We start from the raw sequence: 214,569 nt of genomic DNA on the forward strand, positions 1-214,569 counted from the left end.
CCCTGACATGCTATTGAAAGGAGAATGGGTACAGGTAGTTTCACATTAATACCATGAGCACCCCTCTCCAGGCCACAGAATGTTTCCCTGAACATCACTTTTAGATTTCTTTTTGGCCTCTTGAACTGTTAATAAATTTTTAAAGTGAGGCTTTTGATTTTGCTGCAAAGATAGACCCATAAAGAAAACCAAGCACCCTGGTCTGGTTGAAAACCCCGACCTTTTTAATACCTTGTCTCATGTTAATGGGAAACTGAGCAAGATGAAGAATACAAGGTGAAGGCTGGACATGGTCTGCTAATCCTGGGAACTGCATTGTTTAGGCTTCTGCACTTTATACTTTTTTTCCGTCAAAAAGTTTGTGTGCCACTGAATGTCACCAGGCCTGTCATCAGAAAAGATTAGAAAAGACGTCCACATAGCACCTTGCTCCAGGCATCACAGAAATGGCTAGCCTATTTTGAGAGGTCATTAAGAGCCAGACCTTGAAGAAGACAAGCCCCGACTGGGTATGATATCTTGTTACTGCCTGGATTCTCACAGTGGGATGGCCTGGTTTTCTACTATGCATCTGCATTTTACTCAAGTGTTAGCGTTTTGGGCAAGTCACATCTCTCTCTGCAGGCAGCTCCTGGCCCAAGCACACTGTAACCACATGACTATTAACGTGATTTGAAAGTCATTTATTTTCCTGTTTGGAGTTCATGCCCATATGTGTAAAATGATTCTCTACTGTAGCCACATGCACACAAGCATGCTTTTATTTTTTCCTTTAATTGTTACGCAAAGATGTGGATGGTGTGTCTCGTAGTATGTGAGGTGGAACCTAAGCACCACTTCCTCTGGCCTCTGCATTTTCCCGACACTCTCTTTTCAATCTAAGAAAGAAACTCTTGCTTCATTAATTCTAACTGGCTTTGTTAGTTAGTTGGGTTATGAACTCCTAACCATCTGTCAATCCACTCCAGTATTCTTGCCTGGAGAATTCCACGGACAGAGAAGCCTGGTGGGCTACAGTCCGTGGGGTCACAGACTCGGACATGACTGAACGACTAACACACACACACACAACTGTCCTTCAAAGTCTTCTCTAGGAAGCCTTTCCAAGCAACATTCCCACATCACCTCCTCCACGTCTCTTATACATAGTACTTGCTGTGACCATTTTCCTCTTGTGCAAAATTCACCTGTGTGCCCCAGAAGACAGAGCCTCTATTGAGCCAGCTCTGCAGCCCCAACAACTGGAGACCCTCACTCTACCTTTGCCCAAGGAAGAAAGAGGAGGAAATTGCTACACCTAGATAAAACTTAATCATACTACAAAGGAATAGAGATCATATACCTTGAAGCTTTTCCATAGCTCTGCCCAGTATTTTTAGTAAATGGTAGCCTGAATAGACCTGCCCAAGTCTGAAAGGTTTCCTCTATTATTTACATCTATATTAGTATGGTACATTTGTTACAAATAATTAAGAAACTTAATTACCTCAGCTGTAAAAAAAAAAAAAATGTCAAAACAAATTCTTCAGACTAACAGACAGTAATCTCTGATGAAAATACAGAACTTCAGGGAAAGAACGAAAGCGTGGAAGCAACCTGAATGTCCACTTACGGAGGAATGGATAAAGAAGATGTGGTACACATAAGTAATAGAATATTACTTAGCTATAAGAAAGAATGAAATAATGCCACTCGCAGGAGCATGGATCAACCTAGAGGTTATCATACTGAGTGAAGTAAGTCAGACAGACAAAGACAAATATCGCATGCTTTCAATTATATGTGGAATCCAAAAATGGTTCAAATGAACTTATTTACAAAACAGAAATAGAGTCACAGATGTGAAAAACAAACTCATGGTTATAAAGGGGGAGGGATAAATTGGGAGACTGGGATCGACATATACATACATACTACTCTATATAAAATAGGGAATAAGGGGCTACCGTAGAGCACAGGGAGCTCTACTCAACACTCTATAATGACCCATATGGGAAAGCGAAAGAAGTGAAAGTGAAGTCGCTCAGTCCTGTCCGACTCTTAGCGACCCCGTGGACTGTAGCCCACCAGGCTCCTCCGTCCATGGGATTCTCCAGGCAAGAATACTGGAGTGGGTTGCCATTCCCTTCTCCAGGGGATCTTCCCGACCCAGGGATCGAACCCAGGTCTCCTGCATTGCAGGCAGACACTTTAACCTCTGAACCACTAGGGAAGCCCCCTATATGGGAAAAGAATCTAAAAAAGAGTGGATATATGTATATGTATAGCTGATTCACTTTGCTGTACGGCAGAAACTAACACAGCATTGGAAATCAACTATACTCCAGTTAATTTTTTTAATTAAAAAATTATTTTGTCAATAAAAAAAAAGAATGAAAGCACTGGGAAAAGCTAGAAATGCATGGGTAAATTTTTAAAATATTGTTTAAGATAATAACAATAATTGTGCCGATGGAGTTCATAGAATATGTAAAGTAAAACATATGCTAACAATACCATAAAAGGTTGGAAGGGGATTGATGGAGTTAAATAGTTAGGAAGTGTTTGCATTGTTCAGGAAGACTCATTGCTTGTGGGGAATGAATACTGATGATACATAATATACAATGACATCAAGATTACTTCAGTTATTACATGTGGTTGCCTAGGATAAACTGCTGTTTGAAGAAAGTCTTTAAGAGATCAAATAGATGCCTCATCCGATCATTACAGTATTAATAAATAAAGAAAAACTCATGAAATGGGCTGGATATTTCTAATAGTGCTGGGAAACTAACGGAAATAAAATGATAAGCTCAGTGATTTAACTTTCAACTCAAGGCATTCCTGAGAATCAGATATGCTATAGCAGCCTCAAAATAATTAATTTCTTATAGCCTCAGGGCACATATAGTTAATGATCAGATTTGAACTGAATTGTGCTGGGTTACTGAAAGTTGAATATGTAGTATTAGTGAATCTCTTACATGAAGTTTAAGATCATATTTTCCCTGTTTGAAGTTGCCTCCCAGAGAATATTTTTTCTTTGCAAAACCATTCCCCATTTCTCTCATTACCTCCAGACCTACAGAAAAGATCAGATCCCAGCACACCTCAAGAGGAGAATTGTAAAGTCTGTCTGGGAAGACACATAGCTTATATACTGAACATTTTCAACTTATTGATAACTTATATTAGTTAGAACCTGGGCACCAGTGTGGGTATCAATAATTATTAGACCAACATAGCATAGGTTAATTTATGAATATGGGTACACTTATCCAAACTTCTGAATTTAATATGCTAGTTTACTTGGCTGCAAATGACTCTAACATTTTGCTTGTTTGGATAACTGAACCTATAGACTGATGATTTATATTCAATGAGATCAAGATGCTGGAACTTTTTGTATCATGTGGAAGAAGGAATCTGAAAGCTTACTTAGATGAATATATCACAGTGAATTTATTATGGACAACCTACCCCTGAATTCCTAGGAGGTGTTAGGATATAGTCTATTATGAAATTTAAAAAATGACTGCGGAGGCAGGAATCCAGTGGTAGTGGGAGATATTATCACTGAAATAGGCATGCTGATTTCAGTGGGAATGATGGGATTTCAGACAAGTAGTGGCCAAGTGGCAGCAAGGTGGGTGCCATCATGATAGCATGGCTGAATGGCAACTGGAGTGGGAGTGTTTAAACACATAAGAATTAATGATGTTGGTTAACTGATCATGTGCTTCTAGGAAAGAAATAGACTGCCTGGCAAAATATTACTTGATTTACATCATCAGAAAACTTGTAGGTTTAGTGAGCATAACTCAGACTTGTATTTGCCATAACATGAAGTAAAGAAAGACCTTTCATCTAGTTTCCAAACTTAAGCCACTGGGCAGACCCAGAGTCCTTAATTTTAGCTAAGAGAAGGTCCCATTGCCATAACTGTACATTGTAAATCTTTCTCTATATCTTCCCCAAAGTGGTCTATGACCATATTTTTTTAGCCAGTGCTTTCTTCATTCAGATTTATTTTCTTTCTAATCATCACAATTTTCAACTAAGTAGGTTGCCAAAATATATTATTTCTGATTTATTTATAGTTAGGATATAAAAAAGCATATTAACGTCTATAGGCACCAGAACATTTATGAACTTACAATTTTATGGTACAAGAAAAGGGGTACAGATAAAGAAGACAAATAATCTGAAGAGTTACATACAACATTTCCTTTGATTATTTACTAAAATCCACCAGAAAGTGAAAGGAATTCCATAAAGGCTTTATAACATGAACATGGTCTGACAATATTTTCTTTAATTACCTGCTCACATCTCCACAATGCACCAGGAAAAGAAAAATAAGCCATTAATACCAATACTTCAGAAGTTATTAGATACTGGCTTTGAGCCTACATTTCACTGTGATGCATTAGATACACTGGGAGGTTTATGGAGGTCTAAGGTGATAAATGGAGCCTGGGTCCTGGTCAGTCCTAGAATGGGCCTACTTCCCTATCCATGTAGCTATTTTCTCAGAGAGAGCATAGTTGGAAAAGACATACTATAAGAGAATGGAAAAAAATATCTTCATTGGCTCCCTGACTTGATGTAAGGGCTACTTTGGCAGGAACCACCAAGTTGAAGACCCTGGAATTATCCCTTACAATCAAAATAATAAACCAAAAAATACACAATGCATCTGGAAGAATTGCAGAGGTTCATGGTAGCATCTAAAGACTTGAAAGATTCAGGGGTGATGACACCTATTCTTATTGAATTTAACCCATCTGTTTTTGACCTGGGCAAAAGTCAGGTAGAGAATGACTCCATTTGGAGGATAGAAATTAGTGTTAAATTAATAAACTTGTGTATCAATTGTAATTGGTGTTTCAGATGTATGTATATTTATTGAAAAAATTTAACAAAGCACCAGGTATTTATTAGGCAACTCATGATATGGCAAATGCTTTTCTTTCTGCGTCAGTTAACAGATGAGCTTTCCTGGTGGCTCAACTGGTAAAGAACCCACTTGCCATTGAAAGAAACACAGGAGATGCAGGTTCAGTCCCTGGGTAGAGAAGATCCCCTTAAGAAGGAAATGGCACCCTACTCCAGTAATCTTGCCCAGAAAATTCTATGGACAGAGGAGCCTGGCGGGCTACAGTCCAAGGGGCCACAAAAAGTCAGACACGGCAGCATACCCACAATCAAAACAGTAGCTTGTAAGAGCAGTGGTATATCTTCACTGTCTCACTTCAGGGTTCTGTCAGCTTTCCCACTTTTTGTCATATCATCCATTGGGTCCCTGATCATTTAACCTTCCAAGACCATCATGCTGGGCCCACCACATTAATAACATCATGGTGACTGGACCTGGTAAGCAGTAAGTTCAAGTATCTTAGATGCCTTCAGTCAGATCAGTCAGTTCAGTTGCTCGGTCATGTCCAACTCTTTGCCACCCCATGGACTGCAGCATACCAGGCCTCCCTGTCCATCACCAACTCCCAGAGTTTACTCAAACTCATGTCCACTGAGTTGGTAACGCCATCCAACCATCTCATCCTCTGTCATCCCCTTCTCCTCCTGCATTCAATCTTTCCCAGAATCAGGGTCTTTTCAAATGAGTCAACTCTTTGCATGAGGTGGCCAAAGTATTGGAGTATCAGCTTCAACATCAGTCCTTCCAATGAATACTCAGGACTGATTTCCTTTAGAGTGGACTGGTTGGATCTCCTTGCATTCCAAGGGACTCTCAAGAGTCTTCTCCAACACCACAGTTCAAAAGCATCAATTCTTCGGAGCTCAGGTTTCTTTATAGTCCAACTCTTCATATTCATACATGACCACTGGAAAAACCATAACCCTGACTAGACGGGCCTTTGTTGGCAAAGTAATGTCTCTGCTTTTTAATATGCTATCTAGGTTAGTCATAACTTTCCTTCCGAGGAGTAAGTGTCTTTTCATTTCACAGCTGCAGTCACCATCTGCAGTGATTTTGGAGCTCAAAACATAAAATCAGCCACAGTGTCCACTGATTCCCCATCTATTTGCCATGAAGTGATGGGACCAGACATCATGATCTTAGTTTTCTGAATGTTGAGCTTTAAGCCAACTTTTTCACTCTCCTCTTTCACTTTTATCAAGAGGCTCTTTAGTTCTTCTTCCCTTTCTGCCATAAGGGTGGTGTCATCTGCATATCTGAGGTTATTGATATTTCTCCCAGCAATCTTAATTCCAGCTTGTGCTTCCTCCACCCCAGCATTTCTCATGATATACTCTGCATATAAGTTAAATAAGCAGGGTGACAATATACAGCCTTGACGTACTCCTTTTCCTATTTGGAACCAGTCTGTTGTTCCATGTCCAGTTCTAACTATTGCTTCCTGACCTGCATACAGATTTCTCAAGAGGCAGGTTAGGTGGTCTGGTATTCCCATCTCTTTCAGAATTTTCCACAGTTTGTTGTGATCCACACAGTCAAAGGCTTTGCCATAGTCAATAAAGGAGAAGTAGATGTTTATCTGGAACTCTCTTGCTTTTTCCATGATCTAGCGGATGTTGGCAATTTGATCTCTGGTTTCTCTGCCTTTTCTAAAACCAGCTTGAACATCTGATAGTTCATGGTTCACATATTGTTGAAGCCTGGCTTGGAGAATTTTGAGCATTACTTTCCTAGCGTGTGAGATGCGTGCAATTGTGTGGTAGTTTGAGCATTCTTTGGCATTGCCTTTCTTTGGGATTGGAATGAAAACTGACCTTTTCCAGTCCTGTGGCCACTGCTGAGTTTTCCAAATTTGCTGGCATACTGAGTGCAGCACTTTCACAGCATCATCTTTCAGGATTTGAAATAGCTCAATTGGAATTCCATTACCTCCACTAGCTTTGTTTGTAATGATGCTTCCTAAGGCCCCTTTGACTTTGCATTCCAGGATGTCTGGCTCCAGGTGAGTGATCACACCATTGTGATTATCTGGGTGGTGAAGATCTTTTTCGTATGCCTTAGTAAGATACATATAGTCTAGCAAGCAGAAGGTAATCCCATAAAATATCATGGACCTGTCACTCAAAAACATTTTTAGATGTTCAGGAACACATTGGTGAAAGACAAGTGGAACATTTTGATCAAAATGAAAAATGACTTGATTCTCACTTTGGTGGTACAATGCTTGGTGGGCCTCTTACATTTTGAAGACAATAGACTCCTCATCGAAATTTCCTGCTTCAAGTCTTTTACTGAGTTACCTGTGAGATTGTTATCAATAGTTTTCAGAGGCTCTTTATATTCTCCAAGGTATGATACAAGTTTCTCTGTGACTCAGATCTTCTGACCTCACAGACATGTTAGTGCCAGAAGTACCTGTTACAAAGAATGATGCTGTGTGGGCTCTGTGGTAAGCCACAAGAAGAAGATCCTGCACAGACCCCTAAACTCTGGAACCTAGCCCATGTTCCACACTGCTGAAGTTTTCCTTTTGAGAATAGCCTCTTACTTACTACTGGCCCTGAAAGAGATTGAACACTTAATACTATAGAGCCACTCATTGAACTGCAGTGTTATCTGAGCCAGCAAGCCACAAGTTAGGGTGGACAAGAAAATAACCCATTATCAAGGGGGAATTGAGCAGGCCTGGAAGGCTCAAGTAAAATGCTTGAACAGGTAGTTGACTCTTAGACTACCTGGGTGTTTCCTTCAAGGTACCACCACTTCCCTCGGTCCAATTCTATGGAACTCATGAGGAGTCCCAACTTCTTGTTGAAGGAAGAAAACACTTGGGCCTGGTTTACAAATAAATATGCATGACAAGCTGATTCTAACAGGGAATGCCAGCTGCCACACTGAAAGTTACAGTCTAGGGTGGCCTTATAGGCAGGGGAAAAGGGAACTTTCAGTGAAAAAAATCTTCAAGTAGTACATCTGGTTGTCTAGTCTGCCTGGAAGGAGAGATGTCCTAAGGTATGGATCTACTCTTATTCATAGACAAGATTCATGGTTTAACTTGCCCAGGTGATCAAAGGCTTGGAAAGAATGAGGTTGACTACAAGAAAGTATCATATACTTTCAGGATAATTCAGGCCGCTGAATTACCTAGAATGGCTATAGAGTATGAAGATAATTGAGTCCCATGTGAATACTCTTCAAAGGGCTTCTACCACAGAGAAGATGCTTGATATTCAGGTGGAAAAGATGACCTATTCAGTGGATGAAATTTATCTTCTTTCCTCAGTTACTTTACTCCCCTGCTGGCTTGCTCAGTGGACCCATATGCAAAACTGCCAGGGGTCCATGTACCAAACAGCCATGGTGGTACAAGGAGAGAGTAACCATGGGCTTAACCTTATCCAGTTGATTTGGATACTCCCTGGGTTTATATTCTCTGCTAGTGTCCCTGCCAACACCACCACCTGTGGGATTAATTCACCATTGCATTTCTAACGAAGGAACTCATTTTATGGTGAGAAAAATCCAGCAATGAAATCACTCTCATAGAACTTACTGATCTCATGCTGATGCCCATCATTCCTAAGCATCTGGCCTGATAGTAGAATGGCTTACTGCAGATTTATATAGCACTGAGAGATAAACACCCTGAGAGACTGAGGTACTATATTGGTTTTTCGTTTCTTCAGTTAAAAAACCACCACAAATTTAGTGGCTTAAGCAATGCAGTTTTATCATCTTGTCTTCCTGTAGTGCAGGTCCCACTCATGTTACATCTTTGGTAGGGCTGCATTCTTTTCCGTAAGGTCTAGGTAGAGTCCGGGAGTGCAGGATTTTCCGAGCTTTTCTCAGCTTTTAGAGTTTATCTGCATTCCTCGGCTCATGGTTCCCTCCCTCCATCTTCAAAGCAATTAAAGGAGAGTTGACTCTGTGTCATATCTCACTACTCTGACCTTGCTTTTATCATCACATCCGCTCCTCTGTTTCTCTTCTACTTTTAAGCACACTTTTTTATTACACTGGGCCTATCTGGATAATTCAAGCTACTCTTCCTATCTTAAGATGAACTCTAATTCTATCTGTAATGTTAGTTCTGTTTTGCTTTGTAGGCTGACATAGCCACACTTTTCAGAGATTAAGGTACATATGTACATATTCTTGGGAGGTGGGCAGGGTGGGGGGAGTGTGGCATTATTCTACCTACCTGAGATGCTGTTCTTCAGGATAATATACACTCTGAACTACAACTAATGTGCTGCTTTCTCTTCAATAGCCTGGAAGGCGATATCAAGCAGTGAGCCCTCTACACTTAATGACTCCTTAAAGAGTGTTAGTTTTCTAGCCCCAACACCTTGGGCTATGATTCTTTAGAGGTTCCTAGGAGATAAATGCTTTCACTAGGAGACAGTGCAATGATTCGACTAAATTTGGCTCTGAATCTGTCTTCTTCATGGCACAGACCCAACAGGAAGATAAAGGGGTACAATGCCGGTTGAGACATTGGATCTTAATTACAAAGGAGGAATTAGGTTGCTGCTACTTAATGGGAGTGTGGAGAACTCTCTAGAACCAAAACTCACTGGGATACCTCTTATTGCCTCTGTATAAGTTTAATGGAAGACTACAGCAATAGCACTATGACCACAGAAAATTCAAGAGTGAAATTTTGGTTCTGCTCACCAAATAAAAATCTCTAACTGAGATGCAAGCTGGGGACAAAGGGAACATGAAATGTGTGGTTAAAAAAGAAAGTGAAAAATATCAACATTCACTTGGCCTGATAATCAGTGATAGAAATGAGGACTATAGTAATGATGCATATTTTGTAATTCTGTATATATATAAAACATTATAATTTAATATAATGTGATATGATATAATGAGGAGGGCATGGCAACCTGCTCCAGTATTCTTGCCTAGAAAATTCCATGGGCAGAAGAGCCTGGCAGGCTACAGTCTATGGGGTCACAAAGAGTTGGACACAACTAAAGCAACTTAGCACACATGCATGATATGATATAATATAAACAGAAACAATGGGATTCCCAGGTGGTTCAGACAACAAAGAATCTGCCTGCAATATGGGAGACCCAGGTTCAATCCCTGGGTCAGGAAGATGCCCTGGAGAAGGGCATGGCAACCCACTCTAGCATTCTTGCCTGCAGAATCCCATGGACAGAGGAGCTTGGTGGAGTACAGTCCATGGGATAGCAAAGAGTCAGACACTACTGAAGCAACTTAGCAAGCACACATACACAAACAATAACTTTTTTCCTTCTCCTCCTCTATTGTCTTTGTAGAAAATTACTTATAAATTACCAGACCACAAGAGTCACATCTGATCCTAAAAGAGAGAATTGTATCACCTGGTGACTGTATACCTTGAATGGGTAGAAGTGGACTCTGAAATGACTTGATAAGACTTTGTGTCTCCTCGTCTAAGGAGAGTGAGAGTCTTTTATTTGTGTGAATTATAGAGGCATGTGGTTGATAGTGTCTGGGAAATAAAAATGGGTGGGAATATGGAACAGCTGTTGATTAGCAGAAATGGTGGATTGTGCCAGCCACATGCCTGTTTGCTATCAGATCCATTCTTCACACCTTCCCTGCTCTGTTTCACAAGGGGGACAACTCTGGCAAACTGTATTTCCAAGGTTCTCTTTCTAAATGGATTCTAGTTAGGCTACCAGTTGCGGGGCTGGTGGGTGATGAAGCCCTGCCAAGGGAGTAGGGCCACAGTGCTTCTCTCTATCTCTCTGTACTTAGCACAGCATTTCTATCTGTGTAGCTTCTTCGCTGTGGTTTCAACTTTGGCCGAGTAGCCCACACTTGTTATTCCAGTCCCTGGCACATGACAGCTCCTAATTTCTCCAGTCACAGGGGTGGTAGCAATTTCTTGTTATTGCTAATCCAAGTTTCCTCTCCATTTTATGCTAGCCTTCTCAATCTCTGCACCTGGATCCCCATCTCAAATTCTCTCTGCTGAGCTCCCTGGCATGGACTGTTTTCCTGACCAGCGTCTGACTAAGCCACCTTGGTCTCAGTAAATTCCCCTTCTCCCCGTGCTGCACAATTGTCTCAAGTGTCTGCTATGATTTGTCAAGGGCAGCATCAACGTCAAAACACACTTTATTTGATTAAATTACTATATCTTGACATTTTACCTCTCAAATCCTTATCAGAGCTAAACTGATGAGTAAGGAAATGTGTACCCAACAGTCTTTCTTGGTTAAATTCTCTAGTTAAAAGAATTCATCAGATGCATCTCTGACATTTTCTCTTCCTGTTAAAACCTGTATCAGTTATTTATTGCTGCCTAACAAATTACCCCCAAACTTAACATCTTAAAATAACAAATGTTTATTATTTCAGACTCTGTCCAAGGGCAGGGGATATGGGAGCAGATTGTCTGGGTGATTCTAAGTCGAGATGTCTCATGGGGCTGCAGTCAAGCTGCTGGGCAAGACTGAATCATCAAGAAACTTGATGTGGGTTGGAGGATCTGCTTCAAACCTTGGTTGTTGGCAGGAGACTCCAGTTCCTAGGCACATGGGACTCTGTATCGGGCTGCTCATAACATGGCAGCTTGTTCCGCACAGAGAGACAGCTCAGAGGGACAGAAAGAGAAGCAGGGACAGGAAACCTTCAGCATTCTATGACCTCATCTTGGAAGTGATGCACCATCACTCACACAGACTAATCTTGGAACAATATAGGAGTGGGCCACTAGAGGATGTGATGCCAAAAGGTGGATTCTTGGGGGGCCATAATGGAGGCTGCCGTGTGATCAGCATAAAGAAAAGCCAAGGGAATTCCCTGGTGGTCCAGTGGTTAGGACTCCACACTTTCACTGCCAAGAGAGCGCGTCAGGGAAGTAAAATCCTGCAAGCCATGCAACGTAGCCAAAAAAGAAAAAAAAAAGTTTTTTAAAGACCAGTTTTTTAAAAGTTTTTAAAAAACTTTTTTAAGTTTTTTTTTCCTTCCCTTCCCAATATTTTATATATAATTTTTACTTTAAGAAAGCTGAGGTTAGGAGAGGAAAGAGGAAAATGGAATATAATTTTATCTTAGTCAGGTAAATGCTTTTACATCTCAATAAATCTATTCCAACCTTCCAAAATATCGTTTGCTAAAATTCATAATTTTCAAAGGGAAATTTCATATTCTTCTAATTTCAAATGTGCCTCACAAAAGTACCACAATCAACTAATAGAAAAAATATATATACCATGAAGAATGCAGGGCAGATGTTTTTCTCTACCTTTCATAGATGAAAAACTGAGGTTCACAGCATGCTGGGGTTACTCAGAAAGAGTGGAGAGAACACAGGTTTCTGACTCCTGGTCTGGCAGGCTCTTTACTATACTTTGCTGTTTTATCTTTGAAATGTAAATAGATTCCAAATTCATTTGGTTTTTGTTTTAAAACAACACCTTGTGAAGGACCCAAGGTGGTTATTTTTACTGGTGTAAGATCACTAATGTAAAATAATACTCGTAATTGGTCTTATGGATTCTCTTTCCAAAGCAATAGTTAAAGTGGTTATCTCCCTTTTAAGAGGGCCAGTCTGTGTACTTAGCAAATCCACATAATTTATTCTAAGAGGTCTAAGGGGATTTTCATTTTCAGGTTTCTTTTACTCTGCAGCTTTTTAAGCTAGAAGGTTAATCATTCTGCATTATGGTAGAATCAAGTCAGGAATAGAAAGCTCTCTCTACCCAATTCTGATAAGTTCATTTGTTTTTATTTTTAGTAGGAGAAGGTTGCTTTTCTCTATCAACATGACTTAGTTAAAGAAGTCTAACCATTTAACGACTTTCAAGATAGCCTTTCTAAAAATCATCATTATTAACTTTCACCTACTCAGTTTTTTCTTTTCCTAAGAAATTCCACTCATTTAAATAAAAATAAAATACCCATCAGGATCCAATATGAAGCAAATAAAACTTAATAATGGATTAATAGTTCTGCAACCTGCCCAACACTTCCCCGCAGGCTTTAAATGGAACATTTACTTCCACCCTCCTCTCCATCCCCCCATCTCCTATCAAGCTCCCACAAGAAGCAGACAGTACTGACAGGCCTGGCTTATATGACCAAGTGCACAGATTGAATTAGGAAGCTGACTTTGGGTCATTAGCAAGTATAAAAGGAAGAAAACGAACAGTGCTTTTCCACTCATGTGACCACAGTGTCATGAATGCTGTTTGAACAGCGTCTGACACATCACACATCACAACACAGATTCCCCACTCAATTAGGGGTGAGACTGGTCTACTTCCAGAGCTGCTCAGTCTCCATCCTTCAGGGCTCTCAGGGTGGCTGCTCCTAAGTTGTCCTCACATTCTGAAAGCCCCAAATCCCATGTCTGGCAAAGATTCTCCATTTCCCCCTTTTTTCTTAGCTCTAATATAAAAGCTGCATGTTTTTCGATTGTTAATGCTTGAGAAGTTTACTAAAGCTGGAAATTAAAAAATGAAGATGATGGCCATCAAGAAGAATGGAGGGAAGAAAGAAGGAGAAAGTTAACAAAGAAAGGATTCAATGGGGTTTTACTGAAAATTTACCTTGCTACTACATAAAGAACAGATAAAAACCTAAGCCTTACTCTTTAAACCTATCTGTACATTAACTGGGGATTCCCAGGTGGTACAGTGGTAAAGAATCTGCCTGCCAATTCAGGAGATGCAGGAGAAGTGCATTCAATCCCTGGGTCAGTAAGACCCCCTGGAAAAGGAAATGGCAACCTGCTCCAGTATTCTTGCCTGGAGAATCCCATGGACAGAGGACCCTGGCAGGCTATAGTCCACGGGGTCGCAAAGAGCTGGACACGACTGAGCATGCATGTGCGCGTACATTAGCAGGTATGGCAGATCATAAACGTGTAACTAAAATGGGGAAAATGTGGGGCATGTGCCAGTCAACCAGCAATCATATACCTAAATCACTGTCTCTACAGGAAATCAAGATAGTATAAGCAGCGTTCATTCCTTGGAGACTAACCAACAAATAAATAATCTGTGTGCTATAATAAATAAAAATTTAAAATATAGTATTAATCCTTGGCTGAACAAATGTCACCAAAATCTCACCAGCTCTGAAGTCAATTGTTAGGCTAATCCTATCCTTGGTGGATTTGTTACTGAATTTTCATTAAAGCATCTACATTAATCCTTCTCAAAAAGAACCACAGAGTTAGAATCTGTTTATGTAATATGCAGATCCCTAGCCTTCTGAAAAAATAATTTTAATTCAACAAGTGGGTGTGGAGTGAGAGAGGAGTTCTTTTCAGCTTTCTGTTATAGGAGGCTTCAGGAAGGATTGAAAAAATCCTCCAAATGTGGGCCATCTCAGAACTTGCTGAAATGTAGACTGACCCAAACTTGCAGAATCAGAATCTGTATTTTAACAAGATCCCCAAGTGTTCTGTATGCAAATTGAAGCATGAAAACTATTACTCTAGAGTAAGCAGCAGCAAAGTTTTTTAATACAACTGGTAAATATTTTAAGCTTCCTAGGCCATGTGGTCTCTGTCACAGCTACTGAGCTCTGCCATTGGCCTAAGGCAGCCAGTAAAATGGGCCTGCAAAGTATGGCCCATGGGCCAAATCTGATCAACCACCTGTTTGGTGGTTGAATAGCCAAGAATACCACTTTCCCAGGTGGCACTAGTGGTAAAGAACCTGCCTGCTAATGCTGGAGATGTTAAGAGACGGGGATTCAATCCCTGGGGAGGGAAGATCCCCTAGAAGAGGGCATGGCAGCCCACTCCTGTATTCTTGCCTGGAGAATCCCATGGACAGAGGAGCCTGGCAGGCTACTACAGTCCATAGGGTCACAAGAAGTTGGACACAACTGAAACAATAGCGCAGCACAGCCAAGAAAGATCTTTACATTTTAACATGGTTGAAAAATATCAATATAAGAAAAATATTTTGTGACAAGTGACAATTTTATGACTTCAAATTTCAGTGTCCATAAATATAATTTTTATCAGAACACAGGCACATTTGTTTGTTTACATATTGCCTATGGCTGCTATTATTTTACAATGGCAGAGTTGAAATATTGTAACAGACACCATATGGCCTGCAAGCCTAAATATTTATTATATGGCCCTTTACAGAAAATGTTTGCTAATCCCTGCAAAGGGGTTGTTTGTGGACATTGAAATCTGAGTTTTGTATAATTTTCATATGTCACAAAATACTATTATTCTTTCAATTTTTTTAAACCATTTGAAAATGATAAATTTTATTTTTGTTGTTGGAAAGATGTACAAAACTAGGTAACATCTGAAGCAACCTGGGTTCTCATAAGCTTCCTTTGGGAAACCATACCCAAGTTTCCTGAAAAGCAAAAAAAAAAAAAAAAACAAACAAAACAAAACAAAACACAAAAAACCTTTCTTTAGCAAGGTTTCCCAAGTTCATGTTGGCCAATAGTAACCTCATTTCTCATTAATGAAGTCACCTCTTTTTTGGTCTCAGTCACATGGTTTGGGAGGACTGCCACTACCCGGAAACTTCAGGGGTTACAAACTCCCAAACAAGCCAATCAGTGAACCCCAATCCTTTGGATCATGGCTTGAGGGGTTCAAGGCACATTATCTTAAACCAGGGCCAATGAGATATAAATGACATTTTCTGGACTCCTTTGATGACTATTTCCTAATAGGTAGGTACCGAGAAGGAAGAACATAGCCACGAGACCAGCAGACAGCTATCTTGTGATCTCAAAACCCAAAAAAAAAGCCTAAGAAAAATTACCACCAACACCAAGAAGCAGAAATGAGAATAAGATTTCCTTTGTGCCTTGAATCACACTTTACCTATTTAGATAGATAGGCTGACAAATTCCTTTTATTGTTAAACTAAGTTAAAAAAATCTGCCACTAGCAGTCCATGGGGTCACAAGGAGTTGGACAAGACTGAGAGACTGAACTGAACAACATAGAATCCTAACCAGTGTACACATTATCCCAACCCCTCCCCCTTCCTTAAAATTGTGTTTCTTATACTTGCATTTTATCTGGTCATATGTAAATCCCTCTCTTCTACTCCTACCCTCCCACCACCCCCAGCAAAATGAGCAAATCAATCCTGTAGGCCTGGCAACCTTAAATCCAAAGATGACTGCTGTACAATCCAATCCAGATGACAAGGAACTGCTCTAGAAGTGAAACCCTGATGCCAAGGTCAGGACTCTGAGTTTTCTTCTGTGCTCATGCCCAGATGAAGCCTTGCTGCAGAATTCAGATTGGGTCCTTTGGACTTCATGAGCATCACCAAAACCTAATATGTGTGAGCCTTGACTGAAAGAGTGTAGCTACATAAATTAGGAAATAATGACAGATAATGAGAAGGCTTTCTTGACCCTAAGCAGAGTCCCTGCCAGAGAATCAACATTAATTTGAAGTCAAGCAACCTGGTTCAAGGATATGACCAGCAGCATAAGTGACTCTGAGTGTGTCACTTTATGATCTAGGCTTCAATTTTCCATTTCCTCATCCACAAGATGGGAGAGGCTGAATTTTATTGACCCTGTTGGCCTTTTCAAACATTCCACAATGTCCTGGTCCCTGCTATATAGTAATCCAAGCTAAGGACCTCACAACCCTCTAAGTAACGTGTTTGTATGTGGTGGTGTGGGCTGGGATTGGGGGTAATTGCTGGTGGTTCTTTTTTTTTCAACTTGTGCAGAGTCAGTCATGCTTTTTCTAGTATTTACCCTTGACGGAAACAACAGACGTGTCAGAATAAGAAGCCACCCTTTCCTGTTAAAGGTGTGGTGGGAAATTATGAAAGTTGTAAGTTTCAGTGTGGGACATCTTGATTAATCACAGATGGCTTCTCAAAAGTGCTGGGAATTTCTTGTTTCTCACTGGCTCTGGTCAAATACAAAGCTGAATGTGGTCAATAGGAGGACGGTAATGCCATGAAAAAGATTGGAATTCAAGAGTCTCTTGGGGTGCTCTGTTAGGCACCAGGGGACCTGAGTCTAGTCACTCTGAGTAAGAAATACACAAAATTCTTAGGTGCTTTGGATTCAGGTAGACTTTGAGCCACACAGTGAAAGATCACTGTCCCAAAAAAGTATTTTTTTCAGAATTTTTCAAGAATAGCCATTTATAATAACGTCGTATTTTTTAAAATACTTCCTAATTATGTGATCCATTGGGTCATCACAAAAGCCCTGTGATGTAAAAAATATTTCCTATCAAATAAAATCTATGAAATGTATTTTACAATGAAATGATGTATATAAAAGCACTTACCACAGACTTTGATACATTAAGTCTAGGTAAATGTTAGTTAGGGCTTTCCTGGTGGCTCAGACAGTAAAGAATCCACCTTGGAATTCGGGAGACCTGGGTTCAGTCCCTGGGAAGATCCCCTGGAGAAGGGAACAGTTACCCACTCCAGTATTCTGGCCTGGAGAATTCCATGGACAAAGGAGCCTGGCAAGCTACAGTCCATGTGGTCACAAAGAGTGGGACACAACTAAGCAACTTTCACACACACACAAATGTTACTTATACACTATAACTAGCAGTTATATAAGAAGCATTCAATCATCTTCCGGAAGAATGTACTGTGGCACAAAGGACAAGTGACTGATAAGAAGTCATCCTGACTAATAAAGGCCTTCAGAATCCTGCCACGAATGGAATCTTCTATCCCTAGGTGCCTTCTTAGAAGCACAGAACTTTCTGAGGTATTTTGTTTGCTTGATTTCTTCCAGATACATTGGTTTTAAAGTGTTTTTGGAGTTGCAAAAGAGAAGGAGCTATAAGTGCTGGGAGATGGGGGCACAAGAGAAAGGAATATAAGAATTTAAACCTATACTCCACCAACATTAGCTGTGTGATTTATAGTAAGTTAAATAACTTCTCTGTGCCTTTGTCCATGAAATTCTACCATCTCCTCATCTGTAAAGTGGGGAAAATGAGATAATATAGGTAAAGTGCTTAGGATATTGCCAAGTACATATAAGCACTTGAAATAACTATTATATGGGCTGTTTACTTCATGTCAGATGAAGAAAGTCAATTCAAAAGCACCTCTAGGATTTTGCGGAGACCAATGAGGTGAGACCAGTGCTGACTGAAGCTGAACACAGTCCTTAAGTATTGGGCTCTGTGCCCAGCACATCCCACTTAAGACTATTCACAAACATTCACTACTTAGAAGGTCACTTTAATAATTAGTCTTGCTGTGTTAATTGTATTTTACTGATTAGAAACACCTGCTGAGAATACAGGGGTTGCTGAGAGTACTAATTTTTTAGCAGCCATCTGAAAATAACAGTGACTGATTGCGCTGTTGGGACTTTTACCTTTAAATGGACCACGTCAATAGTGTATTGTGATGGGAATGCAAAGAGGCTAGAAGACACAGTTGTATGATACTCTTTCCTGGCATTTCCAGACCTGACATTCAGCCCTAAACCTGACACCCCCAACCCCAACATGAATATTCCTTAACATCAGGAGACAGTTGCTTCCTTGTAGGAAGATTAAAAACAAACCTAAAGAACATGGTTTGTAAAAACACTTTATAATAACTAATAACCTGTGCTTAAGGAGACCCTACTCTGTGCTCAGCATTCTGCACGTGCATGTGTTAGTCAGCCCTGTCCAACCTTTTGCGACCCCAGGGACTGTAGCCAGCCAGGCTCCTCTGCCCATAGGATTCCCCAGGTGAGAATACCAGAGTGAGCAGCCATTCCCATCTCCAGAGGATCTTTCCCACCCAGGGATCAAATCCGGGTCTCCTGCATTGCAGGTGGATTCTTTACCATCCATGCCATCAGAGAAGCCCCGTGCATCATCTTATTTAATGTGCCCAACAGTCTAATAACGAAGGTGGTAGTATTCCATCCCTTTTACAGCTAAGGTAAAGAGGCACTAAGAGACATGAAATCCCCAAAGTCACACGGAGAGCAAGTGGCAGAGGAGAAATTAGATCCCAGCAAGTCATGAATAAATCCAGCAAGTCCTTAAGTAATCTTTGGACTTCTTTGGTCCCTCTACACTTTTTTTTTTTAATTAAACGGGCGGGGGTGGGGTGGGGAATGCTTTTTTTAAAAAGACACATATAATTCTAGTGTAATAATAGTATTAACACCATTTGTGGTCTGAACCTTCTTAGTTTATCTTAGATGCATCATCTGAGTTTATCTTCAAGAGGACCTTGAGTTAAGTATCTAAGCAGATCCATTTTACAGATGAAAAACTGAGTCTTAAAAAAGTTCAGTGGTTTGCTCCAACGCCAAAGAGCTAGTAAAGGTCGAGTTGGGAGGTAGGAAATAAAAGTCTGATAAACTGTCAGCTTGAGAAGAACTGGTTTGAGACAGCGCTAGCCGCCACCAGACCCCGCGGCTCGGCCTTTCTCAAAGCGCCCCAGAAGCGCTGCAGCTGCGTTGGGACAGACGGCGGTCTGGGGACCCAGCCCCCACCCTGCCCTACGCTAATGGGGGTAAAGCTCGGCCGGCGCCATCCTGCAAGCCCAGTCTGATAATAGCCCTGATTAAATAGCGGGGCAGCCAAGGGAAGGCCCCCGCCGCCGCCAGCGCCACCGTCACCGCGCCGACTAGGCAGGGACTGGCAGCGGCGGGGGCTCTAACTTTAATGTCTGCGTCCCGGCCGCAGGGAATGTGGCGGTTGGAGCTGAGGGTACTCTCTTGGGCCTCGGGTCCTGGGTGGGAGCCGCGTGTGCGGGAGGGTGGCCCGAAGACCGCGAGCAGAGAAGCCGGTTAGCGTCTGCTTCTCCACCGTTCGGTCGTTCGCAGGGACCCCCTATGGCGTCGTTTTAGGAAGCATCTTTTGGAATGTGAATCCACCTCTAGCGTCACCAAGTGATGAAACTTGGTGGAGTCGGGCGTACAGTGCGGTTGTCCCCTTCACTCTGGTCTGTCGTGGTCTCTTCAACGTGGAGGTCTGACCCTATGACAGCCGCAAAGGAGAGGGTGGGTTGGAGGGAGAGAACCAGCGGATCCGCGAGGCGACGGTGAGCCTTGCAAGCCCGAGGGCTCGGTGAGTCTGCGCCTCTCTGTTGCGGAGTGTCGGCTTACTGCCATCGCATCTGCATTACTGGGGCCGCGGCTCAGCCGGCGCCCGGCACTGCGCGAGCCTCTCGCTTCGCGCTAGGGAAACTAAGGCTTAGAGCAGTCCAGATAGCCCAGGGTCATTTGACTAGCCAAGGACAAAGCTGCTTCGAATCTCCAACGCTTGCAAGTCTTCCTCCCATACTTGCGGGGTACCCAGGGGCCAGTCAAGTTGTGCGCGATCTCCAAAGCCGCCCCGCCTCCATTTCCCTCGCCGCCTCCTCGAAACCTGTAGATTAATCGGTAATTAACCCCAGAAAAGAAGAAAATTGTGACAACGCGCCTGGACTCGCGGTCTACGTGCGACAACGAAAGACCTTTACTTGGCCCTCCTTCTTCTTTGCGCGTGGGGAGAGTGGACCATGGGCAAGCGAGTTATATCTGCCCACATTTGGAGGATCAACGTTCTCGAGCAGGTGGACCAACAACAAAGACAGGCAGATGTTTACGCGTTTCTGGAGCTGCTATTTACAAACAGATTGAGAAAATTCAGCCCTTTCCTCCGAACTGCCTCTGTTTCCAGAACTGGAAACTAGCCAGGTTAGCGATAGCATTCGATGTGGGTTAGAGGTTAAGACTGTGGAGCCGAAAAACTCGGCTCACACAGTCCAAGATCAACTGCTTTTCCCCGTGAAACCACCTATTCGTGCGCCCAGATCAAGTGAGTTACTTCGCTTTCAGCGTTCGGAGCCTCATTTTCTGCAGCTTTAAAATGCACATGATAATGCTACGCGACTGATATTATTATCAACATTACCTATTTCTTGGAAAGCCTACTGCAGAGACTAACACATATTAGTAGGCAATAGCTCTTTGTAATGCATTGAAAAACTAGCATCCAGGCTTGAAATGTACATAGAACGTCTTCCAATCAGTGAGTTAATGGAAGGAAATGCAGTCCAGAGGCCAACTGTGGACCTTCAAGCCTTTCCAAGGAGGGCATTCACGACAGTGAGGCCAAATGTCTGAGCATCCCTAGGGACCTGGCCCCTTCCTAGTGGCAACCTATGTGTTTCTCTTACACCACAGAAACTGAATGAGACCCAGACACTTTCACAGACCCCAGAGAAAAAGCTGTTTCTTACATTCCTTGCAATTCCAATGTGGAAACGGGGCTCTTGAACACAGTTCTCCATCAGATCTAATCTGTATCCACTACAAATGTGTAAATATGTAACTGAAAAGGGGCCTCGCCCAAGTTCAGGAGTTGGCTAATACTAATATCTGTGAAGTCCTTTACCTTCACGAAGACATTAATCTTCACAACACACTTAATGTAGTTTGTTTTTACAGATATGGAAATGGAGGCATTTTCTCCCAACTGGTGTTTCTAATGCCAGGCCCTATACCTTCTTCTGCAAGCTTTTTTAATTAAAGTTGTTTAGTCTGCCTTTATGCCCCTACATCTTTCAGTTCAATGTTGAGAAGACTGTAATGTATACTTTTCACAGTGATGCTCTTTTATAATCTCCAGCTAGATTTTGAATCCTTGATAGTCAAGAATCATATGCAAATTATCCAACACCATCCCCGCCCCCCCATAGGCCAGTGCCTTGTCCAGAAGGAAGGAATGTCCATAACCAAAAATAGGTTTAATCGGCAATGATCACTGCTTTTGTTTCCTCAAGTCTTTATCACAAGCTCTATTGTGTGTGTGTGTTATGTGTGGTTTTATGTGCTTATTATTGTTGTCTCCCACCACACTGTGAGTTGCATGAGGCAGAAATATTAGGGTTCTGATCAGTGGTTTATTCATCCAACTAAGCACAGTACCCAGCCCAGGGTAAGTACCAGGTAATATCAGATAAATGAACAAATACTCTGCACTCTTTATCTTTTGTGAGATACATACATCTTTGTTCCCTTACATTAATACATGCTTCAAGTCATCTAGAACATGCTGACATTTGAGAACAGGCACCCAAGTCGTTACTGAGTATATTTTGCCCTCCACAGGGAAGAGACTAAGATGAGCTTCAATCAAATTGCTTCTGGGTAGACTTGCAATGGGAGCAGGCTGCAGAGACCCTGCAGGACTACTTCCTGTCCAGGTCTTCCCTGCCTTGAGCTCCCAAACCTCTTGATAAGGACCTGGACCAGTATGTCACCAAACGGCAGGTTCCAGCTCCTGAAAAGCAAAGGCAGAATCTCCTCCAGCAATCACTTAGTTGCTGGAAGGCTGGCTCACCTTCCAAAATGCAGTAGCGCTGTAAGTTTCATTAGGTGACATCTGATATCTGCAAAACTGATGCTGCTTTGCGGGAGGAGAGGTGCTCGCAAGAGAGCTGTGGTTGCTCTTCTATGGAAGTTGCCTCATTTACTTTCGAGTTTGTTTTTAAAATCTAAGAAACCACAGCTCAGGAAGCACGCTCAGTCGTCCTGTCTGGCTACTGCCTTCCCTATCCAAGCAAGCCTCGTGCCTCCACACTGCCGGACCAGGTCACCTGGCCAAGACTTTCATCCTGAAGCAGGGGACCATCCTCTACCCGCTTTTCTCCTCCTAGCGGGAGTTTCCATTGAGTCAGTCCCATGTGCGTGATAATAGCGACGGGGGAGGGGATGCTTTGGAAACTAGAGATTTGCGTGGGAACCTCCGCTCTACTGCTTATTATCAGTATAATTTCGATCAAATTCTTAACTTCCCTAAGCCGGCTGAGATTATGATGAAGCCTAAAATTTAAGGCTAACAAAAAATAATATTTTAATGCAGTAATTTAAAGAATCAAAATTCATGCAAAAATTCATGATGTACGAAATATCTAAGTGTTAAACACACGATTGGTCAGCAGCCAGGCCTTGAGAGACAGAAGGTGAGGATGTCCCAAAAGGAGGATTGGAAAGGCGGGCGGGAGCACGTGTGGAGGAAGAGGAGGGAGGGTGGAGAAGGAGTGAAAGAGAACAGATCTGGATTCCTAGCTCACAGGATCAGAAGAGATCTTTCTTTGCTGTTCTTGGGATCACGCTGCGAGTTGTGTACCCAGTTCTAGCGCACAAGTTCTTCTCTGGTCAGAAGGAGGCCTGCGGCGCTTAGGTCCTGCAGCCTCGAGCTCCTGGGGGATGTACAAGCATGCGAGTGGTCAAGGGAAGGAGCTGGAGGGTCGCAGCCCTGAGGGAACAGTCTGTGAGGAGGCTCTGGGACTCCGCACCTGATCTCCGCGTTTAGGCTCGGTGGCTCAACGCGATGGGAACCTGAGAAGGCCCCGGGAGTGCAAGTTCCAGTAGCCTGGTGGTGGCGCGCACCCACAGTCGAAGGTCTCCTTGAGCCTTAGGATTGCGCGGGGCTCCGGCCTTCGAAGAATTTTTCCCTTCCCTGTCTGAGGGTGTAGGCCCTGGAGATGCGTGCGGCCTGCCTTAGGCCCATACGACACCTCTTTCCTCGGTTCCACAGCCGGGCGCCAGAGTGAAGTCCCGGCCGCATGTGAGCGCGCGTGCGAACACCCACCCACCCATATACACCCATCCCCAAACAGGGACCGTCAGATGACACACTCTGGCCTCGCCTCTTGAAGAACTGATCTTTGCCTCTCCCTTAGAAACGGAATTGGGTGGGGTGCCTTGCTTCGCCCGGTCCTGGGGCCTCCGGGGTGGACCGGAGCTCCGGCGGACCGGCCCGTTCTTGCAGCCAAAGCTGGACGGGGGAGCTTCTCGCAGACACTTGGATTAAAGAAAACTGAACTCCATCAGGATGTGCTCATGTAACTCCAGAGGAACTCCGCGGTTCCTCTAAGGAAATGTTTGGACCACTCCATTCCTCGCACAATGAAATCCGAGGCCGCATTGCGCGCTCCCTACGCTGTACGACGACGACGCGCGCTACTCTAGGCGCGCCCCCGGGACGTGTAGCAGCTGCTTTCAAGGGAAGTTGCGGCCGCGCTCCCCACACTACTTCGGGTGGGTTTCCTGTTCGGTAAACCCAATTTAGGAATCCAAAGGCACCGAAGCCCATTTCTTTTGCTTTTAAGGCGTTTACCAAAAAGAGCGGAGGACAGGATGGGGACGGGATCTCGAGAGTAGAGGTGCCCGGGTGTTGAGAAACCGGTCTTCTTTCTCGCCCTCGGGTACCCGGCGGAGCTCTCGGTCGGTCACCGGGTCCTGCAGCTCCGGCTGTCAGCGGAGGGCTCTGCATTAGCTTCAACATTCATTTAAGCGAGAAGCCATTGGCCGAAATCGTGAAACCGTTTCTTCCTGCACAGTTCTGAAGTCGACCAACTTTTGAGTTTCGGAGGTTACAGAGGAAAATTTGAAGCGGCGCTGTGTATAAGGAGACATCTTCCGGTCCTCCATATAATCAAACTCTGTATAACCAATTTCAGGCATATAACCTCAAATTTTAATTCCTGAGTTCCAAAGTTTAGCAAGTTGTAAATAATCGTCCATTATCACCACGAGACCCCAATCCATACACTCCGAAAACTGCACAGATACCTGCATGTGAGCACGCGAAAGAAACATTTCTGAGATCGCAAAATTGCAGTTCAAAAATTAAAGACAATAAAATTCTGTATTTATATTTCATTTATACTGGAGTAACTGTTCAGGCGCTTTATGCACTTTATCTCGTTTAATCCACAGCGATATTCTAGGTAGAAATAAATAAATTAATTAAAGATGATGAAATTAAGGCTTTAAGAAATTGAGGTAACTTATATCGAGTCTCAGGGAGGGCTAAAGCGGGTTAAAGTCAAGATTCAAAGTCTTCTCCAAGTGCAATGGACTTTCTGGACCCCTCTCTCCCCAGACTCACCCCTACCCCCATCCCCCCTGATGTCTGCCTAAGAAGGACCTTCTGGGAAGTGTTAATGTGATTACTTAGTTCCAACTCCCTCGGTGGCTTTACCTATTAACCCGCGCTAACACGAAGGGACCTCAGAACCGGGCGATCTTCTCTTCGGGTGGGCTTTTAATCACTCTGTGATGGCACCTCCCTGCCAAGTACCGGTTCCCGGCTTTTACAGCACAGTATTGATTTGCAAAGGCAATAAATCTAAGAGCAGGGACAGTGCGCCCCAGATAATTATGTTGCAGTATACATTTTATTGCTGTGGTTTCAACACCAACAAGATGCATTGCTTTTTAGGGATCCCCAAAAGGCTCACCTCTCGAGCCCCGAGTTTGTTTAAAGTGGACTTTTCAGTTCCTCTTATTTGTAGTCTCCCTCCGCGCACTAGCTTAGCTAGCTTAGCTTCCTATTTTGTCTTTAGGATGAACAGTCCAAGTTCGCTGCCCGCCAAAGATCCAGAACCGGACTAAGAGTGCGTGGGCAATTGGAAAAGTGGAAACTGACCCTGGGCAAAGCATTTTTCCCCTGGTCTGCCAAGTTTTCCAAAACTGTCCCTGTCATGAAATTATTCAAATTCCAGCCTCAACCACTAAGATAATTAAGAAAAGATATGATGCTTTCTTTGTGTAGAAATGCATTTTTTTAAAACAGAGGTATAATTTCACAATAAGTTTTTGAAAACTAAAACCAGCAAATAAGATTTTCGATGCCCAATTGCAGCGGAAAATTATAAACTAACTATGCCATCGCCATCCCAACAAAGAATGCCACACACCCCCTCCACGCCCCCCACCCCATTCCACCCCCCGCCCCTCGCAAAAAAAAAGACAACCGCTCTTGACAGAAATCTTCCTTCCGGGCCAAACCCTAAGCATTTGAGACACGACAGGAACAAGCTTGTGTGCCTTACGTTTAAATAAGGGAAATGTCACAGTTGCATTGATTGAGGTGGAGTGTGTTTGCCTGCTACGGGGAAGATTTATTAATCCAAGGGTCTGGGTTGTCCAAAAACAGCAAAGGACCAGATACTCAAGAATAGAAACGAATCTTCAGGCACATGAAGTGGTGCTGCCTCTATTCTTACAAAGGTTTAAGCTGAAAGCATTCTCAACCAGCGTTACTTTACTATGGATCTCCCGTGTGAAGAAACCAGGCACAGCTGCAGGGCTGGGGTATGATCAAGATCTCTGCCTGGAGTGCAGGTCCTGTGCCTCTAGCTGGCTGGGTCGATTTTAGGGGAGATGCATCACCCTGCTAGCCAGACTCGATTTCTCACTGTCAAAAGCAAATGGACATGGGCTAGACAGTATAAATCGTTTCCAGCCCAAAAATCTATAGTTTTACGAATTTCCCCCAAATTTACACATACACTTTCTGTACACAGAGATATTTCAAAATTGTTCCTTAGTCACTGTTATGCAGTTTGTTGTTAGAAACTATTCACATATGGTGACAAGACAGGCTTAACTCACAAGTCCCCCACCTGTCATCATGTTACTTACATGGCTGATTTCAACTTTTGAGTTTCAGCTTTTTTCCCTCATAAGTTTATTTCAAGGGGTGGAGAATGTCTGTGCCATGGAGAGAGGAAAATGTGGCGGTGAGAACTGGGGGGCGGGGGGGGCTGTTTTCCTTCTTCTCTTTCTTTTTATAAAGACCTACCAAGAGGCTCCTAATCGCCAGACCAACTGGAAAGGGGCGCAAATATTTACATGTACAGCTTGAGTGTGTGTGTCAGCCTGAGTTTACACGGCTCCAAGTGAAGCGGATTACCCCGCGAATTTGGAGAATTTGAGTTATTCAAGCTTAGCAAGGCCAACAAGACGACCCCCACAAGGCCGTGGGAAGTCCGAGCTCGTGAAGACTGACGGCTCGGCGTGCGCCGCGCCCGGGAGCTGTAGGGCTTCCACTCTCCCACTGCGCGTCGCATGGTCCCCGCAGGGTGCCGCGCCACCAGCACGTCGACCGCCCCTCACCTTCCCTTCCGTCAAGGCCCGATTTTCGAGTCCCTTTCGGGAATAGGAACCCCGAATGAGAGGCGCACCAGTGTGCAGGAGCAGCCGTGGTTCTGAGAGCATCCTTTGCCAAATGCTTACAGCCCACTCTTCGCGCATCGTTCTCAAGGCTGCTTCTCTCCAGACCCATTGTCTAGCAGTCAGATTCTGAAGCCCATCGGGTTCTGGGATCCAGCCCTTCACGCTGCCCGGCAAGTGGGATCTATCCCATTGGCGCCGACTCTGCGGCGCCAGTTTCTGTCCTACTTCTAGCACTCTCCAACTTTCTTTTGGAACTTTGATTACCAGTAAGAAAAAGAATGGGAGAATCAAGAACTCCCCGAGGCTTCCTCTGGTCTAGATTCCTGCAGTGGGCCACTCCTAGGCTCCAGGTCTTGAGACAAAAATGCCCCCTCGCGACAGCGAGCACCTCCCTCCCACACTGGAACTGCGAGGCCTGACGGGCTGCATCCGCGGTCGCTGCACTAGCCTGGTGGTGGCACCCCATTCCCCTAACGGACGCCAGGTTCCACCGGTCTGTGCGTGAGGCCACACCGGCACCGCGCCCCGGGCGCACCCTCCCCACCCAGCCCGCGGCCCCGCCCCCGGCGGCGGAATCAGGAAGCGGTGACGTGTGGCAGCGCTGACTGGCTGCCTGCCGCCGGGATCGCCGCTGCCATCAAATTAAGGCGCAGGGCTTCGAGCTCCAGGGCGCAGTGTCCTCCGCGCCCCGCCGCGCTCGCACGGCTACGCTCGGGCTCCCAGGCATCCGCCCCCTTTCAGCGACTCTGAGCCGCTCCGACTGTCCCCAGAGTGGGGAGGGAGGAAAGACGTGGAGCGGGTGCTGCAGGACCTCTGGGCTTTGCGCAGCTCATGCTAGTCTCCAGCTTCCGGCGCAGCCTGTGCCCCCGCGGAGCGTCCCTGTACTTGCACACCCAGTTGAGCCCGCTGTTGGTACTCTCTGGCTAGTTCGAAGTCTCAGCGGCTGAAGACTTGCGGTGGGGGAAAGGAGACACCGGTGTGGAGCTCTTGGGAGACTGGGGCTGACTCATCTAGAGTCCCTGGCTCCCCTCTGGCTGCACTTGGAAACTTTGCTCTGTGTTTCGGTCTTTGTCTCTTTTGGGGAAGCTGGACAGCAGTTCGGCAGGCCCGGTCCCTGGCCAGGACCGCACACTGGGGGCCATGGAGTTCACGGCATCGCCCAAGCCCCAGCTTTCTTCCAGGGCCAACGCCTTCTCCATCGCGGCGCTGATGTCGAGCGGCGGCTCCAAAGAGAAGGAAGCTACGGAGAACACCATCAAACCACTGGGTAAGTCGGGCTGCTAGACTGTCCAGGATGGGCAGGCATGGGGCGGGGGGGGGGGGGTGGGGGGGGGCAGCCTGCACATTTGTTTGTCCTTCTGTCCCCTAGCTGCACGACGCTCTTGAGGGTGTCCACCTTTTCCGGCTCGCGCGGCAGCTCTGACCCGCGGGTCATAGACCATACGTTGCGGGTGGGAAATTTTTTCTTTTTTTCCTCTTAGACCCAGATTCTTTGGGGACTTCACAGTGTTGTTATATGCAACCAGTTTCACACCTCATATGTCGCTTTCCTTACCTATTTGTCTAGAATCCTTTTGTCAAGTCGAACATCCGGTGTGTGTGTGTGTGTGTGTGTGTGTGTAACATTTTGGGGATAAAGATTTAAGGATTAATAATGATAAAAGCCCCCTTTTAAGACTCGACAGAATTTATGATGCATCTAACACCTGCTTGTGCACTTGCAACCAAGGAGACTGTCACTTCACAAGAAACTAGTTTAATTTTGTTTTTCCCTGACTTGAATAGATTACACGAACTCAGCTCCTTAAGACCCCTGCAGGTGCTGTAGAATAAGCCAGTTCTACCGGAATGAACCATTTTCTTCAGAGAAGCTCCAGATATATCAGTAAGACATTTCATAGCTGCTGTCACTTTCAGTGGCGGTTGGCAAAAACATTAACCAGTAATCATTTCCCAGATTCCTCAACTTTTAGCTATACTGTTTATTTAACAACCTTTACCATTTATAGAAGACACTGCTCAGAGAAAAGGGAGAAAAGTGACTCTACTCCCCTTAACACGAGTGAACTGTGTGAGAAAGAAACTGCTGGAGATGTGTTTCAAGTCCCTTCACAACTGGGAGAAAGAAGTGTTCTCATCATCACCTTCTGGGTCCCTGGGTAATAATTAGTTCACATCCTGATCATCTGGTAGCTCTAAAACAGTGAAAAGCATCAAGTAAACTTAGGGTAATTTTTTTTAACTTTTTAACTTCAATTTTTTTTCCTTCTCCCTGCCTTTCTCAACATTTTAACGTCTCACACTTTGAAACACAATAATAATATGGAAGATGAAATGTTATAGAAGGAAAATAAGGGGCCTCAGCAGAGAGAAGAGAGAGCTAGAATCCCTGCAGAAACTTAGAACCAAGGCAAAGGAAACAGGAAGATCTGCAGAAAACATGTCAAAAAGTCTCTCCTCCAGGGTTTTTACTCCCTTTCCCTGGTTCTTCCCATCTAACCTCCCGTGTAAATCTAAACCTGCTAAAGAAATGGAAATAACCAATCAGATAAACTCCAACTGTTTAGAAAAAAATTTACCACCAATTTCAAAGTTAACTTTGTGGCCCTTCCCAACATTATCCACTCCTATTTAGGAGGCCTCCAAATTCTTTATAAATAAATGCCCCAAATAAATACATTTATTTATTTATAAATAAATTACCAAACAGTAATGTGTTTGGTAGCTAGCAGGAAAAGAGAATTTCAGGTTAAAATTCCTGACAGATGTACAGTAGACTGGGAAACATGTTAGCTTCAGCTCTACTGTCATTTCAACATTGCTTCCTTCTCTACTTTCCTGAGGGGGGAAAAAATACCTTCCTCTGAATTCTAAACTATAAAACCATTGGCAGCTCAAAGCACCCCCACTTCATTCCAGTCTGTAAAATGAGCATCCTTCCTCCCCTGGGGCTTTTGAGACAGGCTCTGAAAGAACCTGAAGGCATTTTAGTCCCTTTCTAGGGCCAGTTCAACAGAGCACTATTACTGACTGTAAGCCAAGGACTCCAGCACGTGAAATACCTGTTCAGAGAGAATGCAACACTAAGGAGATGCTAAAGAAGCTGTAGGGTGGGAGTCAGAGGTGTCTCATGATTGCTCATTTAAACACATTAGGTCTATTCAAAAGAACCACCTCAGACAACTAAGTCATAAATTTTTTTTAAATTGAGATATAACTGACATAAAATATTGTGTTAGAACATTTCTGTATCATTTCCTTCTTCCATTTCCCAACCTTGACACACTGGTTAGTTTGGAGCTTAGGGAATTTGCTTTTTTCAATTGTCAGAAAAATTTTAAGGCTACTTAATTCTCTATAAAGATGTTATGTGAATATGTTTCTGAAAATTTAGTAGAAAATATAATTTTGTGACTGCATGATTCTCTTTGAATTTGAAAACAAGGATATGATAATTAATTTGATTATTCTTATTTAAAAATTTTTCCATGAGTTGGATTATTATTGTAAGAGGTTAAAATTCTCTACCTCTTGCTTGCTGCCCCAAGTCAAAGAGAAATAAAACATTATATATATATGTGTGTGTGTGTGTGTGTGTGTGTGTGTGTGTGTGTGTGTCCTTAGAACTTGTTTCAATTCCTTGAGGGCACTTAGAACAGAGTTGTTTTGGAGTCCAGTTTCACATTGTCGATTCAAGTAGTTTCTTTTTTAAGGGACGCAAGATAATTGGGCCAATTACAAAACTCCTCCTGTATTCCATCAAAGTGACTGGTGTATTCCCAGGCCCTTATCAGCTGTGGAGGAGAATGTTTGGTTCATAGGCAGTGGTATTCCAGCCTGATGGTTGATGGAAAACTGTTCTTCCTACTTTAACACTCTGCTGGTCTGGGTTTGGGTTTCTTTTCCTCACAGAACATTTTTTTTTGAGAGAGAAAATACACACATTGTCCCTCAAGTAATTGTTTCAAGCCACGTCCAAAAAATTGGAGAGCGTACTCCCATGATTTAACAAGCAATATGTTAGTCTTTCATAAGGTCTCAGACAGGGAGGGAAATTATAAAAATGTTCCAATCTAACATCTGAAAGTCTGGGAAACTGAGAACTGGGCAAAGAAGTGAAGTGACTTAATTTGAAAAAAAAAAAAAAACCACATCCCCAACACCACAGCAAACCACACCCCCTTTTCATTTTCTCTTATGGGGAGAGGGCTTCAGGAGGGAAGGGAGGTTTCTCTCAAAGTGAGGAAGGAGCTGGTATTTTCGCTGCTTTGATCTCCGTGGAAAAAGTGTCTCCTCTTTGTCAGAGAGGACGAACTGGTACCAGGGCCCACAAACTGAGAAGAATGTGGAGGGATAACAACAGGAATATTTGTTTTTAATTCTCTATGATCATTGTCGTCCCCACTATCCACTCCTCACATTTTTTCTTCTCCAAAGTGGGTTTCAAGTAATGGTAACAAGAACTGGTTCTGGAACTCACTGATTTGGTTCAGTAAGCAAGCAAGCAGGAGCCACGCCACTCCACAGGACTCTCAGGCTTGGTTTATATAGTGAATGGTTTGCACTGCCCTCCTGGAGATCCTGAGCATAACTTTTCCAAAGTCAAGTCTAGGTACGTATTTTAGTTGTGCTGCTGTCCTATCCCTGATTGACAGAATTAGCTGTCATTCTCAATTCTTTTTGCCTGCAGAACAATTTGTTGAGAAGTCTTCCTGTGCTCAGCCCCTGGGAGAGCTGACCAGCCTAGATGCTCATGGGGAGTTTGGCGGCAGTGGTGCAGGCGGCAGCAGCCCCTCCTCCTCCTCTCTGTGCACTGAGCCACTGATCCCCACCACCCCCATCATCCCCAGCGAGGAAATGGCCAAAATTGCCTGCAGCCTGGAGACCAAGGAGCTCTGGGACAAATTCCATGAGCTAGGCACGGAGATGATCATCACCAAGTCTGGCAGGTAGCAGGAGGGCCTTGTCGGCTGAGGAGCGGGGAGGAGGGAACGGTGCCCTGTGTGGCATAGGGAGTCTCCAGGAACTGGGTGAAACTGCTAGTACTGAGCTTGAAGAGGAAGCTTTGCTCACGGAGGGTTTCCTTCCACTGACTTGCTTGTGGTAAGATCTACTGAGACAGATGTCCAGGCATTTGCTTTCATGGGATCTGGCTATAGGAAGCCCTACCCCCACCCTAAGGGCAAGAGGGCTCTCCTCCTCCCTGCAGCCCAGTTATGTCTTTAAAGTTCTGAGTTTGCATCTGGAGGGAAGCGGGAACTTGTGCCTGCTGCAGTACAGGGCGGGCTGCTCCGTGTTGTGAGGGAGGCAGGTGGCTTCCTTTTTATCACCTTTTTATCTTCCTTTTATTTGCAGAAGCTCCCATTAAAAACAAAAATTAAAATCAGGGAGATAGAATGAAATTTGAAATGACCACACTCCTGGTAGGAAGGAGCTCCGGTGCCGGGCCCCTAGATGCTGAAGTCCGGGGCTGATTCAGGGAAGGCAGGAAGGCAGCTCCTGGGACTTGGGCTAAGGCTCTAGGGATCGGTGGCCCCTTGGCGCTCGACTGCTCCAGCTCTCAGGTCTCTGGGATGCACCCTCTCAGAGTCCCCCGAAAAGAAAACCAACCTGAGAACTCCTCTCTGGCTTTCTACTAAGGCAGGGGTGAGTTTTCTCCCTGCAACATAAGGAGGTTACAGGACTCTCTCTGCTCTGGAGACTTCGGTTCAGAGCCTGATGGGCTTGATGATCTAGCACAGGATTTTCCCTAATTGCAGAACTTTGGGTATTAATGAGGACTCCTGTAGAGATGACACTTATGATTATCTAGGCTTGGGAGAAGGTCAGTCTCTGTATTCACATCTCTGTGGCTTTACAGGAAACAAAGAGTTTGGGGGCTGGGTAGAGAGGGAAGGGACCTCTCTTCCTCTCTAATTCTGGCGATTCTCTTTGTCTCACTGTGTCAGGAGGATGTTTCCTACCATCCGTGTGTCCTTTTCCGGTGTGGATTCTGAGGCCAAGTACATAGTCCTGATGGACATCGTCCCTGTGGACAACAAGAGGTACCGCTATGCCTACCACCGGTCCTCCTGGCTGGTGGCTGGCAAAGCGGACCCTCCACTGCCAGCCAGGTTTGTGTCTCCAGATTTTCAGCCAAGCAAAATGTCTCCTGCCCTGGCTGTTTGAATTTTCAGCAGGTCTGTTTTTAAAGCCGTGAGTTCTGGAGTTCTGGTAAGAAAGCGTTCCAAGCCCAGGCACTCCAGGATTAACTATACAAAATATGGATTAGTCTCTGAGAAAGGCAGAGTTTCTACTCAGAACACTGCCTTTAATTTTATCTTTCTTCATAATTCATTTCAAAGTTTTTCTTAAATTTCAATTGGAATGTTTGTTAGAAATCTGGACCCATTTCATATGACACCCCTCATTTCTATTTGGCTAACACCCAGCAGAATAAACCTACTGATGAAGCGACTGCCCTAAAATTCATTTTAAAACTGTGCATTTTAGTACATTCATAGCTTTTAGTAGATATTTGTTATAGTGTGGTTATAACTTCACATGGTAAACATCATTTTGGTAAATGTGGGTTTTTTTTTTTTTGACTAATAAAAGGCTCAGAGATGTTTAAGTATGAAAAACAAACTCTTTTTCCCCCCTCTCCATAATTAGTGGATAAATGTAATTCAACATCAGGTTAATATACTTTTACTGAAAAATTATTCAATTACTATGTTAGGTAATGACCCAAAGAAAACATGTCCATTTTTGTGCTAGTCATTGGTAATGTTTTTCCCGGAGAACCCTGTTTAACAAATCACATGCAAACCTTTATTGCTGCTGCTTTGCCCAAATGAGCATTCTGGAGGGAAGAAAACGGTATTTTTACTTTATGTGACTATGACTAGCTGAAGAACAGAAATCTAACAGGCACTCTTTAATACAAACAATGAATCTTTACATTTTACAATTTACATTTACATAGCTGATTATACATTTAGGGCTCTAAAACCAAAACTTACAGCTTTAAAGTTGTTTTATGACTATGTCATTTTTATAATCGATAGGCAGTTCATATCAAGGCTAAGAATTTATTTAAATGTACAGGTTTAGGAACTTTGATGTTATGGTTCAAAGTGCGGTTCTTTGTAAGGATATAGTTTGGAGTCTTAAATCAAGGCACAGAATCAAAACAGATAATTTACACATACAGTTCAATGGAATATTAAGATCACATTATTAAGCTTACAGTCTGTTAAATACACTAGAGACAAGATTAAAAGGAGCCTCTCTGAGTTTTCCATCCCCACAAAAGACTAGAAAGGATCCCAGCCTTTCCAAATCGATATATTAAATAACAATCAGGACTAAAAAAAAATTTTAATGACACTCATTTTGAGTGACTATAAATGACAAATTTACAATAGATATTTAAAGAAATATAATTAGTGTTCTCTACTATTTACTATTAACTAGCCAGTTCACACTAATCTAGAGCTTCTTTCCAATATTTACAATTTTTTTTTAAAGGGGAAAGAGAGAAAGGAAGAAAGGAGACAGAGAGTGGAGTAATTTAGCAGATTCCTAACTATTTTTACAAGCAGCCTCTCCCACCCCTTTTCTTTTTTTTTTTTTTCTTTAAGTCTTTCCTCTAAGAAGTTAATCACTCTTATTTAGCATACATTTTCCTCCTATCTAAAGGTATGGGGAACTGGTTTAGGCCAGTTGGGAATATGACATGCCTTGTTTATGTTACTAATCTGTTCTGGCTGGAAAAAGAAAGCATGTACCAATACACTATCTTAACTGAAGCATGTTTAAGCTATTGCTGGAATTTTAAGTCCCATGAGACTTGAGAGAAGCGGGGCTTCCTGTATGCTTTTTCGTTCATCCTAGCTCAGTTTATTTATATTGATATTAGATTAAAATGTTTGTGCCTTATAGGATAGAAATATTCCAGATTATACAAGCAACTATTTTTTATTGCTATTAAAACACACTGCTATAATTTGTAGCTACATATGGGAGAGGTAAAGAATTTGGGAGGTGATCATTTTTGTACTTATGGTAGAAATTCCTTGCAATTCTAGCTCTTTGAAAGACTTTATTTTAGACTAAAATTCATCAGTCAGTTATTTCTAATCAGAAGAAATGATGCTTGACAATATCATTTGGTCATAGTAATGGGCAAGACGTTGTATTAACCTAAATAATGTTTTATTTTAAATAAATTTATGAAATAAATTTCATAGGACATTTCCTTTTTAAAAAAAGTTGATATTTAAATAAATTAATATTTATTAATCTTATTATATGTGGTAAATTGATACATAAAGAGGGACCATCTCACTAACTTTTAGGACTAAATATTTTTAGTCCTTTTTGGAGGAGTGGGTAGGATGTGGTTGTTGTTGCTCAGGCCCTCAGTCCTGTCTGGCTCTTTGTGACCCTATGGACTGCAGCACATCAGGCTTCCCTGTCCTTCATCATCTTCCAGAGCTTGCTCAAACTCATGTCCATTGAGTCGGTGATGCCATCCAACCATCTCGTCCTCTGTCATCTCCTTCTCCTCCTGCCTTCAATTTTTCCCAGCATCAGTGTCTTTTCTAATCAGGATGTGGTGCTTATTAGTAAAACAACTGTGTATATAGAGTAATAGCCTTGGAAGGGTGCTATTTGAAAAGCTATTTAATATTATGGTTGTGTCATTGAAGAATACTTCAATTGAAAGGCAATTCTGAGCACTCCTTTAAAAAATTATTCAGGCAGACAAATACCTAAAACCTTTAAAGTTCTTGTATGGGTCTGGTAAGAATCTTTAGTACTGTTAGCCTGTTTTTTGCTTAGATCCTGGTGGGCTTTGTGAGTTGCAGCCTGTGATTCCAATTCTTCTATTGTTAGTCCTCTGTGTGACAAACTATAGCATAGACTTCTTATTCTTTACATGAATATTGTTAGGAAAGGTGTTTTTTTTTTTAACTTTTTCCCTTTCCTTTGTTCCCTCCATAATATGTATGTTTAATGGTAGTTACAAAGATTCGATACAAAATATAAATATGAATAACCTGTGGCATGGATAAAGGAATTTATCCCATTAAATCAAGGATATTTCCTTCCCCTGTTATTAGTTCTATAATCTCCCATGACTTCAGAAAAGCTTATGTTAAGTGGATATTAGGATTGTGATTTACAAAGAGCTGTACTTAGTTTAAAGCTTTGCAGGTAAAGCAAATGACTTTCATTTAACTGTCAGTAGGTAAAAGCTAGCCAAAAACATAGCAGCTGATCAATAAATGACAAATACCTGACAAGTACATTTTTTGCCCGATCAAAGCTGTTTTGGGGGGAGAGGGGAGTGCTTAGGCTATTTACAGATAAATATACTAAATAATTTGAAGCTTACCCAGCTTGTTTTCACTCTCATTAGCGAGCACTTAACTAGATAATGATGAAAGAAATAATATTAAGGTACCTGGAGAAGCAAATAGACTATGTGATCTATTAAAAGTTCCCAGGGTCACTGTATTAAGCACTGTCATGCTTATAAAGAAAACAAACTTTAAACTGAGCCACCTTCGAGTTTAAATGGATAGCTTCTCTAGAATTGTTTCCTCTTTTAACTTATTTGCCTTCACTGCTTTTTAGCAATGTTTATGCTAGGAGCTCATTATGCAATTAGTATAACCTAGACTTTCCTTTGAAAATATCTACAATTGAATTTTATATTCGACAGAAGCAGACCAGTAGTTGATTAATTAGATGGGAAAAAAAAACACCTTTAAAAAAACAACTTGCTCAGCAAATAATATAAAATGTATTAAGTATTATCCCTTGAAAATCAATAATAGAAAATGTATTAAGTATTACCCCTTTAAAATCTTTGGTACACAAAGAAACACATTCGTATGTTTTAGCATTATTTTGGCATTGCTGTATTATTAAATTTGAGATTAAATGAGGCAAATAAAAATTCACCATTTATGTGAGATTTTTGTGTTCCTTTAGAATCAGGATATTTTAAAACCCACAGTGAGATTTTTTAAAAATGTCTCAATAAAATTCTGTCATAATTTTCTTAGGTTGTATGTACATCCAGACTCTCCTTTTACTGGCGAGCAGCTACTCAAACAGATGGTGTCTTTTGAAAAGGTGAAACTCACAAACAATGAACTGGATCAACATGGCCATGTAAGTAGTACTTGGACTACGCGGATTCCCTAGGGTAGAATGGAGAAGCTACGTGAAACCTTCTCTGCTGAAGTCTCTTCCTTTTCTCCCTTTTCCCCTCCAAACTTCCAGCTCTGAGTCATTCTGTGAGAACATTCTTGTGTTCTTTGGGGAACTCTGATACATACAGAGATGCTGTATGCCATTTCTATGTAAGAGGGTCAGGGACCTTTGGCACCGTGGAATCCCACTTCTGCAAATGCTTTACCACCTGTGCCAACTAAAAAAAGGGAATGTGCATTTTGGAGGTTACTACAGCCCATTCTTGGATTAAATATCTAATTTCTATCAGTGATAGATAACACAGCATAAAGGGAATGGGGCTGAGACCTCCAATGGCGGTTTCCCAAAATGTGTTTTGCAGAATACATTCTTGTGAGATACAATGGGACCAAAGGGTTTTACGTACAAATAAATGTGGAAAAGTGCTGTTCGCTTTTTACATATCTCTTCTGTAGTGAATCTTATGAATATTAGAACACAGAGAAGTCTTGCAGTTAAAAACAAAACGATTTGATTTTATATATCAATAAGGAATTTGTCAAAATGTGGAGAAAAAAGAAACTGGAATTCTGAGCTCCTATCAACATTTAATAGAACAGCCACTGACACAGGCTTTTACACAATTGCTAGGAATGCTTTTTAAGGAACTACCTGTGATGTTATTTCATGTGCTTAAGTAAAGATTTACATTTTAATAAGTGTTTTAGATTTTATGCTAAGGAAACTTCAGACAGACATGCATGCTTCTTTTTGATGAGGAGAATACTGTTTCCTTTTTTTTTCCTTTGCCCTGTTTGCCAGAAAGCAAGTTGGTATTTTCATAATTTCTCTCCTTGGCTTAGATATTCTGATATAATTATTCTCTCTCTTATCCCTTTTATTAAGGCTCTTGTTACTTAAGGTTTTAATTTTTATTGGATCTATGCAATTTAGAAGAAGAGTCTCAAAACTTTTCCAAAAACATGGTTACATATACATAGATAATAAGTTAGAGAGCTCTAGACATGGTTTCAAAAAATTGGATTGAACCTAAAACCAAGTAAATCACTTCAGGCACTGCCACCATCCATATGCCCACAGGAGACCTTGTTTATCCTGACCAAGTCAGAGTAACTAGGTTAACCTACAACTCAGTTGTCCAGAATTGGTGTGTTTTCCTTTCAGCATCAGTTTCATGGGGAGGAATAGCACTAAGCCATACTTCAGGAGCTCTGGGTTCTAGTCTGATTACGCCAAGATCAGACCGTGACAAATTGTTTGCCTAAATCTTAGATGATTGCTAATATCCATTTTGGCTTTAAATTTTTATTATTTAATATAACTCTTTTTCAACAGAAACAGTATGTTCTGAAAACTACCGGGAAATTTTTTAGATCTTGTGTTGTTTAGATAAGTTCTCTGAATCAGCCCTGAAGCTCCCCTTTACAGATGCATTTTTGGTTTTATAATAGGAAAATTTCTTATTTCCAGGAATTTATTTCTCCAATGAAATAAAGTCGACATTTCTATCAGTGTTTCTTAGATCCACGAAAGCCGGAGCAGAGGTTCAAGAAGCCCTGGGGTCTGAGATTCAGTCTGGGGTCTGAGTCTGTCCAATACCCTTTCCTAAAGGAAATTAACCTAGGGCTGGTATAAATAAGGAAGAGGGGACCTTACTTAAAGCTTAGGGCTTTTTCCAGTGTGTATGTATGTGTATGCGCATGTGATTTGAAAACTCTTATCTTCTTAGTAGAACATACAGTGAATGCTCAGGTTTTTCTTATACCAGTTTCAGGAGGCAAATGTTTGGCTTTATCACTTCAAGTTTATTCCAGTTTTAGGACTGAGCACAGATATCTTGAATTCCTTGGAATAAATGCATTATACAAAGAGATAACTTTTTAAAGTTTATTTTGATTCATTTTAAGCTCTCATTTGCTTCAGTAATTCCTATTCAGATTTGGGATCATAAAAAGATGGCATATTCAAAATTCAATGCCAGTTAATGCCCTGTAACTTTGTTGGTGTATATCTCAGTACAGAAACAGATTGATTCTCTATCAGTTATCTCACAGTGACTAGTATTTAACTCTCCTAAAGTCAACCAGCATTAACATTCACCCACACACCCAAGTTAGCCAAGGAGACAAGAGAGCGACAATACTGCATGCTGTTGACCCTGGTCCTGCCACAGCATGTATCAAACACCTCCTCTGAGAGCCACGCTCTCTGCTCGGCTCCTGGGGTGAAGGGCATACAGTATGAGCCCTATTATCCCAAGAAAAACATACTCAATTTTGTATACTTAGGTAGCTGTCTGGGTGTGGCGTTGAGGGAGATGTGGAAAATCTTTAATATCTGAAAGTAGATTTGTTGCTCAAATTTCATAATGGCAATTGTATTTTATTTAAATGATACATGAAAAATAGTGCCTTTGTAAACAAGGGTATGTTTCTGATTTCTAAGTATTGGGCAACTTTTATTAGCTATAGAATGGAAGACAGCTGTCATTATCATTCCTATTTAGTTTGTACCTGGAAGTTGGAATCAATGAAGCTATCAGACATGATGATGATAATGCAGTTATATTTACTGAGTACTTCCTATTTGCTATGTGATTTACAAGAGTTACATCATCTGATTCTCACCACAACTCCTGTGAGTTTAAAACTTAAATGTTTTTGCATTTAAGAAAATGGGGTGAGAAAGGTAAGATCACTTGGCCCAAGATTAAAAGAGCGAGAAAGTATTGATTCAGTATTCCAACCAAAGTCTATCTCACACCTCACTACCTTTTAAGTTTTATTTCCCTACCATCCGATCTGCCACCCACCCCAACCCCCAAATCCCCACTGTCCCAAGTAACAATCTGGCTTCCTCGAATATGTAATTTCTTACTTTAGAAAATTTAGAGACATACTGCCTTTGGTCTAACCAGACTGAAAAACAAAACTATTTTTTTCAAAATAAACCTATCCTGCAGATGATATTTTCTTCTATAATTTTAGAAAGAACACTTGAAACAACCTGTGTTATTTGCAGTTGTTTTGGTAAAATGTGATTCACAGTGATGACTCTGCTGTATTATGTACAAATTAGTTGCCTGGAGAATGGAAAGGGTAGATTTTAATCTTAAAACTACATTTGAAACTGTAGATTTTATGATCCTTTCTTTGCCTTATTGTAATTGGGCCTGTTTAGCAATATAAGAAGGAGAAGGAAATGGCAACCCACTCCAGTGTTCTTACCTGGAGAATCCCAGGGACGGGAGAGCCTGGTGGGCTGCCGTCTATGGGGTCACACAGAGTCGGACATGACTGAAGTGACTTAGCAGCAGCAGCAGCAGCAATATAAAAACCTGAAATTCAGTACTGTACTTTCCATTCTTCATTGTAGATAATTTTGAACTCAATGCATAAGTACCAGCCACGGGTGCACATCATTAAGAAGAAAGACCACACAGCCTCATTACTCAATCTGAAGTCTGAAGAATTCAGAACATTCATCTTTCCAGAAACAGTTTTTACAGCAGTCACTGCCTACCAGAATCAACTGGTGAGTGTACCCTTCACAATTTTTTTTTGCCAAAAAAGATGAGGTCTTAGCAGATGCTTTTATCTTCTTGGAGAGAAGGGCCATCCCAGTACTCAAAACAGAAGTTTACTTTGAAGAAAGCTATGGAGAATCAACCTCGGGACCTCCAAGTATGTTGAGTGACTGCAGCTCAGTGTTTTAAAGGTCTGTGTTTCCTAGAACCTTTACCTTCCCAGTCAAGCTCTTTACTGCCCACTCTCCTGCCAAACTGACTTCTTACCAGTTTTCTTTACCTCCTCTTGGTAGGGCCTCATCATGTACATAACCATATACTCACGACTTCATAAAACTTTAAAGTTCAGTTTTTCTGCTAAATTAGCACACACAGTCTAGCCAACTACCCAAACTATGGATTTGATAGATATTTTGTGAGACTTATTCAGCTGAAATTCAGGCTAAGATAATTATAGTAGAATGATTTTAAATACCTCTTTAGATAATAAACTGTATTATGTAAACATCAAGATATCTAATTTATAATATTGAGTTTTGTATTTTCTACTCTGTTGTAAATCATATTTAAAATTTATGCATCACTCCGGTACTCTTGCCTGGAAAATCCCATGGACAGAGGAGCCTGGTAGGCTGCAGTCCATGGGGTCCCTAGAGTTAGACACGACTGAACGACTTCACTTTCACTTTTCACTTTCATGCATTGGAGAAGGAAATGGCAACCCACTCCAGTGTTCTTGCCTGGAGAATCCCAGGGATGGGGGAGCCTGGTGGACTGCCATCTACGGGGTCGCACAGAGTCGGACACGACTGAAGCGACTTAGCAGCAGCAGCAAGGCTTAGACTAAGTTGGTAAATAATTATCAAAATGTTGCTAAGGACTGGGTGCTATTAAGATTCTTCACAATTTATTCTTCTTTAATGGTCAGCATAAACTTGCAGGCTTTCTATATGACTTTGAGTAGACTTCAGTTCATCACTGTGGCTGCCATTTTCTTTGCCTGTAAACTGGGACTAAGAACTGGACCATCTTAGGGAATTTCTGTAAAGCTCAAAGGAGATGCTCTGCATAAACATGCCTTTAGAAACTCTAAGGCACTCTATCAAAAAGGCATGTTGTGACTATTAGACTGTCTCTGTAATGTCCAAAGAGGATTTGTCACCATATGGATTTTTAAAAGTTAATGGCATTTTAAAAAATGAAATAATGTATAAATAATAAAATCAATGTATGAATGTTATCGTATTATTTATCTTTAAGTGAAAGCAAAGTACTATAACTTTTTTATTATCCCTAAAATAACACAAGAGTGGCAACTTTCAGAGAATGCCCAAGCTAAGAATTTGGGTATAGACTGAAGCCCACAGAGGCCTAAAACACTAATGCTACTTTTCTTAGAATCTAGAACACTGACATCAACAATCCCATTTTCAGTTTATTTGAGGACACATGTAAGGTAGATATCACAGGTTCAGAAAAGATTCCTGAAACATTCATTCAACTTACACTAACTGAATTAGTAGCTTTTATACTATAAACATTGAAAAAAGAAAGTATTAGTCACTCAGTTGTGTCCAACTCTTTGCGACCCCATGTACTGCAACCCGCCAGGCTCCTCTGTCCATAGGATTTTCCAGGCAAGGATACTGGAGTGGTTTGCCATTTCCTTCTCCAGGGGATCTTCCCAACCCAGGGATTGAACCCACATCTCCTGCACTGCAGGCACATTCTCTACCTACTGAGCCACCAGGGAAACACTCATAACAGTGTGTGTGTGTGTGTGTGTGTGTGTGTGTGTGTGTGTTTTAGTTGCTCAGTTGTGTCCAACTCTTTGCAACTGCATGGACTGTAGCCCACTAGGCTCCTCTGTCCATGGAATTCTCCAGGCAAGAATACTGGAGTGGGTTGCCATTTCCTTCTCCAAGGGATCTTCCCAACCGAAGGACTGAACCCAGGATTCTTGCATTGCTGGTGGATGCTTTACCATCTGAGCTATTAGGGAAATACAAGAGACCCTGTTGATGTTTGAAAATGAAACAAAAATTTGTCATGTGAAACTTCATTGCTTTTATGAAAATTATCTGTGAAAATTATGGACAGAACAAAATTAAGGGAATTTTAAGTATAACATCTGAGAGTTGGTCTAATTGGCAAAAGTGCAATCCTTAATATTGGCAGGACCTCTCATATCACAGAAAATGGAACAGGGGGCTATTATCTACATGATTATAATAATAGCTAATATTTGGGTACTTACCATGTGCAAAGGACCATTTAAAGCACATTGTCTTATTTAATCCTCACAATGATATCTTGAGATAGGAACAACAGTATTTTTATGTTGCATTTCATAGCCAAAAGAATTGAGGCATGGAGTTAAATAACTTATCTAATGAGACCTTGCTGCTTCCATCATAGATTTAAATCCAGGTGGTTAGATGTTAAATGTCAGTGTTCTTAACCTCTGAGCTTTAGGTACTTGGTGTCCCCAGCAAAGCAGAACCTCACCTCCTCTCAGCTTGTGACCCTGATGGGTTCAAGACATCCTTTTTAAAGGGTTTTAGTTCTTTATGTTAATTTCTTTTCTTTTCAGCATGTGCTCACTGCTTACCTGCTATGTGCAGGGAGCTCCTCACACTGACAGCAGCCAGTGTAACAAGATGGTAATCATTCTGAATTGACAGGATATCTGCTGGCATTAGCTGTTTCTAATAGGAGCTCTATGCTTTAGTGACATTATCTCATTGAATTCTTTTGTTCCCACTCAACATTTATTTGGAAGATTTTCAAAATCCAAAAGTGAAACAGATAGTAAAGTGAAGCACATGTACTCTCTAGCCAGATTCAACAATTAACATTTTTCCAGTTTGCTTTACCTTCCCTGCTCCATTTCTCAACCTCTGTTTAGATATCTACTTTTCTCCTTCTCACAATCATTTGAAACTAAGTTGTATGCATCATGATACTTATAAGTACTTCTACAAGCCCAGACTGACAATAAGATCATTTTGTAACCACAATATCTTTAACATATTTAAAACTGAGTTTGTATTAAAAATTTCCGTATGGACCAACAAATGTCTTTATAACCCCTAGCCCCTTCCCCTAAACTGGTATCCACCAAAGGTTCATGGTTTGGATGTTACTTTTAACTTAGAAAAAAAAATCTCTGTATATTTTTAATAATATATCACTTAATTCTGATACTAATCCCCTGAATAAGGCCCTATGAGCTCCATTTTGTGGATGAAGAAACTGAGGTTCAGAATGGTTAATACACTAGCCCAAGGTCACAAATCTGGTAAGTGGGATAATTCCTTTTGGGTGTTAATTCCTACTTTTTGAAAGCATCATGCTAGATTGCAGGATTAAGAAAGTGACCACTGACAGTGTAAGGGCTGGGAAACTGAATTTGAAAATACTTAGTTAAAATAGGTTAAGATTCTAATAACCACATATCCCAATACTAGTTACTCCTCTTGAGAAATGTTTATTTCTAATTAAGATTATAAGTGGGTTCAAAAATCCACCTACCAGTGCCTATCTAGCTTTCACTGCATCATTAAGTGTAGTGATTGATATGATTAGTATATCATTTCATTGCTAAATAACCCACAATAAAAATGACTAAAATCAGAACTGATTTTCTCAATAGATCCTGCCAGGTCTGAGTTTATTTCTATGCTTCTACCTTTAAAGCCATAATCCCTAGCACAATGCTGCGTGTGTGCACACACGTGTGTGTGTGTGTGTGTATGTATATGTACATCCCCCCTCCCCACACACACACTGGCATTGTGCTAGGGGTTATGGCTTTAAAGGTAGAAGCATAGAAATAAACACTGCTATATCATGCTTGTCTACTGATTTACCTATAATGAACATAAAATAAATATATAGGAATTAAATATGTACTAAGTACAATATAAAATAATTTTTCATGGCTAAATAACAGAAAATAAAGAGAAGATTAAAAATTTCACACTTAAGATCATATTTATATCTCTTAAACTTTGGATAGACATTACTTTCATATATATTAAAAGCCAAATCAAAGTTTCCAATAGAATTTGTGAAAAAGCTTCTCATTTATGGTGTCTGGTAGTTTTATTTGTAAGAAATGAAAAAGGTACTTTTTCCCCTATTTTTTGCTATTTTTTTCCTCTGGCTTTTGTGAGGAAATGATTGCATTTCTTTACATTATTAGTTTAAAGCTAAATACATTACACTCTCAACAAACTATTTTATAATTTAAGATTTAAAGGTCATACATTGTTTTTGAGCAGGCAAGCCATTGCTGTAGAGTTGAAGTGTAGGTCAGGTTTCATTTTTAAATGCCTTTGGACAGATCTTTTCCTGATAATTGGAGAAATGGTCTCTGAGGGCCAATTTCACCTTGTGGTTGGGAACCCCAGCTCTACTCAGAGTCCAGTGATATCACATGGAATAATAACTATTGGAAAAAGTCCCTTTCTCTTTGGTGCAGCTGGCAGTGTAAAAATCTGCCCTCTATTTATGCATACACTTATCTATAGATAAAGGAGATGTTGAAAAAGTGAATTTTGTGGTTAGGAAATGCATTATGATCCATATTTTCAAGATAATACATGGGAAAAAAAAACGGGTATATGTTTGCTGGAATGGGCTTCCCTGGTGCCTCCAATGGTAAAGTATCTGCCTGCAATGTAGGTGGCCCAGGTTCGATCCCTGGGTCCGGAAGATACCCTGGAAAAGGCAACCCACTCCAGTATTCTTGGCTGGAGAACTCTATGGATGGAGGAACCTGGCGGATTACAGTCCATGGGGTCACAAAGAGTCAGATACACTGAGTGACTGACACTTTCACTTTTCACTTTCAGTCCATGATTTAGGCTGCTGTCTTATGGGGTCGCACAGAGTTGGACACGACTGAAGCGACTTAGCAGCAGCAGCAGCAGTTACACTTGAAACTGCAGGATTTCTTAAGCACATACTACTGTCCTTACTTGCTAATTGTTTTTCCTCACAAAATGAAAAACACTGTGTTTTTAAAATTTGTTGTTGAATCATAAAGACATTTCGGTTGTTTCACATGGGTTCTATACATATTATGTTCAGTAATTGACTATTTTGGGATCTTTCTTTTCGTTTTACCTTTGACATGGGTGACGTTGTTCAATGGCATTACAAGCTGCAGGCATTTTATATTACGAAAATGATGTCCAACTGAAATCACTGTATATAACTCAGATCCTTTCTTTCATTGGCTCTCAAATGTATAACTTTTTCAGTTCTCCCAAATTTCATAAAGGGATGTAAAACTATATCTGCAAAAATGAATTTCTGTTAGCTACTGGTTTTTATTTAAATATCTATGGGATAAAATCTGTGCCTAAACTTTTAAAAATGTATGATTAACTAGAATGCTAAAACTTTGCTATTTAAAAATTTCTTTTTCTGAAAATAGAAAACAAAATGAAACGCTTTTTATATAAACTTAAAAAGAATTTCACTTAGTCAATAACTGGTAAACATGAAATCATATTTCTGACTGCTTGTTTTTGAAGCAAAGTTCAACAGCCATTTCTGGGGAACTTATTGTTGGCACCCCGATAGATTGAGTCTAGTGATACTGCAGAGAGCTCATTAAGAAGTTTAACCCACAGTTCCTGTGTTGCTAATCAGGACTTCATAAAGCCTGTTCAAGACTGTAGTGGTTAGTTCAGGGCCCCCAAACAATTGTAGTAAGAGATCTATTCAGCTTTTATCCTCTAACTTTCAAAAGTAATTATTAGATAACAGGAATTAGGTAATACGGCCCATAGAGAAAGTAAATACTGGGTTAATGTCCTGAGATGCTTCTCTAACTAGCACACTAAAGTTAAATCACTGCTGAACCAATTGGTAAATCTAGCTGTATATACTATTCTTGAAGCTACAGTTTGAAATTATATCCAAATATAAAGTAGAAAAGTTACCATTGATACTCTTGGGGATGATGAAAGAAAGACTATAAAGATACTGGAAAGAGAAAAATTCTAATAAATGAAAGAAAATTCCAAAGAAATCTGAAAACCTGTGTTGAATTGGATTTACTTCTCATTCAAAGTTATAGTGGTAATACTAGATATGGTGACACATTAGCTGACAACACACGCTAAGAGTATTTACTCTCTATAGTAACTCCACAATCATCTAAGCTAATAGTCTTTACCTTTTGGAAATATAAATAACAACAAATGCAATTCTCAAAATCCTTTTCAGGCACAAAGTGGATAGAAGGTCTTTAGTTATTATATGGATAATATTTTATATTCTTTTAGTTTATGAAGACTCAAAGAAAGCTTGATGTGGTTCACATTTTTTAAAATTGTATTTCATTTATTTATTGCTGCCCTGCACGGCTTGCATGATCTTAGTTCCCTGACCACAGACTGAACCCAGGACCTGGCTGTGAAAGCACTGTATCCTACCCACTGGACTGCCAGGGAATTCCTGAGCTGGTTCACATTTTAGAGGGATGGTTGCATAAGGACTTTGTTGAAAATTGTTTCTCCATCAGATATTATTTGCCTCTGTCTTCAGAAAATTTTATCCACTGGCAAATCCATGCACTTTTTAATCTTATAAATGAGTTTGTAGGAACTAAACTTGAAAGGAGCCTTAACTTTATTCATGTACCTCACAGTTTCAGTTGGAAAATTTTAGGTTTGGTTCACCCCTAACGTCACTAACACTGCAGTGGATGTGGTGCCACCCTCTTTGCTGCTGCTGCTGCTGCTAAGTCGCTTCAGTCGTGTCTGACTCTGTGCGACCCCAGAGACAGCAGCCAGGCTCCCCCGTCCCTGGGATTCTCCAGGCAAGAATACTGCAGTGGGTTGCCATTTCCTTCTCCAATGCATGAAAGTGAAAAATGAAAGTGAAGTCGCTCAGCCATGTCCGACTCCTAGCGACCCCATGGACTGTAGCCCACCAGGCTCCTCTGTCCATGGGATTTTCCAGGCAAGAGTACTGGAGTGGGTTGCCATTGCCTTCTCTGTTACCCTCTTTAGTAACACTTAAATGACTTCCAGTTCTGGTCAGCTGTGTATCACTTTGCCTGTTCATGGGATTTTAGGGACTGCATGTTCTCAGTCTTGTTGATGAATTATTTTGAAAGTGTTTTCATGATCTATAAAGCAATTTAGAAATCTGAAATATTTTCATTTATAATTATTCAGTAGAAAGAGACAAAAAAATCCTGTCTTTGAGGATTCAAAATTCTTGTTGATAATTTATAATCCTAGAATATATTGATTGCTTGGGCTTTATAATATGTTTATAATTTATTTCAAACAAAATTTTTTGCCTTTGCCCTGAAAATTGCCCTTCAGTACTAAATCCTAGTCTGAAAAGAATGGTTAAAATAGACTTCACCCTTTAGAAATCCATGCCCTTAATTAAAGAGGTGGCTGAGTGTGAGAGAGGTTCTCTACAGACTACTGATGGCCATACATTAGGGACAACCTCAGCAGTTCCTGTATATTTCTTTCAACTTAAAGTCCTGTTGCTGTCCATTAAGAACAGGTTTCTTACTTATCTAGGTTACTTTCTTCACTGTTTACCATTTTCCATTAACTAAGCTAAAAAGGAAATTAGCAATTTTATTTTTGGCTGCTCTAAAGTAAATGTCATAGGCTAAAAATAAGAACTTCTGAGGTACTGCCAAGTGTCCTTAAAAATAAAATTTAAATAAATAAATAAATAAATAAAATATGCTAGAAAATCAAAATAAATAAATAACTTGTATAAGAAAAAAAAACTAATATCAAAGAATCAATCTTACAACTTGCCAGTATTAATGATAGAGAAGTAGCGCCTCTCTGGCCAGGACAGTGTGGGAAGTTCTATTCTGAGTGACGCATATAGCTTTTTGTAGTTTGCACACTGATTAGCGCATACTGAGAAAACTTGAGAAAGGAAAACAATGATTTTCTTTTGCAATGAATAAAGCAATTCTTCAGGTGTTAATGGTTTAAAGTGAATAGTAGATACATTCTGATCAAAGGAAAAGTATTGGCAAAACAATATTTCAAACTGTTGTTGATTGTTGTTCTGTTTTTAATTGTGTTTACTATTTACTTTGAAAGAGGAAGGCATGCCTCCCTCAATCTCTTAACTTTTTTTTAGGTTAAGACTATCGTGTGTGTATTTCTCTCTCTTTCCAAAGATGAATGTGGGCTCTCATTTGGACACAAATGAGCTATGATTCTCTTTAAAGGTGTCTGTGGTTCTAACTCAGATACTAACTAGTTGTGTCCTACATTCTCCTCCATGCCTTTTAGCCCTAATACTCAGGAATTTTGCAAGTCAAGTATCTTTTAATTAGTATTTCCTTTATTTACTTATTTTCTTTGTACCTAATATATTTTTCCTGAAACATGAAGTGCATATGTTTTAATGGATCTCTCTACATTAATATTGTGTACTGTGGGAATTATGGCTAGCACAGCATAGATACTTAATACTTCAGACTTTCCTAATAAGAATCAGACTATGATTCTTATTAGGAAATAAGAATATTTTTTGAAATGCTTTTTTCCATATAAGCGTAGAGTCTGTAAGTAACATTCTATGGGAGGGTAACAGGAGACCCATTAATTTGATTCTAATTTAGTCAGATGGAAAGAGAAATGGGGCAAATTTATATGCTGAAAACTTTATATCATGTATTTATGTCATATTTTTCAGTACAGTATTGAACATGAAGCTATTATTGGCGTATCTATTGTGGTATAGGTGCCCATGGTATTAACAAATGAGGCTGTCACGTCGGCATGAGGCAACATTCTTGCTTTTATTCCCCATTACCCACCAATGCTGGCGAGTATTGTCCAATTCTGGACAGTTTCCTCATTCCCTAGTCCAGCTCTAGCCTTTCACTACTCTTAAATACTTCTCACATCAGGCACACTGTTCATAAAAGGCCCCCATTTCTAACTGTCTCTATTTATTGACTTCCAGCCTGTTTTAGGAACAGATATTCTGTCCTCAAATACTTCCTTTTCCTTGATGCCTTCTCTGACCAATTCACCCAAATTTGTGAATTTCTTTAGCAATTTCAACCTTTATCACAATACTGACATTAAGATATTCTTAGACATTCTTGGGGTGCTATGATGGAAAATGAACAATTTTTTAATTTCTGATTTTGTTTCCTTGACCACAGACATGACACTGTTTTGTTACTCATCTTCCCTTTCCAGATAACCAAGCTGAAAATAGATAGTAACCCTTTCGCCAAAGGATTCCGGGACTCCTCCAGGCTCACGGACATTGAGAGGTAATGAGAATTTTCTGTTTACTTTTTCACCCAGATAAGATAAAGAAAAGCACTAGTTTGTAAGAGCACACTCCTTGCAACACCAAAGAGACATAACTTTACTGTATATAGTCTCCAATACTCTGTAGAGTCTCCCGTTCTCTGCCCCACCTTCACTTCCAGTTATAAACCCTACAGATATGCAACTGCTGAAGTTCTGACAGCTGCTGCAGCTGAATCTATTCTATGCTCCATTTCTGAGTGAAGTGGTTTCTTTGAACAGGATATTAATTCAACTGCAAAAAATCATTATCAAAGACTCAGTCCTCTTGATATTAAGCTTCATGTCTTAAGTGGCAATCCACAGAGAAAATAGAATCTTAATAGCCTTTGCCTTCTGAAGTGGATATATTTGCTAACATAAAGACTATAAAGGTAGCTTGGAATTCTGAAGCAAAAAAAGGCAGTTTAAATCAAGGTGCATATTTTATCTAGAGTGTAGAATGCTTATATTTAATAGGAAAGCTACTGGATATCAGGACCTTTAAGGCAAGTGACAATCATATGCCTGTAATTTACCCTAATTTTTAATTAAAATGGTTCACACAGTGTGAGACTGTTTATGTGATCAGTAATGACTATATTGAGATGCATAGTTGCCCAATATGAATGTAAAAAAAGGTTTTTTCCAAAGAAAAGATTTTTTTCAACCTAACTGATTATTTGTACCCCTAAGTGTACTATGCAACCTTCTGTACTTACTCTGTTTTGTTTTGTTTTGTTTTTGGTGTACACATTTAAATTCTACTGTCTTTGCAAATTTAAATTATAAAATAGTCACCATTTTATAATTAAATCATCAGATTTTATAATCAGTCTGAGGCCAAACTATGATGGAGGTAATGAAGATATCAATCCACATTTACAAAGACTTTTTGTGACCCCATGGACTGTAGCCTACCAGGCTCCTCTGTCCATGGGATATTCCAGACAAAGAGTGGGTTGCCATTTCCTTCTCCAGGGGAATCTTCCCAACCCAGGGATCAAATCTGGGTCTCCCACATTGTAGGCAGATACTTTACCATCTGAGCCACCAGGAGGTGTTTTAAAAAGGCTACTTCCATTTAGGTGTGATCTCTCTCATCTCCTGTTTCTAGAGTGCCAAAGGCACTGATTCACACTGGATTTATGCAAGTGGGATTATACTAGGTGAATTTTTTCTCCTTTCTAATCAGGTATCAGGCAAAAATGAAGACAGTAGTTCAGTGGGGCAGTAGTGATGTGTTTTTATAGGGTGCCTCATATCTTCTGTTTCAGGTCAGGGGTTGAGCATGGTATATGAAGACAAAGCCATGGGTTAGAGTCCCTGCTCTGCCTTTCCCTGGCTGAGTGATCCTAGAGAAGTTACCTAAGTTAAGTAGATCACTTAAGTAAGATCTTAAGTAAGTAAGTAAGTTAAGTTAGATCGCTTCTAAGTGATCCTCAGAAGTTACCCTGAGTCTGTTTCCTCATGTAGAAAATGGAGAACATAACACTGCTCACTTTATTATGAGGACCATGTAAGATGACACTTATGAAAGCACTTTCAAAATCTGAAAATGTAAAATAATTATATTTTACTAGATGAGCATCTGGCAGAGGTGTTGGGGGCACTGCCTGTAGCAGTGCCTGCATGGGAACTTTTAAAGGAGGTCACCATTATCTTCATTACCTCCATCATAGTTTGGCCTCAGGTCAAACAACAGGGAGGGAACACAGCCCCGCCCATCAACAGAAAATTGGATTAAAGGTTTACTGAGCATGGCCCTGCCCATCAGAACAAGACCCAGTTTCCCCCTCAGTCAGTCTCGCCCATCAGGAAGCTTCCATAAGCCTCTTATCCTTCTCCATCAGAGGGCAGACAGACTGAAAACTACAGTCACAGAAAACTAATCAATCTGATCACATGGACCACAGCCTTGTCTAACTCAATGAAACTATGAGCCATGCCATTTAGGGCCACCCAAGATGGATGGGTCATGGTGGAGAGTTCTGACAAAACATGGTCCATGGGAGAAGGGAATGGCAAACCATTTCAGTATTCTTGCCTTGAGAACCCCATGAACAATATGAAAAGGCAAAAATATAGGACACTGAAAGATGAACTCCCCAGGTCAGTAGGTGCCCAATACGCTACTGGAGATCAGTGGAGAAATAACTCCAGAATGAATGAAGAGATGGAGCCAAAGCAAAAACAACACCCATTTGTGGATGTGACTGCTGATGGAAGTAAAGTCCAATGCTATAAAGAGCAATATTGCATAGGAACCTGGAATGTTAGGTCTGTGAATCAAGGCAAATTGGAAGTGGTCAAACAGGAGATGGCAAGAGTGAACATTGATTGACATTTTAGGAATCAGCAAACTAAAATGGACTGGAATGGGTGAATTTAACTCAGATGACCATAATATCTACTACTGTGGGCAAGAATCTCTTAGAAGAAATGGAGTAGCCATCATAGTCAACAAGAGTCCAAAATGCAGTACTTGGCTACAATCTCAAAAACGACAGGATGGTCTCTGTTCATTTCCAAGGCAAATCATTCATTATCACAGGAATCCAAGTCTATACCCCAACTAGTAATGATGAAAAAGTTGAATGGTTCTATGAAGACCTACAAGACCTTTGAGAACTAACACTCCAAAAAAGGTGTCCTTTTCATTATCAGGGACTGGAATGCAAAAGTAGGGAGTCAAGAAATACCTGGAATAACAGGCAAATTTGGCCTTGAAGTACAGAATGAAGCAGGGCAAAGGCTAATAGAATTTTGTCAAGAGAATGCACTGGTCATAGCAAAACCCTCTCCAACAACACAAGGGAAGACTCTATACATGGAAATGACCAGATCGTCAATACCAAAATCAGACTGATTATATTCTTTGCAGGCAAAGATGGAGAAGCACTATACAGTCAGCAAAAACAAGACTGGGAGCTGACTTTGACTCAGATCATGAACACCTTATTGCCAAATTCAGACTGAAATTGAAGAAAGTAGGGAAAACCACTAGGCCATTCAGGTACGACCTAAATCAAATCCCTTATGATTATACAGTGGAAGTGAGAAATATATCCAAGGGATTGGCTCTGATAGAGTGCCTGAAGAATTATGGATGGGGGTTTGTGACACTGCACAGGAGGCAGTGATCAAGACCATCCCCAAGAAAAAGAAATGCAAAAAGACAAAATGGTTGTCTGAGGAGGCCTTACAAGTAGCTGTGAAAAGAAGAGAAACAAAAGGCAAAGAAGAAAAGGAAAGATATACCCATTTGAATGCAGAGTTCCAAAGAAGAGCAACGAGAGGTAAGAAAGCCTTCCTCAGTCATCAGTGCAAAGAAATAGAGGAAAACAATAGAATGGGAAAGACTAGAAATCTCTTCAAGAAAATTTGAGACACCAACTGAATATTTCATGCAAAAATGGGCACAATAAAGGACAGAAATGGTATGAACCTAACAGAAGCAAAAGATATAAGAGGTGGCAAGAATACACAGAAGACTATACAAAAAAGATCATCATGACCCAGATAATCACAATGATGTGATTACTCACCTAGAGGCCAACATCCTGGAAAGCAAAGTCAAGTGGGCCTTAGGAAACATCACCATGAACAAAGTTAGTGGAGGTGATGGGATTCCAGTTGAGCTACTTGAAATCCTAAAAGATGATGCTGTGAAAGTGCTGCACTCAATGTGCCTGCAAATTTGGAAAACTCAGCAGTGGCCACAGGACTGAAAAAGGTCAGTTTTCATTCCAATCCCAAAGAAAGGCAATGCCAAAGAATGCTCAAACTACCACATAATTTCACTTATCTTACATGCTAGGAAAGTAATGCTTAAAATTCTCCAAGCCAGGCTTCAACAGTACGTGAACCATGAAATTCCAGATGTTCAAGCTGGAGTTAGAGAAGCAGAGGATTAAAGCAGAGATTAAATGGCCAACATCTGTTGGCTCATCAAAAAAGCAAGAGAGTTCCAGAAAAACATCTACTTCTGCTTTATTAACTATGCCAAAGCATTTGACTGTGTGGATCACAACAAACTGTGGAAAATTGAGAAAGAGATTGGAATACCAGACCACCTGACCTGCCTCCTGAGAAACCTGTATGCAGGTCAAGAAGCAACAGTTAGAACTGGACATGCAACAACAGACTGGTTCCAAATTGGGAAAGGAGTACGTCAAGGCTGTATATTGTCACCCTGCTTATTTAACTTGTATGCAGAGTACATCATGAGAAACTCTGGACTGGATGAAGCATAAACTGAAATCAAGATTGCCAGGAGAAATATCAATAACCTCGGATGTGCAGATGACACCACCCTTATGGCAGAAAGTGAAGAGGAACTGAAAAGCCTCTTGATGAAAGTGAAAGAGGAGAGTGAAAAGCTGGCTTAAAACTCAACATTCAGAAAACAAAGATCATGGCATCTGGTCCCATCCCTTCATGGCAAATAGATGGGGAAACAATGGAAACAGTGACAAGACTATATTTTTGGGGGGCTCCAAAATCACTGCAGATGGTGACTGCAGCCAGGAAATTAAAAGATGCTTGCTCCTTGGAAGAAAAGTTATGACCAACCTAGACAGCATATTAAAAACCAGAAACATTACTTTGCCAAACAAGGTCTGTCTAGTCAAAGGTTTGGTTTTTCCAGTAGTCATGTCTGGATGTGACAGTTGGACTATAAAGAAAGCTGAGCCCTGAAGAATTGATGCTTTTGAACTGTGGTGTTGGAGAAGACTCTTGAGAGTCCCTTGGACTGAAGGAGATCCAACCAGTCCATCCTAAAGGAAATCAGTCCTGAATATTCATCGGAAGGACTGATGTTGAAGCTGAAACTCCAATACTTTGGCCACCTGATGCAAAGAGTTGACTTATTTGAAAGGACTGTGATTCTGGGAAAGATTGAAGGCAGGAGGAGAAGGGGATGACAGAGGATAAGATGGTTGGATGGCATCACCAACTCAATGGACATGAGTTTGAATAAATTCTGGGAGTTGGTGATGGACAGGTAACCCTGGTATACTGCAGTCCATGGTGTTCCAACGAATCGGACACGACTGATGACTGAACTGAACTGAACTGAGATGAGCACAGTTTTACTCCATCCAAGTTACTTTCAATAATCTTAATAAAATACTTCTAGAATAAAAAGAGCCCCTTAAGTTTTACTTATGTTTTTGAGAGACAAGTACCCAGACTGACTGCCATTTAGAGTGACGGACTTGATAATGCATGCAGCCACATTTTCCACTTAACTGAGTAAACATCCTGATGTTGGGAACACTCACATGTACATGAAACTTAGACGCTTTCAGTGGTCTGAGGGCTAAAAGAGCATCTTATGAGACCAGCTGCAAGTTTGCAAGATGACCTAAGTAGTGTGAAATTGGCCAAGGTTTTGGATTTCATTTCCAGGTATTTAAGTCTGAATTTTTCCTAAACAGCCTTTGGGGATGGAACAAATCAGATCAATTGATCTTTGGAGACCTAAAGAAATTAAATTAGTCTGGAGTCAGTTACTGCACTAAACCATCTAGTAATTGAATTGCCCCTTGTAACTGATTGAAAACAGCCCTATTTGTAACAATATAGAGAGCTTTTGTAAAATAAGAGATCTGAGAGAAAAACACATCTTTTTATGACATGATGACAGAAATTGCACTTTTCTAACCTAATTGAATATGGTGTTATAAATATGTGACCTTAATGATTTCAAGTTTCCTGTCCCAGATTTACATCTACTGTATGGGATACCCAAACAAAAAATGCCTTTAGGACTGGATCTATATGCCTTATACCTGCAAACTCACAGTATTATTCCTTCCACATCTGCACAAGCTTTGTAGATACTCTAAAAGTCATTCTGATTTTCTCACTCTCATTTTATGAAGTTCTAGTGAGATCCTGAATGTGCCACATTCTTCACATGTAGCCTTACTCCCAGGGACAACATCACCCTCATTTGTAAAAGAAAACTAGTGTCATTAACAAAAGCAGAAGGTATTTTCATTAGATGTTTTGTACATATACCTACAGTGGACAGCTAAGAAGCAAATCAAAAGTCCAAAAGGGTTTCTCAGTATGATCTGATTTATAGCTATTTAGTTCAAGGTGGAGAAGGCAATGGCACCCCACTCCAGTACTCTTGCCTGGAAAATCCCATGGATGGAGCCTGGTAGGCTGCAGTTCATGGGGTCGCGAAGAGTTGGACACGACCGAGCGACTTCCCTTTCACTTTTCACTTTCATGCACTGGGGAAGGAAATGTGTTCCACTCCAGTGTTCTTGCCTGGAGAGTCCCAGGGACGGGGGAGCCTGGTGGGCTGCCGTCTCTGGGGTCACATAGAGTCGGACACGACTGAAGCGACTTAGCAGCAGTTCACAGAGAGAATTTCCTGCTAGTGCCATATAGTAAATATAACTTACAGATAAGTCTGTCAGTTGGTGTTTTCTTTTTATTTTGGGGGAGTGAAGGGACACTTTCTAAGTGAAAGAAAGATAGTAAGGGAAAGCATGGTACTACTTCTGAGAAAGGACAGATGAAGATATTTAAAGATATGAAGATATTTAAATGTTCAAAATTAAGTTTCTTCTGTTAGGCTTTTTGTTTTTGTTTTGTACAAATAGAGTAGGTGGGAAAGGAATACGTCAGAAAATATATAGTACTGGACACTGACAGAGAAAGTGGAATAGACATTACCAGGCAACAGGAAAAAAGAGGAGTCAGGTATCTGATATGACAAACTCCAGGTCTTTTTACTTGTCATTTTCAAATTTTCTTGATACTGTTTGACATTTATACTTCCAGTGTTTGGAATCATCTTGTCCAGTCTTCTAAAAAAAAAGTCATTGGAATTTTGACTGGGCTTGTGTTGAACTTGTATAATGATTTGGGGGAGAAAAATTATGTCTTTACAGTACTGAGACTTCTAGGAATACATCATATGTTTGTCTTTTTACTGAAACTTCTTATGTTCTTTAGAAGTTAGGGTATTTTCAAGTCTGTAAGTCCTACACATTTTTTTCAGGCACATAGCTAGGTTTATTAGAATTAAATTGTCCAGTTTAATAGCCAATGGCCACAGATGGTTAGTGAAGAAATGTGGCTATTCCATATTGAGAAGTACTATAAGTTCCAAAAAAAAACCAAAAACAAAAACCTGACACTGATTTTCAGGATTTATTGTGAAAAAAGATGGAAAATATCTCAACAATAGTTTTAGGATATTGATAATATGCTGAAATAATATTTTGCAGATATACTGGGTTAAATAAATTACTAAAATTAATCTCATCTGCTTTTCAAAACTTTGACAACTAGACTATTTAAAATTACATATATGGCTCATGATAGCTTTCTTTTGTCTTGCATGTACTAGAAGGTTATTTTAGGGGTGGCTTACTTTTGAAAATAGAATTTTCTAGTCTATAAAAAGTTATTGATTCCTATATGTCATTGGCATCCTGCCATTTTACTGAACTGAAAAAACATTAGTTTTAATAATTTTTCTTTTTAGTCTCTTGCGTTTTCCACTTAGATCTCCATATCAACTGCAAAAATGACAATTTTATCTTTTTCTTTCTAATATTCATGCTTTTTACAATGTCTTTCTCTTGTTATATTACATTGACTAAAATTTCCATAACGCTATTAAATGTAATTGTGATAGTTAGCATTTTTCGCTTGTTCTTGACTTATTTAGTAATGCGTCTAGTTTTTTATCATTATATATGGTTTTCATTGGCTTTTGGTTTTGGATTGATATGCTTTATCATATTGAAGTAATACCTTTCCATGCCTAAATTAAGAACTTTTTGCTATTCTGAATGTTACTGAATTTAAATGCTCTTTTAACATGCATGGAGACAATTTTAATTATTTTTCTACTGTAAATAAAATAGGATTAACTCTAGTCATATTGTCTGTGGTGAACCATCTTTCCATCCTTGTATTTCTGGAATACATCCTATCTGGATTCTGTTTTTCTTGTAATGCATTGCTGAATTTAATTTACCCATATTTTATTAACACTTAAGACTTTTTGTATCAGTCTTCATAATAGAGATACATTTTGTTTCTTCTTCCTTCTTTGTCAGCTTTTAGTATCAGGTTTCTGCTAGTCTGAATGAACTGAAATACCTTCCTGCTTTTTATTGCTTGATCAGTTTAAATCCAAAGAAGTGGTCGTTTACAATCTTGTGCATAAATTCATCTGGGGAATTCTTGGGGTGAATTAACTACCTTTAACTACTTTTTTGGTTTGTTCCATAGTTTATCAGTCAGATATGCGTTTACTTCCATCCCATTTAATGCCTGTCTTGAGTTCTGCTTTGTCTAACCTTATATTGCTATACCTTAACATTTGTTGGTTTTATTTGTCTTTTAATTTTTAAAAATCTTTGTGCTAACAGCAAGAGACCCCTCTTCTCTTGCATCATTAAACAAATATCTTGACATTTCTTTCGTCAAGTAAAAAACAGCCTCCTCTTGATGCCATGTGTCTCTTGAGTTACTGATTCTCCCAGTTTTCTACTCCTTATAGTGAAGCTCCTTAAAAAGAGTTCTGTGCATTTTCTTCTCAGCTCTTCTCTTCCCTTTGTCTCCTCTACCCTGTCTTTTAGAGTTCCATCTACTCCTCCACCAGTCCACCCATGTCCAGGTCACCAGTAAACTCCCCACTGCTACGCTCAGTGGTCACATCTCAGTCCTGTTTCACCTGTTACAGGGGTTTGACATTGTCATTTATTCTCTCCCTTTTCCTCTTTGCTTCCAAGACCTCTCACAATCTCTGGTTTTTATTCTACTCCACTGGCCATTCTTTCTCCATCCACGTCTTGGTTCTTCTCCTTGTCCTCTATCTGTAAGATAGTAATATGGTCCAGGCCTTAGTCCATGGACTTCTTCTCTTCTCAGTCCACATCCCCTTCCTGAGTGATATGAGCAGTTAGTTTCCTGCCTTTAAATGCCGTTATATGCTGACTTCTATCAAATTTACATCTCTGGTTCTGGTTTCTCTAGAGTCAAAGCTCTGGCTGTCTCTTTTCTTCTTCCCTCTCCCTTAAGGGTGCCTTAAGTTTCACACATCTATGACAGGATGCCCAATCACACTCTTCTACATCTGTGCTTCTCTTCCAGTTCCCTTCTCAGCTGCATCCTTCCCATTGCTCAGCCAAAAGACTGGGAGTCACCCTTCCTGGCTTGTCTTTATCTCTCTTTCCCTTGTGGCTCAGCTGGTAAAGAATCTGCCTGCAATGTGGGAGACCTGGGTTTGATCCCTGGGTTGGAAAGATCCCCTGGAGAAAGGAAAGGTTACCCACTCCAGTATTCTGGTCTGGAGAATTCCATGGACTGTATAATCCATGGGGTCGCAAACAGTCAGACACAACTGAGTGACTTTCACTTCTACGTAGATACAGTTGACTACTTTTTCAAACTATATCCAGAGAAGTCCAACTACTTCTTACCATTCCTGCTGCTACCACTCTTATCTAGGACACGATCATCTGTTTCCTAGATTGTTAATTTTCTGTTGATTTTTCTATGTCCATTCTTACTGCTCTTAAGTCAGCTTTCAGTTCACCAATCAGAATGATCGTTTGAGAAAAAAAGTCAATCAGATCATATCAGTCTTGCTCAGAACTCTCCAGTGACTCATCTTCCCGTTCACTGTAAACCCAAAGTCCAGACAAGGCCTGGAAGGTTCCATAGAGTCTGATCCCGACCCTCCCAGTTATCTTTCTGAACTCATCTACCTTTGTCTTGCTTGTTTTTTTTCACGTAGCCAGGTCCATCTCAGCCCCATTTAGGGCCTTTACACTCAGATATGCAGCCCCTATATCTGATTGGTCCTGTGCTTTGCCTTTTGATTCTTACTATATCCCCAGAACCTAGAATAGTGCCTGGTACATAGTAAACACTCAAATATTTGTTGAGTAAATAATGATATGTATTTTTATAAAATGTCATATAGAATATCTGTATTTTAAAAAATTTGTCTGAAGGTCTTTGAGTTTTAACAGAAAAATTTTGTCTATCTCCAAGTATTACAACTGCTGATATGTTTGGTTTTGTTTCTTTGTAACTGTTTCTGCTCTTTGTTAAGTTCAGCTATTCATTTTACCTTTTATTTTCTCTTCCTGTCTTTTGTTGAATTTATCAAGTCTTCCCCCTCTTTATTATGGTTAACATTCCATAGTCACCACGTGTTACAGGCAGTGGGCTATACAGTTGATACATTTTATTTCAGTTATACTTATAATAAAGAATGATTATCATTCCTATTCAGCTGAAGCTTAAAGAGATTAATACTTTATGCAAATTCACATAGTGTAATTTGTGACAGCTGAGCCTCACACCCAGGTTGGTTTGTCTGAAACCAAAGTCCTTTCTCTTATTCATTATATTTCTTTTAAATATGCTTTTAAATTCTGAAAGACTTAATTGTAAAATTGATATTTCTATGTTATTGTTAGGAATGAAACTATATATTTTCTTTTTTTGTAAAATAGGAGATATTTGAAAGTGAAGTGAAAGTGAAAGTCATGTCCGACTCTTTGTGACCCCATGGACTGTAGAATCCATGGAATTCTCCAGGCCAGAATACTGGAGATATTTATTTATGTGATTATTTCCTTGTAGTGCCCCTCCCTCAATCTATAGTTTTGTTTTAAATTATCTGGGACTTAAAATCCAGCTTCTTATTCATGTATCTTCTTCATCTTCTCTTTAAATTGTTTTTCTTAATGTTAATGTAAGGATCAGAAATCCATCAACTGAAATCATTTAAATTTAATTCTAGTCCTATTCATTTCATCGTTTAATGTTCACTTCTGTTGCACTCATTACTGAAATTGTGTTCAGACTATTCTCAGCTGTTGATAAATGTTGAGTAATTGGTTGAGGAAGGATATATGGGTTATTCTCTTTATTTGTTTCTATATATCTGAGAGGATCTGTTGCCATTATTATAAACCTAACTAGGGTCACAGTTTTTCTCCTCAGAACTCTTTCAACCTTTCTTTGTTGTCTAGTTTTTAAATACTGTAGATAGGGTAAAAGCTGATGCTAAACCCACTGTCTTTCCATTGTGAGAAAATTGCCTTTTTGTTGTCTGTCTGATAAAATATGCTTTTAGAAAGTTTTCTTTGAAATTCGGAAATTGTACCAGTATTTGTTTAGCTGTAATTTTTTTTTCATTCGTATTTACAATATGATTGAGCCCTTCAATTTGAAAAATCAAGTTGCTCATCTCAAGAAAATGAGATGAGCATTTGTCTCCTCTTCTGGCTTCTAATCTGTCTGCTCTATTCAGACATACTAAAATTCCTATTATATACATGTTACATCAATTCCCTACTTCTCTTATCTATTGTTTGATAATTTTTATCTTTTTAACTGTTTACTCTGATACTGGAAGGATTTCTTATATCAATCTTCTAATTTGTTGAGTCTGTTTTCCACGGCATCAGGTATTTTGTTTGCTCTCCTTATTGAGTTCTTTTAAAATGTGGTAATTACTATATTGTCATTTTTCAAGTATACTTTTACATTTCCAAACTCTTTCCTTTTCATGTCTGCCAGTCCCTGCTTTATCAATACAGGGTGTTCTTAAATCTCACTAAAAACTTCAAAGTACAGTTAGAGACTTAAAATACTTCTCCCTGTTTCTTGGAACAAGGCAGTTTCAAAAGAGTTTGCTTGTTACATTTTTTAAAATTAGTTTTCTCCTTTCGGATTGCAGAGTATTTTTGTAATGTCCACTTATCTTTCTCTAGCTCATGTATAGCATGGAGAATCTGTTTAGTGTTAGGAGCTGAGATTAATTGTGAATAAAACCATGTGAATCTATGAAATCTTTCAGGTGCAGACTGAAAAAGAGGTAATAATTTAAATTTATTGTGAGTATCCCTGTGTGGAAATATAATTATTCTGTTCGGGTTAGGAAGTTGTTGCAGGTAGGAGGAGATGGCTTTGGAAAAGGGAGTTTTAACTTTACATTAACTTTGATTAAATGACCCTGTCTGCCTCAGCAGCTAGAAATCAGCAGCTCCCTCTCCATGCCCAACAAAGCAACCTCATGGCCCTTTTCCAGAGCCCATGGTGGTCACTGGCCCCACACCTTTCAGGGTACCAAAGCCACGGTGTGTGCAGCTGAGTGTGTGCCGGTATGGGATTCCTCCTCAAAGCCTCCAGCAGTGTCTCATCAGCTGCTCAAAGACCTGCCTCTGTCGTTGATCTCTGCTGCTCCAAGGTGGGGTTCAGGTTAAGCTCTGGCAGAGGGCTTTTCATTTCTTCCCCACTGCACCCTCGCTCCCCCAGATCCCCTTCCTCCCTATAGAGCAATGAACCCACACTGTTTGATGCTCCCTTCATGTCCTTTCCTGTGACTAAAATGTCAGTTTGCAGCTGGTACCCCACCGTGTTTTCTCAGTCATGTCAGGGGGCCAAAGAATTAAATATATAGGCTTATCTTACCTTAGTCGTTCAGGATTCATACTGAGAGTCTCTATAAAATATGTTTAAACCTCCCTGGCATTGAACAAAACTTTCAAACACATGAAATTTGGACACAAGCCCAGTGGGAATCAGGTCCTTTTGCTCAGAGCTCAAATACTCTCTATTAGTTTAGCCAAAGAAGAAAACTTCTGGAAACAAGGTTGCAAATTTGATATTCTGAAAATCTATAGTTTTATCTATATCAGGCAATGGAGCATCAATTATTTTTTGGCAGATCTGCTAAAGAGGTTCACAGGAGATAAGGACTTCTGGTGCCAGAAAGAAAGTAGTGTTGGTTCTAACATAGCTGTAAGCTGGCTTGTGGAATTTCTGAGGCAGTAAAGTTTTCATAAGAGCTCTGTGGGGTAAGTGGGGCCCATCTCTAATCTGGTAAATAGCTTAGAGCAGGGGTTGGAAAAACCCTATTGTCTACCACCTGTTTGGTATAGCCCTCAAGATAAGAATGGTCTTTACATTTTAAATGGTTGAAAAAGTTATAATAATAACAACATTTTGTTATATGTAATAATATAAAATTAAAATTGATTGTTTATAAATTTTTATTAAAGGACAATCACATTTTTCAATTTATGTATATGTGGTTGCTTTCAGGCTACAATGACAGAGCTGAGTATATATGACAGAGATCCTAAGGCCTACAAAGCTTAACATATTTCCCATCTGGCCTTTACAGAGAAAATTTGCTGATCCCAGGCTTAGAGCTTTAAGGGTGTGTGGAAATGATGGCACAAGGAAAACTCCTACCCAGAAATTTTACCTTCTTAGAATGATATTTAAAATGAAGAAACTCAGAATTTCATTTTGAGGCCCATGTGGTGATGCTAATTGACAAAGCTGGTGAGATCTGATCTCTGCCAATACTTTATCCTTCCTGTCTTTACAGTGGTAGTTTTTGAGACATGTTCTTAGGGTCATTTTAGCACCTGTAGTGCAAGCCAGCAGACAGACAGCAGAGCAGGATGACAAAGTAACAACCTGGAGATGGATACTTTAAAAATTATCTATAAATTTTTATATCTATACCACTTTTATATATCTTCTGTCTTGTGCCTCCGAAATTATGAATAATTGAAAAATAAGTTGTAATTTTTTTTTCTCTTTCAGAGTACTAGAAACTTGTAGGGCCTTTAGAAAACAGTATAAAAGGCATTTGGGAAAGTAAGTGTTAGAAAAGCTTCTAAAACACAATCCAGTTTATTATTAAGGAAGTAGAAAATACTTTACCCAATGTTTCCCAAACTTGCACTATAAAATGGAAAAATAATGATATTTTAAATGTGTAAAAATCCAGTGCTCAGACTTTAAATAAGTCAAATGTGAGTCTCCACCTTTCAGAATCCTCCTCTCCCCAGACAGACTCTGTTCTCACATGAAGGGTACATGTGTGGGTACACCTACATGTACCTTAAAGGTAAAATCCTACTTGAGTTCATACTAATCCTTTCCACTTCTATTCAGAATGATAAGGTTTCTACTGAACCTCTCTGACCTTACACCTATATCTCTTTTCATTCATGCTGAGCCTCTAGTTCTCAGTGACACCAGGAATTATGATAGAATATTCTGTCATTGCTCCTTTGCTTTTTCCCACAGCATACAGAAGTATAGCAATCTCAGAACATGTATGTCTAGATATCTCCAACAATGTGACAACTAAAAATAGTTAAAAATCTTTTTATGGCTATTTTTGTCCTTAGTGTAGATTCTACTAGAGTGGTTTTTTGTTTTGTTTTTTTTTTGCCTTTGAATACGCCATGTGCTCTAGATTTGTCTTGCTGCTCCTAAGTCGCTTCAGTCATGTCCAACTCTTTGCGACTCAACAGATGGCAGCCCACCAGGCTCCCCCATCCCTGGGATTCTCCAGGCAAGAACACTGGAGTGGGTTGCCATTTCCTTCTCCAATGCATGAAAGTGAAAAGTGAAAGGGAAGCCACTCAGTCGTGTCCAACTCTCAGCGACCCCGTGGACTGCAGCCCACCAGGCTCCTCTGTCCATGGGATTTTCCAGGCAAGAGTACGGGAGTGGGGTGCCATTGTGTTCTCCGAGATTTGTCTTGAAATCATGTAAATTATTTATTAAATAACCATATAAGAAAATTATGCTTTTTTAAATTCCAAAAAATTAAAAATCCAATAAAACATGAACTTAAATGTGTATCATTAGGTTGGTGGTATGACTACCAAAACAAAAACATACAAAACAAAAACACTCTGGTAGAATCTACACTAAAGACAAAAAGAACCACAAAAAGATTTTTAACTATTTTTGGTTTCCCTGTCATTATACCAATGAGGCGAGTGGGACCTAGAGCGTGACCTGCCAGATCACACAATTCGTCAGTACGAGATTTGGGGTTAGAGCTCAGGGTTCTTTGCAACTAGGACTGGACTTCTTCAAAATGACTCTTGAAAATTTTTACGTCTGTTTATATATTTGTAGGTTCATAAATTGTTAGAGCCATAGTAGATCTTAGAGATCATCTATCCAGCCCCCCATTTCCCTGCCATACCTTCATTTAATGGGTGAAGGCAGAGACCAGATGCAGATAAGGAATCTGATTACACAGCTTCTTATTAGAGAAACTTCTTTTTCATCATCTCCAATGAAGACAGAGTTAGTGTAAGAGACTGTATGTATAAAATGAAAGTTATTTTGTTTGGTAACCAGGTTAAAGCCTGCTTTTAAATAAAATCTATTAATGTAATAAATTGAAATAGTCTGATGACAATAACCACAAAAAGGAAGGGATGACTTTGAACAGAATGATAAGTTATAACAAAACTCTTTTAACTAGCAAGCTATGTTCCTGCATTTAAAATGTTACTTATTTATTCACAGCTTCTAAGAGGAAACATTTATATTACAAAACAGTGTCAAACAAACCAGTGAATTTGATAGAGTACCAAAGTTATTCACAGTTGATTCATGGTCATAATTTATCCTCCTTTTTTTCTTGCTTGTGTCTTTCTATCTGTATGAAGGATATTTGTTCCCTGCCTCACAATTTACTAAAGTTTATTTTTAGAGGCTGCATAATCTGTACTTTGCTTGGGACCTTTGTTCTAGTCACAAAGGTTAGACTTAGGGAACTATTTTTTCCCCCACAATGGTACAGTTTACTTAAGTTGCTAATAATGATATAAAACCAGAAATGCAGATTACTATTGAAAAGAAAAATTAGTAAGATTAAGTCAAATAAATAAAAATAAACTAAAATCTGAAAGAGCTTTTAAAAAGATTAGAGTTACTTTGTTTTTCCAAAATATATTGTGTGTATTTCTGTTCTCAAATTAAAATTAATGATTTATAATACATCTCCAATTATATTATCTAAAGTTTTCATTTATTAAGTACTTTGTGGAAGCAACAAATATTGATATATTATCTAATGGTAATTTATAACATTGTCTGCATAAATCTTTAGAAAAATATTGTGACAAGCACTTATTTATAAAGGCTCAGTAAGACATGATATAAACATGAGAAAACTGATGAGCAAGGATAACTTTAAATATTTTGTTTCCTATAAATTAGATTTGATTTTAATGAATCTGACATTTTATCCCTGAATGCAGCTTTTTTCCAGGTCTATATTTAGAAAGAGAGAAAGTTAGAATGTAAACTGAAATAACATTTAATTTTTCCTTAATTTTCTGTGACATATATATTATAGGATGGTTTAAATGAAGTATAGCATGTTATAGCGACTAGAAGTCTCAATTTAATTTAAAATGATTATGATTATGTAGCCAGCTTTAGGAATATGATTTTGATACTTAATAGTAACTTAACTTTGTTATCTTATCTATAAACATTTACTCTGCACTTATCATATGCCAAATGCCAATATAAACTCTGTGTGTTTAACTCATTCAATTTTTTTTTAAGTTATATTATTTTGTTTATTCTTGGAGTTCAGTCTAGTATTGACTTAATTAAATATACCAAGTCCTTCACATCTCTGTTACAACCCACACAGGTAAAAGATAATTTGCAAGAAGTTTCCAGTGAATAGAAAATGAATTACCTGCACTACTTAAAAGTGAAATGAGTAACAAGGATGACTAATGTCTAAAGCCTGTATCACATAATTCTAGTGAGATTTTTTAAAATTTTTAATTGAAAGATAATTGCTTTACAGAATTTTGTGGTTTTCTGTCATACATCGGTAAGAATCAGCCATAGGCACACCCATGTCCCCTCCCTCCCATTAGAATTAATAATAATTCTAAGACCTAATATCCTCATGTTGCAGATGAGAAAACGGAGCCACAGAGAAGTGAAGTGATTTGCCCAGAGGCACACAAAACAAGCGGCAGGACTAGGACCTGAGCTAAGCAGGTTCCAGTAACTACTGCACTAGGGTGGTGGTTCTCCAAGTGTGACCTCCATGTCAGCAGCATCAGTGTTACCTGAAAACACACTGGGAATCATATTCTCAGGCCACACTTTGGACTTACTAAATCAAAAACTCGAGGGTGGGGTCCAAAAATCTGTGTTTTGGCCAGCCCTCTGGGTAATTTTGATGAACACTATCTTAGTCTGGTTGGGCTACTATAGCAAAAATGCCATAGACTGTGAGTGATTTAAACAACAGACATTTATTTCTCACAGTATTGGAAGCTGGGGAGTCTAAGATCAATGAGCTGGCAGACTTCAGTTTTTCATGAGGACCTGCTTTCTGGTTCATAGACAGCTATCTTCTCACTGTGTCCTCACGTGGCTGAGGAAAAGAAAGCTAAAGCAAACTCTCCTTTCTCTTCTTATAAGGGTACTAATCCCATCATGAGGGCTTCAGCCTTAAGACCTAATTGTCTACTAAAGAATGCACATCCTCAAATCATCACAGTGGGGATTAAGATTTCAACAAGAATTGGGGGGACATAAACAGATCATGAAACACTAAAGTTTGAGAGCCACTGCCTAGATAAAGCATTGTTCTCTCCCTCAATCAGAGGCCAGCAGTGTAGTGGTAGAGATGATCATGCAAACACATAATTGCCATCCATCTAGTAAATGCATTTAAAGAGGAATATATTAGGTATAGCAGAGGTACAAAGAAGAGTGTGAAGGAAAGGGAAGACTTTGCTTTTTGAGCATTAAGAAATTTGTACTGAAGTTTCAGAGACAGAGGAAGGGCAGTCACAATACTGATGAGAGTGTGTTGGTTTTGCTTATCTGGAGTTTGAACAAATAGTTCAGATGACTTCCAGTATTTCTGGAGCATTTTTGCAGAATCAACATAATAACTGAAGCTATCCTATTATCTTGCCTACCTTCTGGCTATGATTGTGTCTCTCACATGTATATTATTACTGGAATTAATGCTTATGTATTAGTCAGAAGAGATCTCTTAAAGATACCTAAGATAATGATGTATTCTTTTTGCCAGGAAAAATACATTAGTGTTAGATATTTAAAATTCAACCTTCAATAATGTTACTCATTTTATTTATCTATTAAAATCCAAAGTAACTACCGTCTCTTGCTTGGGATATAACAGAACTGAGCATTACAAGGCAGTGTCCTAGCTTGTAATACCTAAATCACTTAATTCATTAAATGAGTCATCCCTTATTTTTCAGAGCACAGTAGTCTAGAAATCCTCACAATAGTCTTCCAGGCTAAACAAATTCTTTGCACTTTTCATCCTACTGGAAACAGGGATTAGACATAAAGTAAACAACATGGGCTGTCTATTCTTTGTAACATCTTCGAAGAGATGGCCCTGATTTGCACCACTGTTTTCAATCACTTAAAAGGCAATAATTTAATTATGCCATCCTTTATATAAGAACTGCCATTGCTTTCAGTTCACTTCCAGGCCTGACACAAATAAATCACTTCAATAAAATCCTTTTTTTTTCTCCCTCTTAGAGATGAGAATAAGTAATGATACCAGTGATTTTCCAAGGAAAAAATGAATATACTTCTTATAGAGAAGCAAAATATTTCACACAGCCACAATTTATTGTGTTAAACAATTTTTCTTTGGTGGTAAAAAGGTTTAAATAATTTTATATTAGGGCATTTTTAGAGAGGCAGGTACTATACTCTGTTTTTGAACTTAAATGCTGAGAGAGAGCAGTCTAAACGCCTAGGATGGGCAGTGGAATACACCTTAGAAATACATCATCCATGATTTCAGCCCACTGATGATCAAGCCTTTATGACTTTACAAAGAGAAGATGTCTTCCAGGGCATCTGAAGCAAGTTCTTTTCTCATGTGAAAATTACTAATTCTTTCCTAAATTCATTTTAAATAGTAACAGTATGACACATGGCTTAGATTAAAAGCTTGAATTAGATTAATCAGATTAGATTAATCAGCTTGAATATTACAGTTGTCATTTTATTAAAGTTTGCACATCTCAATTGACTTTTTTCTTAATGACCCAAGTTACCCAGAAAGACAGTCATGCTCTAATATTATAGTGAATTAAGACCTTGAGTAAGTGACTCAGCAATTGTCATATACGCTATGCACTTACTGGTTTTATTAGTAAACACAGAGTCTTTGTATGACTAATGATATTTTGAACTATGGGCCAGTATTTCATCAGATGTTCAATTAGTGCCATTCGTATCAGGTGAGTGTTTTGTGTTCATTAGCTGATAAAGTCACAGGACTGCAGCTCCTTGTGGTAAATTCATTATTATCTTTTTTTAACGTCCTTAATCTCTATATTCCTATAGTTATGTTTTATAACTTCTTGCTCACATTTGCCCCTAATTTTGTAGAATTTCGGGGGACTGTCCCTATCCTGTCCTACTTGTTTCTTTGTATTTATGAGAAGCAAATACAAAGTTTCTTATATTTATATGTTGAGGTTGTATTTCTGAGCCATCTACAATGAAATGTGCATGTTTTGAATGTTGTCTGCCTCTGAAGTGGTGGGTTTTTGACTGAGAAAATGGTTTTACTGACTAGTAAATCATTTTTAAGACTCCTCTCCTCTGATTACTTAACTTTTTGGTTTACTCACCATGTGTCATTCTCTAACCTAGGGAAAGTGTGGAGAGCCTGATTCAAAAGCATTCCTATGCCCGCTCACCCATCCGTACCTATGGAGGAGAAGAGGATGTGCTAGGGGATGAGCTTCAGACAACACAAAATCGAGGTGAGACTGCTTCCAGGCTATACAACTGCTAGGAGCAAGCGTGCCCAATGGAGAGCAAAGACAGGGAGGTGATGAGACTCCTAGTCCTCAGAGGAGAGATGGCCCCAAAGTACTTCAGGAGCCTCTTCAGGAAGGGACAGCCTGAGGCTGATCATTATTTCGCCTTTACCTCTTAAGTGATTATGCTGCCTGAAGCTTTCCTGTGGCTTGTTTTCCAGTAAAAGGACACGGAGCCTCTGAGTCAGGGCTCAGGAGTGATTCCTCTGTTATCTACTACCAAAGAACTAGTGGATATGAGGGGTAGTTCCTTAGTCTTTCTGAATCTGTTTTATAATCTGAAAATCAGGGAGTATATCTGTTTTACTTATATCAGAAATATCTTATTGGGATCAATAATCAGAATGGAAAATATTTGAAAAATGAAGATTCTCCTAGTGGAACATTTTGTGTAGAGGGGGCGTCCTGGGTGGTGAGAGTCCGGAAGTATTAAAAATTTCCTCTGTTGCAGATGTTAAGGGAGGAGCTCTTTGCATCTGGGAGTTCAGACAAAAGAGACTAGAGGGTGCCTGGGCGCAAGGATGTTTGTATAGGGAAAGTCTTATATGGACATATTTTTATGTCCATGATAAGTAATAGGATAAACAGACAAAACATATGACATCTCTTGTAAATAAATCCAAATGAGCTACTAGTAATTATGCAGTTGGAAAATTCATTGTCAACCTTTGTTTAAACTTCTGGATATTGTGATATAACAAAAACTTACTCTTAGAACTTGTTAATTAGCTAATAAAAAATTACGGAAACTAAGCTGTCATTCCCCATAGTCTGTAATGATGTGCACATTTGCTCAGGCTTTGAATGTTTGTTAGTCCCTCAGTCATGTCCAACTCTTTGTGACCCCATGGGTTACATACAGCCCATCAGGCTGCTCTGTCCATGGGATTTTTCCAGGCAAGAATACTGGAGTGGGTTGCCATTTCCTACTCCAGGGCATCTTCCCAACGCAGGGATCAAACCCACATTTCTTGTATCTCCTACATTGGCAGGCAGATTCTTTATCACTCCATCACCTGGAAGCCCCCCCACCATATACTAAGTATATGATAATACAATATGCACATATATTTTATATTGGGATAGTTTGTTATTTTCTATTGATGTGGCTTCTAATGTTGCTGAGTTCAGTTCAGTCGCTCAGTCATGTCCGAGTCTTTGCGACCCCATGAATCGCAGCACGCCAGGCCTCCCTGTCCATCACCAACTCCCGGAGTTCACTCAAACTCACATCCATCGAGTCGGTGATGCCATCCAGCCATCTTATCCTTGGTCGTCCCCTTCTTCTCCTGCCCCCAATCCCTCCCAGCATCAGAGTCTTTTCCAATGAGTCAACTCTTTGCATGAGGTGCCCAAAGTACTGGAGTTTCAGCTGTAGCATCATTCCCTCCAAAGAAATCCCAGGGCTGATCTCCTTCAGAATGGACTGGTTGGATCTCCTTGCAGTCCAAGGCACTCTCAAGAGTCTTCTCCAACACCACAGTTCAAAAGCATCAATTCTTCGGCGCTCAGCCTTCTTCACAGTCCAACTCTCACATCCATACATGACCACAGGAAAAACCATAGCCTTGACTAGACAGACCTTTGTTGGCAAAGTAATGTCTCTGCTTTTGAATATGCTATCTAGGTTGGTCATAACTTTCCTTCCAAGGAGTAAGCGTGTTTTAATTTCATGGCTGCAATCACCATCTGTAGTGATTTTGGAGCCCAAAATAATAAAGTCTAACACTGTTTCCACTGTTTCCCCATCTATTTCCCATGAAGTGATGGGACCAGATGCCATGATCTTCGTTTTCTGAATGTCAAGCTTTAAGCCAACTTTTTCACTCTCCACTTTCACTTTCATCAAGAGGCTTTTTAGTTCCTCTTCACTTTCTGCCATAAGGGTGGGGTCATCTGCATATCTGAGGTTATTGATATTTCTCCTGGCAATCTTGATTCCAGCTTGTGCTTCTTCCAGCTGAGCATTTCTCATGATGTACTCTGCATACAAGTTAAATAAGCAGGGTGACAATATATAGCCTTGACGTACTCCTTTTCCTATTTGGAACCAGTCTGTTGTTCCATGTGCAGTTCTAACTGTTGCTTCCTGACCTGCATATATAGGTTTCTCAAGAGGCAGGTCAGGTGGTCTGGTATTCCCATCTCTTGAAGAATTTTCCACAGTTTATTGTGATCCACACAAAGACTTTGGCATAGTCAATAAAGCAGAAATAGATGCTTTTCTGGAACTCTCTTGCTTTTTTGATGATCCAGCAGATGTTGGCAATTTGATCTCTGGTTCCTCTGCCTTTTCTAAAACCAGCTTGAACATCTGGAAGTTCACAGTTCACGTATTGCTGAAGCCTGGCTTGGAGAATTTTGAGCATTACTTTCCTAGCGTGTGAGATGAGTGCAATTGTGCGGGTAGTTTGAGCATTCTTTGGCATTGCCTTTCTTTGGGATTGGAATGAAAACTGACCTTTTCCAGTCCTGTGGTCACTGCTGAGTTTTCCAAATTTGCTGGCATACTGAGTGCACTTTCACAGCATCATCTTTCAGGATTTGAAATAGCTCAACTGGAATTCCATCACCTCCGCTAGCTTTGCTTGTAGTGATGCTTCCTAAGGCCCACTTGACTTCACATTCCAGGATGTCTGGCTCTAGGTGAGTGATCACACCATCGTGATTATCTTGGTCGTGAAGATCTTTTTTGTACAGTTCTTCTGTGTATTCTTGCCACCTCTTCTTAATATCTTCTGCTTCTGTTAGGTCCATACCACTTCTGTCCTTTATTTAGCCCATCTTTGCATGAAATGTTCCCTTGGTGTCTCTAATTTTCTTGAAGAGATCTGTAGTCTTTCCCATTCTGTTGTTTTCCTATATTTCTTTGCATTGCTCAGTACTATGCTATTTTCATAAACACAGTATTTTGTTTTTAAAACATAATAACATGTTTTTATATCTGGTAGGGAAAATCTATGCTTGTTACAAGTAAAAATATTTTAATATTCTAAACATTATTTGTCCTGATAATTTTGCAAATTGAATTGACAGTAGAAAAAATTTGGCTTTGAAAGTTAAGGTGTTAGTCACACAGTTGTATTTGACTCTTTGTCACCCTATGGACTGTACCCCACCAGGCTCCTCTGTCCATGGAATTCTCCAGGCAAGAATCCTGGAGTGGGTTGCCATTTCCTTCTCCAGGGCATCTTCCCAACCCAGGGATTGAACTCAGGTCACCTGCATTGCAGACAGATTCTTTACCATCTGAGCCACCAGGGAAGCCATTCATTGGCTTTATACTAAACCAATAAATTAATTTGGGAAGAAATGAATTTTAAAAGGGCATCATATTTTTCATCCCAAAATATGGCATGTGTCTCCAATTATTAAAACCTTTCCTTCCATCTTTCAGTAATTGTGTGAAAAACTTCAAGTATCATGCATTTTTTAGAGTAATTTCTAAGTATTTATTGTTTATTTTTGGTGTTTATTACTCCCACATTTCAACTTCTGGTATAGCTGGCAACATTAAAAGATGTTTGATTTTTGTGTATCTGTCTTAAATATAATCAACATAGTAAATGTTCTCATTATTTCAAAAATAAAAGGGTTATAAAAGCTTAAAAAAAAGAAATTAAAGAAGAAAAGAAAAACACTCTTGTGGGTTTTCACAATGGCTTTAGCAACCAGGTAGCTTTGTTGAGGCTTGTCTGTCCAGCCTTACGTATGGGGATGCTGGAGGTTAAGACAGTGATCAGCTATTTGGAACTTCTTTAAAGGGAATCAGGTCATTATCTTAAGGCAGGGTGCTAGCACCGTAGCCACTCTCAGGGAGTATGCAGGCAATCTAATGAGTAAGTCTTTTTCTATTTATCAAGTTCTCTCTTCCATATATAGTATAAATGATATCCTCTTGTGTGGAAAGGTGGAGATGCCTTCTGATTGAACTGTTCCTCTTTTAAAACTGTAGATCTATATGTATATTTATATTTTTTAATTGATGCTTACAGATAACGTAATTCTTGATTTGCATGTTGAAGTAGATTGGTCTAATGAGATTTTTTTTTTTTTTTCCTTTCAGGATCAGCCTTTACAACATCTGATAATTTGTCTCTTAGCTCCTGGGTATCGTCTTCATCCAGTTTTCCTGCATTTCAGCACCCACAGTCCTTGACTGCTCTTGGCACCAGCACGGCATCCATAGCAACACCCATTCCTCACCCCATACAGGGCTCTCTGCCACCTTATAGCCGACTTGGCATGCCTCTGACCCCATCAGCCATTGCCAGCTCCATGCAGGGGAGTGGCCCGACATTCCCCTCATTCCACATGCCCCGGTATCATCACTACTTTCAGCAGGGTCCCTATGCTGCTATCCAAGGACTGCGCCATTCCTCTGCTGTGATGACGCCATTTGTATGACTCTTCTAAAAGGAGAGTCCAGATCCAGAATGTGCAGATGGGTATGGAAATATAGGACAGGGTTGGGTGGGTGGGATGTGGGGTGTTGGAGCAGGGGCTCTCCAGGAGACATGGGACCTATGAAAGAGGAGAGCTGGACTCAACAATAAAACTTACCACTGAGGGAAAGCACCATGGACCAGGCTTCATCTGTAGCTGGGGGACAGCTTTTGAGTTGGAGAGAGGATCAGTGTAAAGTTCTTAGCCAGCCTAAGTCCTGGAACTAAAAGGATATCAATTTACCCAGAAAGTGTAATAATACAAAGCAGATGAATCTTAAGGTGCATTATTCCTAGTGGTTAAAAATGCTGTGTCAATGCAGTAGTGTATAAAGTCAACATGTATAGGTTTTCTTTCCAGTTTCCACAGGTTAAAAGAATCTTCAAAGAGGCAATACTGTATAACATACTGACCATAATGCATAATGACTCACTTAAGTCAATTCTGTCTGTGGAAACGAGAGCCAATAGAGAAATATTTATAGTGCTGTAGCTCAAGCATGTTTAGTTTTCCTTTGTGTTAGTTTGCTGGGGAAGGAGCTGAGATAATGCTAATGCATCCCACTTTGTGGATGAGTAGGTGGTAATGACTTCACAAAGTTCTTTCTATAATATTGAAGGGCCAGTACCTGACAAGTTCTTTTTCACAGTCTTGTCTTCTTTCTTCCTAATTCTGTTTCTTGCAATTATTTGCCATTTATGTAGGAAAAATTTTCCATATACAATTGTGCAATTAGAGGCTCTGTATGTTACATTGTAAAACTGAAGTTTTCTTTTTCTAGGCTGCATTGTAAATACACTGCTTACTTATTCACTGAGGGACACTCTAAAGTCTCTACACCTTGACATGTGAGACTTCCTTTCACTTAACAGCTATAATAAAAAGACGGTTGCCCTATTCTGAAAGGAATTTTTCTGCCATGAGTACCAAAGTCCCCTTCATTTTTGCTTCATCTTTGAGAGACCTTTGTTTGTTGTTGTTTAATCACTAAGTTGTATCTGACTCTTTTATGAACCCCCCTTGGCTGTACCCTACCAGGCTCCTCTGTCCATGGGATTTTCCAGGCAAGAATACTGGAGTGGGTTGTCATTTCCTTCTCCAGGGCATCTTCCCAACCCAGGGATCGAACCCACATCTCCTGCATTGCAGGCAGATTCTTTTCCACTGAGCCACCAGGGAAGCCCCTTGGAAAACCTTATGGATGTTAAAATGCACCAGATCAAATTCTCATTTTCAATAAATTTGCTTTGTTGTTGATCAGCCACTGCCACTGACTGACAAGGTTTATGAATGACCATTCTCAATGCCCAGATAGCCACTACTTAACCACTTAATCTATGGTCATGAATAGTTATATGTTCATATATCTGATTGGTTCTTTTTTCTCACTGTGTTACATTCAGTGACTCAATCATTCTAGGTCCATAATATGAAATTGTATGTTAACACAATGATATCCTGACTGAAATGCTAAAAGTGCTTATAAGTAAATCTAAAGAATTTATCCACTTTATTTTCAGCTCTTGCTATCTTCTTAAGCCTTATTTTGATATTTATAATAGTTTAACTATATCATAGTTATGCTTGTATTATTTTTGAGCCATATATATGTAGGCATTTACAATCAGGGTAGTATATTTGGCATTTTGCAGCAGTTCATTTCCCTAATAACAGAGGTTTAATGAAGTTTGTGGTCCTTCAGCTATAGATATAATGCACTCTAGATAAAAGATTTAACTTGTCTTCTTCACAAAGCTCCCCAATACTCTTTTTTTTAATGTAATATCCATTCTACTTTGTTCTAACTATGAAAGTATTGAATCTGTTCAAAAGAGATGGGAAATCTTGCTGCTGAGAGTAGAGGTGTATTTGAAAGTAAAATGTAATATATTTATCATATCAAACTCAAGTGGGGTTTTATTTGGTTGTTTTAATGTTAGGCTTTTCCATATCAAATGCCTTTCTTGGGCATTTCCAGCCAATGAAACAAGGTATAATTGGCACAGCCTGTCTAACTGATGCTATTGTTGGACCTTGCAATTGCCTTTCTCCACTGTATCCCAAGGTTTATTTATGAAGCTGCATTAACTAAACATCTCAAAGTCCTATGGCAGACACTGTAAGCTTGTTTCTAACTTCTTGCACGTTACGCTATAGTATTCACAGGTAGTTTGCTTTCAAACATAGCTTCAGATGTGCATTTCTTTAAAAAGTTAGTTATGCATAATGTTTAAATATCCACAGAAGTTAGGATAAGGATTTACTATATAATAGTTGGCCTGTTTCTCAGTGCTTTTAATACAGAGTACTACCACTTAAAGCAGGAATAACAAAAGTAAATACTATTTTATATGATGCTACTTAACACTCTAATAAATGACTGGTCTACTAAAGTGAACCCATATCTGAATTTTCTTTTCAAGGAGAATGAAAGGATCATTTTAATACTATTTTGACATTTTTCCCAACTGGTGTGTCTTAAAGTAGGTTTGTATATTTTTGTTAAATATTGTTTTATGATAGTAAGTCCTGAATTCATAACTTTATTTTGTAATTAATCAATATAAGATTAAAAATAAGTAGCATACTTAGAAAAAAGCAGAGACAAAGACACCAAAGCATGCTCTTGGAAATTCACACCTGAAATTCTAAATCAGATACTTTTTTTAAAAGTATTTAGCATTATTTGAACAAGAAAGCAAAAGCACAAGTGAAATGGAGCTTAACCTGATCAGTCACTAGTCATGGGAACTAGGGATAGATGTTTGCCCCACAAGGGTCCTTCTGAGCTATTCTATTTGTTTATTATTTAACTCTTTGGGTATTTAACATTTAAAACTCTATAAAGCCTGTTTTATCAAAAGCAATTGCAAGAACTAGATATTTAGTGAGAAAGGCAATTGAATGATAAAGAGCATGATTTATGGTATATCCCCCAGTTATATTACAGTATCAAAAAGCTTGGGTAATGTGTAGTGCTGCTAAAAAGCAGCTCTGCCTGAATGGCTTTATCTAACCCAAAAGAATTAATTCATAACTTAGTAGACCCTATATATGTGATATGTTTTTAAAACATTTATCAATAATTCTGAGTAAGCTCTTTCTTTCTTTTACTTAGTAAATCTACTCCCTGCCCCTTGCCTACCCTTGGCAGTATAAAGGTAAGCCTATCCAGCTTGTGTCTAACATATCACAAATTATTAAGTAACAAGGTCTACATTAATGAATTTGTATTACACTGTAGATTTATAGGAATGGTATATTGTCTGAAAGGTCAACCATCACTTCTAGTAGGTGGGCACAGAGTAGGAGATATTAAGCTTCCTGATGATGATGTATCATCTAGTAAATACCCTGTGCAGGAGTCACAGACTTGTGAGATATTCCAAAACCATCTCCCTCCACTATTATCTGTATCTTTGTCATTGCACTTCTCTAGTCACAGTACCCATCCTGGGGGGTAAAATGGAAACCCCAAAAGCCCAAGAATAATATGTATCCTTGGTAGCAAAGCAGCTGCCTATTCATAGAGACTAAAAATTTTTCACAGAGATATTAGGATATTTATCCCAGTTTTGAATTTCACATTAGCTTTTCAGGCTGTCCTGCTTATATTTAAGTTGAATAATATTGAGGAAAATGACCTTCAAATAAACAGTGACTTGACCACCCCATTGAAAACATGGTCAAACTCAAACCATGACTTAGTAACTGAAGTTCAAAATGTCAGTTGTATAATGTGCAGGATCAAGTGTTACAAGAAAAACAACATTTTTACTCAATTTTGCATTGACTAAGGAAAACTTTTCATTATTAAATGTGTATGGAATTGATAATTACTACAAACAAAACAATATCATACTCTACATCTAGACTGGACAGAAATAAAGCACTGGACAGAAAAGAGTTTCAGCTACCTCCCTTAGAGAGCTGGGCTTGGGTGGAGGATGCATTTTATAAATTTTTATATTATTTTAGAATAAGGATTTTTATGTAAACAAGCAAAGGGAAGGTTAAAATGTTTAAAATTTCAGGAAATCATAACATCCTTTTGTCACTACTATCCCATGTCAGTTATAAAATATTCCAGTACTTAGCTTTCTTCATCATGCTTAAATATGCAAAGGTTCCTTTATTAATATTTGATAGACCATTAAGTATTTTTCGGTCTTTATTTCTCTGTCTCTCCCTTACGTAATTCTAATCCCCTCTCCCCATAATAAGAAAATAAAAACATTTTGGTGAATAGTACATATGGACAAAAAATACAACTTGTATTTTACTTCTGGTACTTTAAAATGCTATATTTAGTTGTTGCTTTTCTTAGTTTCAGAAACCTAAAAGAAAATCTTTCATTTCCTAAAGGATAAAATTTGATCTAGCCTCTTTAGTAGACTCTATCATAGTTCTATTGTTTGCTGTGTTTATTTGCTTAATGAATTGCGTGAGAACAGTCACTGTAATGAAGTGTGTGTGTTGGGGTGGGGGGGAAGGGCATGGGAAATGTTTTATGAAAAAAGAAGTTATAAGCCTAATACTATGAAGTAACATCTAATGGAGTTCTTTTTAAGTGCAATATATTTATTTCTGCTAGAAATGTATTATCAACATTATGTAATATTTGAAGCATTACATGCTATTTGTAAACAGCTTAAAATTATATATTACTCAAAATTGTACAGAAGTACGAATGTGTGAATATTAATTTCTTTCATTAAATATGGTGTGTTTTTGATATATATGCACACACTTACACGTTTCATTATCTCACACACTTTGCTTTGTGACTTTTGGTACCCTTTCCTCACCTGGAATAAAAAGAGGAAGATTAGGCAAGATTAGGGGTCCCCACTAGACACTCCCAGAACAGACACAACTCACAGGAGTACTACACAAGGTTTTTTTGGTTTTGTCTTTTTGTACTTGAAAGTCTTTATAGAAGACACTGCTCTCAAGTTGCTACCAGTTCCCATTTTTCCTACACCCAGTTCTTTTCATTCATTCATTCATTCACTCTACCTGATGAACCAGTCTTCGCACTTTTCTGTACTGAATGATACTGAAGACTCCTTAAAGTTTAAAGAACTCCCTCCTCTCATTCCAGTCATGAGCTCTTGGATGTGCTATAATGATATTACACAAAGCATACTGACACAAAATAAGATTAGCCAAATTCAAAGTCTTAATATTTCTTCCATGTAACAGTCCCTCAAAATGCTTGACGTTATCAAACCTTGAGCTTTCAGAAGTCTGTTCTATTAACCTTAATATTCTGTGCCTGCCAAACACCAGCCTTTAAAAACAAAATCTTCTATTTGGAATAATTCCAAACTTGCATAAAAGTTACATACAAAAGAAACTCTGTATACTCTCTACCCAGATTCACCAACTGTTAAGTTTTTGCTCCATTTATCATTTGGATTCATACAGAGTAGCCAGTGCATATACACGTACATACAAGTTGGTTTTCTGAACATCTGACAGTAAGCTTCATGTATCATGCCCTGTTATCCCTATAGTAAGCTCGTATATCATGCCCCATTATCTCCTAAGTAACTCAAAGTATACTCCCTAAAATTGAAAGGATTCCATTAAATATCAATAGCCGAATTAGCGACTTCAGGAATTTTGACCATGGTATGATACTGTGATCTACCATATTACTCCCGTTTTGTCAAATGACACCAGTGATGTCCTCTGTAGCATATTTTTTCCCTCAGTAAGAATCAGATCCTGTTCAGAATCACATATTGCATTTAGCTATTATCTTTCTTTAGTCTCCTCTAATCTGGTACCTACAGATTCTCTGTCTTTGTCTTTAACAGCAAAATAATTCCTATTTTTCAATGGCTTATAGTTTATTATGACCTTTAGTTATTTTGATGCTCAAAACATCCCAGATTTGGTCATTGGAAGCCCTTTAAGTTGGCTCCTGTGTCCTCTTGACATGTCCTAATTTGCTTTTTTAAAAGTACTTCTTCAGTTTCTGGCATAACACGTTGTTCCAGGTTCATCTTGTATCTTTCCTGCCTTAGCCTTGGAATTAACAATTCCTACCGGAGCCTAGATTCCTTTGTTAGTTTGGGAAACTGTATTAGGAACCAATTATCTGGGTGCCAGATGTACTCTCTCTGGTATGTTTCTGGGCTTTTTCAGCTGACAGAGTTAGGAATACATAAGTGTATGTAAGCATACACATTCAAATATATGTATGTGTTTGACTGTGTGTATTAGAAATGTATTAAGAGTTTATGCTGCTATATCCAACTCCAATGTACTGCCATAGGGTATTTTTTTCCAGGCTTTGCCCCATTTCATATCTGTATCTGCCTTTTTCCACAGTGAGAATCCTGGCTCTCAACAACATCAACATATTTATTCACTCAATTCTACTATACACTTCAAATAATTTCATATTACTTATTTCTTACAACTACAATAAATCTTCTAAAAAGTTTAGGATTTGTCTGTAGACATTCCTTCCTCACTCAACTAAGGGTATTCAGTCAAATGACATGTTTAGTAGTTAATTAGATTAGTTTTTCTTCCTATATGGTTATGCTATTCATTTGCAATACAACTGGGTTCATTTTTTTCATTTGCTTACAGTTTTAAGGATTTTTTCCCTCTCATTCTTACTCAATATATATATAATATATACAATATTAACATGCTACCAACAAAAACTTAAAAAACAAAGAACAATAAGCAATTATAACAAGGTCACAGGATGCAAGGTCAATAAAAATAATCAAATAATTTCTAATCCACCAGCAATGAACAATTGTAATTTGAAATTAAAAATACAACATAATTTATGAAGAAATACTTAGGTATAAATATAATAAGATATGTACAAGATCTATATGAAGAAAATGATGAAACGCTGATGAAAGAAATCAAAGAAGATCTAAATAAATGGAGATATATTCTATGTGTGCATACAGATACTCAAGAGTGAAAACCAATTGGATTTATAGACTCAACACAATTTCAGTCAAAATTCCAGCGAGTTTTGTGCCCATCAACAGACTGATTCTAAAGTTTATATTCAAAAGACCCAGAACAGCCAACCAAAATATTGAAAAAGAACAAAGCTGGAGGACTGACAGTACTCAACTTCAGAATTTACTATAAAGCTACATTAATAAAGACAGTATGGTATTGGTGAAAGAAGGGACAAGTAGATCCATAAAACACAATGGAGAGCCCAGAAAATAAACCCATATGAATACAGTCATCTGACCCCTGACAATGAAGCAAAGGCAATTCAGTGGAGAAACTATAACTTTTTTTTAATATAAAAAATTTTATTTAATTGGAGGCTAATTACTTTACAATATTGTATTGGTTTTGCCATACATTGACATGAATCCGCCACGGGTATACATGTGTTCCCCATCCTGAATCCCCCTCCCACCTCCCTCCCCATCCCATCTCTCTGGGTCATCCCAGTGCAGTAGCCCTGAGCAGCCTGTATCATGCATCGAACCTGGACTGGCAATTCATTTCACATATGATAATATACATGTTTCAGTGCCATTCTCCCAAACCAGAAACTATAACTTAAAAAAAAAATTATGCCAGAACAACTGAATATCCACGTGTAAAATAATGGATCTAGACAAAGACTTTTCACCCTTTACAAAAATTAACCCCAGATGGATCACAGATCTCAATGTAAAATGCAAAACTATAAAACTCCTAGAACAGGAGAGAATCTAGGTGATTTTGGATTTTTAGATACAACGTCAAAAGCATGCTCCATTGAAGAAAAAGTTAATGTGATGGACTATATTACACTTAAAAAAAATTGTTCTATGAAAGACATTACTAGGAGAATGAAAAGATTGGCCACAACTGGGAGAATATATTTGCAAAACACATATGTGATAATGGGCTTGTATTAATACACAAAGACCTATTCAAACTCATCAATCAGAAAACAATCCGTATTTTTAACAGGCAGAAGATCTATCTGAATAGACAACATACCAAGAAAATATATAAAGGTGGCAAATAAATATTAAAATATGCTCAACATCACATGTCATTTAGAAAATGCAAATTCAAACAACAATGAGATACCATTACACACCTGTTAGAATGGCTAAAATCCAAAACACCAACAATGCCAAATGCTGATAAGGACAAAGAATAACAGTTATTGCTGGTGAGAATGCAAAATGGTACAGCCACTGTGTATGACATTCTGGAAAAGGCAAAACTATGAAGACAGTGGACTTCCCTAGTGGCTCAGATGGTAAAGAAACTGCCTGCAAATATGGGAGACCTGGGTTCGATCCCTGGGTTGGGAAGATCCCCTGAAGAAGGGCATGGCAACCCACTCCAGTATTCTTGCCTGGAGAATTCCCCCACGAACAAAGGAGCCTGCCGGACTATAGTCCATGGGGTCTCAAAGAGTCGGACATGATTGAGTGACTAAGCACATGGAGATAGTAAAAAGATCAGTGGTTTGCAGAGGCTTGGGAAGAGAGAGGGATGAAAAGGTGAAACATATAGACTTTTTAGGGTGATGAAACTATTCTGATGATATTATAATGGTGGATACATGACATGATGCATTTGTCAAAGCCCAAAGAACCACACAGCTCAAAGAGTGAGCCATAATGCAAACTATAATTACCTAAGTTAATAAAAAATGTATCATTATTAATTTATCAATTGTAACAAATGTACCAAACTAGTGCAAAATGTTAGTAACAGGAAAAACTGTGCAACAGTAGAGGGGAAGGGTATATGGGGACATATAGGAATTCTGTACTTCCTGCTCAGTTTTTATGTAATTCTAAAACTATTCTAAGGAATAAAGTCTATTAATTAAAAACAATTAGCCCTTTACCACTGAGCTGCTCAGTGGTAAAGAACCCAGCTGCCAATGCAAGAGATGCAGGTTCAATCCCTGGGTCAGAAAGATCGCCTGGAGAAGGAAATGGCAACCCACTACAGTATTCTTGCTTGGGAAATCCCATGGACAGGAGGAGCCTGGTGGGCTACAGTTCATAGGGTAGCAAAAGAGCAGAACACGACTTAATGACTAAACAACACCAATTTTAAAAAGCCAATGAGCTACCACTTCACACCCACTATGATGGCTATAATCAAAAGATTGAGAGTAACAAGTGTTGGCAAGGATGTAAAGAAATTGGACCCCTTGTACATTGGTGGTGAGAATATAAAATGATATGGCTGGCCACTTTGGAAAACAGTCTGGTGGTTCATTAAAATGTTAAAGGTAGAGTTACCACATGACCTAGGAGTTCTATGCCTGGTATATATCTAGGAGAAATGAAAACATATGTTCGTATAAAAACTTGTATATATATATTCCTATTATTCATTATATCCATAAAAGTAGAAACCACCCAAATGTCCATTAACTGGTAAATAGATAAATGAAATTTGTTATATTTATGTAACTAAATATTATTTAGCTATAAGAAGAAATGAAGTACTGATACGTGCTAAACATGGATGAGCCTTGAAAACATTATCCTAGGTGAATGAAGCCAGACACAAAAAACAACATATTGTGTGATTCCATTTATATGAAATACCCAGTAGAAAGATACTCAGAGAGACAGAAAGCAGACGGCTAGGGAATAGAAGGAAGGGGAAATGGGAATGACAGCTAGCTAGTATGATGTATTTTGGGGGTGCGGGGTAGTAAAAATGTGGAATTAGATAGCAGTGATTGTACCACAACACTGTGAATATACTAAAGTCACTGAATCCTACACTTTAAAAGAGTATATTTCATGCTATGTGAATTATATATCACTAAAGCTGTTACTTTAAAACATAAAAAAAGCTATCCAGAAAATATTTCATTTCCATTTTTTAGGGCCCAACTTGTCAACTTTGAGGACTTCCAGGGGAGTAAATCATGTGTACTTGTGAGTTAAGAGTGAACAGTCTAAAATCTTCTCCCTGCCTCAAAATTCCTTTTTATCTGTAAAAAGAAGATAATTCTGCCTATTAGATAGCATTGTATGGTTTTAGGCTCTCAATTTAAATTGGGTTATTTTTATCTCCTCTTTTTTTCCCTCGGAAGAATTGTAGCTGTTTCTTTGGACTCCCTGGAAAAGAAAAAGATGATATAAATAATTCCATTTCCATCTTGAGCCTTGATATGGTAATACTTATTTACTTTTATAAAACACTTACTATATCTATATACTTTATATACATTATCTTACTTAATCTTTGCAACAACTCTTTGAGGTGTGGGCTATTATTATTCCCATTTGAGGTATGAGAAAATTGAGGCTTAGAGAAATTAAATGCTCAGAGACCTACAAAGTAAGTGAGATATCCAGGTTTCAAACCCTGTCTGTATTCACAACTAAGACTCTATGCTAAACCCTATAACAAATATTTCTAGATTTTAGAAAGAAAAATTAAGGCCTACATTGCCTTAACTTTATGTTTCTCTGAATATCCTTCTGATGGGCCTTTCACATACATGGATTTATACAATACATTGTCTTCTGTGTCTCCAGGTACGTAATCTTAATTAAGAAATATAAACACATAACTCAACAATTTTTCTCCTACCAAATTTTACATTGTCACTGATGAGTTTCAAGAAGAGTTTCAGATTGTAGCAATGACAAGAAGGAAATTCTCAACTTCCACATTTACCTTTTAAGAACAGGTTAATATTTATGTGAAAGCAGGACTCTGATGTCCAAAGCAAGAGCTTGGTGGTCTTCATAAAAACACTTATTATTTAGGGACGTTTCCTCTTCCCTTTATATACTAGTTGCCATTTAGGCTTCTAAAGGATGGATGTAATTAGAGAATAGGAACAACGAAGTCAACTGTATCTAAGAGACTGGACATCATATAGAATCAGGAAAGAACCAGAACAGAGTTTAGGGATGCAGTGGAGGCCAGGTTGGGACTGGGCTGAATAGGTAGAGTGAGATAGGCTTAGTTCATCTGAGTTGGCAGTGGGAGGTGTAGCAACCGAAGGACAGGATAGGGAACAAATTGAGGGGTATATTGCAGAGAGTAAAACCATCACGGTTCACGTATTGCTGAAGTCTGGCTTGGAGAATTTTGAGCATTACTTTACGAGCATGTGAGATGAGTGCAATAGTGTGGTAGTTTGAACATTCTTTGGCATTGCCTTTCTTTGGAATTGGAATGAAAACTGACCTTTCCCAGTCCTGTGGCCACTGCTGAGTTTTCCAAACTTACTGGCATATTGAGTGCAGCACTTTCAAAGCATCATCTTTCAGGATTTGAAACAGCTCAACTGGAATTCCATCACCTCCGCTAGCTTTGTTTGTAGTGATGCTTTCTAAGGCCCACTTGACTTCACATTCCAGGATGTCTGGCTCTAGATTAGTGTTCACATCATCATGACTATCTTGGTCGTGAAGATCTTTTTTGTACAGTTCTTCCATGTATTCTTGCCACCTCTTCTTAATATCTTCTGCTTCTGTTAGGTCCAGACCATTTCTGTCCTTTATCGAGCCCATCTTTGCATGAAATGTTCCCTTGGTATCTCTAATTTTCTTCAAGAAATCTGTAGTCTTTCTCATTCTGTTGTTTTCCTCTATTTCTTTGCATTGATTGCTGAGGAAGGCTTTCTTATCTCTTCTTGCTATTCGTTGGAACTCTGCATTCAGATGCTTACATCTTTCCTTTTCTCCTTTGCTTTTCACCTCTCTTCTTTTCACAGCTATTTGTAAGGCCTCCCCAGACAGCCATTTTGCTTTTTTGCATTTCTTTTCCATGGGGATGGTCTTGATCCCTGTCTCCTGTACAATGTCACGAACCTCATTCCATAGTTCATCAGGCACTCTATCAGATCTAGGCCCTTAAATCTATTTCTCACTTCCACTGTATAATCATAAGGGATTTGATTTAGGTCATACCTGAATGGTCTAGCGGTTTTCCCTACTTTCTTCAGTTTAAGTCTGAATTTGGCAATAAGGAGTTCATGATCTGAGCCACAGTCAGCTCCCGGTCTTGTTTTTGTTGACTGTATAGAGCGTCTCCATCTTTGGCTGCAAAGAATATAATCAATCTGATTTCCGTGTTGACCATCTGGTGATGTCCATGTGTAGAGTCTTCTCTTGTGTTGTTAGAAGAGGGTGTTTGCTATGACCAGTGTGTTTTCTTGGCAAAACTCTATTAGTCTTTGCCTTGCTTCATTCTGCATTCCAAGGCCAAATTTGCCTGTTACTCCAGGTGTTTCTTGCCTTCCTACTTTTGCATTCCAGTCCCCTATAATGAAAAGGACATCTTTTTTGGGTGTTAGTTCTAAAAGAAAAGGTAGAGGAACCAGAGATCAAATTGCCAACATCCGCTGGATCATGGAAAAAGCAAGAGAGTTCCAGAAAAGCATCTATTTCTGCTTTATTGACTATGCCAAAGCCTTTTACTGTGTGGATCACAATCAACTCTGGAAAGAGATGGGAATACCAGACCACCTAACCTGCCTCTTCAGAAATCTGTATGCAGGTCAGGAAGCAATAGTTAGAACTGGACATGGAACAACAGACTGGTTCCAAATAGGAAAAGGAGTACGTCAAGGCTGTATATTGTCACCCTACTTATTTAACTTATATGCAGAGTACATCATGAGAAACACTGGACTGGAAGAAACACAAGCTGGAATCAAGACTGCTGGGAGAAATATCAATAACCTCAGATATGCAGATGACACCATCCTTATGGCAGAAAGTGAAGAGGAACTGAAAAGCCTCTTGATGAAAGTGAAAGAGGAGAGTGAAAAAGTTGGCTTAAAGCTCAACATTTAGAAAACGAAGATCATGGCATCCGGTCCCATCACTTCATGGGAAATAGATGGAGAATCAGTAGAAACAGTGACAGACTTTTTTTTTTTTGGGCTCCAAAATCATTGCAGATGGTGACTGCAGCCATGAAATTAAAAGACGCTTACTCCTTGGAAGAAAAGTTATGACCAACCTAGATAGCATATTCAAAAGCAGAGACATTACTTTGCCAACAAAGGTCCATCTAGTCAAGGCTATGGTTTTTCCAGTGGTCATGTATGGATGTGAGAGTTGGACTGTGAAGAAGGCTGAGCGCCGAAGAATTGATGCTTTTGAACTGTAGTGTTGGAGAAGACTCTTGAGAGTCCCTTGGACTGCAAGGAGATCCAACCAGTCCATTCTGAAGGAGATCAACCCTGGGATTTCTTTGGAAGGAATGATGCTAAAGCTGAAACTCCAGTACTTTGGCCACCTCATGCGAAGAGTTGACTCATTGGAAAAGACTCTGATGCTGGGAGAGATTGGGGGCAGGAGGAGAAGGGGACGACCCAGGATGAGATGGCTGGATGGCATCATGGACTCGATGGACGTGAGTCTGGGTGAACTCCGGGAGTTGGTGATGGACAGGGAGGCCTGGCGTGCTGTGATTCATGGGGTCGCAAGGAGTCGGATATGACTGAGCGACTGAACTGAACTGAAATGAAGACCATCAAGGTGAAATCTGAACACATAGCTAGAGACAGGTAAGGAGAGAAGAGAAGCACGGTTAACAAGGGAGTTTGGTACAAGGCATTATATAACTCAACATGTATATTTTTCCAGCTACCTAAACATATGTTCAAATACTAACTGGAATCAACTTTAAAAGACTTAAATAAGGCTGTGCATGCATGCTAAGTGGCTTCAGTTATGTCTGATTCTTTGCAACCCTATAAACTGTAGCCTGCCAGGCTCCTTTGTCCATGGGATTCTCCAGGCAAGAATACTGGAGTGGGTTGCCATGCCCTCCTCCAGAGGATCTTCCCAACCCAGGGATTGAACCTGTGTCTCTTAATGTCTCCTGCACTGGCAAGTGGGTTCTTTACCACTAGGGCCACTTAAGAAGCCCTTTAATAAGGCTATGTAGTCCAAAGTCTTTATTTCATAGTTGAAGAAATCAGAGCTGGTGAAGTAAATTGCCAAGACATACTGGCTAATATCCCACCGATATTTCTTTACCACTATGTCATAATCAAAGTTAAATCTTAAGTCAATCTAAAATGAGATATAAAACATAGCACACATGTGTCTTATGTTTCACTTCTTCTTTTGCTATATTTTGCATCTAACCTGCTCATACATAAACAACAGTCCATTCTTTAATATGGTCTAAGACTTTTGCTTATTTGTAGTAGTTCTTGTATTAGTTACTTTGGTTATAAAATTTTTAAAATCCATATGTTGAAAATTATTCAAGGAACTATCATCATTGGGTTCATGGAAAAATGGACTTTGGGGGTATGACATAAATACATGCCCGTGGTTATGTATGTATTAGTTAAGTCATTTAAAAATGATTACCGAGTACCCTTCTGCTCAAATCAGTGTGTACATATTATGCGATCAGGTGGTCTCTCTGTGGGGGAAGTGAAGGAATTCTCCCAATTAATTAATGGATTATCTTCCTTCCTCTGAATGAAATATTTCTATATAAAGCTGTTTAAGGTCAAGCAGATCTCATTTCATCTGATATAGGCCTGGGGAACTAACCAGTATGGGTGGTTGAGAGACAGTTTTAAAAGGAGAATAGGACCCTCACAGACACAGAAGGACTAGAACTTCCAGAAATTTCAACTTATTACAAGATATCTTTTCTCCTGTGGATGAAAAGGCAGTGTTTACACAAAGTGTCACATACAGATGTATTTACATTCAAGCTGTATGCTTCACTGCAATTTGATGACTTTCCATTTTCTTCTATGAACAAGCACCTGCATAAAACTAGAATCGAAACAGGCTCTTAAAGTAATTCATAGCAGCAAATGCACTATGTAAAAATGAATCAGTGCAAGATATGTAATGTTTTTAGACTGAAGCTGTTGTTTCATAAAACATACATGTGCAATGACATTTCTTTTAGTGGAAGTAACTTGCTGCAGATGAATTTGAAAGGACCTTTTAACATATATGAAACAGAACAATCAGAAAATAAACAGCCACCAAGAAAACTGAGTCTATGGTTATTCTGTTTTTGAAGCAAATACAGAGATACATGAATAAACAGAATTTTTTTCATCTTTGTGAATTTATAGGAAGTCTTACAAAAGTATAGAAAATGAATCTCATTCAGTTCCTCTTTTAAAAACTTAATTGAAATGAATAAAATCACTAAATCTAAATGCTCTGAAAAAATCTTGGATATGTGGCTCAATAATAGTTAACACAATCATGAGAGCCTAAGAATTTTGCTCTCATCTTTAGAACTAGTTAATGATGACAGGCTAGAGGTAAACACTTTGATGCCAATTCCAATTCTTTGTTCCATAAAGTTGGGGGGGGGGGGAAGTAATGTATAAGAAACTGTGAAATAGCACAAATAAAACCTCATTTTGTATGCATATTATTAAAGTGAAATTAGTATTTTAAATTATCAACTTGTATAACATTTTCAAAGCAATATTCACTTATCTCAATCTTTCCAGATCCATATAACTAAGCTAGATATAGATGTAATTCAACTATCAACTTAAATTTATATCTATATATTTGTGCAAAGTTAAAACACTTAAACTTGATTAAAAATATCTGATTCAATGAAAGCAAAATCATTATTATTTGTGAAAACTGAACACTGGCCATGATGAATATCTTAATTATTTTGATATATGAAATACGCAATGTAATATCTTTATGATGGATTAATTTCAAATTTCCCTACATTTCCTATTTAGTTAACTGATGTACAGTAACAGTGATTTTTTCACATTTAAAAAAAATGAACTTTGTTAATTTTTAAAATCCTGATTTACAAGTCATTACTGCCATCTGCTGGTTTTACAGTTTCACTGCATTTTGGCATAAAGAAAAGCAATTGCTTTACTAAAAGAAAATTGAGACAAGTTTTAGACATAGATAACTGGAAAATCTCTATGTGAGGAAAACAATTTGCTAAATCACGTATTATCTTCATTTCAAAGAGACAGAAATAATTTGAGAATATACTGCATTGTATAAAATTATAATGCACTGTTAGTTCAGCAGAAAATAAGTATTAGGAATACTGATTTAAGTCATTGTCATTAACAAGCATGTAGCTAAATATGACTGCAACAACTGTGTCCAAAATAGCTAGCTCAAAATAAATGAACACTGTTAGGGAAGTTATACAAGATGAAAACATGCCATGATTCTGTTCAACAGAATAAAACTGAGTGTCATGTTTCCCCTCACATACACAATCTATCCCTCCGCTTACTGAGAGAATGCAAAATCATTTAGGCAACTCTCAGTTTTCTCAGTTAACTAGTGAACACAGAATTCTTATTACTGTTTAACAATAGAACTAACATAAAACTAATGACAGAAATATAGGTGAGCAAGACACTAATTGGAAATAATACTCATCAGTATATTCTAAATATGGTCACTGTAGAGCACTTTATCTTATTTTTTGGTCACAGTGTACAACATGTATGATCTTAGTTTCCTGACCAAGAATCAAAGCCCTGCCCCTTGCAGTGGAAGCTTGGAGTCTTAACCACTGGACCACCGGGTAAGTCCCCAAGATATAGTAACAGTTTTAAAAGTAAGCATGTACTCTTTTAGATGCTTTACTATGCTTTCAGTGCTTCAGCATTTTTCAGATCAGGAGATAAACATTAGAGTGACTAAGTTACTAACTAAAGGTCACAACACTGGTAATTTTCCATATATGAGTCTTCTATGTAAAAGATTTAGAGGGGAGTATGTGAAGTCACTCAATTCGTATCTGACTCTTTGCAACCCCATGGACTGTAGGCCTATGGGGTTACTCCTATGTATGGGGTTACTTCTATGTTAAACCTATGTTGGCTCCTCCATTCATGGGATTTTCCAGGCAAAAGCACTGGAGTAGGTTGCTATTTCCTTCTTCAGGGGATCTTCCCAACCCAGGGAGCAAAGGCAGGTCTCCTGCATTGCAGACAGACGCCTTACCATCTGAGCCACCAGGGAAGTCCATGGGACACAGTTAATTCTATGTGTTTACTATACACTGAATCATATATACACTGCTTATTTTACCTTTAACACTATATGCATGCTAAATCACCTCAATGGTGTCCAACTCTTTGTGACTTTATGGACTGTAGTCTGCCAGGCTTCTCTGTCCATGGGATTTTCTAGGTAAGAATACTAGAGTAGCCGCCATGCCCTCCTCCAGGGGATCTTTCTGACTCAGAGATCAACCCACATCTCCGGTATCTCCTGCACTGGCAGGCAGGTTCTTTACCATCAGCTCCACCCGGTAAGCCCATTTTTAACACTAAGTATTTTCCTATACTGTTAAATTAGAGAAGGCACTGGCAACCCACTTCAGTACTCTTGCTTGGAGAATTCCATGGCCAAAGGAGCCTGGTAGGCTGCAGTCCATGGGGTCGCTAAGAGTCAGACAATACTGAGCGACTTTACTTTTACTTTTCACTTTCATGCATTGGAGAAGGAAATGGCAACCCACTCCAGTATTCTTGCCTGGAAAATCCCAGGGACGGGGGAGCCTGGAGGGCTGCCATCTATGGGGTCACACAGAGTCGGACACGACTGAAGTGACTTAGCAGCAGCATACTGTTAAATATTCATTTAAAATTACTTTATTGAATTTAGTAATGCTTCACCATCATCGGTGTTCTGTAATTCACTGTTTGACAAGGGAGCTCTAATTTCCACTTACGTAAATAATAGTACAATGAACATCATAAGAATTATTTTTTAAATGGAGAACATGACCAGATTTGAACCTTTGAGGGCCAGACTAAGGGTAAGCATATGCTTTATTCTGTTTGCACATGGAGTGATCCAAAAGACAACAGGAAATTCGAAGAAACAAATTCGCAAAGAGAGAAACATAAGAAGCAGACAAAACAGACTGAAGAGAAGACCAAAATCATAAATTTCAGTTCAGAGTTATACAAGAAAATGTCACTGAAAATGACATTTGGCCAACATCCCAGTAGCAGCCACTCTTTGCTCCCAGAAAACTACCCACTCCTCACAAAAAACAAAGATGTAAAACATAAAATCACTTAAGTTGATAATCTATCAACAGGGACCCTCAAATTACCTTTGAAAATATTCAACAAGACATAACTTGAACACATCTAAGAAAAATCACAGAGTTGAGGAATAAACAGATTATTTGGGAAAACACTGATTTTTAGAAAAGGCACAGGTGACCATATCGATTTCAGGTAAAAGAGTGTATAATTCAGTTGACTTGAAATGTCTGTTGGAAAATATAAATTTCCCAAAGTGATACCAGAAGTAGTAGCCTGCAAATAGATTCACAATCAGGTTGATGGAAACAAATAGCCCCAGGTCATTCACCTTAAAACCTAAGTAAAAAACAGTCGGCCAACCAGAGATGTAGAATTGGTATAGAATTTAAAGGCTCAAGAGACAGTTTTCTATGACAGTTAACATGGGGTATCCTCTAATGCACATTAATGAAGTCTCTTTTATGTACAGTTGGGAAGATCCCCTCGAGGAGGAAATGGCACCCCACTCTAGTATTTTTGCCTAGAAAATCCCACGGACAGAGGAGCCTGGCGGGCTACAGTCCACGGGGTCGCAAAAAGTCAGACACGACTGAGCGACTAATAATATATATTATAAATATATAATGATAAAGAGAAATAAAAAAGCTCCAGAATCAGATGCTCTATCTAATACATACATAAAGATGCAAATGCACCCAATTCATGTCTTACATAATTCTATAATTTCCTTTTCATTAAAGGAAAACATAATCATAGCACTCCAAAAACAATATTAGAATATTCATATGAAAAAATAAGGTATTTTTTGAATTTGCATATTTTTTCAATGTTTTTATCAACCACCCATAAGTGCCTTGTGTTTTAAACTCAGAGTTGGACGATTTTTCAGTTGTGAAAACTTGGGTAAATCACTACATCCTTAGTCCACGGTTTCCTAATTCATACAGTTACTGTCTGAATTTAAATACGATTAAATACGAAAACATTTTGTAAATTTTTTTAGCCCCGCGGGGGTGGGGGTGGAGATGGGGGTGAGTATTGAATCTGGGCCCTCAGCAATTAAAGAGTGAGGTCCTAACCACTAGACTGTTAGGGAATTCCCTAAATGCGTGAACATTTTAAGCAGCAAACACAGTGCCAGTAACATAGAAAGGCTCCTTGGGGCGGGCGCGGGGGACGGGTAATCTTACAAACCAGCAAATTAATAATAACACTTACTGAATTTAAGTGACAAGATTTTAGACCTGCGGAATAGGGAAATTAACCTGGGCTGGAGAAACCGGGTGGGGCTTGGAAAGTAACAAAACTGAAAGAGTCAGGCAAAAACGGATGAGAACGCCAAGAGGGCTTCAGGTTATGAGTAAAGGGACAGTTACGGAGTCACATTGAAGACCTCACTTGGAATGACTGGAGAGGAAGATCTGTGTCCGGGGACGTGGGAAACTGAAGTTGAAAAGGTAGATGGGGCAGGCTACTAAAGGTGCCAATAAACAAGCCAAGGAGTTTAACTTTTATTTATGGGCTAATGGGAGTCCTGAGTATTTCTGAGCGGTGTGGCATCCGGGAAATTAACCTAGCCGCAGGGCGTCTAGACCAGATCGGGGGAAAGGGGTTTTAGGGAGTTGGATCGGTCGGGAAACAGATGGCACGTGAGGCGGTGTGGGATCCGGCCGCAGAGCCGGGAGCAGAGGACGTGACAAGCGCCAGGGTCCCTGTGCATCTTTGCCAGTCGCTGTGGCGTCGCGTATGGCTCTGCAGTGACTGTGGGTTTCTCTTTTTATGTGGTCCTGGGTGGTTTCTGGTTCAGAAAGGTGAGAGTGCTGAGCACAGCTCCGCGCTCAACTTCTGAGGAATTCTGAGCAATCTGGTTTGGGACACAATTTCACTTCAGAATAGATGGATAAACTCTGTCCTCAAAGGGGAGAACACTGAATTCGCATTCAACCTGAGGCTGTGCGGTTAGACTCACCGGGTTCACGCCAGCTCTGCCACCTGCTGCCTGCAGCCTCGGGCCACTGCCTCGGTGTAGGAGATGAACTCTACGTGTCCCATACCAGCCAAGTGTTCAAGGAGGCGAGGAGAGACGCTCCTAATAAGTGCCAGGCGCGTCAGACGCTCTAGCTTCTTTCCCTCGCTTTTTTTTTTTTTCCCCTACTGTTACTTTTAAAATTGAGATCTCCCTTTTTTGTTAATAACCTTGAAACAGACAACCTTTTGGCAAAAACAAAGCTAAGGCTAAACCCGAAGAAAGGAATTAAAACGAAGAAAGTTCTTGTCTTGTCCGCTAGCAAGGTATGACAGCTGAGCCGCGCACGTGAGAAGATGCGCGGGGAAACGCGCGAGGAGATGTGCTTGGGGCGCGGAGCAGTCCGCTCACTACAGAATGGACACGTGCGAGCGCACGTGGGAGAGTCCGCGAGGGGTGGTGCTAAGGACCTGCGCACATGGGGCTGCACGCGTGGTAGCGCACGAGAGAGGTTGCGCGTGGTGCTTTGGATAAGGGCACCTGGGGCTGAACGCGTGGGAGGTGCACGTGGCAGGGTGCGCAGGATAAGCGCACGTGGGCCTGCGCGCGTGAGCGGCGCACGAGCGGCGCCAGGCAGCCTGGGTTTTGTTTCGTGGTCGCCTTGACGACCGGGCAGCCTGCAACGGCGCTGCGACAAGTCGTTGAGGCTGTGAGCCGAGCCAGGCCTCTTGCGGACCTCGCCTGACTGGGCCGGGCCGGGCCGGCGCCGGAGAGAGTACCAGCCCCATCCTAACGGGGACTATGAGAAAATGGTCGGGCAAACGAGGAATAAGCTCAGAGGTGCGGCTTCAGAGCCGTCGCACTCTCTCCGCTCCACGCAGTCTAGACGGCGGCGCCGGGCCACAGGAACTGGGGAGCGGGAGTTGGAGGAGGAGCCGAAGAAGGAGGTGAAAAGGCCGGAGCTGCCTTTGCGCACACGCAGGAGGAACCTGCCAGGGGGCGCCCGGGATTATTCGCCGCGGAGGATCCGAAACCTGAAAACGCAGAACTGCGTGCCAGTGGAGATGGTCACAAGGCCCGATTTTCTGAACGGCCGCTTTCCGTTTCTCAGTTCTTTGCTGGAGCAGCTCTGGGACAAGGCGCAACTATTGCAAAGACGTCAGGTCTCGGGCAGGGGGGCCATCGGCATAGGTGAGCGGAACCGACCGAGGAAAGCCCCTTGCTGGAGCCCCGACAGCTCCGAGACCAGCACTCCCGGGAGGCTAGGCTCACAATGGAGAGACCCGTGTACCCTCTTGAGCCTAGGGTTGGACGTGGTTTCCGTGAATCTTGACTATCAGTTTAACAAGCAAGTTTGGCAGCAATAATGGCGAGTTCCAATATCTGGAAAATCGCTGACAAGAATTCCGAGCCCCCTTAGTTCTTATTTTAAAACATTTTCAAAGGTTTGCAGGCACAGTGATAATAACTTCATGTGTCACCAACAAAATGTCATCTTAAGGCAGCCATTTATCCCTAGTGAAAATGGTAGCTTTGGGGGAGGGGGAGGTCAGACTTTATATTTTTCTGCACCTTGAATGAAGCAAAATAATGTGTTGGTTTTAATGAGTTGAGAATCTTTCACAGGGGAAATAGGGTCAAATTAGGCAATATATTTCTCCATGTTGGTATCTATTTACTTTCATCTTGCTGAGGAGCTTGATGCCTAAATTGCCTTCTTATTTAAGCCCTTGAAAGATTTTTCTTTATTTCCATTACTAATTTTTGAAGATGTAAATTTTGCTGTTTCATTAAGATCAATTTTGAGCCTAGTCCTTGCTCATACTGGCTGCTATTGTATATTGAAACACAGATAGATGTCTCCTAATGTAAGCTGTGATTTCTTTTCCATCGTAAGTTGATTGCTGATATTAAAGTAGAATGGATCTCCACATCTGGAGCATGTAGACAATACTTGAGAAATAATAGGGGTTCATATTTAGATTTTGTCAGATGTCTAGTTACGGAAAATGTGGGATTTTAATTGGGACCAAAAAAGGTAATATTTGGATGTGTGGAGCAAAGAACAAGTATTAGAGGCCTATAGAACAGCATAATCAGAGCCATGGAAGTAAGAAAATATGAAATGTAAGGGTACAAAAAGAGAACATAGAGTGTTCAAAAAATTGGTTGGGACCAGCCGTGGGGAGTCTTAATTCAAGTCTACATTTAAGGCATTTGAACTTCATTCAGTAGGATGGCACTGATGGATTCTTTTCTTTAGGAAAATAATTTTTTTTTTTAACGAGGTGAAATGCACATAACATAAAATTAACCATTTTTAAAGTGAACAATTTTGTGACATTTAGTACATTCTTGATGTTGACATTGACTTAAATAGAGTGACACGATCAGAAGTGTGCTTCAGAGACTGATTTGACAGCCGTGTGTAAAACGGACTGGATGTGGACTGAGGTAGAAAAAACAGTTGTATGCTAGAATCTAGACGATAGTAGTCTTTTTAATATTTATTATTTTATTTTTTGGTGGTAATAAGTCTTTGTTGCTGCATGTGGACTTTCTCTAGTTGAGGTGCACTGGCTTTTCTTGTTGGGGAGCACAGGCTTTAGGCACCAGGGCTTCGGTAGTTGCTACATGTGGGCTCAGTAGTTGCAGCTTCCAGGCTCAGTAGTTATGGTGCTCAGGCTTAGTTGCTCTGCAGTGGCATGTGGGATCCTCTGGGGCCAGGGATCAAACTGATGTCCCTGCATTGCAGAGTGGACTCTTAACCACTGGATCAGGGAAGCCCCAGGCAGCAGTGACCTTAATGAGGGTAGTGACAGTAGGAATGGAGAAGAGAAGTCAGAGGTGCATGTTGATGGAAACATGTTGAGAGGAACTGGGTAGGTGATGAGGTAGGAGAGAAAAGGAATGTGATGAGAGGAAGAGAGAACTTTTGGTCAGGCATGAGGAGTGTAGACTTGGGAATTATTCATGTAGAAGTGAGTTGAAACATTAACATTGAATGAGGTTTCCAAGATAGAAAAGAGAGCAAAGTAAAGATACTTGGGAAAACCCCTGCATACTTCGTTTTAAGAGAGAAGAGAAAAATAAAAAACAGAGAAGCATATAAAAACAAAATGGTCAGAAAATGGAAGAATTGGCAGGTTGGTATGATGAGTCTTGATAGAGAAAGAAATCTAAGGATCTGGTGAAATTCTACAGAGAGATTGAAAAGCAGGAAAATTGAAAGAGACTGTTGATGTTGATAAATGAAGGGTCATCGGTCATTTAAAAGAGTTATAGGAACTTTATAGAAGTTGGCTGATTATCTTGTCAGGCATGGCAGGGGATGGAGAAGAGAATATTTCGTAGCTGGAAGGTCTACTATATCAAGAGAAGTATTTTAAGGCTTGGGAATATTAAAGGCTGAAGGGGAAGGACTGAGGAGAGAGGGTGAGATTGAGGTTTGAAGAGAGTAAATACTTGATGGTGCAGTCTTGGAATAATTGGGAAGGATGGAGCTAAAGGCATGAATTTGAGAAGCTATCAGTAGAAAAGAGAACAGATACTTCCTCTTCTGAGACGGTAGAGAACAGAGAAGCAAAGATCACTGTATAGAGAAATGTTGAAATGGATATAAGAGATGTTGAGAGTGCTGTCGTCAAATGGTCTTTGTGTCAGTAAGGTATAAGGTTGGGTCACTTTCAGAGGTGAAATTGACAGAGGCAGGATACAGGAGACAGGCTTTTAATCACAACCTTAGAAGGAGCTGTGATAAGCCCTTTGCATTTACAGTATTGACATCATTACACCTTATAATTTTGTTGGGGAGGGAATGTGGGTTAAGGGGAGGGGGTGAGAGACACTAATATTTTGAAGAGTTTGGAAAGCTAGATGGACTTAGTAGGATATTTGATTTTTTTCTTAAGTATTATTTTTAAGAGTAATTGCCTTGAGAATAAGAAAGAGGATACACATGTAGTTGAGTAGGACATTGTCTATCTTAGAGTTAATGAAACCTTATCAGAGTTGAGAGGGAAGGTATAGGTTTAGTTTTAAAGTGGTTCATAGTATTACCATATATTAAATGGAAAGTTAACATGTAGTGAGTATATACTTTTTCTGTAAAGACCCAAGTAAAAAATTTTAAACTTCAGGCCACATACAGTCTTTGTTATTTATTCTTCTTTCCTATTTTTTACAACCCTTAAAAAAAATTAACCATTTTAGCTTGCAGACAAAACAGACCAGACAGACCACAGACCATAGTTTGCTGATTGTGACATAAAACTAGACGTCTGAGAAATGGTGAAGAGTGGTAGGACTGAGCTCAGGATGGTGAGAATATGGAAAAAGAGATAAAGAAGCATGATTGGAAGCTTCCAACATTGCAGTGTTTGTTTTAAAAGTTATTAAATAGTCATTTTAAAGGCATATTATAATAAAGCAACTTTTAATGACTTTTTCCTTTTTTTCTTTTTCCAGCTGCCTTTGTGGCAATTTTGCACTGGTAAGATTAGTTTCGGTTTGATATATATATAAACATTTGGATTATAAAAATTACCATCACTGTTTGTATATATAAAAAATGAACTGCTTGCTATATATATAGAATATCTATATGTGTACCAGTTAACATATATATGTGTGTGTGTATAAAACTTTTTAAAAACCTCATGTGTGAAACATTTGTAAATGAATGCATTATGGGAATAGTAATTTATGAATTAAAATATTTTTGCTTTACCAAAAGGTTCACCACTGTATTTCCTAAATATCTAGCTTTTGTAGTATAGTTTTCATGTTTATTTCATGTAAAAAACTTCCTCATTTTATAGTAATTGAGAGTTGTTAGTGACATAAGGGAGAAGGAAATGGGAACCCACTCCAGTATTCTTACCTGGAGAATCCCGTGGACAGAGGAGCTTGGTGGGCTGCTGTCCATGGAGTCAAACAGAGTTGGGCACGACTGAAGCGACTTAGCATGTATGCATGCATTGGAGAAGGAAATGGCACCCCACTCCAGTATTCTTGCCTGGAGAATCCCAGGGACAGAGGAGCTTGGTGGGCTGCTGTCTGTGGGGTCGCACAGGGTTGGACACGACTGAAGCGACTTAGCAGCAGCAGCAGCAGCAGCAGCAGCAGCAGTGACATAAACTCAGGGTTTATGTAAAGTTTTAGTAGCACCTGTCAATTGGAAATCAGGTAGAAATGAAGATAAACACCCTGTAATGGTAATACTGAATTAAATGAGCCTTTCAATGTGCATACACATACACATTATTTTACATAAATGATATATTTGTAAAAACTATATGTAAAATAATTTTCCTCTGACATATCTTCATTTCTACCTGAGCTCAAGGATTTCTGCCCTTGGGAAGAATGGAATCTGCCCTGCGTCCTGTTGGGACAGTGCTTTTCTAACCGTTATTCTGCAGGGAGATCTCGATGTTAATAGAACTAAGACTGTAATGGTAGGAAACATTTCCTACAGCTTGTGATACCCTGGTATATGTCCTAGGTATAAATGAAGGTGAGTGGAAGACAGGGTTGCCATATGGAATTTTGTTTTATTTTCTACTTTATTGGAAAGCATCTACTGTATAATTAAGGATAGTTTAATTGCTGACTACAATTTTACTTGTCACATATGCTCCTATTTCAGTACCTACAGCTGGGGTTTTTTTTTTTTCAGTCATACTGATGAAATATCTTTACAGTCCTGTTTTCTTTGGTACTTTATGTAGTGTTCTACTTATTTAAAAACTGATTTAACTTAAAATAATTTTATTTAAAATTATAGTCTAAATCTTTTCAACAGTTAGAGACATTCCCCAAACCTGGTACATTAGAAGCACTTGTAAAACATAACAGATAACCAAAAGCATGCCTCAGTTCTGATTTGGACGCCTGGAATGGGAAGAAGGATGGAGAAATCTACAAGAGTTTTAGATCTACAGTCGTTGTTGTTCAGTCTCCCAGTCATGTCTGACTCTTTGAGACCCCATGGACTGCAACTCTCCAGGCCTCCCTGCTCCAGTGGATCATGTGTTGTCAGAACTCTCCACTATGATCCATCCGTCTTGGGTGACCCTACACGGCATGGCTCATAGCTTCATTGAGTTATGCAAGCCCCTGCACCATGACAAGGCAGTGATCCATGAAGGGGAAATATACAATTATCTGTGTTATAGTGCTGGATTATAAATGCCAAAAAAATATACAAATTGGCAACCTATAAAGTTATCTCAATATTTATTGTAAAAATTTATTCTTTCTTCTATCTTATGGTTTTTATACTTTGTTTATAATAGTTTAGCCCTGCTTTTGAAACATGTTATTTTTCTTCTAGGGTACATTTGATAAGACTTTTTGAAAATGATCGTCATTTTTCTCACCTCTCAGCCTTAGAACGGGAGATGACTTTTCGCACTGAAATGGTTAGGTTCTTTCTTCTAATGAATTCATTTGTAGTTTAAGAATAGTAACGTGCAAATTTATTAGGATCTGAAATGAATTTTGGTGAATTGTACTGTTTCTCACAATATTGTAGGTTTATGTTGTTTTTGCTGTTTTTAAAAAGAATTTTATTGGGATATAGTTGACTTACAATGTTGTGTTAGTTTCAGGTGTATAGCAAACTGATTCAGTTATACATATATTCATTGTTTTTCAGGTTCTTCTGTAGATTATTATAGAATATTGAATAGAGTTCTCTGTGCTATAGGTCCTTGTTGGTTATCTATTTTATATATAGTAATGTGTGTATGTTAATCCCAAGCTCCTAATTTATCTCTCCCTGTCCTTCACCCACAGTTCCCCTTTGTTAACTAAAGGTTTGTTTTTGAAATCTGGCCTATAGTTTTGTTATTTAAATAAAAAGTGTTTTAGGCCTCACTTTGTAAGCAAAAGTACAGTCAAAATGGATTAAAGACCTAAATGTAAGACCTGAAACCGTAAATCTCCCAGAAGAGAACATAGGCAGAACACGGTTTGACATAAATTGCTGCAGTGTTTATTTTTGGATCTGTCTCCTAAGGCAAAATAAATAAAATCAGAAATAAATAAATAGAGCCTAGTTAAACCTAAAAGCTTTGGGGAAGCTGAAGAAACCATTCTCAAAACTAAAAGACAACCTACTGAATGGGAGAAAATATTTGTAAATGCTGTGACTGATAAGTGGTTAATTTCCAAAATACATAAACAGCTCATACAACTCAATATAAAAAAATTTTGAAAAATTGACAGAAGATGTGAATAAACTTTTTCCAAAGAAGACATACAGATGGCTAACAGGCACATGAAAAGATGCTCAACATCACAAATTGTTAGGGAAGTACAAGTCAAAACCACAATGATAGATCACCTCACAACAGTCAGAATGGCTACCATTGCAATGTCTACAAATAACAAATGTTGATGAAAATTTTGAAGAAAGGAAACTCTCCTACCCTGTTGATGGGAATGTAAATCGGTGCAGCCACTGTGGAAAACAGTGTACAGTTCAGTTCAGTTCAGTCGCTCAGTCATCTCCAACTCTTGGCGACCCCATGAATCGCAGCACGCCAGCCTCCCTGTCCATCACCGATTCCCGGAGTTCACCTAAACTCATGTTCATCAAGTCAGTGATGCCAGCCAGCCATCTCATCCTCTGTCATCCCCTTCTTCTCCTGCCCCCAATCTCTCCCAGCATCAGAGTCTTTTCCAATGAGTCAACTCTTCACATGAGGTTGCCAAAGTACTGGAGTTTCAGCTTTAGCATCAGTCCTTCCAAAGAAATCCCAGGGTTGATCTCCTTTAGAATGGACTGGTTGGATCTCCTTGCAGTCCAAGGGACTCTCAAGAGTCTTCTCCAGCACCACAGTTCAAAAGCATCAATTCTTCAGCGCTCAGCTTTCTTCACAGTCCAGCTCTCACAGCCGTACATGACCACTGGAAAAACCATAGCCTTGACTAGATGGACATTTGTTGGCAAAGTAATGTCTCTGTTTTTCAATATGCTATCTAGGTTGGTCATAACTTTTCTTCCAAGGAGTAAGCATCTTTTAATTTCATGGCTGCAGTCTGTGTACAGGCTTCTCAAAAAACTAAAAATAGAACTACCGTATGATCCAGCAGTTCCCTTCTATTTTACCACTTATTTTGATATATGGAATCTAAAAAATAAAATATCTACCACAGAAAAGTGTTTCAGGATTCTTTTGTCACATTCTCTTCCTTTCCTAAAGGCAGACTTTTTTATAAGACAGTAAAGACCAGTTAATAGGATATCAAAGCAAAATGATCAGAGAAGGCAATGGCACCCCACTCCAGTACTCTTGCCTGGAAAATCCCATGGACAGAGGAGCCTGGAAGGCGCTAGTCCATGGAGTCGCTGAGGGTCAGACATGACTGAGCGACTTCATTTTCACTTTTCACTTTCATGCATTGGAGAAGAAAATGGCAACCCACTCCAGTGTTCTTGCCTGGAGAATTCCAGGGACGGGAGAGCCTTGTGGGCTGCCATCTATGAGGTCACACAGAGTCGGACACAACTGAAGTGACTTGACTTAGCAGCAGCAAAGCAAAATGATAGGATACTGAAAGAGGAACTCCCCAGGTTGGTAAGTGCCCAATATGCTACTGGAGATCAGTGGAGAAATAACTCCAGAAAGAATGAAGGGATGGAGCCAAAGAAAAACAATGCCTAGCTGTGGATGTGACTGGTGATAGAGGCAAGGTCCGATGCTGTAAAGAGCAATATTGCATAGGAACCTGGAATGTTAGGTCCATGAATCAAGGCAAATTGGAAGTGTTCAAACAGGAGATGGCAAGAGTGAACATCGACATTCTAGGAATCAGCAAACTAAAATGGACTGGAATGGGTGAATTTAACTCAGATGACCATTGTATCTACTACTGTGGGCAGGAATCCCTTAGAAGAAATGGAGTAGCCATCATGGTCAACAAAAGAGTCCGAAATGCAGTACTTGGATGCAATCTCAAAAACAACAGAATCATCTCTGTTCATTTCCAAGGCAAACCATTCAATATCACAGTAATCCAAGCCTATGCCCCAACCAGTAACACTGAAGAAGTTGAACGGTTCCAGAAGACCTACAAGACCTTTTAGAACTAACACCAAAAAAAGATGTCCTTTTCATTATCAGGGACTGGAATGCAAAAGTAGGAAGTCAAGAAATACCTGGGGTAACAGGCAAATTTTGCCTTGGAATACGGAATGAAGCAGGGCCAAGTCTTAACAGAGGCTTGCCAAGAGAACGCACTGGTCATAGCAAACACCCTTTTCCAACAATACAAGAGAAGACTCTACACATGGACATCACCAGATGGTCAACACTGAAATCAGATTGATTATATTCTTTGCAGCCAAAGATGGAGAAGCTCTATACAGTCAGAAAAAAACAAGACTAGGAGCTGACTGTGGCTCAGACCATGAACTCCTTATTGCCAAATTCAGACTTAAATTGAAGAAAGTAGGGAAAACCACTAGACCCTTCAGGTATGACCTAGATCAAATCCCTTATGATTATACAGTGGAAGTGAGAAATAGATTTAAGGGCCTAGATCTGATAGAGTGCCTGATGAACTATGGAATGAGGTTCGTGACATTGTACAGGAGACACGGATCAAGACCATCCTCATGGAAAAGAAATGCAAAAAAGCAAAATGGCTGTCTGGGGAGGACTTACAAATAGCTGTGAGAAGAAGAAAAGCCAAAAGCAAAGAAGAAAAGGAAAGATGTAAGCATCTGAATGCAGAGTTCCAAAGAATAGCAAGGAGAGATAAGAAAGCTTTCCTCAGTGAATAATGCAAAGAAATAGAGGAAAACAAAAGAATGGGGAAGACTAGAGATCTCTTCAAGAAAATTAGAGATACCAAGGGAACATTTCATGCAAGGATGGGCTCAATAAAGGACAGAAATGGTCTGGACCTAACAGAAACAGAAGATATTAAGAAGAGGTGCCAAGACTACACAGAAGAACTGTACAAAAATGATCTTCATGACCCAGATAATCACGATGGTGTGATCACTTATCTAGAGCCAGACATCCTGGAATGTGAAGTCAAGTGGGCCTTAGAAAGCATCACTACAAAGCTAGTGGAGGTGATGGAATTCCAGTTGAGCTATTTCAAATTGAAAGATGATGCTGTGAAAGTGCTGCACTCAATATGCCAACAAATTTGGAAAACTCAGTGGCCACAGGAATGGAAAAGGTCAGTTTTCATTCCAGTCCCAAAGAAAGGCAGTGCCAAAGAATGCTCAAATTACCGCACAATTGCACTTATCTCACACGCTAGTAAAGTAATGCTCAAAATTCTCCATGCCAGGCTTCAGCAATACGTGAACCGTGAACTCCCTGATGTTCAAGCTGGTTTTGGAAAAGGCAGAGGAACCAGAGATCAAATTGCCAACATCCGCTGGATCATTGAAAAAGCAAGAGAGTTCCAGAAAAACATCTATTTCTGCTTCATTAACTATGCTAAAGCCTTTGACTATGTGGATCACAGTAAACTGGAAAATTCTTCAAGAGATGGGAATACCAGACCACCTGACCTGCCTCTTGAGAAACCTGTATGCAGGTCAGGAAGCAACAGTTAGAACTGGACATGAACAACAGACTGGTTCCAAATAGGAAAAGGAGTACATCAAGGCTGTATATTGTCACCCTGCTCATTTAACTTTTATGCAGAGTACATCATGGGAAATGCTGGACTGGAAGAAACAAAAGCTGGAATCAAGATTGCTGGGAGAAATATCAATAACCTCAGATATGCAGATGACACCATCCTTATGGCAGAAAGTGAAGAGGAGCTAAAAAGCCTCTTGATGAAAGTAAAAGAGGAGAGCGAAAAAGTTGGCTTAATGCTCAGCATTCAGAAAGATTCAGAAGTGATTCCCATCACTTCATGGGAAATAAATGGGGAAACAGTGGAAACAGTGTCAGACTATTTTTTGGGGGGGGGGGCTCCAAAATCACCGCAGATGGTGATTGCAGCCATGAAATTAAAAGACGCTTACTCCTTGGAAGGAAAGTTATGACCAACCTAGATAGCCTATTACAAAGCAGAGACATTACTTTGCCAACAAAGGTCCGTCTAGTCAAGGCTATGGTTTTTCCAGTGGTCATGTATGGATTGAGAGCTGGACTGTGAAGAAAGCTGAGCGCTGAAGAATTGATGCTTTTGAACTGTGGTGCTGGAGAAGACTCTTGAGAGTCCCTTGGACTGCAAGGAGATCCAACCAGTCCATTCTAAAGGAGATCAGTCCTGGGTGTTCATTTGAAGGACTGATGCTAAAGCTGAAACTCCAGTACTTTGGGCACCTCATGTGAAGTGTTGACTCACTGGAAAAGACTCTGATGCTGGGAGGGATCGGGGGCAGGAGGAGAAGGGGGCGACAGAGGATGAGATGGCTGGATGGCATCACCGACTCGATGGACGTGAGTTTAGGTGAACTCCGGGAGTCGGTGATGGACAGGGAGGCTGGTGTGCTGTGATTCATGGGGTCGTAAAGAGTCAGACACGACTGAGAGACTGAACTGAACTGAACTGAAAGATCAATTATAGTAGGTAAGGAAAGGAAAACAAAGTTTAAAAAGTAATAGAGACCTATCAGAATTCTTGGAAATTGCTTTCTAGGGGTAGAGTTGGCCAGTTTTAGCTGGCACTTAAAATTTTTTTTAAAGCTCTCTTGATTTCCAGATAATCTCTTTTAGAGAACTTTTGATATCATTTCTTTAATACTTTTTTCTGTTCTTTTGACACGGAATCTGTAAAATGGATAATGTAATCTATTGTATTTTACATAACTGTTGTGGGGGTTAAATGGGATAAAGAAAGCCAGAGTTGCAGAATTTAACAATTAAGAGAAGCCAGGACTCTCCAGATGAGTTAATCGGCCAAGAGAAGAGCTGAAATTGGCTCTTTTGTTTGCCTTTAATTGTGACTAAATTAAAATTTTTAATTAAAGAATAAAAATTAGCAAAACTTATCATTTCAATTATTTCTAAGTATAAAGTTCTGTGGCATTAAACACACTTACATCGTGCAACCATTAACCCTCATCCATCTCCAGAACTTTATTATCACAAATAGACTGTACCTGTTAAGCACATAACTCCCCACTCCCACTGCTTTCTCACCTAGCTCCTTAGTGATCTCTATTCTACTCCTGTCTATAAATGGGCCTCATTTAGGTATCTCAGCCATTGCTTTTTAAATCTCTCACCATATAGCCACTTAAAAGCTTTGAAGAGTTGGACATGTTAGCATTTGTATGGCATTTGAATGTTTAATATCTTATAGGTGTTATTTCCAAAGAGAGGATATAAAATATTATTTAATAAAGAGTTGGTGATGGGCAGGGAGGCCTGGCGCACCGGAGTGCATGGGGTCGCAAAGAGTCGAACACAACTGAGCAACTGGACTGAAAATGTAGCTGTGTCGGCGTCTGGGCTTCAATGACAGATCATTAGATTCAGATAGCAGTTCTATGCTTTGTTGTATAATGATGAGTAAGTTGTCTGATTCTCAGTCTCATCTGTTAATTAGAAATAATGCCAGCCTTATAGGATTTTACTGAAAATGAAGAAAGAGAAATTGAATGAAGCACAGTACCAGACACAAAAATAATAACTTACTAATAAAAATGTGTATGTTTTCTCTTTCTGTTAGTACAGACATGCATATTAGATATCTTTTTGTTGTATTGCCTTGTTTCTCTCGTAAGCAAAAAGGAAGGATCCTTATATGCACTTGCTCTATTGATACTAATTAAAATTATGAAGAAGTGCCCTTTCAGATATTAGTTAAAACAAATCTTTAATTTTAATAGTCGCCCCTGTTGCTTAATCTGTAAAAAAAATAAAGTACCTTATAGTTGTATGAAGCCAGAATGAGTGTAGAGTTGAACGTTACTTTTAATGATTTTGAGAGGAACATATATTACAAACTATGTGGCCCTTTAGTTTTTAGGAAAGAAAGTACAAAACTGATGAGCAAGTAATATGAAGCAGCATACTTTTGTTAGTCTTTGAATTTTAAATAGCAATTTTACTAGCTTAATAAAATAATCATTTCACATGCTGTAGTAATGTACTAGAATAACCCCTCTTTCAGGACACAACATTTCTGTCATGAACAGTAGCTCACAGCTTTCACTTTGGGCAGAGCCAGTCAGTGGAACTGGGAAGGAAAAGGAAAGCATGAAGTGCCGTCTGATGCTCTTGTGACCATCATTTATTATTTCTAAAGAGTTGGAAAAATATAAGTAATTATGCAAAGTTGTACACATACAGTGACACAAAGTCATACTTATGTCAGAATTATCAGATCTCAGTCTCTAGGTGTCTCACAATATGGGGGAAAAATCAGGCTTGGTAGAATTAAAATGTATTGCTTACTTATTATAAGGTGCGGTTAGAAAAATTCCTTAAAACGTTGAATACATCCCTTTAACTCTTTCAAACCTATGGAAAATATGAAAGAATAGTATAGTGATGACCTGAAAAGGTATGCTTTTGTTTGCATTCAAGCATGCAGTAATAAGTAGAAATTAGGAAGTCTTATTATTGATCTTTTTTTTTCCTTTTCAGAATAAATTGTCTAAAAAGAGTTAGAAAAATAAGTATTTTAAAATTTTACTTACATTAACAATTTATACTTTTTAAAAGGGGCTTTATTATTCCTACTTCAAGACCATTGTTGAAGCACCTTCATTTTTGCAAGGACTATGGATGATTATGAATGACAGGCTCACTGAATATCCCCTTGTAATTAATACAGTGAAACGCTTCCATCTTTATCCAGAGGTAAGCAATGTTTTGGGGAAAATGTTTGTAGAGGGGTTTCTTTTATCAGATGGAAGTTATAAGCACAATGAGGATGTTATAGGAAGGAAGGGATCTATAAAGTTTATTAATTATAGTTGAGCACCGCATCAAAAGTTCCTTTCCTAAATCAAAAAATCCCAGAAATTATTCTCACATGAACTTAAAGAATAGAACTTTAGGGCAGTAATGGCCAGTGTAATAGACAAGCCAGATGGGAAGGAGCCACGGATTCACAGATGGAGATGGTTCATAGGTTATCACATTCGTGGGCATAGGGTTGTTCATTATTCCTTTTGTTGTGGTGGTTTAGTTGCTCAGTCAGGTCCAATCTTTTGAAACCCCATGGACTATAGCCTGCCAGGATCCTCTGTCCATGAGATTTTCCAGGCCAGAATACCTAAATGGATTGGCATTTCTTTCTCCAGGGGATCTTCCTGACCCAGGGATCAAACCCATGTTTCCTGCATTGGCAGGTGGATTCTTTACCACTGAGCCACCAGGGAAGCCCCATCAATCCTTTACTATCCTTTTAATGTCTATGAGATCTATAAGGATGACCTCTCTTTCATTTCTGATATTAGTAATTTGTGTTCTTTCTCTTTTTTTCTTAGCCTGGCTGGAGGCTTATTGATTTTATTTATGCCCCGCAGTTAGATGCAGGCACATTGAGGATTGGCATGTCTCCTTTTAGAACTGACCCCTCTATCATTATGTGATACCACTTTTTATCCCTGATAACTGTTCATGAAGTTTTGCTCTGTCTGAAATTAGTACAGCTACTCTGATTTTTCTTTTAATTAGTTTTTGCGTAGTATATCTTACTTCATTCATTCGCTCTTTTTAAAACACATTTTATTTTTGGCTGCACTGGATCTTCGTTGCTGTGCAAGGGCTTTCTCCAGCTGGGGCAAGTGGGGCTGCTCTTGTTTGTGGTACATAGGCTTCTCCTTGCGGTGGCTTCTCTTGTTGCAGAGGATGGGCTCTAGGGTACATGGGCTTTGGTAGTTGTGGCTCACAGGCCTGGTTGCTCCGTGGCACACGGAATCTTCCCCAACCAGGGATCGAACCCATGTTCCCTGCATTGGCAGGCGGATTCTTAACTACTGGACCACCAGGGAAGTCCTCTTCATTTACTCTTAATCTATATGTGTCTTTATATTTAAAGTTAGTTTAGACAAAGTATGTTTGAGTCTTGATTTTCTGATTTACTCTGATAATCTCTGTCTCTTGATTGGTGCATTTAGATCATTGATGTCCTAAGTAATTATTGACATAGATTGATATCAACTATATTGGTTGCTACAATATTTTATATTTGTTGCCCTTGTTTTTTGTTCCTATTTTGACTCCACTCTTCTCATGCCTTTTGTGGTTCTAACTGAGCATTTTATATTATTTCATTTCTCTTTCTTACTGTATTAGTTATAATTCTTTTTTTTTTAACTTTTTTTGGTGGTTGACCTACAGATTGCAGTATACATTTAAAATGAATCTAAGATCACTTCAGATAACACTAAACCACTTTCAGGGCAGTGTGTGTGTGTGTGTGTGTGTGTGTGTGTGTGTGAGGACCTTCTAATAACAAAATAATTCTAATTCCTCCCTTCCAACCCTGAATCATTGCTGTCATTTATGTTTATTACATATAAGTTTAAGTACATGCATCATTTCAGTTCAGTTCAGTGGCTCAGTCGTGTCCGACTCTTTGCGACCCCGTGAATCGCAGCACGCCAGGCCTCCCTGTCCATCACCAACTCCCGGAGTTCACTCAGACTCAGGTCCATCAAGTCCGTGATGCCATCCAGCTATCTCATCCTCTGTTGTCCCCTTCTCCTCCTGCCCCCAATCTCTCCCAGCATCAGAGTCTTTTCCAATGAGTCAACTCTTCGCATGAGGTGGCCATAGTACTGGAGTTTCAGCTTTAGCATCATTCCTTCCAAAGAAATCCCAGGGTTGATCTCCTTCAGAATGAATGGACTGGTTGGATCTCCTTGCAGTCCAGGGACTCTCAAGAGTCTTCTCCAACACCACAGTTCAAAACCATCAATTCTTTGGCGCTCAGCCTTCTTCACAGTCCAACTCTGAGTCCACACATGACCACTGGAAAAACCATAGCCTTGACTAGATGGACCTTTGTTGGCAAAGTAATGTCTCTGCTTTTGAATATGCTATCTAGGTTGGTCATAACCTTTCTTCCAAGGAGTAACCGTCTTTTAATTTCCTGGCTGCAATCACCATCTGCAGTGATTTTGGAGCCCCAAAAAATAAAGTCTGACACTGTTTCCACTGTTTCCCCATCTATTTCCCATGAAGTGATGGGACCGGATGCCACGATCTTCGTTTTCTGAATGTTGAGCTTTAAGCCAACTTTTTCACTCTCCTCTTTCACTTTTATCAAGAGGCTTTTTAGTTCCTCTTCACTTTCTGCCATAAGGATGTGTCATCTGCATATCTGAGGTTATTGATATTTCTCCAGGCAATCTTGATTCCAGCTTGTGTTTTTTCCAGTCCAGCATTTCTCATGATGTACTCTGCATAGAAGTTAAAGAAGCAGGGTGACAATATACAGCCTTGACATACTCCTTTTCCTATTTGAAACCAGTCTGTTGTTCCATGTCCAGTTCTAACTGTTGCTTCCTGACCTGCATACAGATTTCTCAAGGGGCAGGTCAGGTGGTCTGGTATTCCCATCTCTTTCAGAATTTTCCACAGTTTATTGTGATCCACACAGTCAATTTTGAACAAAGCTATTATACTTTAGATCAATTAAGAGTAAGAAAAAGAAAAGTTTTTTATCTTCACTTATTCTTTCTTTGATGCTCTTTCTGTGGATCCAAGTTTTCTAATCCATGTCTTTCTTATCTCTCTAAAAAACATACAAAGTCTTTCAATTTTTGTTTGTTTGAGAAAGTATTTCTCCTTCACTTTTAAAGGATAATTTCACATGATACAGAATTTTAAGTTGGTTTTTTATCCTCTTAACTCTTTAAATATCTCATTTTCTTCTTAAATTGAATAGTTTCTGAGAAGTCAGAGGTACTTCTTAACCTTTGTTCCTTCTTAAGTAAGGCATGTTTTTCTTTTGACTTCTGTAAGGATTTTTTTATCTTTAATTTTTTTATAGTTTGAATGTTATATGCATATTCAATATGTATGATTTATGAATAGGTGTAGTTTTTCGGTGTTCTCTAAGCTTTCTGTACGTAGTTTGATGTGAGGAAATTCCCAGTCATTGTTTCTATTCATAATATTTCTTCTGTTTCTTTATCTTTTCTCCTATGGCATTCCCATTACATGTATGGTGTACCTTCTGTGGTTGTCCCACAGTGCTTGGGTGGGACAGTGCTTCTGTTCTCTTATTTTTGTCTTTTATATTTTTGATTTTCAGTTTTGGAGGTTTCTTATTGAAATATACTGAAGCTCAGAGATTCTTTCCTCAAGCCAGGTCCAGCCTACCAATAAGCACATCACAGGCATTCTTGATTTCTCTTGTAGTGTATTCTGTTATAGTGTATAGAGAACTTCTCTGCTAACATTGCCAATCGGTTCTTGCATGCTCCTTTCTTTATCTGTTAGAGCCTTTAGCACATTAATTATTGCTGTTCTGAATTCCCAGTCTTACAATTTCAACATGCCTGCCATATCTAAGTCTAATTCTGATGCTTACTCTGTTTCTTGAAACTATGTTTTGGCTTTTAGTATGCCTTATGATGCCTTTCTTAATAGCTAGCTTGAGGTACTGGGTACAAAGAGCTGCCATAAATAGGCCTTTAGTAGTGTAAGGGAAGCATTCTGTAATTAGGTCTCAATCTTTTGTGAACCTGTACGTCTGGACTGTGAACTTTGCAAGTGCTTCTTGGATTTTTCTTTCCCATTTAGGTACAGCAGGATGACTAGAGTGGGCTGGAATTGGGTATTTCCCTTCTCTCACATAGAGGGGTGGAGTTGGGTATTACTCTGCCACCCTATAGTTTGCTGCTGCTGCTAAGTCGCATCAGTCGTGTCTGACTCTCTGCGACCCCATAGATGGCAGCCCACCAGGCTCCTCCGTCCATGGGATTTTCCAGGCAAGAGTGCTGGAGTAGGGTGCCATTGCCTTCTCCGACCCTGTAGTTTAGGCTCTGATAAAACCCTAGCCGAAGAATTAATGTTTTTGAACTGTCGTGTTGGAGAAGACTCTTGAGAGTCCCTTGGACTGCAAGGACATCCAACCAGTCCATTCTAAAGGAGATCAGCCCTGGGATTTCTTTGGAAGGAATGATACTAAAGCTGAAACTCCAGTATTTTGGCCACCTCATGCGAAGAGTTGACTCACTGGAAAAGACTCTGATGCGGGGAGGGCTTGGCGGCAGGAGGAAACGGGGATGACAGAGGATGAGATGGCTGGGTGGCATCACCAACTCGATGGACGTGAGTCTGAGTGAACTCTGGGAGTTGGTGATCGACAGGGAGGCCTGGCATGCTGCGATTCATGGGGTCGCAAAAAGTTGGACATGACTGAGTGACTGAACTGAATTGAACTGAACTGAAAACCCTAGCTGGTTAGGCCTACTTGTAGAGTAGTCTCTTTCAAGGGCAGGCCTTGTTAAGAACAGAGTGCTCTGGTGTATTTCAAAATGTTCCTCTTTCCACTTCTCCCTCAGAAACAGATTTTTTTCTGATATCACTGTAAGAAACTAGTGATCTCCTAGAGATAAAATTCATAAATATGTATGCATTATCCCTATTACTGGGTCTCCCTGGAATTTTTGATTCTCAGAATTGTCTACACTGTGCCTCTAGCAATTCATCAATTATAATTTAGGTTTTCCGTCTCTCCATCTGGTTCCCATGGAGGTTTCTACCCCTGGGTTTTTGCTCCAATAAGTTGTGATTCTCTGTATTTGCCTGTCAACCTATACAGTCTGGGAGAAGCAGTTTGCCTAGTGACCTCACTTCTCTTTTGGATCTAAGAAGAGTTGACTTTTCAGCTTGTTTAATTTTTTTCTTATTAGAATGGAGTGGCAAATTATAAGCTTCTTACATGCTGGACTTGGAAACCTTATACTTTAAAAAAAATTTGATTCAATATATTTTATTTCCCTTGAGGTTGCTTACTTGGTCCATGGACTTTTCTTTAGTGGGTTTCTTTTAGTTTTCAAGTGTTTGAAGATTTATCTTTGTTATTAATTTGTAGGTTAAATTCATTGTGTTTAGAGAATTTAAAAACCTAGATTAAGTTTTTATTTACATACTCCATTTGATCTCTACTGAAGAGAATGGTACTATATATATGTGTATGTGTGCATATATATATGTGTTGTTTTTTGAGTGTTTGGTTGTTTTTGTTGTCTAAAAGTTGTCTATTTCTAGGCTGCCGCTGTCCTAGTCCTTTGGCTAGAAAGAGTAGGCCTTTTCTGAATGCCGTGTAAGCCCCCAGTGGTGTTTCTGGTTGCCAGACTCTGACTCCAAATCTGAGAAAGTAAGGCAAAAGAAAAGTCCAGGGAACTTACAACCATGTCATTCCTTGGGTCCTGAGATTCCTAGCTAGTGTGCCGCCTTTTTTCTACCTTTCTTCTTAGGATTTATATGATTCGCAGAAGTTCTAGTTGTTCTTGCAGGAATAGACAAAAGTACATCTACTCCATTTCCCCAAAGTGGACATTTACCTTATTTAAATATTGCCATTTTTTTCAACTTCAGTTAGTTTAAGTGATTTTCTAATATTCCATGTGGTTTCTTCTTTGATCCATTGGATATTTAAATATTGTGTTATTGAATTTCAAAGAATTTAGGGGTTTCTCAGAGTTATTTCTTTATTTGATTTCTATAAGTGCTTTTCAATGTGATTTGTGGTAGTAACAATTGTATAGACCTACATAAGATTTAAGATGAAAGAAGTGGTTTTCTGCAGCAGCTTTCTCCATATCCCATCTTATTTTTCAGAGGCACTTTGACCTTATTTCCTCTAATGATTATCTGTATAATTCTAGTGAAAATAGAAAAATCAAAGAGAAAAAAAAAACTATTTGTTGAATCTTCAACTTTAGTTAATGTTGACTTACTCTATGTAAATAAGATAAGGATTTAGCTTATCGGACTAGGCCAAGTTCTTCCAGTGTTTGATAATTATTATTTTTAGTTTTGAGTTATTTTTATAATTTTATATCATTAAATCTCTGTTTTTTGTTCCATTAATTTCCATCAGTATGGTCTCTAAAACATTAACTAGTTTTTTCATTTTACTTACCAAAAAATTTATTGAATTTGCACAATTTTCAGTTTCTTTGATGTTATGAAAAAATAATCATGATAATTAGTTCATTCATTTTTAAAACTTGAAAGCATGTAAATGACAGCCAACAAGGACTTGTCCAGTCTTGTTTTCATATTGCATAGATATAATATGGAGAACACTTAAATTTGCTTGCAGCCTTATGTGGTACTTCAGTGTTGAAGTAAATGCCCATACTTTGTGTTCACAAGGAGCTTAATTTCTCATCTTAAAATATGAGTGTGAAACAATGTGTTTTAAAAGGGTAAAGGCATTTAATGCTTACTCTATACCAGCACTTATATATATATGTGAGCTCTAATCTCCCATCACTCTTGTAAGATGGTCATTAATGTTATTTTAGAGATGAGGTAGCTGAGGTTCAGAGGCTGAAGGATTATTTCACACCATAGAAACTATAACTTGCAGAGTCAGAATATTTTGTTTATTTTGACTTCAAAGTCATGCCCCTTCCTATATTGAATGACATCTCATAAAGGAGTATAATTCTAGATTTTGCACATTTAATGTGACAAATTTTTGTACATTTGTGAAAAATACACGTTATAAATTTGAGCAGAATGTCAGTTTTACAAAATTAAGTGATATAGTAAATCTATATTATACGTGAAAAGTTGTTTATGATGTTTACTGATGTGTATTACATTAACTACTTGTATAATATTGTGCAATGAATAACTCTGCATGTGTGCATGCTAAGTCGCTTCAGTCATGTCCGACCTTGTGTGACCCTATGGACTGCAGCCTGTCAGGCTTCTCTGTCCATGGGATTCTCCAGGCAAGAATATTGGAGTGGGTTGCGGTGCCTTATCCGGGGATCTTCCCAACCTGGGGATGGAACCTACATCTCTTACGTCTAACCTCCATTGGCAGGCAGGTTCTTGGTCACTAGTGCCACAAGGGAAGCCCCAGTGACACTAGCTACCTGTCTTTTGTGCCTAGGGAGAAACTGGAAGGATGGTCACCAAAATAGTTTACTTTCCCTTTGAAATCTTTATTTTTTAACTCGCCCCCACCCCCCCGCACAGTGATCTGCATTATTTTTCTCAAATCTATAAAATTATTTTTTTAAAGCAATCTCCCAGGAATCAGCACTTTTTTGTAATTTTTTGTTGCTAATTTCCTTTGTCTTTAAAAATTTTAAGGTAGATTTCAGATTGGGAAGGATTGGTTAATTAAATCTGCTTAATCAAATGTTAATGCTTAATGGGCATAGGAGCTATTATTCCACGTGCAGTTGTTTTATAGACTATGAGTTGGTTTTTAGACTATGAAGATAATAAGTTCAAGGGCCTAAGAGAAATGTTATAAAATACTCCTGTAAAGCTTTGTATGTTTGCTATTAATTTTCTTCATATTTTAATTATATACTTAATGCTTGATTTTACAGCTACTGTTCTGTTTCAGTTGTTTAAAAGAGTATATTACAGAGATGTCAATCACAACATAAATTGTATAGCTGTGCAGTACTCAGTAATACACAACTTTATAGTGTATGTGTACATAAAATTATTTAAATGACTGTTTCCCACATGAAATGACTTAAATAAATTCATCAAAGTTTATAATGTTATAAATTCATCACAGCCATCATAAAATGATATTTTGGAAGAAGTATAAAGATAATGTATATCTATCATCTTTTTAATTTTATCTCTTTTAGGTGATTATAGCCTTCTGCTATCGCACATTTGTGGGAATAATGAATTTATTTGGGTTAGAAACTAAGACCTGCTGGAACGTGACCAGAATAGAACCTCTAAATGAAGTTCAAAGCTGTGAAGGCATGTTTCTTCCTAAAATGCTGCTGTATATTGTCATTAATATTTACATAAACATTTTACAATATTATGACTCTCTAAGAGTTATTATAAATTACTGATTGATTTTTTTCTTTAAAAACATTATAGAACTGATTCACCTAAATATTTACCTTTACCCTTTAAAATAAATTTTTGAGAAGGCAATGTACTTACTAACTTAAGTATTATTTTGGAATTTAATTTGAATATTAATATATATCTGTGTAAGGTCATACTGATGATAAGACATTCCTTCATTTCAGAAGGCACAGAAATGGTTCTGAGGTGGCTTGAATATGTAAATGTGGGGGATGTAGATGAAATAGCCACAGTTCTATCTGTAATCGTTGAGAAAGCTAATGTAAACATTTAGTCATGCATAAATATTTAAAAATCAGACATATATAATAATAGATTACTTTAGAAGTTCTACTTGCTTGTGCTCTCACAGTCCATGAGTAGTTCTTCATATACATCTTCCACATTAGTATTTGTCAGAGAACCACTTTTGGAATCATTTAACAGTTTTGCAGAATCTGTAATTGTCATTGCTATTTAAGATATCTGGAATTTAGCACTGTTACAATCTAAGTATGATGCTATACCTTGAAACTTTTATTTGCAATCACATGTATCTACTTGCATAACACTTACATAGTTGTTTTTTTCTTTTTCATATTCTCTACAACTTGGTTTTATATATATATTTTTTCTGTTAACTTGCATGCAATAACATTCTGTTCTCAGAATATATCCTAAATCTGTATTTTCATGTTTCCCTTACATTTTTACTGATTCCCTCAGATGCTCTTTATAATATCTAAAACAGTGGTGGTAGAGGATATTTGAGGACAGTTAAACTTTTTTGTTCAAAGGAATTGAGAGAATGCCTCATAAAATGAGAGATTCGGCCAGCATGGAAGGTAGAACCTTTTCTGAGGGATGGGAAAAAATCACCTTATATATGTGTATATGGTATTTATTAAGTTGCCACGAAGGGGCTTCCCTGGTGGCTCAGAGGTTAAACCGTCTGCCTCTAATGTGGGAGACCTGGGTTCGATCCCTGGGTCGGGAAGATCCCCTGGAGAAGGAAATGGCAACCCGTTCCAGTATTCTTGCCTGGAGAATCCCATGGACGGAGGAGCCTGGTGGGCTACAGTCCACTGGGTCGCAAAGAGTCAGACACGACTGAGCGACTTAACTTTCACTTTCAAGTGATAGGTTAGTATTGGCACTTGGGATCCTAAGATAAATCTGGTAAACATGGGGCCTTACCAGCATAGATTTTACAGCATAAGAGGGATGTTAGCAGGTACAACTGTGGTGGATATTACAAACAGGAAAATAAAATTGCTGAGGATAAGAGAAGTGTTTCCAGAACAAGGACCAGCATATTCCAAAGTTCTGAAGCAAGAGAGAATTGAAAGAAAGCTAGACTTCCTGGAGCAGTTAGAGAAGAAAACATGGTGTGAAATGATGTTTGGAATGTAAACAAGGGTCAGATAAGGAAGAACCATTTACTGGCTAAGGATATTATATGTATTCATTGAAGATTTTTGACATTTTTATTTTTAAAACATGATTTTGGCAATTACATGGAAAAGATAATTAGTAAAGGACAAAAGTGAATTCAGTGAGTCCAGGTAGGAAACTATTTTGCTCTCAGCAAGTGATTAAAGGAAAGATAACTGGAAAATGAATGGATTTGAGAGAGAGTATAAAGCAGAAATGAAAGGATTTGATGATTGATGGGAAAGAGGAAAGAGGCTGGGTTTATGTAATATTGCTGGGTTTCTGGCTTAAGTAATTGAATCCCTCCATTCAAAATGGTAAGAAACATTATAAAAGTAGCAGGTTTGAATTGGTTCATTAACTTGAAGTATCTGAGAGATTCCAAAGTAGAGATGTCAAGTGGCTACCTATGTACATACATACAGGAATAAGAAAGTTCTCATTTGAATGTAGACTTGGCATCATCTGTATGTAGATGGTAATTGGAACCACGGAAGTCAAAGAATTTCCTTAAGGAGAACATGCAGACTTAGAAAAGAAGAGGGCATATGACAGATCCTAAAGTAGGCCAACATTGAAGGAGGGTGTGTACAGGAAGAGGAATTATTAGGACAGACTGAAAAGGAATGATCAGAGAAGTAGAAGAAATCAGAAAGGCTAGCCCTCAAATCCTGCCTCCACCAGTTACACCTAAATAACTTTTGGCAGGTTAAGTTTTCTGTGTTGTTTTCTCAACCATTGAAAAGCTTATTTTCACACCAGGTAATTTCAAAGATTTGTTCTGAGTATTATGTGAGATAATAGTGAAAAAGCACCTAGTAGATTATGTCTGTGTCAATATATCACATGTACATGGTATTTATACATGGAATGTATTAAATATTATGGTCCTGGCTTTACATAGTAATGGACCAGTTTATCTTCTATAGACTAAAGCTGTGCCTTAAGGTCAGGGGCCATATCTGAGTCATCCAGGATAAAATTAATGTAGTGGATTTTGTCTTGTGATTTATCAAGTAACTCTACAAAAAGTTCATAGGAGCATCACCTAAATAAAATGAAGCACCAACTAATCATTACAGTATGATAATACTTCGGTGGAGAAAAATGCAAATGTAACCAATAATACCTCATGTATGGGGAAAGTACTAATGTAACTATTAAACAGAGCAGCAGTCTGAGCCACAAAGCTTTTAGCTAATTCATGAGCTCTTGATTACAAACCACTGAGATAATTATGCTCAATTGCTATATAGTCATTTACTCATTAAATACTTAATAATCTGTGTTTTTTTAAAGGATTGGGAGACCCTGCTTGCTTTTATGTTGGTGTGATTTTTATTTTAAATGGAATAATGATGGGATTGTTCTTCATGTATGGTGCTTACCTGAGGTAAGATTACTGTATTAAAAGACATTTCGGTGGACTTTCTGACATTTGTTGATTAAATTAAAAGGATAATTAACAAGATTAATTGACTAAGATGGAAACATTTAGATTTTTTTTTTTCAAAAGCTTAGCCAAATATGCAGCCTCAAACTAGAGCTAGTCACTAAAATAAAATCTTTAAAATATTAAAAGGCCTCCTTTTTATCCTTGTAGGGTAATCCAGACTTATGGATGTGGTATCCAAACTTATGCTCATTAATTTGACAGTTATTATTAGATGCCTACTGTGACTGAGAGCACTATTCTATAGGAGCTAGGAATACAAAAACAAATAATCCCTGTCCTTATGGAATTTATTGTCTAGGAGGTAGACAAAATAAGACCACCCAATTGAAAATTGGAAAAAATGTGAAAAGACATTTTCCAGAAGAGTTCCAGATTGCCAACAAATGTATATAAAATTGATCACCATATTAATTATCAGGAAAATACTCATTTTAACCACAGTGAGATACTATCTCACATCTACTAGGTTGACAAAGGGCTTCTCTGCTGGCTCAGATGGTAAAGAATCTGCCTGCAAAGCAGGAGACCTGGGTTCGATCCCTGGGTTGGGAAAATTGACAACAGGAACTTTTATCCGTGGCTGGTGGACATATAAATTAGTACAACTATTTTGGAAAAACATTGTGCATTATCTAGTAACTTGAAGATGTATACACCTTATAATTCAGCAATTCCAGTTTGAAGTAAATATGCCTAAAAAACTCTTCTACATGTACACCAGAAAGTATGTACAATAACATAACATCATTGTAGTAACTCCAAACTAGAAACAACTTAAACATCCCTCCACAGAGAAATGTACACTTTTAAGTTGATTAGTATAGGGAAATATTATAAACAGTGAGAATAAATGAACTATAGGTACCAGCATCAATGTGGAAAAAATCTTACAAATATAATGTTGAATGAATCAAAGCAGGGACAAAATCTGAAAATACTGCAAAATTATATTTGTACAAAGTTCGAATACAGGTGAAAGTAAATGATAGCATGATGTGTATAGAAGCAGTTATGTTGATAATTACAAAGCTCGGGATAGTTCCTGTCTCAAGGGATGGCATGTGAGGCGTCAGGATGTGATCTGTTTTCTGTTTCAGTGACATATGGTGGTTAAAAGAATATCCACTTTATAAGTGTTCTGTAAACTATCGGAAAATCTTAACGCACTTTTCCATATGTATGCTATATAGAAAAAATATATAAACTCATCAGTATTTTGAGGGAAAAGAATTGCTTTTAGATTGTGCTAACAGGCTTTAAGATGTTCTATTTTAAACAATAGTTTGTATTTATTATGCTTTTTTCAAATATGGAAAATTTTACACTAGACCAAGACATTTTAAAAATTAGTATTTTTCATTAGGAAAGCTACTCATGAGGAAAGCTACAGTCTTCTTTAAATTAGTTACACAGTTCCAGGATATCAATACTTTATTAAGCTCCAGTCTTCAAGAAGAATATCAAGATATAACATATGCTGACTATAAAAGTGTCACCAAAATTGTGAGGAGACTAGAAACTATGGCATATGAGGAACAAAAGAAACAGGGGCTTGGGGAGAAGTTTTCTATTCCTTAACCATGTCTACTCTCCCCTCTGGGCACTAACTTGGGACACGGTATTCTGTTTCTGTTCTTTTGGGGGCTAAAGATAAAACTTTAACATGCATATTTAACTTGACCAAGTCTAAAATTGATTGATATCTTTCTTTCTCTTTTTGATCAATACAAGGAGTTTAGAACAGTGTACTTGAAAACAGTTCCTAGCATCTTATAATTATTCTAACTATAATAATTAGTAGTTAAGTACTTCTAGTACCCCTCCACAGTAGTCACCACTGTTTCTTCTATGTTGCCAAGTCTTCTTTAGATTTATCTACTTGTTCCTAGTTACTATATGCAGCATTTATTCTTGCTTCTCATACCTTCTTCCTCTCAATTCCTTCTCCAAAGTGTGCCCTTTGAATTCCCCTTAGTGAAAATATCTTCAAGGTAAATTACTTCCAACTGGCTTTCCTCTGCTTGTTTTGTTGAACTCATTCTTCCCTTTTTTCAGTCTTTCAACCAGTATTTGTCTTCTGAGTGTGAAGATGTGTGTATAATGATGAACAATACTTTAAAGAAAGGCAACCTTAAGAAATGGTTCTTAATCTTTGATAATGATCAGGCGTCCTTGATCTGAGTTTTATATTCTACAATGTTGTTCGTTGGGACTCAGCAAGAGAATATTTGTAGTAGTTTAGATGGTTCAGTTACTGCTAAATGAAACTGTTAGACTCTTCATCTTTCAGTCACTGATATCCAATTTGATGACAAAAATTTTCCTCCACTCAGAATATTCAAGAATGGAGTATATATACTCTAAAATGCTGGCCTGTGTTAAAAAATATTTTATGTTCACATCTAATATACTTAGAAAATATTTTAAATACAATAAATTGTAAGATTCAGACTACTTTATGTTTATACTTTGGATCCTTATACATTCAAGAGTAAAACATCAACTACATGAGTACTTTTGCAATTTTTATTGTTATTTTATATGGTTTAGTATTGTGGCATTTTAAAATCTAAAATAATTTTGTGAAAAAGTCACTATATTTTACATGAATTTTGATTGTATATATATATATATATATTTTTTTTTACAGTGGGACTCAACTTGGAGGTATAATTACAGTCGTATGCTACTTTTTCAACCATGGAGAGGTTTGTTTTCTAGGCAATAATTTTTAGAAATAAAAGGGGCAGTATATTAAAGCAGTATTTAATTGTATCTTACTTAGGACTTTGCAATATTTTAAAGAACCTTATGTTGTAAGTTGTTTTTTAATCATGTTGATCCACTTTTTTACATAGTCATTAGAATATATGATGTAAAATATCTTGCCTGGTTTTTAGCATGTATATGTGTTATATATATTTTGTAGAAAAAGGAAATATTATACTTGTTGAGTTCAGGCACCTTATATACATTATCTCATATACTTCCATCAGACTTTTTAGAGAGGTGGTTGATATCTTCATAGTAGAAGATATGAAATAGAAATTTGGAGCGGTTAAATTACAAAGTCAAGATTCCTGATTGACTCCATGATGAAGCTGGGTTTCGTCTTATCCTTCTCTCTGGCTCTAAAACCTCACTTCTATTACATCATGATCCTTTTAATAACACAAGCTGAATTCAAAACAGAAATTAACTTGGTAACTCAGTCCACCAAAACAGGATTCACCTAAAAAGAGCTCATGAAAACTTATTTAGAATATGATAGATTCATTCAACAAAACAAGTACAAAATGTGTGCCAGGTTCTGTGTTAGATGCTGAGGTTTTGGGAGTGAAAAGTGGAAGAATCTTGACTGCTAGTTTTTGAAATCAAAATATGTCATATCTTATGGCAGAGATTATATCGGGTAGAAGTCTCTATTCATTACGTTGGGAAAAGTAGATACATGGTTATTTTTTTTTAATTTTAATTTTTACTTTATTTTACTTTACAATACTGTTTTGGTTTTGCCATACATTGACATGAATCTGCCACGGGTGTACATGAGTTCCCAAACATGAGCCCCCCTCCCACCTCCCACCCCATATCATCTCTCTGGATCATCCCCATGCACCAGCCCCAAGCATCCTGTATCCTGCATCGAACATAGACTGGCGATCCGTTTCTTACATGATAGTATACATGTTTCAATGCCATTCTCCCAAATCATCCCACCCTCTTCCTCTCCCTCAGAGTCCAAAAGTCCGCTCTACACACCTGTGTCTCTTTTGCTGCCTTGCATACAGAGTCATCATTACCATATTTCTAAATTCCATATATATGTGTTATGGTTATTTTTTAAAAAATCAATTAGACAAATGTGTGCTAAGTTGCTTCAGTCATGTCCAACTCTGTGTGACCCTATGGACTGTAGTCTGCCAGCCTCCTCTGTCCATGGGATTCTCCAGGCAAGAGTACTGGAGTAGGTTGCCGTGCCTTCCTCCAGGGGAACTTCCCGACTTAAGGATCGAACCTGTGTCTCACAGCTCCTGCACTGACAGGCAGGTTGTTTCCCACTAGCGCCACCTGGGAAGGGAATCATAAAATTATACATAAATATCTTAAATATATTAACTTAAATATATTGTCAGTCAACAATGTGTTATACAAAAAGATGTGTCTTGTCTTTATGCAAAGACAAGGCTTTTCTTTTGAGTATGCATTATGTTTTAATCTTCTTCTACATATTGTGTGTAATTCATCTTCCAAGGTTTACAGTTTAGTTTCCTGTAGGAAGAGCAATGAATTTTAAGACTCTTGCAAGGTTATAAGAGTTTAGATTCTTTTCTAGAATTTCAGAATTCTTGATATAAAATTTTGTAATATTCCTATCCATTTATCTGGGTTTACCTGGTGGCCCAGATGGTAATGAATCTGCCTGCTGTGCAGGAGACCCCAGTTCAACCCCTGGGTTAGGAAGATTTTCTGGAGAAGAGAATGACTACCCACTCCAGTATTCTTGCCTGCAGAGTTCCATGGACAGAGGAGCCTGACTGGCTATAGTCCATGAGATCATAGTCCCATTTGTCTTGAAAATAGTTTTAAAGACTATGAAATTTATTGATAATTATACTTATAAACATCATATCAGTGATTCCCAAATACTCTTTGTTTTTAGAAGTTTGCAGTTAACTCTTCCAAAGGTATATTTCACAAATTCAAGGCAATCTTAATTATTTATAGCGTATGTCTGTACTCATTATATTTGTCATGTACAAACTCTTGGTGTTTGTGAATGCCCTAGGTGACATTTGTTTATTTTTTTCTGAGCATGCATAAGTCCCAAAGCCATGGGGTGCCACAGTTATTACTACAGAGCTAGAGTGTGGATCTGGTTTGTTGTTCCCAGAATCCTCACTGCTCCTAACCCTATCATCTTCTTTGTCCTTTGGGTGTCCTTACATTTGACCTGATCTATCTTTCACTTGTTTCTGGACTTGGTAGTTAATGGCTCTCTACCTAATGACTATGTCCTATAAGAGTACTCCAAAAACTGAGAAGCCATACAGGTATTCAGAAATAAATAAGCCTAATACAAAAATTACTAAGACCAGCCAAGGCCAACCAACCCATGATTATTAAGTTAATGATGTTTATTGCAATGGAACATAGAGTAAAGTAAGCATTTTATTGATTTCAGGCTACTCGGGTGATGTGGACACCACCTCTCCGGGAAAGTTTTTCATATCCATTTCTTGTACTTCAGATGTACATCTTAACGGTGATTCTCAGGTAATTTTAATTTGTAAAACAAATCTAGATAAATTATGAGTTTCTCAGAATTGCTTCAACCTATTGTTATAGTTACTAAATTTAGGTTCAGTTTTTAAATATTATTCAAAGTTAAATTGTGTCCAGTTTAAAAAAAAATCTAAAATCACTATGTAAAAAAATTGCTTTCCACTTAAAATGGTTTAGGCTACAGATTTTAGATAATTACATTATGTTTTAATAAACCAATGTGTTTGTGATCATATATATTTGGTTAAGTTTCAAGTATCACAGTAATCCATTCAGCATCACAGTAATCCGAGTCTACATCCCAACCACTGATGCTGAAGAAGCTGAAGTTGACCAGTTCTATGAAGACCTACAAGGCCTTCTAGAACTAACAACATAAAAGATGTCCTTTTCATCATAGGGGATTGGAATGCAAAAGTAAGAAGTCAAGAGATACCTAGGATAACAGGCAAGTTTGGCCTTGCAGCACAAAGTGAAGCAGCAGGGCAAAGTCTAACGGAATTCTGCCAAGAGAATGCACTGGTGATAGCAAACACCCTTTTCCAACAAAACAAGAGATGACTCTACACATGGACATCACTAAATGGTCAATACCAAAATCAGATTGATTGTATTCTTTGCAGCTGAAGATCGAGAAGTTCTATACAGTCAGCAAAAACAACACCTGGAGCTGACTGTGGCTCAGATCATCAGCTGCTTATAGGAAAATTCAGCCTTTAGCTAAAGAAAGTTGGCAAAACTACTAGGTTATTCAGGTATGACCTAAATCCAATCCCTTATAATTGTACAGTGGAGATGACGAATAGATTCAAGGGTTTAGATCTACTGAACAGAGTGCCTGAAGGACTATGGACAGCAGTTCATACAGGAGACAGTGACCAAAACCATCCCAAAGAAAAAGAAATGCAAGAAGGCAAAGTGGCAGTCTGAGGAGGCTTTACAAATAGCTGAAGGAAAAAGAGAAGCAGAAAGCAAGGGAGATAGGGAAAGATATACCCAACTGAATGCAGAGTTCCAAAGAATAGCAGGGAGAGACAAAAAGCCTCTTCAATGAACAATGCAAAAAAATAGAAGAAAACAATAGAATGGGAAAGACTGGAGATTTTGTCAAAAAAAAATTGAAGATATCAAAGGAACATTTCATCCAAGGATGAGCATGATAAAGGACAGAAATGGTAAAGACCTAACAGAGTCAGAAGAGATTAAGAAGAGGTGGTGGCAAGAACTGTACAAAAAAGGTCTTAATGACCCAGATACCCATGATGCCGTGGTCATTCACCTAGAGCCAGACATCCTAGAGTGTGAAGTCAAGTGGGCTTTAGGAAGCATTGCTACCAATAAGGGGCTTCCCTGATAGCTCAGCTGGTAAAGAATCCACCTGCAATGCAGGAGACCCCAGTTCTATTCCTGGGTCAGGAAGATCCCCTGGAGAAGGGAAAGGCTACCCACTCTAGTATTCTGGCCTAGAGAATTCCATGGGGTCACAAAGAGTTGGACATGACTGAGTAGTTGGACACTACTCATAAAGCTAGTGGAGATGATGGAATTCCAGCTGAACTATTTCAAATCCTAAAAGATAAGGCTGTTGAACTACTGCACTCAATATGTCAGCAAATTTGGAAAACCCAACAGTGGCCACCAGACTAGAAGAGTAAGTCTTCATCCCAATTCCAAAGAAGGTCTGTGCTGAAAAATGTTTGAACTACTGGACAACTGTGCTCACTTTCCATGATAGTAAGCTTATACTCAAAATCCTTCAAGGTAGGCTTCATCAGTACATGCATTGAGAACTTCCAGATGTACAAGCTGGGTTTAGAAAAGGCAAAGGAACCAGAGATCGAATTACCAACATTCATTGGATCATGGAGAAAGCAAGGGAATTCCAGAAAACCATGTACTTCTGTTTCATTGACTACGCTAAAACTTTTGATTGTGTGGGTCTAAAAAAACTGGAAAATTCTTAAACATATGGGAATACCAGACCATCTTACTTGTCTCTTGAGAAACCTACAACAGTTAGAACCTTACATAGAAAAACTGACTGGTTAAAAATTAGTAAAGGAGTATGACAAGTCTGCATATTGTCACCCTGCTTATTTAACTTATGTGCAGAGTACATCATGGAAAATGCTGGGCTGGATGAGTTACAAGCTGGAATCAAGATTGCCGGGAGAAATACTCACAGCCTCATATAAGCAGGTGATACCACTCTAATGGCAGAAAGTGAAGACGAACTAAAGAGCCTCTTGATGAGGGTGAAAGAGGAGAGTGAAAAAACTGGCTTAACACTCAGCATTTGGAAAAAAACCCCAAGGTCATGGCATCTGGTCCCATCACTTCATGACAAAGAGAAGGGGGAAAAGTGGAAGCAGTGGCAAATTTTCCTCTTCTTGGGCCCTAAAATCACTGCAGATGATGACTGCAGCCTTGAAATTAGAAGAAGCTTGCTTCTTGGAAGGAAAGTTATGACAAATCTAGACAGTGTATGAAAAAGCAAAGATATCACTGTGCTGACAAAGGTCCATATAGTCAAAGCAATGTTCTTTCCAATTGTCATGTGCAGATATGAGAGCTGGACCATAAGGAAGGCAGAGCGCCAAAGATATGATGCTGGTTTGTTTTTTTTTTTTAGTTTTATTCCTAGTTTTTTTTTTTAATTTTTATTTTTTACTTTATTTTTCTTTACAATACTATGCTTTTCAACTGTGGTATTAGAGAAGACTCCCGAGAGTCCCTTGGATAGCAAGGAGATCAAACCAGTCAATCCTAAAGGACATCAATCCTGAAAACTCATTGGAGGGACTGATGCTGAAGCTGAAGCTCCAGTACTTTGGCCACCTGGTGAAAAGAGCAGACTTTGGAAAAGACCCTGATGCTAGGAAAGATTGAAGGCAAAAGGAGAAGAGGGCGACAGAGGATGAAATGGATGGCAGCACCAATTCGTTCAGTGGACGTGAACTTGGGCAAACTCCAGAAGATAGTGAGAGTCAGGGAGGCCTCACAAGCTGCAATCCATGGGGTCACAAAGAGTCAAACATGACATAGCTGCTGAACAACAAGAAAGATTCAAAGGGTTTTGAGAAGCTAATACTTTTTCCCCTCAGTCCTCTTGTATTCTGACTCACTGTTTTCCAATCTGTGGTTTGATGAAGCATGAAATAAGTGTTTGATGCACAAATGAATTTGAGAAATGCTGAGTTACATAGGAGTATCTGTGTTCATATGTCTATTAATATTTCTGAACTACAGATATTTTAGAGGTTTAACCAAGGATTCATCTCAGCTTTTTTCCCTGCACATATATTTTGTTTGGGATTAACTTTATAAGCATGTCAGAAAATTTAAAAGTCTGAGCAACAACATCAGAAGCATAAATAGTAGAATGCTATAAATAACTTTATCACATAGATAGGTTTCATAGAATGTTATTGAGATCTATCACTGAATCAAATAGTGATCACTGTCCCCTCCAAACTCCCAGAGAAATGGGAGAGTGATCATTATTAGTGATTACTTATTAGTACCCTTCAGATTTTGCCTATATTAAGATCATTTGTGTACATCTTCTTTCTTTCTGAAAACCATAAATTTGTTAATACAGCACACATGCACAAATGTCTGAATATACACTTAATATAGTAAAAGGCCACTGAAAACAGAGACCATGCTACATTTATGTCTTTAACCATGGAGCACTTAGCACACTGTCTTGTAGCCGTTTAAAGCCCCTTATGTGTTCACTTAAAGAAGATATATAAAGGGAAACTGGGGTAGTAACAACCTCTAAAAAGGTGCAGACTACCTTACCTATAGGAAAGGTTTTTTTTAGATTGAATTTGGATTTGGAAATCTAATTTTTACCCATTTATTTTCTATTTGTTTAAATTTTTTGAAGTGATATTAGTCTGGCCACGCAGAGATTTCATGGAAGGAAATAAGTGAATTAGGACACTTAGCATTGTATGCTTGAATGCATGTGTTATACTCCATACTTTCAGTTCAGTTCAGTTTAGTTACTGAGTTGTGTCCGACTCTTTGTGACCCCATGGACTACAGCTCGCCAAGCCTCCCTGTCCATCACCAGCTTCCAGAGCTTACTCAAACTCATGTCCATTGAGTCGGTGATGCCATCCAACCATCTCATCCTCTGTCATCCCCTTCTCCTCCCACCTTCAATCTTTCCCAGAATCAGGGTCTTTTCAAATGAGTGAGCTCTTTGCATCAGGTGGCCAAAGTATTGGAGTTTCAGCTTCAGCATCATTCCTTCCAATGAATATTCAGGACCGATTTCCTTTAGGATGGACTTTAGTCAAAAATAATTTTTATTTTGTAACCATAATTGAGTACTTAATATATTTTGTGATATATTACTAAACAGTATGATCATTACAATTTTTACTTTTGAAAATTTATGTACCATATTATAACAGTGTATCACCTTTAGAAAAATAACAGAGTTTTATAGTTTACACAAAATGTTTGCATTTCCTTTTTTCATATTCTAAAAGATACTAATGTCTTATATGGTAAAAGGTATTGGTTACTGATATATCTCATAATTGAAAAATGGACAGTTTAAATTTCAATATGCATTAGATTAACTGTATTCCAGAATCATTCCTTTGAAGTCATCATTGAAAATGACCTTTAAATTTCTCTCTTAGTTGTTAGCTTATAATTTCACCAGCGCTTAATATTTTTCAAAACTTAAAAGTGGTGGTATATGAAAGCTACTATAATATAAATATCTCAAGGTATGCAAAGTCAGTTCACATTCTATTTTCTGACCTTCTTGCTGGAGTATTAAATGTCTAATGTCATGCATCGTTAAAGGAAAATAAAAGTTTTAGTTGAATATAGTTGTTTTACAGTATTATATTAGTTTTAGGTATACAGAAGTGTGATTCATTATTTTTATGGATTATACTCTATTAAAAGTTAATTAAAAAATAATGACTAATTATTGTGCTATATGTTTAAAATACTTACTGGTAAACTAGATACAATGTCTTATTTAAAGCTCTAATCTTGATTGTTTTATTATAAGCATTTTTATAATTCAAATATTTTGTTCTTTTTAATGTGCTTTTAAAAGTTAACTGTATTTTGTTATCTTACATCAAAGGTAAGGGGATCATTAGATTTTAACATTTTGCAACCAGTCTTTCAGTTCAATGATAGGCTACTTTTATATATAGTAAAACTTATTGGTGTCAATTCTCTTCATTAAGGACCACGAACAATAGTAGAAGGCACTTTATTGCACTCTGCCTTTCCAATGTTGCTTTTATGCTTCCCTGGCAATTTGCTCAGTTTATACTTTTTACACAGGTAAGATGATTTTAAACTTATTTAAGCTGAATGCAAGATATACTTGGTTGTTTCCATTGAAAAAATTTTTTTGTTGAAGTATAGTTGATTTACAGTTCTGTGCTAATTTCTGCTATACAGCAGAGTGACTCAGTTATACACATACATGCATTCTTTTTTAAATGTTCTTTATCATTTTGGAGAAATTTTAAATATGATTATATTTGTGTCCTAATAGATTTTCAAAATATTGAATGATTATAAAGTTGACATACATGTTTGATTTTTTAAAAATTATGTAATCCTACCTTCTGTTCATGTGTTGGTTAGGCAGATATTAAAGGTCAACCTGTAAAACAGGGTTTTTGCTCTTATTTCAATCCATAATTTTTCCTATTGGTATTTGAGGTGATCTCTGTAATTCTATCTGTAGAGTCTCCTTTTGCCTGAGTAATCATTTTAGGTGCCAACCTGCATAACATGATAAGGACCACTTAAACTCTTCATGCTAGGAGATTTCTGCTTCTATTCAGCTAAATGTTGGCTGTTTTGTCTGAAGAGCAGAATCATTTCTCAGAGCTTTAATCTTGATATTATGGAGTAAACTGAGACCATATCCTGTTACCCCAAACAACTAAGTAATTAATGACAAGAAACTGAGCTGGGGAAACAGAAAGTGAAAGTGTTTGTCACTCAGTTCAGTTCAGGTGCTCAGTCATGTCCAACTCTTTGGACCCCATGGACCGCAGCACACCAGGCCTCTCGGTCCATCACCAACTCCCGGAGTTTACCCAAACTCATGTCCATTGAGTCAGTGATGCCATCCAACCATCTCATCCTCTGTTGTCCCCTTCTCCTCCTGCCCTCAATCTCCTGCATCAGGGTCTTTTCAAATGAGTTAGCTCTTCGCATCAGGTGGTCAGTTGCCAACTATTTCTGGCCCCATGGACTATAGCCCACCGGGATCCTCTGTCTATGGAATTTTCCAGCCAAGCATACTGGAGTGGGTTGCTATTTCCTACTCTGGGGTATCTTCCTGACCCAGGGATCAAACCTGGTTCTTCCACACTGTGGTCAGATTCTTTACCATCTGAGCCACCAGGGAAGCAGAGTATAAGATCAATTTTGATGAAATTTCCTACTATGAATTTTTTTAGAACTCCTTTCCACTTAACTAACAAACACTGGTACTGTGTAATGATATTCTTTATTGGCAGTGAGAAATTCTGCCAAGAATCTTTTGTATGTGGAATTGTCTATAAAAAATGAAGTTATAATCTCAATTTAGTTTATGCCACATGTCTAAAGCATATTTAGAATATTCACTCTGCCTTACTTCCTTATATTTGATCTAGAACTATTAATAACACGGAGTTTCTATGGTTTTCATTATTTGCATATGCCAACATAGTAGAATAGATTTCTAGTGTACATCATTTCCTTGCAAGCAAATGTATTAATTTAGTGGTGCTGATGAAACTGTTTAGTTCCTTGGGTAGTTTTGATATTGCCTTAATGATTTTTTATCCATTCAAAAGATGAACTAGACTTTTTTTTTAAATTTTTTATTGAGCTATTATTAACATTTTGTAAAGTGTACAGTGTGTTGATTTGATACATTATTGTATTACAATATGATTATCACCTGAATAGTATCATAGTGTTAACACCTCTATCAAGTCACATAATTATTATTTCATTTTTGTGGTGAGAACATTTAAGATCTAGTCTCTTAGCAACTGTGACTTATCTAGTATAGTACTGAGTGTAATAACTATGCAGTACATTAGATCTCCAGGACTTATTCATCTTCTCAGTTCAGTCTCGCTCAGTTGTGTCTGACTCCGCGATTCATCTTCTAGTTGCAAATTTATACGCTTTGTCCAACATCTCCCTCATTCCCCTACCCCCAAGCCCCCAATCAACATTCTACTCTCTATTTTGACAAGTTTGGCTTTTTTAGATTCCATATAAGGTGATACAAAGTGTTGAGTTGGCCAGAAAATTTGTTTGTTTTTTCTCCTGTGAGAAGTTACCAGAAACCAAACAAACTTTTTGGCCAACCTAGTCTTTATCTGAATTCTCTCACTTAGTATAATGCCCTCAAGGTTCATCTGTGTTGTCGCAAATGTCAGGATTTCCTTCTTTCTCATGGTTGAGTATTACTCCATAGTGTGTGTGTGTATACACTTCTTCTTTATCCATTCATCTATTGATGGACATTTAGGTTGTTTTCATACCTTGGCTATTGTGAATATAGATGTGCAGGGATGTCTTCAATATTCTGTTTTCATTTCCTTTGGAATATGTACCAGAAGTGGGATTGCTGGCTCGTATGGTAGCTGTATTTTAAATTTTTTGAGGAACCTCCATAATGTTTTCCATAATGGCTCCACCAGTTTACATTTCTACTAACAGAGCATGCAGTACAACCAGTTAATCCTAAAGGAAATCAGTCCTGAATATTCAGTGGAAGGACTGATGCTGAAGCTGAAACTCTGATAGTTTGGCCACCTGATGCGAAGAACCGACTCATTGGAAGAGACCTTGATCCTGGGAAAGATTGAAGACAGGAGAATGGGACAACAGAGGATGAGATGGTTGGATGGCATCACTGACTCAATGGACATGAGTTTGAGCAGGCTCTGGGAGTTGGTAATGGACAGGGAATCCTGGCGTGCTGCAGTCCATGGCATCGCAAACAGTCAGACACGACTAAGTGACTGAACTTCTCAACAGTGCATCACGAGTGTTCCCTTTCCTCCACATCCTCACCAACATTTGTTTTCTTTTGTCTTCTTGATTATAGCCATTCTAATACGTGTGAGCAGATATCTCATAGAGGATTTGATTTCATTTCCTGATACTTAGTGATGTTGAGTGTCTTTTTGTGTACCTGTTGGCCATTTGGATGTCTTCTTTCAAAAAATATTCATTTTTCTTCTACCAATTTTTAATCATTTTTTGTTATTGAGTTGTAGAGTTCTTTATGCATTTGGGATATTAATCTTTCACCCAATATATGCTCTGCAGATATTTTCTCTTATTGAATAGGTTGCCTTTTCATTTTTTTTGATGTGCATGAGGTTTTTTAGTTTGATGTAGTTTCACTTGTTGATTTTTGCTTTTGTTGCTTGTGCTTTTGGTGTTACAATCCAAAAGATCATTGAAACGACCAAGGTCAGGGAGCTTATTCCCCAGGTTTTCTTCTAAAAGTTTTGTGGCATCTGGTTTTATATTTAAGTCTTTAAAATCCATTTTAATTATTTTTTGTGAATGATGTGGATAAAAGTCCAATTTTATGTGAATATCCAGTTTTCTTGCCACCATTTATTTAAGACACTATCTTTCCCCCTAAGTATTCTTGGTTTCTTTGTCAAATATTAGTTGACTGTATATGCATGGGTTTATTTCTGGCCACTCAGTCTGTTCCGCTGGTATGTATATTATTTATTCCTGAACCATACTGTTTTGATTTCGATAGTTGATAGTGTAATAGCAACTTCTTTTTTTCTTTTGCTGCTTTTGGGGTTCTCTCTGTCTCTGATTTTTGACAGTTTCATCATGGTGTGCTTTAGGGAAGGTCTTTTTGAGTCATAGTGATGGGGTGATTTATTAGCTTTGTGAACTTGAATGTCCAGATTTCTTTGTAGGTATGGAAGTTCTCAACTGTTATTTCTTTAAATAAACTTCCTACCTCTTCTCTTTCTCTTCTCATAAAACTCCAGTGATTCTGATGTTTGACCATCTGATGTTTTCGTATAGATCACATAGGCTTTCTTCACTGTTTTTTCATTGCTTTTTCCTCTGCTCTCCCCTGATAGAGTATTTCAGGAGTTCCTGTCTAACTCGCTGTTTTGTCTGCTGTTTGGTCTCTTCTGATGTTGATACTCTGTTGCATTTTTCATTTCATTGATTGGATTCTTCAGTTCCAGAATTCCTTTGGTTCTTTTTAAAATAATTTTTATCTCTTTGTTAATCTTCTCATGTTGTTCACATACTGTTTTCCTAATTTCATTGAATTGTGTTTCTGTGTTTTCTTGTAGCTCATTGAGTTTCCACAAAAATAATTTTGAATTCTTGATAAGTTGAATCATAGAGTTCTGGGTAGTTGATCAATAGAATAAACCTGTAACAATTTATGCATTCTGTGACTCTGAGGTTCTATGGCCTTGCTTGAGCTTGCCCCATGAGGCACTTGATAATGTGTTGAAAAGAGGTTTGCTGAGACATTTGTGTCCTTGCCTTTTTTCCCACACCACCAGCAAGTACGTTTCTTTGGGGTGAAGATAGCATTGGCCCTCTGGTATCCATTGACTAGATTTGAACTTATAGCCTCATTTCCAGAAAACTGTACTTTAAGCTCCAAGCAACTAAGTTATAAGCAAAATTCAGGGAAACTATATTCAGGTAAATTGGTTGTTACTTGGAAGTCATCAACCATCTCCAACTGGTACTTCTTGAAATAAAAATCTCTTTGGAATTCTTAAATGAATTATCCATCATTGTTCTACTTCTGCAACAAATCCATAATCTGATCACTGCTGAATGTTAAGTTGCATGGGACTTTTCAAAGGCCCAAACAAAAGAATTCCTGGGTCCAGTTTAATTGTTATTGTGAATGCAGTCATCTAAAATACAAGAAATGTTAATACTGTAATTCACAGTTGAGCTCTGCAATTTTTAATGAAATAAAATACAGCCAGAATAAAATGTCATATAGTTAGAATCATATGTCACTTTTTTATTTTTATTTATTTATTTTTAAAAATTTATTTTATTTTATTATTATTATTATTATTTTGCTTTACAATACTGTGTTGGTTTTGCCATACATTGACATGAATCCACCATGGGTGTACATGAGTTCCCAATCCTGAACCCCCGTCCTACCAGCCTCCCCATATCATCTCTCTGGGTCATCCCAGTGCACCAGCCCCAAGCATCCTGTTCATGCATCCAACCTGGACTGGCAATTTGTTTCATATATCATATTATTATACATGTTTCAATGCCTTCTCCCAAATCATCCCACCCTCTCCTTCTCCCACAGAATCCAAAAGTCTGTTCTATACATCTGTGTCTCTTTTGCTGTCTTGCATACATGGTTATCATTACCATCTTTCTAAATTCCATAATATGTGTTAGTATACTGTATTGGTGTTCTTCTTTCTGGCTTACTTCACTCTATATAATAGGCTCCAGTTTCATCCACCTCATTAGAACTGATTCAAATGTATTCTTTTTAATGGCTGAGTAATACTCCATTGTGTATATGTACCACAGCTTTCTTATCCATTCGTCTGCTGATGGACATCTAGGTTGCTTCATATCCTGGCTATTATAAACAGTGCTGTGATGAACATTGGGGTACACATGTCTCTTTCAATTCTGGTTTCCTTGGTGTGTATGCCCAGCAGTGGGATTGCTGGGTCATAAGGCAGTTCTATTTCCAGTTTTTTAAGGAATCTACACACTGTTCTCCATAGTGGCTGTACTAGTTTGCATTCCCACCAACAGTGTAAGAGGGTTCCCTTTTCTCCACACCCTCTCCAGCATTTATTGCTTGTAGACTTTTGGATCACAGCCATTCTGACTGGTGTGAAATGGTACCTCATTGTGGTCTTGATTTGCATTTCTCTGATAATGAGTGATGTTGAGCATCTTCTCATATGTTTGTTAGCCATCCGTATGTCTTCTTTGGAGAAATGTCTATTTAGTTCTTTGGTCCATTTTTTGATTGGGTCACTTATTTATCTGGAATTGAGCTGCATAAGTTGCTTGTGTATTTTTGAGATTAGTTGTTTGTCAGTTGCTTCATTTGCTATTATTTTCTCCCATTCAGAAGGCTGTCTTTTCACCTTGCTTATAGTTTCCTTTGTTGTACAGAAGCTTTTAATTTTAATTAGATCCCATTTGTTTATTTTTGCTTTTATTTCCAATATTCTGGGAGGTGCATCATAGAGGATCCTGCTGTGATTTATGTCAAAGAGTGTTTTGCCTATGTTCTCCTCTAGGAGTTTTATAGTTTCTGGTCTTACATTTAAATCTTAATCCATTTTGAGTTTTTTTTGTGTATGGTGTTAGAAAGTGTTCTAGTTTCATTCTTTTACAAGTGATTGACCAGTTTTCCCAGCACCACTTGTTAAAAGAGATTGTCTTTAATCCATTGTATATTCTTGCCTCCTTTGTCGAAGATAAGGTGTCCATAGGTGTGTGGATTTATCTCTGGGCTTTCTATTTTGTTCCATTGATCTATATTTCTGTCTTTATGCCAGTACCATACTGTCTTGATGACTGTGGCTTTGTAGTAGAGCCTGAAGTCAGGCAGGTTGATTCCTCCAATTCCATTCTTCTTTCTCAAGATTGCTTTGGCTATTCGAGGTATTTTGTATTTCCATACAAATTGTGAAATTATTTGTTCTAGCTCTGTGAAAAATACTGCTGGTAGCTTGATAGGGATTGCATTGAATCTGTAGATTGCTTTGGGTAGTATACTCATTTTCACTATATTGATTTGTCTGATCCGTGAACATGGTATATTTCTCCATCTATTAGTGTCCTCTTTGATTTCCTTCACCAGTGTTTTATAGTTTTCTCTATATAGGTCTTTAGTTTCTTTAGGTAGGTATATTCCTAAGTATTTTATTCTTCTCGTTGCAATGGTGAATGGAATTGTTTCCTTAATTTCTTTTTCTACTTTCTCATTATTAGTGTATAGGAATGCAAGGGATTTCTGTGTGTTGATTTTATATCCTGCAATTTTACTATATTCATTGATTAGCTCTAGTAATTTTCTGGTGGAGTCTTTAGGGTTTTCTCTGTAGAGGATCATGTCATCTGCAAACAGTGAGAGTTTTACTTCTTTTCCAATTTGGAATCCTTTTATTTCTTTTTCTGCTCTGATTGCTGTGGCCAAAACTTCCAAACTATGTTGAATAGTAGTGGTGAAAGTGGACACCCTTGTCTTGTTCCTGACTTTAGGGGAAATGCTTTCAATTTTTCACCATTGAGGATAATGTTTGCTGTGGGTTTGTCATATATAGCTTTTATTATGTTGAGGTATGTTCCTTCTATTCCTGCTTTCTGGAGAGGTTTTATCATAAATGGATGTTAAATTTTGTCAAAGGCTTTCTCTGCATCTATTGAGATAATCATATGGTTTTTATTTCTCAATTTGTTAATGTGGTGAATTACATTGATTGATTTGCAGATATTGAAGAATCCTTGCAGCCCTGGGATAAAGCCCACTTGGTCATGGTGTATGATCTTTTTAATGTGTTGTTGGATTCTGATTGCTAGAATTTTGTTAAGGATTTATGCATCTATGTTCATCAGTGATATTGGCCTGTAGTTTTCTTTTTTTGTGGCATCTTTGTCAGGTTTTGGTATTAGGGTGATGGTGGCCTCATGGAATGAATTTGGAAGTTTGCCTTCCTCTGCAATTTTCTGGAAGAGTTTGAGTAGGATAGGTGTTAGCTCTTCTCTAAATTTTTGGTAGAATTCAGCTGTGAAGCCGTCTGGACCTGGGCTTTTGTTTGCTGGAAGATTTCTGATTACAGTTTCAATTTCCGTGCTTGTGATGGGTCTGTTAAGATTTTCTATTTCTTCCTGGTTCAGTTTTGGAAAGTTGTACTTTTCTAAGAATTTGTCCATTTCTTCCACGTTGTCTATTTTATTGGCATATAATTGCTGATAGTAGTCTCTTATGATCCTTTGTATGTCTGTATTATCTGTTGTGATCTCTCCATTTTCATTTCTAATTAATTTGATTTTTTTTCTCCCTTTGTTTCTTGATGATTCTGGCTAATGGTTTGTCAATTTTATTTATCCTTTCAAAGAACCAGCTTTTGGCTTTGTTAATTTTTGCTATGATCTCTTTTGTTTCTTTTGCATTTATTTCTGCCCTAATTTTTAAGATTTCTTTCCTTCTACTAACCCTGGGGTTCTCCATTTCTTCCTTTTCTAGTTTCTTTAGGTGTAGAGTTAGGTTATTTATTTGACTTTTTTCTTGTTTCTTGAGGTATGCCTGTGTTGCTATGAACTTTCCTCTTAGCACTGCTTTTATAGTGTCCCACAGGTTTTGGGTTGTTGTGTTTTCATTTTCATTCGTTTCTATGCATATTTTGATTTCTTTTTTGATTTATTCTGTGATTTGTTGGTTATTCAGCAGCATATTGTTCAGCCTCCATATGTTGGAATTTTTAATAGTTTTTCTCCTGTAATTGAGATCTAATCTTAACGCATGATGGTCAGAAAAGATGCTTAGAATGATTTCAATTTTTTTGAATTTATTAAGGCTAGATTTATGGACCAGGATGTGATCTATCCTGGAGAAGGTTTCATCAGCACTTGAGAAAAAGGTGAAATTCATTGTTTTGGGGTGAAATGTCCTATAGATATCAATTAGGTCTAACTGGTCTATTGTATCATTTAAAGTTTGCATTTCTTTGTTAATTTTCTGTTTAGTTGATCTGTCCATAGGTGTGAGGGGGGTATTAAAGTCTCGCACTATTATTGTTATTGTTAATTTCCCCTTTCATACTTGTTAGCATTTGTCTTACATATTGTGGTGCTCCTATGTTGAGTGCATATATATTTATAATTGTTATATCTTCTTCTTGGATTGATCCTTTGATCATTCTGTAGTGGCCTTCTTTGTCTCTTTTCACAGCCTTTGTTTTAAAGTCTATTTTATTGGATATGAGTAGTGCTACTCCTGCTTTCTTTTGGTCTCTATTTGCGTGGAATATCTTTTTCCAGCCCTTCACTTTCAGTCTGTATGTGTCCCTTGTTTTGAGGTGGGTCTCTTGTAGGCAGCATATATAGGGGTCTTGTTTTTGTATCCATTCAGCCAGTCTTTGCCTTTTGATTGGGGCATTCAACCCATTTACGTTTAAGGTAATTATTGATAAGTATGATCCCGTTGCCATTTACTTTGTTTTGGGTTCAGGTTTATACGCCCTTTTTGTGTTTCCTGTCTAGAGAATATCCTTTAGCATTTGTTGGAGAGCTGGTTTGGTGGTGCTGAATTCTCTCAGCTTTTGCTTGTCTGTAAAGCTTTTGATTTCTCCTTCATATTTGAATGAGATCCTTGCTGGGTACAGCAATCTGGGCTGTAGGTTATTTTCTTTCATCACTTTAAGTATGTCTTGCCATTCCCTCCTGGCTTGAAGAGTTTCTATTGAAAGATCAGCTGTTATCATTATGGGAATCCCCTTTTGTGTTATTTGTTGTTTTTCCCTTGCTGCCTTTAATATTTGTTCTTTGTGTTTCATCTTTGTTAATTTGATTAATATGTGTCTTGGGGTGTTTCGCCTTGATCCTGTTTGGGACTCTCTGGGTTTCTTGGACTTGGGTGATTATTTCCTTCCCCATTTTAGGGAAGTTTTCAACTATTATCTCCTCAAGGATTTTCTCATGGTCTTTCTTTTTATCTTCTTCTGGGACTCCTATGATTCGAATGTTGGAGCGTTTCATATTGTCCTGGAGGTCTCTGAGATTGTCCTCATTTCTTTTAATTCGTTTTTCTTTTTTCCTCTCTGATTCATTTATTTCTACCATTCTGTCTTCTATTTCACTAATCCTATCTTCTGCCTCCAGTTATTCTACTATTTGTTGCCTCCAGAGTGTTTCTGATCTCATTTATTGCATTATTCATTATATATTGACTTTTTTTATTTCTTCTAGGTCCTTGTTAAACCTTTCTTGCATTTTCTTAATCCTTGTCTCCAGGCTATTTATCTGTGATTCCATTTTGATTTCAAGATTTTGGATCATTTTCACTATCATTAATTGGAATCCTCTATCAGGTAGATTCCCTATCTCTTCCTCTTTTGTTTGGTTTGGTGGGCATCTGTCCTGTTCCTTTACCTGCTGGGTATTCCTCTGTCTCTTCATCTTGGTTATATTGCTGCATTTGGGGTGGCCTTTCTGTATTCTGGGAATTTGTGGAGTTCTCTTTAATATGGAGTTTCCTCGCTGTGGGTGGGGTTGTATCAGTGGCTTGTCAAGGTTTCTTGGTTAGGGAAGCTTGTGTTGGAGTTCTGGTGGGTGGAGCTGGATTTCTTCTCTCTGGAGTGCAATGAAGTGTCCAGTAATGAGTTATGAGATGTCAGTGGTTTTGGAGTAACTTTGAGCTGCCTGTATATTGAAGCTCAGGGGTGTGTTCCTGTGTTGCTGGAGAATTTGCGTGGTATGTCTTGCTCTGGAACTTGTTGGCCCTTGGGTGGTGCTTGGTTTCAGTGTAGGTATGGAGGCGTTTGATGAGCTCCTATCGATTAATGTTCCCTGGATTCAAGAGTTCTCTGATGTTCTCAGGCTTTGGACTTAAGCCTCCTGCTTCTGGTTTTCAGTTTTATTTTACAGTAGCCTCAAGACTTCTCTATCTATACAGCACCGATGATAAAACATCTAGGTTAAAGATGAAAAGTTTCTCCACATTGAGGGACACCCAGAGAGGTTCACTGTTTTTGAAGACAATGATCTGCTTTTCTGGGTGCCTGATGTCTTCTGCCAGCATTCAGAAGTTGTTTTGTGAAATTTACTCAGTGTTGAAATGTTCTTTTGATGAATTTGTGAGGGAGAAAGTGGTCTCCCTGTCCTATTCCGCCACCATCTTAGGACCGCATCTCATGTCACTTTTTTAGACTGTCTTCTTTCACTTAGCCATATGTATTTTAGGTTCCTTCATGTTTTTTCATGAAATGATAGCTTGTTTCTTTTCACTGATGAATAATATTCTGTTGTCTGAATGTACCACGGTTTGTTTATCCTTTCACCTCTTGAAAAGATCATAACTAGTCACCAAATAACATGATTTGGGATTCTATAAAAAATCATGTGACACTTTTGTGTGGGCAAAAGATTTCAGCTCAGTTGGGTAAGTGCCCAGGATTGTGATTGATGGACTGTATGGTAAGATTGATTTTGTAAGAAATTGCCAGTTGTGTCAAGTTTTTGAATTTCAGCCACTCTAATAGGTGTGTAGCAGTATCTTGTTTTTCTGAATCACCGTTCCCTAATGTAGTATTGTCTTTCTCATCTTTATATGTGCTTATTTGCCCTCTGCATATCTTCTTTGATTAGGTATTTGTTCTGATATTTTGCCCATTTTTAAATTGGGTTATTTGTTTTCTTATTTCTGAGTTTTGAGAGTTGTTAGTATTTATATGCTAGACCTTTATTAGATATGAGTTATGTAATGATTTTGTCAAAACACCTGGCTTGTCTTTTAGTTTTTTTATAGTGTCTTTTGTGGAGCTGGAATTTTTAATTTTAAGGAAGTTCTGTTTATCAGTTTTTTCCCATGAATCATGCTTGTGCTTGTCTATCTAAAAACTCATCCTTAAACAAGATCACCTTGACTTTCTCCTATATTATCTTTTAGAAGTTTTTTAGTCTGTGTTCTACATTTAAATCTAAGATAAATTTATGTCAGTTTTTGAAAGACGTAATGTATAGATCTAGATTTTTTTTTTAATACATGCATGTCCAAGTCTTCCAGCACATTTTACTGAAAAGACTGTCATTTCTCCATTGAATTACCTTTGCTCTGTTGTCAAAGCTCAGTTGCCTGTGATTGCGTGGATCTGTTTTGGAACCCTCTATTTTATTCCTTTGGTCAGTTTGTTTATTTTTTCTCCAGTACCATGATGTCTTGATTACAGAAACTTTATAGTAAGTCTTAAAGTCAGTTTCATACTCTATTTAAGTGTTTACTCTTTGCCTTTGGTTATAAGCAGTTTTTACTACGACATGTCTAAGTGTGGTTAGGTTCTATTTGTTATAATTTAGCCTTTGCTGTGAGTTACTTATGAATCAGGGCTTGATTTTTTTTTTTTCTGTAGATTTTGGGAACTTCTCAGGTATAATGTCTTTTAAGTATAAATCCCTCAACCCTTTCTGAGATGTAAATTATGATCTTTACACTGTATGTTTTACATCTCTTATGTTCTTTCATGTTGTTCATTCATCCTTTTGTCACTTAATGCTTTCTTCTGATGTATCTTCCAATTTAATCACTTGTTTGTTTGCTTGTGTTTCACCTGCTTTTAAACCCATCTTTGACTTCTTATTATTGATTATTGTAATACTAGTTGTACATTTTTATTTTATTTTTTATGGCTTTCAGTACCCTCCTGGAATTTTCAATCTTCTGTATTATTTGTGTGCATATGTGAAACATAACGTCTATGTCTGATGATACCAGACATGTTTTTGAATGATTTGTGAGCTAAGAGTAGTTTTTACATTTTTATAATGTTGTTTAAAAAACATAGAAGAATATAGAGTTGAGTCTGCATGTGGCCTATAAATCATAATACATTTACTATCTGGCTTTTTCCATAAAAAGTTTGCTGACCCCTGAACTAGATTTGGATTCTTCTTAGATCTGTTTCTGTTGTCTTAGTGATAATGTCATATCTCCTCCTACATCTGATTAGTTTTGATATGGTATTGGACATTGTACATGAACAATTTGAGTTCAATAGAGTTATTTTGAGACTAAGATGATATTCACTTCTTTCAGAGAAAAGTAAATTTTCTTCCAGCAGGCAAATACAGGGACTAACAATCTTTAATCATACTCCTGCAATCAGAGAATGAGATAATTCAAAGATGGGATTCAGTATTTAGGAGGGATGCTTTGATTTCTGGTTGCCTGTCATCTAGGGGCTTCCCAGGTAGCTTAGCGGTAAAGAATCCACCTGCCAATGCAGAGACACAGGAGACATGAGTTCAATCCCTTTGTCAGGAAGCTCCCCTGGAGGAGGAAATGGCAACCCACTCCAGTATCCTTGCCTGGAGAATATCAGGTCAGAGGAACACTGGGGGCTGCAGGCCATGGGGTTGCAAAGAGTCAGACATGACTGAGTGGCTGAGCACTCACACTTGCAGTATAACTCTTCGAAGTCCCAAACCAAATCTTAAGGACTTAGCAGGGATCTCACTTTTGGGATTACCTGACTGCTGAGTATGTAGAAACCTCTCAACTGCCTCTCAGCTGGCAGGCATCTGCTACTGATGGAGTTGACAGATGCCTCTGGAAGAAAAGTGACCCAAAATGTCATGCTCATCTGTGTAGATTTCTGTCTTTTCTCTGCTCTTAGCTTCCTAATTCTTCTATGCCTTATTAGTAGTCTGTGGCTTTCATACAGGTTGTTGTTGTTTAGTTGCCAAGTCGTGTCTGACTCTTTTGCAACCCAATGGGCTCTAGCCTTCCAGGCTCCTCTGTCCATGTGATTTCCCAGGCAAGAATGCTGGAGTGGGTTTCCATTTTCTTCTCCAGGGTATCTTCCCAAGCCAGGAATTGAACCCATATCTCCTGCTTGGCAAGCAGATTCTTTATCACTGAGTCACTGGGAAGCCTTTCATACAGGTAGTTTTAGTATTTTTTTGAGCTGTTCCAGTCATTAGTGAGGAGGTTGGTTCACATTATTCTGACTTTAATTATTAGAAATATGACTGTCCTCTTACAATTACTTTGCTAATGAATAGGGAAATGCTTTTCTACATTTTTTCACTTCTGCTTTTTTATGTTTTTATTTCAGATAGCCTCATTATTTCCTATGTATATTGTGGGGTACATTGAGCCAAACAAGTTTCAAAAGATAATTCATGCGAACATGGTAAAGTTCTAAATACTTATAAGTCATATATTAAAATAAGATTTCAGAGTTTATAAAATAACTGACTGTTTTATTTACCTCCTCTCAGGTAGTGTTTAATACATATGATGCTGATAATATTAGAAGGATAACTGAATGACATATTAGAGTAACTCTGCTTTCAACTAGACTGCAGATGTTTTATACTCAATGAAACTTTAAAATTTTTTGTTTTATTATTATTGTTGCTACTTTTGAAACTGCCTTTTCTCTCTGAGACCTGAGATTTTTTTAATACTTTGCATGACTGTAAATGTTTTTCCATTAATGTTTTTATTAGTTTCCAAACACATCTCCTTTAAGAAAATAAAAAATGAAAATCTTTACTAAGAATGTGAAATAAAACTTCCTTATTGAGAGAAGTCCTTAAGTAGTTTAACAAAACTCAGATTAGAAAACTAATACTTATAACTGAGTCTTTCTTTTTATATCATTCCATTATTAAATCAGTAGAAATAATTGTTTTTCCTTTGTGCCAGGTTGCAAATGAGAAAAAAATTAAATTCTTTTATATAGTATTTATGGTGTTGAAGGTACTTAGAGCCTGTCAGTGTGTTGAAATTATCACTTGGTAAAGATCTATTTATTAATATTCTATGCAAATAAAGTTTATATTAGAAATGACTGTATCCTTGTAGACAAAGTATGCATTATGATATTTATCTAATAACTATAAAATGTATTTATTCAATTTTCAGATTTCAGTTTTCCTTTGTTTTGTATTCATGTTTGGAAATCCAATGTATTTATCTTCTTACTATTCTTCATCTCTGGTAATAACGTTGGTGAGTGTTTGTTAAACTCATAAAGATTTTTCTTTACCTTCAAATAGCAATTTTAACCGTTTAATGTAGGTTAGGAAGAATAAATGGGTTTCCCAAGTGGCACTAGGGATAAAGAATCTGCCTGCCGATGTAGGAGATGCAAAAGATGTGGGTTCAATCCCTGGGTTGGGAAGATCCCCTGGAGTAGGAAATGGCAACCTGCTCCAGTATTCTTGCCTGAAAAATTCCATGGACAGAGGAGCCTAATGGGTTATAGTCTATGAAGTCACCAAGAGTCGGACAAGACTGAGCACAACAACAATTAACAAGAACAAATAGGGCCCTTTCTGGATTATTACTCACAAGAAAAATTTTTCCGAGATAATGCTTTTCTTTATCTCATCCTTAAAAAATAATATAAGGAAGGTTTACCTTTTTAAGCCAATACCCCAGTAACTATTTTTTAAATAATAAAGTAATGACTTACTTTTTAAAATATGCCATAATTTATGATAAAAATTATTTATTTCCTTCTAAGTCACTTCAGTAGGCTAAATACTTATTGCAGTGACACTGCCATTGCCCAAAGCATTTTTGGAATTCCTCTGAATTGCCTTCACAGACTGTGGCACATTCTTTTGAATATCCTCAATGGTGGCAAATCTTCGTCTTTCAAGGGTGGATTTGATTTTTGGAAACGACCAAAGTCTTGTGACTAAGGTGGGTGATTGGACTGGATAATACAGATCTTGATAAAAATATGGTGTGACAATAGTGATAAGACCGATTTTCTTGCACCCATAAGGAAATAAACTCTGAATTATAAAGTTTATAAAGAGGAGTTCCAAACTGTTTTGAGCAATGGCAACATAAATTAGAATAAGTGTATAGTCTCCTCATGTAACTTACTTTCATGGGATAACTCTCATTTGAAGTTGTATTTGGAATGGCGGTTCAGTAAATCAGTTTTATTACCTTATAGTCACACTTTTGATGTTCATATGCCAGTACCTGGAATGTTCTCCTTCACTGGAATGTTCCTGGGATATTCCCTTTCCACAATGATCAGAAAATGATAATACAGAAATACCAAAATACAGCACTTTTCCATATACGGTGCATTGATTGAATCTTTCGAGATTTAAGGTTTTTTCCCCCACTTTTCAAAGTTGAAGTATAGTTGTTTTACAATGTTGCGCCAATTTCTGCTGTAAAGCAAAGTGACTCAGTTACACACACACACACACACACACACACACACACACACACATACATTCTTGAAATTTAGGTTTTTAACATTTTTATCTCCCCATACTTTTTTTTTTTTTTTTTGCCTCACAGTGAGTAAGCTCTCCTCTTTCTATCTCCAAAAAACACAGGCTCTTTTCAGCATTTTGCCAAACATTTTCAGCATTACAGAGTAGAGAACTTGCTATATTCTGCTCATCCACCTCTTTTTCTGAAAACCTTTTTTATTTTAAAATATAGCAGATGTAGAAAACTTTATAAAACCAATATTTCATATACTGACTAATACTGATAAGTATTAATAATACTGTTGTTAAGGACTGTTATACATCCTTAAAACACCATCACATCAAAGCCAGAACTTTTTCAACCATTCGAGAAGCCCTCCACGTGACCTAGAGGAGCTCTAAAACAGTAGCATCTATCTTGGCTATGGTCAAGATCACTTGATCACTCCAAGCTTTTTCTTATAATTTTATCAAGCTTCTGTTTTTAATCTACAGGCTTCTAATATGTCTCCATGTTTTCTTCCTGGAATATTTATTTGTTGAAAAACCTGGGTCATTGAACATGTGAAGGGTTCTGTGATCTAGATTTAACTCTCTGAGTCATTATGAGGCAGCTTTACATCTTCTTTGTCTTCTGTATTAATACTTGAATCTAAAGCTTAGACATGTTCAAGTTTAATACCTTTGGCAAGTCTATAGTATTGTTCTTTAAGCAGAAAGCACTTATTATCTGGTACCTCTCTTTTTATGATCACAGCCTCCAGTGCTTAGTACCAGATTCATTAATTCAATAAGGATTGCAAAATTCTGATCTTCTAATCCCCCAGTTACAGTTTATATATGAAAAGTACATGTCTAAATCAGTGGAGTTGGGAGGAGGTAGAAAAATATTTGAAGAAATCATGACCAAAAATTTTCCAAATTTGATGAAAATTATGATCTTCTGGATGAAGGATTTCAATGAATCTCAAGTACAAGAAACATAAAGCTATATAGTAAGGCATATTATCAGTTTGTTCAAGGTCAGTGATAAAATCTTAAGAGCAGCAAGAGAAGTAAGACATATTAAATATACAAGAACAGAGAGTAAGGATGTCAGATTTTTCATAAGAAAAAAATACAAGCAATAAAACAGTCAAGCAACATCTTTAAAATACTTAAAAATGCTATCTACAATTCTGTATTCAGCAAACATGTCTTTCAAGAATGAAGGCAAAATAAAGAGTTTATGACCAGCAGTTTTACACGAAAAGAAATATTAAAGAAGGTCCTTCATATGAAAGGAACATATTATAATATTAGATATCAGTCTGGCTCTATGAAAGGCACTGGAAATAGTAGCTAAAGATTTTCCTACCATTTGTGACAACATGGGTAAACCTTGACATAATACTATGTGAAATAAGTCAGACAGAGAAAGACAGCTACAGTCTTTCCATTTGTGTCTTCTTTAATTTCTTTCAACAGTGTTTTCAGTGTATAAACCTTTCACCTCTTTGGTTATGTTTATCCTTACTATTTTATAATTTTTAGGCTATTGTGAATAGCATTATTTTCTTAATTTCCTTTTTAGGTAGTTCATTGTTAATGTATAGAAATACAACATAGTTTCTTTATTGAGTTTGTACCCTGCTACTTTGCAGAACTTATTAGTTCTAACACTGTGTGTGTGTATAGAATCTTTAGTGTCTTCTACACTTAAGATGATGCCATCTGTGAACAGAGATAATTTTACATTTTCCTTGTTCCTGATCTTAGAGGAAAGCTTTTAGTTTTTCACTATTGAGTATGTTAGCAATGGGGTTTTCAAATATGATCTTAATTATATTGAGATAATTTCCCTTTAGTTTGTTGAGAGTTTTTATCATGAAAGGGTGTCAGATTTTATCAAATGCTTTTCTGCATTGATTGAAATGATTACGTGATTTTTATCCCTTGTTATGTTGAACCATCCTAGCATTTCAAAGATAATTCTCACTTGACCTTGATCCTTTAATGTGATGTTAAATTTGGTTTGATAATATTTTGATAAGAACTTTCGCATCTGTGTTCATCTGGGATATTGGTCTATAGTTTCGTTTTCTTGTAGTGGCCTTGTCTAACTTTGGTATCAGAAACATGCTGACCTTATGCAATATGTTTGGAATTATTCCTTTCTCTTCAGTTTTTTGGAAGAGTTTGAGAAGGATTGACATTGGTTCTTCTTGAAATATTTGGCAGAATTCACCAGTAAAGCCCACTGGTCCCTCTTTTGTTTTTTGAGAGATTTTTGAATATGATTCAATATCCTTACTAGTTATAGATGTGATCAGAGTTTTTCTTCCTTCATGATTCTGTCTTAGTAGATTATATGCTTCTAGAAATGGATCCATTTTTTTATAATATAATACATTGACATTTAATTGTTCATAGTAGTCTCTTACCTATTTTACTTGTGTTTAGTTGTTAAAGATGGGAAAGTAAATTTCTTTCCTGTTGTACCAACTTTGACCACAGGAAAAAGTTCCCTCTTGATTGATTTTAATTATTTTTGTGGTGAAAAGTACCATGTTTCTAGGAATAAGAAATATACATCTTATACTCAGAAAATACCACTCTCTCTCCTCCCTTCCACCTCATTCTCTCCACTTTTCTTTTTACTTTGGTCCTGCCTATTTCTTTTAAAAAAATATTTATTTATTTGGCTGTGTTGGGTCCTAGGATCTTCATTGCATAATGTGGAATCTTTCATTGTGGCACACGGACTCTCCGTTTGTGGTGAGGAGGCCCAGTTGCTTTGAGGCACATGTGATCTTAGTTCCCTAACCAGGAATTGAACCTGCGTCCCCTGCATTGCAGTGTAGATTCTTAACCACAGGGACTTCACCAGGGATGTCCCCTCCCTATTTCTTATAAGTGAGATAGCTCATTGGTTTTCTAGTGTCCCCATTTACTTTTCTCTTTTTTGCACTAATAAATATTACATATATATTTAATCATAACCCCTCTTAATTACATGAAAGGTAGCATACTATAGTCTTTTGCATTTTTGATTTATCAACCTATCCTGGGTATCACTTAGTAACCTTTTCTGGATAGAGATCTTCAACCTTCCTAATGATTTCATAGTAAGTATTCCCTTCTGCATATTCTATAGATAATTTAACCACTGTCCTATGTCTGGGCACTTGACTTATTTCTTTTATTTTGCATTTACAAGCAATTTTGCATTGTATAATATGGTACATTTATATTTTTCTGTTGTTGGAAGTTCAGGAAGTCTGGTTCATCTTGGGCCAAATAGATGATAGAAAATTCTCCTCCAGATCTAAACAATACACAGGCCTAAGATTTGTTTCTCATTGGAGCCTTTGTTTTTCAATACCAACTTGAGAATAAACAAATACCTTACCAACTTGCAGAGACAGTAGTAGAAGTATTCCTAGTCCCTGTACATCTTTGTCAGTTTAGACTACTATAATAAAAATACCAGACAGGGTAGCTTTTGTAGAAATCTATTTCTTACAATTCTAAATGCTGGAATGTGCAAGATCAAGATGTCACCTGATTTAGTTCGTGGTAAGAGCTTTCTTTTTGATTTATAGACAGATATCTGCTTTGTCCTCCCATGATGGATAAAGGGATTTTCTTTATGTCTTTTCTTAGAAAGGCATTAAGCCCATCTATGAAGTTCCCACTTTCATAATGTTATATGATTACCTCACAAAGTTTCCACATCTAAATATGTTGCATTTGAGATTATCATTTCAACATATGGATTTGTACAGGGATATAAATATTTAGTGGATAGCATCAAGGATCCCAGGGATTTTGAGGATCCCAGCTGTCTGCATGAGGCTTAATTAACCTTACATTGCTTCAAGTCACTTCTGCTGCCCTCCCTTTTAATATAAGCTCACATTTGTAACCCTGTAATCTGGTCTACAGACCTCCTTAAAAACTGTCATAGGTTCTCTCCTAATTAATGGTTTAGTTTTTTTAAATCACCTCCTTTCCTCGGCACCTGATAAGTACCTTTTCTTTATTATAAATTCAGTTAGACATATTTTTTAACATTTAAAAATATGTGGGAGTTTGGAGAGGAAGAATTCTCCTTTTGCTGGGTAACTTATGTGTACACTTGCATGGAATGTACCTTTCCCACACCATCTGCCTCCTCAGAGGAGTTTTCATACATAAAACATCCCAAGTAACTTAGTGAGGAATTAACTTGATTCTAGAGTCAACTTTTTGGCACAGAAAGCATTTGGCTCTCACACCCCCCAAAATTTTCCATGTCCAAATTCAGAAAAATCAACAATGAAGGAAAATGTCTGGTGATAACCAAGGTAGAAGGGGTTGGCTACATGATTTTTGAAATGTATCATTCATATAAAATATAAATGTTAATTTTATTTAATTATTTTATTTTATATCATATGCATTTTAGGTGATAATCCTAAAGAGAAATAAAATTCAAAGATTTGGAGTATCTGAACTCCACTTTTGGGTAAGGTTCAACATTTTTACCACAATTTCTTCAAATCCTTCTTTGTTTCTATAAACTGAATACAAATAATGTACTTTAAGAATTGAATGATTTATAGTTAATAAATATTAAAGTTACTTTCACAAGGTGGGAAATAGTCCTTAGCAACACCTACAAGTCCTTTTCAAGAAGTTAGTTCATTTATTTCAGCACTACTTTCAGGCCCTTGTTCTTTACTTTTCATCCTGCTATACCCCTACTACCTGGCTTTTAATTTTTTTTTCTATTTGCTTTGAGGTTTTTTTTTTTTCTTTAGACTTAGTAACCTTCTCTTCAACATAACTCAATCTGTAGTTCTGTCCCTGCTGTCCCTGTTTGTTTTTTCTGCATTTCATCATCAATCTTTCCTTCATTTTCCATCTTTAGAGTCTTATTATCTTTGTCTTTTTAACATTTTCCATACAATCTCACAGTCCCTTTTTAATTTCAACTCAGCCACTACCTGGTCTTTGTTTCACTTGTCCCCAAATGTACACATGAGTGGCCCAGGTCACCTTTATACTTGTGTGTTATGTTACAAAGTAAAGTAAGTATTTTATTAGGTAGGTGTTGTGATGACTTACCTCTTATAATATCAGGCAGATAACATTCTTTTTCTTTGGGTCTTTAATGTACTCTTTCTAAAAAATAAAATCTGCCATATAGAAGAACTGTGTGATTACATATTATATATTGTTATGGTAAAACTGGAAAATATAAGGTAAATATCTACTCAGAATGCAAATGAACAAAATGGGATGAGTTGCCAGTTTCTCATTACTGGAAGCATTCTCCCATAACCATGATGAAAATACACTTAAGTTATTGAATTACATTACCTTTCTAATGTATGATGTATGAGTTTATTTTATTTTAGAAAAATTGTCAATGCCTGTTTTTTAAAAGATTAAACCAAGATATCAAAAGAAAATTTTAAGATTTTTATATAATAATTGAACTCAAAAGAAAAGCAAAATTTTAATTACAAATCATTGTAAAATGACAGCAAATCAGCAGTGCCTGTGGATATTTAGGGGATTCTGCCAACATTGTGCTCAGAGGAAAGTTTATTGTCTTGTATATTTTCAGTTTTAGATCAGAAAGAATAAAAAGCTTTCAACTCAAGGATTTCAAAGAAACAAAAATCTGAATCAGAGAAAAGATATTATGAATATTCAGCTTATATGTATGTTTTTAAACTGATATAATTAATACCACCAGTCTCTTGCAAAAGGGAGAAATGAACCATCATAGTCACCTAAACAGCATAAAAGATATTCTCGCTTTATATGGCTAATTTTTTTTGAAAAGAGTAAAAGAAAAGGCAAAACTGTTTTGAACTGACACTTTTTTTACGAAAACATCTGTTTTATTACCCAAGTAATTCTTACATGCCTGTGGAATAAAGATTATGTTGCATATCTTATTCTGTCATAATTGGGAAATTTTAAAACAAGGAAATCCTTATGTTTTTGAATTGAATGATAGTAAAACAATGTATAGGAAAATTGTCACTTATGAGTGATCAAATCCTAATTTTAATATTCTTTACCATCATGTGGTTAGTTGGAAGAAAGACTCTTTTTCCCCTTGCTAGGTACTAGGTATTCTCTATTTTTAGCTTCTGTGTATCTTTAGAAAGATAAATATTTATGACATAAAGCCTAAACAAGTACTTTTAGGCCTAAGTGATTCACTTACAGTTTTCCTCAATAGGAGCAAACTCAGTGCTTAATGGGAGACCTCAGTTTTTAGTTGCAGGGTAAATATTGAACTGAGCTTATGCTGAAATTTACTCAAAACCCAAGGGGAACTCTTTGTGTATCATAAAGAATGTAAATCCTTACAAAAAGGAAAACAAAATCTTACTAGTAATCTAAAGCTCAACATTCAGAAAACTAAGATCATGGCAGCTGGTCCCATCACTTCATGGGAAATAGATAGGGAAACAGTGGAAACAGTGTCATACTTTATTTTTTGGGCTCCAAAATCACCACAGATGGTGATTACAGCCATGCAATTAAAAAACGCTTAGTCCTTAGAAGGAAAGTTGTGACCAACATAGATAGCATATTGAAAAGTAGAGATATTACTTTGCCAACAAAGGTCCGTCTAGTCAAGAAGGCTATGGTTTTTCCAGTAGTTATGTATGGATGTGAGAGTTGGACTGTGAAGAAAGCTGAGTGCTGAAGAATTGATGCTTTGAACTGTGGTGTTGGAGAAAACTCTTGAGAGTCCCTTGGACTGCAAGGGGATCCAACCAGTCCATTCTAAAGGAGATCAGTCCTGGGTATTCATTGGAAGGACTGACGCTAAAGCTGAAACACCAATACTTTGGCCACTTCATGCGAAGAGCTGACTCAATGGAAAAGACTCTGATGCTGGGAGGGATTGGGGGCAGGAGGAGAAGGGGACGACAGAGGATGAGATGGCTGGATGGCATCACGGACTCGATGGATGTGAGTTTGAGTGAACTCTGGGAGTTGGTGATGGACAGGGAGGCCTGGCGTGCTGCAGTTCATGGGGTCGCAAGGAGTCGGACACGACTGAGCGACTGAACTGAACTGAAGGTCAGGCATGAACAGTATGATTAAGCCTGGGTTTACTCATGAACACTCAGGGAGACCTGGGCTCAGTCCCTGAGTTGGCAAGATCTCCTGGAGAAGGAAATGGCAACCCACTCCAGTGTTCTTGCCTGGAAAATCCCATGGACAGAGGAACCTGGTAGGCTATAGTCCATGGGGTCACAAAGAGTCGGACATGACTGAGCAATTTCACTTTCAACTTCACTTTACTCATGAACACAGATTTTTAAATTCCATCTATACTAAAAATTACTCCATGGATCTAAAATGCAAAAGAAAAGATTAGCAACTCAAAAGTAGCCATATGCATGTGTATGTGTATGTATGTATGTGTGTGTGTGTGTATATATATATATATATATATATATATATATATAAACTGAATCCAAAGTAGGGTAAAGCTAACAAAATCCATATCAAGGCACAATCATAAACTGCTGCAAACTAAAGGCAAAGAAAATGTTTTGAAAACATATAGGGAGAAATGGGACATTACCTTTAGGCCCAAACAGATTTCAATCATACCAGACTTCTTTTCTATAACTATGGGAGCCAGAAGGATGGGGCACAGCATTTGAAAAATGCTGGAAAGAATTGTGAATGATAATTTATATATACATTGAAAGTGTCTTTTTGGAATGAAGAGGAAAGTAAAACATATTCTCAGATGAAGGAAAACTAAGAATTTGTTTTTAGTAGAGCAACCCTTAAATGGAAGTCCTTGAAGCAGGAAGTAAATGATGAAAGAATCTTAGAACACTCAGAAGAAATAAAGGACAACAAAATGGATACACATAGGTATAAATATAATTGACTGTTTTTCTCTTGAGTATTTCCTTTCATGTGTTTTTCTTTTTATTTTGTTGTTTTTTTGTCTAGATGTTTGAGTCAGGCTTTTCATTTATTTTTACTCTAATTTTTACAAACTTTTTATTTTGCATTGGGATATAGCTGATTAACAATGTTGTGATAGTTTCAGTGGAACAGCAAAGGGACTCAGCCATACATATACATGTATCCATTCTCCCCCATATTTTTATTGATAAAAGTTTTTGAGGCCATGCATTTTCTTCTGATCACTGTTTACACACATTCCTTAGTTTCTAGTATGTAGTTTTCATTACCTTATTAAAAAAAAATTCTTCAAGTTTGTGTTTCCCTTTCACTTAGGACTTGTTATTAGAATGTTTGTTATTAACAATTTCCAAGAGAAAGGGCTTTTTAGTCTTCTGACTTCTATCTATTTTGTTTATTTTCTAGGTAATTCAAGGTAGTGCTTGGTTTTTTGGAACAATCATTTTGAAATTTCTGACGTCTAAAATTTTAGGTGTTTCAGACCATGTAAGTACTTTCTAGTTAGAACATTAAAAGTTCTGTAAACGCATAGTTGGAGGAGACTTTGAAACCATCTCTTTTAAAATGAAACCTCTATATTTTATAGAGGCTGAGTACCTTCTTCAAAGTCCCCAGCTAGTTATTGGCGAGTCAGTACTAAAATCCTGTAGATTTTTTTTAGCCCACTAAGAAAAAAGTACATTAATGAATGGTGACTAAACTTTCTTGGAAAAAATTATGTTAAATAGTTGTTTATGTTTTGGTTAAAATACAAATAATTTGTTTAGCAAGTTATTGATTCATTATAAATGTAAATATGAACAGTCTGTCCTCAACTTTGAAGTATAGAACTCAAAGTTTTATTTATAATGAGACACTAAAATTAAGGTGTGATTTGATATCTTTATAGTTTTTCTTACATAAAGAATATGATAAAAATTCTCTATCTTTTCATCTTCTAGAACATATATGGACCACATCCCTAATGTACAGTGTTTCTGTCTATTTTAAGGCTAATGCCTCAAATGATGGCTCTTTTCAAAGATAAATTCCTATCAGCTAATTTGTTTAGGGAATAGAAAGCAGTACATGAATTTAACTTTTGATTTTTAGCACTTTCTGTTTGGATAGAAGATAGATGAGTGTATCATGCAATAATCTCCCCTGAAATTTACCATATCTAGTACTCTCCAGTTAGAACCCTGTCTGCTGATGAAGTTGCTTCAAACTTAACAAGGGATTATCGTAGTTAACTCTCTTAAAATGACAAGTGCTATCACTATCCAGTACAATTGACCCTATATGCATATTAATGGTAAATGAAATTTCAAAATATAAGGATTTGTCATTTACTGTTAGCTCTGCATTGTGGTTTATTAGGTTTATTTGTCATTCTTAAATTTTTATTCTTTAGGGGATGTATATTTTATGGTAAACTTTATTTAGGCATCTGAAGTTATTATTAAGTTAATCTGTGATTTACTTGCCTTACATTTTCACCCAACTCTTTACAAATCCTAAAACACACACACACGCATACACCCTTGGTATTCTTAAGTGACTTCTATGTGAGAAAGACTTGAAACTAAAGTGGCTTGGTTAAATTATCATTAGTCACCAGCCCTACTCTAAATTAGAAAAATAAAGTTAACTGTAAATTATGCTTGGTCCTGGTAGATAATGCAATGACGAGTAATTGAAAACCATAATCATCGAAGTTGATATAAAATAATTTATGTTCTTGTAAAGTAATTTGAATTACTGCTTTGCATACCAGATATTTTTCTTACCTTCTAAGGATGCAGTGTAAAAATAATTGTCTCACCAAAGTAAATAATAAATGATCAGTAGAAAATAGTTCTACATTGGATTTAGTTGATGGTATTTATTTTAAAGGCCTTCCCAGACCAAGTAACTAAATCAGAGTTGTATGTATAGTTGTTGTAATTCTCTTGAAGAATAGCTTCATTGTTAATGGCTTCAACGTATGTCTGAAAAATTCAAGAAGCACCAAAAAATTGTGCTTAATGTATGAGGTTTTGTGAAAATGACAACACACAGAAAATTTGTTAATGATTTACAATATGTGATAAAAGGGGTTAACATGAAATGTTTTGTTCTTGATAAATGATCCGATCACGAAATTTCTTGGTCAACTGCATGGTGGTTTGTGCCCAGTAAATGTTGATTTTAGCTCATTCTTTGTATTATCCTCTTATCTACTTATTTTTCCTGACTTCTTTTTCCTTTTCATTTCTCTTGATATTTCTATTTGTTTTCAGTTTTGTTCATTACTCAGCACATAATGGGGTTCACTGTATTTTTTGTTTTCTTGAAGAGGCATCCTTGTACCATGGATATGTCTTCTCTGTAGACATTATTACTGCTGCAGCAAACCAATTATTATTAACTATAATTATTTTTGTGATTTTAATTTTCCTTCCAGATTCGCCTGAGTGACCTTATTGCCGCCAGAATCTTAAGATATACAGATTTTGATACCTTAATTTACACCTGTGCTCCTGAATTTGACTTCATGGAAAAAGCGGTATGAGTGATTCTTTTATTTTTTTCCTCTACAGGTAGGATGAGTTCTTGCTCTTAAGTTTCTCTTTAATCTGAAATTCAAAAATTTTATTTAGAAACACCCAATTTATTTATTCTTATCATTTTTTATGATAACTTTTGCTAATAATATGGCCATGCTCATCTAGTTTCTTACATGTAAAATCAGTGAACAATGGCCCCTACCAGGGCAAGTGCACAGGATGTGACCTATGGTCAATTACTATTATTGCAGTTCAGTTACTTTTAATAATCTAGGTCAGTTGGTGGTATGAGAGCATTCAGGAAAAATAAACCCAAATTATTGTTTTGTTTTTTAAAAATTCAGTTTTCTTTCACTTAATATCTCAAATATTACAAAATTTTATAATAAAACATTGCCAAGTAAATATGCTAGTAATAATATATGATTATCTCTTATCTGTCAAATCAGTCATAACATTCATTCCAAAATAATTATTGACCATTAATTATCTATGAGGCGGTTTGTAATAGGACTACAAAGAGTTAAATAACTTGGTTCCTGCCTTTAAGAAATATGTAATTTAGTTAAGTGGTAAATCACTCCCTATCACAACTCAGGAGAGTTATTTAGCTGCTGTTTTTGTTTCAGTATTTATTTATACTTACAGTAATTACTTAGTCTTTCTCCCTTGTTAGTCCTATAGTTTCACAAATGAAAATAATAGAAACTGAAAGCCCAGGAGATGATAATCTAGGGCCCATGGATCAATCAACACACATTTTAAAACTTACTACTATATAAATAAAGGGAAGATAAAACTCAACAAAGGAAAAAATAATATCCATAGCTAATTTTGCTTTAATAGTTTTCATCATTATAATTTTTGATATATTTGTGTAACTCATTATAATTTTGATTCTTATGTTAGAATATGAAACTTGATAATATATATTCTGTTAATGACAAAGCTATCTTTTACCTTTAAGAAATCTCATTGTGACAATTTGAAATAGACTTTTATAGTATAAAATTTAATAAAAAAATACTTTGAATAATTTGCTATATTTCAGACGCCAGTGCAATACTCAAAGACATTGTTGCTTCCAACTGTTGTTGTGATTACTTATTTTATCTTTAAAAAGGTATTTAAAAAATTTTTTTACTTGCTTTTGGGATTAAGACAAGGACTTAGATTAGTGCTAATAGCTCAGAATTCTGTCTTACTTTTAGGATGACTCTTCCCCTCCCTAAAACCTTTTTTTATTCAGATTTTTCTTTATCTCACTTTATATGGAGTTTTTAATCTGCTACATTAGAAAAGATATTTTTATTTATTCTTTCAAAAGAAATGTGTCAGTTACCCACTATATGGTAAGAACTATACACACTGTAGGTACACTGGGATAAATAAGACAAGTCCACCCTATCTGGCAACTCACAATCTGATCCAGTGGGAACAATGAACAAATAATTTCCCAAATGATTAAATAATTGCAATTGTTATTGGTACTAAAAAAAGTAGAATGACCATTTCAGTATCTTTCAAAATAAGACACATTCAAAGAAGTCTTGATCCATTTTGAAACATGAATAGAAATCTGTATAGCCATTAAAATGTCATTCTCTACTGTTCACTGTTTTCACACAAAAAAAGAAAGTATTATCACCATAGAAGAACTAATGTTTAAAATACTACTGGAAGATTTTCTTGGTCTGGGAGTAGTTTGTCTGAAAGCCTGGTTAAAGGCAGTGGGTCCTCAGTTTTTAGCAATTTTGAACCATCTTTATTTATATTATTGAAAAATTGCCCTGCCTTTAGTCAGTAGGTGTTTTATGCTTTTAAGCAGATAGCAGTAACATTATTTCTCTACTGCCAGAGCAAGTTTTCTCTACTTGAAGTCAGTATTCTATATTTAAAGCCAAATTGCCTGTCTTTCTATGTAGTTTCAAGTCCCACATTTCTTATTATTTTGTTTTCATATCGAAGATGACTAATTTATGAGTGAGAAAGGCATTCCCTCTCCATCTGTGCTTCTTCACCCTTGGTCTAGTTCCCTAGGCACCACTTGGAAAGAGTCAGGATAGACAGAGGTGATGAGAGGGAGTGAGTAAACCACACACAAGTGTGCTGCTCTCCCTTCCTTTGACCCTGCCCAGCTCAAGCTGCAGGTTTTCTCTGTTAGCCAGTTTGTCTGTCCCATCATGTCAGCTTGTGTTCCTCTTATGAGGTCCCACTTGTAAGTACTAATGCAAGAATTAACTATCCAGCACAGGAGAAAATGACAGCTAGATCTACTGTTAACTGTTTTAAAAATAAAGATACACAGCCTCATAAATACTAGCTCCCAAACATACCACAGCTCAAATCATGTTTGTGCAGTAGCCGGCACACACATACACGTATCCCCAGACGTGTACACAGACATAACCATCCCCACACGTATACACATACACAGACATAACATACAGTATACACAGACATAACATCCCCACATGTATACACAGACATAACCATTCCCGCACGTATACACATACACAGACATAACATACAGTATACACAGACATAACATGCCCACATGTATACACAGACATAACCATCCCTGCAGCCATTAAAGCTTAACTCCACTTTTGCATCCGCATAAATGCCTCAGTCGTTCTTTGTCCTGTTACGGCTTATTTTCCACTTCAGGGATACTTCTGATGTTCATTTAACTTTTCACCTGTGTGAAATCACTTCTGGGAAGGAAAGGAGCAAGACGTGTGTAGTGTCATTTTACCATGACACTACTGAATCTTAGACTCCTATAAGTGTGTGCGTTCTGTTGTCCGTACCTTTGAATAGGCTTTTGCTTGTCACAAGGAGTGTAATCTCGTTTTTGTTATTTGAAACATTCTTCCATGCAGGATGCTCTTGGATCAATGAGAGAAGTTAAAAATTCTAAACTTAGATATAACATCTGAGTCCAAATTTTATTATGTATGTTTTTCAATGTTTATCTGTGAGTTATAAGCCTCATACCATGCAGAGTACAAAATTTTAAGTTCTTGTAAATTTCTTGTCTATAAATGCTGCTGAAACCTCTTTGGCCAGCATAGCTTCATACTCATCTTTACTCCTCCCCCTCTCCCTCTCTCATCATTAGCTGATACATCCTGATAAGTGCTCTTAAGCCTTCTGTAGCAGTCACTTTAGGCTGAGGTAGACCAGGGAGGCAGGTATGCCACAGCTAATTTTATAATAATCAGGAGTTTGAGTAGGAATATAGTCTTTGTAGACAGAGAGAGAGAGAGAGTCCTAATTTCTTAGAAGTTCGACATAAAATAGCCTCTGAAATTTTGGAGAAACCTGCCTCCTTTGTGGAAACCACTCCCCCAACTACAGCTCATTTGCATCTGGTAAAATATAAACTTAAACTCCAGTCAGAAGTTACCCGTATATAAACCTTAGAATTTTAGACCCAAAGATTTACTCTAGTACCTTTCATTTTCATAGAGAAGGAGGTTACACCTTCCTGCTTTCCTAAGGCAGAGCTGGAACTAAATTGTTTCCAAGGACTTGTTTTAACAATAAAAATACTTCTTTCTAGTAGGAATGTCTTTGTTAATGAATCATGGCATTTAAAATATCACTTAATTCCTTAGATGTTTCATTAATTTGATTCTGTTCACAGGCTATTCGTGATATTCGGTGTGTCTTATGTGCAAACACTTATCTAAGGTAATTATATCATAGTTGTTTTTAATATTCAGTTATTTAATAACTTGCTATAATATCCGTTTTCCCAATGAATGTACATTAAACGTCACCATCATGATTACGAAAGGAAACATGAACCAAACTTAGATTTCTTCTTCTTGGAAAGGAAAAAAAAGACTATATGATGGCTGTGTCTTTTTTATGCATTTGGACTTGTTTTAAAGGATTTATATTTGTGAATTACCTCAAAGTAATTCAATTTAAAGTCAGTAAATTTAAAGTCACTACAATTTAAAGTCAGTAAATAAGTAAGCTGAAGTGTTTTTTTGGTGATTTTTTTTTTTAACTTTCAGAGAAAGCAACTTGCTTTTCTGAGTATTCATGGAATAGTTTTTCCTACATTTATTGTTAAAACTGTTTATTACATTTATTTGTGGTTTTAGTAGTCACTAAAATTATAGTATAAACAAATACAAGCAAAATATAACTAAAGTACACACTGTTATAGGACATGAGAAATAAATTGTGAAGAAAACTTCCTCTGAGAAAAAATTTTAACTCAAATTGCATTATATTTGTACATATAGCCATTAGATTTATTGTTTTTTTTAAAAGTTTATTTTTTAGGACCATTTAGATTTACAGAAAAATTATAAAATTAGTGCACAGGCCTTCCATGAACCATATGCCCTCTGCTTATATTTTCAGTAAACAACTTTGTATGGTAGCCAGAAGAGCTAATTAGAATCTTACAGTTGAAATGGTTAAATCTTATTTGTTGAAATTGTTTCCGATTCAAGAGAGTTAATAGATCCACTCTACCTTGTTCTGGTCAGATGGAGCCCTGAGAATGTGTCTTGACATTCTAAAAACAATGTTTTTAGAGCTCTGAAAACTATTCACATAAGGAGTGCATGAAGAGACTTGAGATATTTAATTGAATAATAGAAGATGAAGGGGTGCATGGCAAGTGTGCTAAGCTGCTTCAGTCTTGAATGACTCTTTGCGACCCTGTGGACTGTAGCCCTCCAGGCTCTTCTGTCCATGGGATTCTCCAGACAGGAATATTGGAGTGGGTTTCCACGCCCTCCTCCAGGGTATCTTCCTCACTCCAGGATCAAAACCATGTCTTTTATGTCTCCTGCATTGGCTGGTGAGTTCTTTACCACTAGTGCCACCGGGGAAGCCCATGATACATGGCTGCTGTCTCAAAAAATTGAGAGGATATGGTGGCTCAGTCAGTGGTACAGAATCCACCTGTCAATGCAGGATATGCAGGTTCCATCCCTGGGTCAGGAAGAACCCCTGGAGAAGGAAATGTCTCTTGCCTGGAAGTCCCGTGAACAGAGAAAGAGGAGCCTGGCGGACTATAGTCCTCGGGGTTACCAAAGAGCTGGACATGATTGGTGACTGAACAACAATGTAGAGGACAGACTTGAGCGGCGAGTTGGTAGAAATGAGGTCTTTCTTGGTCATTACATTCCTGAAAGTTCTGGCTCTCCATGGGTATCTGGGCGGAAGGGTCCTTTAAACTACGAAAATAATACAGTTGACTGTTGAACAACATGGATTTGAACTGCATGGTTCCACTTATTTGCAGACTTTTTACAGTAATAAACACTGCACTATTACTAGATCTGTGGTTGACTGAATTTCAGTATTCACCAAGTAAATGGAGAGCCTACTGTAATTTATACTCAGCCTTTCAACTGCACCCCACACTGTTGTGTGGTTCAAGGGCCAACTATATGCTTATGGTGATACAATCAGGAAAAATAGTATATCAAGAAAAGAAGAAATATTCCGCTCTCTTAGATGTATTCCTCAATTAGTGCTGTTTATAAATGGCTTAGTGTGTATCATTTCAGAAAATACTTCTGAAAGCACAATGTATTTTTTTTTACTGGTATTATTCTGTAACTTTACTTTTTTTAACAGCTTTTCTTGAGCATCTTGCTCATACTTTATAGTAGTCCCCATGTTTTATTTATTCATTATCACGAGTGACTATCATGTACTTAGCCATTCTCACATTAGTGGAGGTTTAGATTATATTTCTCTTTTTGTCGTAACAACCAATGCTATGAGTAATTACCAACTTTATACACATTCATTTGAACACTTATTTCAGTATTTAGAATATTTAACATATTTGAAATGGGACTGCTGGATCATAGGCTATGAATATTTTACAATTTGATGGACACTGAAAGAATAATGGTGAGAGTGTCCATTTCTCTGCATGTCTATGAACACCTATGTTATTAAGTTTTCTTAATCACATTTTCTTACTGGTAGTTTTTAAAGAAGTAACTCATTTTACAAAGTGAAGTGAAGTTTTACATATTTACCAGTGAAGTACATCTTTCCATATGTCTGTTGGCTATTTGTATTTCTTTCTTGTCCACTTGAAAATTTATTTATTGTGTCTTTTTATAGTATAGACAGTAATCTTTTGTCTGTTATGTGTATAACAGGCTTTATTTTAGAATGTCAGCTTATAACTTATTAATGGTCATTGCTCTATAGAAGGTTAAAATTTCTATACAATCATAACTGTACTCTCTGTGTTTTCTGTTAATTTCTGTGCTTAGATACACTTCCCCACATCAATGTCATAAAAATAGTTCCTCATATTCTCTTTCATAGATTTTTGCAAAATAAATATGTGTAAAGTAGATAATGCAATGATTTGATATTCATAAATGTTGTGAAGTGATCACCACAACAAAGTTAATTAACACATTCAACACATCTATCAAGTCACAGAGTTACTGTGAGTATTTGTAGGTGTGTAGACACCTAAGGCCTACCTTCTTAGCAAATGTCAAGTATACAGTGCAGTATTATCAGCTATAGCCACTATGCTGTACATTGCTTCCTCAGAATTTCTTCATCTTATAACTAAATGTCATATATGCCCAGTCCCCAGACCCTGGCAACTACCATTCTGCTCTTTCTTTTTTGTTTTTGGGGGTCACTTTTAGATTCCACATATGAGTGATACCATAAAATATTTGTCTTTCCCTATCTGCCCTATTTCATGTACCAAAATGCCTTCCAGGTTTATCCATATAGTTGTGAATGACAGGATTTCCTTGTTTTTCTTTTTTTTTTTTTTAATGGTGGAATAATACTCTGTTGTATTAGAGTATACACACATGCCACATTTCCTTTATTCATTGTTGACCTAACAAAACAATTGGACTGCCAGATGATTTTTTCAGCAAAATTGGGTTTACTGGGGTTCAGCAGAGGATTGCACTTTGAGGTTTACCACTATGGTGAGCCACATGCAAGTCGCTGCACAGCAAGGAGAAGAGAACACTTTTATGGAAGGGAAAACAAAGTCGTGAGATCTATAGTAAACAAAAAATTCATGGCTTTTAGTTGGCTGAATACTTGCCAGGAAAGAAGAGGAATCCTTATTCTTCTTGTTGGACTCTTCTATAGTTTCAGGGCATGAAAGTTTCCCCTTCTTGTCTCCCAACTCCTATTTAATTGAGATTTCCTTTTTTTTTTCTTTCTCCCTTTTGATCAAGACCTTTCTCTGAAAGCAGCATTGATCGAGAGTCAGGTTTTCCAGTTTCAGTAGCTTTCTGTCCCTTAATGCCAGGAAGGACTTTTTCTGGGTGTAGTGTCTACAGAGGAAATGTATACTGATTAGAAACCTCTTGAAGACACATGCAAGTAACAAAGAGAGATGGGAAGGAGACCCTCAAGGACTTTTCATCTAGATCCTAGATGTTATCAAGATCCTAGATCTTTGTGATCATCTAAAGTGCTATGTCATACTCAAAGGTTTGATGATAAACTTCCAACAGGCCAGGATATCCTGGGATATCCTGTATCTCTTGTTACATTTTTCAACTTAGGCTTTCTCCTGATTTTATACACACACACACACACACACACACACACACACACACACACACACCCGTGCTTTCTTTTCATTTCCATTTTAGTGGAATATTTTTTTGCCATCCATTCATTTAAAAGTGCGTATCCTTCATGTGTATCCTTGAAACTAAAATGAGACTCTCATAGGCAGCATGATTGAGTCTTGTTTTTTATCCATTTAGCCACTCTCTGTCTTTAGAGAATTTAATCAATTTATACTTAAAGTAATTATTGATAGATAGGGATGGCTTATTTTTGCCATCTTGTTTTCTTTCTGTTTTGTAGTGTCTGTCTTCCTTTCATGCTATCTTTCTTCATCATGTGATGATTTTCATAGTAGTATACTTTGATTCCTTTTTCTTTTGTATATCTGTTGCACATTTTTGCTGTGTGGTTGTCATAATACATCTTATAGTTATGAGTCTATTTTAAGCTGATAACAGCTCAACTTCATCTATATATAAAAATGCTGCTTTTTTACTTCCCTCGTCCCCATTTTGCTTTTGATGTCACAATCTGTATCATCTTATATTGTGTATCAGTTAGCAAATTATTGTAGCTATATTTATTTTTTAATGCTTCAGGCTTTTTATACTAGAGTTAAGTGATTTATATACCACTATTATAGTATTACAGTATTCTGAGATTGACTATATAGTTACTTTTACTAGCAAATTTTATACTTTCATGTATGTTTATATTACTAATTAGCATTCTTTTATTTCAGCTTGAAGGACTCTCCTCAGCATTTCTTATAAGGCAGGTCTAGTGATGATGACTCCCTCAACTTTGTTTTTCTGGCAAAGTCTTTCTCACCTTCATCTGAAAGACAGCTTTGCTAGGTTAATATTCTTAGATGGCAGATTTTTTTATTTGAGCACTTTTTAAGTATCCCAGTCTCTCCTGGCTTACAAGGTTTCTGTTGAGAAATCTGCTGATAGCCTTACAGGAGTTCCCTTATATGAGATGATTTTTTGTTTTTGAAGTTCATTTTTTGCTTTTGACAGTTTTATTATATCTAGTGAATTTTCAGTGTGTGGGGGGAGTTACCTATGAGCTTCATGTACTTGAATGTCCATATCTCTCTCCAGAGTTTGCAGGTTTTCAGCTGTTATTCTTTAAATAAAGTTTCTGCCCTATTTATATAATTATTCATGGAAATTTTAATCTGAACACTCAAATTTTTCTTTAGCTCAAGGGATATTCTCTCTCCCTCTCTCTTTTGCTTTAGGCTCTCTTTTTTGAACATCTATTATTACATTTATCACATTTTTTATTTCTTTTTTCTCTTCTCAGAATTTCATGAATGCATCTTCAACACAACTTTCAGTTGTATACACTGCTATTTGACCTTCTTTTGAGGTTTTAAATTTGGCAAATTAGTTTTTTTCATTATCTCTGAAAGCTCTTTTTTAGTACAGCTTGTTTTATTTATATGAATGCAGTGTTTTCTTATGGAGAAGGCGATGGCACCCCACTGCAGTACTCTGCCCGGAAAATCCCATGGACGGAAGAGCCTGGTAGGTGGCAGTCCATGGGGTCGCGAAGAGTCGGACCCAACTGAGCGACTTCACTTTCACTTTTCACTTTCATGCATTGGAGAAGGAAATGGCAGCCCACTCCAATGTTCTTGCCTGGAGAATCCCAGGGACGGGGGAGCCTGGTGGGCTTCCGTCTATGGGGTCGCACAGAGTCGGACACGACTGAAGCGGCTTAGCAGCAGCAGTGTTCTCTTAAGCATCTGTGAAGATAATAATTGGAACTTTCATTTAATACTCTTATTACTTATATTAACACTTTCTTGAGAGTTCATTTGCTCATTTATCTTGGTGTTTTTCTTTTGTCCTATTTGTTTCTCATGATTTGATTGTATACTGATATTCTAAACTAGTTACTAGATTTATTTATATCCATAGTTATTGTTGGGGTCTTTGGTGATTATAATACTTATCTACCAGGCCTCTCCCTTACATGCAATCACTCACTACAGGATTCTGTTGTGACTGACAGGTTTCTGGACATGTGGGAACCTATCCATCCACCCCCACTTCCACTCTTGACTGCAGAAGTCAGGAAGGAGCTGCAGTGGTGGCAAAATAATTTAGTGATTTCAATACTCTTCTAAGAGGCCTTCCCCTCCTACTCTTTTTTTTTTTTTAATCTCTGGATCTGTGTGTGCCCCTGAACTCCGTTGTACTTCATACTTTCATATTTATACTGTCTTACTTCTCGTGCCAAACCCAAAATCCATATGAGAAGGCCTTTTATACTACAAAGCTTTATTATAAAAGTAAAATATTGTCTTTACAACGGGCAGTAAAATAAGCAGTCTTGTACGTCTTGCCAATCTAACATAAACTGTGGAGAATAAGAACAGGATCTGTTCTCTTCACACTGTGTTCACTGCACAGTGTCTGGAACACATTAGGTATGCCATAAAGTTTTAGTAAATTTTTAGACATAAATATTTAGGAAATTTGTAAAACAACTTTTGTGGAACTAAAAATATTTATATGCTTTACCCAAAAAATTTATTCTAGAAATTTATCCTAAGGAAATACTCAGAGATGCTTACAGAGTTTTAAGTACAAGGATGTTCATATTTATAATTGTGAAAAATAAAAATAACTCAAAAGTCACAGCAGTGCTTGTCTAAAGCATAATATATGTATGTGATTGAATATTTCATAAATATTCTTTTTATTATTTATTTCTCCAGAGGTAGTATTTAGAAATCAGTAAAACCCATTTTATCTTAACCAAAGAAGAGCATTTTGATATACTTTAAATAGAATGACTATAAATCATGCCTTTTAAATTTCCACTATATTTAGTAATTTTTATCTAATTTAGTAATTTTTTGGTAGAACTTAGTAATTTTTATCTAACAGCTTTATTTATATATTAATTTATTTAAAATATAAGAACAAATAAGTAGAGGTTCATTCTGATATAATCATAGTATAATGAGCAGTCAGTTAATAGAGAATATTTTTGTTTTATTCCAGAAAACAGCTCCTTGAACATGGTGAGGTAAAGCTTTCATTTTAATCTCTGCTAGATTTGTCTATTATATTTAAGTTCTAGGATATTCACAAAGGTATAACCTTGCTGCAGGTACACCATCAGCAGTGCTAAAGTGATTCAATACTGGTAGTAGATTTCTGCTGATTCTTCCCACTTTTTAAGCTGCTCTCAATTTTGAAAAGTGATAAGGACTTGACAACAACCAGAAAGCTGATTTATGACCACCGAGTATAATTAAATTAAATTACCTTCATTCATTCATTCATTCAACAATAATAAACATTAATTTCTAGCCTGCTGAGCCAATCAGCTATGGGCCATCAGCAGGGTAGGTACTGTGACTGGTGACCTTGCCACACACAGACTTGATGGTCAATCAGTTATAATCTTAGCAGTGTTATAGGATACAACAGATGGTATAGCAGTGTTCCTGCTCTCAGGTACATCTAATATTCCAGTGGAGAACAAAACAGGATAGTCTTTTCTTATGGTGCTAAATTGTTTTGCAATAAGAGAAAAAATAGCATGGGCTAGAAATATAATTTCCTAAGTAATAGAACTTTGAGTCTTAAGGGACAGGTCAAATTTACATGAAAGGACAACTGATTGTGAACTTAATAGAAATAGCTTATGATGATAAACAGTATGTTTTGAATAGTTACTATGTGCCATGTACTGTGCTGTTTGAGTCTCGTATTATTATTCCCACTTTGCAAATAAGAAAATCATGTTAATTAAATGATATTAGCTGTTAAAGATAAATATAACATCAAAATTACTTAACTCAGTGGAGGTTTAATTCTTTGCTCATATAAAGTTAAAACCAGAGTTTCGGATTAGCGGGTGGTTCTCCAACAAGCAGTGTTTCAGGGACCCAGATTTCTTCCACCTATGGTTCTGCCATCTTTAACTTGTGGTTTTCAGGCTTGATTTGTACAAGCCAGCAAAGAAAAAAGAACACTGCACACTGGAGGCTTTGTAAAAGGTATCCCTGGAAAAGAGACAAATATTGCTTCCTGCTCACAGCCAGAACTCAGACATATGGCCACACCTGACTGCCAGTGAAGCTGGGAAGTGGAATCTTGCTGTTTCTAGGAATAAGAGCGAAGAGTCTCTGCCAAGAACTGGAGACCTGGAGAAATGAAATAGTCCACCTAAGGTCTCACAGCAAATTTGCAGTAAATCTTGAGTTTATCCACTACCAATCCATTTCCAGTGCTCTCAGAGGAGTAGTCAGCACTTTACTGCTTCCTATGTGCCAGGTATTTTGGTTGGGGAAGGGGTAGTTATTGACATACTTTAATACTTTCATTCTCACAACAACCCACTGATGTAAATACTACTTTTTATTTCACATATTAAAAAAAAAATGTGGCAAAGAGATGGTCAGTAATTTGCCTAAAGTCAGAAAGCTAGAGTGACCTGAGCTTTGTAGAGCCAAGTACTATGAATCCAGGCAGTATAGCAACAAAATCTATCTGTCACTCACTCTGCAACCACCTAATTCCATAAGTATTCTTTAAGTTTCTGCCTCCCTTTTTCACATTAGTTTGCTACCTTCTCATTGTCATTCATTTCTCCATTTATTCTTATTTTGCCCACTTTTATCTTTTGTGTTAATTCTGTATATTTATCCATTTAATCTTTATTATGTGCCTACTATACACCAAGTTTTTACTTCTATGGAAATGAAGGTGTATAGTAGAAGGAAAAAATGAGAACATGTAAGTATATGTGCAGTGACAAAGGGAGATGTAAAAGTAGTACAGAAGAAGTGATTAAATCTGTGTGGAGGGGATGTGGTAGTTGGAGAAAGGTCTTTAAAATGTATAGAGAGGAATAGCTAGCTAAAGACAAAGGATGCACGTGTGCAAGGAAGACAGAAAGTGAAAGAAAGTGAAAGTGAAGTCGCTCAGTCGTGTCGGACTCTGCGACCCCATGGACTGTAGCTTACCAGGCTTCTCCGTCATGGGATTCTCCAGGCAAGAGTACTGGAGTAGGGTGCCACTGCCTTCTCCAAGGGAATCTTCCTGACCCAGGGGTCAAACCCAGGTCTCCCACATTGGAGGCAGATGCTTTAACCTCTGAGCCACCAGGGAAGATCTAGGAAGACAGAAGGTAATGAATTTATCTGGTTTAGCTCACTTCAGTCACTCCGTTGGGTCCAACTCTTTGTGACTCCATGGACTGCAGCAGGCCAGCCTTCCCTGTCCATCACCAACTCCCAGAGCTTGCTCAAACTCATGTCCATTGAGTCAGCGATGTCATGCAACCATCCCATCATCTGTTGTTCCCTTCTCCTGCCTTCAATCTTTCCCAGGGCCTTTTCCAATGAGTTGGTTCCTCACATCAGGTGGCAAAAGTATTGAAGCTTCAGTTTCAGCATCAGTCCTTCCAATGAATATTCAGGACTGATTTCCTTTAGGATTGACTAGTTTGATCTCCTGGATGACTCTCAAGAGTCTTCTCCAACATCACAGTTTAAAAGTATCAGTTCTTTGGCACTCCGCTTTCTGTATGGTCCAGCTCTCACATCCATACATAACTACTGGAAAAACCATAGCTTTGACTAGACAGACCTTTGTTGGCAAAGTAATGTCTCTGCTTTTTAATATGCTGTCTATGTTTGTCATAGCTTTTCTTCCAAGGAGCAAATGTCCTTTAATTTCATGGCTGCAGTCACCATCTGCAGTGATTTTAGAGCCCAAGAAAATAAAGTCTCCCTTTGTTTTCATTTTTTTCCCCATCTAGTTGCCATGAAGTGATGGGACCGGATGCCATGATCTTAGTTTTCTGAATGTTGAGTTTTAAACCAACTTTTTCACTCTCCTCTTTCACTTTCATCAAGAGGCTCTTTAGTTCTCTTCACTTTCTGCCATAAGGGTAGTGTCATCTGCATATCTGTGGTTATTGATATTTCTCCCTGCAGTCTTGATTCCAGCTTGTGCTTCATCCAGCATGGCATTTTGCATGATGTACTCTGCATATAAGTTAAATAAGTAGGGTGACAATATACAACCTCAATGTACTTCTTTCCCAATTTGGAACCAGTCTGTTGTTCCATGTCCTGTTCTAACTGTTGCTTCTTGACTTGCATGCAGGTTTCTCAGGAGGCAGGTTAGGTGGTCTGGTATTGCCATCTCTTTCAGAATTTTCCAGTTTATTGTGATCCACACAGTCAAAGGCTTTGGCATAGTCAATAAAGCAGAAATAGATGTTTTTCTGGACTTCTGCTTTTTCAGTGATCCAACAGATATTGGCAATTTGATCTCTTGTTCCTCTGCCTTTGGTAAATCCAGCTTGAACACCTGAAAGTTCTTATTCACATACTGTTAAGGCCTACCCTGGAGAATTTTGAGTATTACTTTGCTAGTGTGAGATGAATATAATTGTGCGGTAGTTTGAACATTCGTTGGCATTGCCTTTCTGTGGCTACTGCTGAGTTTTCCAAATTTACCCATAGATATAAGGCAAATCAGTGTTGTTGATGGATAAAAAAGACAAGGAGGTGGGAAAAGTAAGCATCTTTAGACTGTGGGAACTTTGTATGCAAAGAAGCTGGACGTTATTAGGACCTTGCTGTAAAGTTAGAGATGGTATGGTCAGATCTGAGTTTTAAATACTTTGGTCTATTGGCACTAAAGATTATATATATATATTTGAAAGGGAATTAGAAATCAAGCTGACCAAAAAGAGGACAGTGATAGAAAATCTCTAATTTTTTTTAAACTAAAGTGGATATTTTAAACTCCTAATACATAAACAGATTAGAGATTTAAATTTCTAAAAATAGTAGATCTTATAGAAGGAGATGATAGCTTTCTGGGCAGTACCCAATGTGAAGTCTTGTGTCTTCCTGGCACCTTATCCTACTCCCACTTGTGACTCACACTTGATAAATCTCTGGTTTGGGATGGAACTGTTTTCATCTTGACTTCCCTTGTGGCTCAAACGGTAAAGCGTCTGCCTACAATGTGGGAGACCTGGGTGCGATTCCTGGGTCGGGAAGATCCCCTGGAGAAGGAAATGGCAACCCACTCCAGTATTCTTGCCTGGAAAATCCAGTGGATGGAAGAGCCTGGTTGGCTACTGTCCATGGGGTCACAAAGAGTTGGACACTACTGAGCGACTGCACTTCACCTAAGGGATGACAGGGTGTGAGAGGCAGAAACATTGACAAACTCTGAATGTGATATAACAAAAGGTTGTACATTCCAGCTTGTTTCAAAATTAGGTGAGAATTCACCAGGGAGTCAGTTCTAAGTTCCTTGCTTTGTGCCAACCCTCTGAATCAGGGACAGTCTGCAAATCTCAACTCACTAAATGAACCCCTGGGTTACCTCCTTACTGTCGTGATATTACTAAAGTTTGTTAGATCAATGGAGTCTATTGTGATTTTTTACTCATAATTTAATGTACTTGTGTTTTATTTATTGCATCATATTAGTTACTTTTAGCCAACTGTTCTATGTTACAAGCTTAGAAATTAGTGAAGGAATACTAATTCACAGGAAAGAAATAGTAATTCACAGGAAAGAAAAAGAAAGAGATTTAGAAACAATGTTTAGTTCCAGAATATCATAATACTGTGAAGAACTTGTGAAAAGATAGGCTAGGGAGAGATAACATTTAGAAGAATTAACTCCTGAGTATTCTTTTGACCTACTCATACCTCATTTTGAGCATGACAGTCAGTATTGCATCAGCCTTCATTTTTGTCTAGTCCCTAGTTTATTATATTATGTGATTACTTTATATTAGATCCTTTATATTTAAGTCCATTTTATTTTGTGCTTTATATTATAAACAAAGTTTTTCTGTTATTGCCAAAGGGCTTTATATGACATACAGCTGAAGGCATATGTCATAACATACAACTTATTTGGAGCTATTCCGTTGAAAAAGTGAAGTGATACAGAATTTGGGAGAGGAATTACTTCTTTTGAGAAACTGGTATTGAGTAATATATTTTGGAAATCCGTACACTTCTGTATTCACAGATTAATAGAACTAGTAGGCTCCAGTCCATGGGGTCACTAAGTTGGGCACGACTGAGTGACTTCACTTTAACTTTTCACTTTCCTGCATTGGAGAAGGAAATGGCAACCCACTCCAGTGTTCTTGCCTGGAGAATCCCAGGGACAGGGGAGCCTGGTGGGCTGCCATCTCTGGGGTTGCACAGTCAGACACGACTGAAGCAACTTAGCAGCAGCAGCAGCATTGTTGAATAGTTTGTTGTTTGGATAGAAAGCATAAGTTAATAGTGCAAAATTATTATTACAGTTTTTAGATAAGTGAGAACTGAGATGCACCAATAGGTGTGGAAGTTACAGGAAAACAGTAACAGTTCAGTTTTAGAAAAGATTTTCTCACATATATACAGCATCTATCTTTGTAATAGGTGTATTCCTATTCCGGAAATGGTGAATATTCTGTTCATAGATTTATAGAAGTGATCCCTGTTTTGGGTAGTTGATTAAATCTATCACATAATCTACCAATCTGTGATTTAGTGGCCCTCCAAAAAGGACCTATTTGGGTGTGAAATGTGTAGGTTTCTTTTCTTTCTCCAAAGCATGATTCAGATTTTGTCCAAGGGTGAGTCTGACTAAAGGAAAATGAAGGGTTGATTTTGAAATACATTTTCCACATTCCAAACTTGGGTTCAAGAATTATTTTTAAAAATTAAAGATGGCAGGTTTTAAACATCATTAGAAAAAAAAAAGCTTTAGGTACAATTTTTGCCATTCAGTTTTGTTTTTATTTTATTTTTATTTTAATTGGAGGGTAATTACAATATTGTGGTGGTTTTTGCCATACATTCACATGAATCAGCCATGGGTGTACATGTGTTCCCCATCCTGACCCTCCCTCCCACCTCCCTCCCCATCCCATCCCTCAGGGTCATCCCAGAGCACCAGCCCTGAGCACCCTGCCTCATGCATCAAACCTGGACTGGCGATCTATTTCACATATGACATGTTTCAATGCTATTATCTCAAATCATCCCACTCTCGTCTTTTCCCACAGAGTCCAACAATCTGTTCTTTATACCTGTGTCTCTTTTGCTGTCTCACATATAGGGTCATAGTTACCATCTTTCTAAAATTCCATATATATGCATTAATGTACTACATTGGTGTTTTTCTTTCTGCCTTACTTCACTCTCTATAATAGGCTCCAGTTTCATCCACCTCATTAGAACTGATTCAAATGCTGAATAATATTTTATTATTATTAATGATATTAATGTTTAATCATTAATATTAAATATTAATTGTTATGAAATGATATTTTTAATAGCTGAGTAATATTCCATTGTGTATATGTACCACAGCTTTATTATCCATTCATCTGCCGATGGACATCTCAGTTCAGTTCAGTTGCTCAAGTCGTGTCCAGCTCTGTTATTCCATGAACAACAGCACGCCAGGCCTCCCTGTCTATCACCAACTGCCAGAGTTCGCCCAAACCTATGTCCATTGAGTTGGTAATGCCATACAACCATCTCATCCTCTGTCGTCCCCTTCTCCTCCTGCCCTCAATCTTTCCCAGCATCAGGGACTTTTCAGATGAGTGAGCTCTTCGTATCAGGTGGCCAAAGTATTAGAGTTTCAGCATCAACATCAGTCCTTCCAATGATCACCCAGGACTGATCTCCTTTAGGATGGACTGGTTGGATCTCCTTGCAGTCTAAGGGACTCTCAAGAGTCTTCTCCAACACCACAGTTCAAAACCATCAATTCTTCAGCACTCAGCTTCCTTTATAGTCCAAATCTCACATCCATGCGTGACTACCGGAAAAACCATAGCCTTGACTAGACGGACCTTTGTTGACAAAGTAATGTCTCTGCTTTTAATATGCTTCTAGGTTGGTCATAACTTTCCTTCCAAGGAGTAAGCGTCTTTTAATTTCATGGCTGCAGTCACCATCTGCAGTGATTTTAGAGCACAGAAAAATGAAGTCTTACACTGTTTCCACTGTTTCCCCATCTATTTGCCATGAAGTGATGGGACCAGATGCCATGATCTTCGTTTTCTGAATGTTGAGCTTTAAGCCAACTTTTTCACCTCCTCTTTCACTTTCATCAAGAAGCTTTTTAGTTCCTCTTCACTTTCTGCCATAAGGGTGGTGTCATCTACATGTCTGAAGTTATTAACATTTCTCCCAGCAATCTTGATTCCAGCTTGTGTTTCTTCCAGTCCAGCATTTCTCATGATGTACTCTGCATAGAAGTTAAATAAGCAGGGTGACAATATACAGCCTTGATGTACTCCTTTTCCTATTTGGAGCCAATCTGTTGTTCCATGTCTGTTGTTCCATGTCCAGTTCTAACTGTTGCTTCCTGACCTGCACACAGATTTCTCAAGAGGCAGGTCAGGTGGTCTGGTATTCCCATCTCCTTCAGGATTTTCCACAGTTTATTGTGATCCACACAGTCAAAGGCTTTGGCATAGTCAATAAAGCAGAAATAGATGTTTTCCTGAAACTCTCTTGCTTTTTTGAAGGTCCAGTGGATGTTGGCAATTTGATCTCTGGTTCCTCTACCTTTTCTAAAACCAGCTTCAACATCTGGAATTTCACGGTTCACGTATTGCTGAAGCCTGGCTTGGAGAATTTTGAACATTACCTTACTAGCATGTGAGATGAGTGCAATTGTGCAGTAGTTTGAGCATACTTTGGCATTGCCCCTCTTTGGGATTGGAATGAAAACTGACCTTTCCATTCCTGTGGCCACTGCTGAGTCTTCCAAATTTGCTGACATATTGAGTGCAGCACTTTTACAACATCATCTTTTAGGATTTCAAATAGCTTAACTGGAATTCCACCACCTCCACTAGCTTTGTTTGTAGTGATGCTTCCTAAGGCCCACTTGACTTCACATTCCAGGATGTCTGGCTCTGAGTGAGTGTGAGTGATCACACCATCGTGATTATCTGGGTCGTGAAGATCTTTTTTGTACAGTTCTTCTGTGTATTCTTGCCACTTCCTCTTAATATCTTCTGTTTCTGTTAGGTCCATACCATTTCTGTCCTTTATTGAGCCCATCTTTGCATGAAATGTTCCCTTGGTATCTCTAATTTTCTTGAAGAGATCTCCAGTCTTTCCCATTCTATTGTTTTCCTCTATTTCTTTGCCTTGATCACTGAGGAAGGCTTTCTCATCTCTCCTTGCTATTCTTTGGAACTCTGCATTCAAATGGGTACATCTTTCCTTTTCTCCTTTGCTTTTTGCTTCTCTTCTTCTCACAGCTGTTTGTAAGGCCTCCTCAGACAGCCGTTTTGCTTTTTTGCGTTTCTTTTTCTTAGAGATGGTCTTGATTCCTATTTCCTGTACAGTGTCACAAACCTCCATCCATGGACATCTAGCTTGCTTCCATGTCCTGACTATTGTAAGCAGTTCTACGATGAACATTGGGGTACACGTATCTCTTTCAATTCTGGTTTCCTCAGTGTGTATGCCCAGCAGTGGGATTGCTGGGTCATATGCCATTCTGTTTTAAATATCAATTACATGTTTATGATTATAAGAATAGCACTTGTTTTTAAAATTTGAAAAACCAGAAAAATTACCAATCAGGAATAATCTCTGTAGACTTTTTAGGTATACTCTGTTATAGTCTTTCCCCCGTGCATATATATTATATACACACATAAATGGTTTTCACAGAATTAATATTATTTTGTAAATATAGAATTTTATATTCTGAAAACTTTGGTTCAGTTGCTAAGTCATGTCAGACTCTGCAACCCCGTGGACTGCAGTACGCCTGACTTCCTTATCCTTCACCATCTCCCAGAGCTTGCTCAAACTCATGTCCATCGAGTTGGTGATGCCATCCAACCATCTCATCCTCTGTCATCCTCTTGTCCTCCTGCCTTCAATCTTTCCTAGTATCTGGGTCTTTTCCAGTGAGTCAGTTCTTTGCACCAGGTGGCCAAAGTTATTGAAGCTTCAGTATCAGTCCTTCCAAAGAATATTCAGGATTGATTTCCTTTAGGATTGACTGGTTTGATCGCCTTCCTGTCCAAGGGACTCTCAAGCATCTTTTTCAGCACCACAGTTGAAAAGCATCAATTCTTCAGCATTCGGCCTTCATGATGGTCCAGCTGTCATTCTGTACACGATTACTGGAAAACCCTAGCTTTGACTATATAGACCTTTGCTGGCAAAGTGATGGAGATGCTTTTTAATATGCTGTCTAGGTTTTGCCATGGCTTTTTTTGCAAGGAGCAAGCGTCTTTTAATTTCATGGCTGCAGTCACCATCTGCAGTGATTTTGGAGCCCCCCCAAAATAAAGTCTGTCGCTGTTTCCATTTTTTTCCCCATATATTTGCTATGAAGTGATGAGACCAGATGTCATGATCTTTGTTTTTGAAAACTGTTCCACACCATTAAATAGTCTTCCAATATGTTAATGTGTATATAACATGTGATAATGGAGCTTCTCTGGTAGCTCAGATGGTAAAGAATCCACGTAAAATGCAGGAAATGCAGGAGACCTGGGTTTGATTACTGCATTGGGAAGATCCCCTGGAGAAGGGAATGGAAACCCACTCCAGTATTCCTGCCTGGAGAATCCCATGGACAGAGGAGCCTGGGGGGCTACAGTACATGGGGTTGTAAAGAATCAGACACAGCTGAGGAACTAACACTTTACTTTTCACATGTGAAAATGCAATAATTTACTTAGTCTTCTATATTGTTCATTTAGTTTGTTTCTATTTCTGGTGTGAAAAACTCACTTAAGTTACCATCTTTGTAGAAGTATTTTTATGTTTTGATTATTCTCTTTAATACCTAGAGTCAAAATTTAGGTTGGTTTGGTTCTAGGGTCTTGGCTAGACCCTAGCCAAGGTTGGCTCTTTTCTAGGATCTTGATAAATATTGCTAAATTACAAAAATATACCAATTATTACAGTGTGTGGTTTCATGGCATCCTCTCTAATACTCAATATTAATTTAATATTTGTCAGTTTTATAGATGAAAATATTATTTTTACTATTTACCTTGTTTTAATACTAGTAGTTTAGAACATGAATTTTTAGTTACTTTTACTTGTATTAATTCTTTGTCCATTTATGTACTGAGAAGTTTGTTGATATTTTATGAATATGTCTGTTAGAAAAGTTTTGTTTGAAAACTTAGTGAAACTCCATCTTAATCAAAATGGGGTGTCCTACCGATTAGTACAAATATTTATACAATCCCACTACTTCTAAAATAATCTAGATTGTGTTACGATTTTTGTTGCTGACTGAATATCACACATTTTTGAAGCATCCCATATTTTTAAGTTTCTGTGACTCCCTTTTTCACCTGGTGTAGGTCCTTGCTCAAATACCACCTTTTTGAGGAGTTCCATTCTGATGATCCTAAGTACACTTGCACCTTCTGCTTGTGACCTCACACCACAGCCTGCACTTCAGTCTCCTTTTCAGCTCTCCTTCCTTTTCCATCATACTTACCACTTTCTCAAAGACTGTTTAATAGGCTTTGTTATTTGATATGTCCATTTATTTTCTGTCTCTCCTTACTAAATGTACTAAAATGTGAGTCTCATGAGGACAGGAATTGCTCAGTGTCGTTTTAGCACCCGACTATATCCAAAGCACTCAGAACAGTACCTGGCATATAGCAGGCATTTGATAAATCTTTGTTGAATAAATGAATGAATATTAATAGATGCATTACTGAGTTAAAAGATCCTTGTCCTAGTGAATAACAATAGTTTTAATATACTTTATTGTACATATACTAATTTTAAAATATGAAGTGAATATTAATTTTGTTTTGTGTTTTTATAGATAATTTTTCACACATTGCAGTTGTTTGCATTCACTCCCCTTGCCATTTTAATTATGAGGCTGAAGCTCTTTTTGACACCTCACATGTGTGTTATGGCTTCCCTGATATGTTCTCGGCGGGTAAGGTATTCATTCTTTCATAACTGCTCTGTAACACTATAGCAACTGCAATGTAGTTACTCATGGTTTTGCTCACTAATCTAAAACATAAAAGCACTCGGTGTTTTTTTATCTTAAGTGATTTAAAGTACTAGTTTGTGATTCATTATAGCATAAGAAAAGCAAATTCAAGTAGCCTTGAAATTTATTCCTAGACTTTAGCTGATAATTCTGTGACTTTCCCCTCTATTAGTATTCTCACTAATATAGTTTCTGAAATTTAGGTCGGTGTAACAGCTTTATGGCCCATCAAAACTACCCTCGAGTGCTCTTGTAATACTAGAGAAGATGCAGAGCAGTTGCTCTAGTATTGTCCTGTTGGGCTTGGATAATCTGTGAAAAAATTGTCAGTTTCTAAGGTTCTGTTACTGTAGTTCATATGCAAGACAGCTAGATAAAGTAGCTAGAATTTTGGGACCAAGTTACTTCTAGAGACCCCTTACTTGGTTTTGATTATAAATGTTTTGCCTTAGAGTATCATAATACTTAAATTCCTGAAAGGATAAAATTTTTCAGTACTAATGGTGTTTTCCTAGATATTCAAGATGTCCATAAAAGACATCCAGATATTACAGGATTTAGTTCGAGGATATGTCAGAATTATGATTTGTTAACCTTAACTCCTGATTGTAAATCTGTACTGGAAGGATCAGGTATTTCTTCTTTAATTCTTTCAAGAGGACAGTAAGCTCCATTTTTAACTGGATCATATAATTCTAAAATATTTGCTGGTTTTAAACAATAGATAATTATTATATTTTGTATATTATTAGTATCAAATGGTAATCCACCTTGGTTTAGGTAGAAAGGTGAGAATATATTATTGACCCAATAGCACTGTTCATATAAGAATTATAAATAAATGGTTTCTTTCATTTCAGCTCTTTGGCTGGCTTTTTTTCAGAGTTCGTTTTATGCCTCTTATCCTCAGTCTTGTATCAATAATGTCAATACAAGGTTATGCAAACCTCCATAATCAATGGAGCATAATAGGAGAATTTAATAATTTGCCCCAGGAAGAACTGATACAGTGGATCAAATACAATACCAGGCCAGGTATGTAGCTGTTTTGATTATATGTATAGCTAGCACACACACATACACTTATACACATTATAGGTTGTTATACATTTGTATATATTGTATAGTTGTCATTTCATATATATATGTGGCTATATATACAATTTAAAAAAACACATGCATTCATACCTTCACACATTTTCAGTGTGTCAGTTGCAGTGTTCACCAAATCATATTTCCAAAAGGAAATTTTGTGTCCTTTTTAAACCCCTCCTGGATATCTGTCAAAAAGAATTTTAATTGATATCTAGAGTTAATAATTGTTCACAAGTTATATGCTATAACTCTGAGATTATTATTGTATTTTAATCATAGCAGTGACACATCAAAGTAAAAAACCTTTAATGACAAACTTTTGCACTGTGTGACAGGCCACTGGAGAAACCAGTTTTGACTGTGGGGAGGTTAGCAATACCCTTCCCATGACTTCCACCAGTGCATACCCTCTGCTTCATGTCTATAAAACCAATCTCATATAGAAGGGTTAAAACCTTGGACGTTCGGGTGTTTTCACTAACTCATCTCAAAAAGATGATTATACATGCTACTTTAAAATAGTTTAAAATATTCTTCTAGTTTTTCTTCTCTTACAGTCTTTATCTAAGACTGCCTCAAGCAGATTGATATTTACTTCATTTTTAAATACCTTTCCAGAGAATGAATATATTCTATGCTATTTTCTGCAACTACTCTATAGTCCTGTCTGAGACAGTTTTTTTCAGGCTTAATTTCTTCCCTATGATTTATTTAAGTTTATCCTGTGACTCTTTGAGCCACTTTTCTCCTATCTCTTATTTGGTAGTCATCATTTTACTAGTTAGCTATCATTAAGGTAAACTTCTTTGAGAAACCTATATGCAGGTCAGGAAGCAACAGTTAGAACTGAACATGGAACAACAGACTGGTTCCAAATAGGAAAAGGAGTACGTCAAGCCTGTATATTGTCACCCTGCTTATTTAAGTTATATGCAGAGTACATCATGAGAAACACTGGGCTGGAAGAAGCACAAGCTGGAATCAAGATTGCCGGGAGAAATATCAATCACCTCAGATGTGCAGATGACACCACCCTTATGGCAGAAAGTGAAGAGGAACTAAAAAGCCTCATGATGAAAGTGAAAGAGGAGAGTGAAAAAGTTGGCTTAAAACTCAACATTCAGAAAACAAAGATTATGGCATCTGGTCCCATCACTACATGGGAAACAGATGGGGAAACAGTGGAAACTTTATTTGGGGGGGCTTCAAAATCACTGCAGATGGTGATTGCAGCCATGAAAAGACGCTTACTCCTTGGAAGAGAAGTTATGACCAACCTAGATAGTATATTCAAATCAGAGACATTAGTTTGCCAGCAAAGGTCTGTCTAGTCAAGGCTATGGTTTTTCCAGTGGTCATGTATGGATGTGAGAGCTGGACTGTGAAGAAAGCTGAGTGCCAAAGAATTGATGCTTTTGAACTGTGGTGTTGGAGAAGACTCTTGAGAGTCCCTTGGACTGCAAGGAGGTCCAACCAGTCCATTCTGAAGGAGATCAGCCCTGGGATTTCTTTGGAAGGAATGATGCTAAAGCTGAAACTCCACTACTTTGGCCACCTCATGCGAAGAGTTGACTCATTGGAAAAGACTCTGATGCTGGGAGGGATTGGGGGCAGGAGGAAAAGGGGACAACAGAGGATGAGATGGCTGGAATACATCACCGACTCGATGGACATGAGTTTGAGTGAACTTCGGGAGATGGTGATGGACAGGGAGGCCTGGCGTGCTGCGATTCATGGGGTCACAAAGAGTCGGGCATGACTGAGCCACTGAACTGAACTGAACTGAACTGAAGGTAAACTTATAAACTTCAACTCAAATATTTGGTCTGTGGCTTTCAAAGGATGACAATGACAATGCCTCATCACTTAGACTCTAGGTCTTAGAGCTTCCAGGCTAGTTTAATCAGAATTTTTGAATTAATACTTTTTTTCCCTATAAGGTACAAGGTAGTTACTGCCTTTACTCTCTCTCACCCCTGACCACTTACACCTGTTTTTCCAAAGCTTTAAAAGGTATCTGTTCTTTTCATGTTTGCTTGCGTCTTTGTTCCAGTGTTTGTCTTGGGTTCTTGGCAAAGAAAGCCTATGTTTAGCAACTTAACCTTCTAAGAGATTTCCCACAAACTCTTACCTCATTTTTGCCTCTTCTTTGATCCTACCAATTTTCTTATCTCTGTATTATGAGTTCTCTCATGGTTACCACATGTTTTATTAAAAGAAGCTTGAGATTCTGTAATTAACGTGAGACTAGAGCTTACATTCAGGTCCACCATGTAGCTTTGCATAGTTTGTACACAGCACAAAGGTGCTCAGTTAAGAGGACAAATGGGAACTCTAATCCAGCCTGTGGTCCACTCACAAGTCATGTGTTAGTGAGGTTCTGTCAGATCTGAAGGGATCTTTTTTCTAATACATGCAGTAGGCTAATTGGAGATTTAAATATATTATAGAAAAGAGCCTGTGGTTTCCCTGTCATGCTCATATTTGATGCTGTACTCCCAAGAGGAAAGAAGCAGCTAAGGAGTATTTCTCCCTCTCCTTCTGTTTCATAGACAGTTTCTTCTCCATGGTTTCAGTTTTTTCTGGACAGGCTTCCCTAGTTTCTTCTGGATGACCCTGGTCCTGAGCTTGGGTCCCTCTAGCCCAGAGTTTCTCAACCTTTGTTGGCAAAGTAATGTCTCTGCTTTTCAATATGCTATCTAGGTTGGTCATAACTTTTCTTCCAAGGAGTAAGCGTCTTTTAATTTCATGGCTGCAATCACCATCTCCAGTGATTTTGGAGCCCCCAAAAATAAAGTCTGACACTGTTTCTACTGTTTCCCCGTCTATTTCCCATGGAGTGATGGGACCAGATGCCATGATCTTCGTTTTCTGAATGTTGAGCTTTAAGCCAATTTTTTCACTCTCCTCTTTCACTTTCATTAAGAGGCTTTTTAGTTCCTCTTCACTTTCTGCCATAAGGGTGGTGTCATCTGCACATCTGAGGTTATTGATATTTCTCCCGGCAATCTTGATTCCAGCTTGTGCTTCTTCCAGCCCAGTGTTTCTCATGATGTACTCTGCATATAACTTAAATAAGCAGGGTGACAATATACAGCCTTGATGTACTCCTTTTCCTATTTGGAACCAGTCTGTTGTTCCATGTCCAGTTTTAACTGTTGCTTCCTGACCTGCATATAGGTTTCTCAAGAGGCAGGTCAGGTGGTCTGGTATCCCATCTCTTTCAGAATTTTCCACAGTTTATTGTGATCCACACAGTCAGAGGCTTTGGCGTAGTCAATAAAGTCCACAGTATGAAAACGCCATTCAGATATGACCTAAATCAAATCCCTACAATTATACAGTGGATGTGAGAAATGGATTCAAGGGATTCGTTCTGATAGAGTGCCTGAAGCACTGTGGACAGAGTTTCATAACATTGTACAGGAGGTGGTGATGAAAACCACGTCCAAGAAAAAGAAATTCAAAAAGACAAAATGGTTGTCTGAGGAGGCCTTACAAATAGCTGAGAAAAAAAGAGAAGTGAAAGGCAAAGGAAAAAAGGAAAGATACACTCATCTGAATGCAGAGTTCCAAAGAATAGCAAGGAGAGATAAGAAAGCCTTCCTAAGTCAACAATGCAAAGAAACAAAGGAAAACAATAGAATGGGAAAGACTAGAGATCTCTTCAAGAAAATTAGATATACCAAGGGAACGTTTCATACAAAGATGGGCTCAATAAAGGACAGAAATGGTATGTACCTAACAGAAGCAGAAGATATTGAGAGGAGGTGGCAAGAATACACAGAACTGTACAAAAAGATCTTAATGACCCAGATAATCACGATGGTATGATCACTTGCCTAGAGCCAGACATCCTGGAATGCAAAGTCAAGTAGGTCTTAGGAAGCATGACTATAAACAAAGCTACTGGAGGTGATGGAGTTCCAGCTGAGCCATTTCAAATCCTAAAAGATGATACTGTGAAAGTACCGTACTCAATATTCCAGCAAATTTGGAAAACTCAGCAGTGGCCACAGGGCTGGAAAAGGTCAGTTTTCATTCCAGTCCCAAAGAAAGGCACTGCCAAAAATGCTCAAAGTACTGCACAATTGCACTCATCTCACCTGCTAGCAAAGTAATGCTCAAAATTCTCCAGACGAGGCTTCACTAACTGAGAACTTCCAGATGTTCAAGCTGGATTTAGAAAAGACAGAGGAACCAGAAGTGCAAGCTGGAATCAAGATTGCTGGAAGAAATATCAATAATCTCAGATATGCAGATGACACCACCTTTGTGGCAGAAAGCAAAGAGGAACTAACAAGCCTCTTGATGAAGGTGATAGAGGAGAGTGAAATCTTTGGCTTAAAACTCAGTGTTGAAAAAATGAAGATCATGGTATCCAATCATGGCAAATAGATGGGAAACAATGGAAACAGTGACAGACTTTATTTTCTTGGGCTCCAAAATCACTGCAGATGGTGACTGCAGCCATGAAATTAAAAGAAGCTTTCTCCTTGGAAGAAAAGCTATGACAGACCTAGACAACATATTAAAAAGCAGAGACATTACTTTGCAGACAAAGGTCTATCTAGTCAAAGCTATGGTTTTTCCAGTAGTCATATATGGATGTGAGAGCTGGACCATAAAGAAAGTTGAGTGCCGAAGAACTGATACTTTTGAACTGTAATGTTGGAGAAGACTCTTGAGAGTTGCCCAGGAGATCAAACCAGTCAGTCCTAAAGGAAATCGATCCTGAATATTCATTGGAGGGACTGATGCTGAAGCTGAAGCTTCAATACTTTGGCCACCTTATGTGAAGAACTGACATTGGAAAAGACCCTGATGCTGGCAAAGATTGAGGCAGGAGGAGAAGGGGATGACAGAGGATGAGATGGTTGGATGGCATCACCGACTCAATGGACCTGAGTCTGAGCAAGCTCTGGGAGACGGTGAAGGACAGGGAAGCTGGTGTGCTGCAGTCTATGGGGTTGCAAAGATTTGGACATGACTGAGTGACTGAAGAGCAACAACAAATTCATTCAAAGTTACATTTAGAATGGTTAATTATATTTGAAAATAAATATTCAATTGTTTCCAGTAGATCTGAGTAGTATGCCTAGTTCTTATTAGTGGTTTTACTTTGCTGATTAAAAGTGATAATGATCGTCATAATTATATAATCATTTATTATATGATTATAATAAGTCATATTTATTTCTTTCCATTTGGTCTTTTTGTCTCTCAAGAAATACAACTAAAACTGAAGCCACACAGTAGATTTTGGTGTATCACTAGTTATAACCAAAAAGCAATGAATTTATACATGTTATTACTCCAGAAAGTACTACTAACACGTAATGAAATAGTTTGATGAAATGTATATATTTATAAAGTCAAGGCTTAGTTATGAATATTTAAAAGTGATCTAAGGGAAGAAAACAGTGCCTTCATCTGGCAGGTTCTCAGGATTACAGTTCATAACCCACGAAACTCACTTTAAAACATGTACCATGAGACTTGCCCTTTATAAGTCTTTTAGTTCCTAGAACTTTAGACTATTGGAACAAGATATGAAATTTTACAGTTTTTTCCAGTCCCGTCTTTGTAGTGCTGTCTGTTAGTATAGCATTTGAACAGAACAGTGTGCTCTAGTGAAGTGGCTAAGAGGGTGGGCCCTGATAGTTCCTCGCTGTGCTGTCCTGGGCCAATTGCTTTGCTGTCTCTTAGCTTCCTAATCTACAAAACAGGTATAACGTAGAACCCACCCCCAAAGCTGTGCAAGTTAAATTGTATAATCACCAAGTGTATGCCACCAAGATAACATTTAACAAAAGTTGGCTATTATTGTGTAGACTATCAGTAAATATTAAGTGAAAAAAAAAAAGAGTGCTGTCAATGATTATTATTTTAACTGTACTTCATCTTTGGAGAAGGCAATGGCACCCCACTCCAGTACTCTTGCCTGGAGAATCCCCTGGATGGAGGAGCCTCGTGGGCTGCAGTCTGTGGGGTCACGAAGAGTTGGGACACGACTGAGCAATTTCCCTTTCACTTTTCACTTTCATGCATTGGAGAAGGAAATGGCAACCCACTCCAGTGTTCTTGCCTGGAGAATCCCAGGGACAGGGGAGCCTGGTGGGCTGCCGTCTGTGGGGTCGCACAGAGTTGGACACGACTGAAGTGACTTAGCAGTAGCAGTACTTCATCTTTCTTGGGCTTCCCTGGTAGCTCTTCTGGTAAAGAATCCGCCTGCAATGCAGGAGAGCCTGGTTTGATTCCTGGGTTGGGAAGATCCTCTGGAGAAGGGGTAAGCTACCCTTTCCAGTATTCCTGAGCTCCCCTGGTGGCTCAGATGGTGAAGAATCTGCCTGTGATATAGGAGACCTGAGTTCGATTCCTGGGTTGGGAAGATCCCCTGGAGGAGGAAATAACAACCTACTCTGGTATTCTTAAAAATCCCATGGACAGAGGAGCCTGGTAGGCCACAGTCCATGGGGTCAGAAAGAGTTGGACATGACTGAGCAACTAAGCACAGCACATCTTTCTTAACTGGGTTCAAATATTATAGATGAGTAACTTTTGGTTTTCTTTAAAACATGTTGTTAAGAAATATAATCTTGTTTTCCAGATGCTGTTTTTGCTGGTGCCATGCCTACAATGGCAAGTGTCAAGCTTTCCACTCTTCACCCCATTGTGAATCACCCACATTATGAGGATGCTGACTTGAGGTGGGCAACTGATAGAATACTACAACCAGACACACCAATGACTTCTACTGACTTATAGGAATAGGGAAAATTTTTATATACACACATACACATTCTTTCATCCTCATGTTCATTCTAGAAGTTAAAAAGTAGCAACAATTCAGAAATGACAACATGTACCTGTTAAAGCAGCCTTAATAAATTGCTGAAAACTGAAAAAAGCAAAACTGAATTTTGCTCAAAGTAAAAAAATAGATCACATTTATGACTAGCCTCTGTGTGTTTCTATGGGTGTGTGTATTCCAGTGACACTCCTAAGTAGTAGTAACAAGAAGGGAATACACTTGGCTCATGGCCATCATTTGCCAACCCCTGTTCTAGATTCCACAGCCCCTTTGCCTGATTTAAGAAACGACTCTTGATCTTACTGGTGGCCAATGATTAGCCTTTTTTTCACAGGTAAAAAGAGTTTATGAAGTCCACTATGTTAAATGCTTTTACGAAAATTTGGGTTGCTCTTTTATTAGTTGATTATGGGAACCCTAGTTTCCACTGAAATCTGAAAGTTTTGTTTTCCTTAAGTGACTTTTAAAAATCATTTTAATCATCCTAGTAATTGGATAATCTTTTCCTTTTAATGTGACTTTGGTTTATTGTTAAAGGTAATATTTTAAATTAAAGTTTTATGTTTGGCTTTGAAGATTGGGCATTCTGTATGCTTGAACTCTTAGGAAAAGTCTAATGTATAATTGATCGTTTACTTAGGATTTTATAAACACTCCCATTTAGAACTAAATCATCTGTCTACCATATTTTAGTAAGCATTCCTGTTTCTCAAGCTTCTGTTAGGGTACTTTCTCTACCTGACTACTACTGTAGATGCTCACTGTCTAATTATTCTATTTACTACATTCAGCTTCAACTCATATGTCTTTCAAACCTTCTCTAAATGAAATTATCTACTGAAATCTGTATTTTCACTATATTTAGCCTCTATCTGAATGTCTTCCAGATTAGTTGATTTTATAAATTATGCAAAGTTACTTTTTAACTGTTATACTGCTACCCATCTCTAGACTCTAAACTGGCTTATACACTGATAAACAGCACCTGCAAAATTCAAATTTCTGTAAGTTTTAGAACATTTAAAATGTAAGTAAAATGTGGAAATTTCTATCCCCAAATAATTCATGCTGTCTGGGGTCATGTATAATCAGTGCTCCATCCAGTAAGCATTGGGATTTTAATTTGGTAACAAAATTTCTTTAGTCAACTCTATTATCACTTATTTAGAAACTTTTTTTAACTTGTTTGAATTTAAAGAGCTCGGACAAAAATAGTTTACTCCGCATATAGTCGAAAATCTGCAAAAGAAGTGAGAGATAAGTTGGTGGAGTTACATGTAAATTACTACATTTTAGAAGAGGCATGGTGTGTTGTGAGAACTAAGTGAGTATGAGCCCTATGCTCTGTGATATATGGTATATATTAAAGCAATGAATGTTTTACCTCATTACAGCAGTCCTGATTCTTTAAAAATTTTTATTTTAAATTAATTCCATTAAATTGTTATCTTGGTATTTTATTTAAAATTCTTGCATGGAATTATACTATTTAAGCATAATGTAATTTCAGAAATGATAGTGTATTTTGCTATCCTAATTCTTTCATTTTAACATCTGAATGTAGCTTTTTTCCATAATTTTCAAGTTTTTTAAACTTTTATTAGATATCTAAAATACAGATTTGAATTTATAGCAAAGTGAGATACTAGCATTCTGCTACTACAGCTGATTTACATTGGCTTTATAAGACATATAAGAAAAGTTTCACATAACTCAGAAGGACATAATAAGAAAATGTTTCTAATTAACAGTTTTAAATTTCTAAATTTTGAATACCTAAAAATACATCAAATTCTGAGATGTGTAATGAATAAGTTCAGGCCTTTGTTTAGTCTCCTTGATTTAAAAAATCCTTAGTTGTATTAATCTTAACATTAAGAATTTTCATTTCTCCTATGAATAATTAGGAATTGGCTATATGAGACTTTTGAAGAGCTAATTTTTGAGATTTTAGTAGCTAATCTTTGTATCTAATTTTAAAATTGAATAAATAATGTATAGGAAGAAGTGTATCCGTACTTGCAAATGTGCGTGGGGTCTAAACACTCCAATCAAATGTCAGAGGTTGAGACTGAATACAAAAGCAAAACCCATCTATGTCCTTCCTTACAGGAAGATGCATTTTAAGTACAAATACATTAAAGAAAGGTTGAAGTAGAAAGGATAAAAATGTTACCACTTGAGTAACCAACCGTGTGTGTAGCATATGCTAAATATGTATTTTCTAGCATATTCTAAAAAGGCAACACTATGGTGTGGAAGGAAGATCAGTACTTACCTAGACTGATGTTTCAGGGAGAGGATTGACTATGAAAGGGTACAAGGGAACTCGTTGAGGTGATGGAAATTTTCCATGTTATGATTATGATGATGCTCACACACTTATACACATTTACCCATGCTTATGAAAATTTACACATAAACTGGGTGAATTTTATTGTATGCAAATTATACCTCAATATAGACTGACTTTGTCTGACTTCTTCCCTGTAATGATTCCCGTGCAGGGTTATTCTCTAGTGGGAAATATCTCATTCAGTCCACTCAGAAAGGGAAGAGTTGAGGGGAGTAACAGTGGCGCAAGAGCTTCTCTTTCCTGCTTTGGACTTTATATGTTAATGCTAATTTAATTCAAAATTTAAGTTCAAGAATATGAAGTAGGTAATTCATCAGGAATTAGATTAACTATTAACTTTGCTTTAATTTGTCTCATTTTACTGTAAACGGGTATTATATTTGGATAGCAGTACCGTTTAGAACATATATTCATTTATATTTCACTTTGAAGGTGGATTTTTAAATATATGTTTCTGAATTACATTGAGCTCTTATAATTTTATTCAATAATATACTGGTTATTTGGTTAACTAGAATATAAGAATATAGCATAATTTCATTTTATTATTAATATCTCTAAATTTTAAACATGTTTTTTGAAATGTACTAAGATCTTTAATTTATTAAATGTCTCTAAAAATCTGAGATATTTTATAATTATAGTTCTTCTAGATATGAATGCATTTTTAATATATATATGTGTGCTTATTTTTTCAGGCCCGGTTGCAGTATGCTTGAAATTTGGGATGTGGAAGACCCTTCTAACTCAGCTAACCCTCCCTTATGTAGCATCTTGCTAAAGGATGCGAGGCCATACTTCACCACAGTGTTTCAGAATAGTATGTACAGAGTGTTAAAAGTTAATTGAGAAAAGACTGCCCTTTACACTATGGTGCAAAGAGGTGCACAAAAACAATCACTTTAGTTTATTTACATTAATAAAAATCACCAGCTTTAATAAGGACCCTTAAAAACAAGATAACAAAAATGATCTAAACTTTTTCTAATTTCTAAAAGGTAAATTATTTCATTGTTTTCCATTGAATGTCAGCCTTATTAAACTTGTCATATAAATGAGTAAATCATTTTGTATTCCATAAATAAATGTTCATCTTAAAGTTTTAAAGAAGAAAAATATATGTAAGAGAACAATGAAATTGAATAAATCAAGACTATATAAGTCCTTTTGTATCCAACTAGGCAAATTGCTTCTAATTTCCTCTAGTATTCTAGGATGTACCAACTCAAACTCTTTAAAACACTTAGAAGAGACTAATGCAGTTTCTGAAATGATGCTTCCCTAAGATTCTGCTACTGATCACAACCTCTATCTTTGTGAGGAAATTTGTTTGTAACCATGTGTCTATTAAGGTTGTTTTTGCTTTTAGTAGCCCTCAGGAAAGATCTTTAATAGCTTTTAACAACTTTTTAAAAAAATCATTTTAAGTTAAGTATTTTTCAAAACAGCTTATTTTGCAATGTTTTCAATCTTTTTAAATTTATTTATCCAGCCAGATATTTTCCACTGATCAGTTCTCAATTTAAATTCAGCAGATTATTAATCTGTCTTTTAGAATACAGTGGGTTTTTTTTTCTTTTACTATCCAAGTAAAATTGTTATAGTACACAGCCAAATTTAGGTCTTAAGCATAATCAGAAAAGAAAACCCAGTTTTATCAAATAAAATTGAAGAAGCAAAGGCATTTTCATCTTGAAGTCCTGTAGCTCATTGGTCATAGTCATTTTTACCCCAGTCACCATCTTTTTTAATAATATGTTTAAGTCCTTATTTAGCTTTGGTTTTGGATGAGGACAGTAATGTTTTATAGATCCTCTCTTCCAATATAAAACCTACCCAACAGTAATGCTTTGAAAAGTGTTAGTTAGCTGGAAAATATGGTTGCCAAGTGGAAAGGTAAACACTCTCTCTGACTGGTAGATGGTGAATATGCCAGATCTGTAGTATTTTAATGTGCATCTGCTTTAATAATCTTGGAATGTTTGTAATTCCCTTGTTTTTGGCCCTCTCTGTGTTTGAGATAGCAAAATGACTTAATTCCATAGATTAGTTCATATTTTATAGTAGGCAGAAAATTACATATACAGGAAAACCAATACATTATTTTTCAACTTTTATTATAATTGTAAAATATTTTAATACAAGATACAGGACAGCTAAGAGTACAAAATTGTATTTATATTCACATTTCACATTTTGATCTAAATATGGGGCAAAGAAGTAAAGGAGATAGAACACCTAACAGAAAAATTGAAATATATTTTGGATGATGCTTTCATAGGAACTATTCTAAAGAAGTTGGTAAAATTTTTAAAGAACTTTATCAGTTAATAAAATATGCAGTACAAGTATATTTACATGGGTTTACATATAGGGAATCAAAATTATTTTCAACTTTTATAGTTGTAAAATATTTTAATACAGGAGGCAAAGCCACTAAGAAAGCATTATTTTAGCATTTTCAAATGTTTCATTTGGTGTAAATGTGAGATAAAGAAAACAGCTACAACACCTAAGATTAATGAAATTAAAGTGGCACATTTTGGATAGTATTTTCATAAGCAACATTTAAAAGAAATTGCTAGAATGTAGCAACAAAAATGGATGAGTTGGATTAACTAAAACATTTCATATAAATATAATGTATTAATATGAATTTATGTTATTTTCACATGCTATATATGTTTTAAATTAAAAAAGTCCTTGAAGATCCTGGCATGTGTTTTCTGTCTTTCTTCATTCTTTACTAAAACACATTTGGAAATTGAAATCACTCTGATATGTGAAAGGTCAGGGCGAGGTCAGGATGAAAGGTCACAGCAAGGTCGGGCATGTCGGGACATGCCCCAGCAGAGGGCGCTGCAGACACACCCCGGAGACGGGCCGGCAACCAAGCCGACCAATCAGGAGCCGACACGAAGCCCTCGCCGTCCAATCAGGAGCTGACACGGAGCCCTTGGACACCAATCACCGCTGAGCCCGCGTTTTCTTCCTTATATGGGAGGCCCGGCCCGGGCTATAAAACCCCTTCCCCACCCCTCACACTTCGCAGACTCCTTTTCCCCGCAGACTCCGCAGATTCCCCCGCTGACTCCCTTTGCTTCACAGATACCCCCTCGCTCCCTTGCTTACCCGCCCCCGGGAGTTCTGCCCGAGAGCGACCGCCCAATAAAAGGCCCTGTTCAATGGTCCATAGGGGTGGCTCCTTCTTCCCGCGGCGTTTCTTACAATATGAAAGTAGAAATCATGGTTTCCCGACCATGTTTACATTGATAGTGTTTTTTTAACCATTTTAAAACAATTCTGTGTAGTCTCACACAAAAGGCAATGTACTATGGAGGAAATAGTGTGGCTTTGTAACCAGGTGGATCTCAGTGTGAATCCAGATAACTTTCATTTACTAGATATATTACCTACCATCCATCGAAAAGATATTTCTTGAACACTTACTGAATGTCAGGCACTATTCGTAGCTATGTGGCTTGACTCTGAAAACTTCAGTTTCTTAAAACGAAAAGGAGACTCACATTACCTACTTGGCAAAGTCATTTTGAGGATTAGTGAGATGATGTGTTATAGCACATACAGGCCCTCGACAATTGTTAGCCCATTTACTCTTTCTCCCTTACCCACCAATAACCAGTTCTATAATACCGTGTTACCTGGTGTGTTGTCTCATTTCAGAATTCCAAATAGTCATACTTAAAAAAAAAATTTATTCTTTAGTTGGAGGGAAATTGCTTTATAGTATTATGATTGTTTCTGCCGTCAGTTCAGTTCAGTCGCTCAGTCGTGTCCGACTCTTTGCAACCCCATGAATCGCAGCACGCCGGGCCTCCCTGTCCATCAGCAACTCCCGGAGTTCACTCAGAGTTGCATCCATCGAGTCAATGATGCCATTCAGCCATCTCATCCTCTGTCATCCCCTTCTCCTCCTGCCCCCAATCCCTCCCAGCATCAAAGTCTTCTCCAATGAGTCAACTCTTCTCATGAGGTGGCCAAAGTACTGGAGTTTCAGCTTTAGCATCATTCCTTCAAAAAAAATCCCAGGGTTGATCTCCTTCAGAATGGACTGGTTGGATCTCCTTGCAGTCCAAGGGACTCTCAAGAGTCTTCTCCAACACCACAGTTCAAAAGCATCAATTCTTTGGCGCTCAGCCTTCTTCACAGTCCAACTCTCACATCCATACATGACTACTGGAAAAACCATAGCCTTGACTAGATGGACCTTAGTCGGCAAAGTAATGTCTCTGCTTTTGAATATGCTATCTAGGTTGGTCATAACTTTCCTTCCAAGGAGTAAGCGTCTTTTAATTTCATGGCTGCAATCACCATCTGCAGTGGTTTTGAAGCCCCCCCCCAAAATGAAGTCTGATACTGTTTCCACTGTTTCCCCATCTATTTCCCATGAAGTGATGGGACTGGATGCCATGATCTTCATTTTCTGAATGTTGAGCTTTAAGCCAACTTTTTCACTCTCCTCTTTCACTTTCATCAAGAGGCTTCTTAGTTCCTCTTCACTTTCTGCCATAAGGGTGGTGTCATCTGCATATCTGAGGTTATTGATATTTTTTCCGGCAATCTTGATTCCAGCTTGTGTTTCTTCCAGTCCAGCGTTTCTCATGATGTACTCTGCATAGAAGTTAAATAAGCAGGGTGACAATATACAGCCTTGACGTACTCCTTTTCCTATTTGGAACCAGTCTGTTGTTCCATGTCCAGTTCTAACTGTTGCTTCCTGACGTGCATACAGATTTCTCAAGAGGCAGGTTAGGTGGTCTGGTATTCCCATCTCTTTCAGAATTTTCCACAGCTTAATGTGCCATACAACAATGTAAATCGGCCATAATTAAACATATATCACCTCCCTCTTGAGCCTCCTTCCCGAGCCTTCCTCCCGTCCCCAACTCCCACCCCTCTAGGTCATTACAGAGTGCCTGGCTGGGCTTCCTGTTTTATACAGGAACTTAGTACCAGCTATCTATGTTACACGTGGCAGTGTATATATGTCGATGCTACTTTCTCCATTCATCCCACTCTCTCCTCCCCGCACTGTGGCCACAAGTCTGTTCTTTACATCTGTGTCTCCATTCCTTCCCAGTAAATAGGTTCATATACTAATGCAAATAGTCCCACTTTTCTTTAGTGTCTATAATAAGAATACTGGACCACTGCTTACTTTTTTAATATAAATTAGGTTATTAGATTCTTGTCTGTGAGCATTTTATTATTTATTCTTTGGAAATCTGAAAAAAATATGCATGAATGCTATTCATTGAGTAATGGGTAGATTTTTCCTCAGTGCAAGGAAGCATTTTCCTTAGTTTCCTATGGTTATATTTTTGCACACTTACTTGAAACCATGATAAAAGTGAGTTGTGCCCAAGCTCAGCAATTCCCTCCACCATCAAGTTGTCAGAAGCTGATATACAGTTTCAGTGAATAATACGTGTGTTATATGCTAGTATTTTGCTGCTAAGACCACTACATAAAAAATCATTGAATATTTTTCATGGAGGATTCCCTGGTAGCTCAGCTGGTAAAGAATCCTCCTGCAATGCAGGAAACCTGGGTTCAATCCCTGGGTTGGGAAGATCTCCTGGAGAAGGGAATGTCTACCCACTCCAGTATTCTGGCCTGGGAAATTCCAGGGACTATATATCAAAAAGATTTGGACATGATTGACTGACTTCACTTTTCATGTTAATTTTAATAAAACTATGCTTATATTTTATATGTTTGTATTATATAAGCCATACAAACTCATTATGGAAAATTAATTTTGAAAAAAACAAAATTTAAAAGGGGAAATGTTCACCAAGACATTATTAATATCTCATTGTTTTCTTCCAGCCTTTAGGCATAAGTTTTTGTTGTTTTAATGTAAACAGTTTTATCTTTTGTTCTTCATGTAATAAATATGGAAGTGTTACATACAAACTAGTTTTAATAGCTCCATAATGCCCTATTTTGTATATAAATATATGCACAGATATTTGTATCTTAACCATTATTTAGCTGTTTCCACTTTTGCGACTATGTGGATATCATAGTACAATATATAAGATATGTATAGAACTCTGCCATGAATTCTTTTTTTAATTTTCAAATTATTTCTTTAGGGTACATTCCCATAAATTTCTTTCAATAAAACACTATGTATACTGTGAATGCAGTTTGCCTCAAATTACCTCTGCAAAAGTATTATATGCATCACCAAAAATCAGTGTGTGATAATGCTCATCTCACAACACTCATTAGCATTGGGTTTTCAATTAATAATTTTTTGCTAATTTGTAACACCCAAAATGGTATTCATTATCATTTTAATTTGCATTTATCCCATAGTTTGTCGATGGCACCCCATTCCAGTACTCTTGCCTGGAAAATCCCATGGACGGAGGAGTCTGGTGGGCTGCAGTTCATGGGGTCGCGAAGAGTCAGACACGACTGAGCGACTTCCCTTTCACTTTTCACTTTCATGCATTGGAGAGGGAAATGGCAACCCACTCCAGTATTCTTGCCTGGAGCATTCCAGAGACGGCGGAGCCTGTTGGGCTACCGTCTGTGGGGTCGCAGAGTCAGATACGAGTGAAGCGACTTAGCAGCAGCAGCATGGTTTGTGTGATTGGACCACCTGTTCTTGCTTGTAAATGTTTACATTTCCTCTTATACATTGTCTGTTTACATTTGTCTGCATATATTTTATGAAAGCCCAGCCTGGCACTGAGACCAGCTGTGTTACAGATCCTCACTGTTGCTGATTCTGTCTTGTCATTAAGCATTCCATAAAGTCGATAAAAATGCCGTATTAGTTTACCTACTCCTCAATAAGCTGGGCATGATGCTTCAGCCTATCTAAAATAGTTTATAATTTATACTATATACTTTATAGTATACTTTATAGTGTATCCAGGATGTCATATTTAATATTAAATGCCACGTTTAAAAATCTCAGTGCTTCCACTGCTTTTAAATAAGGATTCAATGATCATAATTTCATGCTTGGACACCATTGACTTTGTAAATTGTGTTTTATGTATGAAATTTCTTAAACCATTATTATTGATCTCATCTGAGCTGCTTTTTATAGGTTATAGAAGGCAGAATTATTAAAATTTCAAACCCAAGAATGTTCATGGAAGCATTATTTGTACCTGGTGGAGGCAGCTGGAAGCAACCTAAAGGCACCAATAGAGAGAGTGAGTAAAACAAAACAGTTCCATATAATGGAATATTACAGGGGTAAATCATCTATTCACATGTCAATAGGAATGAATCTCAAATATAAGGTTAAGAATAAAAAGCTTGGAGTTTTCCTGGTGGCCCAGTGATTAAGAATCTGCCTGCCAATGCAGGGAACATAGGTTCAACCCCTGGTCTGGAAAGATCCCACGTGCCACAGCTACTGAGACCTGCCTAGAGCCTGTGCTCTGCAGCTAGAGAAGCCCCCACGGTAAGAAGCCCGCTCCGCACACAGAGCAGCCCCTGCTCACAGCAAACTAGAGAAAGCCCATGCTGCAGTGCAGACCCAAAGCAGCCAAAAACAGGTATGTAAATTCTTGAAAAGAAGAATTAAAAAGTTGTTTAATAGTTAAATGCAAATTTGTTTTTATTTTTTCAAAGGTCAAGGTTTTTATTATTCAGCATACCTTGTTTAGAACTTCAAATTGGCCTCCCTGTTTCTCTTGTATCATGCTAAATTACCTTCTTTTCTCCCCCTGTTGTTAACTACAAAGATTAGAAAAAATACAAAATGTACACAGTTAATAGAATGCTATATATATCCATTAGATATGTTTTCAAAAGCAAAATTTCTAGCATGTTTCACTAATATTATTAGGGTACACTGCTTTTCTTTGAAATAAGATCTAATCAAGTACGTGGTATTGGAGAAGACTCTTGAGAGTCCCTTGGACTGCAAGGAGATCCAACCAGTCCATTCTGAAGGAGATCAGCCCTGGGATTTCTTTGGAAGAAATGATGCTAAAGCTGAAACTCCAGTACTTTGGTCACCTCATGTGAAGAGTTGACTCATTGGAAAAGACTTTGATGCTGGGAGGGATTGGGGGCAGGAGGAGAAGAGGACGACAGAGGATGAGATGGCTGGATGGCATCACTGACTTGATGGACATGAGTTTGGGTAAACGGGAGATGGTGATGGACAGGGAGGCCTGGCGTGCTGCGATTCGTGGAGTCGCAGAGTCGGACATGACTGAGCGACTGAGCTGAACTGAATTGAACTTAGAGGAGCCTTTGCAAATATTGACTTCCTTATTATGCTTGCCTGATACTAAAATTCATCTGTAACTTTTTAAACACAAACAGCAGTCTTTATTTTTTTTTTAATTCCATAAAAGAGGTATGTATGATTCATGTATAGACATTGAGATTTTTCAAAGAGGTATGTATGATTCATGTATAGACATTGAGATTTTTCAAATGAAGCTGAAGGGCCCTTCATGGAATATTCTGGATTGAATCATAACCCAAAAATATAGGAGTTAACATCTGTACAGAAATAGCACCTTAACTACTGGAAAAGAAACAGACTGTTCACACACCTTCATCTGAGAGAGACCTAAAGAATACAAAGGGAATCTTAACATGAATGGAGTTTATTTTAACTAGGTTAGTGTGGCAGCCACAAAGGTACACCAGCCCTCAGAACTTCTTCAGGGAAAAAACTAACTGTCCACCTACAGTTTACTGATGGCTTCTTCCTGCAGCCCCTTCTGTATCTGCCACTAGTGTTCAAGCCAAGGTCACACTCTTCCGAGAAGTCCCCGGCCAGTGACAAGGCATAGCAGGCTACCAGGGCCTGGCCGTTTCTGCCCAGTGCTGGACTTTGGAACTCCCTACTGAGTAAATCAAGACCTGGTTGGTTCCCCCTGGCTCTCCTTCCTTGCTCCTGTTGTAGGTATCAGATCCGCCTCATTCCTAAAATCTTCCCTAACAAATCCAGCTCCCTCCTCTAACAGCTGATCCCCCTTCCAGTAAGCCTCTTGTCCTCTCTCAGTGTCTGTTTCCTGAAGAATCTGAGCTGACCTAGGTGGATGCCAGCCTGAATCCCAAGTAGAGCAAGTTCAGGGTTTTGTTTCAGTCTGCCTGGAGAATCCCATGGACAGAGGAGCCTGGTAGGCTGTGGTCCAAGGGGTCGCTAAAAGTCAGACACTGAGCAACTTCACTTTCACTTTTCACTTTCATGCATTGGAGAAGGAAATGGCAACCCACTCCAGTATTCTTGCCTGGAGAATCCCAGGGACAGAGGAGCCTGTTGGGCTGCCATCTGTGGAGTCGCACAGAGTCGGACATGACTGACGCAACTTAGCAGCAGCAGCAGCAGCTAGGGATTCTGGAGAGTTGTGCTGTTCTGTGTGTGTGCAGGGTTTATAAATACAAAACAAAGCAACTCTGACTGTAGGAAAATCTAGTTTTCCATGAATTTTCCTGACAACTCAGAGATGGTGCCACCAATGAAACTTCTGTTTAGAAGTTCACTGAGGCCCTGGAGGTAATCCCTTTTGGGGCTATATTGTGGTAGCTGTTGTCAGGAGAGGGGAACTGCATGACTGTGAGATACCCATGCTTCTCACACCCTGGACCTTAGTCAAACCTCAGAGTTCCCAGAACAAAGTGCTATGTGAACCTTAGAAGCCAGGCATTCAAACCATCAAAGCTTAGTAAATACATATGCACGCTTCTTTGAGGATTTAGACACTGAAATTTGATCACAAATTACTCTAGCCAAGTCCAGTTATCTTAAACGTAACAGCTTATTAGACACTCTCTAGTATACTGGAAAGCAAAGCTATCATAATCTGAAACAGAGTTCATGTTTATTCCCCATACTTACCAGAATGATTTGCTGTATTATAAAAGCCATTTCTTTTTGTAATAACTAGGAAGGAATGTCCGCTACAAAGTTACAGTGCACGAAATGTTTATTTTATGCAGGCCTAGTGCCATCTGCTGGCTATGACGTCTTATATCATTTGTCATGAAATAGTGTCCAACTCTGTGACTCCAAGGGCTATGTTCCCCAGGCTCCTCTGTCCATGGAATTCTCCAGTCAGGAATACTGGAGTGGGTTGCCATGCAAACTGGTTCCTTAACACTCTCTATAGGTATGTTATTTCAGCAAACTGATTCCTGAACACTTTTTGTAGGTCATGTTATTTCGTGAATGAAATGTGTTTCACGTTTGCATGTGTTTTAATAGAAAATAGGGGGCGTCCCTGGTAAAGAGTAAGAGTCTGCCTGCAATGCAGGAGACCTGGGTTTGATCCCTGGGTTGAGAAGATTCCCTGGCGAAGAGAATGGCAACCCACTCCAGTATTCTTGCCTGGAAAATTCCGTGGAGGAGCCTGGCAGGCTACAGTCCATGGGGTCTCAAAGAGTCCAACATGATTGAGTGACTAACACTTTCACTTTAATAGAAAATAGGAAAAATCCAAAGGAGAAATGAAGAGAACTCAAGGGCATGAACTACACTTTTTTGTTTTTGTTTTTGTTTTTTTACATTGTGATTTACTCACAGTGATAGAAGCATAATTCCTGCTTCTCTCCCTTGCCCCCACACCTCTGCTCTTTAATTCAAACAACTCCCACCTCCCATGCCTTAGAAGGTTCTGTTTGATTTCATCCCTCCCTCTCTGTCCAGGACCCCGGATACACTGATACTCCCAACACAGCACTTTCACTGCAGCAACAATGAACAGCTTGAAATCGCCATGTCCCTTTCTCTTGCCTGTGCTCACACTCTCCCCTCAGTCTATCAAGGCCTTAACTGTCGTTCTCCTCTTGCTCATCTTTCACGTCTCTGCTCAGAAGCCCCCTGCTCCTGGAAGCTGGGGTCCTGCCAGCTCCTCCATAGTCTGCTAGTGTCACTTCTCTTTCCCATGTTGTTTGACCATTTAAGTTGTCTGATTATCCTTGGAAGTCTTTAATTGAGCTGTGAGCTACTAAAATACAAGATTCTTGTTTATTTCTGTTTTCCACCCACCGCAGTACCTGGCATTGTACTAGGTACACTAGTGCACTAGGTAGGTACGCTGTGCTAGATACACCAGGCACTCCCTAGTAAAATTTCAGTAAATACCGCGTGAAGGAATAATGTGGAAAATAACTAGAAAAATTGAGTGCTGAGTGATCCCTTTAGGTCTGTCTTCCTGTTTGCTGCTGCTGCTGCTGCCAAGTCACTTTAGTCATGTCCGACTCTGTGCGACCCCATAGATGGCAGCCCACGAGGCTCCCCCGTCCCTGGGATTCTCCAGGCAAGAACACTGGATTGGGTTGCCATTTCCTTCTCCAATGCAGGAAAGTGAAAAGTGAAAGAGAAGTCGCTCAGTCGTGTCTGACTCTTCGCGACCCCATGGACTGCAGCCCACCAGGCTCCCCATTGCCTTCTCCACTTTTCCTGTTTACTGTCCCTCTTAAACAGTTATTACTAGTTTGCTTGTGTGCCCAATCATTTCCAACTCTTTGCAACCCCATGGACTGCAGCCCACCAGACTCCTCTGTCCATGGGATTCTCCAGGCAAGAATATTGGGGTGGGTTGCCATTTCCTTCTCCAGGGGATCTTCCCAATCTGGGGATCGAACCTGCGTCTCCTGCATTGCAGGCAGATTCTTCACCTGCTGAGTCGATTATCCCACAGATGGATCAACATAGTCTTAATTATTTTCACTGTATTAGGTGCTCTGAGGATCAGGTTCAAAATATCAGTATCTAAATTAAGACTGAGTTTGGATGCCTGCTCTGTCACTCACTAGCTGGGCACTTCATTTAACATTTTAAAATTTTACCATCTACAAAATGGAGGTAATAAAGGTATATCCCTCTAAATGGCCTTTTGAAGAAAAAGAAAATGAGGTAACACATGTAAAGAGTTTAAAACAGAGTTAAGTGTACAGTTAAGCTGCTTGTTGTTCTTTTTGTTGTTCTTATGAAACTCCAGGAACCGACTGAAGATCAGCACAGAGAACTGCTGCCTAGGTTGGGGTTCTTTATTCCTTAGGGAGTCTCTGCCTCTTCTAGAGTCCATTGTCAGCATTTTGCTATGTCAGTTTGCAGAAGTTTTACTACTGTGTTGTTTCTCTGATCAGGGCTAATTTCATATCTTTAAAAATGCCATTCTGCTAAAAACAGAAATGTGCACAGCCTAAATATGTGACTGTATTGGGCTTCCCTTGTGGCTCAGCTGGTAAAGAATCTGCCTGCAATGCAGGAGACCTGGGTTCAATCCCAGGGTTGGGAAGATCCCCTGGAGAAGGGAAAGGCTACCCACTCCACTATTCTGGCCTGGAGAATTCCATGGACTGTATAGTCCATGGGGTCGCAAAAAGTCAGACACAACTGAGCAACTGTCACTTATGGCTTATTCTACAAAAGCTGGTAACTATAGTGTAGCCAGATCATGTTGCCTTTAAAATAACTTAGAATTTACTCAGTTGGCTTTGCCTTTAGGTATAAAATAAGAAACCCAACCATCTCAGGTCTCCAAAGTTTAGCTTCTGATTTAACTTACTAGTAAAGGCAAGGCAAATTAAAACAGAAAAATAACTGCTTTTAAAAAGGACACGAATACCATCAAGGCAGTTGATGTCCTGTGTACAAATTTTACCTAATGTCACAGGCTCGTTGGGTAGAGGTTGGTGAAACTGGCTGTCTCAGTTTACTTCTAGATGGAGTTTGCAAATATTTTTCTAAATTCCTGTTCTTATGGATGACTTAACCTTAAGAGAGTCAAATAGGAGAAAGAGTAAACAGAGGCAAGGGTTTGTGGCTTGGTTCTTTAACAAGTCATTCTCTCGCTCTTCTCTACCTCTCACTCCTGCTACTGGAATCAAGTTTCGGAGAAAGGAAGGGATGGTGGAAGAGGGGAAGATGTGGAGGGAAAGGAAGGAGGTGGCTGGTGGTTGAGATAGATGATAGTAGCTATCTGGTTTGCCTAGAGCAGCTTCCCAGAAGCTTTTTCACGTAATTAGATAAAGCCATGATAGTGGACATAGTATAAAACTTGTCTTGTATGACCAATGTCTCAGATTATCTACTTAGGCTGGGGACTCAATCTCAACCGAGCCGACTTTTCCACACTCTGCTCCCCTCAACAGGTGATTTATTTTTTTCCCCTAGGCACTATTTTCCTACTATTAGTAGCACCCAAGAGAAAATAAACTTTGATTTTACAGTGTTGTAGCTGATGCCACTTTCTCAGCTTAGGTGGTTTTTAATTATGGATTCATACACACGTATGAAATTACTTTCATACTTAGAAATCTGACATACACACAAAACCATCCTCATATTGGGTGTATCCACAGCCCTCCTGAGTCAGAAGCAAGGTCATAGAAAAGTAGAATGAGATCCTCGATGAAGAAACATTGCTTTCTCTAGAAGCACCCCCTCCTGCAGGAAAATGAATGTAGTCATTATTAAGGCAAGAAATTTTTGGCATTATAACAGTTTTCTTAACTGAGTCTATTTCAGAAGATAAATATGAGAGTTCGGTAAAAGTATACAAAGACTTTTCACTAGGTCACCTATTCTGTTCTCCAGACCAGAAAAATAGGAATGAAATTTCTGCTTCCTCCTTTATGCCTTCACCATAGGATAAAGACTTCCATTGCGGGATCAACATTTCAGTGGCTTTCACTCTATTAACCTTCATTTGGTTTCCAACCCTTTTGAGCTGGGGCCCATCAAGGATTCTCCTGCTTGGTGTTGCTTGCACCAATGGAATAAAACTAAGTTTGGTGCAGAAGCAAAGGAAAGCTTCATCTTTTGATCAGAGAATGGAGAGGTGTGAGCTTGTGCTCTAGACACATGCTTTCCCCAAAGGGCTGCTTTATAGAATTGGAGGTGAAGAGTAAGGAGCTCTCTAGGGGCAGGCACAGTCATGTTGCTTAGGGCTCCAGCTTGCAGTGTCGGGTGCAATGTCTCTGCAGGTAGCCCACCAAGTTGAGGTGTCAGTGCAGTGGCTCACACTGGGAACTCTAATCTGATGTGTTAGGTACCAGGCCTCTGCACACAGCCACCTATAGATGAGTGGAACTAAGCACAAAAGAGATTAGGCCTTATCACCCAGATTACATCTTGCTAATATTTTTCCTGGGTATCCAGTGGGCTTTGCTGGTGACAATTTTCCCTAGGAGTACAAATCAGGCCTTGATAGAAAAGCCTTCCTTTGCATGCCCAAGACCTAACTCAATGCCTGATTTTCATAAGTGCTTGGATGAATTTATATATACAAACAGATTCTGTGTACATGGTTTCCATGGAGAATCAGACTAGGCAAATAAGGGAAATCAGTGGGTCTTGAAATTTAAAAAAATGACCAAGCATATTATAATACTGCTTAGATGAATTCCGCTCTTTTGTGATGGGTATCTGTTTTTCTGTTTGCAGCTACTCCTCGCTCACCTGACCAGCAGAAGTCTCTTTTGCAGGCAACTTGCTCGAGTTCGGCTTCCCAGGTAGCACTAGTGGTAGAGTCTGCCTGCCAGTGCAGGAGATACGAGAGACATGGGTTCAATCCCTATGTTGAGAAGGTCCCTGGAGGAGGAAATGGCATCCCACTCCAGTATTCCTGCCTGGAGAATTCCATGCGCAGAGAAGCCTGGCAGGTTACAGTCCATGGGGTTGCCTAGAGTCGACATGACTGAACACATGCTTCTTATCCCCATTCCACTCTTAATTCAGATGATCTGTAAGGCCTTTGGCTCTTAAAAGCCCATGATCTGTGAAGACTCATTGCCACTGACACCTTAATTTCAGGAGGAGGGGAAGAGCAAAGCAGTTTACACTAAAATGTGAAAATGGCAGACATTTTTAGATTCAGGTGAGAAATATGTAAACACTGGAGTTCTAGAGTTCTACCTTCACAAGAAATTTTAGAAGATAGATGAAATAATTTAAATATTATTGTTGCAAAACAAAAGTGAAAATGGATAACAAATAGACTGTCTTACAGCATATGCTATCAGTCATTTGAAAGGTAAGGAAGTTTCCATTCAATATGTTTTCAAGAAAGGCCTTCCAAAAGTTTATGTTGATGATTTTTTTAGTAACACACTTAGACCCTGAATTCAACCCAGTTTAATTCAGTTAAGTACTTTGTAAGCATTTTTTCCATGGCTGGTGACAGAAGGAGCAGTGGTAGGATTGGTATAGCCTGGAGGTGCAAGACAAGGCTGAACATGGGGGTGGGGAGCCAGTCTTGGCTGGTGCAGCAGAGGAGAGGGAAAGGGAGGCAGGCACACAGGTCATTCTGCAAACCCGGGAACTCCAGCTCACAGCAGGACTCCTGCTCTTTCTATTCTCACAATAATAGGTCAATTATATCTCAATAAAAAAGGAAGACAAAATTTTTAAAAAGTGATTCAGTGGGGAGCTGCAGAGACACTGAGTTGCACAGCTGACTCAGCACCAGGCTCACTGGCAGACTTAGGGACCCTGTTTGTTCTTGGGGAAGTTCAGGTTTCTGCTGTCCAGACTACAGGCTTCTCTGCTGAGTCAAGCACAAGATTAGCCTTGAAAAAAAGACAAGGGCACAGGCCTTTGCAGCATTTCTTTCTTTCTTTTTTTTTTTAAATAGAGCCCATTTGCTGGAATTTAAAATGCTCTCAGTTCAGTTCAGTTCAGTTCAGTCGCTCAGTTGTGTCCGACTCTTTGCGACCCCAAGAATCACAGCGCGCCAGGCCTCCCTGTCCATCACCAACTCCCGGAGTTCACTCAGACTCAAGTCCATCAAGTCCGTGATGCCATCCAGCCATCTCATCCTCTGTCGTCCCCTTCTCCCCCTGCCCCCAATCCCTCCCAGCATCAGAGTCTTTTCCAATGAGTCAACTCTTCGCATGAGGTGGCCAAAGTACTGGAGCTTCAGCTTTAGCATCATTCCTTCCAAAGAAATCCCAGGGCTGATCTCCTTCAGAATGGACTGGTTGGATCCCCTTGCAGTCCAAGGGACTCTCAAGAGTCTTCTCCAACACCACAGTTCAAAAGCATCAATTCTTTGGCGCTCAGCCTTCTTCACAGTCCAACTTTCACATCCATACATGACTACTGGAAAAACCATAGCCTTGATTAGATGCACCTTAGTCGGCAAAGTAATGTCTCTGCTTTTGAATATACTATCTAGGTTGGTCATAACTTTTTTCCAAGAAGTAAGCGTCTTTTAATTTCATGGCTGCAGTCACCATCTGCAGTGATTTTGGAGGCCCCAAAAATAAAGTCTGACACTGTTTCCACTGTTTCCCCATCTATTTCCCATGAAGAGATGGGACCGGATGCCATGATCTTCATTTTCTGAATGTTGAGCTTTAAGCCAACTTTTTCACTCTCCTCTTTCACTTTCATCAAGAGGCTTTTTAGTTCCTCTTCACTTTCTGCCATAAGGGTGGTGTCATCTGCATATCTGAGGTGATTGATATTTCTCCCGCAATCTTGATTCCAGCTTGTGTTTCTTCCAGTCCAACATTTCTCATGATGTACTCTGCATAGAAGTTAAATAAGCAGGGTGACAATATACAGCCTTGACGTACTCCTTTTCCTATTTGGAACCAGTCTGTTGTTCCACGTCCAGTTCTAACTGTTGCTTCCTGACGTGCATACAGATTTCTCAAGAGGCAGGTCAGGTGGTCTGGTATTCCCATCTCTTGAAGAATTTTGCACAGTTTATTGTGATCCACACAGTCAAAGGCTTTGGCATAGTCAATAAAGCAGAAATAGATGCTTTTCTGGAACTCTCTTGCTTTTTCCATGATCCAGCCGATGTTGGCAATTTGATCTCTGGTTCCTCTGCCTTTTCTAAAACCAGCTTGAACATCAGGAAGTTCACGGTTCATGTATGGCTGAAGCCTGGCTTGGAGAATTTTGAGCGTTAGTTTACTAGCGTGTGAGATGAGTGCAATTGTGCGGTAGTTTGAGCATTCTTTTGCATTGCCTTTCTTTGGGATTGGAATGAAAACTGACCTTTTCCAGTCCTGTGGCCACTGCTGAGTTTTCCAAATTTGCTGGTATATTGAGTGCAGCACTTTCACAGCATCATCTTTCAGGATTTGAAACAGCTCAACTGGAATTCCATCACCTCCACTAGCTTTGTTCATAGTGATGCTTTCTAAGGCCCACTTGACTTCACATTCCAAGATGTCTGGCTCTAGATTAGTGATCACATCATCATGATTATCTGGGTCGTGAAGATCTTTTTTGTACAGTTCTTCCACTCTAGAGGAAATCAAATTCTCATCTGAGGCAACTTTGTGATGGTCTGAGGTGTGTGTGCAACTCCGTGTAGCTCCTGAGGGTGTGGAGCTGTTCCCAATGATATGAATGGAGCATTCAGCCAGACAGGGTAGGCACTCAATTTAGGACATGGAAGTGAATGGCTGATGTGACATCTTGCTGATCCCTCTCAAAGGCAAAGTTCCCCAAGTATGTAAAAGACTTGAAAAATAACATAAAATTGCCTTGCACTCATAAACCAGCAGAATGTGAAAAAAAAAAAAACAAAACATTTTTAAGGCTTTTGCTCCACAAGAAGAAGGAAATGATATGGTGGTGGGGGAGAACAATGATGAAGCATGGCGCGCTGCTGCATTTGATTGTGAAGCATGCCACGCTGCTGCATTTGATTGTGAAGCAAGGCACGCTGCTGCATTTGATTGTGAAGCGTGGCGCGCTGCTGCATTTGATTGTTCATGCAGCCAGAGATACAGAGGAAGTCCGAAAACCTATTAAGTGATGTCTTAATACAAGAGTGAAAATGAGTGTTAGTGTATATTGAGCTGTCAACTAGGCAGCTGAGGGCAATTGAGATCAGAACTGCTATGAGTTTGGGTTGATGCAGATTCTCTCTTTCAACTTCTTCATGGTGATCAGTAACTTTAGGGTGAGTCCAAAGACACTTGGCTTTGCCATGGTTTAGTTTACCTGTCCCTGAAGTAGAGACTATTCAGTGTGACCACGTCCGACAGCTGAAGAACACTGATGTTTGTGAAGTGTTGACCCTCTCTCAGGGAGCAGAGCCTGTACAGAATAGCTCTCAGAGGTGTGTGACGGGTTATTAACCTCAGACATGGTTAACAGACAAGAAAAATGCTGGCACTCATGCCAAGAAAGTCACTTTCAAGGCAAAATCAGACAGTTTTAACAAATGATCACCAGCCTGCTATGCCTCTGAAAAAATTCTCTGCTCTTGAGGACCCTCAGGAGGAGACAGACAAATAAACCGACAGTTACACCCAGTATTACAGGCACCATATATTTCCAGAATGTGAAAATAAACACAGAAACACGTATGAACACTGCATGGACACTGGATCATAATGACTCATGGGAGGTTGAAGTTATCAGTTTGCAAAAGAGCTGCATATGGACTAATGGACACCCCCCTTCCCCCCGTGAAACTCTCAGCACTTCTCAGTGAAAGCAGAAGTCAGATTCCCACAGCATTTCCAAAATCCCCACAAATTCGGCATCTTAAAAATCCTTCCCAGAAAGGGGAGGACAGGAAGATGTAAATTGTATATAGAATTCAATATTGTTAGGCATTTAATATTACTGCAACTGCTGTTGTTGGCCAAAATGAAGCCCTCTGTACCCTCTTTCTCTAACTAGGGCTAAAATCGACACAATGAAACTCAGATATTTAAGGAATCTGAAAAGTAAGCAGAGGAAAGTAAAAAGTTGAAAAACCAGTATTTGGGGTCATTTTTCTTCCTTTATTTCACCCTTCTCCCAGGAAAGTGGGCCCAGTTATGGAACTGGACAGCAGTCAGAGACATCAGAAATCTGAACCTACCTTTGTCACCAAAACAAGAAAGGGGCCCCCCTGCAGCCTGAAAAGTGTGGGACACATCCAATTTTTTCCTCTTTTTTTATTTGTAACACAAGGGTGGCCCCAGTCTGGAACTTCATTGCAGGGGTTGTGTTATGAACACCTAAAGCCCTAAGGAAAAAAAAATTGAGTCTCTCTGGTCAGAGGATCAGGCAAAAAGGGTTCTCTGTGTCCCAAAGATGATAGGGGAAAGCTCCATTATTGTTTCCTCTCTTTTATCTCACCACTCTCCCCTGTATGTAGTGCCAGTCACGGAGAACTGCCGAACAGATCCAAATAAACTACAAGGAGTCCATTTTTCTGGCCAGAGGAACCAGGTACCAGTGGCCCTGGGAACTGGAGTTCAGTTCAGTTCAGTCGCTCAATCGTGTCCGACTCTTTGCGACCCCATGAATCGCAGCACGCCAGGCCTCCCTGTCCATCACCAACTCCCAGAGTTCACTCAAACTCATGTCCATCGAGTTGGTGATGCCATCCAGCCATCTGATCCTCTGTCATCCCCTTCTCCTCCTGTCCCCAATCCCTCCCAGCATCAGGGTCTTTTCCAATGAGTCAACTCTTCGCATGAGGTGGCCAAAGTATTGGAGTTTCAGCTTTAGCATCTGTCCTTCCAATGAACACCCAGGACTGATCTCCTTTAGGATGGACTGGTTGAATCTCCTTGCAGTCTAAGGGACTCTCAAGAGTCTTCTCCAACACCACAGTTCAAAAGCATCAATTCTTCAGTGCTCAGCTTTCTTTATATTCCAACTCTCACAACCATAGCCTTGACTAGATGGACCTTTGTTGGCAAAGTAATGTCTCTGCTTTTCAATCTGCTATCTAGGTTGGTCATAACTTTCCTTCCAAGGAGTAAGCGTCTTTTAATTTCATGACTGCAATCACCATCTGCAGTGATTTTGAAGCCCCCCCCCAAAATGAAGTCTGATACTGTTTCCACTGTTTCCCCATCTATTTCCCATGAAGTGATGGGACCAGATCCCATGATCTTAGTTTTCAGAATGTTGAGTTTTAAGCCAACTTTTTCAGTCTCCTCTTTCACTTTCATCAAGAGGCTCTTTAGTTCCTCTTCACTTTCTGCCATAATGGTGGTGTCATCTGCATATCTGAGGTTATTGATATTTCTTCTGGCAATCTTGATTCCAGCTTGTGCTTCTTCCAGCCCAGCATTTCTCATGATGTACTCTGCATATAAGTTAAATAAGCAGGGTGATAATATACAGCCTTGATGTACTTCTTTTCCTGTTTGGAACCAGTCTGTTGTTCCATGTCCAGTTCCAACTGTTGCTTCCTGACAGAATGTGGTCCACTGGAGAAGGGAATGGCAAACCACTTCAGTATTCTTGCCTTGAGAACCCCATGAACAGTATGAAAAGGCAAAATGATAGGATACTGAAAGAGGAACTCCCTAGGTCGCTAATAACTCCAGAAAGAATGAAGGGATGGAACCAAAGCAAAAACAATACCCAGCTGTGGATGTGACTGATGATAGAAGCAAGGTCCGATGCTGTAAAGAGCAATATTGCATAGGAACCTGGAATGTTAGGTCCATGAATCAAGGCAAATTGGAAGTGGTCAAACAGGAGATGGCAAGAGTGGATGTTGACATTCTAGGAATCAGTGAACTAAAATGGACTGGAATGGGAACTGGAGAGTGTGTGGGAAACCCTGGAGAGGCCAGAACTGGAGAAACAAATGCTCTAAATTCTGTGAACAAACCAACACAGCTCTGGGCTTACTGCCCAGGCTGCACATGAATGAGTCAGACCTAAACCGTATCACAGTCACTTGGAGACCTGACCTGAGGTGAAACCAGTTCCACAGAATTTTTTTTATCTGTACCTAATGAGGTTGATTTGTTGCTAAAGCAAACAAACAAAAATCAATATTATCACTACACAAAGCAATCTATAGATTCAATGCAATCCCTATCAAGCTACCAGCAGTATTTTTCACAGAGCTAGAACAAATAATTTCACAATTTGTATGGAAATACAAAATACCTCGAATAGCCAAAGCAATCTTGAGAAAGAAGAATGGAACTGGAGGAATCAACCTGCCTGACTTTCAGGCTCTACTACAAAGCCACAGTCATCAAGACAGTATGGTACTGGCACAAAGACAGAAATATAGATCAATGGAACAAAATAGAAAGCCCAGAGATAAATCCACACACCTATGGACACCTTATCTTCGACAAAGGAGGCAAGAATATACAATGGATTAAAGACAATCTCTTTAACAAGTGGTGCTGGGAAAACTGGTCAACCACTTGTAAAAGAATGAAACTGGAACATTTTCTAACACCATACACAAAAATAAACTCAAAATGGATTAAAGATCTAAATGAAAGACCAGAAACTATAAAACTCCTAGAGGAGAACATAGGCAAAACACTCTTTGACATAAATCATAGCAGGATCCTCTATGACCCACCTCCCAGAATATTGGAAATAAAAGCAAAAATAAACAAATGGAATCTAATTAAATTTAAAAGCTTCTTCACAACAAAGGAAACTATAAGCAAGGTGAACAGACAGCCTTCAGAATGGGAGAAAATAATAGCAAATGAAGCAACTGACAAACAACTAATCTCAAAAATATACAAGCAACTTATGCAGCTCAATTCCAGAAAAATAAACGACCCAATCAAAAAATGGGCCAAAGAACTAAACAGACATTTCTCCAAAGAAGACATACAGATGGCTAACAAACACATGAAAAGATGCTCAACATCACTCATTATCAGAGAAATGCAAATCAAGACCACAATGACGTACCATTTCACACTAGTCAGAATGGCTGCGATCCAAAAGTCTACAAGCAATAAGCGCTGGAGAGAGTATGGAGAAAAGGGAACCCTCTTACACTGTTGGTGGGAATGCAAACAGCCACTATGGAGAACAGTGTGTAGATTCCTTAAAAAACTGGAAATAGAACTGCCTTATGACGCAGCAATCCCACTGCTGGGCATATACACCGAGAAAACCAGAATTGAAAGAGACACATGTACCCCAATGTTGATCACAGCACTGTTTATAATAGCCAGGACATGGAAGCAACCTAGAGGTCCATCAGCTGATGAATAGATAAGAAAGCTGTGGTACATATACACAATGGAGTATTGCTAAGTCACTTCAGTCGTGTCCGACTCTGTGTGACCTCATAGACGGCAGCCCAAAAGGCTCCCCTGTCCCTGGGATTCTCCAGGCAAGAACACTGGAGTGGGTTGCCATTGCCTTCTCCAATGCATGAAAGTGAAAAGTGAAAGTGAAGTTGCTCAGTCATGTCCGAACCTCAGTGACCCCATGGACTGCAGCCTTCCAGGCTCCTCCGTCCATAGGATTTTCCAGGCAAGAGTACTGGAGTGGGGTGCCATTGCCTTCTCCGCAATGGAGTATTACTCAGGCATTAAAAAGAATACATTTGAATCAGTTCTAATGAGGTGGATGAAACTAGAGCCTATTACACAGAGTGAAATAAGCCAGAAAGAAAAACACCAATACAGTATACTAACACGTATATATGGAATTTAGAAAGATGGTAACAATAACCCTGTATGTGAGACAGCAAAAGAGACACAGATGTATAGAACAGTCTTTTGGACTCTGTGCGAGAGGGAGGGGGGTGGGACGATTTGGGAGAATGGCATTGAAACATGTATAATATCATATACGAAACGAATTGCAAGTCCAGGTTTGATGCATGATACTGGATGCTTGGGGCTGGTGCACTGGGATGACCCAGAGGGATGGTACGGGGAGGGAGGTGGGAGGGGGTTCAGGATGGGGAACACATGCATACCTGTGGCAGATTCATGTTGTTGTATGGCAAAACCAATACAATATTGTAAAGTAATTAACCTCCGATTAAAATAAATAAATTTATATTAAATTTTAAAAATCAATTGTATCCAGGAATTTGAAGAGAGAAAAACTCCAAAAATCTCCAGTGGATTTGAATAGATGCCGATCTACTCCAAAATAACAAAAGTCACATTCTTTTAAAGTGCCTATATGGGCATATTCTGGGTCATTATATAAAACCTAAATTAAAAAAGAATAATTGAAAGTGCTCAGGTATGTAGACAGTTATAAATATGTATGACCATAAAATAATTTTAAAAAATCAAAAGCAGAAAGATAGCTAGAAAACATCCAAACATTTAGAAACTAAACAATACTATCCAAATAGTCCATTGGTCAAAGAAGTAAGGGAAGTTTGAAGGGAAATAAGAAAATATTTTAAAATGAATAACAATAAAAGTATAACAACTGGAAGTGCTTTGAGAAAAAATTTATAACATTAAATGTTCATATTAAAAAAAGAAAGTCTCAAATCAATAGTCTAAGCTTCCAGATTAAGAAATTGGAAAAGAAGAACAAATTCAATCAAAAGTATGCAGAAGGAAGGAATACATAGAGATAAGAGCAAAAATCAATGAAAGTGAAATCAGAAAACAATAAACAAAGTCAATGAAAATATCAACAAAATGCATAAAATTCCAGTTAAATTAACAGACAGGGATGGTGGGGGAGCAAAAACTACCAGTATCAGTAATGAAAGAGTAGACATCACTAGGAATGCCACCAGGGGCCCCATGTTCCCAGGGGACCCAGGTCCCTTGGAGACACTGGAGATTCACTGGAGGAAGATATCAATGCCTCAGAGCTTAGGATGACTTCCAAGGAGGGGCTGTTGACCGTAACTGCAGACCCCAAGAAAGGTGCTAGCGTAACTAGTGATGGGGATTCAGTCCAGGGCTAGTTTAGGGGCCATGTGGGAGGAACGTGGTGGTCAGAACTGTTACTCTGAGTCATGTTCAGCCTAGCTCTTGAGGGAATTTTAATAACTCTCATGACACCATGAAGTGTGACCATTGACAGGCAAAGATTCCCTCAGGGGTTGCAAAGACAGGGAAGTTCTGGGAAGCATGAACTTTTGATTCAGCCAGAGTTGGTTTTGAAGTCAGGCTCCTGGCTACGGCAAAGTAACCTTCTCTCACTCATGCTGCGAAAGGGAAATCCTGGACAGCTAGGAAAGACATGGCCAGACACCCCGACATTTAGTGGGGTGCTCAATGCATACTGGTTTCTTTCCATCCACCTGAGAGGCCAGGCTTCTCATTTGCCAGAATTGTCACTTTGGGTCCGGAAGAGCCAAGTCCAATGGGAGCTGGACAGAACCTGTGGCAGCCACAGTGGCCATTCCTTGAGGAGGATGGAGATGCAGGAGGCAGTGCTCCCCAGAGCAGGTGTGAAGCAGCGGTGGTGGGAGGCTAAGCGTGAATGACCAGCAGACGAGACGTGGACCTGCAGCAGCCTGCTTGCACAAGCAGAAGAGCATGCTGGAAGAGATGCCAGCTGGGCCCACCATGGGCTGACGCTGTAGGGAGCTGAACAGACCCCCCGGGGTTGGGGGGAAGACCTTCCAAGAGAAGAGGCTTGAGGGCAGTAAACTGGCCCTGACAGCACAGGCTTCACTGCTGGAGAGAGTAAAGAATCCAAGCCTGGTGTAAAGGGAGCTGTTGGTGCCCACCCAGCCCAGCCCCTGGGATGCAGGTGCTTGTCTGTTTCTTGGGGAGAGGGAAGAAAACATCAATGCCTATTTTAAAATGACCATTCTATCTGCAAATTTCTAACACAGAAAGTCACAAGGAGCCCTGCTCAGCATCCCTCCCACAGCTGTTAACACAGAGATGGTTCTCTCCCCACACTTTGCTGTCAGCTTTGCTCAGGTCATCAGAGCAGGTGGGTGGCAGAGAAACTGGACCTCTCTTCTCCCATCAGGGGAAGCTTCCAGGCTGTGGCAACTGAAAGCAGGGTATGCCGGTGACAGGCAAGGCACAGGCAGATGTGCAGGGCAGTCAGCAGGCTAGTCCTCATACACCTGACAGACATGTCTGGAGAGTCCCAGAAATGCTGGTGTGGAACTTACAGTGCAGGATGCTCAAAGGTTCCGCAGATGTGAGCCAGCCGAGCAGTAAAATAAATTTAAATAGCCCCGTGAGTTTGACCTCATTTGTATCTTCCTGGTGAAGAGGCCTTGTAGAGACAAGGCAGAATAAAGATCTATAATCGCATTTATTGAGTATCTATCATAGGCCAGGCACTGTGCATAATATTCTAAACATAATATTTACTCTCTATCACAATGCTGAATTCTCCCTCATTTTCTTCCCCTCCCCTTTCTTCTTCTTCTTTATGTTTAGGAATTCTTTGATTAAAGGAGACCTAGAAAGCAACAATATAAATTTGGCAAATAAATTTTAATTGGGCTTTGATTTTATGACAGGCAAAAATAAGCTAGTTCTCATTTTTTAAACAAAACTGATTTGATATCTAGTCAATATTTGATCAATATTTGTTGATTTCATTCATGAAATGTGAAGATTAAATGAAAATACACTACATATACCTCAGAAATGAAAAAGAGTACTATTTTTGCCTAGCACAGAATACCATAGGACTGCTGTACCCTGGGGTTGGGGCTCCATTCCCTTGGTTTTTGCTGTAAATGCCTCCTCTTTGACTTACAGGACAACCTCATGAGTCTGAGTGAGTGCTGGCCACCCAACAGCCCTGAGCTCATTACAAAGTAAAAATGATTTTTATATATTTTATGCCTTTATAACAATCTATTTTCAAAAAGCAGTTGAAAGTTTACAATTTTAACAGAGAATGTTTATGTTAGAACAGAAGCTAGATTAAAAGATCAGCTGGGGCCTAGAACACACATATTTTTCCTGCAGATCCAGCCAAATGTGAGACCAGGGACTGGACATAATTCATCAGAGCCAAGCTACACTCTGCAGGCAGGCTGTGTGGTAACTACCTACCTTTGCAATGCTGTCTGCTTTCAATTGTAAACACAGCCAACCAGCTCATCAGAGTAGGGCTGGAGGGAAAGCCAAGGCTGGCGGCAGGCTTGGCACCTGTCAGTGCCAGAAGCCACCTGTACACAGCATGCTGCAGAGAAATAGCCAGAATGCCCTGGAGCCAATTCCTTCTAGAAACCAGTGACAGTGGGGCTTACCCACCCCATCTACCTCCAGCATGAAGGAGCTGCCTTCAGGAGGAGGTGTAAGGTGGAGGCCCTGATTGCAGAAGGTTTGGGCAGTATCTTATTCTTGTCTGGTCCCCAGGGGCCACACCTCTCTGGTTATTAAATACTGCATTGAATGGAATGAACTGATTCCAGTCCCAGCTCCATTGGGAAGTTCCTTAGTGATCTTGGAAAGTGACTTCTCTTAGAGCCTGCTGCATAGCAAATCATTCCTAACTTAGTGGCATAAAACAAATGAGCATGTATTATTTTTCACTGTGTGGGGGTTGATGGAGCCCGGTGAGGAACTTTTTGGTCCTTCTACAAAGTTGCACAGTGGCCAGGCTCCAGTTTTCTTAAACTCTCCTCCATTCATATGTCTGGTCGCTGGCCTGGGGAGTCCTAGACAGCTAGGGGCTAGAATATCTCATCTGGGTCTCCTCAGGATACTCTTCCCTAACAGTGTGATCTCTCCGTATGGACTCTTCAGCACGGTGGCTTCAGGGCAGCTAGACTTCTTATACCAAGGCCCAGGCTCCAAGGGGACTTGTCCCAGGAGAGTGGAAAGCAGAAGTCAAGGGCGTTTTGTGACCCAGCCTCACAGGTCATTGTTTTCAAGAAGGTGTGGAAAGTCATGCCTTTGTTCTAGGGAAGGGAATATAGATGTCTCGTATTCATGGCAAGAATTCAAAGAATTTAGTTTTGCATTGAAACCTCCACAGAACTTTTGTTTCTCCTCACACTGAATGGGAATAATAATACTTCTTGGCTAGATTCTTTTGGGGGGAATGGAGGTTAAATGGGGCTAATGCAGATGAACTCATGACCAAAGTCACCTCACTGACCTGGTGTCAAGGGGCCAAAATGCCCAAATGGAAGCCTCCACATGTCCTGGGAGAAGTGGTTATTCTTCCCCCAATGCATGTGTGCCCAGTCGTGTCTGACTCTTTGTGACCCCATGGACTACAGGCCCCCAGGCTCCTCTATTCATGGGATTTCCAGGCAAGAATACTGGGGTGGGTTGCCACTTCCTGCTCCAGGGGATCTTCCTGACCCAGGGATTGAACCCAGGTCTCCTGAATTGCAGGCAGATTCTTCACCAACTGAGACACCAGGGAAGCCCCCCAGCATCTGTCATTTGTTGTGTCAAAGAGGAGAATTCTCAACCAGGAGAGATTTTATCTTAG

At 38.5% G+C, this 214,569-nt stretch overlaps 2 protein-coding genes across 2 annotated transcripts; both read left to right on the forward strand.

Moving 5' to 3' along the window:
- Positions 1–27,985: 27,985 nt before the first annotated feature.
- Positions 27,986–74,004, forward strand: TBX20 (T-box transcription factor 20). The gene is made up of 8 exons (XM_052639101.1): positions 27,986–28,112; positions 31,536–31,794; positions 32,794–32,958; positions 36,907–37,015; positions 40,433–40,591; positions 49,808–49,884; positions 69,428–69,540; positions 73,664–74,004. The coding sequence occupies exons 1-8, from the start codon at positions 27,986–27,988 to the stop codon at positions 74,002–74,004; spliced, it is 1,350 nt and encodes a 449-aa protein (XP_052495061.1).
- A 20,818-nt stretch (positions 74,005–94,822) lies between these two features.
- On the forward strand, positions 94,823–188,348 carry DPY19L2 (dpy-19 like 2). Its single transcript, XM_052638961.1, has 22 exons — positions 94,823–95,204; positions 98,481–98,505; positions 100,351–100,438; positions 107,675–107,812; positions 115,771–115,891; positions 118,721–118,814; positions 121,528–121,585; positions 124,063–124,154; positions 129,395–129,494; positions 143,027–143,104; positions 143,842–143,928; positions 149,593–149,652; positions 153,516–153,596; positions 155,536–155,637; positions 156,690–156,761; positions 159,291–159,337; positions 166,225–166,249; positions 177,055–177,174; positions 178,095–178,269; positions 184,940–185,039; positions 186,342–186,467; positions 188,198–188,348. Exons 1-22 carry the CDS (start codon positions 94,823–94,825, stop codon positions 188,346–188,348), a joined length of 2,322 nt encoding a protein of 773 aa, XP_052494921.1.
- Positions 188,349–214,569: the final 26,221 nt, after the last annotated feature.

Source organism: Budorcas taxicolor, chromosome 4, assembly GCF_023091745.1.
Source record: "Budorcas taxicolor isolate Tak-1 chromosome 4, Takin1.1, whole genome shotgun sequence".
Lineage (NCBI taxonomy): Eukaryota > Metazoa > Chordata > Mammalia > Artiodactyla > Bovidae > Budorcas > Budorcas taxicolor.

Excerpts from the sequence above, each read along its gene's own strand:
- TBX20 (XM_052639101.1), top strand. The coding sequence starts at position 27,986 with ATGGAGTTCACGGCATCGCCCAAGCCCCAGCTTTCTTCCAGGGCCAAC. Across the intron at positions 49,885-69,427 it reads AGGCTCACGGACATTGAGAG|GGAAAGTGTGGAGAGCCTGA; the intron begins GTAATGAGAATT and ends TCTCTAACCTAG. Across the intron at positions 69,541-73,663 it reads TCAGACAACACAAAATCGAG|GATCAGCCTTTACAACATCT; the intron begins GTGAGACTGCTT and ends TTTTCCTTTCAG.
- DPY19L2 (XM_052638961.1), top strand. The coding sequence starts at position 94,823 with ATGGTCGGGCAAACGAGGAATAAGCTCAGAGGTGCGGCTTCAGAGCCG. Across the intron at positions 129,495-143,026 it reads AGTTTATACTTTTTACACAG|ATAGCCTCATTATTTCCTAT; the intron begins GTAAGATGATTT and ends TTTTTATTTCAG. Across the intron at positions 143,105-143,841 it reads AGATAATTCATGCGAACATG|ATTTCAGTTTTCCTTTGTTT; the intron begins GTAAAGTTCTAA and ends TTCAATTTTCAG.